This window comes from Nesoenas mayeri (genome assembly GCF_963082525.1).
Source record: "Nesoenas mayeri genome assembly, chromosome: Z".
In the NCBI taxonomy this organism is placed as follows: Eukaryota; Metazoa; Chordata; class Aves; order Columbiformes; family Columbidae; genus Nesoenas; species Nesoenas mayeri.
In genome coordinates, this window is record NC_137542.1 from 35,377,102 (window position 1) to 35,649,536 (window position 272,435).

The following is a 272,435-nucleotide window of genomic DNA, read 5'->3' on the forward strand; positions in this document are numbered from 1 at the left end:
GACTTCACAGCAGCTGTTTTTTCTTCTTCATAAGTGTAAAAATTTCTATAGTCTTGCAGCTACCCATAGCACCCAAATCACGGTTGCTGTTCCTATAGAATAAACTTGGGATATCTCCCTACTGTCCTTGCTAGCACCACCAGAGCTGGTTTCCTGCCCAGCACACTATTTTTTCATTCTAGAGCAGAGCCCCAGTATAAGGTAGCAGGCATGATTTTGGGGCAGATGGGAGGGGGGATGCAGGAACAGCTGCAGACACACCCCAGTAACCCTGCCCTACAGAAGTGGTTGGCTCTGCAGTCACCACCATCCTCCCAGAATACAACCCTGCATTTGAATTATCTACAGTCTTCTGTGTCCTGGTACACTCACCAGCTTCCACACTGTGAGCCAGTGTTTCAAGTGTTAAAGAGCCCTTGAGCTGAATTTACATTTATACTATTCTGTTGACATACAGCATTTTCTGAGTAGGATTAAATTACGTTACATATAGTATAAGCCCCTTTGCAATGCCCTGGCGTATGCACAGAGATGTAGAATCCAGTGACTTATGGTTCCTTCATACTTGGTTCTCTGTTACCAGGTTACTGGACAGATTTGCCTTTGCTGTTGGATGTAGCTTTAATTAGTTTTGATTAGCAATCCTGCCACAGATGGCACAACTTGGGTCACAGCTGCACAACTGAGTTTGGTGGTTGTGTGAACAAAGAAACATCACTCACACACAAAGATAGGGACAGTGTGTATGCAGTTTCCCACTCAGTGTGAAGGTGGTGTGGCAGAAATTTCCACCTCACCTGGTGAGTTTTGACAGCTCTTCATTTAAAAAGGATTCTTAAAAATCCAGTAATGATAGCAAATTGTGTGGATATCATCTTCCATCTTCGCTGAGCAGACCAGGCCCCAAAAAGGCAAGTTCTTGTTCAAGACTGTGTTTCCTTCACACTTTAAACCTAGGTTTAGATGAATTTAGGTGATGTACTTAACAGTATTTCCTACCTTAATAACTATCACTGACCTCCTTGTGCACGAGACAAGAAGTCTGTTTTTCCACGTGCCAGCCACAGTTCATATGGTGAAGTGCCATCAGACAGACTGTGCAAGTCTATGACAGGAGTAACCCTGACTGCAGTTAAACTGCACTCTGTTCACAGCATCTCATTGCCTTCACTTGCATGTCTTCAGTTCTGTGGAAATCTCCATTTCAGGACCCTACAATAGTGGGATATCTCTCGTAACAGGACTTGGCACTCCAGACCATGTCACAGATAAGGCTGACTCCTGAGACGGATTACCTTCTCCCTGATGCCATATGCACCTCATCACCTTCCCCCTAAGAAGACAGATTCATGTCAGCATGTCTAACCCAACTTGTCCTATCTTAAGAACAACTCAAAGTTGTCTCCTAGGGGTTTTCAAGTGTGTTATCATCAAGTTTAGCTCAACCTCTTGGCCACTATCTTCTCTGCATCTACCAAACAAACCCCAAAAAGCAACACCCATTTCCTTCTAAAGCACTGTTGACAGTCACAGCAGCAAGGCTGTCCCTGGGGAGCATGCTACCCTGGTAGGAGCCACCACACAAAGCTGCTCGTCCTGTCTTAGGTGACTCCTTCCCTTCTCGGGCAGGCTGACCTTGCCAAAACAAGAGCAAGTCTTAATGCTGCATGCCATGTGGCATCTTAGAAACAGTTTTGTGGTTATAACCACTGTCTCTTAGGACATGGAGCTAGCTCCTCTGCCCATACAGGCTATACCACTCCAATATCACCTAAAATCCTCTTTTCATCTTCTTGCCCACTCTCTCCACTGAGTTACCATTCCACCCCACCAGCAGAACCTGGTTGGATGGGCTGGCCTGCAGGAGTCTGAGGAGAGGCAAGTAGGAAGGTGTGTATCAACAAGAGGGTGGCACAGCAAGGGGGTGGAGCTTCACTTTCCTTCAGACCTGTTCCAGATTCCCCAGTTGATATTTCAAGCCTTTGCTTCCTATTTGAAGAGGGGAGCCCAGCAAGTAAGAAGCACTGCTGAGGATGGAGAGGAACCCTCCCCCAGTGACAGTCATAGAATCATAGAATTTCACAGAACCACAGAACGGTTAGGGTTGGAGGGGACCTCTGGAGAGCACCTCGTCCAACTCACCTGCTAAAGCAGGTACACCTAGAACAGACTGCACAGGCATGTGTCCAGGAAGGTTTTGAAAGTCTCCAGAGATGAAGACTCCACAACCTTCCTGGAAAGCCCATTCCAGTGTCCTATCACCCTCAAAGTAAAGAAGTTTCTCCTCATGTTTAGGTGGAACCTCCTATGCTTCACTTTGTGGCTGTTGTCCCTCTTCCTATCGTTGGGCACCACTGAAAAGAGCCTGGTCCCATCCTCTTGACACCCACCCTTCAGATATTTATAAACATAGATGAGATCCCCCCTCAGCCTTCTCTTCTCCAGGACGAACAAACCCACCTCTCTCAATCTCCTCTCCTAAGAAAGATGCTCCAGACCCCTAATCAACTTTGTAGCACACCACTCGACTCCCTTCAGTAATTCCTTGTCCTTCTTAAAATGGGGAGCCCAGAACTGGACACAGTCCTCCAGATGCAGCCTCCACAGGGCAGAGTAGAAGGGCAGAGTAGCCTCCTTCGACTTGATGGTCACACTTTTCCTAATGCACTGAAGGATATCATTGGCCTTCTTGGCCACAAGGGCACATTGTTGACTCATGGTCAATGTTGCTTTCCAGCAGGTCCACCTCTAACCTGTACTGGTGCCTGGGTTTATTCCTCCCCAGGTGCAGGACCCTACACTTGCCTTTGTTGAATTTCATAAGGTTCTCTTCTGTCCAGTCCTCCAAGCCTGTCCAGGTCTCACTGACTGGCAGCACAGCCTTCTGGTGTATCAACCCTTCCTCCCAGTTTGGTATCATCAGCAAACTTGCTGCAAGTGGACACAGTCTCTTCATCCAGCTCACTGGTGAAGAGGTTGAATAGGACTGGACCTAATACTGAACCCTGAGGAACCCCACTAACTACAGGCCTCCAACCAGACTCTGCACTATTGATCACAACCCTTTGAGCTCTGCCATCCAGCCAGTTTGTGATTCATCTCACATTGCATTCATCCAACCCTCACTTCCTGAGCTTGCCTACAAGGATGTTGTGAGAAACGGTGTCAAAAGCCTTGCTGAAGTCAAGGTAGACAACATCCACTGCTCTCCTGTTGTCTACCCAGCCAGTCATATAATCATAGAAGACTATCAGGTTTGTCAAACATGATTTGTTCTTCGTGAATCCATGCTGACCACTCCTGCTAACTTTCTTTTCCTCCACATGCTTGGAGATGATGTCCAGAATAAGTTGTCCCATCACCTTTCCAGAGATGGAGGTGAGGCTGACTGGCCTGTAGTTTCCTGGGCTATTCTTCTTGTCCTTTTTGAAGACTGGAGTGATGCTGGCTTTCTTCCAGTCCTCAGGACTGGAAGTCCTCAGAACCTCCTGTTCTCCAAGACCTTTCGAAGATGATGGAGAGTGGCTTTGCAATAACATCTGACAACTCTCTCAGCAGTCATGGATGCATTCCATCTAGGCCCAGGGATTTTGAATGTCCAGTTTGCCTAAACGATTTCTAACCTGATCCTCCTCAACCAGGAGAAAGCCCTCCTTTTGCAGACTTTCTCTCCTATCTCTAGGGTCTGGGATTCCTGAGGGCTGGTCTTAGCAGTAAAGATGGAAGGAAAGAAGTAACTCTGCCCCCCCTGTATCATCTGTCACCAGGGCACACAAGTGAAGCTGCTCCCTACCATGACATCTCCAAACAGTTCCTCTTGGTTTGCTAGCACAAGGTCCAGCAGCACACCTCTCCTTGTTGGCTCCTCCACCGTCCATGTCAAAAAAGTTGTCATCAATGACCTGTAGGAGCCTCCTGGACTGTGCATGCTTAGTTGTGTTTCCCACCCAGCAGATGTCAGGATGATTCAAGTCTCCCATGAGAACCAGGGCATGTGATTGTGAGTCTACTTCCAGCTGTCTGTAGAAAGCCTCATCAACTGGTCAGGTGGCTTGTAGTAAACACCCACAACAGTGGGTTGTTACTTGTCCCTTAATTTTTACCCATAAGTACTCAACTCATTCATCATCTCCCACTAGGCAGAGTGCAAGACATTCAAGTTGCTCTCTCACATAAAGTACATAGCCTTTCATGATCACATTCCAGCCATGTGAGCTGTCCCACCATGTCTCTGTAATAGCAATGAGATCATGGCCCTATAAACACACATAGATCTCTAATTCTTCATCTGTATTCCCCATTCTACACGCATTAGTGTATAGATGCTTCAGAGAAGTACTCAAGCATGCGGGTTTCTCGTGAGGGGTGCAGAAAGATCACCCACAGCCACGTGCACCCTTGAGGTTGTTGGCTTTCTGGTTCTCATCTTGGGAGGGAGCTAAGGAATATTTGTCACTGCTCTAGTTGGTCTGGCATATTCTCCAGCTGGACATGATGATGTGAGCATCACCACTTCGGACCCTGTCCCCCAAGCTCATCAATTTAGACCCTGCTCCACCTCGCCCCTCTATGCTTGCTATCTCTTCCCACAGCATGTCACAGGTGAGTCTGATTACATCCCCCTCTCCCATCATATCTAGTTTAAAGCACTGACAATGAACCCTGCTAGCTTGTGTGCAAAGACCCTCTTCACCCTGTGTGACAGATGAACTCCATCCGACACCAGCAAACCCAGTGCTGTGTATGCCATCCCATTATCAAAAAAGCCAAAATTGTGGTGGTGATACCAGCCGTGAAGCCATGTATTAATAGAGTGCACCCATCTGCTTCTTCTAATTTTACTGCCCTCAACTGGAAGAAGAGAGGAGAAAATAACTTGTGCTCCTGATTCTCTCACCAACTGTCCCAACACACATAAGTCTCTTTTAATTGCCCTTGGACACTGGGTCGCAACTTCATTGCCACCAGCATGAAAAACCAGTAATGGGTAGTAGTCCAAGAGCCATACCAGGCTGGGATGTTTCCTGGTGATGTCCCTAACCCAGGCCCCAGGAAGGCAGCAGACCTCCCTAAGAGGATGGCCCAGTACAAGAACATTTCCTCATCCGTACAAGGAAAAAAAGTATTCTGAGGCCTACTGATGCTAAAGAAACACCCCAAACTGCAAAGTATGCTGACCAAAACATTCAGAAAGGTTGCCAGCAAAGGGGAAAAAATACAATTATCTTCCAAAACTCGTGACCCTGGAAGACAGACGGATTGTCACTTTCACCTCCAGGCTCCAGCTGCTGCACCTCAAGCTGTCTCAGAACCTGCCCAGCCCCTGACTCAGAGGCCTGAGAACACCCCACCAACTGGAAGACCCATGCTCATGGGCCAAAAGGAGCTGGCTTCTCTGCAGGCAACACATAACATTGAAAGGAAGATTGACAAAGCTGCCAAGGTGCCCTGGAGCCTGCATCAAAGCCTGTCAAATGGATATGGCTTTTCTTAGGCTTCCACAGACCTTCTCTGTGCAGCATGTTTCAGAACTCTGAGACTACTGCTCCACTTACTTCTCCCAGTTTCAACAGTCATAAGACCACAGACCTGCATAACCAGGGAACTCAGGCCCCAGGAAAGTTGCTTTCTGTAGGAAGCCATCAGAAAGCAACATGCAGCCTCTTCCCATTTAAAGTGGCTTTTTGTGTATCTAAGACTACCAGATTGGCAAGTCAAATGCCCACAGGTTAGAGATGCCAGGCATTTTCCCTGCACTTGGGCAAAAGGATACAGCCTCTGGCTATGTCTCTTTCAATGGTGTTTTTCCCAGACACCCAGCTCACTCCAGGATGGACAGCAAATGAAAGGAAACAGGAGGAGAAGGTAACAAATTTGTGTATCTGTATGGTTTTGGGGTGGGACTGGCAATGCGTTATGAATTGGGCTTCATGGGCTTGGTGGTGCCTCAACTTCCCATAATACTTCAGGGCAAGACCCCTGTTTTCAAAAAGACTAGTTACACAGGTGTTCTTCATTCTGCCTTAATTTGCAACTTTAGCAATCATCAGGTAAGTTTTTCCATGCAGAATATATGTACATATGTTAAACAAGATTGCTTTCAAGACATTTGATTGATCAGAGGCAAAATAGGTGTCCCTATGCCCTGTCTCTTTCCAAGGTCAGCAAATTAAGAAATCAGCAAATAGCTGTAGGTTTTTAATAATTAATTCATTAACCCTGAGTTTAGGAGGCACACCTAAAGCAAGATCTGCATTTGAGGGTTCAATAACAATGGTTTAAAAACACTTAAGTGGGAACTTCAGCCAGTGGGACACAGTAGCATAGGTCCACACCACCTAGCCTTCTGTCCTTCTTGTTGCTGAAAAAAGTGCTCCTGTGAAGGGTAGTTCAGATAAGCTCTCTCCTTCCACGAATTACACAGAGAGAGTCCAGCTTTAACTTCAGTCTGTTTTTTGGACAGTCTCCACATGGCTGTGCAGTATGTCAGCTATATGAATTCACCACACCATTCAGCTCATGCATATGCTATAGTGACACAATTTTCTACAAAAGCACACAGCCACTCTCATTGTGGCTAACGCCACACTGGTGACAAAACAGAGCATCACTTGTTTTTCAAATGTGTGCTACCAGTGTCAAGATCTTTGGCTTTCTTTAATGCCTGCCACAAGCGTTGGGTTTTATTTCTCTGTAAAATACTGAATAAGGCAAAAGAGCTGGGATTTGACCTCTGAAGCCCACAATGCAGAGTTGTGCAGTCACAGCACAGGACTGAGGTTTGTCTTGCATGAAATTAACATAGCCAAAGTCCTTCTTATATTCATTTTTCTCTAAAAAGTTTCTCAGTCATTGGCTTGCTTTAATTTTCTGAGTTTAAACTCCATTGCTTCTCTAATGTGTGCTTAGCACAGAAATTTCATATGATCTGATCCCACCAGTGTTAATGCTCCCAACATGCCAGACGGTCCCAAACAAAATGAAACAAAGCAAGTATGTTGGCTAGTGTAAATGTTAAGGAGGCACTCGAAGAGCAAAAAAATGTGCAAAAAATGAACCAATCTGAGAAAAACAGGTCAGGTGATCAGAGATAAGAGGAGGAAAGAAATTTTCATAGAAACATAGAATCATTTTGGTTGAAAGAGACCCTCCAGATCATTGAGTCCAACCTTTAACCTAACTCTAGCACTAAACCATGTCACTAAAAACCTCATCTATACATCTTTTAAACACCTCCAGAGATACTGACACTTCTCTGGGTGGCCTGTTTCAATGCCTGACAACCCTTTCTGTGAAGAAATTTTTCCTGATATCCAATCTGAACCTCTCCTGGTGCAACTTCAGGTCAATTCCTCTTGTCCTATCATTTGCTACCTGGGAGAAGAGATCAACACCCTCCATGCTACAACCTCATTTCAGGTAGTTGTAGAGAGAGACAAGGTCTCCCCTCAGCCTCCTTTTCACCAGATTAAACAGCCCAAGTTCCCTCAGATGCTCCTCATAAGACTTGTTCTCCAGTCCCTTCACCAGCTTCATCGCCCTTCTCTGAATTCTTTCCAGTAGCTCAGTGTGTTTCCTGTAGTGAGGGGCCCAAAACTGAATAGAGTATTTGAGGTGCAGCCTCACTAGCTCCAAGTACAGTGGCATGATCACTTCCCTATTCCTGCTGGCCACACTATTTCTGATACACGGCAGGATGCTCTTGGCTTTTTGATCACCTGGGCACACTGATGGTTCATATTCAGCAGGCTGTCAACCAACACCTCCAGACCCTTTTCAGCCAGGCAGCTTTCCAGCCACTCTTTCCCATGCCTGTAGTGTTGCATGGTCTTATTGTGACCCAAGTGCAGGACCCAGCACTTGGCCTTGTTGAACCTCATACAGTTGGCCAGAGCCCAAAGATCCAGCCGATCCAGATCCCCCTGTATGGCCTTCCTGCCCTCAAGCAGATCAACACTGCCACCCAACTTGGTGTCATCTGCAAACTTACTCAGGGTGCACTCAATCCCCTCCTCCAAGTCATTGATAAAGAGATTAAACAGAACTGGCCCCAAAACTGAGTCCTGGGGAACACCACTCACAACTGGCCAACAACTGGATTTGACTCCGCTCACCCCTACTCTTTGTGTCCAGATATCCAGCCAGTTCTTTACCCAGCAAAGAGTACGCTTGTCCAAGCCATGACCTGCCAATTTCTACACAAGGATTCTGTGGAAAACAATGTCAAAGGTTTTGCTGAAGTCCACCTACACAACATCCACAGCCTCATCCCTCATCCACTAAGCAGGTCACCTTGTCATAGAAAGAGATCAGGTTGGTCAAGCAGGACCTGCCTTTCGTAAACCCAGGCTGACTGGGCCTGATGACCTGGTTGTCTTGTATGTGCCATGCCACAGCACACAGGATGAGCTCTTCCATGAGCTTCCCTGGCACTGAGGTCAGACCGACAGGCCTGTAATTCCCTGGACCCTCCCTCCAGTCCTTCTTGTAGATGGGTGTCACATTTGCCAGCTTCCAGTCAACTGGGACCTAACCAGTTACCCAGGAATGCTGATAAATAATGGAAAGCAGCCTGTTGAGCATCTCCACCAGCTCCCATCTGGCGCCCTAGACTTGTGCATGTCTAAGTGGTGTAGCAGGCCACTGTTTCCCCTTGGATTGTTGGAGCTTCATTTTGCACCCTGTCCCTGTCTTCTGGCTCAGGGGGCTGGGTACCTGGAGCACACCTGGTCTCACTATTAAAGACTGAGGCAAAGAAGGCATTTAGTACTTCAGCCTCATCCTCTGTCACTGTGTTTCCCCCTGCATCCACCAGAGGGCGGAGATTCTCCTTAGCCCTCCTTTTGTTGCTGATGTATTTATAGAAGCATTTTTTGCTCCCTTTTACAGCAGTAGATAGGCTCAGCCCTAGTTAGGCTTTGGCCCTTCTAATTTTCTCCCTGCATAACTTCACAGTATCCTTGTATTCCTGTTGAATAGCCTGACCCTTCTTCCAAAGGTTATAAATTCTCCTTTTATTCCTGAGTTCCAGCCAAAGCTTTCTATTCAGCCAGGCCAGTCTTCGTCCTCGACAGCTTGTCTTTTGGCACACGAGGACAGCCTGTTCCTGTGCCTCTAAGATTTCCTTCCTGAAAAGTGACCAGCCTTCAAGACCTCCTTTGTTCTTCAGGACTACCTCCCAAGGGACTCTGCCAACCAGTCTCCTAAACAGGTCAAAGTCTGCCATTCGGAAGTCCAAAGTAGCAGTTCTGCTGACCACCCTCCTTCTCCAAAAAACCAGAAAACTTGATCATTTCATGATTGCTATGCCCAAGGTGACCTTCAACCAACACAATATCCATGGTCCTTCTCTGTTCGCAAACAACAGTTCCACTGGGGCACCTTCTCTAATTGGCTCACTGGTCAGCTGTGTTATGACGTTGTCTTCCATACACTCCAGGAGCCTCCTAGACTGTTTCCTCTCTGCTGTCTTGTATTTCCAAGAAACATCTGGTAAGTTGAAGTTCCCCATGAGAACAATGGCTAGCAATCATGAGACTTCTTCCAACTGCCTGAAAAACATTTTGTCTGCCTCTTCATCCTGGTTGGGTTGTCCGTAACAGACTCCTACCAGGATATCCGCCTTGTTGGCCTCCCCATTGATTCTTACCCATAAGCACTCAAGCATGTTGTCACCTTCATTAAGCTCCAGACAAACAAAACACTCCACCTCATATAGGGCTACTGCATCTCCTCTCCTTCCTTGTCTATCCCTCCTGAAGAGGTTATAGCCATCCAATGCAGCACTTCCGTTGTGTGAGTTGTCCCACAATGTTTCTGTGATGGCAGTTATATCGTACATTTTCTGCTGCACAATGGCTTCCAGTTCTTCCTGTTTGTTGCTCATGCAGAACGCATTTATACAGATAACACTTCAACTAGTCCATTGATACCACCACCTTTTTGCAGTAAGAAGTACTAATTTTTTTGTGGCCATTCTCAGGCACTTCCATGGTCTATAATGCATCTATAACCCTTGTGTAACTTTTGAACCTAAAGTCTGTTTACATGTGGGATGATAAAAGTGATGTGGCAGGAAAGCCCCCACCACTGGCGTGCTGCAGGAAGGCAAAGACAAGGCGGAGCATGGTAGGCGAAGGACAGGACCGACTGTACAGCACTGTGCCATGGGCTTTTTGAGGGCTTGTAGGTAATGATCACGTGATGGACCAACAGCAGGGGTGGTATGGGGGCATCTGGTCACCAAGAGTTGAAGCAACTCTTAGACCATTAGACAAAGCCTCATGATGGTAGGACCAGGTACTCACAGGGAACTCTTCCCACTAGCAACAGCTTCTGGAAGGGCCCTAGCTGGGGCACAAAAAATCTTCTGGGAGTGGAACCAATTGGGCAGGATCCTCAGCAGGATGAAGGGTATGCTGCACCACAGGCAGGGTACACAGGACACACAGGTGATGGAGGGCAGTGTCAGGCACAGACTGACAATCACCTAGCAGGTCCACAGGGACGAAGCAGGTCAAGATTGACACAGAGGTGCAAAACATTGGTCATGGTCAGCACCATAGCCAGGAACAGGCATAGCACAGCACAGCCCAGACACTGTAGGAGGGACTTGCGATCTCAAAAGCAGGTATGGTGTGACAGGGAAGGCCCCAGGAGAGGCTCCTCCCAGGTCCTTCTCACAGTCAACTTAGCTGCTTCCCTGCAGCCTGATAAGAGGAAAAAAAGTCTTTTAGAAACCTGACTAGGCCTAATGTAACAAGACTAGGCATAACATAGTTAGAGGATAGGTAATTACCCTCACTGGGCAAGCTGTAGTTCCTGATCCCATCAGGAACTGTGTCATTTGCTCTCACTGTAGCAAAATACACTGATTGTAGGTATAATGTAGGTATAAATAGGTTCTGTGCAACATGGGATGCTAGGACAGCATACACAGGAGGCTGAGCAAAATGCGGCTGTACAGAAAAATACAGAAAATACCCCTTCATTGGTAAGTAGACAGAATACCAGCTGGGGAAAAGATTAATATACCTAGTAGTATGACAATATCTTCAGCAATGACATTGAGATTGGGATCAAGTGCACCCTCAGCAAGTTCATGGATGGCAACAAGCTGAGTGGTGCAGTTGACACACCTGATGGATGGGTTGCCATCCAGAGGGACCTGGACAAGTTTAAGAAGTGGGCCCATGCGAACCTCATGAGGTTCAACAAGGCCACGTGCAAGGTCCTGCTCCTAGGTCAGGACAACCCCCAGTATCAATAAAGGCAAGGGAATTGAAGGAATTGAGAGCAACCCTGCAGAGAAGGACTTGGGGGTACTGGTGGATGAAAGACTGGAGATGAGCTGGCAATGTGTGCTTGCAGCCTAGAAGGCCAAGCATATCTTGGGCTGCATCAAAAGGAGTGTAACCAGCAGGTCGAGGGAGGTGATTCCACCTCTCTACTCCGCTCTGGTGAGACCCCACCTGAAGTCCTGCATCCAGCTCCAGACCCCTCAGCACAGGAAAGACATGGACCTGTTGGAGAGGGTCCAAAGGAGGGTCACACAAATGACGAGAGGGCTGGAAAACCCCATTACAAGGACATGCTGAGAGAGTTGGGCTTGTTCAGCCTTGAGAAGAGAAGGCTTCGGGAAGACCTTATTGCAGCCCCTCAATACCTAAGAGTGGGCATATAAGAAAGATGGGGACAGACTTTTTAAAAGGGCATGTCACGACAGGACAAGGGGTAATGGTTTTAAACTATAAAAAGGGAAATTCAGGTTACACATGAGGAAGAAATTTTTTACAATGAGGATGATAAAGTACTGGCAGAGGTTACCCAGAGAGGTGGTAGATGTCCCATTCCTAGAAACATTCAAGGCCAGGCTGGACAGAGCTATGAGCAATCTGATCTAGTTGAAGATGTCCCTGGTCATGGCAGGGGGGCTGGACTAGATTACCTTTGAAGGTCCCCTCCAACCCAAACTGTTCTATGATTCCATGATTCTAAGATTTAATTGCAGCAATACAATTTAAGTAAGTCTATAACTACTCCATGTCCAGGTTTCTCCAGGAACATGCTCCTTCTTTACTTCCAAATTTTGCCGTGGCAGAATTTAAGGAGTCTCTATATTTGCACATAGTTTCTAGTAGCTCTCTCCAAATTCCTGAGAGTTGATATACCCCAACTATATTGACAGCTCACATGCTACAGCAGTCGCAGCACCAGGGCACCAAGTGTCACCATCTAGTGAACACTTCAAGATAAAAATCCCAGCTAGGCACAGAGAAGCTCTAACCAGCTCCAAACTTGCTTAGCTGTGGAGAAGCAGTGGACTCACAAACCTGCCAATAAAAGTCCCAAAGGCCTACTAGCATTGCTCCTACACTAGGGCAGCTGTAGCACCTTCAGATGCCTTGTTCAGGGCAGTCACTGAAAGTGACCACTGAGTGACAGTGACTGCCTCCAACAAACAGCTGCAATTTGAAGTAGGCAGCTGGCCTGGGACAACTTCACAGGTCTTTCTGCTGGCTCTACTGTGAGTTACCTGAGGTACCAGAGCCTCAGTCCAGAGCATAGCCCAAGCGGGAAGACAACTCCAAGGCAGATCCTGGCCCTCTTGTGACTTAAGTCTCCCACAGTCCCTTGACTGCCAACCAGGGCTGATTCAATTTGTCCGAAAGTTTTTCTCTTCCAAGAAAAATCTGCACCAGCCACAAACTAATATGCCACATTGATTTTCCTCTCATGCATTTTCTTAGTGATCATCTACTGGACCTTCCAACCCTAAGAATGTCTTTAAGTCAGGACAGATGGGCAGATTTCCATTACCACTTACTGATGTGCTCAAATTTCCCAGGTCTGTCTGCCACATTAGTATGAAATGGGTTCAGCCTTGCCTTCCCACCTAATGAGTTCAAACACACAAACAGAGGAGGCAATGCCAGATGGAAGCAACGCAACATGGCATGGTACAGTATACCACTCCTGACAAATGCCTCCAGGGGCAGAGGAGCTCTGTGTAATGTCACATCTGGAGTCAGCTATTACCATCAGGCTAATGCTGCTGACAGAGTTTCTTTAAACAGCCGCCTTTTAAAGTATAGACTTGTACAGAAAATGTATATTGTCTTCAGTGCTCTCTCTCATCTGCCAGAACTGTGTCATACTTTGAGAGTAATTCCATGCATACCCCACCCCTCTTGCCCCTGTACCTGGAGTGTCACCATAAGGAAAAATGCAGCTGCAAAGCAGAAGTAAGATATCCACAGATTCTTCCTCCTCATCCTAATCATGCTGCACTGCCAGGTCTGCTGGAGCAGTTAGAGCTAGGAATCAGGAAGGCCAGCTTGTATGAAGTCCCTAGCCTTTGCTGCAGGGCTTTCCCACTCCATCCTACTCCTCTTCAGGGTGACCACTGCTGAAAAAGGGTATAGCATCAATAAAGACCATTCCTCAAGTTCAGCAGTTAGCTTGATGTCTACCCATAGCTTTCTGCAGGTGCCAGAGCCACACAACTATCCGGCCTTGGGACTTACCACACTGAAGTCTTCTGGGATTCCTGCTCACCAGTGAAACTAGCCCAAGCATAGAGAAAGTAACCATAAAGCACACATGCAAACTCTCACCACACCTAAAAACATCTAATAAGTTTCCCTTCCCCTGTAATCTACATCTGTGCTGGTCTGCCTCTCTTGAAATAACTCTTCTGCTTCCCCAGTGTTTTTTTATTTTCAGCTGTCACAGAGCCCTACTGCTGCATACTGGATGGTACTGTGTGAAAATCCAACTCCTGACAACAGGAGTAGCACAAATTCCAGCTTTGTCTAAATAATAATAACAAAAACAAACAAACAAAAAGGATCGGAGAAAGGTAAGACTTTATCTCTCAATGCAGAGGAATGAAGTCTGAAATTGTAGGTATTCTGAAAGCCCAGAAGCAGGAACAAACACAAAAATGTTTAATAAATTGCTATTTTAAAATTAATCTCTTTCAGAGATATGTCTCCTGTCAATTAGGCTGGTTTTCTATGAAAAGGTGTATGTGACTGTATTGTCTCCATGTGCTGTGCATGCATCTGCCAGCATTCCCCGCATCCTCGTCCCACTCACAAAGTTCCAAAAACCTGACAAAGAGGGATGTGTCTCAAAACTACTGCCTGCTCTAGTACTGTCTCTGCGGTGCTGGCAGCTAGAGACACACACATAAAAAATGATCCTGTTTCTTCTTCCACTGCAACATGAGTTCACCCCTTCCCATCAACCATCAAAAAAGCTTCTTTAGTAAACACTCATACTAAACCATGCTGTGTGATTTCTGCTCTGCATGGGATAGCTGTGAAAGTTTTGTGTGGGCACAAAAGTGCACAGCTGCCAGTGGAGCACTTCTCAAATTAGGCAGGATCTTTTACAAAGCCTCTGCATTTTCTGTGCCTCTTGCATTATAGCCAAAATGGGGCACCAGGAAGGGAAGGGGCTGAATTCTGCCCTGAACTCTGGTGGTGAAAAGCACATCCTGGAAGAGAACAATATCTTTAATACCACATGCCTTATCCTATGCACTGCAAAAAGTAAGGCTTTGATGACCCATGGAATGTCCCCTTACCCCCTGGCCCAGTAAAACAGTAGTAGTCATCCCATTTGTAGGTTTTATTCTAGAGGCGGAACTGCCCACACCATGGGTCTGCTCTATCAGCTGATCCAGGGTAGAGCACTGGGTCATGGCTTCATTCTTGTGTTTGCAGTGCGGTGTAGTCCATCCTTGCAGTGGGTCACACAGGGCTCTGTTCTGTCCCAACTCCGCTGGCAAAGATGACCTTGCAGTGCATTCCTACCTTGGTCAAGCAGAGCTGAGGCCCTGAGGACTTGAGGGAGGAAGCATAAATCATCACCTCCTGCTGTCCCACGGCAGAAGCAGCATCTTCCTGCAAATCCTTCCAAATTTTGCACCAGTGATCCCTGACACATCTACTTCTAGTCCTGCCTCACTGCATTTCTCCAGGTTCAGCACCCCAGCAAGGACTGTGCCTGCCACCTCCACCCGCCAGCCCTTGTCTCCCCGAGTCTCAGCCCATTCCGCAGCCCCGATGGGGGCTACAGCTCTGGCCCTACTCTCTGCCCGTGGGTCAGACATCCTACGGCCGGGCACCTACTGCTGTACTCACCCCGAGAAAAGTCCCTGGTGCCTCACCGCCGCCGTCCCTCTCTGGTCCCTCACCTGTTTGAGGTGGGTTGCAGTGGGACTAGTTTTGTGTTTTCCTTACTTTCCGTTTGTGCACCCACTCCTGTGCGGAAATAGGTGCCGTTGGCTGTGGGGTCATCGCCGCATAACACTCCGTGGCAGGGCAGGCGGGTCTACGCCTTCTCCATCTACAGTGCTGCTGGCGCAAGGGAGGACGGGGAGAGACCGAGCTCATTTTGCAGTTGCCAAGGCCTTGAAGAGGCAACACAGGGGGCTAAGGTGCCTGAGAACACCATTGCTTCCACCCCAGGGACTGCTTTACCCACAAGTTCCTTACAGCAAGACCTCACATCCCCCAAAAATAAATCCATCCCTGTCACTGATTTCTACAGCTTTTAGCATAATTGCGCTTTTTGCAGTTGTTTTTGTTGGTTGCTTTTACAACACTGCCATTATTCTAGCCGGTGCTATCTTGACAAGGACTTAGATTGACTGCATCAAGCCAGAGGGCTTCCAGAGAAATAAATGCATCACAGAAGTTGGGAAGCCGCCAGGCATAGAGCCACTGCAGGCATCCCTCTGAGACTCTGTATTGCTGCCAGCCTTGCTGAGGTGTCCACACAGGGCCTGCATAACAACTAGGACACAGTCCTGTCTGCCAGTTCGGTGCTTACAGAGGCTGGGCCACTCTTCATGAGTTTTTTGGCATTTGTTATTTGTAGTGAAAGACATTAACTGTGATCCAGGAGGCATGCAGCAAACACCTCCAAGTATTATTTTGTAAAGCATATCCATGCTAAGGCAGATTCCTTCCTGCTTTTGCAGGTCTGACTAAGGCTTTCAGAGTGCCCCAAGGATGAGAGGACTGAAGCTAGCATGCTGCAAGAAGCATACAGTTCAGTAAATTAAAATGAGTGGTTGGAGATGGATCCAAAGCCTAGTATAGTTTATGGAAGGATTTGCTGCGATCCCACTGGGTTTCAGCCCAGTCTGTAATTTCAAAACTCAGTTATACTCCTGGCTTTCAAGCTTCCTCAGTTGCCAGACTCCTAGGTTGTTCTCGTGAGGACACAACTTGTTCGTAACATGCTTTGGCTCCCTGCAATAGGCTTGCTTTTCTCGGTTACCATCCGTCAGGTCTTTAGGAGAAGTCCACAGACTCCAACAATCCACAGATGCAGACTTAAACCATCAAAGCTAGTCCTCAAGGCAGCTGGATAGCTACCCTGTCTGCTGTCCACCCCATGCCATCATCAATATGTTCTTGGACCAGCTCCATCCAGTGGCCAGCATCACAGCAGCTCACTTTTGTTTCTTGTCCTGCTATGCCACTCTGAGGAAATAAACTCCTGTTGCAGGATCTGGCCTGACTAACCCATATGAATTAGCTGGTAAAGATGATAGCAGCATAAACAATGGCAGTCATTATGTATTAGTTCCGGAGGAAGCACAACCAAAAAACCCAAATTGCTGCTCAAACAGAAGACCTAATACACTAGATTTCTGAAAGATTTGTATCTCAAGTACTGCCTGTCCATGGAGTTGGTACCTAATGAACTCACAATGCAACCTTTCTCTCTGCAGGTCAGGAACAACAACTTTCTGCTCTGTCTTGCAAAACAGGATTTGCTGCCTTTGAGATTCCTCTCATTTATATGTGCATATTTCCTCTGATCTATTTATAATATCCTTTGTTTCTTTCTAGGCCTGTCTTGGTTCCTTATCTTTCCTTTTTTAGAATGTTCTGCATTTTATAACTTTTTTTTTTTTTTTTACTTAGGTACTGCTGGATATCCTTTCTGTCTCCAGGTACCTCTTACTCCTTTCCTTTTTGTTCTATTCATAGTCCTATAGTCCAAAGTAAACTTTCAGTAGATTGCTCTGATTTTTTCCTCCATCATGATATTACTACTGTCTTTACCACTGTAACACCAGCAGCAGCAACTGAACTATGCACTACAAACAGTCACTGTACAAACATCCCAACAGAAACAAATTAAGTCCTCAAGTGCACCACTAAAATACACAGGGGAGAAGAAAGGCAAAGAGGCAAGGAAAATGCAGAGGCAAGGAAAGCACAGAGGTCAAGCAGCTTTACAAAGGAGAGAAAGTTGCTCAGTGACAGAACAACCACCTGTGGGACCAATTCTTCTTTGTCCTGGATCTTCTGTTTCAACGTGCAGCCCTGCATTTATACTCCCTTGTTGTTGCTCTGGCACTATTCTTTCCCCACAGCCCTGTCAACTTGAGCACCCCAGAATTAAAGACGTTAACTCTTTCCACCACACACAGAATGATTTCTCACCTCCCTGAATATACAGCACAGATGAAAATGTATACATGGCCCTTACTACATGTGCTCTGCCTGTCTTTAACCCACTCCTCTCTAAAGCATCTCAGCACGTCCTAGATGATGAATCTGTAACACTGGGTCAGCTGCTTTTCCTAATGACTGTCTTCGGCTCAGCTACTTTGTCCTACTGACCAATATCACTTCAGCCTTTCCCAATATCACCCACTGATTACAAATGGCTGTTTCAAAACCTTTTCTAATTCCACCTTTTGCAGAGACCAGATTCCTCAGCCTTTCCTGTCAGAAAGTTCAGCTCTATAATGATGCTGTTTTGTGAGTTTCCATAGGGGAGCAAACATAGCTCACCAAGCCTGCAGCACCTTAGCATCTGAACATCAGTAACACCAACGATGAGCTATTTGCAGCTCTGTAACTTTCCATCTCAGTTGCTATAGCAGCATCTCCCAGAGCCTCTGTTTCCCTCTGGGTTCCCATAGTGTCAGTCCGGTGCTGTTGGTCTCATGGCCTTGCACCTGTCAAGCTGATATTAGCACTAGGGTGGGTTCTCAGGAGAAATGCACTACTGCTGGCATGAGAAATGCCTCCCTTTGCTTCTTGTTTCTCGATTTCAGTTTATAGTAAGTGCAAACCAAACTACCCTGTCTGCTGTCCACCCCATGTCATCACCAGTATGTTTTTGCACCAGCTCCATCCAGTGGCCGGCACCAGAGCTGCTCACTTTTGTGAGCTGCAGGTAGCAGCCACTCAAATAGCCAACAAGTGCTGCCCCATAAGGCATGGGCAGGGACGTGACTATTGATCAGGGCACAACGCAGACAGGCCCTGCTGGGTCTACAGGTTTTCATCAGAGCATGGTGAAACGGGATGAGTGAAGCACAGAAGTACCTAGACCTGATCCAACCTCCTGCTGCCTCCCCCAGCACGTTTCTTACGGTTAATTAATAGACTCGTGGATTAAAGCTCTTCAGGGCACAGCGCGGCTCCTGGCTGCTGCCGGTACCGGTCACAAGTCCGGGGGCGGGCAGCAGCCACCGTGGCCAGCCGCCGGCCCAGCTCCGCCGGCTGCCGCGTTCCAGCCTCGTCCCGGCGGCGATCAGCCTCCCCGCTCGGCCCCGGCCGCACAACCCCTGCCCTCCGTTCCGGGCGAGGGCGATAGTGAGCCTCGCAACCACTTTGCCCCACCGCCCCCTTAGCCTCTATGGTTCCGCCAGTCCCCGGAAGCGGCAACGGGGCGATGGCAGCAGAGAGGTCGACGGCGGAGGAGCTGCAGCCAGAGGGGCAGAGTGGTGGCGGCGGCGAGCTGGCGGGCGGCTTCAGGCAGCTGTTGGAAGAGGAGGAGGAAGAGGGGGCGGAGGACGCCGGCTACGTACTTTACAGGTACGGCCGCCGTGGCGCAGACCCAGGCCCTGAGCGGCCGGGACTGGGCTCCCCCCGCCGCGAGCGCGAGGGTGGTGGCGGAGCGGAGCGGAGCCTTACGTCAGGTGACGTCGCGGGGGGGGAGGGGGCTTGTTGTGCCTGCGCCCCCAGAAGCGGCTCCCTGGGGTGAGGGGCGGGGGATGGCGGGGCCGTGGCAGCCGCCTCTGCTGCTTGGACGGGAGGAGGAGGAAGAGAAGAAGAAGGGACTTGGCTATGTGCTCTACAGGTACCGCGCAGTGGGCAGAGGAGGAAAGACCGGGCGGGACGGCCTGGGAGATGGGGTGTTAGCGATGCTCTCGCCACCCGCCCCCGTCTCAAGGCGATAGGGTCGCCAGCTGGAGCAGGAAGCCTCGGGCTGAAAAACGGGGCTGCCCGCTTAGACTTGAAGCCGCCAGTGCGGCGTAGCGCTCGAACCTCTGTCACGGCGTTGCGGCTGTGGCAGCGTGAGGGCGGCTGAGTCATTACTTTGTACTCTCAGGTTGTCTTATAACTGATTTTGATACGGTTACACATATCAGTATTTCCTTATTTATACACTGATATTTGTTATAGGCAATAATATAGTAACAATAATAGTGACAGTTGGGAACAAGGATGTGTTGTTGGACATAGATTTGTGCATGTAGTGGTTTGAGTGGCATTTTGTGATTTGAAAAATATGTATTTACAGAGACAGGAAAGAATGGGCAGATATTGAACCTGTGCCTCAAAATGATGGGCCAAATCCTGTTGTTCAGATCATCTACAGTGAAAAATGTAAGTTTTAAATATGTTCTGCACTGAAAATGTGAGGTGGTTAAATTCATATTTGTTCTTAGTGTTGTTAAAGCATGACTTCACATTTTGGATAACGTATTTTCTATAGTAGTACTGTGAAGAAATTAATTAAATACTTATTGTGTTTTGGTGAGTGTGTATGATGCTTTCACCAAACATCTCTGAAGTTGAATCCTCACCCAAGCTGTTAATAGCTAAGGTGTTATTTTAGTATCATATGGCCTAAAGGACAGTACAACAGACAGGTTCCCATAATAAGGCATTACTAGGTCACAAGTAGAAGAGAGACATATGAAGCTGCTGCATGTGGGGAAACGATGTAAGCATCAACAAAGTTTTCTGATTGTTTTGGGTAATATTCAGATGATGCATTTTTAAGATATTTTTGTAGCTTTTTAGTATAATAGTATCATTTAGAAGTTTCAAGCAACAGTACTGTCAGAGCAATATGTAGCTATCATTTTAAAGAGGTGTATTTAAAGTACACAAAACAGGAAGTAACAGGAAGTCAAAGGATTATTGACCTTACCCCCTAGTCAGACCATTGCCTCATAGCCTTGGATAAGATGCTGTTATCTATTTAGTTCAAGATGTCTATGATTACTTCCGGGCTGTTCTGCAGCGGGATGAGAGAAGTGAAAGAGCTTTCAAGCTAACAGCAGATGCCATTGAGTTAAATGCTGCAAACTACACAGTGTGGTAAGTGACAGTCTTAGGATTATTTCTGTTGTCATTTGATTGCCAACCTATTATGTCTTCAATAATTTAGTTAGTCTAATCAGGGCATGACTAGTTGAGTTTACACAGGGAGTAGTGTAGACTTCTGGTGAGCTTCTGAAGAAAGTCTTTGTTTAGTATTTTCCATTCTTCATTTTGATTCAGTTGTTTTCATTCATTTGGCTTTCAGGATATTACTATGTCAATCAAGGTCAGGATCAGCCACAGAAAGAGCTTTGCTGTTTAAAATTAGATCACTTGCCTGATAACATGGCTGTGGCAAAATGCTGAAGACACCCTCAGTTGACTTGAAGAAGAGGCATAAAAGCAGAATAGCTGATATTTCCTGCTAAATAATTGTATACTTACTAAATTGTGCATTTTAGAAGATCTATCAAGTTAATATTCAGTTAGGTAATGAATGAACAGTCAATTTCTGATAATCAGAGTAGGGCTTTTTAACTTGTGAATGCTAACAAGTACCTCTTTTACATCTTTATTCCACTAACTTGCATAAAATCAGAAAGTTTACATTCTTTTAAATACATAAGTAATAGTTTCTGTGATGATCAGACTAGTGTGGGTTGACAGAGGTTAATTTGAAACAGGATCACTGTGATCTTAGATAGCATACTGTTGTAACTAGTTTTAGTCCAGTTCTCCTCTGTTCAGTCATTGAATGGCATTTAGCAGAACTGGTTATGTGGTTTAGTTTTTTGCACTCTTTTTAACTCAATGCCTATTAGAAGAACTGTGAACAGAGGTTCTTCTATGTTCCCCTCTGTGAATTTTAGGAAAGCCCTGTTGCAGTGTTCAAATGCTTGACTTCTATACAGGAATTTCCGGAGGGTCCTCCTGCAGTCTTTGGGAAAGGATCTCCGTGAAGAGCTTAAGTATATTACAGCTATCATTGAAGATCAGCCAAAGAACTACCAAGTCTGGTAAAATCATGTTTTCTTTTCAGTTCCTAATGTTTTTTCACGTACTTTTTGTTTTGTAAACTGTCTAGAATAAGTTGTGATCATTGATCCTAAAAGTTGTTAGGAATTGCCACCTGCATCTGCTTCAGTGGTGGCATTGTAAGAGTTAAATAGAGTTGCATCCGTATTACTTCCAGAGTCCCTCTTTAGCAGTTTATTCTAAACATATCGTGGCTTGCTAAAAAAAGTCTTGTTTTCTTTTAATTTTGATGTTTAACTTTACAAAATAAGTCTGACAGAAAGACAAACAAAAAGAAATTAGTATTTTTTCTTATATTGGCTCTTGGCATTTGCTTACCTGTTGTTGTGCTTTTCGCAAGTGAATGGGAATAAGTAAAACAGCAGCATTGTTATTGCTAGACCAGTTATGTAGTACTAGAAGATTTTATTCTGCTGAGTGTTAAAAGTGGAAGCGTAACTTGTCTAAAAGAAGGTGATTGGCCAACCTGTATGTATAGTTAGACTTTGTTATAGTATAAATATGTCTTTTATTTCTGAGAGCCAAGTGTTTTGTTATATTTAATTTGAAGTATTTAACTAGTGGGGTTTTTTTCTAATTAGTTCAGCTGATATATGCTGGTTTAATACAGACCACATGTTCACAAAAATTTTTTAGACTATTCTAAAGATAGTTTCCTCCTCTTGTCATTAGGCATCACAGACGGGTGTTAGTGGAGTGGCTGCAGGATCCATCCCAAGAGCTTGAGTTCATAGCTGACATTCTTAACCAAGATGCTAAAAATTACCATGCGTGGCAACACAGACAATGGGTTATTCAGGTATTATATGCAGAGAACTCTTGAATTACTAAATAACTTGCTCAGGTTCTAGAGGTTGGTATTGTAAATACAATCTGAATTGCATTTGGCACTTTGTTTCTTAAGGCTGAAGGGGGGGAACAATTGCATTTTAATGTGTTGGTAGAGGTTAACTATAAACCTGCCTTTTAGGAAGTGAGTTCAAAAAGATCTATTGTTGGCTGCTTACTGTAACATGTGTGAATTTAATTATGAGCTAATACTATTGTGTGCAACTGAATAGTGTACTGTGTTGCTAGTGCACCCTTCTTTGTTTTCCTTTGAGCTTTGTGTTGATTTCTTTAAAAAAGTCTCCGTATTTCATGTTCAGAGAACTTAGGAGCAAGGAGAATATACTTTAAAAATAAAAACTTTTCACTGTGATATTCTCTCTTACTTCCCTTTCCATAGGAGTTCAAATTATGGGACAATGAACTGGAATACGTAGACCGGCTTTTGAGGGAAGATGTGAGAAACAACTCTGTTTGGAACCAACGACACTTCGTAATTTTCAACACCACTGGCTATGCTGATCCAGCAGTCCTAGACAGAGAAGTCCAGTTAGTAATGCTGCTCATGCTCACATTAAGTATTCTCCATTACATGAAAGCAAAGGAATACTTTGCCAGTCCATGTGGGCTTGTCTTTTCTGTTTTTAATGCAGTTTTGGGGCTCACTTTCATGGATAGCAGATGAAGTGTTAGTGGATATATAGATGTGTTCAGGACCACTGAAGCAAGCTGTGCTTACCCTGCTCAAGCAATTCTCGTTAATCTTTCTTCCTGCTCTGCTGTTTATTGTACAAACAAACTTTTTGGCTTTTTATAGTCAACTAGCTATAGTGGAGGTCTGCAGAAGGTCTGTGACACTAGAACCACTTAAGTTTGCTGTTCATTATTATCTTACATCCTACCCCTAGAAAGCTTGGGAGGAGAAGCACTCTCAGTGTTGTATTAAACTGTTATACAGTAGCCATGATGATTTGAAGATAACCTGCATGTGGATTGTAGGAAGAGAAATTCCCTTTTATGAGGAGTTTGATGCAGCTGGAAAAATAAAGAGCTTTCAGGGGTACGTGGTCAGCAGAAAGACCTGTGTGAGTTGCTTAGTTTTGAGGAAAATTAGCTTTGTAAACTGTTCTGAAGTGTTAAGTTTGTAACTGAAGACAAACTGGGCTTCTAGACATTTGTTTTACTACAAATGGTGGTAAGGGAATCTTCCTTGTATGATTTTCATGTCTCAGACTGCTGATGGGGGTTGATGGGTATGACAAGATGTTTGTCTGAAGTGAAGAAGCAATGAAAAAAGGGTGCTGCAATTTTCTGGAGCTACTCTTCAGAAGAAAGACTGAGTCTTTGAACAGGTCCATTGGTACATTGTTCATAGAGGATCCCAGCCCCCAGCACTTTTTGTGGTAGTTCTTTGCAAACTGCTGTAAGCTGTACTTCTCTTCCAGTTTCTAACTTTCCTGCAGATTAATAAATCTGAACCATTTCCATTACTGCTCATACATGTGCCCTATTCAGGATAATGGAATCCTATCTTAAGAATCAGACTGTCTAAAGTTAAGACTTCCCAGATGTCATTATAGGATAGTAGTTGAACTGCTTGTTCTTTGCTAAACTCAGTCTTTGTCATAGTGACTGCAGAAGGTTAAAAAAGGTTTAGAGTTGTCTTTTTTTTTTTTTCTTCAGTACTGCTTATAGAATTTATCAGTATCTGCTGTCTATAAAAATTGGCAGAATGCCTGGTTATGCTGGGGAAGGGCAGAAGGTAAAGTCTGTTTTGTGAAGATGAAACATGGTTTTGTAACTGTATGGCAGGTGCTCTTGCTTTGCTTTTAGAGTAGTTGCTTACCTGCTACTTTAAAAGAACTGCAGAAGGCTGTGAGCTGAAAGCTCAAGCTCTGCCTTTCTGTGGGTTTGCCAAGTGCAGCCACATGAAAAAAGTTCTGCAAACAGGTACAGAACATACCACATGCAGTCATATTAACATAGCTCACCCTGGGCTTCAATTACTCCAGCCTTTTTCAGCCCCTTGCCATTTCTGAGCATCAAGACACAAATTATTCCTTTAGCATACTGGGAGAGTATATAATGTTGTTTCTAAGTGTTATTGCTCAAAATTTTGAGAACTATTTTGTTATCTTATAAATGTAGCAAATAGAACACTTGAAAATTTAGAACAGTTCTACCCCGTCTGCCTCTCTGAGACTTATGGTGATTATGTTGCAAGACAATTTTGAACTATGACCCAGCTGAGATGATCTGCAAAAAGACTGACACATAGACTAGATGGATGTATTTGGGAGTGTCTGAGCACATTCAGATAATTCCTAACTGCATTGTTACTGGTTGTATTCATGACCTGTTATCTTGTTCTCACAGATACACTCTTCAGATGATCATAGCAGTGCCACATAATGAGAGCGCTTGGAACTATTTAAAAGGGTAAGGCATCCTCTGTGAAGCAAAGAGTATATCTATAGAAGGTGTATTATGCCTAGCTCTCAACTGGAAAGAGCTGCTGCTGTTCATTCTAGTGTTATGTGCACAAGCAGGCATGCAAAAACCTCCACAAGGGCTTAATATATTAACCTAACTTATCTGTAACTTTCCACTAAGTTTCTGGCCCTTTAGATCCTGTATGAGGATCGCAACTACTTCTAATGCCTTTAAAAACTTGACCTGTAATGTTACTGGGTTCAAGAGTGTAGAGTAGGAAGTAACAAGCATGCTGTCTACTTTCTGTTCAGTTGAGCATAACTATACTAGCTTACTTTCTGCCTTACTTGTATTTGCACCCTCATTTCAAAACTGATCTCCGAGTAGAGGAGTCGTAACAACAATGTAATTCTTCATACCAGATTCCCCAACGTTATATTTCAAGCCTATTAACCTCTGTTCTAGGATTCTACAGGATCATGGTCTTTCTAAGTATCCAAATCTGTTAGAGCAGTTGTTGACTTTACAACCCAGCCACAGTTCACCCTATCTGATTGCCTTTCTTGTGGACATATATGAAGATATGCTTGAAAACCAGTGTGATAACAAGGAAGAAACACTAAACAAGGCATTGGAGGTAGGTTTTGAGAGCTTAGTTTTGCTTCTCAGGAGTTGCTTCTCTTCTTTTATATCCTGACAAAATGAGATTGATTTTTGTCAGTAGCACAGGTTACTTGTTAATCACAGGAACTCTATGAAGAGTTGGACATTAAAGTTAGATAATCACAAGGGTCTCATGAATTTGTCTACAAATAACAACTTGCCATTTACAAAATCACTGTAAGTTTTCTTCACCTGGTAGTAAAGGAAGGTTTCTGATACTGCCTGCACAAGAAAGGAGATGTTTGGACAATCAAGGAGTTTCCAATGCTAACTTTTAGCATGAACTTATTTTCTTGTCTGTAGGTTGGTGAATCTTGTTCACTGAGTATCTGTGTCTAAACAGAATCTCAAGCTTGTTCTAAGAAAGCTGGCCGAATTAGCTTGAAGGTCAGCAGACACTGGGGACACAAATAAGGAATGTCAGGCACCATTTCCTTCAGAGAATAAATGATTTATGGTAATGTTGTGTATCTCCCTGTGCTTCATATTCAGGTAACTCCTTGCTGTCATTTGCAGTGTAGTTTTTACAGGAACACTTCATTCATTGTGGGACAGACAGGAACTCAGTGTAATTAGAGCTGCAGTTCTTGCCTGGAGCCTCTATGTTCCGACATGGTTCTTCCTCAACATTTTTTTTTTTTCTTGTGTTCCAGGACCAGCATGTAAATAAGTGCAGTTTGTACCTCACAGATTCATGTCCCTTTATACTATTTCATTGAGTTTGACTTGTTCACCTGTTCAGGCTCCTACTTCTCAACTCTGCTTCCCTGAGTAAGGCAATGCCATCTGCATAATAAAAGGGAATTGAGTAGAACATTTGTTGACAGTGTTCATACCATATAAATTTTACACAGCATGTCCTGTGAGTAGGTTGATTTTTGCTGTGCCTCACTGTCAGGTGAAGTCAAAATAAAACAAAAATTGGAACATGTAGAAGTATCTGCATAGAACCAGCTCTAACATGTTGTGAGAGAAGGTAAGCCATAAACTATATTTTATGTCCTGTCAGTCCACTGGGAAGATTCAAGAGCAGGATGTACCTCCAGTGTTTTGAATTATGTCATTTACAGCCGGCTGGATCGCTGAAAGAGAATCAAGCTGTCAGGAAGTTAGAAGTATACTGTAGTATACTACAGGCTCAATAGGCTGGGGTGGATGATAAATGGTAGGCATGGAAAGGAATCACAGTGAAGCAGTTACAACTGAAGTAGGACTGGAGAGGTTTTTGTGACGTTTCAGATTGGTTTGCTACCAGTTGGAGTTGCCATCAGATTGGAGTCATTGGACAGCTGAAAATCTGGTGAATAAAAGAAACATTGCTTTTAGCAGGTATTTCTAATGCTGGCTGAACAATATAGTGTATGCATTTTACAAAGATAATCAAGGATCCTGTAAGCTTTTGCTTTAACACTCCAATCTCTCAATTTTCTTTCATAGTTGTGTGAAATTCTGGCTAAAGAAAAAGACACCATCCGAAAGGAATACTGGGCATATATTGGAAGGTCGCTTAAGAACAAGCACAGCTCAGGCACTTAAAGCAGACTGACAGAGAAGCAGCAGTAACGGAACACGGAAGAAAACAGTATTAAGCTCTCAAGCTGTTCTAAAGCCGTACTAAGTAGGGTCATCAACTAGTTTTAAATCCAGAGTAGTATTCCCCTGGTGAAGAGGTATTGCAATGAAAGAAGAACGTGGAATACTGTGGAGTCTCGGGTCACTGCTGCTACTGGTGATAGCTCTAGATGCAGACAAGAAATGTATTAGGGCTTAGTTATTGAAATGTACCACATAAAGGGTTTATTTCCTAATAACAAATACATAAAGCTATACCTACTATTTATAAGGCACTAAACCAATTTCTCGTGTTCTGGCTTATCCACTCGTGTTTCCTAACATGGTTACATCAGGTGGTAATGACTGCAGGTACCTTAGCTGTGGTGGATCTAAAGTAATTTACTTTTGGTTAGCGCAAGCAAGCACTGCAGTTGTTGCCTTATGTGAGAGCAACTACACAACACTGACAGCACATGCTGTTGCATGCAACTAACACCAAGTGTCACTTTTTAATAAAAACAGATAACTTAAAGCATTTGTCTGAAATTTTTTAGTGTGTTTCTTTTGGTCTTTAGATGGACATTAGCCTGTTCTTCTCATATGCTAATATAGATTTTAAAATCCTTTTTAGGAATATTGTATTCTATTGCATTGCGATGTCTTTTGCACTAGAGTGTTCTCATCCCAGAAGCTTTCAATATACTTTGCATATTCAGTGAAGCCTGGAATTGTCTGCACAGTCAGGAAAAATGATTTGAGGACCCTAGAAGATCTGCTCAGGTTTTTTTTGAACTTCTGTTCAGACAGCTGAAAATCTGATTTTTTTTTTTTTTTTTCTTCACCCTTTGTAACCAGACCAAACTGAGGTCATAGATCAGAAGATACTGTAGCTAGCTAGTTACATTATGTATCTTCACTAAATTAGAAGTGAAGAAATTGTTTTCTTTGGGACCTATTTACATTAAATGTCTTAACCTTGTTGCTTCTGTAGGCTTTTCGTATCTTTTCCATGCACACATTCAGCCAAGAAGTATTTTTCCTCCCCTTCATGAGAAATAGAAGGCACCTGCAGTACAGAACTTCAAAGGAGGTGTATACCTGTACAAGAAAGTTGCTGCATCTGCCCTGTTTTAGTAAATGGCTCTTGTAAACTGTCTTGAGTGTAGAGTGCTTGTCTGATATGAAATATTTTTCTTGGAGATGATCATAAAGGGAACAAATAAATACTAGTATTTATTCCATAATAGGAACAGTCTTTCTGATGCTAAACAGTAAACGTTGCTGCCGTGATTAAACCATAGTGGAGATTCTCTTCAATGCTTGAAATATGTTAATTCAGTGCATTCATTAAAACAACTCACAGGGAGTGGAATTAATATATGAAAGCCATGTCATTTTTTTAATGCTTTTGCCACTTTCTCAGCAGTAAACATTTGTATAGTGACACATGAACACTTAAAATGGACATAAACTTCAGACTTGGAGATTTGTTACATGCTCCTTTTTTTTCTTTTTTTATTACAGCTGAAACTTCAGCATAGAACAAAAAGTGGGGTTTTTACTCCCATGAATTGTTCCTAATTGAAACTATTGCAAACAAATGCAGTCCTTAAAATAAGCATAATTAATTAAGAGCGGACAGGATTTTGCCTGTGCATATGGTGTCACTAGGTTCCCATATCTTCCATAAACACAATTCAGAAGGCACTTGGAATAAGCCAGAGTATTCTTAATACATGCTGGCACAAATTTCTGAGAAAATAATTAATCCCGAGGTAAGATGATGAACAGTGTCCACTGGAACAGTGTATTTTGGGATATGACCTCTTAGTGACTTGTGGTCTGAGGAAAGATCTTGGATTTAGCCCTATTGGGCTATGTCAAGAATGGTGGAGTCCTCTGGCAAGGTATTTAGACTATTTTCTTATGGTGTGGTCAACTTACAGCCTTTTCATTCTTGAAAATGATGTCTAGAAGTAATCGTTAAAAATTAATTACTGACAAGGTTAGTAGGGTTTTATACTGGTTATACAAGCACAGTGACACTTGCAAAGATAATGCCGCTTCCAAGGTGTTTACCAGATATGTACTCCATCAGAAAAATGTCTCATGTAAAACAAATGTGTGACCAAACAAATTATGCAAATCCTGGGGAAAAAATGTGATAGAGACTGGAGTCCAGTTAACAAAATTAAAATAAGTCATCATGTTTTAACAGAAATATGTGGTTTCTTTTCTTTCAAATGTTTATGTTTACCTCAGTTCTGTAGTAGTCAGCCACAAAGTCAGAAATACTAAGCTGACACAGCTGGGAAAATGGCAGGCTGCCCAGTCAGGTTACAACTACAGCTACCAAGCCTTTAATTTTAAAAATCTGTCTGAGACAGAATCTCTCATTGAAGTAGGAGCTTGACAAAATGAATGAGCTATAAAGAGAAGGATCTAACAGTAGGAGGTGGCAGATGACTTTAACCTGTAGGCATTGGTATTGACAACCTATGATCAGGGGAAACATCAAACTGATTTGTCCTAAGGGTTCATCTGTACAAGAATACTTAACTGTTGCCAGTGATTGACTGTAGTGATGTGACTCTTGTGTACAATTTTATTACTGATTAGCTGTCGCTAGATGGAATACTGTATTAGTACAACTGTCCCTTGTAAATCACTGTAACTGGAACATTCAGAGGAATACAGAGAATTGTTAAAGCATGTGAAAGTATGTCCAATGCTTGCTTTCATCAGAGGCTGACATCCTTGCCTTGGTCTAGCTCTGTCTGCCTATGCTGTAACTGACTTCTACCTTATTGTCTCTGCAACTCAACTGACAAAACAGTGTGCAAGCCTATTAACCTATTCAGTACAAAACCACCTCAGCTAGCACAAAATGCTTCTATCAGTTGCTATGCTGCGGCAGACTAGGAGTGTACTGTTCAGAGAGAAGGGAGAGATGGGCTCCTACAAGAGCACAAAATGTGATAAAGCTCCTGTCACTTTTATAACAAAGGAGTGAGAGAACAACATTAAGCAATGGTGGGGAGTCATCCCTTGCAGGCTCACATGAAGGCTTTGCAAATTCTGTTGGACTTGCATATGTGCAAATTCAGAATAGGCAGGGGAGACACCGCAGCTGTGGTTTTCTTACCCTGTGCACATGACTTGAGAGATAATACCTTTATTAATGCATTGAGCTACATCTCAGATTTTTTCCCAGATATGAGTGGATGCAATAGTATGAAAAATGCTCCTCAGCATAGCTGAGTGCACTTTTCTGAAGATTGGTGCCTTCTGCTCGTTACTGACATTTGGTATAAGGTGTGTTTTTTGCACTTTCTATTCCAAGTCTCTGTGGCTTTTGGATTGGCAGCAATTTTCCCTAGTGTATCTTCTGCCTAAGGCAGATTTGTAAAACTTGGGTAAGGTGATGTTTGGCTAAGTTTTGGTGAGCCTGTTAATGTGGCAGTATGACATTTTACTTCTAGTCTGCAGCTGTCAAATGTCCTTCAATATTTAGTTTTTCTTGTAAATAACCATCTCTATTAAGTATCTCCAGTTGAAAACATTTTCTCTCCCTTTAAGGCTGTACTGTCAAGCTTTTGGTACAATATACTCTAACAGCAAAGGGTAAAAAAATGCATTTGAATGTAAAAAGTACATTATTTTTGTCCTATAACAGGTCCTTTCTAGATTTCCTGGTAGTCTGCACTGGCCTGTATTCTTCTGGTCATGAATGACATTGCCATTTTAAAGTACTCTGTGTATGTTTACATGAGTGCACTCTGTATGGGTGCCTACCCAATACAGGCAAACAGTGGATGAAATCTGGCACAGAGAAATCTCTGAAGTAGGCTATCATTTGTTTTTCTCCACAACATGTTATCTAATGCTTAAGTGTTCAAATAGGGATGATCTGTGTCAGAAGTCACAGTGTAAAAGTGACATGGTCATTTTCTCTATTCATTCCTTCTCTCCTCTTAGCATTCTTTTATCTTAACGCATCACTTGCCTTAAAAACATACACCCTTCGGACACAAGACTTTTTGAAAATTAGGAGTGTATTCCTGGGCCAGAAGTTATGTTGTTGACTCTGCTGAGAGTGGAACATATTTACAAGTTCTGGCCCTCTCTGTGCCCGCTCTGAAAATAAGACCTTACCTTCTGCTAAAGTGAGCCCTGAATTTGCAGAAAAGAGAAAAGAGGAGGAGAAGAAGAAAAGAAGGAGACAGGAGGAGAAAAGAGGAGAGGAGAAAATTATAGTATGTAAAGAGGCACAAAAGAGTCTGCATGTGAATATTCAGGACAAATATTCTGCCAAAATCAAGAGCACATGCACTTTTTTTTAGGTTTCTTTAAGTACTTGGCATGAAGAACTAATAGAAGCTTCACCAAATTTAACTAGGAACCCCACCTCAGAATGTCTAGATGTCCACATCAGCTGTCCTGTGGAAGCTCCTTGAGGCTAGGACTCTCTGCTCCATTACGTGTGTCACCCATCACTCTTCTCAAGAAGCCATGGGCTCTAAGCCGACCTACGAGCTCAGCCTTGGGCAACTAAAATGTTTGCCGTAGCACTTCGCTGCTGTGCGGGGTAGGGATGGTAATCGCTAGATGGCAGTGTGGAATTCACTCTGCCTTCGCTGATGTGCAGGCTAGCAGAGGTTTAACCAGTACAACTCCTCCATGCAACACCACTAATTTTACACTTGCTAATTAAACACAGAAGAGCAGCTACTTGGTAAGTCAATACATGGGAGCACAGAGGGCTCAAGCACAAGTATTTTAGGAGGTCATCTTCATTAAAAATTGTTGGTGTTACTTGGAGAGCAATTTTTCATTAACTGAAACGTTGTCTCTTCTGACGCCGGACACCTTGTTCCAGGTATGAACTCCGTTGAGTCTTGGTGTTCTAAAATAACCACATGATTAACCCCTCTGCTCAGACTGTGGGCTTTGTTGCCAGTCTCCAGTCAGAGTGCTATACTCATGCACCTTCACAAGCTGGGAAGTTTTGGTTACTTTAAGCCAGACTTGCTACTGTAAGTTTCTCTGATCCCTCTGTAATGAAGTACTGGCCATTGCTGGCTCTTTCTGTGAATATGGGTTGGAGGACAAGAGGACCTGCTCCTGCTGCTTGGAAGTCAGGGGAGGACTAGGGCCTAATTGAGGAAACAGAGCATATCCAAAAGTGGTTGCATCGCTCATTGGGAAGCAGGACCAAGGACCTGGGTGAAGAAGGGCAAAGACAAATCTCTCTACCTCATTCACTGGTTTGTTGAAACTGAGTCTTGTGGGTTGTAACCACAGTGCAGAGATTTTAAGTGAATGAAAAGATGCCATGTGTGACTTCAGCCAAGCCAGCTTTAGCACCAAGGGCTACTCAGGTGCTGCTGCTTTCTACATGTGTATGCATTGAGCTGCCAGGACATAGGACAAGAGGAAATGGTCTCAGGTTGCACCAGGGAAGGTTCAGATTGGGTATTAAGAAACATTTATTCACAGAAAAGTTTGTGAAGCACTGGAACCGGCTGCCCAGGGAAGTGATGGAGTCACCATCCCTATAGGTGTTTAAAAGACATATAGATGAGGCTCTTAGGGGCATGGTTTAGTTCTAGAGTTAGGTTACAGTTGGACTCAAGGAACTTAAGGGTCTCATTCAACCAAAAATGATGCTATGATTCTCTGCTACCACTACCCCCTCTGGTGGGTAAAACCATCATTCTGGTACCTCTGCCCTCATCTGCAATGGTCAGGTGACAGGTGTCATCTAACCATTTCGGATGAGGGCAGAGTTAATGCTGCCCTATCAGTACTGCTCATAAACAGTGATCTTGCCACTGTAGAAGAGGTCTTGCTGTGCTTGGGCTTCTCATTCTTTTGGCTTTGGCTTGCTTTGTATAGGTGTATTTGGTTAATTACTTCAGTGGTTTCCTGATGTGTCCTGTCTGTTGTCCAAGTCATCTCTCCAACAGCTCCAAGAACAGCTGAATAAATGCTTGTGCTGCTACAAGGAAGCTTTGGAAGGAGGAAAATAAGAGGAAAAGGGAGCTATATTTGTATTGATGTACATCCCCTGTCCTTCCCCTTCTGCAAAAGCACCAGGACAGTAAGGCAGCAGGTAGATAACCTGCTTCCCTTTTCATAGCCAAGGTTCTTATCCATATCTGTCCCTGCTCTAGGTTCCAGCCACACCATGAATGTGAGTTTTATTACTGGTTTCAATAGAGGACAGTGAGAACACACTCTACCTGTCCATCATAGCACATGGTGCTCACTGGCTCTGCCACCTGCTTCTTGCATTGACGGTTTCTCTGCTGCAAAATGAACCGAAATAACTATTTGCAGGTATCCATGGCTGAGGTGCGTGATCGGTGTGGTGGGCTCCCAAGCTACAACCCTTTGCAGCACTGTGCCAGCACTCTGCTACCAGTTGAGTGGTAGTGTCAGTCATCTTGCTATGTTGTTTTAGAGGTCTAGCTTGAAAAGACCCTGAGCTCAGATAAAGGTTACAATAAAAAGAGTGTTCAGTATTTTAAATGGGCAAATGAAAACCAGAAAAAAAAAAATGTTTGAAAATGCCAATGTTGATTATTCTTTAATTGAAAAACTAAAAACTTGTAAATCGAGAATAGAAAGCTGCTTGGCTTCTGACATTCAGAGGGAAAATATGTGATAGATTTGTTTTAGGTGAGATCTAATTTTTCATTCGAAGGGGGTATCTGGAGAAAACCCCAGAAGCTGGATGAGTTCTGCTTATCATTAGCAGTGTCCCAGGCATAGTTAAGTACCTCTTGGAGCTGAAATTTTACCTTGTGTTGCGGAGGGAGGGGAAGATGGAGGACGACTAGGTCCAGAGCAATCAAAAATCACTACTCATGCATCACTGACAGCAAATTATTTCAGGAGAGGTGCCGGCTGCTGAAGCTGACAGAGCCTCCTAGCACACCCAGCATTTCTGTGCATTTGTAGTAAGAGCAATGCCTTTCCTCCAGGTTCATCTGTATTGACTTCCGCATTTCTTTTTATAATTGCTAATACATTGGTGGCTCTGTTCTTGCCTGAGCTATGCAGGCTAAAGTTTATATGGAGAAAAGAGAAAGGGAAAGATAAGATACAATCCATTTTACTGCAGGATTGCTACTCAGTAGCCATGGCCAGGACATGACCCTCATCCCCTGGCTTTATATCCCATGCTGCCAGCTTTCAGTTGTTGCTTTATAACAGACTTTTTACAGGAGAAACCACATCTCCTCATGTTTGAAAATGCCTGCTGTACATAGATGCCCACTCACTCCAACACATGCTAGCAGTCTCTTTGTCACCACAGGAGTTTTACCTGCTTTCTGTGCCTCAGCTTCATGCCTGTATAGCAGATAGAAGCAGTGCAGGGCAATGCTTTCCCATGCTTTGCCATGCTGTACTTAGCCTGAGTAGTGCTGGAGTCAATGAGATTTTGCAGTGACTTGTAGAGGGTTCCTTCGCTCACAAGAATCCTCATGGAGAGGGATCTAGCCATGAAGGCCCTCTGCAATACCCTCAAGCCTTGGGCTAGTTGTGGAGACTGGAGTATATGACTTGATTACAGCACCTCATTACAGCATCCCACCCATCACATGGCCCCAGCAGGTGAGTTGAAAGGTCTAGGCATAAGCCAGCAGTCCGCTGACATTTTGCTGAAGTAAAGGCGCATAAATCCAACAACTAACCACTTTGGTTTGCAAAGACCAGCTTGTCTCCTGTATCAGATGGCAGCATCCACTGTAGGAGAAGGCACTAAGTAGTACTCAAAAAGGCCAAATAGGATCACTCAGTGATGTGAATTTATAGGGAACCTGCCTAAATGCAGGTATTATTTTGAAAGAGGGTGGTGATAGCAGAGAAGAGGACAGGAAAAAAAGAGAGTAATAAAAATCTAGCTCATAGCCTGATCACAACTGGGCATGGCCCCGAGAAACATAAGCATAAAATATATCTAAGCAGCAGAGGAAAGAGTGTTTACAGCAATGAGCAGATATTGTTTTATTTGCTTCCTCCTGCTCACAGAAGCAGGGCTTTGTAAGTAAACAGGATACATCCCTGATGTCTCCTCCTTGCTGGAACAGTGCATAGGATGCTGTGTTTCTCATTCATTCACAAGGAATGGAGTAAAACCAGCAACATTTGTGGTTATCAAGTAGAAGAATATCAGTTTGTTCAGTGGTAACCTCCAAAGGAACACTAATAATAATTTCAAGAAAGGATAAATGATTTTTTCTTTGTCCTCTTCTGACGGAGAGCAGGCCTGGAATTTGGAGAATTTTTAAAAGCTGCTTCGGTTTCCTAGTACACTGTGACTTTATGCCCTGTAAGAACAGTGTGCCTACTGGAACTATGCCATTACAAGGGTATGTGGTCAGGTTAGAATAATTTGGTAAGAGGACAGAATTGTTTGATGAATTTTCAGTGTTTGTTTTTGGCTCAAATTCTTCATAAAGGTTTGGCCAGAAAAGCAGGAGAGAAAGAGGTAGCTGGAACACTTTTAGCTTTATATCTTAACCGACTGTCAAGGGTTTAGATTGCAAGGTGACAATAAAACCCTGGCAGATGCATTGTTAACCTCCTCTCCTCCCACCGCTTCTCTCTTTTGCCCCTCCCTCTCCCTGCTTCCCACTCAGGACAGGCGATCGGGAGGAAAAGAAGGAGAGAAGAGAGTTGGAAAAATTAAAAATGTTTTACTAATGCTACTAATAAGAATATAGAAAATAATACAAAATATAAAAAAACAATCTTGAAAGTCCCAGCAACTGCAGAGCCAGCACCCAAAGTCCTGGACTGGACTCTGCAGCCAACTGGAGCTGGATTCAGTCTCTCACTAGGCCTCAGTTCGCAGGGACGACTAGCAAGGTCCTCTCCTAATGTCGGCCATAAGCAAAAGGGAAAAGAGGGACGAGATCCTCGTGATCTCCCACTTTTATATGAAGTATTCACGTGAATGGAATGTTATACACGGTTGGTCAGTTTATTGGTAACCTGTTTCTCGTTGCCCCTCTCGCGAGAGGTGCATCCATGCTTATCAATAGCTTCGCATTCCATTGCTGTGTTTACCAAAACATGTATCTGGTTCTCCAGGAAAATGCAGCTAATATGAAGGCTTTAGCTGATAGGCAAATTCACTAAAAGAGAAACCTGGTTTTTAACAAAACCGGGACACCGACATAAAAAAATGACTGCTGGGAAGGATGAAAACTCTCAGCAGGGAATGACAGTGTCCTGGTTTTGGCTGGGATAGAGTTAATTTTCTTCCTAGTAGCAGGTATAGTGCTGTGTTTTGGGTTTAGTAGGAGAGAAATGTTGATAACATACTGATGTTCTAGTTGTTGCTAAGGTCTTTTCAGCTTCCCATGCCCTTCCAGTGTAGAGGTGCACAAGAAGCTGTGAGGGAGCACAGCCAGGGCAACTGACCCAAACTGGCCTAAGGGTTATTCCACACCATATGACATCATGCTGGGGGAGTTGGACAGGGGGTGGCAATTTGTGCTCAGTGGCAAGCTGGGCATCAGTTGGTGGGTGGTGAGCAATTGCATCACTTGTTTTGTATATCATTTTACTATTGTTATTGTTCTTTTCCCTTTCTGCTCTACTAAAGTGTCTTTATCTTAACTCATGAGTTTGTTGTTTGGGGTTTTTTTGTGTCCCACCCCACTGGGGGGCTGAGTGAGCAGCTGCAGGGTAGTTGGCTGCCTGCCAGGTAAGACCACAACAGGGAGATCTAGGATAAACCCTGAATGCTGACTCCAAAGTGGGAGTCTGGGAAGGTGATTAACAAGACAGTTCCTGATTTTACCCAAGTTCAGATATATTTGCTGATAGAAGGAAAAGAGCAGAAATATATCAGGATTCTCTGCAGTGCCTGTATGCATATGTCTGACTCTGTACAAGCACTCATCAGCTTCACCTCTTCATGGCATCTGTCTGGCTTCCAAAAAGATTTTGGGAACATGCAAAACCTGTTGCAGATCACTTGGGGAGTAGGCAGTAGTTTCAGGGTACATGCAGGTGAATATGGGGATGCCACTGCTCAGGAAAAATGGCAGACATGACATCTACACCTGGACTATGTGTTTAAAAATTGGAACAGCTTCTGCCACTCCTTGTTGCCAGTGAATTAAGGGCACAGCAGTGTAGCATTTGTATTGCACTTCTTAGCTGAGTCCAACATTCAAAAGGAGGAATTCTAATAAAAGTTTAAACTGATGATGAGCATTTAACAGCATATTTAGTTATGCTTATTTCAGTTTAGCTCTGAGGCCAAATACAGTGTCCGTAGAAGTGGACAGAATACAGATGTCTGCTAAAAATTCAAGCTTCACTCTCTTCCAGTGGGCTGCTCGCACTCCACTGCAAAAGCTCTACAGGAGCAAAGCCATTTGATGTTCGTGATGACTCCAAGTTTGCTTGTGCTGTTTCTTAGTGGTTTGGACATTTCACGTGTGATTGCAGCACACTGTTGGTAGTCCTGAGAAAGTGGATGGACTGAGTTCACAACAGAAAAACCATTTCCTATCTAGCATCCAGACACAGGAGTCCTAGAGTCTTTGTGGTTTTTGTTCTGTTATTGTGGCAAAACAGGCGTCCTCGGTGCAGACACTGAAACAGAAAAGAAGGTCAGTATGGAAAGTTCTTCCATATCTTTCCTTATAAATTAGAAAGCAGAAAGACTGTCTTTCTCTGATTTTATAAGTGTTCTTTACAGATCACACTGATTACAGCCAGTAAGCAGCTCTATATCACACTGAATGACTACTGAGCAAGAAGATGCAAAAAAGCAGCAATTAGAAAAGGAAGTGGGAGGCCCTGGTGTGTATCAATATACAAATTTAACATTTTACCATGTATACATTTGCAGTGCCATATTTATCTTATCATAACCGGATTGATTCAAGCAGTTGATTTATGTAAATTTGATACCACTGTGGTGACAGCATATCTTACCACCAAGTGTGAAGCTGAACCATCAAACCAACAAGGAGCTAGTGTTGTATGTAGAGGGGTGCCTAACCTTAGTAATGACAAATCCAATCAAAGTGAAGCAGAGATCACTTCCTCAAATGGATGAAGCCTGGTAGCAATAGCACTGAAACAATTAAAAATACTGCTTCAGTGGGTTTTCAGTAGCCCACAAATGGTTGAAAGATTTCAAGGACATTGATGGACTAAGTGGCTCCCAGTGTAACAGTTTGACCCCTCAGGAGCTCTGCTCTAGGATGTCACCATATAGTTTAGTATATGAACTTGTCCTGCTCCACTCCAGACACTGAACCCTTTTACAGGGGCAGGGAAAGGACCTGCATGAGGCCACACAAGCATGCCTTCCCTATTTCAGAGGATTTTATTACTTCCAGGCACAAGTTTTATCATATTATGATTTCATGTTGGGAAAATTCATGAATTTTTCTGTTTCTTACTATGGCTTATACAATGGCCTAGTTAGTTATGAGATCTGGGTTTCTAATTGCTTGCCTGGCTCTGACCTTGAATAACCTTGTGTAAGTAAATTTTAATTTCTCAGCTTGTGTTTACCCATCAGGAAAACGCTAATGTTGAAATCTTTTTCCTCATAGCTTGATAGGAAGTCTCACCTATGGGTTATTCTGCTGCACAGGGGAGAAAGAATGAAAAAAACAATTATGCCAGGCTTTTCCCTTAGGGACAGGACGATCAATCCACACCATAACTTTATAAACCTCACGAAAATCTTTCTCATTCTGCCTGTGGAATAACAGCATGTTGGTCTGAGAAACAATATAGTTCAAAACAATTTTATTAATAATCAAGTTAATGCTAAGAAGTTAATATTTTCTACTGGTGGCCATGACCTTGTAAAGGGCCTTCGCATTCTGTTATGCACTTCTTTCCACACTCAGCCAGAGTTGCCACATGCTCATCTCTGGGAGCCTGGGTGTCTTACATTTGCAGTATTTGCCCTATTTGCAGAGAAGATAATCAGCAAAATTCCTGCTAAATGATATCACACAGATGCATTTTACATACTACTGCACATGCAGGCATATTCTAATGTGACTCTAAACGTACCAAGGCTTTTATCTATATTGTCTCATTGGGTATAGACACTGGCCTTAGGGCAAGAAAACAGTATGTAATAACAGGATGACAGTTTTCATTTTGGGCTTAAGCCTACAAAGACGTAGAAGAGGCTGCAGAATTCTCCTTGGCTGCCACAGGCACTAGTGGTGTTTCAGAAAAGTCACGTGCTGAGGTGCTCACCAGCATGTTGGACCACGTGCACGCAGTGGATATTCATGTGAATATCACTTAACAGAGGCCAGGAAGGTTATTAAACCATTTTGCAATCGAAGTGTGGAGAGACAAGATGATTAGCCCAGGGTCTTCCATGACCAAAGGCTGAATTATCTTGGCCTCAGTGAAATGCCTGTGTTTCAGTCTGTATTACAGGAGATGCCTGAGGAGAAGCTCCTGTGGGAGACCACTTTGCCAGAAACAGGATAAAACTGAGCACAGGCCAACACAGTATCATCTTGCTCAGAGCGAGGCAGAGTTATGTACACATGGAACCCCAGCCTTGCACAGAGACAAGATATTGCTAGCCAGCTGAGTTACCAGCTTGCAAGCTAGCTTGTGTTTGCAGGGACTGAAAGGTTGCATCAGCCAAGAGCACCTCATCATCTGTATTTCACATCTGGGTGCAACAATTGCCATTTGCATTGAAAAATGCCAATGCTAAAATAAAGTAGTAGGACACACTCAACCCACTGCCCCACTCAGTGCACTGTTGCTGCGAAATGTGGGCAAGATAAGCAGTGCTTTGCCTCTGGAACTATCTTGGGAGACACCACTTACATAGTTTAGTAGTGAGTTTTATGATAGTTGCAGATTACTCTTCAGTTTCTCGTCATCTGTAGTATGCTTCTTGCCAACTCCTTGCATGGCTACCAACTCCTCCGTTTTCAGAAGCAGTGAAGCCATTGGCTCCCATCAGTCAAAATAACACCCAGTTTCTTCTCCAGCTTATCCAATGCACAGGTATTGCTTGCTTCCAGTGAAAATGCCCACAACACACTGCATTTTTAGACAGACTGTATCCAGGTTACCCTCTCAGTAGGCACTGTGTTTATGAAACTGCATGTGGCCAAGAGAAAGATGGAAGCAAAAAGCAGGTGGCTAGAATAGAGGGGATAGAGGTGTGCACACACACATAAGAGGGAGAAGCAGGGGCTATATAATATGACTGGCATGGGAAGGAGAAGTTGCAAGGAATGAGGTTGTCACTTCCTCCTTTCAATACTTACTGTTCACTCCTGCCTTTCACTACAGCTTGATGCTTAGGTCACTCTGGCATGTGGGCCCCCAAGGGCTTCAAAGCAGACTAATAAGGACATACTTAATCAGCATGAATATAAAAGAATTGCAGGGCTGGGGCAGACATATGAGGGTTGTGATGCAAAATGGTTAAGATGGAGATAAAAAAGATGGAGGAATGCCACGAGCAAGGTAGGAGATGAAAACTTAAGAGGAAAATGAAGGCAAGTGGGAGTTAGCACAGACAGAAAAGGTGAGGGAGATGGTGCTATTCAGAATGAAATCTGGGCGAAGGTCAGGAAGTCATAGTAAGAAAGGCAGCACAGAATCAAGACGCTTGATGTAGGTACCCTGTACATCTGAAACACTGCTATGTTGCAGGTTTTTCACTCATCTCAAGACTAGCCTGCTTTCATGACAGGGTGGGAAGCAACCATGACGGGATTTGAAGTTCTCATGGTGTGGAGACACTAAGACACTCGTCTGGAGTGTGATGACACACAACACGTGGAGCCTCCTCCTTACTGAGCTGGAGCCTGACTGGAGAACACTTCTGGCAGAAGTACTCTGCGGGCCTGACAAAGGGGGAAGAGGAAAAAAATAAGAAGGAAGTCATCCCTGTGCCCGCCCTGGAGTACGCAGTGAGCCGTTCCCCAAAGCTACCAGAACGCCTAACGCTATCAGGAACTGAAAAACTGGTTAGGGGCATGGGCACAGGTCTCTGCCACTTTTTCTCCTTCCTTTTAAATAAAAAGCTAATCAGCGTCTGTCCACCAGTTCAGACGGACCCTGGCGTCTACTCTGCCGCCGCTGGGCCCCGTTACCTGCGCCGCTTCCACCTCCAGCGCACACCGCCAGACCTCCCCGCGGCGCCCCGCCGGCAGGGCCCGCCACCGCCCTCAGCTCTCGGCCCGGCAGCCTGCGCGGGAGGGCCGCCGCCCCGGCGGGATATTTCCTCTTCCTCCCGAAGCGCGGCCGGGGCGGGAGGAGGAGAAAGGGGAAGGGGCCAGGAGCTCTCCAGCGCAGCGGGCAGCCCCACCGCCGTTGTCGCTGCGGCAGCAGGCGGAGCGGGAGGCGGCGCCAGCAGCCTGTGGGGCCCAGAGTCACAGTGTCACGGCGCCCGGGAAGCCGCTGCCGCCGGATCCGCCCCCGCAGGGCAAGCGAGGGAGGAGGAGGAGGAGGAGGGAGGACGGCTCCTCGCCGCCTCTGGTATTTTTGCCCCCTTCTCGGCCCTGCCCCCGTCCCTGCGCCTCTCGCACCGGGGCCCCGTGTGTGCGGCGGCGGGCCAGGCCGCGGCGGCGCCTGAGCAGCCCGCGGGAGCCCCGAGACGGGCCTAGGCCGTCGTCTCTAGACTAGGATGTCCCGACATGAAGGTGAGCGGCGCGGGCCCCCAGGCCGCGGCGGCGGGGGCGCGTTTCGCGGCTCGGCCCGGCGTTAGGGCCTAGCGTGGCACCCTCTCGGGCGGATCATCATGGCGCCGCCGCCACCGGGAGGGGGGCCCGTGGAGCCGGCGGCGGAAGGAGGCCGCGGAGGGCGGCGGCCAGGCCTCGCTCTGCAGCGTCATGGGAGGGGAGGCGGCCGCGGCGGTTACGGCCCGTTTCTCCCCGCGGCCGGTGGCTTACCCGGCCGCCTCCCTCTCCGCCCCTCTGGGCGCAAAGCCGGGGCCTGCCGCCGCGCGCGGCCGGGAGCGGACCGGCAGCGGGCTCTTCCTTCCTTCTCCTCCCGCATCTACGCCTGAAGGACGGGAAGGCGTACGAGGCGTCCCCGGCGAGCCTGGCTGAGGTGGGCGGCGGCGCGGGGCGGCCTGCCGACGTGTCAGCTGCCGTGGCGGGTCAGGCCGGGCACAGCGTCCCCGGCGCCCCGGGTGAGCGATGCGGCTGGGATCCCGGCAGGAAGGCGGCCTGGCACCCTGGGGGAAGCGGGCTGAGAGCGAGGCCTCTCTTCGTGCTGGGTGCCGCGGGTGGGGAGAGGAGCTGGGCCCCGGCGCGGGGCCTGGGGGAAGAGGTGTGCAGGCAACCTGCGTGGCCCTGCCGAGGGGTGGCCTGTGTGCTGGTAGCCGCAGGAGTTGAGCGTTTTCTCTCTGTTTTGTGGTAGAGGAAACCAGTGCTGATCTAGTGGCGTGTTTTGAGACACTAAGAGAGGCCATCAGAGAAACGCGTTTGGCGTGTTTTCCCTGGTCTCGCTGGCTTTTCTGCCGTGGCTGATTTCAGTGGATAGTTTAGAACTGGTCAAAAGGAGAAGGATGGAGAGAGACCTGGAATATCTACAGGAAGAAGGTCGGATTGTGAAAACAAAAGAGAAGGTCGCTTGATTTTTCTGTCCTTTTTTACCATCGGGTGAGGTGCCTGGACCAGTATCGACATACTTTGTAAACCCCGGGGTTGTCACCTGAAAGTGTAACTTTCTGCCGTGTTAGGAACTTAATTCAGCACCTGTCTCCACTTTCTCTCTTATCTGATTTCTAGTTTATCTGTTTTATGTAATCTTAAAATGTTTGGACAGAATCGTTATAGGATATTTTAATATTTTTGGCTAATAGTGCTGGTTTCTAGTTGGAAGCTTGGTGCTGGACAATGGTACATATAATGGATTTTCAGTGTGCTCTCAATACTTTGCAAACTTCTTGTTTGTGCACCTGTGTGTGCTTCTGAATCTAGTAGCTTTTTTAAATTAAAATTTAGTAGGAGTACCAAATTCTTCCTTTCTCATCCCACCCTCTCCCCTTACAAAATACGTATTTTTCCTAAGAGGGTGGAAATGCAGGATTTGTTGATGATGAGAGATGCAGTTTCTAACAATAGCGAATGAAACTATTATTGATCACAAAGTTGTTGTTGGTGATGTTGTGGGACTGTGCAGTCTGTAACTCTCTGCTGTGATGCGTGCATACATGATACTCTCTTTAAAGTACAGTGGTAGGAAAGAAGATTTTCAAGCTTCAACTAGTCAGTATTATGGAAGTCATATCATGTGTTGTTCTTCAGTGTTTTTCAGTGATAAGTGCATGGACTGTTACAAAAGGTGGTGATGTGTGCTGAAAAGGCATTTCATTCCCAGAGCAGCCTTTTTATTAAGGCAGAGGAAATTTGGAAGTAGGTTTCCTTGTAAGTATATTTCTGATGGAGGCTATATATTCTGTTGTGTGTTAGGTTCTGTTTGTAGCAGGGAAAATTATGTTATCTTGCCTGTATACTTGTTGATATTGTTAGAAGGAGTGACTGTTAATGAAGCCAGGCTTAATATTCTCTTTCTGAACCAGTTTCATCAGTGTTTGTTCTTTCTAGACATGCCTAATATGGAAAAATGGAAATAATTTCCTTTCCTGATAAGTGAGTGTGAGTTTGGTAATTTTGTATTGCAGATGTGAACTCCTTAGTCTGCCACTTTATCCTTGAGATACATTTTTATTAAAAAACTGATCAGTTTCTTAACTTCTCAGTGATTCTCCTCTTTACACTTCAGCTGTTTTGTTTTATGCAAGTTCAATATGAGTTATTCTAACTCATATGAAAGACATGCTTTTCCAGCTTCATGGAAAAGTGGCCTGGAGACGTAATTTTGTTAGAAATCCTTAGAAATGAAATATTGAATAAAAGTAATTCTTATTTCAGTTCTGTCACTCATAGGTGACAGTTTTTGATCTAATGTGACTAGTTTGAGAAGGACTGTCTTGGAAGAATATGGTATAGGGGAAAAGCAAGCTTTAATCATGTTTAGTAAGTGATATCTTTTCTGCGTGTTTCCTTTAAAATGGTCCATCCTCAAAGCTGCAAGCAAGATTTATTGATTGCTCCTGACAGAGTCTGGATATTGTACCAGTTTTATGATGGGAAAGTAAATCTCTAGAAGGGTAAATGCTGGAGAAGTTAGAACTCCAAGGTCTCGGGAATTTAAATAGACCATGAAGCATCTGATTGAGATTTAAGCTTACTTTCCATTAGATTTTCTTGACTACTTTCTTTGGTGTAGTAATACCTAAAATAAAATCAGGCATGGTTTTTTTTGGCTTTTTTTTTTTTTTTTTTTTTTTTTAAAAGATATTTTGTTATCCTCCAGAAAAAGTCTGGGCATAGCCCACCTTTTCAGTGTGCTATTTCGCACATGACCTCTGGGCTCACATTTCTCCTGAAATCAGGAAAATGGATGCAACTAGAACTTGAAATATTGTTGCTCTTTCTTCAAATGTTCATTCAGCGTTAAAGAGACTGTATTGGTAATACTGTCAGGAGTATCTGTTAGTGTGTATCTGCCTCTTGCTATTGGTAGTTGCTTCTAATTTTTCAAAACCCATTTTTGTTGTGTTATGTGAAGAGACTAGTTGTTCTCTGCCTTTGGTTTTCTAGAATGCAACATGAGGTCATCCCCTAGTCTTGGATTTCATGTTGTTCCCTTTATAGGACTGTCAAGCTGTGTTTCTCTGGGTTAGCCCCTCTGTTGAGGAGTATGTGGTGGTGTAGTATTTGGCAGCCTACAAGGAGCAGCTAGGTTTGTTTTTTTTTTTTTAATACCCTGGAAAGTATATCAGAGGGTATTTTGCATGTTAAAGATTTTTTTTCTGTGGATATACATCTGGCAATGATGCTCTTTTATGGCAGTAGACACCACCTAGGAGAGCAGAAGAACAGAGAATCACAACTTCCAGGAATATAACTGTAAAGCCATTTTTTTCAAATTCTTTTGTGAAACTAGGTTGCTGGAGCATTACTGGTCATACAGGGGCTTGGCTTCAGGTTCCCTACACCCAGCAGCTCCAGAGGGCTCACAGCGCCACACTGCCCGCACCTCCTGATTCTTAGTCTTGCACAGACTGCCAACTCACTCCCAGTCTGAGTTCCACACTTTTTCTTATTTTCACTAAGGCATGTATTCTTCAAGCTTCAGAGAGCTAGCAGCAATGCAAATGGTGGGGTTTTTTTGATGGTATCCATTAGTCAGTGTTTCTTAACCAACTGGCAAAGCTCTGCAGTTACACATAGTCCCATGTGGAGTTGCAAACGAATATTGGTAACAAAGCTAGGAAGTGAGAACAGTGACTGTCAGGACCATGGAAGTTTCCAAATATTCTCACCTGGCTTCAAGCACCCTGTATTTGAGTGAGCTGAAGTCTCAGTGCTCCTCTTTTTTTGTATGTATAAATGTCTTGCGTAGAGATCCTTTACATCAAGTGCTTATTTGTAGTAGAAGGGTAAATTAGTACATCTGAAAGAAATACTCAGAACTTGGTCTTTGAAATTTAAGAAATCCTAGAGTTACACTTGAATATATAGCAACCACTTGAAAACAGCTAATGTATGGGTAGTGTAAGCTCCTATCTTCTAGCTGTTCAATGAACAGATCAGGAGTCTGAGCTGATGACATTTTCTGTATGATCACTCTACAAAACATAAGTAAAACTTCATACATTAACAAACTTCTTGAAAACATTAAAAGACAGAGTAATTTCCCTCCTTCTAATTACTCAATAGTTGTGTCGTACTTGAGCTGCAGAAGGGTACTACAAACTTCTGTCAAGACAAATAACATTCATCAGTTTGTGCCTAACTGTTAATATTTAGTGTAGTGTTAGTTATAGAATTACCACTAAATGCAGAATTAATCTATTTTTTGCATGTAAAACCATTCAGGTAACAAGACAACATATTTTTCATACAAAGTGCTCAAGATACTGTGTTGGTGAAATACTGCATTTAATAATGAAACATGCATTTGTGAGACGTGTTACAGCTTGCTGTATTCTGTTGCATTTTAATACTCTGCTTGCGTCTTCTCCAGACATGGAATTTTACTATTCCACAATACAGAATGACAGATTTTTTTCATTTGTTGCTGCTACTCAGATCTGTTTGGTAAAAAATAAATCCAGATTAAGTTGTCCATGTAACATAAAACAGTGATTTTTTTTTTTTTTTTTAATTTGCACTAATATTTGGCTCTGACGAAGCACTTTCTTACTCTGTATGTAAAAGTATTTCATACTATTGCTAGCTTTGCTCTATGGTAGCATATTAACGCGTATAATTACAAGTGTAGTGCAGTATCTGAAAATGCATTGGTGTGATAATTTAACTAGTGAGAGCTATGTTTAGAACATAAATAACTGCAAATGTGATTAGAAATACTGGAACACAGCAATCCACTTTATTGTTAAACTGTTGCTTACTTTCAGTGAGAAACTGAATCATCATTTAATAACGAAAGGAGCTTGGGCACACAAATCTTTTAACTAGCAAGTTACTGGTTTTGAGGAAGATAGGTTTTCATTTAAATGAAATTTCTGGCTCTGATGGTTTAGGAAACATACTGTGTGTGAACTATAATGCTACTGTCCCTGTGAAGTCTGTCAAGAAGGTCCGCCAAAAATATGTGGAAAGAGAGACCATTTTTCTTAGGTTTATGATAAGAAGTAATGCCATGGTTCAAATATTCTTTGGGAAACAGGAGAAAAAGATTAGGTTAAGTGATCGATGTTGAAAGGTTGATAGCCAGTATCTTAAGCAGAAAAATTGGGACAGAATTTTGATACTTTTAACATTATTGGGTGGGGTTGAAGGGAGAAGACCATGGTGAAATAACTCCAACTTCCAAATTTTTGCTTGAACTAGCGGTGACCAGAAGGGATTCAGATGAAGCTTACAGAGCCACGCAAGTTGCTTGAGCCATACTGGGCAAATACAATTTGTACATATTATATAAAAAAAAAAAGCTTTTCAAATACCTTTGCATGTCTACATTACTGATAATATTTGAGGAAGAGTAGGGGTGTCACTGTTCATAGTTGCCTTTATTGTTGTTACTTCAGTTACTGTTAAGAAATACAAAAATGGAACGGTGACTAGTACCAAAAGTGTTAGTACATTCAAGAAGCTGCTAGACACAGCAGCAGATTGGACGAACAGCACTAAGGAGTTGGGATGTGCCAGAGTTTGGTTACATGGACAGCAGTAATTCAACCTTCTTTGAGTGTCTGCATTGTGTAATTACACAGCTGCATACTACCTACTCCATACCACCCCTCTCTCCCTCCCTTAGGATGTGTTGGAGGGTTTTGTATGTTAGACCACTGATCTGTGTTCGGGAGTGTATAGCAAATGGGTAGGTAGAAAGAAAGGATGGCTGAGGTGTTGATGGCAGAGTTTTGTTCTGGAAAGTTGGATTGACCCTCCCTCCTGTCCTCTGCAGCAGAGCTGATGTGAACTGCTAGGCAAATCCCTTTGGCAAGAATTCACAGGTATCACAGTATCACAGTATCACAGTATGTTTGGGATTGGAAGGGACCTCAGAAGATCATCTAGTCCAATCCCCCTGCTGGAGCAGGAACGCCTAGGTGAGGTTGCACAGGAACATGTCCAGGTGGGTCTTGAATGTCTCCAGAGAAGGAGACTCCACAACCCCCCTGGGCAGCCTGTTCCAGTGCTCTGTGTCACCCTTACTGAGAAGAAGTTTTTTCTCAAATTTAAGTGGAACCTCTTGTGTTCCAGCTTGATCCCATTGCCCCTTGTCCTATCATTGTTTGCCACCGAGAAGAGCCTGGCTCCATCCTCATGGCACTCACTCTTTATATATTTATAAACATTAATAAGGTCACCCCTCAGTCTCCTCTTCTCCAAACTAAAGAGACCCAGCTCCCTCAGCCTTTCCTCATAAGGGAGGTGCTCCACTCCCTTAATCATCTTGGTTGCCCTACGCTGGACCCTCTCCAGCAGTTCCCTGTCCTTCTTGAACTGCGGGGCCCAGAACTGGACACAATATTCCAGATGAGGTCTCACCAGGGCAGAGTAGAGGGGAAGGAGGACCTCTCTTGATCTACTAACCACCCCCCTTCTAATACATCCCAGGATGCCATTGGCCTTCCTGGCCACAAGGGCACAGTGCTGGCTCATGGTCATCCTGTTGTCCACCAGGATCCCCAGGTCCCTTTCCCCTACACTGCTCTCTAATATGTAATTTCCCAACCGATACTGGAACCTGGGGTTGTTCCTGCCTAGATGCAGGACTCTACACTTTTCCTTGTTAAATTTCATTAGGTTATTCCCCGCCCAACTCTCCAGCCTGTCTAGGTCTCGCTGGATGGCAGCACAGCCTTCTGGCGTGTCAGCCACTCCTCCCAGCTTAGTGTCATCAGCAAACTTGCTGATAGTACACTCTATTCCCTCGTCTAAGTCGTTAATGAATATATTGAATAATACTGGCCCCAGTACTGACCCCTGAGGTACTCCACTAGATACTGGTCTCCAACTAGACTCCGCACCATTGACTACCACTCTCTGGCTTCTCTCCTTAAGCCAGTTTGTAACCCACCTCACTACTCTATTGTCTAGACCACACCTCCACAACTTAGCAACTAGGATGCTGTGGGAGACTGTGTCAAAGGCTTTACTGAAGTCAAGGTAGACCACATCCACGGCTCTGCCATCATCCATCCACCTTGTAACATTCTCATAAAAGGCTATGAGGTTGGTCAAGCATGACTTACCCTTGGTAAAGCCATGCTGACTGCCCCTAATAACCTTCTTATCCTTGATATGCCTTGAGATAGCACCAAGGATAAGTTGTTCCATTACTTTCCCAGAGACAGAGGTGAGGCTGACCGGTCTATAGTTACCCGGGTCCTCCTTCTTGCCCTTTTTGAAGATTGGAGTGACATTTGCTTTCCTCCAATCCTCGGGCACCTCTCCCGTTTCCCAAGACTTGGCAAAGACGATGGTGAGCGGTCCAGCAATGACCTCAGCCAGCTCCCTCAGCACTCGCGGATGCATCCCATCTGGACCCATGGATTTATGGATGTCCAGTCTATTTAATTGCTGCTTAACCCAGTCCTCATCAACTAAAGCAAGCTCCTCCATTGACCTGGCTTCATCTGGGGTCTCAGGGGTACAGGGCTCCCCAGGACAGCCTCTGGCAGAGTAGACAGAGACAAAGAAGGCATTCAGTAATTCTGCCTTCTCTGTATCTTCCGCCACCAGGGCACCCACCCCATTCCTCAGTGGGCCTACATTGCCTCTGGTATTAGTTTTATCCGCTATGTATTTGAAAAAGTTCTTTTTGCTGTCCTTGACCCCTCTTGCCAGCTGTAATTCTAAGGAGGCCTTGGCTATCCTAGCTGCCTTCCTACATCCTCTAACAGCAGCCTTATATTCTTCCCAAGTGGCCAGCCCCTGCTTCCATGACCTGTAAATTCTCCTCTTCTGCTTGAGCATACTCAATACATTCCTATTCAACCACGCAGGCCTCCTGGCTCCCTTCCTTGACTTCCTATGTGTGGGGATGCTCTGATCCTGAGCGTGGAAGAAGCAATCTCTGAATGCAATCCAGCTCTCTTGGGCCCCTTTTCCTTCAAGCAGTCTTGCCCATGGGATTTCCCCCAGCAATTGCTTGAAAAGGCCAAAGTTAGCCCTGCTAAAGTCCAGGGTTGCAATTCTACTTGCTATTCTGTTCCTGCCACACAAGATGCTGAACTCCACCATCTCGTGGTCACTGCAACCCAGGCAGCCCTCAACCTTTACTGCTTCGACCAGACCCTCCTTGTTAGTGAGGATGAGATCCAGCAGTGCACCTCACCTAGTCGGCTCCTCCACCATCTGCATGAGGAAGTTATCATCAATGCACTGGAGGAACCTCCTGGACTGTGGCTGGCTGGCTGAATGGTCCTTCCAGCAAACATCAGGGAAGTTAAAATCACCCACAACAACCAGGGCCTGTGACTGCGAGGCCACTCTCAGCTGCCCATAGAAGGCCTCATCAACTTCCTCAGCCTGATCTGGTAGCCTGTAACAGACGCCCACAACAGTGTCACCCCTGCCAGCCTGCCCCTTGATCCTGACCCATACACTCTCAACTCGCTCATCATCCACTCCTGGGCAGAATTTAGTACATTGTAGTTGCTCTCTCACATAGAGAGCAACTCCACCACCACGCCTGGCTGGCCTGTCTTTTCTGAAAAGGGCATAGCCATCCATGACCACATTCCAGTCATGTGAACTGTCCCACCATGTTTCTGTAATTGCCACCAGGTCATAATCTCCCAGCCGAACATAGGATTCTAACTCCTCCTGCTTATTCCCCATGCTGCGCGCATTGGTGTACAGGCATTTCAGGGAGCGAGCAGAGCACTCCCATTTCTCCCTAGGAGCATAGGAGGCCACCTGGTCCTCATCAGTTTTAGAATGCTAAGCTTTTAGCTGTTTGTTCCTCATGTTATGAAGGCTTGATTTGAGATTTTTGTGATCTGAGCATTTACAACTGCAACTGTAGTAACTGAGCAGTACACTTTGAAAAATCAAAGATTCTGAAAAATCTGTTCTTTGACATTTCAGGTTGGGCAACTGGATTTAGTGGAGTTGTGGTTCTAATCTTTACATGCCTTGGTTTCCGTCTGTTTCAAGAGAAGGAAAATACTGCTTAGAAGTGCTGTTAATTTGTTGATATTTGTGCTGCACCAGAACGCTATAGTGAAATAGTTGCAGGAAAAGACACTGATAAAATCCATAGTTAATGCAATTTTTTGTAAGTATGTCATAAATAAAGACTCAGACTGACCAATGATGATAAAACAAATATTTTTTTAGTTTGTTTACTGAACACCATATGCTTTGCTGCACTGAGGTGGTGTCTTTCTAGAAAGGAATGTAATTGTGTTAGATTGCATTTCCTATTCTGATAATGGATTGATACTATGATACATGTATTTTAATATGAGCAAGATTGTGAGTTTTGAAGAGTGTTTTGTTTGTTTTTTCTGTTGCTCTTGGAATCACTTGGGCTAAATTCTACACATCCCGTGCATTCTTTACAGGATTTGGAGTAGATGAGTGGGTTTGGTAGCAGTAGGTTCTGGAAATGGAGTCATAATGGAGAAGAGATATACAAACAACTATAGACAGTAATGCTGCTCACCCATACAGAAACATCGTTATAAGGCACTGTGAGCAGCTCAGGCACACTAGTTTCAGAGAACTCAAAAAGAGTGCTGTGAGTGATTCAGAACACATATGTGAGGGAATTACTGCATGGATGGAAATTGAAAAGGTGTTTGCTGCAACAATGCTGATATGGAGAGGGAAGCTGAAAGAAAGGCATCATCTGCGTGAAAGTGTAATCTTCCCTTTTGAACAAAGGAGGATATTTCATGAATTCAAGAGGGTAATTAAAACTGAAGTGCTTTTTCATACAGTAGGTAATGAGATTGTGGAGAATTTTTTCACTAAAGATTCTTGAGGCTACCTAGTATCCAGATTAAACAATTAAAGTTTTGGATTTCATCTTAAATTTTATACTCCAGGTTTCTTAACTTTTTCAGATTCGAATGTGGCTGTTGAGTATCTCAAATCTTATGTCTCATTTTGTTCCTGCACCTTTCCCTGAAGCATCACCTGAATATCTGTTTTGAACTTTCTTTTACTAGTTTTTGTGCATGTGGTCCTTACAGTTATCCACATTTTTATCTTTGCAAAGCATTATTACAGTTAATTTTGACACAATGAAGACCATTTTGCATTCAGTGTGGAGCACAGAGACAAGCTCATTAGTTTAGCTGTTTTAGAATATATATGTAAACCCAAGGTTTCAGTTTAGAGCTATTTTAAAAGTTTTATTTGGCTTACTGACACTGTTGATAAGTGAGGTCTGTACCAAGTGTCTTCATCTTTAGTATGAATTCTATCACTCACATAACTGCTCTTCACCCACAGGATTCAGAATTGTATTTCAAAGTTATGTGCAGGTGGTAGCTGGATTTCTGCCACTTGAAGTCATTGGTTCTAGTTCGGAATTCAGTTTCAAGTATGGATACAAGTCACTGGAGCCTCTGACATATGTGGGAAAATTTACTCTTCTTCCCCCATGTTTATTCTGAGAATGTAGTTAAAGTGTTAGGAAGAGGATGGAATTTGGTTTTGGTAATTTTAATCTTTTTCAATGTTAAACTATTTAAATGATTTTTTTTTTTTTTAGGTTGACTAAGCCTATGATTTGTCTTTGTACAAGAATTCCTCTTTTTATTGCCCATTTGTCACCCTGCAGTGAATTTCATGTGTGTTAATTCTTTCTATTGTGATCGCTTTATTTGGAGCTTTTAGAAGACTTTCTCTAAAAGTCGCCCGATTTCCAGTTGGAGAACCTGTGTGGAACTTTTTTATTAAAACTAAACAGGGAAACAGGAAACCATGATGTTTCTCCCATTTGCATGTGGGATATCAGGTAGGGATTTTATGTCTTGTTAGAAGGCACTCAGGAAAGTCTCCTGAAGACTCCATTGCGCTTAGTTTTAAAGATGCAATTGCATTCTTAGAAATTTTTGACTCACTGGAACATTTCAGTGACATACACTGTTCGCACCTATCACTTCATACAGCTTCCCTGTGGTATTTAAAATTAGTTTTTAATTTCAGTATTTGCATAGAATTTCACATTTTAATCAAAATACTATTGATTCTGTTCCATGCTTGATCTGGATCATCCCACTGCCATCAGTGACAAAATCCAGCTGAAGAAAGACACCAACTTAAAATCATTAAAAATATATCGCAAAAGTAAGATGAAGCAACAAAGCTTTTTTTTTTTTTTTTTAATCATAACTTTTTTTTTTTTTTTTTTTTTTCCCTTACCTCAGGTCAGATTTGGTCTTCCCTCATCACTTCTGCCACTTCCTGGTGCCAGATTCTTTTTGGGAGGCAATGTTTCTTGTCTTGACTGACAAGAGGTGCTGTCTCTGGTAGGATAAATGATCTTTGGTTTCCTTCTTTTTGTCTTTGATCTCTTTTACCCTCTTATTTAATTGTCATTGTTCTTCCTTCCCTTTGCTGTGCTCTCCCTCTGCTACTTTGCTCAGTAGCATGCGCTAGGGTGGGATTCTCAAAAACACCCCGGGCAGTGGTAGACCCAGATTGAACCTGGGCCTGCCTCTATAAGCCTCTTTGATTGAAAATCCAAGCTTTAGTGTTTCTTGGTAGCACAACTAGCCATTGCTTATTTCAGAAAATAGCTGTTGCTGTAAATGTTTTCAGGCAGCAGTTTCTCTGCCCTTTTAAAGACATTGATTTGTGGTTTATTTCTTAGTTTAGTTTAAGTGGCTTTAGTAACTAGTCCAGGTTATGACAGGTTCTTTCATTATTTGTTGAGGGGAGCCATTGTTTACATAACTTCAGTAACAGTTGCTTCGTAGTGTAAATTATATTTATGGTCTGACTTCTGTTAGCTTATTGATACTAAAGCAGCCAGTATTCTTGGCTGAAGATGATTATTTCTAGCCAGCTGTCTTTGACTGTATTTACCCCCAAAAACTGAAAGGATGAGGTGAAGTATTTATGTATAAACAGTGTAGAAATTAGCATGAACTAATGTGACAGATGGAATGAAGCTGTTTGAGAATATCAGTATTCATATTAGGATTTTAGTTTTAAACAAATTTCTAAATAAATTCTGTACGTCTACAGACCAACATTGCTGGTCTCCAGATGCTTGATAGTATCAGAGGAATTTTGTGGCAGCTTCTGGAAATAAACACCTGAGTGTGTGCCTAGAACAACATGAGAATTACATGGAGGCATCCTGGAGGTGGCTGCTTGGACAGCAGTGCTGTGAGCTGTTAAACAGGTGATATTCTCTGGATACTCTATCAAGTGTCCTAGCACCAGCAGAAATAGATAATACGAGTTTTTCGAGGTCAGAAATGTGTTAAGACTTGAGTGATGGTCAGTAACTTCTGTATTCCAAATAAATTATTCTGTTAAGAAACAGTGTTTGGTCTTCACGGCAATATGTTTTTTGCATAATTTAACATTGTGTGTTTGTGTATTAGCTGTACAGGCTTAGAAATCAGTGTTCATCTGGAATGGATTTGAAACTGCTGGGCATCTGAGTGTAAACCTTTGTTGGTTGGACTTAATTTTTTGATAGTTAGAAGGAAATTATCTCTGAAGAAATCTATAATTGTCGCACAAAGGCTTGTCTGTGCTCAGGATACCATCACCTGACTTTCACTTCAACAAAGCAAATGTTTCAATTATTGCAAACATATGCATATGCTTTTAATAGAGGCAGTAACAATGAGATGTGCCTAACACAAATAGTATTTAGTGTACAGGTATTATGGTATATCAGTATCAAGCTGAAGTATGGATTGTCTCTAAAAATGGAAAATATCCATAGTAAAAAGGGTCTTGTGATTCACTGCTGAAATCAGGTCTGTTGGAGCAGCTTCACCAAGAGTGATAGTGGTGAACACACAACTGGACAGACACTGTTCTACCAATGCAGTTTCCAAAGTTTTCTTCTGACTTTATCTCCCTGCTTTCCAAAAGTAAGTAAGGCCACTGACTTTGCCACCTGAATTATTATGGGGGATTGGACTAGATGATCTTTCGAGGTCCCTTCCAATCCCTAACATTCTGTGATTCTGTTGCTGTTGTTGTTTTTCATATGTCCAGAGTAGACTTTTTCCATAAACTTACCTGTGGAAAATGAGGTAAGATTGGGAAAGAGAATTCAGGATACTTTTGAAGAAAAAGACACCTAAGCTTTGCAAAAGTAACCTGTAGAGAGTGCAGAGTTTTCTACACCATGACTAAACTTTTTTCAATTTACATATGTGTAGATAGCTCAGGTGATCTTAATTCCATACCTGTCTTCTATCGTTTGTGGTGTTCTGACAAGATTAAAATGTCAGCCTAGTTTGATCACTGACTGTACAGATGGAAGTTGGTTACTTCTGCTATAAACCATGACCATTTTTTTTTATTGTTTAGACTTTTATTTGTTAATTATATTAGTTAGATACCTTACAGATTTAAGAAGATGGAGTAGAAGCTGACAGAGTGTCTTGGCTCAGGAGGAGGTCAGTTACATTTTGCAGCTTTCTTCTCCCTTGTTTATCTTCAGTTTTGCAAAACTGTAAAGGTGAATAAACCCTCCTGAATACAGAAAGATTGGATGCTTTGATCTGCAAGTATCTTCTACCAGGTTGTTTTGGTGTAGGGCCTGTGAATTGCCAGGCAGAATGTGACAGCATATAGTGTTCCTCATTCAGGAAGACTTTTGTGAGGAGCTGAGAATACAGCTTCAGACTTTGCTATAGAAGAGTGACTTTATAAGTAAAGATTCCTTAGAATGTGACCTTCACTTTAAAAATGAAGAGTCCTTAGAATAATCGACTGTTACTATTCAAATTTGGAGTGGTAGACATAGCTATGAATAACATTCTTGTGTTATTCCAAACCACTATCTGAAAGTTTATTTAGAATCAGAGAATCTGCAGGATGCAAATCTAAGTTTAACTAATGAAGTCATGTAAAAAATAATGGAGGGTTGTAATAGGTTTGGGGTTGTTTTGCAGTCTGTTATGATATTATCCAACACTTAAGTATTGGAACCAGTTACTAGGAGGTGTCATGTTCATTGTATCTCAGAGCTCAGGTAATACTTTGTTCTTGGCAATATTCAGAATTAAAGGCAAATGACCAGAAAGGTGAAGGAGTGGATTGTCGAGAATTGCATGCTAGCATAAAGTTTTCTAGGCAAGAATAAAGTACTTTGGCGTGATAACTGATTGAGATATAGCACTTCAGCCTCTAGATTTGAGGAATTCTGTGATGCGTTTTTTTCAGAGAAAGTATTTCCTGTCAGCAGCTGATTAACTCTGTTTGTAGTGACTTCATTAAAATTTGTGTTCAGGTTTTTCCAAACCTATTTTTGCGTTCTTCTAATGTCCCTATTCACAAATTAATGCTTTTGAAGTAAGCAGACACTTCCTTAACTTGTGTGATATCGCATTGTATTAAATGTCCCTAATCTGTAAGATGACACTGCCTGCACAATCTTTCATAGTGCTGAACACAGGCAGATCATTTTAAAACTTACTTCAATTAAGGTATATCAGATTTGTTTGTACAGTTGGTTTTTCTCTTATCCTTAAAATACAGTTTGGTGCATTTTGTAACTGCAGCATGGCATCTGCACCCATAGTAGGTAGTGAGACCTAATGTGTATTGGTGTGTCCTGTTCTTGTTTCTTAACTTCGAAGTGAGGTGTATTTGATCTGTTTGGTAAAGTGCAGTATTATTAGGCACCTGCTTTGTTAATGTACTTCAGCAAATAAAAACATCTCTCTTATTTTTTTGATTTATTATACAAAAGCATATTTTTTTGTTAAAACTCAATTTCCAATTTTTTAGAAATCTATGGTAAACAAGATTTCCTTTTTTCATGTAGTTGTTTTTCAATTGTTAAATTAGATTCCTGTTCTGAGTATTCCTCTGCAACTGTAAGTTTCAGGCTGTTTCCATCTGTGTGATCCTTTGGGGAAATGCAGTTTTCTAAATGGTTTTGATATCGTTTAATTCTGAATGTTTTGCTCTAGAGCAAGGCTTAATGACTGTCTCTTTTCACAGTAAGGATAAGGGGCTTCAGAAAGCTTTTGTCTGAAGCAGGGTCATAAGCACTGTGTGGCACCTGTCTGACTCTTGTGGTGTAAGTCAGAGGACTTGGGAATTTGCTTCATTAAAATTTAATGTGAGGATTTGAGAGATCTGAGTGGCAGGATAAAACAAAAATCTATTTTTTTGTCTTTATTCTGCCTTTCAGTGTTTCTACCTGTAACAAAACAGCTACACTGAAACCACACTGATTGTTTTGCCCAGGGTTGTTTCTCCTTCAAATTGAATATAGGTGCTCTAAATACTGACTTCAATGTATCTTCAGCTTCTATGCAGATAACAATAGAGATTGTTTTTTCCTTTTGAAATTGTAAGTGGTAGCTTTCAGTTCCAGGAATAAAAATGAACTCTTCTTCCATCTTACATTTTTAATATGGTTGGGATGTTATGGTAAAATAATAGTGAAGATTATGAACTTACATTTAATGTTTTCTACAGTAAATTAGTCCCTTGTTATCTTGTTTGACAGACTTGCAATTATTTTTCATACTTGTCCCAAGTGATGCTTTCCTTTTTAGTGTGTTCAATTAAAAAAATCCCAATTCTGTAGTGTTTTTCCTGAGAATCGGGTTTACCTTGATAATAGGCTTGAACAGAATTTTTTAAAATGTTTTTTCCTAAATTAAAAAAAAAAAAGTATTTTTTTAAAAGATTGAGTTAATTACAGTAAAAAGACCTAAGTACTGAAGATTCATGAACTGTGATTAATAAATCAATGATGGCTTTTAATGTTTAGTGACAGATTGGAAGCAATTTAGGAAAATGACCTGGGTAATTTTCAAAGAGGGTGGTTAGTAAATTTTTCTGAAATCTAAGTTGGATATATGTGTAAAGGTTGAATGGGACTGTCAAGGAAGTGTTCAGAAGGCGATATCCTTACAGTCTTTGGTTCTTTATGCATATGTGGTATAAGAGAAGAAAAAACTACAATGAATAAAGATAAATTCAACTCTTCCTAATGAGAGGAAGAAAGAGAAAGGTAAGCATTTCAGTATGGCTTGGAAATGGCTGGGTTGCCAGGTATGAGCAATTAGCAAAGAAGTGTGTGCCACAGTGGATTGGAAAGGGAGGGAGGAATGGAACAAAGTCAGCTGTCATGTCATAAGCCAATGTAGTTTCTGCAGGCACATTACCAGCCTGAGAAGCTGTTCTCTGTAGCAAAGAGTGGGAGTAAAAGTGGTTACTAAGGCTATGTTCATAGTAAGAAAAATGCTTGAGAAAGCCCAGGGTAGAACACTGCTATTACTTAATACATTATGGGTTTTTAACCTCCTGTTGCAATTTTTAAAAATAAGTTTGTTATCATTCTGTCCTGTGTTCAAAGAAACTCAATTCAAGTTCCTAGGCCTCTTATGGTATTAAGGAAAGATAATTTATTTTTCTGACATTTTGGTGCCATTCAAGCTGATGATTTTGGAACAGGCTGTAAATGTTAAAATGTTGTGCTCCTCTCTGTGAACTTAGTTGGGTGATAGGTAGAAATCCAGGTATGGCTGCCTGCCATTTATCAGACCACCACTGCTTTCTTTAGTGAAGAGGAGAACCACTTGTTCTTTCCCTCCTTCTTGCAGCTGCTTTCTGGATCTGTTTCCCTGACATGAAAAGTCTGTGTATTTCCAGACCGCCCATCTTTAAGTCTCAGCTATCATGTTGTAATTGCAAGTTATTCGTGTGAGTGCTGGAGCATTTGCTGCATGAAAACTTCTCTCTTTCACTTCTAGCTCTGTGGTTGCCCAGCCAGTGCTGCCTGGTTCCTGCATTGCTGCCTGTACTGAATATTAACCTCTTCTCTGTGCTGCAGGAGAGAGAAGCTTGCCATGTTTGCCTCCTTTTGGAGTGTTTAAGTATCCTAAGAGGGTCAGGAGTGAGTCTGATGGTTCAAAAGGAAGTGAAACTGAGTGTGTATTCCAGACACCAGAGCATGAGTGTACCTAAATAGGATATTTAATTTCTGCTAAGTTTTTTGCAAAGGGAGGCATTTACATGAAAAATTGTTGAATTTTGTGGCTGCCAGGTGTATCGAGTATTGATATTTTTTCTTATCTACCTAAAACAGTGACACATAGAAAAGGGAGTCAAGGCTGTTGAGTCTTCACACACTTTAACTGATGTGTTCAGTTGAACCATACTACTCGGTTCTCTCCTATGCTTGATTGAACATGTCTTGGTCTCCTTGTTTGGTTTTTTTTTTTTTTTGTTTTTTTTGTTTTTTTTTGGTCACTCTTCTTAAATTACACTCGAAACCAAAATATGCAAAGGTTTTTTTTTTTTCTGATAAGATCACCTCTTAATGCTGCATACCTCAACAGAGAAGTACTAGTTAATCTGTTTAATTTCTTTGGGTGATTTTCTCAGTGTTTCCTTGTGTTTCTTAAACCTATAAAACTCATATATGTATGATGTTCCTTCCTCCAGCCCAGTTCTCTTTCAGTTCATGTTTGCTTCAGCTCAGTATTTCTGTTGTCTCTTTAGTCCTGAAATAAACTCGGGAATCTAGTGCTGTCCTATTAAATGAGAATCTTGGGCATTGATTTTTCTAGATGCAGGATTTAGGCAATCGCTGTTACTGTTATTTTCTTGCCCAAGCACTGTGTACAGCTTCCTCAGTTTAAGTATTTTTCTGTTAATAGAATTCACATGCTGTTTGCCATTTTCCAGATTAACAGAGTTGTTAAATAAGATCATGTCTGGTGCCATTCCCCTTTGCTGCCATGTTACAAACTTCCTGTGCTCTGATAAATGTGTTGCAATTTGCTTAATTTTAATGTGTTTTATGGTACTTTAGTAGGCTTTCATGTTGTGATGGTTTTGATGGTCAAATTAAATTATATTAATCTAGTGATGAAACATGTGAGACAAGACTGTCAAATATTAAATTAGAAATCCAGATCCGCTTGGTCAAAAATTCTTTGCAATGTACACAGTTTCTGGTTCTCCTTTAAAAGTCTTAAACATGTCTGGCAAAACCTTTCACTGTGAACCACTTCTCATGACTGGTTAAGAATTCTACTGTTTTCTAAATGTTTAGATATGTTAAATGTAATTATCTATTCAGAGAAGATACTAAATATTTTTGTTGAAAATATAGAAGTCTGTGGTACTGAGTGAAAACATCTTTGTACTGTAGGAGGCCAGGACTTAAAACTGTAATCTAGCTTTCTCTATCTGAATTTAAGAAACAATTAGTGAAGAGTGATCAGGATATGAAGCCTAGAAAACGCTATTTAGATTGTCAGTAACTACTTAATACACTTTTTTGGCTATCATATCTGGAGAAAAAGTGTTTTGTGGTGTTTGCACTAACTTGTAAAAGTAATAAAACAAAAAATAGAAGTCATAGCAAATACTGTTCTAGGAAACATAATAGCTCTCCTCTACTAAATATGGATTCCATATTTATATTTTGCTGAACAAAATTCCTTAGATACAAACAGGGTAGGCTAGATAAAAAATGTGTTTTGAGAATTAGTCTCCTGCAGCTGCATTCTCATATTATCTGAAAGAATTTCCAAGGACTTCTATGAACTTCTTCCCTTTTTGTCATTCATGCTTGCTTTCTGTATTTTAGCACAGGGATATGTATTATTTTGTCTATCTTTTCAATATAGCTAAGTTTGTTCTGTTATGAACGATGTGAAACTCTTCACCTAGCTTGTCAGGAAAGCAGGGGTTTTTTTGTATCATGGGCTGTATAGTGATTCTTGTTAAAATTACACCTAGATATCTAGTCCAGAGTTTTCAGCAGCCTCAAGAGTGTTTTCTGTTGATGCCTGTGGTGTGCCAGCAGTGTATTTAGAGAGATGTAAGAATCTGCAGATATGTATGTAAAATTTTTACAGAGAAAATGATTGCTCTTTTTGTTGTGTAGAGAGAATATATGTTTAATATTGACAAGAACTGATTGAGTTTGTGTATGTGCTTGTGCAGAACTTATTTTGGCCAATTTCAGGCAGAATAAATGAGCAGTATTTAAACCTCATCTTCCAGATTTATTAGTATAGTATCTCCTTTTTCAGTGATTTCATATGTAGGAAATGAACTTTGCAATGATTTTTGGACAGTGATCAAGAAATCTATATTGATTGTTGTTGCTTGATTTGAATATTTTTTGCAAAGGTGATATTTAAAATAATAAAAAAAAAAAGTTGCACGCACAGGGGTTAGCGTTATGCCATCTAAGAAAAAAACTTTACTGTTTCAGCCAAGGTGGTAGTAAAACCACAAGTGTTTCTGGTATCTATCTTAAAAAACCTTGAAACATTCACTTGATGTTTGTGTTTGCACTGATAGTGGCAAAATTGTTCTTGGACTTGCGGTGGGTGTGTCATTTGTATCATGGGATGCCATCTACTGGGCAGTGTGTTCAGTACCTATGAGATAATAGAGCCTGCCTGTGAGAGTAGTAAATTATTTAGGAGCTATCTATGAGTTATGTGATTAAGATGTTGAAGAACTACAAATATGTTGTTAGCATTTCAGTGGTTTTTTCAAAGGAGTAAAAACAGCCCTAGTTATTATATTTAGATATTGTGGCCTTCCTATTAAAGTTGGATCTGGAGAAGAGATGTTGAGTGATTTCCTGCGCTACCCCTCCACCCCGCCCCAGCCCCCCAATGTGAATTTTTGATGGTGTTTTAGGGAAATAGAAATGATCATAATGGTTGTTTTGTTCTTTGATTGTAATTCTACATTATTAAAATAATTTGTATAATCAAATAGAAATGAATAGGCTGACTTAGAAAGGTTACGAATTCAAATTAGGAAGCAGCAAAATGAATCTAACTAGCACAGTTTTACTTCATCCCTTTCACATAGGCCTCTAGGTAATAAGCTTAATTACCTGGCCAGATGCTAGTTTGTGTCTGGAGTGCTTTTCCTCGACTGCCTTGGTGCACAGGATAGCTTGCTCTCAGTTGTATATCTGAAAAAGAGATTCGAGGCAGTCAGCAGTGTGATGTTGTGCTGTCAGAATGGGAAGGCATGATGAATGAATTGGGAAATTCCAGAAAGAAAAGGTCAGTTTCATGGGAAAGGCAGGTGACTGTAGCTGTGGGGGGCCATCTCTCTCTCTCTTTCCTGCATGATTCCTGTGTGATGTTGGGTGTGTTCTGCAAGTGCTTACTAATAGTGCTTACTAATTGCTCATTCTGATGTCATGACTAAAACTGTTCTGTGTGTAACTTCCACAGTGTGGAATGTGAAAGCAAAAATCAAAAAACTTCCGGTAGCAGGCTGACTGACACTGTGTTAGAATCAAGGCTGCAACTTGCTGGGCCAGCTATAGTGGTCAGTTCTTTATTTTTAAATCAGTTCTAGACAAGTACCAAACACTGTGTCAGTAGGCTTCATGAAACTTGGTGACAACGGGTAGACAAGATGTCTGTTTCTGCTCCAGACTCAAGAGGAAGGAGGAGTGCTGTTCAGAAAACAAAAGCGTTTTGCCTTTCTGGTCTCATGTAGGCCTGATTCCCCCCTTTTCTTTCCAATTCCAAGTCAACATTATTTCTGCCTGCAGCTTTAATCCTACTGGTTCTTTTTGGAGACATGCTAGTCTGGTTGCTGCTTCTTCACCTCTGCTATAGGAAGATATTGCATGTTCGGCCCTCTTGCACACAGAATGAGAAAGGGGATGCAGTTGTTTTAGTTTCTTCAAGGGTATGGTGTGTGAATTTTCTGTTCAGCACTTGACACTGCAGTGATGATGCAGAATACTCTGTGTTGTAGATGTCCTGGATGTTTATTTTCATATTCTGCTTTAGTAAACATGTGAGAGAAAAAATAAGCAAAACCCAGAGTTTTATGGTTTGGCTGGCTTTCTGATGAAATTTTCACAGAAACAACAGAAGTTTCTGTTCCTAGAAATTAACCTCTCAAATTAGGCAGTCATCTGCATTAAGAGATTGGGCTATTAAAGTAAGAAGCATTTGGCACTTCTTTTTTAATGTTATCAAATGGCTTGTATTTTCCTATCTTCAGTCTTGGAAACAGCTGAACCACTAAAGTACAGTGTCTTGCTTTATGGCCTGGGGTTGTCACGTGGCATGTACACTACAGATGAGATAGCTGATCACAAGCAAATTTATTTAAAAAACCCAGCCAAACCAATGCAACCCACTGAAAGAGCATCTTACAGTGAAATGCACTATACAGGTTGCAGCCTTTTATTTATTCCACAAAAGAGGCATCACATCTGTTATAACTTCACTTGAAGGCTTAGGTTGGGGTTTTTAAAAAGTAATTTTGAAAGGCAGAAACCCTTAAGTTTGTCCAGCCCCCTGAAATTCAGTCATATTCTTAGGTGTAATTCCATCACTCTTTGAGAAGGGTGAATCCCTCTAGTACTTTAGGTAAAATGGGAAGAAATGCTTAAGTAACTGACATATTTACTCTGGAGAAGAAATAATTGACAGGCTAATTTTGTATCTATGTTGAACATTAAAAAACTTCAGTGGTCATTCTGAACACTGAATTCAAAACAGTACCTGAATTGCAGGTGGGAATGTTGGTTTTTGGACATTTAGCTGCTGAAGGGAATGTTAAATGAATGTCTTCAATGTGCTGCTAAAACAAAGGAGTTTAATTCTCAGGGATAGCACAAGGATTAAATACTGCTATCAGGAGCTAAATGTTGCTGGTTTCTCTGAATATTTCAGATGCAGGCTTCGTAGATGAGTGGATGACATTTTCTCTCAAATTTCTGAAAATGAAATGATGCATCAAAAGTAATGATAAAGTTCAGCAGCTCACATTGTTTGAGGCAGGAACATATTCCAGTATCTCTATATAGCTTGTCTTTGACCAGGTGTTCTTCATAAGAAAAACAAACAAAACAGACAAAAAACCAAACCAAAACAAACCCAAACAAACAAAAAAAAAACCCACAAAAAAACAACAACCAACCAACCAACCAAAAACCTGCTGAGTTTTGTACATTTTCTCTGGTCATTTTTATCTGGACCAGGTTATTTGGCTTTTAATATTATTATTCTAATTGCCCATAGTATCTGAGGAGGCCAAGTGGTGAAAAAATCCTTTCCTGTGTTACAAATGGATGTCAACACAAGGCAGTATGGGCTTTGAAGGTTGAGGATGCTTTACTTGATTTTTATACCTTACATTTACATGTAATTGTAAAAAAATAATTCTGATGTATGTGGTATTTGAACCACACTTCTGTAGAGCATTATTCTCTCCATTATGAAATCAGACTCTGCTTCCTTGTTAAACCTGTGAGAAGTGGCTTTCAGTTTAGTTAATTCCTAGCAAAAATAATTCTATGTCATAAAAGCAAATAATATTTGACTATCAGAATCAAAGCAGGAAAGGTGTTAAGGGGTGTTTTGGGGTGCAGTGGTGGTGTTCTTTGGTGGTGTTTCTGGTTTTGGTTTGTTCATGGGTTTTTTTGGTGTTTTTGTTTGGGTGTTGTGTGGTGTTTTGCGTGGGTGTGCTTGTTGTTTGTTTGTTTGTTTAATAGAACATCACTGTTCAGCATGCTACAGATAAAATGCTTTGTGGTAATATCTTCCCTGAAGTCACTGGCCATGATTAGTTGAAGATATGGGACGACTTGTCATAAAAATAGTAAGAATTTTTTATTGAAGGGGAAAACCTTATTTTATGAATGGGACTGTTAGGTGTGTCCTGATTCATTTCACTCAAAATATGAAGCTGGAGAGACTGTGACTGTTGATATTGCAAGGGAATACTTCTGAAGAAACTTTCAGAACTTGAAGTTTGATAACTAAATGTAAACTTAACCAAAATTCCTTAGGCTTTTAGCACAATGCTTCCCTCTAGTGGAACAGTGTTACCTTAGAAAAAAAACCAACCCAACACATTCTTTGTCAGTGAGCACCAAGGTTTTAATTAAACATCATACCTGCAATGCAGTGTATGTGGTTACTTGTAGAGCAATAACAAATTAGAAAAAAATTGAGGAAGCCTCCTCTATCACCTGTAATAATGAAAATGTAATCTAATTAAAATGGATATTTCTTATTCTGATCATTCTAAATTGTTGCTTTGCAAAAGATTAATCAGGAGTTCTCATTGAATACCAACTCATTTGGGGTTAATAAGGTTTCACTTAAGGATTCTTTTAGAAGTCAGTAGCATTTAGTGCAAACTAGAAATGTATGCTAAATGTCTAAATCCTTGTCACACATAGTTCAGGCTCTTTTTTTGGTTGGTTGTTCACTTTTGTTCCCCACGTCAGAGAAGACCCCTCTAGAGCATGTTTTCTTCTCAAAATGTGTGATTAATATGAATGCATCTAGTTTAATCTGACATTCTTGAATCTGTAACATACCTGCTGTATTTGCAAATGTAAGGTAAATCCAAGCAAATTTTGGATAGGTGTCTGGTGAAAAAGTTGCTGTGCTGACTGGAATATGTTGTCTTTGTGTGTTTGGGGTTTGGAATTTCAGTTGATGTACAGATTAAAGTAGAGAAAAATGAAAAAAAACCTCAAAGCTTTGATAAGGAGATAAGTGTGTACTATAGTAGAAAGAATAGGATGAGAGGAGATTATTTCCATGCCTACTTCAGTTTCAAGATCCCAGACTGGATAGATGGATGATGTTTTGGCAACCAAGTAATAATAGGAAAAACTGTAATGGACCTGACTTTGAGACTGTTGTAAAAAAGGAAGAATAAATGACATAATTTCTGGAAAAGAGATCCTACTGGATTTGGGGGGAAGTCTGGGGTTTTAAGCTTGAGTTTAGTATCCAAACTGAGGTTTTAAATTTAATTCTCATTTTTATTTTGGTGGTTTTCATTCTCTGATACACAAAAGGATATAAAACTAACGTGTTACATCCCCAGCTGTCAGCCTGTTTCTCAAAGGGGAGGATGTGGTAGTTGTGGCAAAATATTAACCTTGAGACAAGTACAAAACATGATGTCTCTACAACTTTGTTATTCTTTTGATCTGCCTTCACCAACCATAGTGATGTGTTACGCTAATGTTAGTTTTTCTGTTCATCTCAGGTTCTAGACTTTCTCATAACTGATCGTAAGAAGCGAAAGTCATCTGTTTGCAGACCTTGTATTGCATTTCCACTGGAAATGTTAATACAAACATGCTGTGATTTATCTTCATGGCTGAATTTCTCCAAAGTTAATATTGAAAAGTATTGACATGAGGAAAATGTGTAAATGAAATCTTATTTCAACGTGCTAGTTGTCAAGTAGGGACAATATAGATGTTTGAGAGAACATGTGGTTATGAACCTGATCATCCCTTACGGTGGGAGGGACTTTGCTCCTTCAGTCCCTGTCTTGCAGTTCATCCACTCAAAAAAATGTGGGAAGAGAGCTTGCTGATGAAGACCGAGGCAAAGAAGTTGTTGGGTACCTCAGCCTTCTCCTTGTTATTACCAGTTTGCCAGTTGGTGTGGGAAGTACACTGTCTTTGACCTTCCCTTTTTGGTTGTCCTACTTGCAGAAGCCCTTCTTGTTATTCTTTGTGTCCCTTGCCAAATTCAGCTCCAGCTGTACCTTGGCCTTATCTCTGCACAACCAGGCGGTGTCCTTATACTCTTCCCAGGATCCCTGTCCCTGCTTCCACTGCCTGTGCATTTCCTTCTTGCCTTCTAGTTTGACCAGCAGATCTTGACTCAGCCATGCAGGCCTCTTGCCCTCCTTACCTGATTTCTTACACCTGGGGGTTGCAAGCTCTTGTGCTCTATGGAAGGTGTCTTTAAAGATAATACTGCTCTGTTCTGCTCCCTTGGTCCCTGAGGGCAGCTAACCAGGGGGCCCTGTTGACCTTGAAGAGCTGGAAGTTTGCTTTCCTGAAATTCAGGGTCATGACTTTACTCTTCACCTGTCCCACATCCTTCAGGACTGCAAATCCCATGATCACTGCAGCCCAGGCTGCCTCCAATCTTGACTTCACTGACATGCTCACTTGCATTGCTGATCGTTGGGTCCAGTATTGCATCCCCCTGATAGGACTGTCTGTTACCTGGTTTAGGAAGTTATCCTCAATGCACTCCAGTATTATGTGTGGTAAAGCTTCTGTTCAGATGGTACAAAGTGGAGTAGCACAACAAAAATAATAATAATAAAAAAAAATCTGTAATTAACACCAATTCTCTGTTGGTTAAGCTTAAAAAAAAAATATATATATATATATAAAATATACATATATATATATATAATATACATATATATATATATAGGGGATTGGATAATGTGACTGTTTCATTCTGGCAGTTACATTTCTCTAAAGTTGTTTGTGCTTGTACCAAGCTGTGAAGAACATGTCTTAGCTGATGCTGAAAGAGGATATTGATAAAAATCCTGCCTTAATTGTATAGACTGGTTTCTTTTGTGGAGGCCCTTAATTTGTACTGCAGTTGAAGGAAATTTATGTTACACATGACAGGATACCAGACACTTCCTGCACTTGACTAAGTAACTAAGAGAGAACTGAAACCACACAGAGAAAACTGAAAATGTTTGGAAGCTATAAAGGTTTTCTCTGACACAAGCAGTGTGACTATCTCACAATACAAAGACTGAGTTGGAGAAAGAAGTAGGGTGGAGAGAACTGGTGCAAGCTAACTTCAAAAAATACCTTTTTTTTTTTTTTCTGTTATTTAAAGTGGGAAAAGGTCATAATTTCTGCCCCACATAGAGTGTCAGGGTTCATTATGATGTTCTTTAGAATTAAAAGTATTAGTAAGTATGACAGTAAAGGATGAAAAGTTAGTGGACTCTTGTTAGTGGTTGGGTTGGTTATTATTGTTTTTTCCTCTCAATCTGCAATTATACCATTCAGCTTTTAAGTGTGTGGCCCAAGATTCCTAACTGAACAGTCAAAATACTAGCCAATACTGCCAGGTAAGGGTGCCTATAAGAAGGCGCGTCCAAAGAGATTTTGTAACTTATTATTTCAGGTGCTTGAGTTTGCCTGTATTTTACTGCAAGAATTCAGAATTCTAGTTGTGAGAGAGCAGTGTCTTTCAAAGGCATAAATGTGTTAAAATATTGAGTCTTGTGTGTCAGCTGCACATGTCAGAGATGGCTGGTTCCTTTTAGTGGTTGAGACACAATAGCAACAAATCTGCGTCATTTAAAAAAGTGTATTTATTGCTGTGTTAAAGCAATTCTATTTGTTTACAGGTGTCAGCTGTGATGCATGTTTAAAAGGAAACTTTCGAGGTCGCCGATACAAGTGTTTAATTTGCTACGATTACGATCTGTGTGCAACTTGTTATGAAAGTGGTGCAACGACGACAAGGCATACAACTGACCATCCAATGCAGTGCATACTAACAAGAGTAGATTTTGGTAAGTGATAACTTCAAGCTCTAGTAATTTGCTGCTCAGTTGTGTCTGCAAACATAATACGGATTTTCGTCTTTCTACTTATTAATCACTGCCCACATTAGCACACCGAAAATAACAGCAAGTTCTTGTCCTCCTTAAACAGGCATGTTTTCTTTGATTCTAGCATAGAACTGCTTTATGCATTTCATTTTAATTGGTGCCTATATATTTTTAATCTTTCTAGTCTGATAATAGCAGGTTATCAGACTAATAAATACACTTAAGCTTCTTGCCCCAGTATGCTTTACTTGAGAGCCACAGTGGACATGCAGAAAAATACTGGTGAGATTTTGTAAGGCAGATTATTCACTGGTGGATTATGTGAGACTGTAGATACAGCGGAGGTAGTGATGGGCTATAATGAGTGTAAAAGATTAGTGGCAAGGACTAGCAGGTAGTCTTCCTGGAACTCTTTTGAAGATGATATAATTTAAGAATTACTTTTAACTGTAAAGCCATGTCAATATTTAAAATAAAAAATACTTGTTCTTGTCCCCTATCCTGCTTGTTGTTTCTGTGGTGTCATATTTGTGACAGGTTGTAACTCACAAGATACTTGTGTGACAAGCATCTGCTCTAAGATGTTGCTGCTGCTTTACATGTATTTCATTTTATGTTAAGCCCATGGGGCTAACATTCTAACTGTTTGTTTTAAAGTGATTCCAGCTGTATTGTTCTTATACTGAATTCTTTAAAAAATTATGATTTCTTAAAAGCTGAAGCCTTATGAATTCTGAATTTACTTCTTTCGCTTTTTTATTAAAACATAAGTAAAAGCTACATCTTCACTGCTTTAGAGCTTAGATAATAGCTATATGTAGAAACATGTATTAGGTTTCTCAAAAGAACCTTTGAATGAAGATGTCTTTCATTTTCTTGTAATTCTTAGGCCTCCAATTGCCCTAAGACTGCCTCGTCATGAGTTCAAATGCAGGCCCTGGGAATCCAGGGTTTGGCAGGAGATAATTTAGTGCATTATCAATAATACTTGACAGCATTTTAGCTTCCACATGTTTCTCACTGGGCTTCTTTTTTCAGTCTTTCTAGTGAGTTAAAATATTTGTGTACAAGTATATTAATTCAGGATTCTGGTCACTGTTTGTGATGCAGAGTTCAAACATCTTAGCCCTGTAGCAGCAGTTGTTCTTGGATATTACACATGGGCTAAAAGGACAGCATTGACATAAACATAAAATACTCCTTATAGGGGAAAGAGGACTGAAACATGTTTGCTATGAAGCCTTAAGCTAATGTTAAATGTCAAAGCTTTCAATGTGAGGAAACTTCTTCTAAACACTTCTCTCTTAAAAAATTGCCCATTATCAGAACCTAGGAATGTCTACGAAATGCATGTTGTTTCTTGCAACTTGGATATTTCTTTTTTGGAAGTCTTTGATAAATGTATCTTTTGGTTTAGTTAATTTTATTTGTGTATTTTGTGTGATGAGGGAGGGGTTATTTTTTACTATTTAAGTCTGCATGAAGAATACAGATGGCCAGATAGAAGAAGGTTCGCAATGAAGTACTGAGATGGGTAATGGGATTCTGAGAGCTACGTCTGAATTGCTTGGCATTTGTGCTACTATGGCTTCTTTAAATAAAAAGAATAAGAAATCAAGCCCTAGACGTTTCATATGGCTTGATACCTGAGCGTTGTTCGCACATAACCAGTGTTAGAAAAAAAATCACTGCAGCTCAGCTCTGCAGCAAGACTCCTGGTTTGATTAACACTGTAGAACAACAACAGAAAATAATACATCACCACCAGATTATGAACCACGACAAAGGTTGATGGCAGCCAAGTGACCTGGTACGCTTATACACTAGGGAATGAATTAGGGAATGTTTATAAATAATATATGCCTTAGGGCTCAGGAAGGTCTGTGGCATCATTCTTAAAATGTTTTTATTTTATAGTTCTCTGTAGAACATAAGACTGAAAGGAGTGTGCCTTTACAGTATTGTATAGATGCTTAGAGAAACTCTGGTAACTTTTCAAGGAGCCCTGTATAGCTAAGGAGATCATGTGACTTTGAGGGGAAAAAAAAAGAAAAATTGAGCTAATGAATGTTAAGTTTCATTAGAAAATCAATATGAATGGTAGGGCTAGTCTAGAATGATCTGTTTAAGAGTTGTCAGGATAGCTGTATTAATCAATATTAAAAATTGCTAAGGAAGCATCTGTTAATGGGGTAAAAGAAAAAATCTGAAGGGCAATGTAAAACCAAATGACATTGAAGTACACGGTGTTTCAAAAAGATGGACCCAATTTCAAAACAGTAGTGATTTCACATTGGCTCCATCTTTTTGAATCAGGCTGTAATGAAGTCTTCAGTCACTTCTTAGTTAGGTAAGAAGTAAAATGAAAGCAGAATGTTTTTTTAGTATGTGACAGTACGAGTAGATTTCAGTAGAAACACAGAATGTAAGGCTGTTAGTGTAGATATGTATGCAAATTGTGCTTTACCTTGCCGTTGACAAACTTCAATATTGCTGTCTGTAATCAGGTTTGATTTATTTTGTGTCTAATTCTTAGGCAAAGGGAGATGCTAAATAATGGTTACCTTAATAATGTGTGGTGTGAGGTCTGGCTGGATTCACCAGAATTCTATTTGAGGATTTTATGATTTTTCAACCACTAGAACAAGATCTGTCTGCTAGGTGCATATCTTGCTAAGTCAGAGCATGACAGAGTGATCTGTTTAGAAGAGGAGTCTGGAGATCATCTGATACAACCTTCTGTTGGAAGGAGGGACATCAGCTGGGCTATCCCATCAAGCCAAGTCTTGAGTATTCCCATCAAGGGAGTTTTCCTCACTTTTCAGCTACCTATTCCAGTATTCAGTTCTGTAACAGTGAATGGTTTTTTTGTTTATTTATTTCCCCTTATCCAAGCCAGATTTCTCTTACGACACCTTGTGCTTGCAGCGTGTAACTGTGCTTCATTTTGAAGGGCATACCTCTACTTCCTCTACATCTGCTTTTTCTGTACAAGAAGCTGGAGACAAGGTCCACCTTGAGCCTTCTCTAGTGTAGATGAACACTTTTCCTTCAGCCATTCTTCTGTGAAGTTCTCCAAGCCTCTTACTGTCTTGATGGACACAAATGTATGCATGCACACACAACAAACACAAAAAGCTCCTAGATTTTATTTCAGTATCTGTCTTGAATTGTAGATTTCAAAACTGAACCCTGTGTTGCTGGTGTTGCATATAGCAAGTGCCAAGTAACATGGGGTAATGATGTCGCTTGATTTGATGGCCATTCTCTTGCTGATTTAGCCCAGGTCATGGTTTGCCTTGAGTGATGCAGGGGCACACTGCTGGCTTATGTTTGGCTTGCTTTCCACTGGGATCCCCCGGTCCTTTTCAGCAGAGCTGCTCCCCAGCTAGTTGACCCTGCCTTTGAGCAGCAGCTGCTGTCTTGGTGCTGCTCGGTATTGGTAGACAGGTTGCAAATCCTCTTGTCTTCATTAGCATCTGTGCTTGTTCAAGGCTTCAGCATAACCAGGTGGATAGATGATAGCAAAACAGTGGATGTGTTCTATCTTGATTTCAGTAAAGCATTTGACACAGTCCCCTCACAGCATCCTCGCAGCTAAACTGAGGAAGTGCAGACTGGTTGATCGGGTAGTAAGGTGGACTGTGAACTGGCTGAAGGAAAGAAGCCAGAGAGTTGTGGTCAATAGGGCAGAGTCTACTTGCAGGCCTGTATCTAGTGGAATCCCTCAAGGGTTGGTATTGGGACCAGTATTATTCAATATATTCATTAATGACTTGAATGAGGGAATAGAGTCAGTAAGTTTGCTGATGACACCAAGCTGGGAGGAGTGGCTGACATGCCAGAAGGCTGTGCTGCCGTCCAGCAAGACTTGGACAGGCTGGAGAGTTGGGTGGTGAAAAAAATTAATGAAATATAACAAGGGCAAGTGTAGCGTCTTGCATCTGGGTTTGAACAACCCCAGATTCCCGTATATGTTGGGGAACGACCTGTTGGAGAGCAGTGTAGGGGAAAGGGACCTGGGGGTCCTGGTGGACAGCAGGATGACCATGAGCCAGCACTGTGCCCTTGTGGCCGGGAAGACCAATGACATCCTGGGGTGTATTAGAAGGGGTGTGGTTAGTAGGTCAAGAGAGGTTCTCCTCTCCCTCTACTCTGCCCTAGTGAGACCGCATCTGGAATATTGTGTCCAGTTCTGGGCCCCTCAGTTCCAGAAGGACAGGGAACTGCTGGAGAGAGTCCAGCGCAGGGCAACAAAGATGACTAAGGGAGTGGAGCATCTCCCTTATGAGGAAAGGCTGAGGGAGCTGGGTCTCTTTAGCTTGGAGAAGAGGAGACTGAGGGGTGACCTCATGAATGTTTATAAATATGTAAGGGGTGAGTGTCATGAGGATGGAGCCAGGCTCTTCTTGGTGACAACCAATGATAAGACAAGGGGCAATGGGTACAAACTGGAACACAAGAGGTTCCACTTAAATATGAGAAGAAACTTCATCTCAGTGAGGGTGACAGAACACTGGAACAGGCTGCCCAGGGAGGTTGTGGCGTCTTCTTCTCTGGAGACATTCAAAACCCACCTGGGCACATTTCTGTGTAACCTCATCTAGATGTTCCTGCTCTGGCAGGGGGATTGGACTAGATGATCTTTCGAGGGCCCTTCCAATCCCTAACATTGTGTGTTTCTGTGATATAGTTCTTATTGTTGGGGGGCAGCAAGCCCAGGCCTGCTCCACAAGCTGGGAGCTGAAGGTGGCCACAGCACAGGCAGGGACATAGTCCTCACTGACAGGATGTGAAGGGTAGGGTTGGTAATGGGAGCAGGTCCTGCTGACAGTCTCAGACAAAGCATGTATAACAAGTCAGCTCTGGGGTCCATGGAGGAATCCTACTGAAGGCAGGAGGAGGGCAAGATGCAGCTGCAGCATAGATGCCTAGACCTTAGATATAGCCCATGAACAAAGGGTGTGTGTGGAAGTCTGCTTTGAGGCTGGTCAAGGCAGCTAAGGCCTGTGGGTCAGCTCAGGGCCATCCCCTCTGCCAGGGAAGCAAACACCCCGCTGCTGCTGGACAAATAACTGAATACCTCCCATGTAGTCATTGTCAGCCCCAGCAGGGTGTCTCTCATACAGAAGCAGTTAGCCCAGTGCTATCTGGCTGTGAGGTTGAATGCTGTGATTGGCAGCTGATGAAACAGCATGAAGAAAAACGGAGGTTGTGCTATTTCTTCCTGCTAGACATAACTGTACTGGAAAGTTGCTGAATGAAATAGTGTTCTAGCTGTAAGAAATGAGCAGCTGTTTACAGATTCAACTGAGCTGGTATTTTACTCTAGCAAACGTGGCTCTTGCACTGCCTTTGTAGTGAAAGGGGAGAGTTCCAAGTGAGGTGAGTAGACATCCCATCTGTTAAGAGTAGATCCCTCCTGTCTGTAAAGCTGGACAGCATTGGTGATTAACAGAATATTAGAATCTAGATCAGTATTACAGCTATGTCACCATGTATCTTTGTTTCATAGGATCACTCATAAGATAATTCTGGTTGGAAGGGATCTGTGGAGGTCTCTGGTCCAACCTTTTGCTCCAGGCTGTTAGGTAAGACTAGGATAATTAGGTCTTTGCCCATTTGGGTCTCTAAAATCTCCATGAATGGAAATGGCACAGGCTGTTTGGGTATTTTCTTCAGTGCCTGTCTACATAGGGGGAAAAATGTTTTTCCATACATTCTCTTGCCCTGTACTGCAGCACTTTGAAGAGCCTGGCTATATCTACTTGACCTTGTCTCTGTAGGTATGGAGGCAGCTGTTGGGTGACCCAAAGCTGTCTGCTCCAGGCTGAACTGGTGCTGGCCCTGCAGGCTCTTCTAACACAGTGAGTGCTCCAGCCTTGCCATCTTAATGGCCTTCTGCTGGACTCACTTCCATTTAGTGTTGCCCCTGTACTATGAAGCCCCAAACAAAATGCCATGATGGGATGAGGCTGGTGGGTTGTCGAGGGTTAAGATTGCGGGGTGACAATAAAACCCTGGCAGATGTATTGTTAACCCCCTCTTCCCCCCCACTCCCCCCTTTTGCCCCTCCCTCTCCCCCCTTCCACTCAGGACAGGTGATCGGGAGAGAAAAAGAAGGACAGAGAGAAGAGAGTTAAAAAAATTAAAGATGTTTTACTAATGCTACTAATAAGAATAGAGAAAATAATACAAAATATACAAAACCAATCTTGAAAGTCTCAGCAACTGCAGAGCCAGCACCCAAAGTCCTGGATTAGACTCCACAGCCAACCAGAGCTGGATTCAGTCTGTCACTAGGCCTCAGTTCGCAGGGACGACTAGCAAGGTCCTCTCCTAATGTCGGCCATAGGGAAAAAAAAGGAAAAAAAAGGGACGAGATCCTCGTGATCTCCCATTTTATATGAAGTATTCACGTGAATGGAATGTTATACACAGTTGGTCAGTTGTTCCTCGTCGTCCCTCTCACGAGATGTCCATCCATGCTTATCAATAAGTTTGCATTCCATTGCTAGGTTTTACCAAAACATGTGTCTGGTTCTCCAGGAAAATGCAGTTAATATGAGGGCTTCAGCTGACAGGCAAAATTCACTGAAAGAGAAACTTGTTTTTAACAAAACCAGGACATGGGTGCTGAGCCAAGGGGATCACCCCTGCTCCTACTGCTACTCCTCTAGGCACATGACTCTCCCCTGCTCAGCTCGCTGCCCCCAGTGCCATCACCTCAGAGCTGCTCCCTAGCCCTGCCAGCATCGCTGACCAGGTCTGCTGGCCCTGGGGCAGGGCTGGACTGAATTTCACAGAATCACAGAATGGTTGGGGTTGGAAGGGATGTCTGGAGATCATGTAGTCCAACCCACCTGCTAAAGGAGGTTGACCCAGAGCAGATCACACAGGAATGTGTCCAGGTGAGTTTTGAATGTCTCCAGAGAAGCAGACTCCACAGCCTCTCTGAGCAGCCTGTTTCAGTGCTCTGTGACCCTCAAAGAAGTTTCTCCTCATGTTTAGATGGAACCTCCTGTGCTTCAGTCTGTACCTGTTGACCCTCGTCCTATCATTGGGCACCACTGAAAGGAATCTGGTCTCATCCTCTTGACACCCACCCATGAGATACTTATAAACATGGATAAGATCCTCACTCAGCCTTCTCTTCTCCAGGATGAACAGACCCAGCTCTCTCAGGCTCTCTTCATAAGAAAGGTGCTCTAGGCCCCTAATCACCTTCCAAGCTTGCTGCTGAACTCCCTTTAATAATTCCTTGTCCTTCTTAAACTGGGGAGCCCAGAACTGAACACGGTACTCCAAGTGTGGCCTCCCCAGGGCAGAATAGGGGGGTGAGCATAACCTTCCTTGACCTGTTGGTCACACATTTCCAATGCATCCCAGGATAGCGTTGGCCTTCTTTGCCACAAGGGCGCATTGCTGACTGACAGTCAACCTGTTGTCAACCAGAACGCTCAAGGCCTTCTCTGCAGTGCTGCTTTCCAGCAGGTCAAGCCCTAGCCTGTACTGGTACCTGGGGTTATTCCTCCTGAGGTGCAGGACCATACAATTGCCCTTGTTGAATTTAATTGGGTTCTTTTCTGCCCAGTCCTCCAAGCCTGTCCAGGTCTCCCTGAATGGCAGCATAACCTTGTGGTGTGTCAGCCCTTCCTCCCAGTTTGGTATCATCAGCAAACTTGCTGAGGGTGCAACTTGTTTCTTCATCCAGGTCATTGTTAAACAGGTTGAACAGAACTGGACCTAACACTGACCCCTAGGGAACCCCACTAACTACAGGCCTGAACTACTGGCTAGAACAACCAGACTGTGCACCATTGATCACAACCCTCTGAGCTCTGCCATCCAGCCAGTTCATGATCCATCTCACCTTGCATTCATCCAGCCTGCACTTCGTGAGCTTACCTATGAGGATGTTGTGAGAGATGGTGTCAAAAGCCTTGTTGAAGTCAAGGTAGACAATGTCCACTGCTCTTCCCTCGTCTACCCAACCAGTCATGCCATCCTAGTAGGCTATCAGGTTGGTTAAACGTTATTTCCCTTTGGTGAACCTGTGCAGACTGCTCCTGCTAACTTTCTTTTCCTCCACATGCTGGGAGATGACATCCAGAATGAGCTGTTCCATCACCTTTCCAGGGGTGGAGGTGAGGCAGTGACTGTCCTGTAGTGTCCTTTTTGCCCTTTGTGAAGACTGGAATGATGTTTGCTTTCTTCCAGTCCTCAGGTACCTCATCTATTCTCCAAGACCTTTCAAAGATGATGGAGAGTGGCTTTGCAGTAACATCTGCCAACTGTGTCAGCACTCATGAGTGTATCCCATCTGGGCCCATGGATTTGTGGATGTCCAGTTTGCCTAAATGATCACTAACCAGATCCTTCTGAACCAAGGGAAAGTCTGCCTTTTGCCTGACATTCTCTCCTCTCTCTAGGGTCTGGTATTCCTCAGGGCTTCTCTCAGCAGTAAAGACAGAAGCAAAGAAGGCATTAGCTAACTCTTCTTTGTCTGTATCATCTGTCACCATGCCCTCCTCATTCAGCAGTGGACCTACATTTTCTCTAACCTTCCTCTTTTTCTTAAGATTTCCACTGACGCATTCCTTTGTGCGTATGTTCAGAGTGTAGGTAAGCATTTTTTCTTTAAGTTTATAGCAGAGTGACTAGCATGTTTTAGCATGTTTTTTGTTCAGAAAATCTGCATCAAACCAGGACAAACAGCAGTTTTAAGGCTAGTACTATTTTGTACAGTATGGCTGCTTGATCAGTGGTACAGGAATAAGTAAATGCTTTGGAAAATGTGCTGTGTTACCATCATGTTGTTTCTTCAAACATTGAAAAAAAAATGGAACAAATACACTATAACTTGTATAATACCAGCATTTTTAGCTATACGTGTATATCAAATTGAAATTACATTACTCATATGAAAAGTGAAACTAAAATTCCTGACTCCTGTCTAGCCTTGTACAGAAGTATGTACAGAAAGCAAGGACAAACTGTTAGAAAATGTAGTCCTGAATCACCTCTTTCAAAGATTGATGTTTATTGAATGAATCTTGCTGTACTTCTGTCTCATTACTTACCTCCTGCCAAGTTTAAGAGTGGGTTAGTTAGGTTAAAATGTTAAATACAAGCAATCTGTATCTATAGATAATAAAGCAAGAGTGCTCATATTTTCACATCAAATTAGGTTGTTGGCTGCCTTTTTTTTTTTTTCAGGAAAAGCTGTAATGTCTAAACACTGAGCTTGAAATCTAACTTCATAAGCTATTGTTGAGTCCCCTTTAAACAATTTTGTGATCCTTTTACTCCTTTGTATTCTTCTTCTAATTGATAAGCAGCGTAGGTAATGAATCTTCTAGAGGGTTGTGATTTAGTGTGGCTTTCTTTTGTACTCAGCAACATTGTCTTCCTAGCTACTTTGAAAAGAGGGCTTTAGAGGTGTAGATGAATTTCAAGAGCTTTGGACTCCTGCTTTTGTGTAGGAAGGTATTTGGAAAGAAATACGTGATCTGAAACATTTCTTTGTGGCCAGAAGGGATAAGTCTTTGGTCATGGGCCAGTTGTGCCATAACAGTAATACAATTGTAGGCTGGGTTACTTCTGCAGCTATGAAGGTGTGGCCTTTTCATTTTTTCCCATATGTTCATAATTTTTAGGGTTTTTTATATACTTGTAAAAACTAATTGGAGAAATATCCATTTACAGAGACATCAACACTAAAATTGGACACAAAGATGTGTGATATCACTTAATTACCAACCTCTTCTAAAAAAATATATCGTTTGAAAGGGACAGATTTTTATTGTAAGAGGTGGAGAGAGATTAAAGTTGAGAGGAAAAAAGAGAGGTAGTAAACTTCCAACGGAAAAATATTTGGATTTGCAATTACTCATTTCACTTCTGACAGGTGCATTCTTTATTTATTCCCCCCCCCCCCCCCCCCCCCCCCCCCAATATGAAGGCATATTAGTTTAGCATGGACATATGTGTTTACTGTGTATTAGCAGAAAGATGTGGAAGGTTGTGGGGAAACATGCAGGAGTATAATCTGGAGTCTGGAAAGAACTCAGATTTTTATTTTTTATTTATTAAATGACTTGTTTGATGTCCTTTAAAAGCAGGGACCAGAAACACAGGATTTGACAGTACTTGTCATACCTCTCTCCTCTCTGGCAGAACAGTGTGTACTGCTGGAATTCTTGACATCTGGACTGAGCTAACAGCATATCTAAGGAAAAGATACTTTTGCTTGCATGCTGATCTATTTACTGCTGTCTTCAGACTGGTTGTAGCCCTGTGCCGTTTGCTTAGGTGGGAAGTTGGAGTTGGTATTTCTGCCTTACTCAGAAATACTTACATTAATGAAATAGCGAGGTTTATAGGTAGAGGTTTTTAGCTCACCTGATAGTTTTGAGGGATTTCTTTTCATTTTAGATAGTTCATGCAGAAGTTAGTTTTTTATACAAATCCCTTGAAGAATAAGATGTTTTACCTCTTTTTTCACTAGCTTGTCTCTTTGAGTCATCATCTTGTTTTATCCAGATCAGTATATAAGATGCCAGGACTTACAAAATTCCCAGAGATGAGTCTGCTTAGCCTAAAGAGTCCTCAAAGGAAGTTTTGACTTGGTGCTCTTGCATGTGTGTGTATGTTTGCAGTGATGGAGAATTTCAGTTTTCCAATCAGTAAACAGGTACTTAATCATCATTATGAGGATTGTACCAAATCTTGAGGGAAATCAGAGGATCAACTAAACAAACTGTCATTATCTTTTGATGTGTTTGTGACTGGCATTTTTGCTGTTCCCACAAGCATGCAGAATTTTTTTGCAGTAGTTCTTTCTCAGTTACTAGGTTTCAGAGAACCCTACAGTATTTGCTAGTTTAGGCAGATTAAATGCAGTTAAATTTTGAATTCTTCTTAACTATTCAGTTCAAAAGTTTGGCCATCGTACTTATTTTGTTCCCATATCTTTATTATAAAGTTCCAACTCTCTATCTTTAGGACACTGGAAAAGTGAGAACTGAAGTTTTTATTTCCTCTGTGCAATGATACCATTTGCTGTATACTGTAACAACTGGCTCAATGATCTGCTTTAGAATTTTTCTTCATATAGTTGCAAGGAGGATTTTTTGTCCATGATCATTGAAGCATTTTTCACTTATCTGTTCTAGACATCCATAATTTTGAATCCTTTGCCTTTCAGGTATATTTTTCTGAAAGAAAATCTGTTCAGAGTCTGTGTGGCTGATACATTCAGAGACTGTTTTAGTGACTGCTTAGAACTTTGTCCCATGTAAACCTTATTGGTGCTTTCCTCACTTGAAACCATGACATGACTCAAATTCTTCATATTTGTGTATGCTGCACCATATTGTTAATTTGTTTTTACCCACATTCAAGTTTTTGTCTACATCAGAATGGGAGTCTGAATGTGATACTTGGATAAACCATTGAGGAGTCCTTAGTGAAATATGTACAGAAGTGGCATTAGTTTGGAGCTCCAAAATCTTAAAGTTCTGTGAGTTATATAGATTTTCTGTGTGTAGTATCTGAAACCCTGTCTATAACACCTCATAGCAGGTTAATTTTCATTTAAGTCCTTATTGCATATCATGTAAGTAAGAGGAGAATGGAAGACCAGGAAACAAGAAAATAAGTATGCTGTAATTTCAGAGAAGTTATTCAAGTAAAAAGATAGTTTTGCATGTAAGTAAATCTAATTGGCTTATCCTGTAGGATGGTGTTACTTAACGCCTGTGCATAGGGGCCGTCAGAATTCTGAACGCTACTGGTGTAATCCTGCCTCAGAGCCGGTATTTCTGGTCACCTGTCAGAGTAATTGTACTACCAGTCTACTCAAACAGAATAAACACAAGCTTACTGTGGATAATGGACAAGAACTACAGGTAGTTTTAAAAGCTTTGGCATAGGGGAAAATGCTGCTGTTCCTGTTTCTAAGCATTCAGAACATGCTCTAAAGCTGATTGATATTTAGCTTCTAAACCAAGCAAGCAGATTTAAGTGTTCATGAGAAGGTTTCTTCCTATCTGGAAGTATTGTCATCTTCAGTTGAAAATGGTACATTTAATTGTTGGCCGACCACCTCTCCCACAAATGGGGGAAGGTATAACTTCCTCTTCCTAGTTTCACTGATTCTTCCCTTGGATTTTTAGGGGATCAGTTAAGGACAGATGTTTTGAATTCATATATACCCTATATCTTGTTGTTAGTATGCCAGCTGAATGCCAGACAACCTGTCAAGGAAACCCCTATCATTCATTTATTGGGTGACTCAGATGCATTCAGAACTGAGTTCTGGTAAATGGTGTGCAAGGACCTTTGGGATTTCTCTCTAGTAAAGATTCTGGGCATATGTTTGTGTCAGTACTATGTAAAAGACTTTCAGGTCAGGGGAAGTGGGTGCTAATCTTTTGGACATGTTTTCCAACTTACATTCATGCTGACTTTCAGTCTTTATAGCTTTCCATTTGTGTCGTGTCTGATAGGCAATTCGATTCTCTAATGAAAAGTTATTTCTGTGCCTTATTGTGTAAAACATTAAATGGAACCTCAAGTGCTGCTTTGGAGAACTTAATTGGCTTGGAATGTCTTACTTTGGCTGGTTGGACATAGTGTTTTCCTTGTCTGTATGAAAATAAACCTAGATTCAGGATGGTATTCAAGCTTAGTGTGATAGTTAATAATTTGATGAACCGGTTAAAATGCTCAATGTGTCAAGTAGTGTTTCTTTGGCAAGGCTGGCTGTTTCCTTGGGCATTTCTTACCATGCTTCTTAAAGGGGGATCTTTCTCTCATCCTCCATCATTTAAATTCTCTGGAAGCAGTTTACAAATAAGGGGAACAGGGACTTACTGAACATAAATTTTATTCTGCAATGTGTTCAATCTGGCTCTGTATCTTTAATTCTGTGTATTAGCATGTTACTGTGAAGTTCATTTTCTGTTCTGGTCTTGGAGTGTTAGCCCTTAAAACCTAGTTATATGTAAAAGACTATATGTTAATATAGTGGATTATAGATATGTACCTTTTTACCTTAAGTATAATCTTTTGTAAGGCTGCAGAAACAAAAATGCTGTTCTGTTCTTCCTAGTGATGTCCTAAAGAGAGGTCAGTAGCACAGCTGTCATAAACCGTAGCAATCTGTGACTTAAGCCATCAGAGGGACATATTCCTAACACATTAAATGGATATTGCCTTGAAGCATTCTAGTATCTGTTCAGACTTGTCCAGCTTTTAATTTATAGCAGAATATTCATAGTTCTATAAACATATTTTTCAGTTACTTATCCATGAGTCCTAGACAAAATGTAACTGTATTTTAAATTATTTTCTGGAAGAAATCATACTTTTTATCTTAATATGAGTGTGGAGTTTATTCATGTTTCCTGAAGAATACATAATACCTGCAGAGGATATGAGAGAAAAGCATTGTTTTCTTGCACAGTTTGACAAACTTTCATGTTATGTTTGGGGAACTTATGCATTAGCAAGTTAAAAGTGCCTGGTTTTCATCTGCAGTGCAAAAGTACTTAAATTCAACACACCTACAATTTGCAACCAGTGTGTAACAGATAATCAGATTCCCTTTTAACTATCTTTTATATTATACATTTGAGATGTTTCTAAAACTACTTACTGCAAAGCAATGGTTCAGCTGTAGCATAAATATTGACATAAGGTGTCACTGAGGACTTGTAAATTTTAATCTAAACTTTTGAGGTACTGTTGAGAGTTCCGCTTTTGAAAATTTCACTTATGATTGAAAAATACCATAGGTGGACCCTGGACATGGGATAATAAGAGTGGCAGAAAAGCAAAGGTTTGGCAGTATCAGTAGCAGCATCGTAGAAGTCTTGGCTCCTGTTGAGTATCAGAAAACTATGGTATGTTTGCTAATGAAAATAAAATGTAGTCTGGCTGGTTTTTGTTATCCGTGAGTGAACACATATTGAATATCAGCCTACGGCCTTTATACAAGATTAAAGTAGCCATTTCAGTTAAATACCAAATTAATTTGGCAGTGATTACAGTGAAGTATATTTATAAAGAGGGGTTTATATGAACAAAATAAATGATGCTACTGTTTTGAAGTAACCTCTGTTTTAACACTCTGTGTTCCAGATTTGTACTATGGTGGAGAAGCTTTCTCTGTAGAGCAGCCACAGTCTTTTACTTGTCCTTATTGTGGAAAAATGGGTTATACGGAAACATCTCTTCAAGAACATGTTACTTCTGAGCATGCTGAAACATCAACAGAAGTGGTAAGAAGCTTCAGAACTGGCTTTCAGTTGTGGTGGCAATGTATTAAGAAGAGTCATCTGGAAAATTGGTATCTTCCTGTTCTTTTTATTTCTTGAAGCGCAAGTTCATTTAAATGCTTTGTAGGAAGACATACCCACATTTGGAGGTGACATCAAAACTATTCTATATTTAATGAGTATCGTAATATAATGTGCTTGCTTTCTTCTGTTACGGTTGCTGTTTGGTTGTCCTGATGTAAAGGTTGCCATGTTTAGGAGTCTCTTAGCCTGTAAGATGAAATTTAGAATGTTCTCATGGTTATTGGGTATAGCCGTGTCTCCCTTTTCACAACCAGTATGCAATTGTCCTGGAAGCTCACAGCTGTGCTAGTCTTTTGTAACTGTAAGAGAAAGGAAGACATGCAGACAGTTTGGTATGTTTTTCAAATAGCTTTTGTAGTGGACCTGCTGTATTTATGCAGCAGTAGTTGCCTTTCTTCTGAAACTATTGCTGTTAAAGCAGGGTTTTTTTCCCCCATCACTAACTATTGGGACACTTGATGTGGTTGAAAACACACTTATTAAACAAGTGTCAATACAAATACTTTAATCCGAGTTGTTAGATCATACTATCCTGGTTGTCTATGGGAGCAGGAGAAGCTAGTTTAGTAGAACAGCAGCCAGGGTGCTCTGGTCTAGTTAACTGTTGTTCCATAGGTTCCTAGAAAAATGTGAATGTTTGAAGTGGACTACTCATCACCAACATTAATGTTATCTATTCTAATCTTCTAGTTTTTTTAACTTTCAAGGAGTTCTGTGGAACAAAATGAATTTTTCCTATCCAAGCCTATTAAGGGTCTTGTGGAAGGTGATAGCGGAGGTGGTTTGTCCACCTTTTGGAGACTCAAAGGTGTTCTAATCTTTCTTAAAAACTTTTAAAGTGAAACAGTTTACTTCACTATCAGTTGCACTGTAGGACTTAACTTAGACAGACACTGCAATTTTTATCATCTTCTTGAGTTTAACTTTGCAACTTTCCCCGAGGTCAGCTGGTCGGAGCCGGTGCAGCCGGAGCCGCAGCAGCAGATCCTGAGGTACAGGGGCATTTTGTGAGGTACAGGTACAGGGAAAAACCTGTGAGAGCAGCATGACCCGGCCGCTCTCAAGAGAGCGGCTGATGTGGCGTGAGCGTTGCCAGACCCATGCCCCTTGCCTTGAAAAAGCCTCGGGGAGGTGCTGGGAGGTGAGACTAGTGTGTGAGTACCAGCCACGCTGTGCTGCAGCAGCAGGTGTGGTAGCTTGTGCAGCAGGGTGCAGAGGTTGTCCCTCCTTGCTTGGTAGACCATCTCACCTATTGGCAGTCTCCCAGACTGCAGCTGATCATGGTCTCCTCCAGACAGAGAGCTTGCCCCAGAAAGACTGTGACGACCCAGACGGAGGGCCCGCCCCAGTCTGTGGCTGTTCAGGTCTCTGGCTGGAGGGAGCAGCCTGCTGCTGCCAGGGGAGGGAGGCTGGCATTCCACCTGTGTGAGGTGTAAGCAGGTGGAAGATATATTCAGCATGCTGGTGAAACTTAAGGAGGAGATCAAGAGACTGAGGACTATCAGGGAGTGTGAGAAGGAGATTGGTGGAGTAACTCCTTGGTGTGCCAGCCAGAAAGGCACCAGGGAGATACCCCCAAAAAGGTGATGGACCCCCTGCCCTGTCAGGCAGAGGGGAGAGACCTAAGCCCCTGCTCTGTTGCTGTCGGGCAGAGGTAGGGGACCAAAAAGACAAGGAGGGTTGGAAGCAAGTTCCAGTTTGGCATCGCAGGTGACCCCCCTCCCTACCTGCTTTGCTTCCTCAGGTGTCCTCCACAATAGGTTTGAGGCCCTGGATCTTGAAGGAGAGGTAGGTGAGGTGGTGGAAGGCCCGCCTACAAGTAGGGAGATGCAGTTGACTCCATACCTTGTCATACCTGATAAGGAAGAAAGAAGGGTAATTGTAGTAGGCAGTTCCCTTCTGAGAGGAACAGAGGGCCAAATATGCAGAGTTGACATTCATCACAGGGAAGTGTGTAGTCTACCTGGAGCCCGGATCAGGGATATCGTCAGGGCACTGCCCAGCCTGGTGCACTTGACAGACTACTACCCACTGCTGATTTTCCAGACAGGTGGGGAGGAAGCTGTGTCTTGTAGTCTGTGGGGAATTAAGAAAGACTTCAGGGACTTGGGACCGTGAAAGAGTCTGGGGTGCAAGTGATTTTCTCTTCCCTCCTTCCATTTTCGGGTGATTACATCAAACGGAATAGAAGGATCCAGTCCATAAATGCTTGGCTACAAGACTGGTGCTACAGGCAGGGCTTTGCGTTCTTTGGTAATGACTGCTTTTATAAGACACTGTAACGTCAGCTTTGCCTGTCCTTTTATTAATCCCAACACGTAAGCTCTCCATCAGCTCTTCACATACTCCAGCATCGATCTCACTCAAAGGGCAAGACTCCCTCTTCTGAAGAATCCGCTTCCTCTCCTTTCTAAAGAGCTCATCCTTCTGATCCAACGCTTCAGTCATGGGAGCCATTCCAGCATGTCTTTGATCTGAAGAAGACTGTAGCCGTGCAACAGCATGCAGATTTCTAGCTCATCATGGTTATTCCCTATGCTGTGTGTGTTAATATACACGCACTTTGGAAAGGGACCCCAGTGCACTGAGGTCCTGGAGATGAACTCTGGGAGAGTCTGATATTTCCTTGAAGGTGATTGTTTTAATTCCGAAGTACTTTAATGGAAAATTATACTGGTGTCTGTGGGAGTAGTCATAAGTTTTGTAATTAAGTCTCTTAAGGTTACGCACTAAAAAGAATAAGTCATGTGATTTTGGTGAGTACTAAAACCTCAGTAATTACCAGTATTTCTTTACCAGTAAATGTCCAAGGGCAATGAAAAACATTATAAGGCAGGTACAGAACAGTCTGGTTGTCAGTATGATGAGTTACTGTTGGTGTTGGGTTTCAGGTCAGTCAGCTATTCCGAATAAAATGCAGCATTCAACTAGAAGTCCACTAGCATTGTAAATAGAAAAATTTTAGGAAACTTCATCAAAAGTCATTTTTGAATCTCAGAACAAAGACATAATTTTTCTACCATTACATTGCACTGCAGCAACTTTCTCACATTAAGCAAGGCAGTAACTGGGCTCCTTGTAACTTAACTGTGAAGACTAGGTTGTTGATATGTTGTGGATAAAACTGAGGAGAGCTTTTCTTGCAGTAATGAAATAGACAGCCTGAGACAGTCTGAATAATTCCTCTTTCATTCTTGAAGATTACAGTGTCTCTTGTTGAGGTGACAGAAATACTGCCATTTAAAGTGGTTATCTTGTCTGTAAACAGGGAGGCAGTAGTGATATAAGCATATTTCTGGAGATTGGCAGTTAATCTGTGAGTGTGACTGATTTAAGACTTTTCTGTCGTCTTTCAGACATCTTTCAGGATAACATGATTTTTTAGTAGAAATGATCATAGCTTCAGTAGAAACTTTGGACAATGCTTTCCTTTCATCTGTACCATTTATTCATGAATGTTCTAGTAACAATGCTGTTTTTAGTTATGTCACACTTAATCAGTGATGTTGCAGTCTTTGTTGTGATTTTGCAGAGTTTAACTGAATTTTTGTTTGTGGGTGACAGTGCTTCAGTAACTTTCCCAGACAGAGAGTTCTTGAAAGTTTGGTTCGTGTGTAGAATTAAGGTTAGAATACTTAAATGTCCTTCTCATTGTGGCTTATGACTTCTCTTAGTTACTGTTTTTCTGAGGACTGTGTCTCTTCAGGTAAATATGTGCAGTTCATATGGCCTTGGTTCTCTTAGTGAAATAGCTTTCTTGCTCTCAGAAGTGTGTTGTCCTTCTTGCGTTGGGATTTTGCTTCCTCAGAGTAGGTTAAATGAAAAAAAGATGAATTTGAAGATGTCTCCTGTTGGTATGAATTAAGCAGCTTATATTAGGTTGGTGCAAAAGTAAATGTGATTTTTGCATTGGTGAAATTCACTGTTTGATATTGGAATACATTCTTAAATGTGGTTATGTTACACTTCATTTTAGTGCGCTTTTCTCGCTATTTTTTTTTTTTGCTACTGACTTACTACTTGCTGTTTATTTTATATTTATTTTAAACTATGGAAATGATGTTAGACAAAATGCAAATTCAAGCGGTTTTCTTATTTGAGTTCAAAATGGGTTGTAAAGCAGCGGAGACAACTCGCAACATCAACAGTGCATTTGACCCAGGAACTGCTGATAAATGTACAGTGCAGTGGTGGTTCCAGAACTTTCACAAAGGAGACGAGAGCCTTGAAGATGAGGAGTGTAGTGACCAGCCAGCGGAAGTTGACAGTGACCAACTGGGAGCGATCATCAAAACTGATGCTCTTGCAAGTACATGAGGAGTTGCTGAAGAACTCTGCCATTCAGTGGTCACTTGGCATTTGAAGGAAATTGGAAAGGTGAAAAAGCTCGTTAAGTGGGTGGCTCATGAGCTGAGAAAAAAATAAAAAAGTTGTAGTTTCAAAGTGTCGTCATCTTGTGTTCTATGCAACAACAACAGACCATTTCTTGATTGGATTGTGATGTGTGACAAAAAGTGGATTTTATATGACAACTGGTGATGACCGGCTCAGTAGTTGGACTGAGAAGAATCTCCAAAGCACTTCCCAAAGCCAAACTTGTGCCAAAAAAATGTCACAGTCAACTATTTGATGGTCTGCTGCCAGTCTGATCCACTACAGCTTTCCTAATCCTGGTGAAACCATTACAGCTGAGAAGTATGCTCAGCAAATTGATGAGATGCCCTGAAAACTGCAACACCTGCAGCTGGCATTGGTCAACAGAAATTCTTCTCCACAACACCACACATTGACCGCACATTGCACAACCAATGCTTCGAAAGTTGAACTATGAAGTTTTGCCTCATCTGCCATATTCAGCTGCCCTCTTGCCTACTGACCACCAGTTCTTCAAGCATCTCGACATCTTTTTGCAGGGAAAATGCCTCCACAATCAGCAGGATGCAGAAAATACTTTCCAAGGCTTTGTCGAATCCCAGAGCATGGATTTTTACACTGCAGGAATAAACAAACTTCTTATTGGCAAAAAATGTGTTGGTTGTAATGGTTCCTATTTTGATAATAAAGTTATGTTTGAGCATAGTTAAAATGATGTAAAATTCATAGTCCAAAACTGAAATTACTTTTGCACCAACCTAATAAATAATTTATGGACTTTAGGACCATCTGTCCCATGTATGTCTATGCCTGTCTCTCTACAGGGTAGCTGTATGGTATGTTGGCATAGTTGAGTATTTGTTACATTACCCTGTAATAAGATGTCTTTACTCCGTAGTGTGTCTGCTTATGTGGTTTCTGTAATGGTAAAAAATCTGAAAAGAGGAGTTATTTGAAGAGAAATGCTGAACATTGACAATAAAGGGGAAGGCATTGTAGCAAAAAGCTTTCAAAATGCTTGATTTTCTGTTCAGAGCTGACTACTGAAATGAAAGTGGCAGTAAAGAATAGCAGCTGCTGTCAAAAGCAGCTGAGATTTCACACTAAACTTATTTCAACACCTTATCCTCACCTCCACAAGAGTAAAACAGGTGCGTGTGCTATTATATAGGTGTTCCTAATGCCCATGGTCTGTTGAGATCATAGAATCGTTTATGTTGGAAAAGAACTTGGAAGATCGAGTCCCACCATTAACCTTTCAAGTACACCTCTCAACCATGTCCCTGAGAACCTCATCTACACATCTTTTAAACACCTCCAGGGGTGACTGACTCCGCCACTTCCCTGAGCAGCTTTGTCCAGCACCTGACAACCTCTTCCCTGAAGAAGTTTTTTCCTAATATCCAATCTAAACCTCCTCTGGCACAACTTGAGGCCATTTCTTCTGTCACTTGCTGCTTGGGAGAAGAGACCAGTGCCCACCTCCTTTCAGGTAGTCGAAGACAGTGATAAGGTCTCCCCTCAGCCTCCTTTTCTCCAGGCTAAAAAGCCTCAGTTCCCTCAACCGCTTCTCATCAGACCTGTGCTCCAGGCCCCTCACCAGTTTTGTTGCCCTCCTCTGAACCCTCTCTAGCACCTCAGTGTCTTTCCTGTAGTGAGGTGCCCAAAACTGAACACAGAATTGGAGGTGTGGCCTCACCAGAGCCGAATACCGGTAGATGATCACTTCCCTAGTCCTGCTGGCCACACTATTTCTATTCTCTACTGTCAACAACTTGAGTATATGCTGCATGAAGAGCCCTGGGAATCTCAACTTTATCATGCAGCCAGAGTTTCTCCATAAAGGCAAGACTATTTGACTGTGAGGAACAGAGAGAGAAATTCATAGCAGTCGTATTTAACTGTCAGAGTGTTCTTACCTTGAGCTATTAATATTTGGGGGAATAATTGGAATGGCTAGTTTTTGTCTAAAACTTAAAAATCAGTCTGCAAAACTACTGTAAAGAAAAATGGAAGATGCTTCTCAAACTGTTTATGGGGTTATTCAAAAAAACAATTAATAAGTATGGCAGTTTTAATGGCACTGTTTGTCTCCTTAGTTAACGTGTGTTTTGGTTTAAAATAAACCAAAGACAGATGTCACTGCCTTTTCCCCAAATACTTTTGTGTAGGGATATGGAGCTGAACCCTGCCAAGCCTGTAGTTACATGTTGCCTGGATGGGTAGTCTCAGTTTGATACATAAGCAAATATATGTGGTTTCATTCTGATTCCTCTGCTGGGATGAGTGTCATGCAGGCAAACAGTAATTACGTGTAATCACACTACTGTCTATGGCAGAATTGGCATACAAAGACTAGTTTTCAAGACATTGCAAATCAAATTTGAAAATTCTAGCTCTGGTTTTCATAGCGTTCTAAAAATTATAAAGTAAAAGATTTCTAATGTCTGCACTTCAGTAGTTTCTGTGGGTTTTGAATATTTATATCCAGGTGTTTGTGCATACCTAGAATGTGATTTCAAAGCATAAGAATCAATGTCCAATGATTGATTCAATTACGTGAGTGATATTTTGTGTAAAATCTATAAAGGTGTCTTCTTTTTTTTCCCCCCTTGCTTTGTCATTTCAGATTTGTCCAATATGTGCAGCATTACCTGGAGGGGATCCGAATCATGTCACTGATGACTTTGCAGCTCATCTTACACTGGAACACAGAGCTCCTAGAGATTTAATATCCTTTCAAAGTTGAGGCGAAGAGGCTAGACTGTTTCTTCTAGTAGCTGTGATGACTGATTTTGAATTTTGTAATCATACCCCTGGTTTTCCTGGACCTTAAATTGCAAGAGATCTGTAGGTCAAAAATAAAAGGTTTCATTTGCTAGTTTAAAAAAGTATGAATACCAGATTGTTAACAGACTGTAGGTATACTTGACAGTGCATTTTGCTCTAACAGCAAAAACATTTAAAGAACTTTGACATTGAGAGGTTTTTCTGCTTACACTGTGGTTTATCCTGCCTGATCATTAGTCTTGCTGATGCTTTATATATCCAGATTCTGTAGTGTGCTGTAAGTATTTGTGACATGAAGATGGTGATCTGAGGATGGTTTCAGCTTAGCTGGTTTTGATGAGTGATTTTTAAGCTTGCTTAACACTACTGTTAACACTATGTTTTAATAACATAATTTCATAGTGTTACTGACATTTTCTAAACATAACTTGGAGAACACTTCAGTTTTCCTGGGAAATAGAATCTTGTCTTTCAGTTACTTTAGCAGCAGGTTATACAGATTTATCTATGTTTGATGACTGAAGAGCTGGAACTATTTTTTTTTCCAATCCTTGTTCTTGGAATATTTTTTATTTTATTTTTATTTTTCCCCTAGGATTAACTGATGGAATATATTTTGGTTTGGGATTTCTTTTTTAATGGCATGCAGGCTTTGTAACCTACCTACAATAAGTAATCTCTCTAAAGTATTACTCTGTGTCTCATTTAAACAACCAGACAAAACCACTACATTATTATTTGGACAGTGGCTTTTTTGTTTAAAGATTTTTAAAAAGGAAAAAAAAATATGAAGCTCTAGCAACTGGATTTCATTATGCTAACAGAATGGAGATGGCATTTAAGGGGATGGCTCTTTTTCAGTTATGATTGTGTTTGATTGCATTTATTAGTGTAACCAGGGCTTAAGGTCAGGATAGAATAGGTACACGTGTTAATTACTAAACAATAATTGGATCAGTGTAAAGAAGTTTGGATGTTTATTTGGTCTGTGAAGTAGTAACTAATAATGCAAAGAATAGTACAGAGTCAGATAAAAGTCATTATCTGTATTTCACCTTTCCCTGTGGACAGGGCGGAAGCAACAGGCAGGTCTAAACTAGGAAAAACGGAAGGCAAAATGACCTTTTTCATCCAGGATCTGGCAGCATAGGGGAGAATACCTGTCAAAGTTGGGGAGCTGTTAGAAAGCTATTCTCTGATACCGTTATCTCGCTGTTCTAAACATCTTTATGTGAAGTTAAAACTACACAGAGTCCGTGTTCTATAAAAACCTTCATGTACAAAAAGGAGATAAGAGAGAAGGCTCTTCGCTTGTAGGTTTTCTAGAGTGAAGATTTCTGTTACAGTTTTAGGTAAGCTTTTGTTGCTGGATTTCCTATTTTTTTTTCCTTAAGTTGTCCCAGAAGGCTACATGTGTTTCTTTTTATGAACCTTGTGCAGACATTTCAAGGGATGTTCTTTATTCCTACAGTCTGAGGACAACTTCAGAAGTGCAGTTTCTTACTTTAGCAGGAAAATATTTGAAAATTTATTAAATATAGCTTTTCAGCATCAATCATACAAATAGTTCTCTCATGACTATCTGTCACAAGTTAAGGTTTACAAATGTTTTTCTTACTCTAGCATAGCTGATAAGACTTGAGTGCACACTTAGCTAGTATTTTAAGAAAGATATTTGTCTGGAAATACTTCAGTAGTTGCAGTTAGGAAAGTTACTCCACAGTTCCATGTCTGCTTGAAAAAAACCTCAGATACTGGCCTTTTCTACCAGATCTAGTTATGAAAAGGTTGCCAAACTGCATGAGGGCAGTAGTCCATCTAATACAGTATCTCATCTCCACCAGCATCCAGTTTCAGGACAATCAGAGGTGCAAGGCACTCTGCTTGGCAAAATGTGTTCTGTGCCAGAGGAGATTTTCCTCTTACACCCTAGGTGTTAAGTGTTTTACACTGTAGTATAACTAATACGTTTGAAAAAGGCAACCATTCTGTAAAATCCTTTTGTAATAGCCAGAAGTTCTTTCTTGTCATGAGATGTCTAGTAATTTCTTTCAGCCTTTAGTTCTTAATCTCCATGACATCCTGAGGTTTTGCACCACTGTGTATTAACTGTGTATTATGAAAACTGCATTGGGTACCACTCTTATACAGTAATGGATACCATATGAGTGGTAAGCATACTATTATAAAGAACATGGGAGATAGGAGGTTCTAGACTAAAAGTCTGGTGACTGTAAAATAAAATATTCAAGCCTACGCTATTTCATTTTGCACTAGTGAATTATACTAGTGATTTTTAACATAAAAGGAAGCCTAATCTGGACTGTTTTGAAGGAATGAATGTTAACTTTCTGACAAAAATAATTTGTTGATCGTCTCTTACTTCATATGAGAAAACTTATGAAAGGTATGCCTTGAAATATAAGCATGGTATGGAGAAGTGATAGAAAATGAGAAAATCAAAACCATCATTGTCATATCTGGAATTAGTGGTTTTTCTTCGGTTAAAAGAGGGAACATGAAACAAAAGAGTGTGATGAAAGTGCTGAATACTCCAGAAACCTAAAATTATCTTAAGGATTGAAGTGATGAAGTTTCTTGGATAAAAGCATGAAGTATAAAAGTCAAACGGAATACAGTAATTATTATGTACTTTAATAGAGATGGCAATAACCGTTTTAATTATTTGCCATACTTAGGAATTGGGGAGGGAGAATAAAATCCCTATGTCTCTGTAGTAATCTTGGCTGAACATGCAGTTGTCAGAGTTTTCAGATTACTGAGCAGAAAACTTTGGTCTGAAAAAAACTTAAGGAATTAATCCTGATGTTTCTTAAACATCATAAAAACCTGGAAAATACAGGGAGTTTGATGTTCACAGTACTGGCTATCTTGAGCTCAGATCAGTAAGTCTGACTTGCACCATTGCTACAATGTACCTTAGCTTTGCTTCAGAAGTTGAATCATTATTTTATGAAGAACAGTATGCACCTCAGTATTTCACCTATCAAATGTCCTTGTCATTTAATACTCAAGGTCAAACAGTTCTGTTTTCTTAACTTCTTGGTTATGATGAATCCAGTGGTGTTCGGCATGTACGTAGGATGTTCCACCCAGGCCGGGGTTTAGGAGGTCCCCGTGCACGTAGATCAAACATGCACTTTACTACCAGTTCCCCTGGTGGGCTTTCTTCTTCTCAGAGTTCGTATTCTCCAAGCAATAGAGAAGCCATGGATCCTATAGCTGGTAAGAGCTGTAACCACAAATTTTACCCCAGTCTCCTCCTTACACAGAAAAAGTAAAATTAAAGATGACAGTAGTTGCCCTGCTTTCTGCTCCACAGTGCAAGTGTAATTGAGGACTGCTTGCAGGTGAGCAGAGTGCTCAGCTGGGTTGTCATAGGGCCTGTGCATGGAGTTGCTGAACCTGAAACCAGTGCCTGTAGCTTGTGATTTTCATTCTAGACAGTGTAAGGCTTATTCCCAAACCTGATCTATGCACAGGTGTTACATATGTTCACAAGTGGCTGTGTCCAGTTGCCACTACGTACTTTAGTACATCTCATTTTAATTTGCTATGTGGATAAAGGTGTTTATGGAGGAGAGTATCTGAATGAAATTTGCTGAATTTGAGTATTAATACACCTTTAAAATATGTTCAGTTTGCATTCACACTGCTGCTATTTGAATGTCAGATTTGATAATATCATGGGGGTATTTGATAATATCACATTGGTTTGTTTTTGTTTTTTTTTTTTAAGGTGTACTTGTAAATTATTACAAAATGTATTTGCAGTTTATTTTGGTAAAGTTTAGAAGAACTTTGAAGGGCAAGTGTCTCATTGTCAACACCAGAAAATAAAGATGTGTCTTCAGGATTCCCAGGAATAAATTGTTTGTGTATGTTTAGCTTTGATATGAAAATATCTTTTTTACAGGAAAGAAAAAATAGAGAATGAAGACATCTGAAAACAAACCCAACTTTCCCTAAGCAGAAATCTAAACATTTTTATGTTGTGGTCTTTGACTATAGCAGCCTAAGTGTCAGGGAAAGCTCAAGAGCTTCTTCCATAATCTACTTTTGCTTCAGATGCCAAGAAGTCATAATGCTCTAAATGAAGCTTCCTGCTATTGTGTACTGACTTCTCCAGAGGGAGATGGCCAGGCAGCCAGCTCAATGAGGCATTGCCACTGAAACAGGAGCTGTGGCTCCACTACTGTCCTTAATCATGGTCCCCTTGGCTGTCTTTCTACTGGTGCTGGTGCTCTGCTGGCCCGCTGTGACCTGATTTAACTCATTAAAGGAGCTAGGAAGAAGTATCCCATCAGGACAAGAAAGTAATGTAAGTGAGGTCACAGGAGGGTCTGAAAAGGATTAGAGTTTGTTCAACGATGGGGAATGTTTGTGAAGCCTCCAGTGCAAGAACTCATATTTTTCTTCCAAGAACGGCTAGTTCAGCTCCATTAAATGTGGAGTGGTTGCTAAGGTTTGTTTTCAGGCACACAAGACCTTCCCACTTAGCAGCATTAAATGTGAGATAAAATTGCATTCTTCTAGACCTTTTCTTTTTTTGGTGGAAGCTATGCCTTTTAATATGGAGTTCAGTTGCATACCGAGCTGGGTGTCCTTTATACCAAGGTTCCGTCTCAAGCTTGTATCCATTTCCAAAATATTGGTTTGCTATATCCTAAGCTTAAATCTATGCTTTAACTTACAGTGAGAATATAGTGAGAATAAATCTTGTCTAGAAGTTTGATGTGTCTTCCCTTTTTCTGGAATAATAAACAGGAAAGACAACCATCATTTTTCTGTTTAAAATAGGTTATGTTTATAGCATCAGTTACTTATTTTTTTTTCCTTTGTTTGTTTGTTTGTCGCTGTGGCATTTTCTAGTAATTACAGTGGTATTAAAAGTTTCGGTATTGCTAACAGTGCTGGTAAAAATGACTTGACCATCCTGAGTTCCTGATGTAGAAAACAACCATATCTTGCTCTATTCCCTCAAATAAAGACTTATTTAGAAGGACTGTACTGTGTTAATGCAGTGTAAGGAAAATTATCATGACTTGTGTAGTAACTTTGTGACTAGATCAGGGGGGCAGGAACAATATCATTTTCTACCTTCTGCCCTTATATCAAGCACAGCAAGCAGGTGATGTACACAGGATGTATAAGAGATTCTGCAGTAATGCACTGAACAGTATATTGCTGCTAATATTTATTTTTTAAAAATTCTTTGTGGATAAAACTTGGGATAAGCATTCTATCCCCTGATGTAGGGACAAGATTTTTTAATTGCTAGAATTTCTCTACTTTTGGCAGAAATAAAAATTCATAGAGCAAAAGTGCTTGGCTACTTCAGTGCTGATGTGAGTCAATACTTAAATATGTTTTCTAAATTTTTTTTTTATTAAATATTTGAAGCAATGGTACTGTACTTCTCTCTTTGCTGCAGCACAGATTCCTTCTGGGATACTGAGAAGGTGAAGCCTGTGTTTTGATGGAACACTCATTGAGAGGAAAATAAAATCACCAACCAAAGCCAAAATGAAGTAGTTTCTTAGTTGTTGCTTTGACTTGAAGTTTCAGAAAATTGCTGCAGAGGACATCGTTTGCCATGCATTCCCTTTAGATTGGCGCTCTCGTTTTTTTGAAGGCATTAAACTTTGACTTCTTATTTGGAATAAGTCTGCATAAGTGAGTCTTAATCTTCCTTACCGTTTGAGACACTGAGTGATAGGACTTTTTTCAAGAGCTTCATGAGCCCTTCATCGTTTGTTCTTTGGTTTTATTGATTGAAAAAAATAATTCACTGGAATTCAGGGCATATTCATTCCATTGTGTAATGCTCATTTAAGCTCTTTCATCACAGAAACTTTCTCTTCTCTGGCAGAGCTTTTATCTCAGCTATCTGGCGTGAGGCGCACTGCAGGAGGACAGCTCAACTCCTCTGGCCCTTCTGCTTCTCAGTTACAGCAGCTGCAGATGCAACTGCAGTTGGAACGACAGCATGCACAGGCAGCAAGACAACAACTGGAGACTGCACGCAATGCAACGAGGCGCACCAACACAATCAGTGTCAACACCACTATGTCACAATCTACAACAACAGCCAACACATCCAACACAGAAAACAGTCAGCAGACTATCCAGAATTCCCAGTTTCTTCTTGCAAGGTAACTCGTTCTGTGTGTTTACTTTTAGCATTTCTGTTTGCTGTGGTTCTGACAGAGATAAATAGAGCTCAGTTATACTTAAGTGTTTGGGATTTAGACACATACCCTAGTAAAGCAGCATCTGATCAAATATATTCCAGAATTAACAGGCTAGTTAATCACACAGAATATATTCACAGGAGATGTCAACAATGGTCACAATGTATAATATGTAAAACTTGCTTTGTCCACTTTACTAGCATGAAAGTAAAAACAGTATTTTAATATCCAAGAGTAGCAGTTTATAGGTGGCCCAAAGGGAATTATTCTGTGTTTTGGAAAGCCATCTCTAAGAGGTGGCTGCTGAAATATCCTGTGGTGGTCTATTGTTTTGCAAAAGGCAGAGGCAGTCTCACAAGTCCGGTGTACTTTTTTTGACAAACCTTGGAACATGTTTAAAGGGTTAGATTTGAATATGGATTTCTGCAAACCTTGAAAAGGAGGCAAGTTTTTTTATTTTTGACTGAATAAATTACTTATGACACCAGACAGCAGTCTTCTGTGAGATTCCTTCATCAAGTCTGTAGCCAACACACTGCGCGTTTGTTTACATTTGTAACATCTTTTCAAACCTGGTGTCTACTTCGAAGCAATGGCTAAAGATTAGTTGCGACATCTCAATTTCAAGAGGAACAAAAGGAATATTTCCTAACTAAATTGTGTTTGTTTCCCCTACTACTTTCAGAAAAACAAATGCATTTCCAGTGACACAAGCATATAGACTGGAGCCGTAATGGAGAGGGAGAGAGTCATAAGACAGTATTGTTCAATAGGAAATTAATCTTTAGTAAAAGCTGAATGTTGAATAGGGATTTAAATATTGGTTATTTTGGAGACTGGATAACGAAGCAAATAAAGGATGCCATTAATTAACAGAATAATTATCTGATTCTGAAATTATACCTAGATATCAGGGTTATTTTAAAAAGGAGTCACCTGCTATGTCATTCCAGTTCTTTTGGAAGTTTGGCTGTTGAACTGAAATAAAAATTTTTCCACATCTCCCTGACACACAACCTCATACATGCTTTTGTTTGTTTGGTATTGTGGAAGAGTGTGGGCATTTTAACAGCTCCTGTGTCAAGAAACCTGGATTTGAGTAAAGCTGATTTTTATCTTAAGTGCAAAATAATCCCATGTGACATGTTTCAATCAGAAACTCATTATTATTTGAGAAACTTTATCAAAATACCTGCAAGTATCAGAGACTGTGACTTTCAGAGTTGGAGTGAGCAATTTCCATGCCTATTAGGGCATGTGGTAAGAAAAGTGGTGGAATGAACACTGTATGGTGCTTTGGGAATCCTAGGCTTTGCACATGCAGTAATGTATTTTGTGGCATATGTTAATTTAGAAGTCGACCTAGTAGCAGAACAGCCATGTAATGAGTGTCTAGGAAATCACAACAGTCATCCCTGGAAGACTCCTGAATAGCAGGAAACCTCACAAATAGCTGTTTGTTTTCCTCTAGCTTTAAGCTCCACTTTGAATGATGACGTAGCAATAGGGGAAGAGTGATTTGTTGAGTGCCTGCCTGTTGTGCTGAGGTATCGCTGGTGGCCAGGGCTGTACGTGTCGAAGAGCAGGCAGGACTGTGCTGTAGGAATGTTTTTTGAGTGTCTTTTGGTGCCTGTCAGTAGTGTCATCTGTGAAATGGGCCTTTACCAACTGCCTGTCTTCTCTTCCCTTGCTGCTGTGCAGGTTGAATGATCCAAAGATGTCAGAAGCAGAGCGTCAGTCAATGGAAAGCGAACGGGCAGACTGCAGCCTGTTTGTTCAGGAGCTTCTACTGTCCACTTTGATGCGGGAAGAAAGTTCCTCCTCAGATGAGGATGAGCGGGGGGAGATTGCAGATTTTGGTGCTATGGGCTGTGTAGATATTATGCCTCTAGATGTTGCTTTAGAAAACCTAAATTTAAAAGAGAGTAATAAAGGAAACGAGCCTCCTCCACCTCCTCTTTGATGACATCCCACTTTGCAGACAATGTCCTCTGTGCTGTATTTGCCAATGAAAGTGGACAACAGCTATCTTGGGTTTGTTTTGGTGATTGTAATTTCAGGTCTGTCACTCTTGTTACATTGTGTACATTCAAAGGAAAGAGAGAAAAGATATATATGATAATCATTTCCACTTAACTAATTTTTACTTCTAGCAGGTAAATGTAGGTTGCAGTGCAGAGCAGAAAGCTCTGTGTCCTGTACCTTGACAAAAGGCTCTCCTAATACTCCACATTCAAACTGAAGAGGAAAAAAATGAAAAATCTCTAATGAAGCTGCTGTGTGTATTTATGAATATTAATGAATAAAAACTGCTTGGATGGTTTACCTTAACTACTGCATGACGTTTTTTGCAGCGTGCATGAGTTTTAGTGACCTTGTCATTTAAAAACTTAAATACAAGGAGTAAAACTATAAACCCCAAAACCTCCCATTATTCAAAGGTTACGTGACAAAAAGGTTAGTACTGACTTAGCAGTTTGTTGCCACAAAGTAGGTTTTGAATAATATGTGACAGAATGACATCCTTATGTACTGTTTCCACACAGGATGGAAACTCTGCAGTGAGATAGATTGTAGTGACCAGGGTGTGGCATTTTGCTGCATGTGACCACTGTGGTGCTCTGTTAGCTATCACCTCCATGTGGAATAGAACTTCATTTTGTGCATCTGTAGGAGACACAACAGTAAGGCCACTGCCGGAAGCTACTGCAAGGGGTTTTTGTGTGCCCTAAAATCAAATGATGTTCACTTTTGTTTAAAGTTTCTCCTTTTTGTGGTTGTTAAATTTTTTTCATTGTTAAATATGTTTTATTCAGGTGTAGACAATTCATATATTCACTGTGTTTAAAAAAAAAATAAGTTAACCTGAATCATGTTGTCTTAGTTTAAAGAGCCTTTCACAGCCTCAATCATATTTTTGAGTTATTTATGTATTTGCTTCATAGTTTGCAGAGACCTATCAGTATCAGGAGAGCATGAGGATTTGGATTCCCGGATTGTCAGTAAATTTCAATTGAATTCTTAATGCAACTTTAACACCTATTATTTATGGTTTCTTTTGGTTATTTTTGCTGGTATAAAAAAGTTGAAAAAGCCTGTTAGTTGAATCATGCCACCTACATGCCTACACTGTAAACCCTAGTGGTTTGGGAAAGAGTATAGTGTTCTTGTGCATAGAAGTTCATAATCTCCCGGAGACAAGGACAGAAGGATTATGTTTGGTTTGGGTTTTCTTTCATTTTTTTCATGGGTTTTTTGAATGTAAAGTTGGTTATAAAACAGAAGTGGCCACAGCTTCTGATGAAAATTTAACCTAGGCTTTTTAATCATAATGGTGTCTTTCCAGATCTCTCTCACCTCAGCCCTCTCTTTTTCTCTGTATCCTTCCATCTCTGCAGCATTGGTAGTGTTCTAGCGTAAATTTACAGACTTGAACACCAGATGGTGTTCTCAGCGGAACTGTGATGTGTGTGCTAATCCAAAATAACAGCAGTAAAAGAAGCAACCCTGTAGACTGAAGTTTAAGCTCCATTCTCTTTTTTTTTTTTTTAATCCTCAAATCCTGATTGCTTCCACATAGAGCAGTACTAGCTTTGTTCTCTTTTAGTCTCTGCAACAGAAAATGTTTCAAGGAAAACTTCACATGAGGCTTCTGGTTATCCTGAGAGTTACCCCTAGTAGGGACTTTTTTATTGATTGTTGAGGATTTAAAAAAATTTTTCAAGCTGTAGTCTTTTCAAACAAACACATCTTCTGCACATTACAATAAGACACACAGTTCAATAAAGCATTTTCAAGACTGTTGTTCAGTTGATTTTTCTTTGGTTTTGATGTATTATCCAGATAGTTTTGTTGCAGAAATTTCTGCAGCTGTCTTTAATTCCAGCTGTATACAAAATCAGTTAATGTAGAAATCCTGGGTGGTTTACATAAACACGTTTTAAAATCACATGAACACACAGGGAGGTGAGGTCAGGTTTCCATAGAACTAGATGCATTTAAAACAGGCTCCTCTCAGTGTGTGGTTACTTAGAATTGGTGTACAGCTTGTCTCCATGGGACACATGCATTGTGTGATGTCCAGACTCTCCTCTGCTTGGTTCAAGGATGATGAAAACTACTGTTTTCTGTGTTTATTTAGAAACTGAATTAATGCTGATCTGTATTTAATGGTATTCTTGGGCATCATATTAACTCTTACAAACCTTCAGTTGGGGGCATTTTAAGTTTAGAAGCATTGTGAAATGGCTGCTAGGAAGGTGTTTATTCTAGTAGTCTGCCAATTCTTATTTGCAGAGGTGTGTTTTTCCTTCACAGAGTAAACTTTGTCAGGATAGCATTTTTGGGGGGGTATTTCCAAAACATTTGTGTTTATTTTCAAGGTGCTCTGGGCTACGATGAACAGAGCCTTCACAAACTTTGTAGGAGAATCCTGTAAGGAGTAATTGCTTTTTTCCTGTGAGGAGACACACACACACAAAAAAAAACCAACAGACCCCATCCCAACACGTAAGGTCAGACTGTTGCACAAGGTGGTGTGATAAATGATGAAAATGCATTTTAAGTTCCATCCACCTCAAGTTTTGCTTGTGGTGGTTATGACTGCGTTTATCAATTCCCTGGGCTGCGTGGGTGGGGGTGGGTTTGGATGTGGTTTGGTTCGTGGTCATTTTTTTTCAGCTACCCTCAAGGTCTGTAAGACCTTCCTTCTTGATGTACCGTTGTCCCAGGTAGCTTGTGGACATTGTAGCTTGGCTCAGAAACCAAGCATCTAAATGTGTGCACATTTTGCAGTTTTGAGACACCTGACTGTTGAGAAGGTACAACAGCAATTATTTCTCAACAGCCAGATGCCCCAGGAGGTAGAGATGCGCTGCTGCCTCCTGGGATTCTCAGAAGAACTGAAAGAGGGAAGCAGTGGATACATTTGGTATGTCAAGATTTTGCCAGTTATATCACTTCATCTTTCCTTTTCCCTGAGATACGTCACCTTAACTTCTGGGTCTGCCTGCTTTGCCAAATAAATGGGACACCTTGCTGTTTTGAGGCTACTTTGTTCTTTTAGCCCCCCTGAGGAAAAGGAACTAAGTATTTGTGCCCAGCACTGCTGGAAACTCCCGTGTGCCGAAGTGGTGACCTTGCACCTTGTTTGAGAGAGCCTCCCTGCCAGTGAATTGTGGGCTTCTGTGTGCAGAGTGGCTGCTAATGTGCTGGGTGCTGCCTTATGCACAAAAGCCTTGAGACTGGGCTCTCCAGAGAGATATTTATGTGCACAGCATACTGCTCAAAGTTACTTGTGGGCAAAAGGTAAGGAAGAGGGGAACTATAAATGGGAACTGACAGCTTCTAGCTTATGCTTCTACCAAGTCCTTTTAACACAGCAGTTGTCCTTGCCTCCTGCAAGAACATGTAATACAACACGAGGATAACCATGCTTAGGATACAGTAGTACAAGTGGGACCCCTGCAGCTGTGGAGTGTCTGGGAGAGGTGCCTCTCAAAGACAACCTGCTGGGTGAGCAACTGTGGAGCAGTAGGGTATTACAGAAGGGGGTAAATGGTGTAGGGAGGTGACCATGGCCCCATGGGAGCTGATGTGAAAGAGCCTGAGGAACAAGGAAGGGAGAGGGAAGGCAGGAACAAGGGATGCTGATACAGGTCGCAGTGCTCTAGGGGGCTGAGGGGCAAGAAAACAAGCACAGCAAAAGGAAGGGGTGGGGTGAACAACAGGACAGCAGATGGGGTGATGGTCAGAGGCAGGAGACACTGAAGTAATGACCAAGGTGGAGACTGGGCTGGGACTGGGGACAGATGCCCAGAGTGAATTACTGCCAGGTGAGGTGAGGCTTTATAGCTTCCTGCCTCCAGCACTTCTGAGGCTCTCCTGCCCTCACCAGCCAGCAAACACCTCACCCCACCCCACCCAGGGCTCTGCCCATACTGCCACAGCAATGCTGCAGCCCCTGGCAGTGCCCACTGTGCACGCAGACTGGCCTGGGCCGCCACCACTGAATGCCAGCAGGGGATCCTCCCGTTTTTGCTCGCCTATTCCTTCTACAGTGCAGTCCCTGAAAGGCTGTGGCAGGATCCACACATTATTCTCAACCCCAGCACTGTGCATGACACTCGTGGGCTCAGTATCTCTTGCTGGCTGCTGCTTTCAGAACTAGCAATGCTTATCTGTGTCTGACTCCAAGCCTGCCTCCCGCCACTGATGGCAAAGCTGCTTCTCAATACAGAAAGGACAATTTTTTTCATCCACATTAGCAGTGCTTTTTCCTCCCACCTTTACCTACATCTGTAGCTAAACTTCTTTCAGCAAGATAAAATGGGTTACCCTAACCCTAAACCCCAGCCCTAACCCTAAACCCTAACGGTGACTAACCCTAACCCTAACCAGGCAAACCATGTCAGGCAATTTCTTGCTGTGATGTGACAGCCAGCGCAGATGCTTTCAAGCAGAAGTCAGAAGTGGATTCTTGTGTATGTGTGCTGCTGGCTACCTGCCATTCACCCTCCTTTGCAGGAAATCCATTCCAAAGATGCCATTTTTATATCTAAAAGGGCTGTCACAGTTTAACCCAAGCTATCAATATAACCACCCTAGCTGCTTGCTCACTCCGCCCCCTCCCCACATACTCAGTACAATTCCTCATAAACGCTGACACCAAAGCAGCCCATGTAGCCAAGCTTTGTAAAAAGTCCCCACAAACTGGCTTCAAAAGCCCCCACCAGCTACTGTCATCTTATACAGCAGAACAGCACTGCAGGATCAAACCAGTAACTTTAACATGAACTGTGTATTGGCCTCAGTTTATAAACAAGTACCAAATAAAGGAAAACCAAGCATTTTCATTTTATATAAGCGTTTATTTACAACTTGTTTAACAACTGTACACTCTTCTGTCATCTTGGAAGCATTAGTGTATTTGACTGGGAAAAATATTAAACCTTTTGATTCCAGTGATCATTACTACTTTTTTGTCTATATACAAGATATGTATATTAACACTGCTACCAAGACAATCTGGTAGTTACACAATTTGTAGATGACCTGAAAGGGGACATTAATGTTTTGACACTCTAGTAATAATTCTTTTACTGAAAATGTATCACTGGCAACTTCACAAACAGTTAATTTGATATATGGTCAACACTTAATTCAAGACTGTCAAACAAGCTGCTATTAAGAAAGGAGAATAGTTTTCTATGCAGCACAAATAAAGTTAGTATATCAGAGACATGCTGGAGATCCCCTCTGAGTTGTGAGCTCACGATCACTTGCCAGCTCACTTGCTGAAAGCTACTGGCTCCACCTGACATTTTTCTTGTTGCATTAGTGAACTCACATGATTATTGTTAAGCTAAACGCACTTACATACAAATGTCTTCAGACTCAAGAGCAACTGATACTTACTCTAATTTGCACAGACCATTTTGAGAAATGAGGTACTGCTCGGCATTCCTTGGGACATCTGTGCAGGCAAGTGCATAAAAAAAATCCCCTCCTGCTCTGCACAGAGCCTGATTTCAGGGATCCTGCACCCAGCTCAGCTTGGGGCAGGGTGTGGTCCTAGCCAAAGCAGCACTCGCAAATGAAAAAAAAAAACACATGCCTTTAACACCCAACAACGTTTTTCTAAGACTCTTTACCCTGACACGTTACAAGGGATCAACAGCTAGCACCTGGAAAGACACAAATCCTTTGTCCCACTGCCAGACTCAATCTGATGAAAGTGCTTCTGCCTCTGCTGCAAGACTGACTTGTCACCATCGAATCCCAGATCCTTCCTGCAAGTTGTGTCAGACTTCACTGTCCCTGTCAGCCAGAGCACCTGGCAGACACAGCCTCGCCAGTCTGGTATGAGATCCAGAACATGCCACACACTTCTCATGAGGATCTTAATGCTTAACCTCCCCTCACCTGCCCTTGTCTTTGCCAGGTGGCACAAACCCTGCTGCGGAAACAGGCAGGGACACAATCTGTCTTATCTGTAAGTAATTCTGTGCAATGCCACTGACACAGGGGGTATCGGGATCCCTGAGGACTGAACACACACAGGTGCAGGAGATGAAGTGCTGCTCAGAGACCCACCTGCCAAGCCAGGGATGAGGTGCACACTGTGTCATGAGACCAGAGAGACTGCAGGGGCCAGTGGACAAAACATCTGTTCAGCATGGGGGTGCTTACATGGAAAACAGGGCAGGTGAATAACCAAAACCGTTCTTGGAATAAGCAGAGTACACAAGTGTTTATATTTTTGCAGGATTTAGATCCAAGTGAGCAAGAACGGGGTTTCTCTAGAACTGGACTTAATCCAAAACATTTACAGTACTCATCATGCAGACTCTTCAGATTTTCTGGCAAGCTCTATGGCTCAAAAGCCCCCTTCCCCATTTGTTATATGCTAACTCCTACACAATAAACCTCTTAACTTACAACACTACAGCACTCCCTTGTCTTCTGAATCTTACCAGTACTGGATGTCCAAGACAAAACATAGCTACAGTAGTATAAATGTGCAGATATTTAAGAATATTAAATAAGCAGCTTTTAAAATTAATATAGGCAGTACAAAGCATTTTGAGTTACACTGTCTACATATGGCAAATATTATAGCTAAACTTCATAACACAGAGAAACAGCCATACTAGTGCAATTGGAAATTAATTAGCTAAGACTGTGATAAGGAGGGAAAAAAAAAATAGTACAGGTAAAAGATAAATGACCCAAGTTATAAACTGGCAAGGACAGTCTGCATAATACTAAAAGTGTAGATAGCTTTCATACTTATCTCCACTCACATTCTTTCCTCAGATTTTTTCAACAATTGTCCACAGATTGAAAAGAAAGTTTCTGAAAGAAACTGACAACACAGCTAAAATGTAAAGAGAAAAATACAACAGCCACAAATTACTGTGTATATACATAGTAAAGAAGTAGGCAGTGTCTGTGAACAAAATACCACCCTGTAGTTTGCGTGGCTCGGAGATTATCAGATGAACCTTGCCTGTTTTTTTAAGGAAGGATGAGATGACCAAGCAGCAATTCATTAGTCATTTCTCCTGGTAAAACACCTCCTTCGCTTTACTTTAATTATTTAAAGATTCAAAACAGATCCTTTAAGGGTGCAGGTGCTTTGAAATTTTAGCAGTGCCAAAAGGCTTTTTTAGGACTCCTTAAGACTAGGTATTTATAGTTCAGTATATGAAAATGTTGCAGGAAGTCTCTGTGTTAATACTGTTAATCAGATTTAAATAAAGTGGACAAGTGGAAGTAAAATGGAGAGCTGACAGTGCTATGTCAGTTTGCAGAACGCCGCCTGTTGAGTTCTGAATATCGTATTTCCTCTCTTCTAGCCTCATAGGAGACTCTTTGTGAAGAGAAAGAGTAAATGGAAGTGGGAAATGGGAAAGCCACTCCCCAGGATGGCAAGCTTCTCTGCAAGTAGATCTCCCTTTGAAATCAGATGGCCATGAGTCTTAAGTGTAGAACGGGTTAAGTTTTGGTTATGCAGTCTGGACAGAAAAGCAAGTCATGCACTGAACGGTCCCTGTTACAATAATGCTGCAGATCATGCAACCACATCACTGCAAATAAAAGAATAAAGAAGAAAGTTAAAAAGCAGATAACATATTGCTGTTAAAAAAAAAATACAAAAAGAAAATCAAACCAGAGAACAGAAAAGGTATTTTTCAGAGCAGTTTAGTAAGGCCATCTCTACCTATTTGTGCAAATTCATGGGAGAAACATCTTTGTCACTGCAACTCTTCAAATTAACAGGAAGATTACACCAATAATTCAAAAGAGTGACAAAAAAAAGTATTGAACAATATCTAAATTTAGACATAATTCAGACAAATTTAAACACTTTTGAGTAAAGTCCTTCAGGGCGCTATTCTCAACTAACACAGCTATGGAAACTAAGTTTGCACAACGATGGAAAAGTCTCAGGCATTCCTGCTCTCTGTGACTACAACAGTTAAAAAACAAAAGCAATAGAAAGTGAAAGGTGCCTGTCCTGTACTGTCTGTGGTTTGACTCTCAGCACTACTGAAGACTTTAAGCATTTGTTTCATGAAAGCTCATCCTGTATGTTAGGCTACAACAGCATCACTGCCAAAATACACTGGCAAGTTCTATTAAATGCATGCAAATACAAGTTTGAATCTCAAGAAAATTATACATATTCTTAAAATAAGCTGAGTAGGCACCACTGAGCAGCTCAAAGAGCACATCACAATGCTGTGGAAATGAACCTACGTTTGGAAGAGAACTGGAGAGGCTGGCATAATTTTCAAACGTTGCTGATGCACCCTCTTTCTTGGCCAGTGTTACTGGGTAGGTAGAACGCTTTATTAACACAGATACGGTGCTTTCAGCTTCCCCAGGTAACAGAAGCATCCCTGCACAGCGCAGCACTAATGTCTCATTCCCATCTTCCCAGTTGCACTCAGTGTGCCATCACAAAAAGCAAAAAAGCTTCACCAGACTGAAATCAAAGAATGCAAACTCTTTCTCTCCCCACTTCCTTCTCCCTAGTATTGCACTGGTCAAAAATGATTCAACAAGTAGTCCCTGCAACAGTAAAATCCAGGTTAAAATAGATAAGGAAGAATATTTATAACTAAACTCAAGGACTTGTTGCAAAAAATCTTTCTGCTACAAGTCTTGCAGTTTGTGTATCCCCATTTTCTTCCTTCTCATTTACAACTTCAGAATACTAACTATAGCTGAAAAACAAACAAACATAGAGGCATAAATCAAATGGAATAAAAATTTTAAAAATTAACACATTCAAAACAGACCTCAAGTGTATTCTGAGTAATCATTGTCTATTAAGATTGCATGGCTTGGGTGTGTAAAGTTACAGAGTTCAGGATTAATAATATGAATATTACTGTCGATACTATATAAGCATTTAGAAGTTCAAGCTACATATGTGTGTATCCATTCTATTGTGAATAAATGAATATAGTCTACTCCTTTAATCTCACCTGGCTATTACTTAGCTTATACTTCAATTAGTAGCACTTCAAGTGTCCTGTTGCACATAAAGAGAAATGACATTGTAGGTTTTGCTTTGTCAAGAGTACTTTGTCAATAGTACTTTAGAGAGGTATTGTCAACTCAGGACAGTATCTTCTATTTCAAGGATGTAACAAATTCATCTGACAGTGCCCTTTCCTGATTAGAAATTCCAATCTTGTTCTAAAAAAATTGTCAATTTCTTTCTCTTGGAGAACTCAAAATTAATCAATATATCCTAAAGCTACCTGTTGAGGCAACACTTCAGAAGACAGAGATGCAAGATGTTAGGGTAAATTCACTCAGCATAACTTGTCATTGCTTCTGCAGCATCTTCAGAAGGAGTTTGTGCAGCAGATGACATGTCTATAAAGGAGTGACTTTCTCTTACTTCCCTCCCTTGCCAGTCAAAAGTATTCCAGCTCTCAGTGAAGGCTCATTGCTAGCCTGGGGGATTATTTCTTAGCAAGGCATTTCCCTTCAACATTCAGTGCCCCATCTCATTAGCTCTACTTCATTATAAGTGGTTATCTGTCCTTTAAAATCTTAACTTCTCACTCTCCTCTTCTGTTTCTTCAACCCACAGGAGTGACTGGGACAACTCCAGCACACGTAAGCCACAAAAAGGACGGCAGCCTTTTTCACTAATCCAGCCAGCTCTGGAGGTACTTACTAACACAAGAACTTTTAATTCAGAGCACTGCTCACACAAATAAAATCTGATTAAAAACAAACCCAAAACCAAATGCAGGCACATGTCGTCTCAGAGCAAACACTTTTTTCCTGTTCAGTCTATGTTTGGTCCTAAGATGGACCAGGCTTTCTGCAGCCAATGTCTGACTACAAGCAGGACTTTGTAAGACAAGCACCAAAGCTATCAGAGCAACGCAGCCTTTCAAGTCTAACACCAGCTGCCAGGCTTCTGCTTTGAAGTAACTGCCTCCAGACTTCTTTTCCTGCAGACTTCCTAACTTCCTTCTTTACTTACTAGCTTCTACTGCTAAAGTTTGCTTTTCTTTCTGCCTCTGTTCTTTCTGTCTTTCTCCATGGTATTTCCTACAGATTTTTTAAAGGAGCATTTCAACATAGCATCTTCCAGAGCTTATTAACACTACTTTGCATTTCTATAACTCTTACAACGAGAGAATACAAAGCAGACTAGAAATTCTAATAACAGTGGCCCTACAACATCATGCTTATATCGATTAAATGATTTTACTAACACTGCTAGATAAAAGCTTTAAATTATCTCACAAAACTACTGATATCTTCAGGAAATAGGTTTACTCTCCTGCTTACTAATCTTTGCTGACTGAAAACTATAATCTCTGCTTTACAAAATTTTAAATTACAAAATAAATGTTATATTCAAATCCAAATCAAAAGTCTGATGGTCTCACTCTAGTTTATAACTCCATAAATATTACAAGATTTGAGATTTTATCTTAAAATTCTGCTCATTTTCATGATCATGCTAACAGCACAAGCATGCTAACAATTGGCCTTTACGTCAACTCTTCTGTTGAAGTCAGGGATAATCATTAGACACTCAAGTTCCATTTTCAGAATAAGCTGTCCTACACCTTTGGAAATACTTGCTTTTGCAGTATTTCAGATTTGTGCCATGATACAGTAGTTAACATGTCTTTAAAGTGCTGACAAATTACCACTTTAGTAACAAAGTAACCTGTTGCTCTTTTTGATATGTGATACTCTGACTTCATGTAAAGGACTTCTCTAAGGCAAAGCAATGAACAAAGTCACCACTAGAAAGGAAAGGCTTCCCAGCTGTCCTGGATTTCCCTCTACTAGCAATGCTTTTCATGTTGTATGGATCAATATCTCAGACTGACCTAAAGTGGCACGACAGCAGCAAGGAATTTTTATCTGACAAACGGAATTTGCTTTCAGTCTGGAACCAACACACAGTGCAAAGGAGACTGAAGAATATTCAGTTTTCCAAATGACTTTATACACACTGGAAACAGGAGCAGAGGAAATTCCTGATTTACCACCAAAGCCAACTAACACAGAGATCTACTTTCAGGACAGTCCTGCATTACCTTGGCAAGACCTAAAAGTGAAGGTTAGAACCCGGGCCACAGTAAAGTCAACAGCAAAACCACCCCCTAGCAACTAACAGATGAGGACTTCAATTAGATGAGTTATCATGAGCTCCTACTGATCCACTAACTACAATCTGACACCAGAACAATTTGCTTACAAAGCTGCCCTGGCTGTACTGCCAGGTGTTACTTCAGTGTATGATTTGTCAAGTTTTCTAGAGTTCCTCAACAGACATTAATTCATTACCTAATTCAATGAGCTGATATATTTTTTAAAATGAACTTTGTGTCCCAATATTTCAATTAATCAAAAAAAGTCAAGTCAAGGAAAAACAAAGCTAAGTCCTTAACATCTCCAAATAGTGCAATGAAGCTGGCAGCAGAGTCAAAATCTCCAGGGATTCACTGTCTGAGGTTGCTGTGGCTGATAATGACAGCTTCTGCCTTATTCACATAGGTAAAGCCTCTAATACTTAATCAACTGCAACTCAGAATTAATCTGAGAAAAAAACAGAGCTCCAAAATCTTGGGTACTGTTTCACTGTTTTTAAATTAACACCAAGAAGTAAAATGCTGAAAGACATACTGCTTTTCAGATTTTTGTACTGAACCATTGCTCCTCCACGTTCAAAATGAAGAAATCACTCCTTATTTTTACTTGAGCCCACAGAGTTACTGACTTCCTTTTCTGACTTACAGGGGGAAGAAAGAGCACAGGAACAAGGCAATGCAATCAGTCATGTGGGGACATGTTGATGCCTTGAAAGTGACAAACCGGAGGTATGGCTAGGATACCTGGAATCTGGTATCTGCCACAAGCCAATAACAAGATTCGGCTTGTGGTGATGTTCTGAGCACAAGTGAGGTTCATTACTTGCTCCTACATCAACCTACGAGATAATGTGGGGTTTCACTTCTTTCTCCTGATGCAAGGCACAAAGTAAAAACACAGTCTCCTGCCAATACAGAAGGGAGCTGGACTGCTCAGATTTCAGAGGGAACATGTGTCTGGGCTCTTCACAATTTCTAAGATTCAAAACCTCATTCACTGAGTTTCTTGCTTACCTGATCTTCACATTTAAATTGTTAAAATGATTCACCTCTACATTTTAACAGAATGTGTCATACCACCAGTATCAGCTAATACATTTGTTCTAAAGAACGGCTTCTGGAAAGCTTTCTTTACAACAGCTTGATTTTCTGGATCACATTTCAGTCATAATTCAGTTATTGAACTACTCTGTCGGCGACACATCTGAAGTATGATTAAGTAGCTTAGAGGAAACCAAAACACTTGAAATTATTTCCTCACAGAGTACCCTCTTTTAGCTATTTATTTGCACAATACTCGTGTGGAAAATGCTGTCAAAATTTGCTAAACTTGGTTTGGAGATACTGAAGTTCATCAATACAATATTAATGCAAAACACAGAGTCCACATTCTACCTAAAATACGTGCAAAACCCATAAGAAGTCAGTATTGCCTAACTGACTTCGAGTGCAAAAATACCTCCCTCATCAATCCTTGAAGGCAAGAATAAAAACCTCTATAAAATGAGAAAAATTCAGGTACTCTTGCTTCATAGGAAAGAGAAAAAATAGCCACATTCAGGACAATCTTCTTCCAAATCACTGACTAGAAGTAAATCATCAAGTGGTGGAATTAAAATATTTTCCAATTACCAAATCTACAGAAAATGCCAACCCATCAAGACAATTAACCCCACTAAAATCATCCAGGAAGCTTCTAAGTGGACAGTCTCATACACTAGAGACCTGAGTAAAAGCAAAAGCTGCTTCCACATGTCAAAATACCTAGGACTTCAAAATACCAAATTCTCTTATTTTCTTGACAGCTTGCAAATACCACTTACTATTTAAGATCATCATAAAGCAGTAATAAGAATATTCACTGTTAATTCTTTCACACACAAAGAATATAAAATTGCCACTGCTCCTTATATGAATAGAAAGCCATAGAAAACTTGTAGAAGCATTAGTGCTACGTCAAGTGACAGCTCAACAGGAAAACCATTTGTTATTCCAAAGAGATAATGAAAAGCATCTTGTAGCCATTATATATTTACTTCATTTTACAATACACAAAGCTGCGTGCTCTAGCAGTTTATTTTTCTTTGCACTGTGGGTGGAACACAGAACCTTTAAATTAGATTACTTAATTTTTCACACCACTTGGAAAATGCATGTTATGATCCAGGTGGTTACATGTTGCTATCAAGAAAACACAAAACTTGAATATTCTTTTCTGGTATGTTTGATCAGATACGATAACTTAATTCTCCACAGAAGTATATGAATGGGACTGCACACACATAGTTTAAGATCAGAAAGTAAGCTTCAGCTCTGAACAGTGAAAATACCCATCCATTTAACTGTTATCACTTCTTAGAATTAATTAAAATATCTCAGAAATATTATTCTTGGCAGATCCTTTGCACGGTGCTCAGGAATATACTCTCATGAACTCTTCACCTGTTTTATCACTGCTCTGGAGAACCTTTTCTCTTTACCCTCAACCCGTGGGTTTTTGTTTTTGTAGTGTATCAGGGCAGGAGATAGCATTGGTTTAGTAATTACCACTACAATTTTGATGTAAATAGTTTTTGTTGCCCCAGAAAAAGTGTTCCTAAAAGCTTCTTAGCAGTATCTAATGTATGGAAAATTCCAATTTACAGAGGTTTTTTTGCTTATATTATTTTCTTACTGAATATAAGACAAACAGACAGCATTCATTGGTAGCTCATCTATACATGTGCTTATTCCCTGAAGTCACACTCTGAGCCCCTTCTTTTTCTTAATATCACACTGATTCCAAAGCTATATAACACGCAAGGAAAATAACGAAGCTGAACCCTTTCATTAAGAAGCTGTTATTTTGAGAGAGAGGGTTTAATGTGTTCACCACCTGCATTCATCCACACCCAAAGATTAAGAATTGATGTATATAATGCATTTAATAGACTTCAGTATCTGTTTTCATATTACTGGGGGTAAAAGAAATCAAAAGGATAAATTTTTTCAGACACATACTGAATATGTTTCTTAGCCTAGATTAAAACAGATGATGCACTTGGGGAAAAAACCAGTACCTAGCAGTGTCATTCACCTGTTCCTTACACTTTAATCTAGGTGTGCTTGTTTTAATTATCCCTTGCTCATTCCACCCAAGTTGTGAATTAACATAGACCTTCAACTGATTAATGAATGCTAGTATGTCTTTTCTCTAAAGGGATTTATGAAAAAAGTCTTATCTTGGGAAGGCATTAAAACAAAGTAAAAGAATAAATTTATAAACCAGACTGCATGAGCATTACGGTCCAAACAGTCACTAAAGTAAATATGTTTAAAACTGAATCACCACAATATGTATGTATACAAAACTTTCAACCCATATTCAGGTCCTCTACGTCCATCAGTTCTTTGACAAAAATGATAGGGAGAGCATAGAATTAGTCAAGGAAAAAGCAGAACTTTGTAGGAACAGAACCTAAATTAACAACAGGAGCCACCAATCACACCACTGATCAAAATGAAGGCGCTACAATGAGTGATGCACAATTAACCAGCTATACCCTAGAAAGGCAGTACAACAAATCGCAGACAGTTTCCAAGAAAGTCAGCAACTAACTCACCTGAAGGCACTGGTACCATTAGTAAGGCAATTGATACAATTATACCCTGAATGAATATATTAAAACAAAGCAAGTCTTTTAGTAGGGGATGACAACTGAAATACATGAACATCAACATATTAAACAGGGCCTTGCTCCATTATATACTGCTCATCCATAATTATAAAATTTTCAAACAAATGTCCTTTTTAAATGGATGATGCAGTCACATATTAGAGCATTCTAATTTTTTCTCAATACTTTTATAATACATATTAAGCATACTCTTGATCAAGAAGAGTGGAGCAAACTATCTGAAAAAATTTAGCTCTGCCAGCAAAAGAGGTAACATCAGTACATAAAGAAAAACATTTAAAAAATTATCCCGTTTCCCTAGTAAATGTCAAGAACAAGAGCAAACTTTGCATGAAGGAGATTTAAAAAAAAAATAAATCTTTTTGCCATTGGTAAGTTTTTTAGTAGCAAATACATTTCACAATAATGTTAATTTTTGCATTTCTGTAATGAGTTTTCAGCATTTTTTTAAGCAACAGGTTAGCACATTAAATAAAAAGCCTAATTCCCTTTGAAGAAATATAGTATTTTAAAGTGTAACTACTCTTACAGGCACAAACATACCAGCTGTGACAGGAAATTGACACTGTTACACAGACCATATGAGGTTTTTCACGAGAGACCAGGCTTCATACAAATAGAGTCTGTTATTACACAGCAGCCCTCAAGATGTTTTCAAAACTTTGGCACATTCAAAAAATGCAGAGGGGGAGAGATGGATTTGAAAAAATATAAGGAAAGGGCATTACAGAACAATGAGAAACCATAATAAAACCCTTTCTTGAACTGCAAAATAATAGCGGTAACAAGGGAGAAAGAGAAAGGATGCTGGTTGATTTTCCTTGAATGTTGTTAGTTGCAGTAGAAGTGGCCTGGATCACAGGGCAGTTTTCTCTCTAAGAGCAAGGATTCTCTACCTTGCTGTTGCTGGCTGGACATGACCAGGGTAAGATCTCCTTGTGCTCGTGGCTTGCCTTTGTCTAGCCAGAAAGGACTGTCCTGAGCCTGTACTAGCCAGTCTATCTTCTGCTGCCTTTTTATGAAGAGTCATCCCCTATGGACAAAGAAAAACTTCTCAGTGAATACCAATACATAACACTGAAAAACTTTACTAATTTACATTTTGTTTATTATCTTCTTCACCAACACCGACTAAGCTTTTTTTTCCCCCCCCCCCTTCTTTCCCCCCTTCCCCCCAGTCATTGTCCAGGTTTGGAATAACTGCTGAGACGCAGGTCACCCAGTGTCTCAGATCTGAGCATACGCTTCTCCACACAAACACATTGTAACTGGACAAGTCTTTTCATAAGGTGCTTCCCCTCCTCACCCTGGCATACATCAGCATATTGAGCTAGAAGAGTACTTTTCTTCTGAAAATAAAGTATTGTCATCCTCTGTGAAAATGATGGAGCTGTGGCAAGTTGTGTTGCTGTGTATAAAAGCAGAGGCTAATTAGAGAAAGACACAGACAAAGCTATCAATGCTCATCTTAGTGTTCATGACAGGCTATTGAACCACAGCTCTTAGCTCAGGCTTATCTTCTGCTTGTCAGTAGGAATTACGTCACAAAATTGGTCAAGGACACAGTCACTTGAAAATGCCTTCAACATTTAAAGGATTCAAATACTCTGCTTAAGTATCATTTTTAGCTTACTGTTCATGGACATAACAAGAACACAGAACAGCAAAAAGGAAACTCTTCCAGGTGACGACAGACAGGAAGAATTAGAACTCTACAATGAAGCAGAGTGAAACATGAATGTTACACAGGTCAATGATTCCTTCCGTCTGAAGGGCAGTTTCAATGCAGCTACCCTCTGCCAAAGAGAAGCCTTGACCACATTTGATGAAGGTGAAAAATGTAGCAGTATACAGGCCCAACAAAAGCTGTATGGCTGCACAGATCACTTCCTTATGGTTTCAATATTTTAAGTGAGGGTCTTGCCCCTGTGCTCACTCTTTGCATGGGGCTAAACTTGTACCCAAGTTAAAGGGGTCATTTCTCAGAGCACGTACAGCAGAGAGTAAGCTGTATTACTTTTCTTGTGCCCCTTCATTAAAAACTAGAAGATCGGAGAGTGGAACATCAAAGATGAAAGTAAATTTGAACACTGCAAGTCAGTGTGACTGAAGGACTGGAATTCCAAAACAGTAGTCTGAGGTATCCTTCTCTCTAGAAAGCGCCATTTCTGGTTTTAAAACTTGAAAATAACAAACATGTTATTTTTTGTGTGTTGGAAAATGTTTTTCAAACAAAATAAAAACCTGTAAATGAATGGTGTTATGAAAAACCCAGAAACAACTTTTTACCTTTTTTTTTTTTTAATAAGAAGTTTGGGAGATTCTTACCATATTGTACCAGGCACTAACAATAAATTTCTCCTCCATTTCTCTTTGACTTTTTGTTTTTTCATATTCTTTCTATAAAGCAAACAAAAAGGTATACATTTAAAACCAAAGTATAGTAAAAATATCAGTCTATACCTAAAAATCAATGAGGGAATAAGCATCTACCAGGAAACATGAGGATTACTACCTCCAATGAATGAAACATTCTGTCCCGCTCCTGCAACTGATTTTTCAGAGCCTGAATCTCAGGAGCTGCACCTTGGTTCTGCTTAGGATCTAATGTGCGAATGACCTGTAAGAGAAAAGCAGTTTAATTAAATCCTGCAAAAGCAATCTAATTGAAGGGAAGGACATCAAGGAATTACAACCTTTCAATTCAGGATAAGAAATAAAAAACTGACTTAAAAAATCTCAGTGGTAAGAAATGACACACCAAAATGAAACAGAGGGATGTGCAGTTTTAAGAATCTGACTCCTGTAAAACAGTCTTGAAAACAAGCATGACAGAGGTTCTGCCTCAGCACATCAGCCATGATATATCTAACCTGTTTTACAGGACTGTGAAACAGAACTACTGATAGGAAAAAGTGACACCTAAGAGGTTCAGTATCCTAGACTCACATAAGCAGTTCGTAACTCCTAACTGCCTTACCTTGGGGTCACAGTAGTAGAAACTTCTTCTCAAACTGGTCATGAGGTACAGTAAGAGAGGAAATGGGTTAAGAAAGTCAAGTAAAACGTTGAGGTACAGTAAGAGAGGAAATGGGTTAAGAAAGTCAAGTAAAACGTTGAGGTACAGTAAGAGAGGAAATGGGACTGTGATTGAGACCACAATATTGCCATTTCAAAGCTGGTAGTATCCTCAAAATCATACTTAAATATTAGCCACCTTCTCAACTGAAACATTTATTAAACAGTAACGGCAAAGACAATGCTGAGCATCATCAAATAAATCAAACAAATGTAACAGGTCTCACATGTGGTTCAGCTAAAAAGATCACTTTACTCAGAAAAAGCAAGAATAAAAAAAGTCTGTATTAAAACTGTTTCTAAGCCACTTAGCTAAACCAGAACATAAATAGAAATCAGAGGCAAAAGATTAACAGAGAAAGCAAAATCGAATTTAAATTGTTAAAGATGGCTCTGGCACCCGTGTAATTACCTCTGCCTGTGAATTCTGAAGTCTCAAAAAGAATACGCAATTTATGTAAGTAGCTAGGACCTGACAAAATCTGAAGTAGCTGACTGAGCATCACAAGAAGCCTAAACCATCCAGAAACACACATAAAAAAAACCCCCAGCCATCTGTGAAGGGAAGAACCTTAAACTTCCTTTTCCCTCTCTGCCGAACTGATAAAAGGAGAGTTTGTTGGTCCAACCTGTGCTTGTAGTTGGTTTTACTAAGCTATATTTTTTGTGTATGACGAGGTAGAACTCTTCATGACAACTGTGCCAGAGGTCCCCAAAAGTCCCAGCACAAATGCCAATTAAAGAGTACTTTTGCTCATAGAGCTTCCTTCCCTTGAGCTGGTTTAGATGGGTGGTTCAGTTCTAAAACAAAGGACAGCTATTTCAGTTATTTCTATACCACCAGTCCTAGTACAGACGCAGCTTTAGCTGTTGTATACATTTGTTACTCACAGGCAGAACTCCAGAAGAATTTCTGCACACAGCATTAGAAAGGGTTTAACACCCTCTCCTTGTCATCAACCAACATCTGGCATGCTTAACAAGGTTTGTGTGGAGACTATCAAAAATCTGTAGCAGTGAGTATACATTTGTACAGAGGCATCAGAGGGGCTCATGAATAAGTAACAACAGGGGACAGTCATGAACACAAAATCAGGGTAAAATCCTCTGCAGAATTAATCACTATTAGGTACCGTAACAGTAAGATACAAAGATCCCACTGTACCTTCCTTCTATTTTACTTGCTAGTGTGTTTACAGAAACCTCTTATTTTTATTTTTGCAGGATGGACATGTGGTGCAGTCCGTCAGAGACGGGCGATTAACATGGAATCATAAACTTACACTTTTGGCTTTTTCCAAGTACTTTTTGTATCGTTCCTCCATTTGCTTCATTTCCTCCTCTTTCTTCCGTAAAGCTTCTTGTAATTCTTCAATTTTGAGTGCTTTGTGTCAGGAGATGCATATATTGGAAAATAACATAAATATATGATGCTTATTTTAATGTTTTTCAACGGACTTTTAAGGTACAGCTAGAATTTATTTTAGTTAAGAAAAACTAACATAAAGAACCTGTATGTTGCAGATACAATAGTTTTAATTTCTGAATAGCTCAGAAACACATTAAAAATATTTACTCCTATATAGTCCCATGAGATTGCGGTTTTGTAAACAAATGTTGCGTTTTTCAAAAATCATGAAAGAATAAAGAGAAATGGAATCATAAATCAATCCCATTACTCAATGTGAGTTTACTAATGAATTACAGATTCTATAATATCTTGGTATTGAAATTCAAATAAATACAAGTTTTTTCTATTTTATATAAGAGAATAATTCTTAATAGGTACAACTCTTGATTAAATCTGATGAACTGTAACACTGGATACAATTTATCTGACTTGAGACATGAATATACTCAATTTTCTCCCCACATTTCCTTAAGCAGAAATGCAAACCAGTAGGACACTTTCACTGTACAGCATTTTCCTGTGCTGATATAGGACTATATCAAGACGCTATTGCTTATATATCATCTTAGGGAAAAAAAAAAAAAAATTGCTTCTTCCCAGATCAAATAGCGTATATCATTGCTGTCTGTTTCTCAGACAATGTGAGATAATGGGCAACCCTCAGTTCATCTCTTTTGCAGTCTCATTTTGAAATGTTCTTCCATGTTTTTCCTAAGATTTTCTCTCTAAGCATTTGGAAAACACTAAGCTGGTAAGAGGACCAAGTAAGATTTTTCACTGATCAGTAAGAGGACCAAAGCAGATGTCCTCCAGGATTGCAAGAATCCATTTTTCAAAATGTGCCACAGTTCTTGTATAACACTCAAGCGTTTGGGCCATATCCACGATAGTTAAAAGAATCTAAAAAATAATTAATACACATTTTCTGAGCATGAAAAGAAAGGAAGAAAGTACATCTATTTTTATTTTACCAAGATTCAGACACAGATTTTTAAAAGTAACTTGTAATTTCAGTAAACTAACTACAGACGTCTCAATATGTCCTAAAATTTGGCAGCTAGAGTAAAAACTTTGCTATTACACTAACATGGAAGATTATCAAGTATGACAGGATTATTTCTTTATTAACTACTCATTAAGTCCCTGAACCTCATTTCCAAGTGTTCTAACACTTCCTAAGATGTGGAATTTGTAACATATTCTGCACTTTTAGCTAAACACAAATGAAAATTCTTTTTAGGTACAGAATGTATGTAGTGAATAGTGAATGGATATTTCTATCTTCCTGTATATCATGATTAATAAAAGAGCTTCGGAACAAACCAGAGAAGCTGCCAGTGGTTGCAATGTTTTGCCACCTCCTATTATAAGTAGCCTTGAAAAAAAAAATATACCTTCTTCAATACTTCTCAGGAAAAATGTAGCATTAATGTGCTAAAAAACAACTGGATGCTGGGCTCTGGATACCATCTGAGCAATGTGATATATATCCCTACATTCTCTTTGACCAGTGTCTGAAAATTTTCTCCAACTACAACACAGTTCTGAAAATACAGAGAAGGAATATATATTGAGAGTAAAAAATACCCAGTGATGTCAGCAGGGATCTTCTATATCAGGGTCTTAAGACTGATGGTCAATGACAGATATGTCAGTGACTTGGTATTTCTTGGTATGGCCACTGTAATTTACTATGGTGGTCTCTAAAATGTGATCCCCTTAATTTCAAATGTTAGAAGCATCTTTTTGGTCACCATAGCTTTCAGAGGAATTAACACCATGCATATATCATTGCCATTTAAAATGTACATTTTGTTTATTTTGCACATCCTATAGGTATTATAATTAAAGTATTCCACAGTAAATACTTCACAAAGAAAAAGAAATGGATTGCACATGTAACTCACAACTGTTATTGCATCTTGGTTCCAAATCCTCAATAATAGCTCTTTTCTTCTGTAGCTCATTGTTAGCTTCATGGAGTTTCTCACTGTTACAAACCATAAAAGAACATATTGTTTTCCAAATATTGTTACTGTTCTTAAATGAACATTAAGTGATACAAAGAAAATCTTCAGATAGTGGTATATTTCTGAGACCACGACCAATTTTTGCTCTGGAGCATGAGGACAAATGACAATGTCACTGTGGAAATATTTGTTAAACAAGCTGAAAAACATTATGGTGTATGGAGAACTGTAATAACAAAGTTTCATTCTCAGTAATTATAAATTTCATTTAGAACTTACAGTTAATTGTACAATGCATGCCTAAAATGAATACACATCATTGAGACTGCATTTAGAAAAATGGCTAAACTTAAAGGCAACACAAACTACTTTTTTATTTGCAAGCCAGTCAAAAAGCAAACAGATCTTTGCATTTTAGGGAACAGTTGCTGAAATAGCAGAACAAAATGATAACACTTCCTAAAATGTTATATTTAATGCCATAATGTATACTAAAGAGTAAACAAATTGATTTTGTTTACATTAGCATGCTTTCCTCAGAACAAAATTACTCAGTAAAGATTTACACAGTGTTCAGCGAAGTTTTCTAACCACCACAAAACAATGGTTCCGTCATTACTTACTGCTTTCACAAAGGTTTCTATGAGATGGAAAAAGTATCTGAATAGCAGATTCCCAAACATTCCTGTGTTATTGAATTTCTTTTAGTTGTATATTTTCCAGATGCATGATTAGTGACTGTTTGTCCTTACCACATGGAAAACATGTTATTTGAAATAGTAAACAAAACAGGTAAACAAAATACTTACAGATGTTCTTCAAGTTTCTTTTTCAGAAGAACTGACTGAAATAGAAAGTGAAATGTTTTATTTGAACATAATCAGGAGTTTTAACATAATTTCAAAATTATTTTAAAACATATAATTTTGACATTCTAGTCAAAATTCAACTTTTTACTTCACTCAGTTTTAGATCATAACTATAAAGCCATCCTCTGTGGTAGCAATCCTTCTCTCCACAGCTGTGTGACTTTCCTGAAATTAGAGCACTTTATAACTTCACAAATATTTTCCTAGGAATTAGATCAATAAAAGCAAGATCGATAAACACCAAAACTGTATGGCACTTGTTTTAATTTCTTCAGTAATGAAGACTTAATAAATTAACCTGAAATTGTAAAGTGCAGCAAAATTTAATAGAAGAGCCGTCTTACTGATATTGCCATGCCATTTGCATGAAGACATGTAGCAAATTAGTTGAAGTAAATTCCTGTCCCCATAGAAACCAGAGAGAGTACAGTGTTTCTGACTGGAGTACAGCAGAAATTTTACCCTTTTTCTGTTTCTCATATTTGATTCAGACACTTAAAAATTATCATACAACTTACAGTGTTCCACTTTGATTAAATCATATTTAGGTAAGCTCTTTGAATAAAAGCTTCAAAGTAAACTTTATTTTATCTTTAAACTCACTTCATACACAATGAGTATCTTTCAAATAAAATAAACCAAATAAATGTCTCTAAACTGAAAGTAGCGTTAAGTAAATAGAAAGCCATACTCACAATAGCCTTGAGCAGAAGCCCATGCCAAGAAACAGAGATGACATTAGTATAAAGCAAAACAGCAGCCAACAGAAGAAACTATTTAGAAAGTCATGAACAGAAAAAGTTAAAGCTATGCATTTTTTCACACATGTGCATTTTTCTCCTCTGTTCTCATCAGTTTAATCCTGTAACACTTTCTCAAATACATGACTATAAACAGAAATATAAAAATAGTGACAAAGCACATTGATAAATCATTTTATTTAAACCAGGATTTCAAAAGAGAGCAACTGCTGTTTTGGAAAGTAATTTAAAAATAAAAACCATACAAGTAAAAAACCAGGAGAAAATATGCAGTCTATTGGGCTACAACCAAAATTAAGAGATGCATGTGTATTTGTGGAGTGTTTCTGAATTGTGTTACTGCCACACTGATTGAACATATGACAAATATAGAATATTTAAATCAGAAACTGCCTTTCTGGTTTGCATTTATCCAGTACCAATCACATTGGAGGTCTAGCATGGGGTTCTGGTCCAGAATGCTTTTTTTTTTCTTTTCCAGTCCTCTAAACAGCTACAGCAACACAAGCTTTTCTGTAAAAATGAATGTTTGCATGGATCTTTCTTGGAAAGTAATTTAAAAATAAAAACCATACAAGTAAAAAACCAGGAGAAAATATGCAGTCTATTGGGCTACAACCAAAATTAAGAGATGCATGTGTATTTGTGGAGTGTTTCTGAATTGTGTTACTGCCACACTGATTGAACATATGACAAATATAGAATATTTAAATCAGAAACTGCCTTTCTGGTTTGCATTTATCCAGTACCAATCACATTGGAGGTCTAGCATGGGGTTCTGGTCCAGAATGCTTTTTTTTTTCTTTTCCAGTCCTCTAAACAGCTACAGCAACACAAGCTTTTCTGTAAAAATGAATGTTTGCATGGATCTTTCTTGGTCAAAAAGCATTTGAACTGGCACCATCACTTCTGTCTGATCATTTAGGGGACTACTGGTTGGTTTGGACAAGAAAGGGAAAAGTTGTCGGCAGTGCCCGTTTTCCTCAGTTAAGAAAATACAAATTGAATTTGGCTTTTCTTTTGCAACCCTTGTATTACACTTGGGCTTAGCTTAGAACAGAACTACTTGTCAACATTACACTGGTATATTTTTATATATGTTTTTTGCATGGGACCAGCACTGTTGTGGGAGTAACTCCTCTCCCATCTAGCCAGAACATATGTTCTCACAAGCAAGAAACTAACAATTATAAACAGCACGCACAATTAAAATTAGCAGGACTGAGTTTACCCAGAGTAATTTACCCAAGACATGAGATTAGGAAAGGGAATAAAAGGTAAAGGTGCTATTTTAGCCACCCAAAGATCCTATATATACATGTAGCAAGGCAGATAAAATCAAACAAATTACTCCCAAAATGGGCAACCATTACTTTTTTTTTTTTGTCTCAGTCAGCTTCAAAGCCACACATCCAAATCCTCTGCTTCTAACAAGTGATTATTATAACTGTTGTTCTCTCACAAGGTCAGTCTCTTAGGGAAAAAATGGCAATTAAAAAACCCCACAAACCTTTATCTAATTTTGAGCTAGTTTTAATGTCACTCAAATGTTTTATCTGTTCATAACACAAGACATTTCTATAACAAAACTGTAAAAATCAGCAAATGCACAGTTGCTATTTTGATTTTTCCTCACAGTGCTAACAAGTTCCTGTTACACCAAAGAAAAACACTTATTATGGTGTGGTTTTACGAAAGATGTATCCTCCCCAATATTTAATTGCTTTCTTTCTTTTACATAAAAAGCCCTACAAAAATCTAGTCTCTTTGCTGGAATTTTCTTTCACGCTTTAACAAGCCAAATGATCAGGTCTGTCCCCTTTTTGAGGGCATAGTTTGTTTTTGTTCTGCATATTAAGGCAACAGGCGGATGGCTAGGCTTGAGGTTAAACTAATTTAGCAGGGTGGGGGAAACTATGGTACATGACTAGAGAAAATTGCTTGATGAGACTGGTAACACTGTGGGAAGATGATGAAAGCTATGAACAGCACTTTGAGGGATGGTCAGATTTCACAGATGCTAAAAGTTATCATAGAATAGTTTGGGTTGGAAGAGACCTCTGAATGTCATCTAGTCCAACCCCCCCGTGCAATGAGCAGGGACATCTTCACCTTGATGAGGTTGCTCAAAGCCCCATCCAACCTGACCTAGAATGTTTCTAAAGATGGTGCATCTACCACATCACTGGGCAACCTGTTGAAGTGTTTCACCAAATGAGCAAAGTGGCTGAACTTCACAGGCAACTGTTTGGTAAACAGGTAACAGAGAGGGGGATACACACTTTTTAGGGAGCTGCCAATTTAAGAGGACTTAGTAATTGTATCAACAACAGCATATAAGGACAATATTGCATATGTAACAGTATGAGAGACACCATGGTATGGATTTAGCAAGACTAGGTCCAGTGGAGCAGAAGTAACTAAAGGCAGGTTGTTTATATAGGAGGAGATTATGGCAGAGAAAGGGAGAAGTATAGCAAAAAAGAGTGATAATAAGGCATGCAAATGATGTAGTCAAAGCTGTTCAGTGTAGCTGTTGAGCCACCCTACATATGACCACTGCAGTCTGGAGGACAAAAAAATCAAACCTGCTACTGTGACCACACTCGGCATGTCTAAGTTGATTCTGTAGTCTGGAAGACTGGGCTAAGCAGGCCTTTCCCTGGCCAGCGAGGCAACTGCCAGGATAGACTAATTGTGCATCCCAACAGGATGTGTCACTGCCTGATGCAGGCCTAATGGCACCAATATCTTCCCAACATCCACCTTCCACTGCACTTCAATACAAAATCAAAACTTCTTCCACAAGTGGATCTTGCAAGCAGCATCTATCATTACAATGCTACTTGCCTGGGTTAGGATAGTGCTTTTACTACTTTTGTATAAGCCTAAAAATTACTTCAATTTTGGAAAAAAACAAAACAAAACAACAAAACTAAAACTAAATAAATACATAAATACGTAACAAAACAAACCCCAAGCCCTCATCATACATTTCTAGACTGAATGCAAACAGGATCTTCAGTTTTCTAGGTTGAGCATATTTATAGTATAAATACACAAAAAACATGGATTTCAGTGCAGTGTTGCAGAAAAGCAGTGAAAAACAGAGGAAACATGGTGAAAACGATGCACCAATTAACTCTATGTCATGTCTCTCCCTATCCTTTTTCTCATTCTTCTGAAGAATCACTGTTTATGTAAGGATATCTTAAAGATAACTCAGGTGATCCAAGCACAACTTCCATCTACTTAAGTAGCTGGCTTTAACTTCAAGGTTTGCTCTGCTTTGTGTGGAACAGTGGATGAGGTGTCCTCATCTTTAGAGGTTTTTGCAGCCTCAAGACTTCTCTGAGTCTACACTCTCTTTTGCTTCCTGAAGAGTACATGAAATCCTATATACCAAACTCAGCAAAACAGGCCACAAGATTAGTGCCTGTAGATCACCACTGGCAGAGTCAGACAAACACAGAAGCCAGGAATGCAGCATCTGCATCATGAACTTGCAGGCTCTGTGTTGCGAAGGCCTGACTGGTACACATACCAGGCTGTACCATGGTGTTGTGATGGTGGTGTTTTGCTGTGAACAGAATCATCTCAGATGATACCTACACAGGCTGCAACCAGTCCTTTAACTGAGCTGCAACTATATCCAAAATTACTGTCCAAACCAGAGCCTCAAAAAGAGACACAATTAAAACTAGAGTAAATAAAGCTGAATTCAATTAGACAGGGATCATTTACAATACTCAATATCTGAGAATAAATTTGCCATATTCTTGTTCACCCTGAAAAATCTGGTTTTGGCCAATAACCAAGACAATGAAGAATATCTCACAATCACACCCTAGTATGAACCTACTTTAATATGCATTTTAAGTTACTTAGGAAAATGATCTTATTTAAACATGAATAGGTGTCCTACTTTATCATACAGTTTGCTCTAAAAATTAAAAGGATAAGCTAAATTAAACACGTTCTTAAATGAAAATACGCAGCTAGTAAAAACAATTGCTTTTTTATCTATAATTAGTTAAAACCACAAAAATAGAAAGCAACACATTACAACTTGTTGCCAATTAGCAACACAATACACTGAGATTGTGAGCATACACTGTGCACATAGTCCTAAAAAAAAAAATCACTGTTTTCAAGAAAGTTCTAGAGCTTCTTGTTGTGGCAAACAGAATTTTTGAGTGGAAGACTGAAAGTTCTTTTCAACACTAACCCTGCCAAAATATGTATTTTTACATTAAAAATAAAGTTAACTCTGTATGCAGAAACAGAAAATTCTGCATTACATTGAGGATCTAATTATTTGACCTTTTTTTTTTTTTTTTTTTTTTAGTTTTGGCCTGCCTGGCTTCTTGCATTACAAGATACATTTACATCCACAATTACAGAGCTTCCACTGTCAAGACAGGGCTTAACTTTAGTTAACAAAACTAAACAAGAAGTCATTTCAGATACTTTATTAAGACACAGAGAATTAACAATTCCTTAATTTTCTGGTAAACTCTCTGTTTTAATTGAATAATTTTAATGCTAATTTTACTATTGGAACAGACACAATGAATCCAATAAAGTATATTTGACACCTTCTCCACATAGGGTGCTTTTATATTCTAGACAAACATCTTAGTGTGTCTTACATCCTATTTAGAGGAGCACAATTTAGTGATAAGACCATATGAGCAAATATGGAAATCTATCAGAAATCTCCATTTGCATCCTTCTTTTACATATTGTTTTATAAAAAGTTGAAAGTTTTGAAAATGGTAACTACTTGAATGTAAGCTTGATGTACATTTCTACTTACATCTTCAGCTTTTGAATCTTGATCCTGCAAAGATTTTTGTAGTTCTTCAACCTGGGACTGCACTTCTAGAAGTCTCTGATTTACCAATCTAGGAAAGAGATTTTTTTTCAAGAAAAAAACAAACAACTGGAAGAGAAACCTTAAGATTTTTTAGTGTTCAGTGTTTTCAGGTGACCTACACAAGAGATGCAATACTGTATTCTATTTGCAGAAAATGTACAACAGTAGTTAGAGCGCACAGCAGTTCCAGAGATTAAAGCCTGTAGTCATCCAGAATATTCTGATACTCTTTAAAGACAACATAACTGCATGTGTTAAGAAATTATTTCTATATACACAAAACAACGGTCTCTAACAGTCAGCTTTGCTGTGTGAGAGCTACTAGCTCACTACTTTTACAGAGTCACAGAATCCTATAAACTTGTAGGTTGGAAGGGATCTCCAGAGGTTGTCTAAATCCAACCTTCTCCTTAAAGCAGGTGCAATTACAGCAGATTGCTGGGAACCATGTCCAGTCAAGGTTTGGACACTCTTACTGGTGGTGGTCTGAGAAGCTCTTTGGGCCTCTCTTTGACAGCTCAGAAATGTCTTCTGGGAATGTTTCTTTCCTTGTATTTAGTCAGAATTTCTCCATACTGCATATTGTGTCTGCTAACTCTTGTCCTTCCACTGTCAGTATCTGAGAAGAGTCCAGCTCTGCCTTCCTGACACCTTCCCATCAGGTAGATGTAGCTCACAGTATTATCTCCTCTATGCCACCTTTTCTTTGATCTGAACAAATGCAGTTCTCAGTCTTACCGCACATATCACATGGTCCAGTGTCCCTTACCTTAGCAGTATTATGCTGCACTCCTGTACATCCATGTCTTTCTTATACTGGTGAATCCAAAACTTTACGCTATGTGATTTCATAAGTACTGATAAGAGGTGAAGGATCATTTTCCCAGACTGCCTGCCTGCACCGTACTGAGAACAGTTCAGGTCACAGCCAGCTGCAAGGTCCCGAGCTGACACATCCCCCCTTTGCTGCTCACTGGGACCCCAGAGCTTTTGCATCAGAGCTTCTCCTGAGCCCAGACCGCATTGCCAGGCTCCTCCCGGACAGGGACAAGGTGCCCATCAGTTCATTTATCTGGACTGCTGAGCCTCTCTGAATAACAGCTCTCCTTTTCAGCATATCAATCACTTCTCCCAGTGTGGTACCATCCTCAAACTTGCTGAGAGTGTAGTTGCTCCCGTCAGTCATTAAGAAAGCTGATGAACAGCATTGGTCCTGTTATTGATGCCTGAGGAACTGGTTGCCAGTTGGATTTTATACCACCAATGACAACACTTTAGGCCCAAATTTCCACTCACTTTAATGTCCACTTATTCAGTCTATATCTAACCATTCTGAACATAAGGTTACTGTGGAATACTATGCCAGGACTTAGCTAAAGCTAAGGTAAACACTGTCCAACATTTCACCCTTCTTCACATAGGCAGTCATCTCATTGTAGAAGACAAATGCATCAGTTAGGTAAGATTTGTCCTGAATAAATCCATGTTGGCCTTCCCAATTACTTTCTTGTCCCTCATGTGGCTGCAAACATATTCTCGATGGACTTGCTTTGCAAAATTCCCAGAAAATGAGCTGTGGCTGACCACTCTCTGTAGTCTTGCCCTTCTTTAAGGTGAGTGCAGTATATACCTTTTCCCAGGCTTCCAGAGCCTTACCCAATCAAAGGGAAAGATCACAGAAGATCAGACAGAGAGGAGATTCAAAGCTTTGATAGAGGGCAGCCTCACAACAATATCAGCTAGCTACCTCAGCATGCTTAGATGCATGATGTCTGGTCTCACGGACATCTGTATGCTGACTGGCTTAATCTAGCAGGGTCAGCTAAATCAGGTTTCCCAGGAATATAGCTTGTTGGGTTTTAAGTACATCTAAGAATGGAGACAACCTCTCTTGGCAATCTATTCCAGTGTTCAGCAACCCTCTCAGTAAAAAAAAAATAATAAAAAAATAAAATATAGAAATGTTCTTACATTTAGATGAAATTTAATGTGTTTAAATTTCTGCCCATTGCTTCTTGCCCAGTTACTGGGGATGCTGAGAAATGTCTAGCTCCAGTCTAGCGCTGCAGGCTTGGGGAAGAGTGGTTGGAAAGCTGCCTGGCAGAAAACGATCTGGGGATGTTGACTGACAGCCAGCAGAATATGAGCCAGCAGTGTGCCCAGCTGCCCAAAAAGGCCAACAGCATCCTGGCTTGTATCAGAAATAGTGTGGCCAGCAGGACTAGAGAAGTGATCATACCACTGTACTCAGCAGTGGTGCAGCCCCACCTTGAATACCGTGTTGAGTTTTGGGCCCTTCATCATAAGAAAGCCATTGAGGTGCTGGAGAGAGTGCAGAGGAACCCAATGAAGCTGGAGAGAGGCCTGGGGCACAAGGCAGTTGAAGGAACTGGGGCTGTTTAGTGTGGAGAAAAAAAAAGCTGAAGGGAGATCTTACCAGTCTCTACAAGTGCCTGAAAGGAGGTTGTAGCATGAAGGTTGTTGGTCTCTTCTCCCAAGTAGCAAGTGATAGGACAAGACGAAATGGCATCAAATTGTGCCAGGGGAAGTTTAGATTGGATATTAGGAAAAAATTCTCCATGGAAAGGGCTGTCAGGCATTGGAATAGGCTTCCTAGGGAGATGGTAGAGTCACCATCCCTGGAGGTGTTTAAAAGGTGTTTAGACAAGGTTCTTATGGACATGGTTTAGTGCTAGAGTTAGGTTATGATTGGACAAGATGACCCTGAGGGCCTCTTCCAACGGAAATGATTCTGTGATCTCCTTTAGATTCTCCCATCAGATACATATAAACATTGATAAGACCCACTCTGAGCCTTCTTTTCCATGCTACATAGTTTCTATCCCTCAGACTCAAGTTATATCAAAGATGCTGCAGGCCTGTAATCACATCCTTATAGTCTTTTACTGCACTGACTCCGTTAATTCCATGTCATTCTTGTACTGAGGAGGCCAGTATTGGACACAGTACAATCAAAAGTATATGGCATTGTTAGAGAAGTCAAAGGAGAGGACAAAAATTCTTACCTGTTTTCTGTCTCCAATTCATTTTTCCGTAAGTTAGCATCATCAAGAAGGCTCTGCAACAATGCGATCTTTTCATTGTCAGAACCTTCTTGGTTCAACTTTAACATCTTGTTCTCATGCTGAAGGCGAATGAGTTTCTCCCTAAACACAGAAAATACCGTGTTGTAGAAAATGGTATGCCTATCTCTATAAAGAAGAAAACAATTCACCACAGGAGGTGTAAATGTAATGTAAAGATATCTTTACCTATTGAGGGAGACGGCTGAAAAAACAATTATGCCTTCAAACCCCCATATACAAACGTGATTAAAGGAGTTGTAATTGTAGAAAGCACGTGTGGCAGAATGCAAACCCCCCTCTCTCCCCGCCCCCCTCCTCCAGTATGGAAGGAGTAGGCACATCTCCCTCTCCCTCTGCTACTTGAGGCTCACAGCTTCTTTTGTTTGGCCACAGAGCACCCTGGCCAGGGCCATTAGAAGAAGGGAGTGCCAAGGCGCCACTGAGCCTCTGGGCACCTGCAGCCAGTGTGGGGGATGTTTGGAGGCTTCAGGGGCACGCACAGCCAGTGTGGGGGTGCAGAGAAGCTTCTAGAATGCCTACAGTCAGATCTGATCAGAAGCCATAAAAACGGGATTCTCGTCGAGACTCCGCCCATTCGCGGGTCTCTCGGAGCACGAGCAAGATGCTGCCGCCGAGAGCCCCCCTCCCCGGGATGGAGACTCCGCTTGCCTTGCCGCCACGGGTGTGAGTAAAACTTCTCGCAGAATTGTGAGTATATTTATACTTTCCGTGCACATTTGCATGTGTATAAATTATTTCCTCGCACAATCGTGAGGGTATTTTCCTTCCGTGCACATATGCATGTGTAACTTTCCATGCAGATTTGCACGCATAATTTTCCATGCTCAATATGAGCACGTGTATAAATTATTTCCTCGCACAATCGCGAGTGTATTTTCCTCCCGTGCTTCCACGTCAGCACATGTAATATTCCGTGCACATTTGCACGTGTACTTTAAATTATTCCCTCGCACAATCGCGAGTGTATTTTCCTCCCATGCTTCCACATAAGCACATGTAATATTCCGTGCACATTTGCACGTGTAAGTACATTAATCCTCGCAGGATTGCGAGTGTATTATAAACTTACCCTTGCACAATCGCGAGTGTACACTTTCCATACTCACTACGGAAGTATGTGTATCTCTTTGTATGTGAGAGTACGTGTATCTCTCTTAAAATAATCCCACACCGTGTTTAGGCAAGTGTGCACTTCTCCGGGACTCAGGGCCGGCTCCGGCATTGTTTTGAGTGAAGCCACGTGCATGCACACTGTGGACCGCCTGTTGTATTAGTTGCTGCCCCTTAACAATTTTCCTCAACTGATATCCGAACCTTTATTTAAGTCACTTTGGAGTGCTAAAACCCTGTTTCTCACCGTTTCAATAAAGGTTGTTTTGCACCCTGTTGTCCCTTAAATTAACCTACGGGGTGCCTCCGTGACAGCATAACACAAAGGAAACTGCCTGAGTGCCCCTATTAGATCTCAGAACACAGCTGGACAGATTTATAGGTAGAATGTGGAGACTGCAAAGTTTGGTGCCAAGTGAGATTGTAATCTCAGCTGTCACTGAACTAATGCATGAACTTGGGCACTTCTACCGTGTTGGTCTGTTTCCATAGAGTTATAGAATCATTTAGGTTGGAAAATACCCTTAAGATCATTGAGTCCAACCATTAACGTGATACTTCCAAGTCCACCAAGGACAGTGAATCAACCACTTCCCTGGGTAACCTGTTTCAATGCCCGACAACCCTTTCAGTGAATAAATTTTTCCTAATATCCAATCTGAGCTTCCCCTGGCACAACCTGAGGACATTTCCTCTTGTCCTATCACTCTTAGGAAAAGAAACTGACACCCACTTCAGTAGAACTTCCTTTCAGGCAGTTGTAGACAGTGATAAGATCTCCCTTCAGCCTCCTTTTCTCCACGCTAAACAGTCCCAGTTCCATCAGCCGCTCCTCATCAGACTTGTGCTCTAGACCCTTTGCCAGCTTCATTGCTCTTCTTTGGATATGCTCCGGCACCTCAATGTATTTCTTCTAGGGACGGGCCCAAAATGGAACACAGTATTCAAGGTGGGGCCTCACCAGTGCCAACTACAGGGGGACTCATCACTTTTCTAGTCCTGCTGATCACACTATTTCTGATACAAGCCAGGATGCTGTTGGCCTTTTTGGCCACTTGGGCACACTGCTGGCTCATATTCTGCTGGCTGTCAGTCAATACCCCCAGATCCTTTTCAGCTGGGCAGTTTTCCAGCCACTCTTCTCCAAGCCTGTAGTGTGCCCAAGTGCAGGACCTGGCACTTGACCTTGCTAAACCTCACACAATCAGACACAGCCCAGCAATCCAGCCTGTCTAGATCCCTCTGTAGAAACCTTCCTAACCTTGAGCAGATCAACACTTCCACTCCCACCTAACTTGGTGCCATCTGCAAACTTACTGAGAGTGCACTCAATCCCCTCCTCCAGATCACTGATGTTACACAGAACTGGCCCCAATACTGAGCCATGGGGAACACCACTTGTGACCAGCCAACAACTGGATCTGATTCCATTCACCACAACTCTTTGGTCCTGGCCATCCAGCCAGTTCTTTACCCAGCAAAGAGTACACCCGTCCAAGCCACAGGCAGCCAGTTTCTCCATGAGAATGCTGTGGGAAACAGTTTTAAAGGTTTTCCTGAAGTCTAGGTACACAACACCCACAGCCTTCCTTCATCCATCTTGTCATAGAAGGAGATAAGGTTGGTCAAGCAGCACCTGCCTTTCCTACACCCATGCTGACTGGGCCTGATCTCCTGGTTGTCCAGTACATGCTGCATGATGGCACTTAGGATGATCTGCTTCATAACCGTTCTCAAACCTGAGATCAGCCTGACAGATCTGTATTTCTGGCCTTTCTTGTAGATGTGTGTCACATTTGCTAACCTCCAGTCAACTGAGACCTGCCCAGTTAGCCAGGACCGCTGATAAACAATGGAAAGTGGTTTCGCAAACACTTCTACCAGCTCCCTCAGAACTCTTGGGTTCCCATCCAGTCCCACAGACTTGCGTATGTCTAATTGAGGCAGCAGGTCACTAACCATTTCCCCTTGGATTATTGAGGCTTCATTCTGCTCCCTGTCCCTGTCTTCTGGCTCAGGGGGCTGGGTATCTGGAGCACAACTGGTCTCACTATTAAAGACTGAGGCAAAGAAGGCATTAAGTATCTCAGCCTTTCCCTTATCATAGAATCATAGAACATTCTGAGTTGGAAAGGACCCACAGGGATCATCAAGTCCAGCCCCTGTTACTGCATAGGACAACCCCACAGTTCACATCATGTGTCTGAGGGCATTGTCTAGTCTCTTCTTGAATCACCTTCCTGCCACTCCCTCGGGTTCTGTCATTGGTCACCAAAGAAGACATCAGCATCTGCCCCTCCTCCTCCCCTTGCAAAGAAGCTGTAGCCACAATGAGGTCTCCCCTGTGTCTCCTCCAGGCTGAACAAAACAAGTGACTTTATCCACTCCTCATACAGCTTCCTCTCCAAACCCTTCACCAACTTTGTAGTCCTCTTCTGGACACTCTCCAGCAGCTTCATATCTTTTTTTATTCTGTGGTGCCCAGAACTGCACACAGTGCTCCAGGTGAGGCCACACAAGTGCAGAGCAGAGCAAGACAATCACCTCCCTTGCCTGGCTGGCAATGCTGTGCTTGATGCACCCCAGGACACGGGTGGCCTCTTGGCTGCCAGGGTACACTGTTGGCTCATGTTCAATGTGCTGTCTACCAGAGCCCCCAGATGTCTCTCATCCTATGTTTCCCTCCACACCCAATAAAGGATGGAGAGTCTCATTAGCCCTCCTTTTGTTGTTAATGTGTTTATAAAAACACTTTTATTGTCTTCTACTACAATAGGAAAATTAATTTTTCTTGGACTTTGGCCACTCTAATTTTTTCCCTGCATAACCTCTTGAGTAGCCTACCCCTTCTTCCCAAGGTCATAGAGTCTCCTTTTTTTCCTGAGTTCCAGTCAAGGCTCTCTGGTTCAGCCAGGCCAGTCTTCATCCCCACTAGCTTGTCTTTTGTCACAGAGGGATGACTTACTCCCATGCCATAAGATTTCCTTCTTGAAGAATGTTCAGCCTTCCTGGACTCCTTTGCTCCTCAGGACTGCCTCCCAAGGGACTGCCAAACAGCCTCCTAAACAGGTCCAAGTCTGCCCCTCTGGAAGTCCAAGGTAGCAGTTCTGCTGACCCCCTGTCCTTACTTCTCCAACAATCTAAATCACTAGCATTTCATGATCACTATGTCCGAGACTGTCTCCAACCATAACATCGCCCACAAGTCCTTCTCTGTTTGCAAACTACAGGTCTAGTGCTTTCCCTGATTGGCTCACACAGCAGTTGTGTCAGGAAGTTGTCTTCCACAGATTCCAGGAAACATCAAGACTCCTCTCCAGTCTTGTATTTTCAGCAGACATTTGGTAAGTTGAAGTACTCCATGAGAACACAGGCTAACGATCGTGAGATTTCTCCCAACTGAATACAGAATATTTCTTCTGCCTCTTCATCCTGGTTGGATGGTCTATAACAGACTCCCACCAAGAGATGGGCCTTGTTGGTCTTCCGCCTGACTTTTACCCAGAAGCACTCAGCCCTTTCATCACCATCATCAAGCTCTAGATAGGCAAAACACTCCTTAACATACAGAGCTACACCACCACCTCTCCTTCCTTGCTTGTCCATTCTGAAGAGGTTATAGCCATCCATCACAGCACCTCAGTTGTGTGAGTTATTCCACCATGTTTCTGTGATTGCAACCATATAATAGTTTTCAGTCTGCACAATAGCTTCCAACTCGTCTTGCTTGTTGACCAATGCTATGTGCATTGGTTTACATGTGCTTCAGTTGGGCTACTGATCCTGCCAGCTTTTTGGGGGAGAATCCATAATTCCTATGTGCTGTTATCAGGTGTTTCTGTGGTCTCCACCACATCAACAACCTTTACATTTTTGCTGTCACGTGCATCTCCATCTCCACTGAGATGGCTAAGATGCTGCATCCATTAGTACAGGAACATTTCAAATGTGCTCACTGTGGAGCAGACTGAAGGACCTTGCTACCACACTGTCCCTCAAACGCTAGTGTGCTGCCCCCCAGGCTTATCTCTAATGAGCCTCCTTTTATCCCTTTCCCTCTTCACATCTAGTTTAGATCTCTTTCAATGAGTCCTGCCAACTCCTCACATCACTTAAACTTGTTGATTTCCTCTGGTGCAACTGACAGTCCACATACAGAATCTACCTCACAAAACTCTTGCACTTGGTCTGCAGGTCTTCTCTATGAGATGGAAAATGGTGCTTGAGCACAGACCAATGCTTTGTCATCATGGAAGGAATAAGAGAGGAGTAAGTACTCCTGTGGGTTGGCTACCTTATATAGTCTTCCCCCTTCATCGGCAGAAGCAGCAGCCCAGACCTCCAGATCAGGAATTTTCAGTCCTACAGCAGCCACTGCTACTGTTGGCATGTATCAAGTAGGTGAGGAGGCCGAGTTTAGCACCTTCAAATAGTCTACATAAACATATCCTTGCACAAAATCCAGAATTGATCTTCTGGAGACAAGATGAAGAATCAGTGAAGCCACATCCTATGGTTGGGTATTTATAGCATTTAGGGTACTGCCTTCTGTCATGAAATCATGTCAAAGGTTTATACAGTAGCTGCATACTTCACTAATACTGCCTCAAAAGTTTATCCTTGTCCTGTTGTTTCTGAACAAAACTAGAAAGAATTGCTCTTGTACGCTGCAGCAGCACAGCTGGAAGAAAAACAATCTTTTATATTATTAGCTTTCTAGAAATATAATGTTTTACCACCAAACAGTATGTTTTGACCCCATATTGAGCTTTCCAAGTGTTAAAATATTGTATGACTATTGGTAGAGATAAAAGATCTCCTGAAGAGCTAACATATTTCTCAGATGTGACTGTCTTAAAAGCTTTTAGCAGACTGGCAAGGCTGATCACAGCCTGAAACATCTTAAGCTACAGTGACTTTCAGTTCTGACACTGCTGTTCTTCCTTTTAATACATTTTAAACATTCGCCATGATACAGAGCGGATTTTACTGAAATTGTGAAAGGAAGAATAGAGTACAATTTCTTCCTTGTACAACAACATGTTCTTGTTACAAACATTTTTGTCTGTTAATGCACCTACAAGCTGCAGTTATATCAACTCTCTGCACAAAGAGACACAATGTGAGGGTAACAGGGTTTTTGTGTTCTCCTTGATTTTTGGAACACAATACCAACTCAAATAGGGGTCAGCTGAATTTTGTCTTAAGCATTACAGCTCCCATTGTGCAGAGATCTAAAAGGAAATAAAAATGCCCAAACATTATTTGTAGAAGCTTTCCCACACTGAAAACTAACCATTCACCTATGGGTACATTGTAAGGGTTAGTAAAAGAAAGCACACATTAGCTTACTTTATTTCAGGAGTAACGATTTCTGCTGCTAAACTGTCTGAAGGCTCTTGTCTTCCCAGAGGCATCAATCCTGAGTTAGCAAAAGTAAAAAAGATGAAAAACACACCAGTAACTTTCTTTAAAAGACTACAGGTAACATTGTTCTTGAAGTTTCAGTTCTAGAGTTATGCTAGACAGTAGAAAATGACACAAAATCAGGCTACAGCAAGACAGAGAGACAAGCACAATTTCACTTGGTGAATAAAGTCATTATTTCTGTCTTCATCCATTTTGATGAAGGAGTTTTCTGGTGTATTTTCTGCTCATTAGCTTACCTAAGAACTATAAATCTGTGCAACTTTACACATAGAGGTAAATTGCAACACATGAAACATCATATATGCATCAGAACACTTAGTATCTCCACAAAGAAAATTATGTAACTACACAGAAATCAGAAAAACATTCTAAAAATATCACCCTGGGGAGGAGACTAGAATTTCTGATTGACTGAAATAATGTATGAGTTTTCAAATGTTTACAAAGTTAGGAATAGGTGAAGCAGTTTTTCACTCGTGATCTTAGAGGACCTTAAATTTATTCTGTGCTAAACAAAAGCACATTCAATACTCTCCAGAGAAATCCTGTAAACTTTAGAGAATATGTATTTAATCTCCGTATTTGTCCTTTACCTGTAGTGGTGAGTTGACCCTCCTGAGCTTGTACACATCTAAGCTCTTCAATAGTTTCTTTTAAAGAATCTCTTTCTGTTCTTAATCTCTAAATAATTGGAAAGAGAATGAATATCAGTCTTGGCACTACAAATCCATCTTTAACTGTACAAAAGTCACCAAAAGGCACAGCCTCCAAAACTTTAAAAATAATTTAATGCAACTCTAGATATTATTTTCAAATTAAAGCATCTTGGTCTATTTCATAACAAAATAAAAGTAAATATTATATATTCCACACGAGCAGGGTTTTTTTGAGGAGGGTTGTGGCTGTGTATTGCACATTGGAGTAAAAATATCAGGGTATAACCTTACAAAATCAAGATATGAGTGACATAAAGTTCTAGTACCAGGTAATAAACAGCATCCACTGGGGCCACTCAGCCATCCCCCTTTTCCCCTCGTTAGAGCTGATTCCAAAGGAAAGGGAAGTGAATTAAGAGTAGCCAGGAGTGAAATAAAAAGAAGGCAATTACAGTCAACGTAACAGACAAAATGCATTAACTTCACTTTGTTTGTCTTACAACAGTGAAAGAGTGAGCAGCATTTCCATATCCCGTTCCTCCTTTGTATCAACTGGCCTTGCCATTCACCAGAATCTTAGCTACGGAAGAAAGCTAGTTGCTTGAGGCTCAGTCCAAAGAGAAGTGAATAACAGGACTGGACCACCTTGGGATCTAGACAGATGAGCTCTTCAGTAGTGTGTGGGAATAGCAGAACAATGGCAAGGAGGTGGATTGTAGATATGCTCAAGCAACTGCCGCTGGGATGTAAAAAAACCACATACACCACACTAATTGTGTTACTGACTTTGTGTGTTTGACAAGTAGAACACAGGCCTGTGAGATACTCTAAGGCATCTTATCACTATGCTTGAGATTCCTGCTTTGTTGTGAGAAAGAGCAGAGCACAGCGGAAGACTGTGCCTGCTTGAAGCCTTGAAATAAAGACAAACACAGCAGTCCCAGTGATCTTCTACCAGGGACAAACTCTGCAGCGCCAGCATCTCCACTTGTGTCACCACTGCCTGGGAGCTTAGGTGCTGTTTTGGAGATCCCCTGGTGGTGAGGTAACTAATATAAATTTGCTCTTCGCAATTGCATTCGTGGTCTCTGGTTGCATTTCATCCTATTAAAGTCTGATTCAGATACATTTTATATTTCAGCATAAATGGATGCCAGACTTGGAGTCACTTTGGCAAAGAACATTTTGGTGAGGTGTGACAGAGGCTTCTGCTGTATTTCTGAATCCAGCAAGGTGAAGTCTAGTGCAACTGTCAAAATAGTCCGAATAAAGTGTACATTCTATTAGCACTGAAAGTCATTTCACAACCCCCACATGTGTAGAAGCTGTTTTTATCATAAATACTAGAGAAGAAGAGCCACACAGAGGAGAACTCAAACTCAGCTGCTGAAAGCATAGATTCTGCAGTCTGCTACTGTCAGTCAGAAAACATCAAGTTGAATAATCTAATGCCATAATGTTTTCATGAATAAGAAAAGTTCTAGGGCTTCATTTGTACACTGCAGACAAAGTCAAGTCATCAAATTATCTTAATACTTATCATACAATACATCACAGAGGTAAAATTCCAAGCTACATAGCTGAAGATATCAAAGCTACCATACTTTGGCAGAACATAAAGACAAGACAAAATAAATTTCAGCAACTGTTTCTAAAACATAACTGAGAAGATACCACTACATAGCTTGTGACCTGTGGTGAACAACATCACTGATACTTATCTAACAACAGGGAACAGAAAGAGTAGGTAACACAGGTAATGAATCACTAATTCAAATGCTGAGAGTCTTCAGCTGTATCCTACTTCTCACAGGTGCACACCCATTCAAAAGAATGTACTGAAAACCATCACCTGCCCCCAAAAATGCTATTTGTCAGGGGATAAAACAGAAAACTATATGACAATGGCCTGTAATTCAGATCCTTTGTGCAAGATGAAATGATCCATCAAGCAATGGGTAAGCCACAGACACAGCCTTACCATTGTCAGACATAATAAAACTGGAAAAAACAAACTTCAAATAAAGAACAGGAAAGAAAGCTAAAGCACAGTATAAACACAGTTACTATGGGCATTCCAACCTGAACTGAAGGGCAGATGGATTTGGTATCAAGGACAAGCGTACACAGTAGTTTGAAAATTTAATAAAATATGAAAATCAAAGACCTATGAACAGAAAATAACTGAAAACTTTCAATTCAAATGCTATTCAAGCACAGTGGGTGGAAATTTTGGAAATAACTGGACGAGAAATATGACTATTAAGAGAATAGCCTACAGAAATTCTGACTGATGGATAGATGGACTTATACTTAAAACAAGCCTAAGAAATCGTTATCTCAGAAGTCCTGGCCTTGGTTTGAAGCAGTTTGAGGCACCTTGTGTATACACTCCTAAGATATAAGCCAAAATAAACTGGTAAGAAATAACAGTGTGCAAGAGAAGTCTAAAGGATCAAGTCCTAGCAAGAGAAGACAGAGCAATTAATCGCAGAATCACTAGCAGCAAATGACAGAGAGGAAGGGAATAGATGGGTATCCACTCTGTGTGTTCCACATTGACTGTACATGATAGATAACAAGGAGCTGTCATAAATTGCGAGATCGCCGCAAAGGACATGTCCCTCTATGTGACTCCTAAGCCTCTTGCTGTAATAGTCATGACTCTACAAAAAGAGTTATGCTGCTGGTACCTCAAAAAAATGCTTTAGAAAAAATTCAAGAGGAGCAGAAATGGAGCAGAAATCATACTTCAAATAGTTTTTTAGAATACACTACAATTACCCTGGGTGTTTTTAACCTTCTCATGGTAAATGGTCAAGAAATAACTTCACGTCCCGAAGATGAAGGCTTTTTTCTCTTAAAAATGGGTCACATATGTTTTTGTACTTTATTCCATGCTGTACAGTTCTTAGGTTTAAAAAGGATCTTGTACACAAACGTTAGAAAATTCTACCTGAAAACAGACTTCCTCATTTTAAAAGCTTGCTGGAAATTGCTAACTATAGTTACTATATCTATGTGTTAGAAAGGATACAAAGTTGCTATTGCTACTACCAAAAAAAGTAACACCTTGGCACTTACATCTTTTTCTTTTTGGAGGCTGTCTACTTTTTCTTTCAGTCGTTTGCATTCATAATCTAATTTATCAGCCTTCTTGGATTCTTCAGATAACCTGTTTTGTAGTTCAACTGCCTGTGAGAACAAGAATCAGTAATTTGTCTGCAAATATTAACATTAAAACAAAATACAAAAGACAAAGCAGCCTGTCACCATGCACCATGAGTAATGTTGCTAACAAGTGAAATTGTTACCTATAGGACATAGTAAGAACTACTTTCATCAGTTCTGTGTTTCAACAAAATCAACAGTATTTAAATATTAATTATTAGCACAAGCAAAAGAAGCAAAACCTTCAATTATTTTCAGTACATCTAAACATAAGAATTTAAGCCCAAGCATGGGGTAGAGAAAAAAAATGTATTGTTCTATGGATAAAAAAAGCTTAGAAAAAGCAGAAAATCCTCCTCCATTCTGAGAAGCCTAGCAATGAAGATTCAGCTAAAGACGTACATCTGCTTTTGAAGCAATTAATAAGGCGGCTTTTTCATTACTTTTAGATTACAGAGAAAGTGATAAAGTTGTGAAGCAAGGAAGTAGCCATACCTACATGAAGGCTGCCTAGTGTGTCTAATTAACTTTTATTTTCAATGTGTATAGCTCTAGCAAAATAAGTACCAGGCCTAAAAATCTGCATGGTCTTAAATCTTAGAGAAGGACTTTACTGTTGTTGTTCTTAAGTTAAAAGCTGCAAAAAAAGGCACAGTCCTGACATTTCTGAGCTTATCAGATTAAAAACAATCTATCAAAATATCAGATACGAAAATATTCCATTTCTCAGATGTGACAGCTGCTACCAGAATAACTGCAGGTATAAAGAAAAACAAAACAAAGCAGGAATTCACCTGTGATTGTGCCCCTTCTTGCAAAATACATATATTTTCACTTCAAATGGAAACAAATGCATTAATGTTTGTAATCACTCATGCTATGGTAATGCTATGTAGAAAAACACAGCAGGAAATAAATTGTCTTGAATCACGACTTGAGAGTGTACAGGAAGAAACATAGCAACACGGTGATGCAGAAGATTAAAAAAAAAAATTAACTGCCATCACATTTACTGAGCATTGTCTGATGCATGGAATGAGTAAAGCAGGAATCCTGCAGCAAAGAAAGGAAGACATACTGCTAGAAATATACCAGAAGGCACCTGCACAAAGGGGCTAAATTAAAATTACAAAAAATAATCCTGCAATCTTCACATTTCAATTCCTCATATTACAATCAAAAATATCTAGGAAAATGCTTGTGCTTGCTTTCAGGAAAGTGAACAAAAGCTCTTAATACATAAATGTTATCACCTCTCACAGCACAATACACCACCACTAACTTAATCTCACAGAAACTGCTGGGTGGGTTGAAGATGTGATTTCCCTGCAGATCACTGCTGGAGTTTGAAGAAGCACTTTCACCCACATAGCAGAAAGCTTCTAATCCAAAGAAATAGCTCCTCTGATAGCATGATCATGAGTGGAGTTGGATCCTTCAAACACCAGACAAGACACATTCCACTACAGGGGCACACTAGTGCTCAGCAGTGACATAACATCAGAATCTTTACACCTGGCTTAATTCTTATAGTATAATTTGGGATTCCCAAAAATTAATTTTGTGACAGCTCATGATTCACAGGCAGGTCTCAAAATGAGCCCAGCCTTACAGACATTGAAGGCATGAGACACCTGAGGTTTATTTCAGTCTCAGCCAGCAAAACAGTTTTGTACAAATCAACAGCTCCTCAGACATGAAATCCTACGCATAAAACACAGGGAATGATGAAGGAGGAGTACTTTTGCAGCACAAATGATGGGACTGCCCCTTCCAAAATCTTTATTGTTGGTGAAATAAGAATGATCAGATACAGATGTCAAGGTTACACAACTATATCATACACTCATCTGACCAAAAGAGTGAAAAATTTGTTGCCAATAAACATGATATTACTCATGCGTGAAAGGTGATTGCTTTCCATGTTTACTTTTCCCTTTGATTCTTATTTCACTATTTTTCTTGTCAAAGTTTGTTTTTTTTCTGGTGGCTCTATTTTGATGGTATTTACAATTAGCCCATGGAGGCTGAAGCTAATTGTCTTAATAGCTTAGATGGCCAGGTGCAGGGAAAAAGCTATAAAGTATTAGGGACAAACATTGCCCCTAGGTTTGCAATGCTGTCAGTGGTTGTTTCTGATTCTTCTGTAAGCTGACATACAGGGACCCCTCTGCCATGACCACTAGAGCAGGTAGGCATACAGAGCAGGCACTACTACTTTAATGAACCAGGCTCTGTCTGCCCCTGTAACAAGAGTCCCAGAATGATGCCATGTCGATGTAGTGTAGAAGCACAGAGAAGATTAAGCACACCTCCCACCTTTACATAAACAATATCACATGACACTTTGATAACCAGAAACATTAAGCAGATGCCTTTCACTCCACAGAGTGTGCTGGTGTCACATTTTATACTTTGCAGGAAGCATATAAACAGGGATAATAAGCATCCTTCACTCTTCATAACTGGACAAATTCAGATGTATCAGACAAACTAGAATCTGAAAAAAAAAAGAGGTTACTTAGTCACAAGAAAAACTTACCTCAGCTGTGGTGTGTTCCTCACTGCTGGAAATTTGTATGTGAAAAGTGCATACTTTCTCTGAAAGAAGAGGCTCTAACTCAAGCCCCACTACTGAATATGAATTACGAGTAATTTATTTGAGAAAAAAAAAACAAAACCCTTAACATTTGTTCATTTTTTTTTAATGTAAAAGATATGTCTATTGGCAAACTAATGTAAATTTGGAATAGTAAGGATTGCAAGAAAGGAAGACAAAGGTAGCACCCACAAAACATGGAAGCCTTCTACATACAAGGAGCTGTTTGCTCATAATTTCTTTTTTACTTTGAGGTATTAGCCCTGTTATGAAGATAAAGTATTGAAAAATACAGGTAATTGTTGCACTGATGATGTCTGTTCTCACCTGTCTCTTGTATGTTTCCAGCTGACTGCGTGCTGTGTTGGCCTTCCTTAGTTCTTCTTCCAGGCTCACGGTGTTTTGCATGTACATTGTATTCTTCTCTTCTAAGAGTTTCACTTGCCGTCGCAAATCACCCAGGTCTTCCAATTTCTTTTTGTATGACTCCACCTGGCTTTCTAACTTGGCTACTTTATCAGAAGAATGCCTGGAGGGACAGATTCATATCAGATTTGTGCTCTGAAAACTAACAAAATCAAATGTCTTGCAGCTTCCTCAGTATTTTGCCTTAATACAGAAGACATTCTGAGACATCATGGTGAGAAAAAGAATATAATACATCATATCAGTCATATCCTCCTATTATGAATGTTTTCATTTTGAAATTGTCTGTTTTTTTCCCATTACTATTTGTCAACACAAAGAGCTGCTGATGGAGGTACTTTTAGACACTATCACTCTTCCTAACACAGCCTTCTCATCTGCTTCCAATCTTAAAATAGCAGTTAAAACACCTTCACTCTCACCCATTTCCTTTCAATTCTAAATTGATGCTCGGTCCTGCATTTTACAAGGATAAAGAATAAAATTTTCTGCCCTCCAATTTGTTTTAATGGTAGCCAGTAACACAGTCATAAAGGTCCATCTCCTGGGCAGCATTTATAATACTTTGTGACAGATCACTACCATAATAGCTTTGGACCCTGACTCCTCCTTAAAAAAAAACCCCTAAAAAACCCAAAACAAAACAAAAATGGAGAAAGAAATGCCAGGCTTTGTTCATAAAGTTTCAGAGTTTGCTCAGTCTACCTCATGCACTGCCAGGAGAGCACCAGCCCTCACCCCCAACCACCCACACTCCTGGTGCTATTACTGTCCCCCGTTTCATTTTAGAACCTAAGAAATCTGGAAAATTCCCCATTGAATTAATGGTCACTTTGTGGGACAGTGGGGCAAGCCAAATCTCCTTAATGCACAACGAAATGCAGAGCCTCTCCCTGCAGTAAAGAATTACTCTTTGAACCCATGCTGCGCATACAGATAGTTTATGGAATTGTGCAGCTTGATGGGCTCATTCCTTCTATTACTGACAAAGGAGGTAAAGACAGATAGCTTTGGTAAAAAGCTGCTGGTGAATTAGAAAAGGCAGTATTAAAATAAGTCCCACTAGACTTGCGAGAAAGAGTGATACAGGTGAATAATGGATAGCTGTTCTGAATAACCCATGGCAACAAGATGCACCACTGAAGGATTATTTTCCATAGTAAAAAGGACTGCTTCCACCCTATAAACCCCTAGCATCATCAAATCATGACAACTTTGTGGGCTAAAATCCAGTCACAAAGAGAGCTGTAACAGATGTTGTTCATATTAACATTATTAATACGATGAATCAAAAGAACCACCCAAAGTCCAAATAACACAAATAAAGGAAAGGGTCTAGTTCCCTGATAAGAACAGATGCCCAAGTCATGACAAGGGTGAGTAGAGAATACTCAAAGAGACCAGTGAGTGACTTGCTATAAGATGGTGTATGATTGCTAAGTTATTGATTAGGTACATAATAAATAACTAATTTACTTAAGCAGAATTGTGTCTATGTACTCAACTGAAGGATCCAAATGAACCCTGACATTGAGAAAGTGTTTATATTTAATTTAAAGAAAAACTAATGAAGACTAAGTACTTGAACTATGTGGATTAAAATTTAATAGACTTTTTATAAAATGGTTAATGGAACAGAGTTTACCTGAGTACATCTATCTCATCCTTTAAAGACTGAGCCTCCTCTGCCAATGTAGTAAGCTCTTCCGTTTGTTGTCTCAATTCAGCAATTTCCTTCTCTAGTTCTTCACAGCGTATTCGATAGTCATCTTTGGCAGCTTCTAATCTGTAGAAATGAAGTAAAACAGAAAATAATTGCTCATCTTGAGCCACAGTCAGTTCTCCTCATCACCCTCCTTTCTAAACATGAAACTGCCTTCTGGCACACTGAAGAACAGCAGCCCAACGTGCTTCCTTGAAAATGTAGCAGCAGATCAATTTTTTTGAGGCTCTTAATTTGGTAACAGTTTTTCTGTTTGGAAGGTCACACAGTAATGTATGTTCTCTGAGAGACAAACTATGAATTTTTTTCTGTCACTGTATTTTTTTCACAATGTAAGCTAAAGCAGAAACTTCCACCTCTGCTCATCTTGGGGCATACAGAGTTTGAACACGACATCTTTATCCTAAGATTTTGTTTCATCTGTTTAACTCCTACACAACTTAATACTGACTTGATTGTCAGATGCTCTAAATGCTGTATAGCTCTCATCAAGGTGGTTATACTTATTTATTAACTTAATTATAAAGAACCCATGCCTGCCCAGTATCTCTGAAGAACCAAGGCATGCCTTTAGCTGCCTATTAGATTGGTGCAAAAGTTTTAGACCTTGATCTTTAAATCATTAGAACTATGCTCAAACACATCTTTATTAACCAAAATAGGAACCATTACGATCAACACATTTTTAGCCAGTGAGAAGTTTGCTTATTCCTGCAGTGTAAAAATCCATGCTTCGGGATTTGACAAAGCCTTGGAAAGTATTTTCTGCATCCTGCTGGTTGTGGCGGCATTTTCCCTGCAAAAAGCTGTCAAGATGCTTGAAGAACTGGTGGTCAGTTGGCGAGAGGTCAGATTAATATGGGGGATGAGGCAAAACTTCATAGTTCAACTTTTGAAGCATTGGTTGTGCAATGTGCGGTGCTGTGGAGAAGAATTGGGCCCATTCTGTTGACTAATGCCGGCTGAAGGCATTGCAGTTTTCGGTGCATCTCACTGATTTGCTGACTGTACTTCTCAGATAGAATGGTTTCGCCAGGATTCAGAAAGCTGTAGTGGATCAGACCGACAGCAGACATCAAACAGTGACCATGACATCTTTTTTTGGTGCAAATTTGGCTTTGGGAAGTACTTTGGAGGTTCTTCTAAGTCCAACCACTGAGCTGGTGATTGTCGGTTGTCATATGAAATCTACTTTTTGACGCACGTCACAATCCAATCAAGAAATGGTTTGTTGTTGTTGTATAGAGCACAAGAAGACAACACTTCAAAACAATGATTATTTTTATTTTCTGTCAGCTTATGAGGCACCCACTTATTGAGCTTTTTCACCATTTCATTTACTTCAAATGCCAAAAGACCATAGAACTGTTGACATTGAGTTCTTCAGCAGCTCCTTGTGTAAATGTAAGAGGGTCAGCTTCAATGACTGCTCTCAATTGGTTGCTGTCAACTTCCAATGGCTGGACACTGCACTCCTCATCTTCAAGGCTCTCATCTCCTTTGTGAAACTTTTGGAATCATCACTGCACTGTACGTTCGTTAGCAGTTCCTAGGCCAAATGCGTTGTTGATGTTGTGAGTTGTCTCCACTGCTTTACACCCCAATTTGAACTCAAAAAAGAAAATCGCTTGAATTTGCTTTTTGTCTAACATAATTTCAATAGCTTAAAATAAATATAAACAGCAAGTAGTTTTAACATAAATATAAGTTAAATATAAACAGCAAGTAGAGTTAGTAGCAAAAAAAACCTCAAAGAGAGAAAAGCACACTAAAATTACGCATAACATAATCACATTTATTGAAGAATGTATTCCTATATCAAACAGCAAATGTCAACAATGCAAAAATTACAATTACTTTTGCACCAACCTAATACTTAGCACGTAAAGAACTCAGGCCAGAGTTTCTGAAGTGAAGTATGTATATAGAGCACACACAGGCGAAGTCGCATTACAAAGGGAATAACTTTGTTACAAAGAGAAACTTTTTCAAAGCCTTTCGAAAAAACGGAAAAGGATGCAACCTAGAACATGAAGTCCTATTGTGATTTTGACCTGAAACTAAAAAACAATCCAGAAAAGGAAGTACGGGCATGGAAAAATCAATACAACAAAAACACAACACCAAACCCAAAATATAAAAAAACAAAACCAAAAAAACCCCACAAAAACAACAGAACACCACAAAACCACACCAGTATTCTATCCATTAATTAAAAGAGTCCAAAAAGAATCTACAAGAATGGAGACAAGAGACAGTCAGAAGGTCACATAAACCATATACATCAAAGATTTGGATCCTGATTACCCAAATCTGTCAAAGGACATAGAGGCAAGAGTGCTAGAAAAACTGTTGTATCACACTGGGCATCAGTTAAGCTGTACATACATTCTGTTGGGTCAGGTAGAGCTGGGTAAGAAGCAAAAAAAATTTGCCATTAGAAACCACATGCTATAAAGACAAGTGAAGGAGATAATGGAGGTTGGGAGATGAGTCTCACAGGTGAAAAGGGTTTAGAAAGACATTCAGAGTCTGAAACTAGAGTAACAGGCTGTGAGATACTGCATATAGGGAGAAAACCTGTTCAAACAGCAACTGATAATAGACTCAGAAATCATTCCAGAGCATGGAGATGAATAAAAATAGATAAAAGGGGACACAAGTGAGACATTGCTATGTTTTTTCTTTACATGGCAGCTGTAGAAAACCAGGCACCAGCTGCTATGAAAGGGAAACACTGAACATTTTTCAGCGAAACTGAAGAGGGAGGGCATGTCTGAACAAACAGGAAAGAGACTCAGCAAGAGAAAAATCGCAAAACAGGCAAAAAAGGGAAAGTTACATGGCAGCTGACACACAAATCAGAAAAGGGCAACCAGAAGAAGACAGAAAAGAGAAGACAAACTGGCAAGTAAAGAAATACCATAGTTTCAATAACAAGGAATAGGGAAAGTAGAGCAACAAGAACAAAAATATGATGGTGAAGTGGACCAGCTTTCATCAGCAGAATAGGCTTACACAGCCTGAAAGCAGCAGTTAGAAGGATGACAAAGGATACTCAGAGTCATAGAATAGTTTGAGTTGGAATGGACCTTCAAAGGTCCGCCAGTTCAAGCCCTCTGCCATGAGGAAGTACATCTTCAACTAGACCAGGTGGCTCAGAGCCTGGCCAGAGTCCTGGCTTTGCATGTCTCCAGAGATTATTCATCTACCACTTCTCTGGGCAATCTGTTCTAGTGTTTTATCACCCTCATTGTAAAAAATTTCTTCTTCATGTCCAGCCTAAAACTCCCCTCTTTTAGTTTAAAATCATTGCCCCTTGTCCTACCACAATAGGCCCTGCTGAATTGCCTGTCCCCATCTTTCTTATATGCCCGCTCTTAAGTATTGAGAGGCTGCAATAAGGTTTCCCCCGGAGCTTTCTCTTCCCAAGGCTGAACAAGCCCAACCCTCTCAGCCTGTCCTCTTTGGTGGGGGTATTCCATCCCTCTGATCATTCTTGTGGCCCTCCTTTGAACCCACTCCAACAGGTCCATGTCTTTCCTGTACTGAGGGCTCCAGAGCTTAACACAGGACTCCAGGAAAGATCTCACCAGAGCAGAGCAGTAGAATCACCTCCCTTGACCTGCTGGCCACATTCCTTTTGATGCAGCCCTAGATATGCTTGATCTTCTGGGCTGCAAGTGCTCATTGCCAGCTCATGTCCAGTCTTTCATTCATCAGTACATCACCAATCCTCTGCAGGGCTGCTCTCAATCCCTTCAGTTCCCCAGCTTGCATTGATACCAAGGTTGCCCCAAACCAGGTGCAGGACCTTGCAGTGGGCCTTGTTGAATCTCATGAGGTTCGCATAGGCCTGCCCCTCAAGCTTGTCCAGGTTCATGTGGATGGCATCCCACTCTCAGGTGTGTCAACCACATCACACAGCTTGGAGTAATTCACAAACTTGCTGAGGGTGCACTTGATCCCCACATCTATGCCATTGATGAAGATATTAAACAGTACTGGTCCCAATATGGACCCCTGAGGGACATCACTTTTCACCAGTGTCCATCCAGATATTAAAGCCATTGACTACTACACTCTGGATGCAACATTCCAGCCAATTCTTCATCCACCGACCAGTCCACTCATCAAATCCATACTACTCCAATTTAGAGAGAAGGATGTTCTGGGGGACCGTGTCAAAGGTTTTGCAGAAGTCCAGACAGATGATAGCCATAGTCCTTCCTTTGTCCACTGATGTTGTTACTCCATCATAGAAGGCCACTAGGTTGGTCAGGCAGGTCTTGTGCTTGGTGAACCCAGTATTTAAAGAGGAACTGTGTCTCCATGGGTTGAGGAAATAAAAACGAAGAGCTGAGCTCACTTGTGAATAAACTCCATCTTTCAGATATGAAACAATTTGTTTTCAAACTCAGAGAAGGACACACTGTAGTACTGCCCATGCAAACTTTCAGCTAGGAATTCCTACACCTTAAAAATACAATCAGACTAATTTACATAGGGGAAAACATGCTATTTTAATTCTCACTGATTTTGAATAAGAAGTGAAATGATTGCATACCAACAATTCAAAATACCTTAAACGGAGACTGGCATGTATAAAGCATTTCCACTTTAAGAAATTATGCATTTTTTATGTTGGAGCTTGTAAAGAGGTAAATCACAACACATACATTGCTGTAAAAAATGTAATACCATGGTTATAGCACTCTTCATACTAATTCATAATTGCCAACAGAACCAGAAGCACATATCATGTCTTTTGCCAGCTACCAACAATCTAACCAAGTGTAGCTTTTCTACCTGAATGTTTCTTCTTGGAGTTGTTCTAGCTGTGTCTGCAGCTGCAAGTGCCTACGACCCACAGGGCTGTTAGGATCTTCAATAGAATCAGATTGATTTAAACGTTCCATCAAAATCTGATTCTCAGCGAGCAAGCTGCTCTTCTCCTCCTGGAGGGCTGCAACCTATTATAATAAAAGCATAAACTGGAATAACTGAGATATCCAGCTACAGAGAACATTTTTTTCATGTGCATAATAAAGTATCAACACAACCCACAAATAGAAACACACAGGCTTCAATAATCACATTTCACAAAAATATACTATATCCTTAATAGGTATTCAATTGCTATGTCACATAACAAACATACTGCAACATTAGAAGCAGGTTTACCACACAAAAACCATGACTAGTTTTAACTGTATTTTGTACAAGCATCTAAAAAAAAAGTCTTAGTTATCACAGAACATAACTTGGTTATAATAAACTCTGCCTACTTTCCTGAAAAACAAATAAAACCAGCCCTCCACAGTAAAGCTTTTAAAATCAATCAACATAGAATATCCAAGTTTGGATACCCAAGGGTGTGCCCTTTGCAGATTTTTTTTTTTTTAAACCAGTGTCCAATTGCAAGCAGATCTGACACAGGAACTTAGTCCCAAAGATAACTCAAGTTTCCTGTAATGTTGTGAAAACAGGCAACAATGCAAAGAACCCAAAGTGCTGCAACTCAAACAACAGCTGGAGCATGAGTTCACACATTAAATAGCATAGAATTAACATGCAGGAGGAGGAGGAGCTGAAGAGATGGAATGTAAACATCTCAACAAAGGGAAATGCTTCTATAATAGCTTGAACCATCAAATACGCCAAAATCAACTGTCACACAAATCAGCTGCATTACTTCTAACGGTTAGTGAACTGTTAGCAAAAGCCTGCACTATACACAAAGGCAGCGCTGCAATGCTAATGCCTTTCAGGGCTCCCACTTTACACTCCTCACATCTTCTGGATGAGGTATGCTTGACCTACAGCAAGGGTTAGTCTAAATCCATACAGGTGACACAGTACAGTAACTTCTATTTGGGATTTAAGTGAAACTGTTGCAGCAGCATAAATTCTATTAGTTCTCTAATGCAAGAGTTGAATCACACAGCTCAACCACTTCTTACCCAAATAAAAAAACGTTTGTTAGTGTAAACCATTTTAATACTGGCAACATCGCATCAATATAAGAAAACAATGAAATTCTCTCTGCTACACAAGTAAAATGATTACTGTGCAATTTTCCATCTCCCTTTTAAAAATTATGTTTCCACAGTATACTTCTTGTTTTAAGCTGCCTAAAAATTAACACATCTCTTGCCCACTTCAAAATGAATATGTACAATACAGCAAACCTACCTGCATATCTAACTCATGACACCTCTGGGCAATTTCTTCTTTTGTTGCTAGTGCTTCGTTCAATTCTTCTGTAGTTTTCTTCAGCTACCATGAAAAACAAACATTTATAGTTTCATCACACTCTGTGAAGTGTCTAAAAATATTCTGAACTACCTGACTGTAAAATTACTTTTATATTTAGGAAATAAATTCCTTTTTCAGAAAATAGAGGAAATTCTGCTCTTATAAAGAAATGAAGAAGCAGATATGATTACTATTTATTTTGTGTGACAGTAAAAAGAAAACATACCTAAAAGTAATATTTGGTCTTACAAAAATGTTTTAGAATTACCACATCTGTTCTATGAAACGAGTCACAAAATCCTGAAGATCTTGGATCTGAAGAACTCATCAACTCTGTACACTGAAAAAATTGTCAATACCACTTTTCTTTAGAGATGCAAAGAGTGCATAATTTCAGTCTTCAATCTACTTTCTAAATATAGGAAGGACTGGAAGGTGGAAAAGAGGGGATGGACAATTAGGGTAAAATTTGCCTAGTCACCAGAAGTCACTCTTACTGCATAACAGGAATACAACTAACATGGTAAGGGAGAAGACTACCCTTCTGAAAAAGGGCACTGAACCTTGTAAGCCATGAGCAATATTCAGACACTTCCCTTCAAATGCTTTATGTTCAAAGATATGTACCTTTAATTTTGTATATGAATGCGGTTAAGAGAATGTAAAAAACACAGCTAAAAATAATTGGCCTGATAAGGCAGATGCATGCATATTATGTACATAGAGATGTAGATATGTATTACTATATATAATGAATATGATGGGCTTTGTCAAATGACATTATCATATATTATTCTTTCAAGTTTACTTCTCAAGTGTCTGTTGACATACCAAAATTAATTCCATCTGCCAGAATTTACACACTTCTACAGAGAAAGCATGCTGGAGGAACACAAGGAACAACCCTGTACTTCACTTCTCAATTAGAAAAAAATAGAGGAAGTTAGACAGCATTAGCCTGAGGTCAAGCTAGTAAAATACAAATGGTTTTGTGTATTCTTTAAATATATCAGACAAGGAAGGATTCACTTTGAAAGCTTTCAACAGTTGCCAGAACTTCTTTAAGGATTTTTGAGCTTCACCTATGGGGTTTTTTTTAAACTGACTTTGGAAGTAGTAAATGGCAAGAAAACATTTTATTAAAATACTACACATTTTCAATCCTTTCTCTCAACAAAGAAATCCTTTTTCTCAAAGATTTACACCAGTCTGAAGTTTTGCTAAACCATGTCATCTAGCTGAAGTTGTTTTCCAAACTGAGTTTTTCTCCCTCACCACAGAAAATGGTAACGCAATTTATAAAGCCAAAGGGCTTGAAATACTGAAATATATTTTTCCACTCCTTATTTGAATTTCCCCTTTCAAAACCCTTTCATGACCAAACAAAAAAAGACAGACTTTTAATAAAGCAAAATGACTAGCCATTGAAGTGCTACGATCAAAGGAAAAGAAACATCTAGTCTTAGATACCTGTCGATCAAGGTCAACGTACGCATCATTTCCAACAGAGACTGGAGACTCTTTACTCATCAACTGGAATTAGATTACACTGGATTAGAAAATGCAAGGATTTACTTTTATATTACAAGCTAAGGTTCAATGAAATAACAAGCTGATTTCAACTTCTGGGAGCTTAATCTGACTTCATTTCGACATTTTTTACTTCATTTTTATATAAGACATATCCAGAAACAATTACAGAAAGATTTATTCAGAATTTATTATATTTAAAGCACTATAAAAGAAATCTTAGATAATTTCTTTTTTTCCTGAAAACACACATTCTGTATCTAGGATGAAACATACAGTATATTCTGCTAAGCATTCTACTGAAGTGCCATTGGAATTACGCCACTGTCAACATACCATGCAACACTTAACTCTTCTCTGACAGTGGTTTTCATTTTTTGATGACCGGGAAGTTCACAGAAATTTACTTATTTATTTAGCTAAAGTTGAGGACATATCTATCTCAGCTAACTTTGCAAAAAAAAAGGTGATAAAAATTCCTGCTCTGGAGTTGTTTGTAGTTTGCAAATTTAAAAATAAAGTCTTGAAATTCGTATTAGAATTCCTTGTATACTAACCTATTTTATTGCACGAATGGCTGGTAGTGGTTTTAGTCTAGAAAACATCACTTTTAACCATAACTTTTAAAACAAACGAACAAGAACATATACACACACAAAACCACGAAAACAAAACCAAAAAACACATCCCAAACCAAACCCTCCAAACTGAGTGATGTAAACTAAGTTTTCTTTCAGCAGTCTACTGATCAGCTACACAAGTAGTTAAAAGTTAAATAAAATGTAACTGAAAGTTACACAAAATACAAAACACAAAATGAAACAGTCTTCCACATAACAAATACGTTGTAAGTACTCAAAGAGCAGCATTACAGCACCACACTGATCTTTTCTGTCATCCTGTCCAAACAAAATATTTTATGAGTTCTCCAATAACATGATTCATAGAAGTTACAATCAAAAAGGCCCAATCCTACCAAAATCTGGACAAAATTTCTTTCCTAAGGCCTCCTGTCTGGCCTAGTTACTTCCTCTAGAGACAGGGTTTCCTGTATTCCTTCCAGAAACCAGTGCTTTTGCATCACTTTTCATTGACAAAGTTCCTCTGACACACAGCACAGAGCTTTCATTTCTTCTCCATCCTTTCTGTTTATACCAATGTGTACAAGAGAAAATCTCTGTTTGACATTTGCATCATTCAAGTATTTATACATATACATATTTCTCCGGTTCTCCTTAATTGGGATCTAGCCATGTACTACACGCTTAATTTCATCTATCTGTCCTCAGCAGTCCTTCTCAGACTGATGATGTCGGTTGCTAACTGCTGAATACCTTCCATTTTGTCTACATCTTTACAATGACAAACTACGAGAAAATGAAGCATTCTACAAAGCCCAGATTCTCTGTAACAATAATCAGAAAGAGCCTATCCTCAGAGCTGTCCTCTGAAAAATGAAGTCACAATTTTTCATTACCATATATACACTGGCATTACAAACTTGTATTTAATTTAGGTCCATGCATTCTGATTATTGTTTTGCTATCCAAACCAAGAATTTCCAATTCCTCTCTGATAAATGATGTTTATAAACATTTCAATTAAACTACAAGGAAAGACATTTGGTCTTTAAAAAAAAAATCCGCAAATTATTAAATTTAAAACATGTTATATTATACATAGCAATGTATTAATTGCAAGTAATAATGAATTATAATAACATAATGAGAAATAGGAGTGTATAATACAGAAAATACATCATTTATAATTATATATAATATTTTTGCAATATTTTTGATCACTATATCATTCTCGCTCTTCCTCTATCTTCTGCACAGGTTGCATTTAGAAATGCACATTTGCAGATCAGAAATTAAGAATCTAGGTGGTGGTAACACACCAGACCAATTTGAGTGAACTGAAAAAATAGAAGTAAACCACTAAATGCTCCTGCTTTCATTTAAAAGTCAGTTGTTTCATGCAAAAAGAAAAAAACAGAGAAAACAGGGCAGAGGTTTGTTCTATGGTGTTTTGTGAAATATTCTAATGAATGAGATGATTAACGAAAACCAAAGTATCAAAACTATTTATATGTATTTTGCTGAAAGATGGATTACATAATACATCAGTAAAGCCCAGAGTGGCCTTTTTACATACCTAGGAGAAAGAGTGCCTGCAAGTCAAATGCTTTGAAATGTTTGGATCAGGTGACATACCAACTTTTCAAATACGCACACACACATACTTTTCTAGGCACTTTATTTTGGTGTTTCCTATGTATTGTTTAGTCCAAGTCACTTGGATTCCAAGACCTGCTTAGAGTCCAAGAAATAGAAAAACTTTATATCCACTGAAATTTCACCCTGTAAAGACACAGAGTGCAGGTACAGCTCTGAAAAGACCTTCTGGACCTAAATTCTCATTAGAATCACAGAATATTTCAAGTTGGAAGGGACCCATAAGGATCATTGTGTCCAACTCCCTGCTCCTCACAGGACTACCTAAAACTAAACCATGTCACAGATTCACAGAATGGCTGGGGTTGGAAGGGACCTCTGGAGATCATCTAGTCCAACCCACCTGCTAAAGCAGGTACACCAAGCAGGTATGACCAAGATCATCGAGATGCTCCTTGAACTCTGACAGGCTTGGTGCTGTGACCATGTCCCTGTGGAGCCTGTTCCAGTGACCAACTACCCTCCTAGTTAAGAACCTTTTCCTAATGTCCAATCTGAATTTCCCTCTGAGTGAGCTTCATTCCATTTCCTCATGTCCTACCACCAGAAAGAGAAGAACAGCACCTCCTACTCCGCTGGACCCCTTAAGGAAGTTATAGACTGCAATGAGGTCACCCCTGAGCCTTCTTTTCTCCAAGCTGAATAAACCAAGTGACCTCAGCTGGTCCTCTTAAGTCTTGCCATCAAGACCATTCACCATGTTGGTTGTTCTTCTCTGGACACACTCTAATAGTTCAATGTCCTTCTTACATTGAGGCACCTAGAACTGCACACAGTACTTGAGATGGGGTCATACCACTGCAGAGTAGAGTGGAACAATCACCTCCATCAACCAGCCAGTTATGCTGTGCTTCATGCACTCCAGCCCTTTTGGCTGCTAGGGCACACTGATGACTCATATTGACATCAACCTAAAACCATAAATTTCTTTCTGCAAGGCTGCTCTCTAGTCTCTCATCTCCCAATTTGTACATACAACCAGGATTACCCCATCCCTGGTAGAGCATCCAGCTCGTGCATTGTTAAAATTCACACAGTTGCTGACTGCCCAGGTCTTTATTCCATCCAGATCTCCCTGTAAGGCCACTCTACCCTCAAGGGAGTTCACAGGTCCTCCTGGTCTAGTATCATCAGCAGACTTCCTTAATGTACGCTTGATTCCTGTGTCTAGATCATTTATAAAAACATTAAAGAGCACTGGCCATAAAACTGAGCCCTGGGGAACCCCTCTGGTGACTGGCCACCAGCCTGATGTAATGCCTTTTACTGTTACTCTTTAAGCCACACCTGCCAATATATTCTTGACTTGTCTAGCTGTATACTGGACATTTTGTCCAGAAGGATACTGTGAGAGACAGTATCAAAAGCTTTGCTAAAGTTCACCCCTAAAAACACATCTACTGGCTTCCCTTGGTCAACCGGATGGGTGACTTCATCATCAAAGGAAATTAAGTTAGTTAAGCAGGACTTTCACCTAATGAACCCGTGCTGGCTATGACCAAAGACTGTGTTGTCTTTAACCTTCTCCATAAGTTTGCCAGGCACTGAATTAAGACTGACAGGCCTGTAAGTACCAGGGTCTTCCTTCCCTTCTAGAAAATTGGGACAACCTTTTCCAGCTTTGAGTGCACTGGGACCTCTCCTCTCCCAAGGTAATTGGAAAGTTTTTGAGAAACTTTCTGACGGTTTTTTAAGCAGCTGAGATCCTCCTCAATTGGTTCTGAAAGCCTTGGACTTCTAGGCAGCTTGGAAGGTAGCACTATAATCACTCAGAACTGTACCAGTACCTGGAATTGTAAGTTCTTTGATTCATTGAGTTTCAAAAATCTGTTCCAGAACAACAGATCCTCATCCTGTGATTTCTCCCCACTTTTACTCCTCATCTCTGAAAGAGGGCACAAACACTAAACAAGTTCAATGCCTACTCAAAAAATGTGAAAAATTTTGGGCTGCTTCAGATCTGGCAATTTTATCAAATGAAGGAAATTAAAAAAAAAAATCAAGCAGGAGATTTTCAACAGAAAGAAGAAGGATAAGAGAAGGTTTTCTATTATAAGATATTGCAGAATAAAGTGATGCTGAAAGTTGGGTTTAATAAAAGAGGTTATTAGCAAAAAACATCAAAACATTGTATTACAGTTAAAAAAGACTGCTACAGTAAAATATCCCAAAACTAGTGCGTAGCAGCACTGACTGGAAAATGACTTATCGTAAGAATTCTTTCAATGCTTGTTTCAAAGTCCTCTCTGCAGTGTTATAAATGGTAGTCCACACACAGACAACAGGATGTCCGTCTGCATGGGTACAGCATCGGCCTAAGTGATAACAGGGGACAGGGTCCCTGTAGACTCACGAACATCTCTTCCTCTATTCAAACATTACAAAAAAGTAAAATTGCTCTACAGCTTAAACTGGTATTTAGTTTCTCTTGTTCAGGTTCAGAGAAACAGGATTATCACTGATTTCCTGCTTTCCTTTGTGGCCTGCCATGCAGTAAACCTCCACCTACAAAGATGGATATGGACTTCACCTATGGGCACTTTGGGCTCCTAAGAAGTCACATGGGGGCTTCATGGCTATAGCAGTCACTAACACTGTGGTTTTACAATTTTCACTGTGGCTTTAATTTACTACTGAACAGCACTTTTACAAAATACAGTGCGCTATACTTGCTAACTTGTAAAAACACACTAGCATAAACACTAATTAGCCTATTCATTAGCCTATTCATAACCCTACAGCTGACAAAAGAGTACTCTGCTCTTAATTTCTCGTGTTCACTTGTTCAGTAAAAAAACAAAACAAAACAACAACAAAAAACAAACAAACAAACAAAATAAAAAACAACACAGTTCATGGAATTCTGCAATTTCAAGGCACAAATTTTGCAGAAATTCTATAGTATTTGGTTACTCATATCAAAGTAATCTACTGCACTTTGGGAGCCACAGGGTGGGAAAGGTAAAGGAAAACGAACCCAGTATCTAAAATATCCAGAAGTTTCAACCTTCTAGATTTAAAGAAAAGTGGGACATTCAATTAGAGTTCCTGACATAAAGCAAGCCTTACTGATTCATTTTTCTAAGGAAAAATAATATATTTTTCAATGTAAAATGAAAAAAAATCTATGTCCTTTATTTACTTCCAGGTAAGTTTCAAAGTGAGAAAAAGCACACTTTTGTAAAATACTTAAAGGCTGAACTTATACACACTGTGGGCATCCCAGCATACCTCCTGAATGGCTGTCATGACAACATGTTGAACCGACTCTTCCATCATCATTATGGTCTGGATGTATTCTGAAAATAAGAGCATTCTGAAATGTTACTGTTGAAACTCAAGTCATGTAGAACATGAGGTCTGAAGCTGCATCTTTCCTGCAAATGACTAGGTGTCACAGATGACAATCAAATGTATAATGACCAGTCAAGTCCCACCCCGACAAACTCAAAAAGACTTTATCAGAAGTCTGTTCAGACATGAATCAAGGCTCATTGTCATCAATTTTTTTCCTTCTTGCATCTCACACTTTTGAAATAACTACTTGTACTCCTTTTCTCACTTTGTTCCCAAATTATTCTGGCTATATAAGTACGTGGTTCATGCATAGCTTGTTCTCCACATGTTTCCTGCCTTCCTACAACACCCTCACTTTAAGGCAATTTCATATCTGTTCTTGGTCCCTGTTCTTATTCCTATGCTATATCAAAAATAAGTGTCCTCCACTTTTTCATTCCTCACCTATGTGTAGATGTGAGCAACTCCTTAACTAAGTCAAGGAGTTATGACTTGCTCAGTATCATACCATTTCCAATCATGTATGATCACCTTTACACGTGACCTGTATTCTTGTAATGATCTGCCCGAGAGGAAGATGTTGGGCATTGGTCACCTCAACGTCACTAATTATGTCATGCTGAGTCTCACTCAAAGTACATAAGACTAGACTGTTCTAATATTTCAAACATGTACATTTGTAATGTTCAGACTGAAAGAGTAAGAGATGTATAGGAATAAGATATACTTCCCACTTGAGGATGCCAAATAGTCACCAAATAAAGGAAGATAATTTTACATAAAACAGTGAAGACAGGAGGTGTAATAAACCACAGTTACTTATATAGCCATGGAAGAAAATTACTTCTATTTTAATTAATAGGATAGTCAGACTGTCTCCTGATTCAGGGAAGAAGAAAAGTAATGTCAGAAGAAGAAATTTAAGTGATTTAGACACCTGAGAAAACTGGAAAGGGGAATCTAGCTATAAAAGCTAAGATGCACCATGCAAGCAGAAGGCAAAAGATCTGAAACCCTGGCTGCCATTTTGTCAGAAATAAAACCAAAATGAGTTAAATCAGGAGGAAACAGATATTTGATGCAACTTTAACGTGAATGTAGTAAACAGTTTTATTTATCCACATGTGTATTTTACAAATATGTTCCTACGTTTCCTGTTTTAAGTGTTAAGAATAAATGTTTGTAGTTGCTTTGTTTCCTTAACCTGGCTTGAATTAAGTGTAATTTAAAGGTAATTGGTAGCAATAAAACACCTTGCACCCAAGGCAAGTTTAGAGCAAGAAATCTGGGATACTTCAACAAGCATTTCCATTGTTCATCACATCCTCTATGGCATCTGCAGGAGAAACGAATGGGTGCCTATTTTACCTGTGCAGGTCAGATAGACAGTTGTTGCCATGGGAGTCAAGAGAGGCCGAAGTCTCTTTCAGTGCCTTGAAGTGAGATTCAACTGCCTAACATGCCCCAAGTGACATTCTGGATGCCCTTAAGGTATCGTGCTCAGTCTTCAGCTGCTGCCCAGAAAGGCATGATTGCCAACATTGCTTTTTCCTATTTCAAACCTTATAAAAAAGTATCAGAAACTACAGTACCCAAATCACACCACAACACATCTTCCGAGCAACCTCCAGTCATACTGATGGCTCTCTGCCATGTAGCAAGATGCTGACTGGAATGCATTTCTAAAACCAAGATTCATACACAGTAGTGAAATAATCACTTTTTTTTTTTTTTTTTAATTCATAACTATCTCAATGTCCCTCATAAATGGCTACAGGGTAGGCCCAAGATTTTGCCAGAGGAGAGTACCTTCTCAGCTCAGCAAACAAAACCTGAAAATATGTATGTTGGAGGCAAAATCAGTTCCACAGTCTGAGACTCCAAAACTAGTGAAGCTTATAAAAAAAGTACAGTTAATATCTGCAGGACAAAATAATGTCATCACTGAAAAAATATATATTTGTCTCTGATAGCAACCTGAGAAATAAAACTTTTCCCCTAAGAAATTGCACAACATGCTGGATTTTCATTCACTGCCTGGGAAAAAACATGCTTTAAAAATTTAATACCTTGCTTCTGTTCACAGTTCACAGCGCATCCCAAAATAAGCTGAAGCATTCTCCCAAGCTCTGCAGCATCAGCATGCTCTCCAATCAGGTTAACATCCGGAAGGGTGAAGTCATTAATCTGCTGCCCTAGAATCTGCATAAAGACCCAGTATATATATGTCTGTATTACTACATATATACATACACACATATTTCAAAACACAAAGACGATTCAGAATCAACAAGAGCAATTCACTCCTACTTTCACAAAGTTTTCAGTTCACCTTTAAAACGAAGTAAATTGCCTAACATCCAAATAATAAACCATACTGCTTGACACAACTAATATTTGGGAGAAGACAAACCCGATTGTCTCAACTAACAGAAACTATTAGTTCCAAAGTTAGTAAGACTTCTTTTCTCCAGATAAGAAAGGCAACAAAGGCAAGCTTCCACAGTGATCAGCAGCACACAGATTTTTTTAAGCATTTCATTAAAAAAAGTAATGCCTAAAACCACCTCATATGACATAATTATTGCCCATAAGTCTCACATTTCTTACCACTAGAAAGGCAGAAATTGAAATATTTCACATATACAATGTATGTGTCTAGCACTGACATATGACAAATATAAGAAAGTGAAAAAACTCAATCACTTGGTCTCATAATTTCAGAAAATGTAAGGATATTCAGCAAGTCTCACAGCTAAGAAAGCTAGTTCCATGGAAAAGAATTTGAGGTAGTAGTACAATATATAATTAAACATCCCACATGCAGAAATTTAAAAAAAAACCCACTACCATATGACTTACAATTAATGTAATCTGATTTATAATTACGAAGGATTTACATTAATGATTGTCAGTAGAAAGAATTAAACAATTCTGCTAAATTGTTCATAAAAAGCTTTCAAGGGACTGAAAATATGAATATGAAATGCAGAATCAAACACATCTCTGACACAGTAATTGCAGATAAAAAGAAACTGTCACTTCTTATGCAGTGTGCAATAAAGAAATGAGGACTACGGAGAGAATCAGTCATTTGTTTCCTGGATGCCCTTTTTCCTGTTAATACTCAAGAAAAACAGAAAATGAGGTAAAGGTATTTATTAAAAAAAACCCAAAACATTTATCAGGTATATACAAAGAATACATGGAAATCAAGTCATTTAAAAGTTTTCCAGGGTTGGGCTTTGTGGAGTTGCTGTGGTTGAGTTTGTTCTTGTTTGGAGTGGTGGTTTTTGTATTGTGGCATTATTTTTAAAAACAGCTTTCTCAAGGAACAAGCACCAACACTACTGAAAGTCTCTGTATATTCTAAAGGACTCAGATTCACTCTTGTTGGCAGAGACTTCCTTTAGGTCATTCTAGTGAGAAAATAAGAAATCTGTGAATGCATCAAGCAAATCAGAAATATTACCATTGTATATAGATGGTAATAACAGAGTAAAACACAATATAATTTTAATTATGCAAATCTGACGTATTCATATATTCATCTGTAGTTCCTGATTTTCTCTCAAATGCAATGCTGGATTTCAGTTAATAATACTACAACTGCTTCATAGTTACGGATAATATAATTGCTGTTGAAGAAAGTTGATGGGAACACACATATCAACAGGCACTATAAAGAAGCCAAGGATGAGAAGGAGTAAATAGAGGATTTTGAAATAAATAGGAGAGACAATTTTAACTTTAAAAAAATATGAAAATGAAGGATAGACTCTGCAACAAATATCTTGAGATGAAGAAGGACATTTCCCTCCTTTTAAAAAATAAATACAAAAGCCCTTAAAAAAAAACCCTAAAACTGAAAAAAAAAAAAGTTTCAGTTCCAGAGTGGCATAGTTCTGCAGCAAGATTACTGGTAACTTTGGCTTCTTGTTCTTTATACTATGATTGGCAAAGACAGCAATGTAGGATAGCTTTTGAAAGACTAACCTCCTGAATGCAATATAAATTTTTGATTTTTTGAAGATGAATAAAATTAGCACACACACTTTTCAAAGGCTTTTAGCTGCATCAGGAAAAATTCATTTACATTCACATCTATATTTTTGTAGAAGGTGACTGCCAGGAGAGGGAATCAGGTTGAGGAAAACATAACCAGGATTCATAGTGGAATCCAGATCATCTCCATTATCACCACAAGCATTGCTTCAGCACATAAAAAAAGACAAACTAGAATCTAGTCGAACGTATAAATGTGCATTACTTTTGCAGAACTTAATGAGCTGGAAACAGATAAAAACTTGCTTAATAGTAAAGTTTTCAATTTACTATTTTTATTACCATGCATATCAACTAGCCAAAAAGACGCTGGCATCACTTTGTCATAGTCCTATTAATTTTCTATATAAAAAACTTGTTTGTTCATTTCTAGAATTGCCACTTACGACCAGCTTGCCTAACCATCAATTTTCAAAAGTTATTTCAACATGGACACCTGACCATTTGCTGAATATAAGCTTTTAAGTCTAACTTTTCCTTTCTGTAAAATCTGATGATTTTTAAAGATTTAAGTTTATTAACAAATATCTTCCTCTCTAAAGTATTTATGAGAAACTAATACTGTAAGACAAGCAATGTCCAGAATGTACATATAATGGATTTTGTACTGCAGTCTGTGCAAATCAGTTTGCCTCAAAACATCACTGATACCAAAAGCATATTTTAGTTGAGAATTCACCACTGAAAAAAAGATAATGTACTCTGTCTCCTTTGGAGTGTTTCAGTTCCGAGTTTGCTCAATAGCCTAAGAAAGAATGCCAAAGGCAGACTCCAATACACCGGGATTAAAACGTTCCACTGAAAATTTTAATGTGGTAAAGGAAAGAGGCAGACTTTAGCTGGAGCAAAGGAAATAAAATAAGGAATCAAATACAGGTACTGTTAAAGCCCAGCATCAGAACACAGTCAACAAAGACATCTACTGTTTCTATGACTGAATTTGCACACACATAGGACTCCTCTGGAAGCCTTGAGTATTCAATAAAGCAGATGAGAAGTTTTATAGAAGGCTAACACTGGAGACTAGGCCATGAAACACTGTATGCCAAACATGTAGCAAGAAAAAGTCAGAACTTAATCAGCAGAATATAATTTACACTAAGCAGGTTAACTAAAGTATATAACAAAAAAAAATAATGTAGATGTAGATTACTTAAAATGGTTCTTACCTCATGGTTATAATCCAATATCCCTTTTAAAATTTTCTTCAGGTTGCTTACCTATTTGACAAGCAGGAAATAGAGTAAATGCAGAGAATATATTGCAGATAAATGATCAGAAAGCAGGTAATCACAGAAACCACAAAAATCACCCAATTACATCTATTTGTACAATCAGATTTTCTGTTTGAGCAGTTTAATTTAGAATCATAAAAATTATGCAGTAGTCCTTTATATAGTTCTAGACCTGATAACAAATCTTTATTAGTTGACAGAACCCATTCAAATTTCAAAAAACTATTACATTGTCTTGGAGAGGCCTTAAATCAGATCCCAAAGCATGAATCTTTTTTGGAGTAGTTGTTTATTATACGATTACTTTTGTACACAAAAGCTGAAACATTTTTCCTTTCTTTTCTTTAAATATCCTGGAGATCTACTTTCTGCAGTGATAAACCTTTCAAACCAAATACAGCTACTGGCTCAATATCCTCCTTTATTCCCCACCTATGTAAGCTTAATTTATTAACTTTCTCATTAATTACTCATCTCAGTTATTTAACTTTTCTTCATTCTCTCCCCCTTCTTCCCCCTCAGTTCTTTACAACTGAACGTCTTACAGAATCAAGGCAAAACTGCAAAATTCACATTGCTCTGTGATGCCTTCAGTGCCATACAATGATAACTTTTGGTCACTTGCATAACAATGGCACAAGTTAAGTGTCTCCTTATGTAAAGAATCTATGCCACATTTCTCTTCTACTCAGCTCCCATTCCAGCAAAACCATTTATATCAAGTCTCTGAGATAGAGAGCACATTTAAAAATTATAGAAATACTCGATGGATTGCATACGTGATAACTTGGAAAAAAAAAAAAATCTTTGCTGAAAGTAACTCTTACAGATTCACACCAATTATGTCTAAGCATTTAAGCAAATAATTTGGATAACAGTAGCAGTGCAGTATCTCATGTGACAGGGGAGCAGCTGAGAGAACTGTGGCTGTTTAGCTTGGAGAAAAGGAGGCTGAAGGGAGAACTTGTTCTCTACAACTACCTGAAAGGAGGTTGTAGCATGGAGGGTGTTGGCCTCTTCTCCCAAGTTACAAGACGAGAGGAAACAGCCTCAAGTTGCTCCAAGGGAGGTTTAGGTTGGATATTAGGAAAAATTTCTTCACAGAAAGGGTTATCAAGCACTGGAACAGGCTGCACAGGGACGAGTTGGAGTCGTCACCCTGGAGGTCTTTAAAAGACACGTGAATGGGTCCTTTAGGGACATGGTTTAGCGGCGGACCTGGCAGCGCCAGGTTAACAGTTGGACCTAATGATCTTAAAGGTCTTTTTCAACCTAAATGATTCTTTGGCTCTATGAACTCTATAAACAGGTTTTGCAAAGACTGAACTTGACTAAATAAGGATTCACAAAGTAATGTTCCTGACAACAGTAGTCACACAAGAAAACTGTGGAATTATAATGAAGGGAGAGTGAAAACTCTCAAATCCCAAATGTCTTTTAAAAAGCCCAAAATAACTTCTTTATTCTTGATTACATTCTAAGAATATCCAGCTAGGAGATTCTATCCATTGACAGAAGTAACTTATCTTCGAAAAGATCTAAGGAAACATTACAGAAAATACTTAGAAAACCGGGGACAAACTCAACACTTCAACACAGTCAACAGACAAAATGAGGCGATGAAAGCAAAATCCAGTCTCTTTTTTAAGAGAAATTCAGGAAAGGAACAGGCTAAACACAGACAAAAAGATCTACTCATGAAATCCAAACGGATAATGACTTGATTACTTTATTCCTACTAATCCAGTCCCTTTTGGAAAAAAGTGGCAAGAGCTGACCACTTACTAAAATATAAGAACTTTCTGTCTTCATAATCACTGAACTTCAAGTCATAAAAGAAACAAAAATCCACTTCAAAAGTGACACATAAAATATTCTGGCAACCTACAACTGGAGAGGCTATGCGATAGCAAGTATATAAAACATTTACTGCCCATCCCATTACAGCATAATAACTAGTTTACTTTCAGGTTTATACCTTCTATTCCCAAACACATACTACTTTTGTCATATTAGACATAACACGTTTCTGTAAGAACTACAACTATCTTCTAGATGTCTTTCCAAAAGAAATCACCATCACCTTTCAAAGGCTATGCACAATCACAACCAAAGTCTGCAACAGATTTAAGATTTTTAAGAAATGTAAATAAGTTGATTTTTATACCAAATCACCACAAATATACTGCACTGATTAAAGTATGATTTTAAAACTTGATTCATTAAAACCTTGTAATTCGTAATTTACCTGAGTCTGCTGCGAAAGTGTCACAGAAACATAAAGGTCATGTTGCAGAATTTAAGTCCAGCTTACTGATGAGAGCATTGTGAGGAACCTTGAACTTAAACACAATCCCAAAAAATGAGAAACAAAATGGAAAGCACCTGCCTATAAAATACTTCTTCTTCCCTTGCCTTGTAAGCATTGTTTGCATTAAAATCCCTTGAACACAAAGAGTCATTTTTCTCCACATAACTTCCACAGAGCTTAGAGTTGAGATGCCGGAACAAAATAAATGTTCATCGAAATCTGTCATCAAAACTAACATACACAACAGCACCCTCAGAAAAAGAAAACAGCAAACTTAAAAAGAAAAAAAACAGACTTGTCCTTGTGGTCCTATTTTATTCCACTGCCCATCAGTAGTACTAGGACAACTTGCTTTAAAGAGTTAACTGTATCGTCTTTGTATATGGCACATAATCAGACAATTATAAGGCTAAAGCAGCTTCTTTATAGACTAGCTTAAACCTAACGATTATCTTCAGTATTACTCCAAGGGCTCTCAATATTTTTTTTAAATTGTCTGCAGTGAATACACTTAGATGGTTCTACTGCCACTGGCACTGGGGTGGTGGCAGGGAGGGGTAGTAGCAGGGAGGCACAGGGATGGGGGGAAGGAGGGGACATAGAGTGTGCATGCATTGCTCCTACCACATACATTAGGTTTCTGCTTTAAACCGCATTTTGCAGGAGCATGTCTCTTCACTGATTACAAATGGAGCCTAGAGACTATACCATTAGCTCAGGAGGCTACCCTTATCCAATCTGCTTTCTGCAAAAAGAAATCCCAAAAGGAACAGATATAGACACTTCCTTGAGTTAAATGACAAATAAAATGTGGCCCTGAATACAAAGAACATTCCTACATTAAACTTATGTTTGGAGACATTGTTGACTTAGGAATTAAGGGTATAATGAAACAGAATTAAATATATCAGTTCCTAATTATCATTTTGACAGAAATGAATGCTGGCTTACAGTACACCTATAATCTCTCCTTGCTTGCAGATAAACAGTCACATGACAGGCTTCCATCCTTATCAGGAAAAAAAAAAACCAAAAAACAAAAAATAACCTACTCTAAATGTCTGTTCATAAGTAAGTGGTCCCTTCCCTTGCAAAGAACAAGGAAGTAGCAGAAAAGTGACACTGTACACTGAAAACAGGCTTCCATTACTCCACCAGCCAACCCAGCTTGTACTGCAGAGGAATTCCAAGAAGACAGAACTGTACTAGCGCAGGGAGTAAAAACTGAACCTCAAAAATCAGGTTAGTTTACTTAGATTACAACACTAAGTAGTCTGTACTCTAATTTCACTGAGTATTTCATTTTGCAGCACTGTATCAAGCGTAAGGCATTGAAACTGTATTAGCTTCAGAAAGGCTAGTAGCTCCTATTATTTGAATATGCTATTCAGTAATGGAACAAACACAGCTTGCTACTGTGAGAAACGCAGTTGTGATTTGTGCTGAGAAAATGTTTAAGGTTTACAGATATAACCAAATGAGGCACAGGCTCTGAACCTGAAAAAAGAAAAGGTGGTTAAGTTCTATGTAAAAAGTTGTGAAACTTGTTTATGAAGTTATATTGATAGAGGGAACTAACATTTTAAGGGTTAACCGACTACATAATAAGTGCCTACTAACGAACTAACAGTTTAAGCCACATGATGAACACCTAGTTTAGAGCCCTATGTAACCAAATGTGTTAAGAAAAAACAGAACCTCATCAAATGCCAAGATAAGAAGTTTTACAGCACCAGTTATAAATCTTGAGGAGACAAGATAACCAAGATTTACAGCAAAAGGGGGTGCCAGTCTGGTTTTGGTCAACTTGGCAGTTTGGGTTCCAGCCAATTCATCATAATGAGCCAAAAAGGTAAAAAGTTCACTGTGACAAAGCTGAAGGAGCCTTCATCCAAACACCCCCAAAGACCCCTTCTCAAGACCACCAGGTGACACTGCACAGGCACAACAGGGAAGGGTCAAGGAGGAGACTATGGAAATTATTATCTGAGACTCATTTTAATAAGAAGTGAGGAAAGGTTATGAATATGTATAGGCGTTCCTGAGGTTATTATGAATATGTAATACCTTACTGTTTTTAAGCACACTTCTTATTGTTAGAAGGTGTGTGTGTTGGGCAGAGCCAAGCCTCCGCGCAGCCAGCGCTGTTTTGCTTATGCTTTAATGAACATGTGTTTAAAGAATACACTTAAGGAATTGGATTAAACGCTGTTTATCCATGGAAAAAGCGTGAGTTATTTATTTCGCTACTAAAAACATCAATAAAATTGTACTTTTAACTGACGCTGTAGCCTGAATGCCAAAGGAAAAAGTCCAGAAGAAAAAGTCAGAAATCAAGCTGAACAACATCTTTCCTTACTTTCCCAAGCTAGTTATAACCACTCTGAATGAAAGGTGGGGGGCGGGGAAAGGGTGTCAGTTTTATCCCATCCCTCAGACAGTCAACAGCTTATTCTGTAATTGCCAAAACTGATACATGTGTATCAAATAGTTAACTCTTTAAATTTCTGTTCTGTTACTGGTATTCCTGTATGAACTGACATTGAACTATTTTTGTCTCTTGATTAGCGGGTATAATTCCTGCAAAATTTTGGCAACAAAATTATTTTCTCTACTGTTTTCTATTTTCAATAAAGGACATTTTATCTTCAAAATGTCATCTTCTTCAGCATGAAATACTAGTGTGCACACAGTTTCAACTCTGACTATATTAAAGTGTTCAGTTGTACATCAGGAAAGAAATAATGTCTTCATTTTTTTTTTTTCTACCACCACATAAAATTGCAGCTAAGGCAGCAGTAAGAAGCAGCTTTTTTTGTTGCCCAAGGGAACACATAAACTTTTATGTACACTGATGTATGCTATGCCCCAGAAATTTTAAACCCCAAAGAGTAACACATTTCTCTGCTGAAGACAGTAGACAAATATCTGCTCAGCAGATATTTACACAGAATGCTTGCTGAATGCTTCGCACTTTGCAAGTAGCCTGAGTTCTAACATCTCCCTTTTTCTATCCTGTGCATTGCTGCATCTCTCAAGTTGGACAACTTGCCCTGTAATCAGGCATATAACGACAATCCTGTGAATTTATATATTTGTTTTAAACTGGTACATCAACAGGAGAAGTATTTTAATAAGGAGGCATTCTTGCAGTTATCGGAAAGTGAATTGCAGAATGAAAAAAAAAAAAAGAAAGATAAGCCATATATTCTTGTTTATTTTCCATACAGGACAGCATCCAATCCAAAGTTAACAACTGCATGATTTTCTGAGTATCTCTTTGAACAGTGGTTAGGAGGGCTCTATCAGGCCTACACTAACCTCTATCCTAACCACTGTTCCAAAGTAGAACAACCTGCACATTACACTTGTGTGTTTGGTTTGTTTGTTTTAAATAATTTCCCCTATTACACTGACTCCTTTATGTGGTTCATAATACCAAGAGCTTGTAGAAGTGGCAACTATTACCCCATATGATATGACAAAGAGCAATCACATTTAGCAACAAGAATATAATTCAGCTCATTATCATGAGTTGTAAGATGGTGATATAACCCAATTACCATTTCTCATAGTGCTTTTTAAAATATGAAGGGAAATCTATATTAATGAGACATGCAGAGGTATGTTGCCTACATTTCAAATCTAGAGAGAAATAAATAGAAGTGCACAGATTGGAAGGTTTCCTACAAGCCAGACTATAAATGACAGATTGACTGATAAGACTGTTGAACAACTAGATTGCTAATAGTGTTTACTTGCATGTGAAGAACAGTTGGCATAGTATAGGATTACTTTCCTGGTTACAAAATAAATAATTAAAATACCACATTTTGCCTTTTAGTATTCTTCATGAAAGTGGAAGTGGTATATAAAAAAATGTATACAAAAAACTGAAGCAAACATCTCTTACAAAAAAAAATAAACAGTCTTTAGCTTTTATTTACATGGATCTATGAAAAACAAGAAAGAATGGCATCAGCAAGAACCTGAAATTTGAGCTTATGTTTTTCCAACCTCAATCACATAAGGAAGTTACTAGTTTGCTCAACCTTTTTTTTTTTTTTTTTTCATTCACACCTGCTAAGCCTCAGGATCTGCCCCAAGCTCCATATGAGAGTTACAGAAGCTGCTACTGCACTTTCTATCAACCAAAATGCTATTATAGCAAACAGTTCTCAATTTGTTGTTCTCCAAATTTAACAGTCTTTAACATTCCTTAGAAAAAAGCCACAGAAATATTTTAAAGAAAAATAACACCTTGCATACAGCTGTTCCTTGCAATTCAATATGCTTATTTGAAAAGTTCATTTAAATTAACTGTTCTACAAGTAGCAGAACTAAGAAAGCTTGTTTAACGATCATATAATTTATTTACCAGCCAGTCAATACATCCTAATCAATGTACCCACATTTTTGCTCGCAGTCCTGGTAGACAAAACCTTCTAAAGGAGCCCAGTCTTGCACACAGCTGGCCAGGCAGCAGAGACCATGCTGACAGGTGTACTGGCCAAGCCTAAACACATAGACTCCCCCTGCACTAGAGCATTTCACAGTTGCAGCCCTTCCCAAAATGCTAGAAAGGGTTTTGGTGGCCAGAACAAAACAGTTTTATAGGAAACATGAACTAGCAAGACAAACTGTCACCATTTTGTTTCCCCAAGTACTCAGGCTGAAAATGGCAATTTAGAAAGGTACATAGATCATTCTCTGAAGAAAACTGGTCAGAAACTACACTAACATCATATCTGTATTTGAAACTATGTTCTTCAGGTTTTATAAGCCAAAATGCTTTTCAGCTGTAGCACTGTAAATTCTGTTGCCTTAAGGTTTGCAGAGAAAGTACTAGAATATTTGGTAATACAAATAACCCAGCAAATAGACTGTGGGTGAAAAACACAAATTCCCTTCTTAAGACTCAGTAGTTGCACAAAGCTGCCAAAGAAAACAACACTTGCCATTTTTGTTTAAATAAATTGCTTATTATTCTGCTATTTTTTATGCAGCTGCTTCTCAGAGGTCTGTTTTTTAAAGCTCCTTTCACGCATTACATTTAAAAAAACTTTCACTCAGCATTTGAAAAACAAAGAAAGGTAATGGATGCATAAAACTTATTATGATGTTTTCCTTTGAAATTACTGAAGTGTATTTACAAACTCAAAATTACTTTTCTTCCTTAAACTGTACAGGACAATAGCAACATTAAAAAGTAACTGTAATTAAAATCATCTAAAATTCAAAATGCTGTACTATAAAGCAAGGTCTTAATCTAGAAATATACTAATATCTGGACACAATATTGTATTATGAACTGAAATACAGACTTCCAGACAAGTCAAATACCTTTAGCCTCCAATTATCTCCTACTTCTGTTTTGATCCTGTTCAGCCAATTTTCATCAAAGTAAGCTGGATCTCTGAAAAACAAAAAATTCAGAGCATTCATTAAAAACAGGTTGCAGAAACTGTGAGGATACCTCAGTGATTAAGCTCCTATCTCAGACTGAGGTTGTTTAAATTTCTACCTCTGCATCCTACAACACTGCCTGTATAAGAGTAGTTCAGAATCCTGTTACTACTCACTCCTCTAATGCCCTAAATCCTATTGACAGCACAGCTTCAATTGTGTACCATGATTAGCTAATACTTTTGGAGAAGCTGTTGTACTTGGAATGCATTTTGTCACTTTTTCCTTCTGTAAATTCTTCTTCCTCTAATTTATAAGCTGGTGCTGGAGCAATATTTGCTTACATTACTAGCAAATATTATGAAATTATTGCTTTTCCACATGTAATGGATTCCTACTGCTATACATTGCTTAGAACTATTCCACTTCTAAATGGGAAGCTTGAGACTGAACAATACGTATGTTGGTTTAATGCAGTGAGAAGAGTTAAAATATATCTTGTCCCAAGTTCCAAGATCATTTAAAAGACTAACATTTTCTACTGTTCACTTAAGTCAAATTTTCTGCATATCATAGAGAATTTTGAAAATACTGTGATCAGAAATAAGGAGAGACCACAAATAAGTGGTTTTAAAAGAGTAACTCAACATAACGCTTGTATTTTATCCAACACATAAAATTAATGCAGTCAGGGAGAAAAAAACAAACAAACAAACAAACATTTTTCATAAGCCTAAGTCTCTTAAGAGTCAGTGTGGTAGAGTTGGTTAGAATTTCACACACAGTATTCTAATTTCTGGACTTAAACTGCTGCATTTTCCACTGAGTACCATTAGATTTACTGCTATATCCTCTACAGATAGAAGGGTTCAGGACTAAGCTCTTTTTTAAGGGCAAGATGCCATGAGAACTTTTGGTAAAACCTTAAGAAAACTGTGAATGTATCTGGAGATTCAAATGACATCTATATCATATATACTGTAAACCAGCAATTATATTAGTACTTAAGTTAGGGCCCAGGCTTTGTAGCTACACTTTGTACCTGATGCACAGTATCTCCTGTTTTCCATCTTCCCCACATCTTGCTCATGATGCATCAAGGTCTGCAAGCAGCCCATGAGAGAATACACGGCAATGCGGAGAGATCACAAACAACACTGCTTCTCTGCTGATACATTCCAATTGCTATTTTTACACATTCTGTTACAGACTCTGATGAAGATTACGTATTTCCTTTCTTCTGACATGGCATCGACAAACATACAGCTTTAATTACTATTTAAGCTGATGACTCCAAATTACTCCTATTCAAAACCAGTGCAGTTCTAGCACAGACGACAATCTTAAACTATGAAACAGAAAAAGCAATGTCTTATCCATAGCTTCTCATTTTGAAATAAATACTTTCAAATAGCTTTGAAATGGCCTCTCTGCCCTCAAAAGACAGGTAAAAAGAATGAAATAGACTCCAATACATACAAGATCCACTAGAGATGAAGATGGCTTACACTCGGTTTTTACATGAAACAAACGGCTCTCTCTGCAAAAAAACAATCTTAATTTGTGTAACTTCCACTCAATCACAACAAAATCACCTAGAAAGTAATGAAAAGAATGAGAGTTCAAACCTCAAGTAGCCCTACTTGAATCCGTTTGAGGCGTGGAGTTCAAAATGCAACCGAGTATCCTACAGATGGGTCTTCTGGGAATTGCCAACAACCAAGTGAGCCTTGTTTAAAACAGACTCACAACTACAAAGTGTTTATGCAGCTGAGTGAGAAAGTAGGTACACCTCACTACCTGTGTTTCACCAGCAAAAAAGACCAATTGGACTATCCTAAGGATTGTATCTTACCATTTTAAGGTTTGCGCTTGGTCACTACCATCTTCAGCTGCTTCAAGGCCACAGTGCCATGAATATACCAACTACTGACTTACCATTTTCATTGTAAATAATGACTCCAAGAAGCAGCATAGGTGAGCATAACCAACTACGCACAAGCAAAATTATATTCAGACTGACAGGATGCCTAATACTGCATACCTGATTTTCAACAATAAGGCATTAGCTGAGGAAGAGTAAGAAGATTTCAGGGCCAGCTCCAACCCATTCCACTCTGGAAGCATGCACTTCAATAGCAACTAAGCAGTTTTTCTCACCTACTACTGTAAGAAAAGTAACACATGAACCACCAACTGGCTTTCACTGTCTTCATCGAATTCTTGGGCTACGTACACCTTTATATCATCAGACATATATAAGGAAGGGCCCTGAGAATTAATTTCATTTCTGTCCTTGAAAATCCAATTAAAGTTCAGAATTAATACCTAAAGCAATGCTTTCTCTCTATTTCAAATTAGTGGAAATAAAATCTGAAATTAAAATGTTTCCATCAGAATTTCTATAAATACTTTTTAAAAGGGGCTTCCAGACATTAGGTCAGCCACAACCCTTGCTGCAAACAAGTCTCCTTCAGCTGAATCTTTGAGAATCATGATTCGATCACACTCAGAATTCTTTAATTCCCTCAGTTAATGTCATTAAGAAAGATGCTGATGTCTCTTACAGCCTTTGAAAAAGCAACACCTAAGCAAATATGAAAATGTGTGGTTGAGAACTGAGTAGATTACAAAACCTACCAGCTCATTTTGAAGAAGTACTGCACTAAGCAAGGGCAGCAGAAAACTGACCAGAGTATCATAACCATCAGATGACTTGTTTGAACCAAGTTTGAACCAAGCATTTTGAATTCAGTAGACTCTTGAGCCAAAATCCAAGCTTGCACTGGATAACTTTCCAGGTTTATAACAGTGTACCAGTTGATGGCTGCCTAGAATCTGAATAGTACTGCATATAACTGGGACTTTTCTTCAGAGCACAAGGTATCTGCACTGTTGTTAATGCTGTATTGCTTCATGTGATGCTGTTTTCAGTAGTGCTCCTTTATACCATCTCCACCTTATTTTGTATGCAAATTTTCCTTTATTTAAGTGATCGTCTCTCCACATCATAGATGCCAAGAGACAGAAATATTCTTCTGAAGAAAATCAACCCACAGAGCATGTAGTATAACTCATGATCATTACTCATTTTAACAGTGGTGTATAGTAAGCTGCTTTAAGAAATTACTGTTTACAAAAATTTCCTTCCCCCAGCAATATACAAAAGCATGGCTTTTGTGTTCTGCATGTGTCAAAACATACACAGCATGCTGCAATGTATAATATTACAAATGAATAAGTCATTAAGAAAGGCACAATGCGCAGATGACAAATGAAAATACATGCCATCTCTCACATTTACCAAGGCCAGTATAAGAAAGAAAAAAATTAAAACAAGAGGGTCACCTGGTACTAAACAGTCTCTGGAGTGGGATGAAAGGAAAATTTAAAATTGTAGTATAAAACAGGGAATTATGCTGTTCTAGAGATATGAATAGAAAGTGAAAACATGAGTAACATAGTAAAGGCAATTAAAAAAACATAAAGAAAAAGCGGATGCAATTCAGAGGCTGTGACACTTCTGTTTGCTCTAAACAACATAAGCTACATGATTTTAGGCAGTCAACTCATAGACAGTTCAAACATTTTCTTTTGCTTTCAATCTTTACTCTGAAGTACAGCATTCTCTAAAATAATTATCAATACTGATTGTGTACAGGCATCTTATCTTAATGTATTTCATACTAATTCTAGTCAGAGGAACCAGTAACCTTACACAACTGAAAACAAATGTACAGTACAGAATAATACAAAAAAACAGTAAGTTAAAGCACAGGCTGAAGTTCTTCCTCCAAGGTAAAATAGTTAGCACTGGAGAAATCCATTCAAATGGTACCTGAAATTCAAAGATAAATGTTGTATGATAAAAAGAAAGTGTCCTTCAGGGAATTACCAACACCTGTTTATTAACAACTGAATCCACAAGAAAAATGCTCATGCTTGGGTACATGGTGCCCATTTCTGACATTTTATATCACACACGCTACATCAGTGAGAAGCTTCTGATGGTGTAAGTAATTTCCTCTGTATCCTTTATTTCTCACAGCCTCTCTAAGCAGTTTTATTACAGAAAATTCTGCTACATGAGTTGTTACTTTGGGTGAATGTCCCCTATTTACAAATGGGCTGCTACACTGAGTGCAAAAAATATTGAGAACAACACACAAACAACTGAGAATAATGGAAGGAGCCGCTGCCCTTTTCTAAACACTTGACAGAAGGCACAGCTGTTTTTTATCAGCTAATGAATAAGCAATATTCTTCCTTTTTTTCTTTTACTGACAATAAATCCTACAATTCTGTATTGTGCAAGACTTCTGTATATCTAAAACAATTCTCTGAACTAGGTTTCGCTTTGAAACTGTTCCTCATAATTAACTACTGTCTTAATTTCATCTTGTTCCTACTGTCTGCCATCCTCACAAGTACCAATGGAATCTTTCTATGAAGGTGCAGGTTAGAAAAATAGAAAGAATAGTGAGTTCAGACTTTAAATATTAAAATTTTTCAAGAAGAAATGCTATCCTTACTCTCCTATGAAAATATACCCAGATCACTGGATCACCCCACTATCTTCCAATTTTCATCAATGCTCTACCTCACTTAGAGTTCTTCACTGATTGCATTTTCTTCATTCAGAGTGAACTTTTTTTTTTTTTAATTCTCACTGGATATATCAATTTGCTTTTTCAACAATTTTTCAAACATGAATTAATTTACTACAGTAAAAGTCCCAATGCACCCAAAAGTTGTCAGATTTCTCCCTTCCCATCTTTATGTAATTAACCTATTAATGCTATTAGCCTCAAAGTACACACATTGAAGAACCCTAAACAGAAGGCATCTATACTGACATCCAAATTTCAAGGAATGTGCATTACAGAAACAGTAGTCTGCTCTTCTCAATGGAAGAGTAACAGTGTTTAAGCTTAGTGTCTCTAGCAGAGACAATAAATTTGTCCTTTGAAGACAAACTTGTTGAGTAATTTTCCTGTTAAAGCCAATACTGCTCAAATTTTCACTGCAAATGACATCTGTTCGCAGTGATCTGGTTCCTTCAGGTTGTGCTTGCTCTTTGCTATTGAATGTCACCGTGTGACTTTTCCAAAAAACTACAAGCACCCAGTTGTCTGGCTCTTACACATTTCTATGTCTGCAAAAATCTTCTTCTACATGATTATCTTTTTTGGGACAGAAACGGAGACAACGCTGTTAATATAAAAAGAAGGACAGACTGGAAAAGCGTGCTCTAGACTTGTTTCATATCATTGAACATTCCGTGATTCCTGACTAAGTATTCTTCCTGTGCTGTTTGAAGGAGCAGAAGGAAGATTCCACTGCTAGTGTCAAATCTGGTTTTGTTTTCAAGAACACTTAAAATGGCTTTGCCAACATGCTCCTGATCAGTTTTCTAGTCAACTATAAAAACACTGATCCCTGTATTTGACCTATGTTCCCAGTCTCTCATGTCCAGGGAAACAGCTATTCTGCAACCTGTGGTATTTGCCTCAAAAACACACTAAAACTGGAGCCACCTTCTGTTGTTACAAAAGAAAAAATAAAAGAAGCAATAATATTTTCCCTCAAAACTTGTCAAACTTGTTTATCATTCCTGTTTTGCAATCCAAGATGTGCCTGCTGCTATACTTCAAAGCTTATATCAACAGGAATGCAGTCAAGATTTAGCAATATTGTTGCTAAATCTCTGCATAAGAATCAATGTATTAATTGCACAAGAATGGAAAACGATAAATCTGAAGCACAAATATCAGAAAGACAGACAACTACTAACTATTACCTAGGGCATAGAGAAAGAACTTTAAATTGCTTAACTGATCTTTACATATAAACCAGGTAAACTAAAGAATGCATTCAGTGTCAGCATGGCAATTGCTACAGGAAATCTTTTAAAATCATACTATAGAAATGCAATATTTCTATTGTACATCTCCTTTCAAAACATCGGTTCATCAATTGTAAACAATATCTCAGAACAGTTTTCCTTTAATAACACCAAGACAGGGAGAAAGGCAGTATTCAAAGTCATAGTAGTACCAGTCTAAAACAGTAAGGTTATTAAGGGGCCTTTGACACAGAAGCTTCATTTTGGTTTGTATCAAGGTATATTATGGTTTAGATCCAAATTCTGATGAGTCTTTGAACTAGCCAATCAATAATATATACAGTTATCAACTGCTGGCCCGTCATTATGTTAAGTGGAAACTGTACCTTCCAGAAGAACTATGGAAATATAAGACAGAAAATTACCCACATTAAATGTGTCACTATGACATTTTTTCTATATGTATGTCACTATTACATTTTTTCTAAATGCTCTGAAAACAGATTCACAGGTGATTATTCTGAAATCCTGACTTGCTATAAAGTTTACTGAACACACTATCTATATGGTCACCACCTTTTTATACTCCAGCAGGTAAAAAAGGATGATATCTTTCTAATCCTTAAAAAAAAAAAAATGGAATGACATCCCATTTACATTGTTTAGCTTCAGACTTGTAAACTTCATGTTCAGATCTCACAAACTTAAAAGTGGGCTGACTCAAATGCTGGGTTGGAAAATACATGTGTACTGAGCATGGGGCCATGGTGTCATCTTTTATGTAGTAGCAAAATACATTAAAACAGTAGAAAGACTGCTTCAACTATTCTGAAGCCAGAGGACCACTGACATTACTTGAAAGTAATTTTGTTTGACCCAAAAATGTATAAAGACTGAATAATTCTCATAAATGATGCCTCATCTTCCTCACAGAAGAAACTACTTGCAGAAAGGAATTGTAGAATTTACATCTTCTTTGAAGTTTCAGGTAGGAAAGACTGTTTTCTACGTTAAGCTACAATTCTACTCTCTACATCTTAACTTTCCGCATGCTAAAAGGTGTTCCCTTGAAATATTTGATAACATTGAGATATCCTCTTTCACCCTGTGAACTGGCAGCTCTTTCTTTCACTGGAAGGAAGGCTCCTGCTCCACCCAAGGATTTGCAACTGCAGAACAGATTCAGTGAACCTTGTAGCAGTTAAGAGGCCAGGAACTCTGTCAAACATATTATTTGAATCCAGTAAGCCTGAGCCATGCAGCAGCACAAGAAGTGGCAAGACTTAGCAAAGGATGGAGGACCCCCATCTTCTAATTGACTCATCATCTAAGAAGGGTTTCTGCTTGATAGGGGTTTGAATTCACGACATTGTTCAAAGACTGCCAGAGCTTGTCCAGCCCTCAAACTATTACTCCTTCTGCCCTTACACACAGGCACCAGCTATACAGATATGGAGATCTGGAAAGTACTAAGTGGCTCTGGAAGCTATGATCAAGGCCCAAGGGGTGTTCTCCCCAGTTGCACTAGTTAGGGGGAAGAACCTGAGGACCAGACAGATCCTGCAAATCAACAACCCGCTATGAAGTGGTGTTGGCAGCAAGGTTTTGGTTTCTAAGACCACAGAACCCTCTTTGAGGATCAAGGACCGCTTGGAAGAGATGGGATCTACCTGACTATGGTACGCAGAAGCATCTTTACCAACAAGCTAGTCAGTCTGGTAAGAGCAGTTTTAAACAAGGAACAACAGAGGAGAGAAAATATAACCAAACATCAAGTGTCAAAGTAGTGGAGTCTGTTGGCAAGCTAAGGGTGTGGGATGATGTGAAGAAGAGATACCTCACAGCCAACACAGCAGGACTGAAGTGGGGTCACCCCAAGCATATGCACATAAATAAGGAAAGGCCTACAGAAAAACACTACAGGTAAAGCTCTCAGACCCATTCTTGTAAATAAGCATGACTGGATGCACATGTGAAGTGTGTGTGCACTAATACATGCAGAATGGACAACAAACAGGAGGTAACAGAGGTCTGCGTGTAGTTATAAGGCCACAGTCTCACTAGGATCATGTAGATGTGGTCGGGTGGCTCATATGACAAGGTTGCTGCTATGAATGAATATAGGCTTTTTAGGAAGAACAAGCGGGGAAGGCAGTGGTGGGAAGATGCCCTTTATGTGAGAGTGCAGTGGAATTGCAATAGCTCTGCCTTGGAATGGATGATGAACCAGCTGAGAGATTATGGATCAGGATGACCAGGCAGAACAACGTAGGTGACTCTGTTACAGACGCCCACTACGGACTAACTGATCAGGATAACATCATCATAGACAAACTGATGAAGCATGGCCTTGGTAAGTGACACGCGTTGAAAAATGGATGAACTGCCAGGCTCAAAGAGTTATGAGCAGCAGTGGAGGCCAATATACTAGCACCATATCCAAGGGGTCAATACTATTAAACATCTTTAACAGCAACCTAGATGATGGAAGAGAATCTAAGTTCTCAGATAATACAAAACTGGGAGGGGTGTTTAACACACCTTATAGATGTGCTGTCATTTGGAAGTACCTGGAAAGGCTGAAGAAAAGGGCTGATGAGAACCTTATACATTTCAGCAAAGGTAAGTGCAAACTTCATGCACTGGTATATGCTGACAGCCAACTAGTTGGAAACCAGTTTTGCACAGACAAAGCTTGGTAGAAACCAAGCTGAACACATTCCAGCAATATGTCCTTGTAGCAAAGAACATCCTGGGCTGCACTGGGAAGACCACTGGTGACACCACATCTGAAGTGCTATGTCCTGGCCTACCCAGTATGACAGAGACCTGAAACATACAAGGAAGCTCAGCAAAGGGCATTAAATATGATTAACAGAGTGCAGTATCTGTCACATGAGGTGAGACTAAGCAAGCTGTGTCTATTCAGCCTCAAGAAGAGAAGGCTCTGTGGGACCTTATCAATCCCATGTATAAATACCTGATGGCTTCTTTTTCGTCTTACCCTGATATAATCTTCTCAGTGGTGTTCAGTGAACAGAAAAGAGACAGTGGGCACAAACTGAAAGACAAGTACTTCCATTTGAACAAAAATTTAAAATGGCCCTGTGGGTTGTTTGTGGTTTTTATTTTTGACGGGGGGGTGGTTTTGGTTTTATTTCTTTTCTTTTTTTTTTTTTCTTAAACTGTGAGGGCAATTGAATATTGGAAAAGGTAGTCCAAAGAGGCTGCACAGTCTCCACACTTCTATATACTCAATATCTGAGTGGACACAATCCTGGTGCAACCTGCTCCAGCAAACTGTGCATTTGAGAAGGTGAGTTGGATTAAACACTCCAGAGGTGCCTTCCAATGTCTACTACTCTACAATTCTTTGATACAAACCAGAAAAACTCTAACAGAAAGCTGTTCATATCCATATTGTACCTGTCCAGTCTACATTTTCAACAAATTACATAAAAAACATTTCATTCTCCATTTACACTCAAGACAGTATCCTCTTCACATTAAAAGGAATAATGCATACTTTTTTCAAAAAAAACCCAAAAAAACAAAAAAAAAAAAAAAACAAAAAAACCAAACAACAACACCACCACCACCACAACACCACCACCACAACACCACCACCACAACACCACCACCACAACACCACCACCACAACACCACCACCACAATAACAACAACAAAACAGGTCTGTAGGAACTGGCACATTCAATTTGCATGGCTGACTGGTAAATTGCTGCTGAAGTTTCTGATGAGTGAAAGTAAGTCGTGTTTCTGTTAAAACAGGTAATTCTGCATATAGCTACATTTCAGATGCATATCTGTAGTCCCCAGAAACATCCTAGATTACACTGAGATGTTGAACTAATGCATTTTACCCTATTTGTTCTTGAAGTTCAAAAGAACAAAAACATTATCTAGCGTAACCGCTATTATTCCTTCACTTACTTTCAAGAAAGTAGTATCTTTGCAAACAACTAAATTGACAGTTCCATTCAGTTTATCACAGAAGTGTTATTGCATGAAACTAATTCTAGCATTACTGATAAACTTGACCACAGGTTCAAGCAATGATCAAGGGCCAATACCTTACCTTGTACTGGTTCCAACTTTTTAAAAACATCTGAAACTGTAAGCTTAGTTTTAATCCAACTTACTTTCCAGTATGCTCATACTTTAATAAATAGCTAAACCAAAACCATTTTTCCATTTAAAATAGTTATCCAAAAACTATAGAGAAAAAAGCATAGTAGTCATGTTCTAGATTAAAGTACTGTCCAAGCATAGGAAAAACCACATCCTTACAGAATATCAGACAAGTTTGAACTAAAATACATGCAAATACAGGAAAATGTAAAGATAATAAAACTGTGTGTATTTAATTCATTAAATAAACAATTTCTTACATTTTTTGAAGAACCTGGGCCATCACAACCCCATTTGTTAAATCTTCCACGGTCTGGCATGGTGCCTCAACATTAAACGTCTGTATCTGTGGGAGAAAACAAAGATTACCTTCTTTTACTTTCAATATAAAGGGATTTTCAAAAGTAAAAAAAAAAAATGGTGTCAAATAGCAAATCGAACACAGTAAACTCCACAAGGTTAGTGTACACGTGCAGCAATTAAGAAACTTTAGGTTTAATAGCAATCAAGGAAATGAACTATTTACAGGGATTAGCATCTTTGTCTTCAAAAATTTGTAAAAACATTACTACAAATAACAACAGTACATTCTCCAAAAGCCAAATTTTCTACAGCATTTTCTAATTTGGAAATTCACTGGGCCTTCTGTTCTCCCATTCAAGTACTTCTGGAGCATATATTCAAGTGCACTCTCACAACGGATGTATGTAAGAAACTCAGCTTTTGGAAGTAACGCTGAGCACACAAAACTCTCGTAGGGTCCCCACAAGCAGATGATATCCATACTCCAAACTTAACTATTCCATAGTATCATGTGGAAGAGGAGAGCACAATGTTGCTAGGCCCTAATGGGTCTATGCACTACTAGTGTTCTGAATACTCAGGGTGTTCTATGAACAGAGTGCCTCAAACTGGTCTCACAATAAGAAAGACCAAGATAATTGTGCCAAATTCACAATCTGACTCCTGCTCTTCGAAACAACCGTTTAAGTATTTCAAAAATAAGACAGAAACAGGTCTTTCTCTTCACCTCCCACCTTGAGGTTAACAAGCAAACAGAAAGGTTGTTTCCTTTATACTGTTTTAGGTTCACAGTTCTCAGCAGTAAAATCTGTTTCTTCTCCAAACATCATCTCGCAAGCCCCCTCAAAGAATGAAGGGGCAGAACTGAGAGCTGAAATTGAGCACATACTGAATCACATCTAAATGTGGGATGGTCTTTCTGGTGTTTTTTTGGTTGGTTTGGTTTGTTTGTGGTGGTTTTGGTTTTGTTTTTAAGTTGTTGGTCGTGTTCACTTGTCTAGGGTCTTCTGTTTTCTTTCAGAGAACTAGCAATTGTCATAAATGTGCCAGCACTATACAGCAGCTCTTCAGAAAGGATTCAATTGAAACAAGGCAGAACCAGCTACCAGACCCCAAAGAACAAAAATCTAACACTGAGTCAAAATGCACACATGAAAAATGATGTCTGCACCTCCAAATTCTGCTTTCAGCCTTCCTTCCTATTGTTGACTCACAAGGAGGGGGAAGTGGAATACAAACAAACAATATCTTATATTTTATTATCATATTCATATATTATGAGTATTACATCACTTTTTGTACAACACAATCTTTAAAATAAGTTCTTCTGCCTCTTCTTTACATCTCAGTAGCAAGTAAAAAAAAAAAACTCTAAAACCTAAAAATGGTGCTAGACACCCTAGCTCCTTCAAATATAATGAATGATAACACTCAGAATATCACTCTCTTAGACAACAAACCCTAAAACAATGGGGCAGCAAATTCTCCACTATCTTAGTGAGAGGTCATCAGAACAAAAAGTTGCTCGACCTTCCGGTCTGTTACAGCAGGTACAAGAGCCGTGATCTGCCAGATATCTCAACTCACACTCCATGACTACTGGCAAGCTCAGTGTTTTTTTCCCACAGTATGAACAGCAACATATTCAAACAGAACTATCTTCTTGAGCTGCTGTCATCACCAACACGATCAACCACACCTGAAATATGAAGTTTTCTTCAAGAGGTAAGAGATGCTGACGTGATGAAATCATCAGAAGAAAATGAAACCCTACCACTTTGTGGGCAATGATCAAGGTTTGAAAGAACAAAGAATTTAAACAGGCTTAGCAAGTCTCCTACAATCTTTGCATCTACAAGAAACCAGAAGAGTACTTAAAACCATAGATGCACAAGGATTAAGAAGAGCATAGTCTAAAAAGAAGGTAATCCAACAGTAGGAAAAAACACAGCTTTCTTAGTAAATTCCAGGAGATTTGATCCTCTTTGAAAAGGGTGCTTACAAAGCATTTACAAGGAGCCTTCTTGGGCAATCAAAATCTCTGCTTCAGTTCTTGTTTACATGGTCTCTATATTTCAAACTAACACAGGCAAATCTTTGTCGCTGGGGAGAGGCCATCACACAAAAGACAGAGATACACTGTACTGAGAAGTTTTTTCAATCAAAAAGAAGAAAGATCAAAGGATTGATACCACACAAATGGCTGGAGTGCTTTTAAATGGGGGGTGCTGAAACAGGTACCTTGTACATTGTTTACAAAATTCTTTCTCATAATAAAAGTTTTAACATGTCCATCAGAAAAACTGGTTTTGGCCATGAGGGTTGGAAGAGAAAGAAATCCAGCAAGATGCAGCTTTGTGGAGGCAGCACATGGCAAAATGGGATATTTATCACAATGAAGGAAAGAAAGTTCATGGTGTCTTCACAGCAATCTGCTACTTATAACCAGACAGCAGTGACTCTTTGAGGAATCCTCCTGTTTACATACCAATGCTAAGCAATCTTTTCAGTATCATATCTTAGGTCTATGTTAAAAAAGAAAATTTCTCAAATTACACAGCAAAAACCAGTAGCCTTTACACTGATTTCAGATACAGACATATTGAAGTGTAACTGCCACACACACATTTGACAGCTCTCCATGTTTTAAGAAATGACTTGGCAATGTATCTGAGCTAAATACACTCCTGACACTATCCACAAAGAAAAAAAAAAGTGTGTGTTCATATGTGGACTAGTCATAAGTTTTAAATAGAAAAGGTATTGTGAATCTGTATTAGATATGCTGAAACAATTTTAATATTGCAAGTTTACCTCACACTCACAGACACATTTTTCTAAACTGCTTTAGCTGCAGTGCACTTTGGATAACTATACCACAACTTATAGAATAGTCTCAGAGGAGGATTCTGGAAGATTTTTGATAGAGTAATAGTTCTGCAATCACAGTAAACTACAAACACTTCTAAAGTATGCATATAAACTTAGAGATATCAATAAGCTTCAGTCCTTCATTCAGTTTCACTGGAGTTGCCACTACCCTGGCTGCCTCAAAATAACATCATGGTCACCTGGTGAAGTGGTAGGAAGCAAAAGTTGTCACAGCTGTTTAAAATCCTGAACAAAAATTATTCAGGAATCTATTTCATGATGCTGACAAAGACTAAAGAAAAAAATAATAATTAATAATTACACCTCAAGCTAGACTGTAACACCAAAAATGAGGGTGGTGGGGAAATATTAAAGAATAAAACAAAACATATTAACAGGTAAGCAGTTTGCTCCAGCTTAAAGATACCAGAACAGGAATCACAGGCATGCAAGGTAAAAGCCTTGAGGAATATTCTCATTCATTAAAATTGTGAGCTGGTAGAGGGAGAAGCAGTTTCACCTCGCCTACATCCACCTGGAAAAACATTCTGTTTAGGCTGAACAGGTTATTGGACTCGTGGAAAGTTTTGTCTACTCTGCCTGAAACATAGAGAAACCAGTTCAAGCACTTCTATATGCATGTGAAACAAGCAATGTGGGAGGTTAAACCAGTTGCTAAGAACAGTCAGCTCCTCTGGCATAATGGAAGAGACTGGCTGTCCCAGCTATGCATAAACTGCAATTAAGACAGCTCTATTCTCCCATCTAAATGAACGATTTCCCAAGAATCATTATGGGACTTGACACAAAGCCAGGCAAAAAAAGCATCTTGTTTATACAGCCAGTTTCACTGAGGACTAAAAAACATCCACTGCCTCTTTTGCAAATTTCATCCTGGAATAAACTGAAACCACCTTTCTTCTTTTTTTTTTTTTTTTTTTTTTTTTTTTTTTTAAAAAATAACTGGCTGTTTCAAAGCCACATTCACATAAAAATATTGAAATTGTAAAAATAACCCATAACTCCACATATTCATCTAAGAAACCTGTTGATTAGTTCTAATGCTGTTTAAGAAGGACTTACTAATATTTCTGCTAACCTAAAAAGATGCAGCTATTTTCTTGAATAGCTCAATATCCAAGGAGGTGCAAGAGTAAGAAACGTAAGGGGACCTTCACAGACCATTACTACAGACAGGACAAGACTCCACCAGACAGGTACAGTTTCAAGACCAAAGATTATAAATACTAAATATTGCTCATACATGACCATATGACTGAGTAATAATTCCTACAGATTGTGAATGCCACAAGATTTTTCTGTTGCTGTGATTTCTCTCTCTAAGCTTGCCATTTTTATGTCTTTTTTTCTAGGAAGGCTTTTTGTGCTAAGGTAATTTTTTTCAAAAGTTTAGCTTTTCTAAGAAAGTTTCAAGGGTAAAGTTTGTCACTCAACAGATCAACTGCCTCAACTACCAACCTCAAATGTAGCAATAAAAAACCAAGCAACCAGACAAACAAAATCACTAGTTCTTTCCACTCTTTCTTTTAATGCAAGAAAATCAGCAGAGATATTTACTAATGCTGAACAGACTTCATAGAGATATACTTGTCCTCTTCATCTCCACAAACAAGAACTGGTGACTCTTTTATTTTCTATCAAGACTAATCTAACTTCCACTGCATTTGAACATGTGCAGAAGTTGATAAAAGAATCCTTTTGAACATATATAAACAACTGGTTTGTACTATATTTGGCTGTACAAAGAATTATTTTGGGGAACAGGGAAGTAGCCACTGCCTTCTGACTTGGCATTCTGTGATTTCTCCCACTAGTTAGCACACACCTTAACCTTTTAGCATTTTAAAAACAACTCCATTGAAATATTAACACCTCAGAATCATATTTGAACAGCACTTAAACAACTGAGTACTGGAATATTTTTCATTCTGAAATCTTTTCAGACATGACACAGACTTCTGCACAGATGCTATACATCAATGAAATATTCTCAAGTCAGTGACAATTTAGTCCAGCCTGTGACTGGATAAGGGGTAAAATCAACAGTTCAAATCACTCTTAACAGGCCATTGCCATACAGGATAAAATGCATTATCTTTCTTTCTTCAGCAGGTTACATGTTTCAAGTACAGTAGTCTCACAAGCAAAGGAAAGAGCTACTCTGTTGGTTACTTGGAAATCTGCGGAGCTAAAAACATGTTGGGATCGTGACCACTTGCTAGACAAGCTTTCAAGTTTATCCTTCTCCAGTGTCATACAGCCTTACTGACAGAGAGCACAAGAGGTGGATATGTAAACCAGTTAAGATGAAAACATATGGCAACTAGCAGCATGTATCAATACATCTTCCTCCATCACCTCTAACAGTCAGTGGATTTCCCTTGTTCATCTGCTTTTGATTTTCACAGAGAAGCCTAACCTGTCATTCCTCAGTAACTTACTCATCACCATCACAGCTTTAGCCAGCTCTGGCCTTGCACAGACTAAATGTCTGAAATAGAAAATCTCTGTTTCTCTTCAATCTTCACTTGCACCCCAGAGTTTCATACAGTGGGTATTTCTTTGGCAATTTTGCTTACAGAGAGGAATAATAATAATAATAATAATAATAATAATAATAATAATAATATTCTCAAAACCACATCCAGCAGTTACAAATAGCTTATCAATAAACTAGCTACTACAGAAATACAAGTTTCATGGCTATGTTTCAGTCACTGCTGAAATCATAGATTAGCTGCAAACCCAAGTTCAAGGTCCGCTACATTTTGGCAGCTCTCTGAATGACATCACAACTTCAAGATGTTTAGAGATCATGCTTCAAGCACTGAAACGGGGAAAGGTAATTCTTAGGTTGATACTGTATTATCTTCGACTTCACTGGTGAATTTCGTGTCTAGAAGCTAGAGAACCACTTAAAAATACAGAGAAAGGAACAGAGCAGAAGAAAGTTTCTGATCAGAGAGCCTGCCGAGCGCGGCCGACAGGTCACAAAAACACGGCACTGACACACCGGAACCGCGCCAGGAAGGGCGTGGGTCGCGGCGCAAGGATCTGGGCTTGCAGGCACCACGCTGCCCAACCCGCCCGCGGACACGACGCAAGGCGGGCAGCGCACCTGGGCGCAGTTCCTCCGGCCCTCCCCGCCGCGCCGGTTCCATTGTTTCCTCGGCGCGGAGGCAGAGCTAAGGCGGCGGAGGCCACCCGTCGCGGGCAGCCCCCCGACAGCCTGCCCCGCTGCGGCTAGACGAGGCGGGGCAGGTCCGGAAGACCTCTGTCGAGCCCCGCCAAGCAGAAGGCAGCCCGAGCGCCAGGGCGCGGCCCGGGCGGGCGCTGGGGAGGCGGAGCGAGGTCCCGTCCCCCCCCCTCCCCCCCTGGAGCAGGGCCGCGGCGCGGGGGGGGGCGCACGGAGCCATGTCCCTTGCCAGGCGGCCCAGCTCCTGGCGGAGGCCTGGCGGCCAGGGCACTCACCCAGGTGAGGAGGCTCTCCCCGAGCTCGACCCGCTCCAGGCTCTCCACGTTGAACATGGCGGGCGCGGCCGAAGGGGCTAACGGCCGCGGCCGGGTCGGTATCACCGGCGCCCCGGGCCGTGGCGTCGACACGTCAGAGCGACCTGACAGGAACCTCCCGCGCGCGCCTGCGCCGTGGCGTCGGCCAAGCGGGGGTGGACGAGACGCGGCGACGTTAGCGGGGGGCGGGACCACGGCCGGTGGCGAGCGTTGCGCGCGCCGGGAGGAGGGGTACCGAGGAGCTGCGCACCGCACCGCACCGCCCCGCGCCGCGCCGCTGAGGGGAAGGGGCGGGGGCTTCGTCCGGCCCAGCCCAGCCCAGCCCAGCCCAACCCAACCCAACCCAACCCAACCAAGCCCAGCCTAGCGGGGGAGCTTCTCCCTCTCGGCCTGTTGTAACTAGCGGAGGGCGCGAGCGGCATCGTGGGCGTCCGTTCCATCGTTTGTGTCTCTACCGGTCTGACCTGGTGTGGTCTGATCCGGCGTGGCGGTCTTGAGACCTGTTGCCAGAGGTGGCAGCGAGCGGGGGCTGACGTTGTGGCGAGGTGAGGCGTGATCCACTACAGGCCGCGGAGGCCCTAGTGCACCGCTGGGCGCCCTAGGGGCCTGTCCCACTTCACCTGGCTGCGTGTGCCCTCGGCTGTCGCCGCGCAGGCTGGTGGCGGATGGGAGCTGAACGGGAGGGTCTCTGGAGGGGCCGGGAGGGACCCGCAGCGACCTGCAGCAGCACCCCAAGTCCCGGCTGGCGCTGGCTTCGGGAGTGTGGGCTTGTGAGGACGCTGGCACACACAGGCATTCTCTTGCTAGTGTATTACATGGCTTGGCTTGTGGAAGGAGAAGCCTCTATACGAGGTTTTCATCTTTTTTGAGTAGAAAATGACATTAACTTAATCTAAGCAAAATTCAGCTGTAGTAAAAAATAATTAAGGTAAAATAAAAGTTACTTACTTAGCATTAGCTGCAGGTAATTCAGTTACTTTTTAATCTCAAAGATGAGTGTGTTTGATGGCCAGAGTGGTTCTGTGTCCTTACTCCCCTAGCCAGAGTAGCTCTCCATCAGACTACAAAAGCAATGCCTGAAGAGTTTAAGAAACTTCTTGTAAATAGCCAGTTGAATTTTTGCCCCTGCAAAGTTTGCAGTGAGAATGTCAGACATCATGATAAGCTGTACGGTTTCCTATCAGTTAGCAACTGGCCTCACTTGCAACAACATGGAATAACAAGGGCAGTACACTAGTAACAACTGAGAATTGGATAAACAACCAAGAAAGGAAGGGTTGCAGATCTAGTAACTATCACTTTGTTCCTGTTTTCTCACAGTTCTTCAATTAAGTAAGTTAGTAGCATGTGCAAACTCGTGAGTGTTCTTTTATGTTAACCTGTTTTGAATAAAACTGTATTGTAAAAGCTATGAAAACTCTCAAGTTTCCCAGTAAAGTACCTTCTCACTGATCTCATTGTATAGCCCACTGTTTTCGTTTTTAAGCTATTAATTCAATCTATTTTTGTTTAAAGGTAGATTTCCTGTCTAGGAATAAGTTTGTAAGTCTTAAAAAATCTATGTATGCTGTGGAACTATAAATTTCCATTCCAGCTTTTAATGTGTACTTTAAGTTATGTGCTTGGTACTTTTGGCAAAAAATGCTTTCACAGGTGAATTTCAGCATTTAACATTTGCTTTTATGTCTTCCTTTATGTAACTATCCCACTCTGCTTTGCCTGTTATGACCTGTAGCTTATGTTTTGTATTTCATTGGTGCAAACAAATACAGTAATGCTTTTTGTCTTGCTGTCTATTTTAAATGTGAAATTGTGTACAGAAACATTGCTTTCTACAATAAATTCTTGGGCAATTTTATCTTTAAAGCCTTTTCATTCTTAGCTGAAGTATTACAATATCTGAGTAAACATTATTGACATTATTTACTGATCAGTCAGATATCCGAACTGAAAGCATTGGCAGGCTCTTTCTCACGCTCCGAACTGCATATGAATTCAGTTCTACCCTTTGGGGTTTTTTAGGATTCTATACCTTTCAGTATGTTTTAGCCTCATAAGACAGTGGAAAACATAATGGGCATAGTTTTACATAGGTCATGCATCATCCAGAAAGAGATCCAAATAGTAATGCTATATAGACTCTTGAAGTTGTCTTTTTGCTTCAAGCCGTCAATATAGTTTCAGGCTCATGAGTAAAATAATTGGAGGCTTTTTTTGTTTTCCCAGTAGTGTCTTAACTTGGGATTACTTTCCCTTACAGAATTGCATCTGGAGTTTGCATCTGTGGTACTTTTAATTTGCAAAGCATGATTCCACCAGCACAAGTAAAATACCTACTATTTTTTTTTTCCTCTTTAGGAAAAAATGTGCCTCAGAGACTACTGATCTTGCAGAGACCTGCTTTGCCAGACAAGTGCCTCAGTTGGTCAGTTCTTAAGGTATATTGAACAAAATTATTTGCCTACTGAAATTGCCCTCTCCCTTATTTTTCCAAGACAATTTGGGCTTTTTCCTTTCTCTTTTGCAAAGACTGTGTGTGCATATAAATGTAGTCCGCATACTCCTGGAAGTAAAGATGGTTTATGGTGAAGAGAGAACCGAATATGATGCTGCTGAGTTTGGCTATAATTTGCTCTACCAGCTGAGCTTATTTGTGACTCCAAAGTTGCTGCTAACTCATGATAATGCTGCGTTAACAGACTGTGTGAAATCCTAGTAAGATATTCCCAAATTAGTATTGTAACCTTCTCACTGAATGTATATGGTTAATTTGTATAATTTTTATGTTTATATATATATATAATTTTATTTTCTCTTCGTAATGTGCCTTTTAGGTGGTCTGCACTTGATTTTTAAAATGTATGGAGATACTTAATACTAGAAATTATTGTGGATGCTTGATTCAAATAAGGCTATGCCCATGAAAATTGAAAGCAAATTAATCCTGTTTCCTCAAAACCATTTTTCTGAGTATACCATCTTTCATTTGCCTTATTTCTGTTTTATAATGTTATGTATGTCTACACCACTATTTCAAAGTCCAACTTTAGTACATGAAAGTACCTAAGTAGAATGTATCATCTCAGGATTTAGGCTAGTAAACTCATGCCAGAGTCTTCAGTGGTATTTATACGTTGACTGCTCATCATGCATGCTTAATGCCTGCTGTTATTAATGCTTTCTGAATGCAGTCTAGTCATACCTTTGAAGTCTTCATGAAGGAGAGTAAAAATAACTGTAGGATCCAGTTTGCCAGGTCAAATCTGTTCATGAAGTCCCATTCTTGACTACAGACAGTGGCCATGACCGGCTGCTACCCTGAAGTAGAATGTAATTGGACAACTTAAAAGAGAAGTCTCAAGTATTGCCTCACAGCTAAGAATTTGTCCTTATTTTGGGAATTTATGTCTGGTTTCTCTTAAATGAAAGAGAAGCACTAAATTTATGCTTTAGATATTTCAGTATAAGCTAACATGCATGCAGAGGGTGGGTTCCAGGGTAAACATGCTCCATTTAACTATGCTGAAGTTCTTAAAAGTTGATTTATGTTATCCAAAATCTGTCAATCCTAATAGAAACCTGTTTATACAAATGAAACCTTGTTGTTCTTTTTACTATGGAAGAAAATCTCAAGGAGTTAGTCTTTTTAGTCTTAGGAAAAAAAAGTTACTCAGTATTTTACTAGCTGGAAAGAGTTAGATAACCTGGAAAATGCACCATCTCTACAAAGTAAGCAGCATTTTTAAGGAGCGGAGTAATGCTTCTGCTAATAGAAGAGAATAGGCAAGATGTTATACAGGTTCTGACTTGCACCCTGGCCCACCACCACCATCTTAATTTTATAAATTTTTCAGGCATTGAGGGAAATAATTAAAAAAACCCAATCCTATTGTTCTCAACCAGTGCACTCCTGGCCAACCCCTGAAAAGATTCATTGTTATCCAACTTGTCTTTCAGATGTTGAGAAAATTGTACCATGCTCTTCAAACTAAATAAAATGTTGCTCTTGGTTGCTAATTTGTATCTCACAGCAGTATTACTTGTGCATAATCTAATTGTTTACTTCTCAGATGTAAGCAAGAGCCCCTTACTACTTTTTCACTATGCTTGTGTATTCCTTTGGGACCTAAAAAATCTATTTTTGAGAGTATATTAGCATACGGTACTTCCCCAATAAACTTTAAAAAGTTTGAATCCTTCAGGAAACTATGGGGATATTATAACTTTGGATAGCTGGCAACAAGTGTTCAACATATTGTGGAAAATGTATAATGTTTTTAATTTATTTACGAATCATGGCATGGGGTATTGTTCTAGCTGTGCTATATGTCAAACATTGAAAGTCTTCGTAATACTTTTCAAATCTGAAAAATTAACAAATAACACATTCACACTACTATATGTCCTCATGCCCTCACATATCAATGTAATCTGTATGAGTTCCCATGAATAAAATAAATTGCAATTGCAGTATTGCTCATTATGGTTCTCCTTTTTTTTTCATAAAACTGCATGCATTGTTCCTACTTAACCACAGAGGGGAAAATGTAATTTTTAAGGCCTGCAATTCTTATTTGAAATGTAAGTAAATTAATCTTGCTTTCTGTCAGTGATCACTTGCAGAAAAATTGAGAATAAACAAGGTGATTTTGTGTTCAGAGCATTAGTCTGTGATGGTTTTTACAAAAAAATCCAGTGATTTTACAAATTATAAATTCCATTCCCTTACATTTCCAAGCATTTTGTGTTCAGCTCAGTCTGAGGTTGTTTACATTCTGTAGCCATCATAACCCTAATGCAGATAAACTTGATCCCAGGCTAAGTACTGTTCTGCAAAGTCCATCTGTAACTTAGTCCAAATGGAACAGAGCAATAACTCCTTGTCTTTTTTTCTCCTCACTGGACAATTTAATTGTTTATCTTCAAGCAAGTGCCAGTAGTTTGAAAATAAGATCGAAGTGAAACTGCAGATTAGTTTGGGGCTCTTCTGTTGTTGCATTTAATGCAGGAAAAAGGCCCCAATTTTTTGTCAGATTTTTAAGCTTTGCAACTGATACTTCTAACATTCTGAAATTGATTGTGTAAATTCCAGTTTTTATGTGAGTATTGTTAGTTGTGGTTTTGTTTTCATCCCCTAATTGAGACACAGGATGGGGTTATGCTATCATTGGAGATAGCTATCCTTGTTAAATGGCTAAAAAATGGAAAAATCCCAAGTATAATGAAATATCAATTATCAAAATTTAATCTATTTTCAATTACTACCTTTTTTTCCTGACATGGTTCTATTAATTTGGTACTTTTCTCAGAGAGCTAGTGTAGACAGGAAGTAATTTATTGCATAAAATAATAGAGGTACAGCATTAAAAAATTTCAAACTTTATTTGTAATTATAATAGGGAAAAAAATGGCATAAATCTGCAGAGAAGAAAGAATTCAGTGCTGAGAAACCTATGGTATAGAATGTTGATCCGGAAAGAATTATGTGAGGAAAAGGTTGATGAAATACTGTTATTTTTGCATAACCAAATGTAATGGATCAACATAAAAATGTTGAATTTAGTACAAACCACATCAAGTTGCTATTAAATTATTTCATATTATTACTGGTTATTATTTTAGGAAAGATTAGTTGTCTGTGATAAAGCCTGCTTCTAGAAGTCTTCTCTGACATACCTTGAGTCCTTGACAATGCTGGTTGTCTCTGAAGACTGAAGGGTTTTCATAACCTCATAAAGATTTAAGTTTCCTGTAGCCTACTTATTAATTGTACAAACTGAAAGAGCACCACTGCTAAATACATGCATTGTGTGGCAAGATTCCTGAGCAGCTCTTTGAGGTCCATTAGCTAGTCTGTTACACATTCACACCACTGCAGGTGTGTTCATTGGCTGTTATGGTTGCACCTGAAGGAACATGAGCTGCAAGTCTGCAATTCTAGATATTTTATTTGAAAATGTTCAAAACAGACTTGAGATCAGAAAATTCCTTCTTCCTTCAGTCAGAAACTTTTCAAATAGTGTATTTTAGCAATGTTCTTATAGCCATTGCTTTTTTTACATGCTAACCCAAAGATGAGTAGTAGGAGGAGATTGTTACTTTCTTTATTGAGGCTTAAATGACTATTCTGAGAAGTGCTGTATGGATCTTTTGAAGTGAAACCCTTCTATTTGTAGTTCCTAGTCTGTGCATTTCATGTCAGCTCTCAGAAAAAGTGCTAGAAGTAATGAGGGTGATATGCTTAGCACTTATTGTCTGTCTAGAAGCAGCAAGTAAGTTAAAACATGAACATGAGCCTTAAGCATCGGTAGACCATCTTCCCTATAATTTAGTAATAGAAGCAGCTGGGATCGACACTGAGGAAGAGATTCTTCTCCCCTCTTTCTACATCTTGGCAATATTGATATGTAAGTGAAGAAAACGTGTTTGAGATAATGACATTTTATGTAGTAGAAAGACTATACAGGAATTTCTCTTGGACACTATGTTTGTGTGAAAATGGTTAATGAGAAAGTCATATGTGGTAAGTGAAGGAGTAGATACAAGTAACTGGTATTATGTGCAGGAAGGAAGAGAGGATGAGGATCTCTGTATTGGTTTTTCATATTCTGCTGCTAACCTTGGCACCACAGTTTAGTATTTCAGGAAGAGTACATGAGTGGAAATTCAGGCAAGCAAATGTAGCAGGTGCTGTTTATGACAAATAAGGATTAAAAGTGTTGTTGTAAGGAACAGGCAGAGAGGAAGAGAGCTCTACAGTGGGTATCTTGAAGGCTCTTCAGGGAAACTAAGTTAACTTTGTGTGATACTGACAATTAGTGTGTTCGTTTCAAGAGTGCACCAAGGAAGCAGTGACATAGGAAGCCTTTCAGGTGGCAGGTGAGAAACATTTGCCTCTCAAAGGTGGAATTAAAGCATCTGTATGTTTCTATCAGTGTGTATTTCAGGAAAAAAAAAGCATGTAAAACGTGGTGAATGTAGCTATTATTACCATGTTGATCTGTTCTACCAGCTGATGCAGGACAATGCAGGAATCACCTCATAGCAGTTCTTTGCTGTTTACTTCTGGTTTTGTACTGACTGGTCAACCCAGAAATGACAGTGTGGCACAGTAAAAATAAAATTAGTGGACTAATGATGGTACATAAGGAGAGAAAACATAGGAGTTGAAGATAAAAGCATACTGATCAAGACACAGTTGTGGAAAATGAGTGTCTTAGAATGATGTGTTGTAAGAGAGAGAGGCTTTGTCAGGATTAGATTTGCAAAGAAATAAACTATACAGGTTGAGAATGTTGAGCTGGAGTGACATCACAGCACACCTATCTGTCCAGATCCTCAGCACCAAGGAATAGAAGACTTGAACAACACCTTAGCCTCATGGCTTTAACTATAGCAATATCATGTAGCTAGCTATACAGAGAAATGCTGTGACTCCTTGTGTAGGCTTTTGTTTCTACCTAAGACCTTTCCACGAAGATCTAGTCTTTTATCCATTAGCATATATGAAACCTGTGTCAATATCAACATACTCTGAACTTGGCTCTTGGTGAGTCACTGGTGTTCCGCCTTTGGGAAAAGTTACTCTTTCTAAATATTAATTCACATTTCAGTAGCTAGACTATGGCATGGTTGCTTGTGGAAAACTGTAATTAGCAAAAATTATGACTATAGTTACAGAAATAATAGTCTCAATTCAGGTTGGATGCTTAGGATAAACTAATTTATTGTTTCACTTCACATATGTTTCATTATTTCATTTTGTTTTTCATGGTGGAAGCCCAAAAATTCAACAACAAAGGAATCTACCCTTCATTCTCCATGAGCTTTCTCTGCTCTCATGGCACTTAATTATACCACTTTTCCTTTTTTTACGATAATGTTAGAATATACCAACTTCTCTTGCATTACTGGTACAGAGGGGGGCTCCCACAAATGTGGGGGAGCTTGGTAAAAGTTCAACAACTTGTACGAGAAAAGATCTGCCAGGGTGAGAGTAGCTGTCTTATGGAAGAGGTGACACTATTATGTTATGTTGAAATCTTGGCAGGGCAGTTATTACAGATATGCACTAAAATCCAGATGAGATGTATCCCATTTCAGTTTTTCAATTAATTCAGGGCCAGGCAGTGTCTTGTGATATTTGCTAGACAGTAAGGTTCAAATTAAAAAGTTACACATGAGCTGTGAAGTAGAAAGAAACGCTGCTGAGAGCTTGCAAGCTTAAGGCACACACACTGGACTAGGAAGTAAAGTAAATGATCGCAGTCTTACCTCAAACTGATGCTGAGATTTTATGTCAGCTCTGTATGAAAAATACTTTATATGTGGACACATCCTCAACTTGACGTTTTTGGTCATTTGTCAGAGTTAGCTTCACTCTCCTGGTTTCATAATATTTGCAATTGTAGTTCATTTCACTTCTTGATAGCAACAGGAGTGATTTAGCAGTGTGTTGGAAACTGGTTTATTTTGCTTTTCTCCATCTGTAGGTTAATGCTGTAGGGTAATAAATGTTAACATCGGCCAGCAATTCTGGTTGTTGCATGTGTGCAATGAGTGTAAAACAAACAAATCTAAGCCTGATAGTATTCTTTTTCTTTCAAGTTTTTCCCATTTTCAGCTGAGTGATGGTAATGCATGGAAAAGATAAAATACAAAGCACATTGGGTCATTCCTGTGTATCCATATGGGCATTTAACACTCTAAAAAGAGCTAAACTCAACTCTAAATGTCGTTGTTTCTTCATTTAAATGGTGAAAATCAGGTTTCTAAAATCTATGTTTTCTCAGCCCAGCAGCAATGATGTGTTGTGTAATAATTAAAATTCTTGGTAATGCAGAGTCATTTAACTTTTAATGAATGAACTGTCCTTAGAATTTGTCTAATTCAGCGATGACCTATTCCTAGGCAAGTTATCTGGTAAAGATTCACAAATAAATTATCCAACTGATGTCTTTTAAAAAACTCTTTAGATTGCAACGCTCATGCTGCTGTGCAACACAGATGTTTTACAGCCCTCTCCAGCAAGCTGGGTGTTTCTTAAAAATGCATCTGTTCCCTCTTATTTACCATTTTTTTTGCCCAAGCAATGACTGGTGTGTTGCTTCAGGAATTTGTGTGTATGAATAAATGTGTATACCTATTACTTGTAACTATGTTTAAAATGTATGTATGCGTGTGTATGTTTTAACATACATATATGTATGTATGTGTATATATTTCTTTTTACATTTTAGAGCTATGATGGCCAGTCACCAAGCAGAAGTTCAGAGTCTGAAGCTAGATAATGATTCAGTTATAGAAGGAATAAGTGACCAGGTACTGGTGACAGTTGTGCTCAGTTTCACTTTCATTGCTGCTCTGGTATATACCATTTTAAGGTGAGAATATGTTGACAGGAATTAATCTACATATCTGCATCTTTAAAATTCTAACTTCCTCAACAGTTTTTTGCATTGGTATAGAGAACAACTGTGCTTTTGTGACATTAAGGAATTTATTGTTTTATCACTTACTCTGTTTAACTAGTTGCTTGGCAGAATTTCATAATTTAATTCACAGTTAAAATGAAATTATGCATTTCTCAAAAGTGAAGTTTAACTCTTCCTTATCTTCAGACAATCAAGCTGAATGATGTTCATCCTTTCCTTAACACTGAAAATGGCTGAATTCACAATCTAGATGGCTGGTGTGTCATATTTGGTGACAAAGTACAAATTTGTCAATAATGACTGCACAATTAAGGTTGGATATAATCTTCAAACGTGTGTTCTAGTTTCAGTCTCCTTCCACTCCTTTAAAAAAAAGAACAAACAAACAAACAAACAAAAAACCGCACAACCCACAAACCTCAATAAATCGACTGCTTTGTTTAGAAATTAGTATGCTGGAAAATAATGGGCTTTCTTGTGCTGCTTTCCATAAAGCAAAATGTTAAGTTCAGAAGTCAGTACTAATGTTTAAGTAATTAAAGCTTATTTTTCATTTCAGAGTTTTTCGTTGCAACCTAACTAATACCTTGGCCTTTGTGTTTTGGGAGAATAAGTCTGAGCTTCAGATTGGTGCTTTTTTTTTCTTTTACAGAAGTCCGTAGACTGCTGAACACAGACTGAGTTTGACCACTAAGATAACTCAGTTTTAGTGATGCATTGGCATTATGGAATTTACTGAGGAACCGAGGAGGATCTGTCTGTATGGAAAGTATTAGCAGGGTAGGATGTATTTGAGAGCAAGCTACAAAAGAATCCAGAAGTGGGAAAGCTTGGCTGGGCTGCAAGGAAGTGCTGCTGTTCAGGACCAGGAGACAGCAAAGGAATCTAAGAGAAGTGTAGGCACTTCACCTTGCTTTTCTTTCCAAGTCAGTTTCGGATATTCTGATGGCTTCAGGAGTGCCTCTTTTCCATCTGCTCTCTCATGCTTTCTCTACCCCTTATACTGACATTTTTAGCATTTGTGACTTGGATTTTAAGTGTTTAATTTAAAAGTAAACATTTTATTTTTGAACTTTATAAAAGAAAGTAAGGTAGCAACATGAGAGAAAAATGAGTGGAACAAGGATCAGCAGTGTACAAGAGTAGTGGGAGTTCACTCAGGATTGGAGTTCAGGGCAATAATACATTGATTTTGAAGGGTTACTTGGGGAGAAAGAAAAGGGCTAGTTACTAATGACTTCTGCAGTGTCATGAGCTAAGTAAAAAGTTTCAGTGGATCCTGTTACAGGCCCTGATGGTTTATTTTCTGGAGGGGCAAACAAACTCAGACACAGAGCTTCCATACTTTGGAAGTCTTGAAGCTTGTTTACCTCTGCATTTCATGACTGACTACTGAATATCTAATCAGCATCCTCTTAGCTCTCTGCTGTGTCTTCTGGTACCTTCTGAAATTGTCTGTATTCAGCAGCATTTTTCCTCTACTTCCTTTGTAGTGTCTCCATCAAAATATGCATAGTACAGTAGAAAATTTGTACAGTACAAAAATTGTAGTAATTTTTATTTATTTAGCACTGAGGGGAGAACAGAGAAGAAAAGGAGTATTTTCTTCTCTAGTTATCTTAGGCAATACAGTGATCTGTGGGTTCCTTATACTATGTCCTTTACCTCAGCCTATTTGTCACCCATACTCTGTGCAACATCTGAAGTACTCAACTTGGGTAGGAACAGGTCCTGGGTAAAAATACATGAAAGAAAGCTGAGAGTAATGAATAAGGTTGCAGGAACGGAATAAAAAGGGAAAGTAGGCAGCATGGAGTATCTTTTGCAGTAGATTTCAGGGGGCAGAAGTGGAATATGGAAAGAACTGTTAAGGGATATGGTTGTTTTACCTGTTTCCAGTAGGAAGAACTCAATGAAACATCACATCAGGACATGAGCTGACTCTTTACTTTTGATGGAGAAACTTATTAGCAGTAATTAACATATGTACCAAGTTGCAGATGTCTAGTTCAGTTACTATAAGATACTTCTGCAAAGCCTGTGTGTATTTGAGCTATAAATTTTAATAAAATACATCCAGATTTTTTTCATAATCTTTTAAACTTGTGAGTAGGTTGTCACATTACAAACAAGACTGTGAAAATTTAATTTATCCAACAAATCAAAGAGAGCCTGACCCTCCAGCATTTTGTATTAGAGATTCCCTACTTGTCCCAGACTACTTACCTGACTCATATTTAAGAATCTGCAGGTTCAGATCTTTTTCTCTCATTTTCCTATCCCATCATATGGTTTGATTATAGGATCAAGTCAGTATTTCAGCAGAAGTGGGACTTTAAACCTTGGAAATTAACAATGGCTATCATTGCACAGTGATGAACCAGTTTCCATGAGTACTGCCACTCACTTTCTCTGTGTGAGGCTGCATACTGAATGAGAAGGCAGCCTTCCTTGATCTGGTAATGATAGTTTGATGGGGCTCTTTGTCATACATAGTACAATCTTTCCACGTCATGGAATTTTTTTCCCTCAACTTACGGAGTACTAACACTCAGAAATGGGGAAATTAAAACATTCTGCATCTAACTTTATTTATTTATGGCTTTTGTTTGATAATATCTTTAATTGCATAGGACCATATTGTTCTTCATTTTTTTCCTTTATTTTCTCACATTAATTTACATGACAGAAGTTATGAATTGCATATGTCTTGAGCTGCGCTTGTTGCATCCTGGACATTGTGCACTATTCTACTACCTCAGCATCTTATGCACAAGTGACAGATGTTATACATACTGTACCTCTACAAATGGTCTAATGTATTCAACATAGCATGGGATACCAGAGTAAAGTCATAAATGAAGTATTTGCACAAGGATGATATGCAAATATTGCCCAGGTAACTTTACCATATCTACCTTTTAAATTTGAGGACTTAAGGTTCTTCTTTGCATAGTATAGCTTTTCACTGGATAATACTTTATTAGCAAATTTGCAATTAGGTGTTTGTGAAGAAATCAGTATAAACTTGCTTATAATCCTTCCACGTGTTTTTTATTTGAATTGAATTTCAATATATTTAAAAGTTCTGGCAAAGTGAAGGTGCAAAGTATACTTGTTTGTAGCATCTAAACAGGAAAATTGTATGCGTAACATGTACGACAGACAACATCCACAAAATCTGACCCATAGAGACCCAGGGTGGGCAAGAAGGTTTTTAATGTAAGAAGGTTTTATGATGTAAGCTTTCCATCACATAACTTTAATAGGTGTCACCCACATTAGTGTTAAATAGATTTACTTTTTACAGATAACCATGTAATTTTTAGTGTGAAAAGTAAGGGGTTTGTCTGTTTCTCTTTGAAGAATGAGTGAAGGTGACAAAATATTAAAGATAGCAGTAATGCAGTACTATGATTGCCCACATGAAGGAAAATGTTGCAGAAGCTCCTAGAGCCATTGAGGAAATTATGTAAATAGAACTGCAACCAGAAAATGTCCTAAAAATTCAGTGAGTCCAGCTGTCAGCGCTGACAGAGGATCAGCTTGCCTAGATCCGTGGAAGCAGTGCAACCTGCTTTTTGATTTAATTTTTGGTCAAAGATAGATCGCAGTACCTTGAAGTAACCTTTTCTGATTTTATACACTTAGCAGATAGAAATGCTTTTCCACCAACCTTAGAAAACTGTGCGAAATATTTGCTTGTATTTATAGAATGAAAGCCTTACCCCATTCTCTTTTGTCTCCATGAGTTCTGTATGAACTGACATTTCTTCATGCTCTCTAATGTTTAAAAAATGTGGGCAGTAGTTCATATTATCTTCTGAACTTCCTCCAACTTCTCTGTGTGTTTTTATGCATTTAGCCCAGAATGAAAAACAGAATGCAGCTGAAACCTTGACAGTGCTGAGCAGAATATATCACCAGTGAAATCCATGTGAATAAATAAAGCTTAAAAATTAACAGTTTTGATTATGATATAATATTTATGGTAACTCGACACCTTTTAATTTTGTCAGCATCATTTTTCATTCCAATTCAGTTCCCACTGTGCTTTTGAATTTCAAACTTGTAATGTATCCAGCCTCTATTCTTCAATGAGTCCCTTCCCCATGATTCCCCTTGGCATCTCTAACATGTAATTTTCTTCCTCATAAAGTTTTCCTTTTTTAAAAGTGATTTTAAAATAATTATTTATTTTTATATCCAGTCTGCTAATAGTGACATAAATTCAACATTTGAAATCTAGGGAGTTTCCCTACTCCTTCTTATGTAAATGTTATGTCTTAATGTTTAACGTAGCAGATAAAGTTGAAATAATTAGAGTTTTTCAACTCTATAATTTAGGTGTTGAGCGAAAAAAAAAAAAAACAAATAGACCAACAACACAAAAACTAGCAGTGGAGACTTAAAACTATTTCTACAAGATGAATATAAAAGCTTTCAAGCAACTTGATTTTTTCCAGGTTAATGGCTTAATTTTGTTTCAGATTAAAATCTAGTTCTAGCATGATTTAATGATTGATTATGGAGCCTCTCTGAAAAATCTTGCTGCTGTACAGCTTTAAATGTCCAGAGTAACTTTAGGATCTAGAATAAAAGTCCTGTTTCTTTAATTATTTTTGTACTTTCTTTAAAATCCTTTATAGCAGGAAAGAATGATTTTTTGCTCTTTGTTCAAATTTATTTTTTTGCAATCAGTTGTTTTTCTGTGTTGAGCCATCGTGTTCAGTTTTTCTTATTGCTTATATTTCCTTTCACAGAAATGAACATCAGAACATACACCCAGAAAATCAAGAGCTAGTGCGAGCTCTTCGTCAGCAGCTTCAAACTGAACAGGTGCTGTGCCAAGTGTTGGCATCATTCAACTACCTGTTTTGGGGTGGTGTAGATTCCTCTGAGGTTCTGGAAGAAGCTGGTCTTCAAAGTTATGGAAGCCTACTTACTGTACAGAGGCATCCTTGAAATTTATCAAATAATGAGATAACATAAGCTTTTTTATGGATAAATTCAGTAATTTAAATTAAATATTAATAGCTAGTCAGTTCTTTTTTTAAAGAAGCTTTTTTACCACAAGGTGGAGTATGTTAGATTATGTTGTATGCTTCCTGCAATGTTCCTGGGAAGTTAGTGGTAAAGGAAAACAGACCCAGTGTACAGCCTGTTGCCACAGGACAGGGGTTAGATGTTTAGACTGATAAACTCTGTGTAGCAGAACAACGGCACAGCAAGGAGAGCTAGGCAATAAAGATTGAACAACCTGATCTAGTGACAGATGTCGCTTGCCTATGGCAGAAGAGTCAAACTACATCATCTTTAAAGGTCCTTCCAACCCAAATCATTCTGTGGTTCTATGATTGCATCCAGTTCTGACATGTAGGGCAGAAGATGGGAGACTCTAGGCTAGGTTACTGGAAATTGCTGAGTCCCAGCCCTTAAGTGAAAAGCTATATTTTTGGAGAGTATCGAGGAAAATCTTTCATTGTAATACTTCTTGAAATAATTACAGATTTTTTAACTGCAGTGCATATTTATGTGGAAGACAAATACAGCAAAATGGGGAGAAAAAACATTTCATGGCAGTGACATACACAAGCTGATGTTTATGCTTGGGCTTGGGAACACTAAATACTGCAACTGGTAAGCAATGCAGCTCTGGCTCTACACAGAGCTACTTAAAATAATGAAGTAACAGCGTAGATCTGAGCTGTTAGTCATACTTAAGCGTGTCTAACCTAACTTAATGTGAAGGACCAAGGAGGTTCATTCTTTGCAGTCTTTGACTGGATTGAAGCACATACTTATGTAACAGACGGAGGGAAAATAATGGGCTTGTCACAAGGAGGACTTGTTTAGTGAATCAGTTCTTGCATTTAAGTATCTTTGATTTTTGAATTCAAATATATTTCTCTTTCATTTCTCATAGCTTAGCATCTGACTCTTTGACTTAAAGTAAATGAACACTGGATTGATTATTATTTTTTAAACTCAGTAGACTTATCTAATAATAGTATCTCTAATACTTCACATGTCTCATCTGTTCCAGCAGGATGCTTCTGCTGGTGATAGACATCGCTTCTATACAGATATGTCTTGTCCAGTCTGTTTGCAACAGGCTACATTCCCTATAGAAACAAACTGTGGACATCTTTTCTGTGGTAAGCAAGGAAAATCCCAAGTCTCAAAGATAAAACCAGAATAGAAATAGAAATTTTTGGCACTAGTATGGTCTCCCTTACGCAACACTCTGTTTGGTTGTAACTGCTTATCTTCTAGTCTGTATCAGAATTTATATAAACTGTTGAGAAAATACGTTTGTGAATAAACAGTAACTTTGAGAGTGTGACATATTTTTTCTGTGTTATCAGGATTGAAACTACAGTTAATTCAAAAATGTTGAGGAAAGAGAGCATAATTTATTTCCAGCTAGTAAAAAAAACTGAAGAGGCTGAAAAAAACACTTGGAAATTTACCATTTAAGAAAACTGGTTTAGAAAGAGTAAAAAAAAAAAATATTCTTGGTATTATCTTTATCTCAGAATGGTGTGGATTTTTTTTGTTTTCTTGGATGTCCTGGAGAATTAAGACTAAGTTCACAATGCTTGAAGTGTTTTTTTGTTTTAAGGCTCAGCTATTCAAATTTGCATATAAATATCCTGTGTAGCATTTCACTTCCTCTCCTTCAGGTTTCCAGTAGTATTATTTCACTGCATTCATCTAGTTTTACTGAGTGTATAATGTATGCTATATATTAGTCATTCAAATGAAAAAGTTTATAAATTTGGAAAGGAATTAAAGTATACAGATTTTTATATATTGCTTCACCTGTTGAAACTCTGATAATAAAGCAAGGTTTTTAGTATAAATTTTACTTCTCAATATTTTTGTGACTTCTAAACTTTAAACTGGTAAAATTTTTAATTATTTGCTTCTTCAGTTAATGATTAAGACATTTTCTGTCTTTTCCAGAAATACTACTTTAATTATTCGGTTAATAGCATTGAATTTGAACACATTGGTTCTTGGTATCTTCAGTGAATTCTGTATACAAAATTACACCAGAAAATATAGATTTAACATAGCTGCTTGTACCCTTCTGTTGTTTTCCTTGGCGTGTAACATATTATTTCAGTCTGTAACTTACCTTCATCAGGTTCCTGCATTATTGCCTACTGGAGGTATGGCTCATGGCTTGGTGCCATCCGTTGTCCAATCTGCAGACAAACGGTAATATTTCAAGTAATCATGGACGTGATAGTTTGGCTATCTAGTATATCTTACTGAAAAAGCACATACATGTAAACTGCAATGGTGAGACTGACAGAAAAGAAAGTCTGAGAAGCTGAAAGAATATGGATATGTGAGGCATAGATGGCAGACATTAAGTTTCTTTGAAGTTTTTGCTTTGCCAAATGGCTCTAAAAAATACAGATTGCTCCTGCAACTGAAATTTAAGTGAACAGCACTGGTAACTTAGCCATTTTCCTGTAAAATGTAAATGTATATAAAACCAGAAAATCCTAAGATCCTAATAATTGTTCTTCTATGCTTGCTGTTCAGGATGTTATATATTATAACTTCTTTAACAGAACTTGCATCCAAAGGTCTTGGCTGTTGTGGAAGGCTGCCAGTAGGCAGTATACTACTGGTTTCTGAGACATACCCTCTCCCTTCCTTCTCTCCCTGCCAGAAAAACTATGTCAATTTCTTTTTTTGTCTCTATTTTTAGTTTGTATGCATGAGCTTTGTAGAGCAAGTATTAACTTACTTCCTACGCAACTTACTTACATTGTCAGTTTGAAATATGTCCCTGCAACTCATTAACACTTAAGATCTCTGAGTCTTATAGTGTATGTTTGAACAAAAGAACATTTTCATTTTAACAATGCACAAACTACAGAGCTGGTAACTTCTGATGAATAATATAACATACTTCATGCTCTGGCCCATACATTGTATCCTGCTTTGATTGCGTGTATCAGACAGGACAAAAGACTAAGAACACAGAGGAAGGAAAGACAAGTTGTTATGACTAGGGGAAGAACGAGTAGCTTTAGAGAGCAGCCAGTGAGGAGAGAGACTCAAAAAATAAAGATGAGGAAGATGCTTGCATTATTATGCATTTATTCTCACCCTGTAAAGTGAGAAAAGTGAGGTCTGATTTACAAATGGGGGATGGAAGTATGTGTGCATAAATGAGTTGTACAGAAGGTTTGTGGCAGGGCTAGGAGTTGAATATAGATTATCTTCTCATGCTGTCATTTGCTAGATGTGACTACTGCACAGATATAAGATATATATTTAGTGGTATAGAGGGAGCTTTTGAAGATTGTAATAATTTAAAGTGTTATGCATTTTCTATTTCCTATGATAATCTGTCTCTTATTCCTGGACATAGCTTCCAAATACAAGTGTTAAGTTTTCAGAGACTCCTCTACAGAAAAATAACATAAAATATATGTGAATGTGACCTTACGTATTTCTCTGTGTTAGCGTCAGGAGAATGGAGCCAGGCTCTTCTCGGTGACAACCAATGGCAGGACAAGGGGCAATGGGTACAAACTGGAACACAGGAGGTTCCGCTTAAATATTAGAAGAAACTTCTTCACAGTGAGGGTGACAGAACACTGGAACAGGCTGCCCAGGGAGGTTGTGAATTCTCCTTCTGTGGAGACATTCAAAACCCACCAGGACACCTTCCTGTGTAACCTCATCTGGGTGTTCCTTCTTCAGCGGAGGAATTGGTCTAGATGATTTTTGAGTGTCCTTCCAGTCCCTAACATTTTGTGATTCTGTGTTAACCCAATAACATTGCAGAATTCTCTGTGCTTACAAAAGTGCTCAAGATTAATATATTTTTCTGTTAATTTATTTTTCTGTTTTGTTCTCCTTGGTCATGGTATGAATGTCCATATGAAAGTGAGTTTTGTTGCTTGTTTGCTGAAATGCAAGGCCATTCTAAAGAAGGAAAAGGAATGCGTGTTTAGAAAAATTTCCTGTAAACTTCTCTTGGAGGGTTATTATGCTTGTTTTTAACAATCTTTTTAAAATTAATATTGTGTAAATAATTGTAAGCCATGAATTTATTAAAACTTAGCAGCAGAATCCATGTTAGCAGTTTTCATTTTATTTCACTGCTAAATTTTTAAGTAAAAGTTTGCTCTACGTACTTAACTGAAGTTAACTGTTAAACTTTTCATTTATAGTTCATAATGCCTGCATTTAAAAGACAGTTGCACATGTAACAGTGTCTCCCTGCTGTGCCTAGGTAACATTGTTTTTACCGCTCTTTGGAGAAGATCAGCAGGATGCAACGCAAGTATTACAAGATGTCAATGATTACAATCGGAGATTCTCAGGACAGCCCAGATCTGTAAGTTTTGGACAAATTTGGATGAAAGTCACTGATTTTAGGGGAGGCTGGGTTTGTTTGTTTGTTGTGTTGGGTTTTTTTTTTGTTTTTCGCTGGGGTATGGATTTTCTCTTTATGATGCTTAGGGACTTTACCACTTTTCGTTAGGAAATTCACGTTTATATAGTTAAGGCACACCCATGACCTTGAAAATATTTATTCGTAATTTGTGGAAACATATGGAAATCTGCATTTTTGTTGTGAGTGAGAGCTGCTAAGACTTGAGCTCCCTATTCCTATGTTAAGGTCTTTTAAAATTATGAATAATTAATTTGAAAGGATTAATAATTAGTCAGTAAAAATACTTAATTAAATACATGACCTGCAAGGAAGAATAGTCACTGGATTAATCTCTTTACACTGATAAGATGAATCTGAAGTTTTATTCTGTGCCATTTTTCCTCAGATTTCAAGCTATATGCTGTCATCTTTTTTTTTTCTCCTAGATTATATTGCAATCTTTATTCTGTTCTCTGAGTGAAGAAGACAGGATTGGTTTTATATAAATAGCTAAGAGAACTTTAGAAAGTCAGACTCGTGAGCCTGTCTTCTGTGTGCATGTTCTGATTTGCAAGGTGAAATGCATGAACGTGCATACTAGTAACTTCCCTACTTCCTCTGTTCATTGGATTTGGATTTAATAACAAAACATTAGCAAGAAAAATTTACAGTCCAGATAGACAAAATGGTGTGAAATGGTGGTATTGTGGGGGGTTTTTTTTGTGTTGTTTTGTTTTTCTTGTTCGGATATGCTTTTGATCCAGAATGAATTGAAACTGCCTTTCAGGCTCCAGTGGACCTCTCTGTGGGCTCTGTGTCTACTCCCTGATGACCTGTCTGAGGTCATGCCAGAATTCTGCATTTAAAGCCCTAATAGGACAAGATAAATTGTCCTAGATTTATGCATGGCATATTGCCTTAACCACATACAAAATTCCTTTCTAGAGAACTTTTTCAACCTTGACAATAACTCATTTTAACATCATGGCTCTGTGTACAGTAGAAATGGAACCAGTATATACAAAAAAAAAAAAAAAAGGCAAAGTTCACCCTCTCTACACATCACAAGAAAAACATAAGTATTTTCTACTGAGCTGTCCCTCAGTAAGATGACGGAATCATAGCAGAAAGATAGAAGGGAACTAGGGATAGGTTCATTTAAAGGTTCTTTAGTTTAGTTGAAGCTTGATTCATTGTTTGGAAAGTTGTGTGAATCAGTGGTTTTATGCCAGGGGAGGGGGTGCTGTGCTTCTGAAGAACTGCATCCTGTTCTACTTTACCTATTTTTTTTTCTTGCAGTCCCTAGTTGTCTTCTATTCTGATCCATATTTCAGTCCATTTAACCTGTTTGCTGTTTCTCACTGTCTCAGTCATTTGTTTTACTGTAGTGATCATTGCTTTTCCTTCTTGATATTAACAGATGCCAGTGTATTTTGTTGTGAGTTAAATGTATGTTTTGTGGTATAGAATCACAAAGTTTAGCTGTTTATTGAAAACATATATACTCTAAATCCGACATTTTATCCAGGAAAACTAAGTCCAGGAAGTCTTGTCTTACTTTTTTTTGTTTTAATTCTTATAAACTGATAGATTCCAAAGCTGTAATGTAGTAATAGAAACTTCAGACTAAAAGAAAGACCCATTCAGCTTCGGCCTGTTGGTAAATCAAAATTTTAACTTTTGTTTTCTTTCTTTGTAGATTATGGAGAGAATTATGGATCTGCCCACTTTATTGCGTCATGCTTTCAGGGAGATGTTTTCTGTTGGGGGCCTCTTCTGGATGTTTCGCATCAGAATATTCCTCTGCTTGCTTGGAGCCTTGCTCTACCTGGCATCACCTCTGGATTTTCTTCCTGAAGCACTCTTTGGAATACTGGGTTTCTTAGATGATTTCTTTGTCATTTTTCTTTTGCTGATATATATCTCTATCATGTACCGAGAAGTAGTGACACAGCGACTGAATAGATGAAATAGACAAAAATGGTCCAAATGCGGAGGTGGCTGTGGAATGTTTAAAAAGAGAACTCTAACATAAGTATGATATAGCAAGGCACCTGTGTACAGTTTCAGTAGTTACAATTTCATAGCTGGTCATCTTATATAAATATCAAGGGTGAGTATGTGGCGATGTTTAACTGGAATCTTTAATTTGTGTATTACATGTGCTTCATATAGATGAGGTTAGTTTTATAGCATAATAAACTAACTTCATCTGCTTCCACCTGATAAACAATGGTATGTCATCAAAACAGAAAACACTTTTTTGTGCATGGTTTGTGAAAAAGGAGTTTTAGTAAAGGACTTGTAATAAAAAATGCTTTCGGGTAATCTAGACATGTATAATGAAATTATACATGAAATTCAGAAATTATAAATGAAATTATAAATGAAATTCAGAAATTTTTCACAATACAGTTATCACAGCTAAATTGTTTAATGTCTCTGTTGTGCGATAGAGTTTTTTAAAATAAAAGTAACATTGTGTGCCTCTGTGGAAGAAACCCAAGGACTGTGTTATACTTATCATTCTGCAGTTTGCTGTTGTCCACATGTTTTTCAAAAACAAGGAGAACACCTCAGTATTGCTTGAACTGCACCCGGTACGGTTGCATGCAATCCGTACAATTTTTTTTTTGTATTTGAGAATATACACACAGTATCTGATCTAGATAGAGAAACCAGTATTATGTACTACCAGGCTGGTTAGTGCTCTATTTTTAAACAGGAGCATGTTTTTTCTCTTCATGCTTGTTTATTTGGTAGGTACGTATCTTGGAAGCAGGGTTTTTATGCTGCTTTGGGTCAATGCAATGTGTCTGAAATGAGAGTTTGCATTCCTTTGGTTGCATTAAAACATTTAGCTAATGGAGAGAACCCTTGAAGTTTAGACAGTGTTTGAAGAAGAGAAGTCAGTATTGGATGTTTGCACTGCAGAACTTTACCTGAATGTACATACTGCAATATAGGTGTTAAACAACTTAGATATTGGGACATTTGATTTTCCATTGGGGTTTTATTATTGTTTGGTTTGTTGATTTGGATGTGGGTTCTGATTACCTTGAAAGAAATTTGTTATAGGGGACCACAAAAAATGCTGGAAATGTTTTCAAATATACCAGGGTATTAATTAACCTTCAAGTTGATTTTTTTTTTTAGTGTTGAGTTCAAAATGTGCTATCATTGCTACAGAAGTAATTTGAAAATATTTTCATTTTAATAAATTAATCCCACTAGAAAGGTCAAGGATATGATAGATCTACGTACTTTTTAGCCAGAGGAATTATGATTGCCATTTCATTTTAACTTCCTGAGTACTTGAACAACAGTGATTAGACAGGTGATTCTTTGCGTGTTTACATATATGGGATGAGGCTTACAATGAAAGGGACCTTTTCACAACTTCTCTGTTTTGCCCGTGTAGGTGTCTTTTCTAAGCATGTGCAGGGAGATGATAAAGCTGGCACCTGACATGTCAGTGGTTGTAGTAGGAGATTGTCCTTCAGTGTTTTAAATTACATTCATTTAAAAGTAAATTCACTGATTCTTCATTAGAAAATTTGCTTTTGAAAATCCAAAGATATTTTACAAATGAACTGGAAAGCTAAATTTTTCCTTGTTTGTTATTGATGGACAAGAGGAGAAACAAGAAGTGAAACAAGGAGGGGAAGGAGGAGAGCAAGACAGAAAATTAGATTTTTGGAAAAAAATTCTGTTGGTTCTTGAGCATCTTAGTTGAGCTTTTTCCTTTGTGCTGGCATCACTAATGTATGGTAATGGTTTAGTGGCTACCTCAGTTAAAAGTTAAGGTATTATTAAGTGTGGGATATTCCTTAATTGTTGGTTCAATTTACAAAGAAAGACAGTAGTTTAGGATGTTAATTAAGACAGGATTTTGCAGTTTTGCTGTAAGCATTGTTTTGGTTTTGTTTGGATATTTTCTTTTTTTTCCCAAGAGATCCAGTAGAGAGCAAACTCCAAAAAAAGTATTTTTCTTTTCTCCTGGAGTTTAGCTTGTGGATCTGCTTAGAGAAGAGTGTGAATTGCTGTTGTAGAACAACTGGAGTCTGTTCATAGAATCCGTTGATCTAGTACCTCCTCCATATGTTTATTCTATGAATGTGCTTATACTTTTTCCCATGACTCTTTATATCTAGAGAGGATCTAGATGTACATTAAGCTTCTTATCACAGATTTATTTTCATTGAGCTCCCCAATGCCACATGCTACTGTGAAGTTCATGCCAAAATATCAATCTAAGGGATCTGTTCCTAAAGAACAGACCTTCTTGTGTACCTGAAATCATGCACAAGCCACATCTGAGTAGCTGTATAAGGTTTGCTTGTGTTCTGTTTCTTCCTCCACTACATTTCTGCTAGCCAGAAAGGGTTCTCTCAGAGGCTTCTGCTTATTTTTGAATATTCAGTAACATTGTAAACTTAAATTCAACACATTGAATGCTTGACAGAATTAGGACCATCCTTCCTGTTCACCGGTATGTATGCTTGCTTGTGGAGGAATTTTTTTGGTCCTGCAAACCACTGATTTATGACTTGCTCAGACCTTTTTTTAAGCACCTGTAATGTGAAGATATATCTGTCCTGCGGCATTTGCCTGCTGCTCCTTTACGCACATCTGAACTAGCTGTGAGTTAGCTGTCTTGGGTACTTAGCTCACACTTAACTTAAATGTTAAAGCTCCGAAGAAGCTGGAGATTAATGCATGAGCATGTAGGATTCCTGAACTGTGTGCTACCAAGTTGTTCTGGCAGCAATATTAAAGGTAAATGCAAGAGCTGAGTAACAGCTTCAGGATGTGAAAGAACTATATGATGCGGTGTGAAAAGTGACTGCAAACTTTTCTGCGGTTTTGTCTCCTGGAATGGGGCAGCTGTGTCCCTAAGTGGGGAAAAGAAGGAAAGGGCAAGCTTTAGCAGCAAATAAGAGATGCAGAGAAAAAAACATAGTTCTAAAAACGTTCTTATGGCTTCCCCGAAAACTGTGAAATATTTGATTGTTCCAGCAATATTAACAAAGAGAAAAACTAAAGTTATACTTAATAGCTCTTACACAATTATTTGTAGCATCTTGAGGCCTAATGATCATCATTATGACAAGTGCTTTACAGAGCCATCTGTTTGTGTTGTGTTCCACACCACTGATGTCTATGAGAAAGAGGCAGAACGGTGTGATTTGGGGATACAGTTTTGCCATAGGTTTCATAGAACTGTAGCAATGACCTGTGTGTTACACTAGATTTTTAAGACAAAAGGATTTAGACCTACTTATTGTTACTTTTAATTATAATAAAATGCTATTAAAGGAAGAGATTCTCTTGATTTATTTCATTGACTTTCTGGGAGGAAAATTCTCCATTCCCTGGGCTAAAGCTGGTGGTAACTCTTTTGTAGTCTTCATTGATTCCAGTACAGATGATTAATTGCATCTTCAAGTATCAGTCCTCCATGAAAACAAATGCACAAAGCAGGTAGGTGAGAATCCTGTAAGTGAAGTAAATGGAAGGAAACAGGAAATAGTCTCTGTAGGTTTACAGGAAAGACACAAATGTTGGGTTGGGGCAGGGAAGAACTGGATGTGACTGGCCTGTGCTGCAATCCTGTGCTTTTCCTAATCCATGTTGTGGAAGACCTCTGGGCATCAGGAAAACATGATCCATTCTGCTAAGGAATGTCCAACAAGTCTTAGCTGAGAAGTCCAGTGCCAAGTTGGGCCAAGTCTTCTGGACTCAGGTGAACTTTGCAGCCTGCTTTGGTACATGGTTCCAGTGTTTATGGAAAAACATGCAAATACATATTTAGTAAGAAGTTATTAAATCAGGTTGAAATTTTGATGGGTACACACATGTCCTTCCATCTGATTCCTCTGTGCTTGCTGTGGTAAGCTCAGCTAAATACTCCAGAGTTCCTCAGCCAAGGCTACCAGAGTAGGTGACTGTTTTAGAATGTCTGTTGTGTAGTTGGAGTAGGTAGGTTTTCTGCTTCCAACTGCCGAGCAAACAGGCAACTGCCCGTCGATCATCAATACTGGAAGCCATATGGACGTTGTTTCAAGAAGACAGAGCAGTAATCTCATTACCCCAGTTTCTTTGAGATGTAGTGTCCTAGTGGGTTGCCTTCTTCCCTGTTATGGGCACTAGGGTTTTGACCTGGGGAAGAAGCTGCTAAATTTCATTCCATTTATGATTCCCTCAGCTCAGGGACCTGTAGCTGTTTAGGGCAGAGATAGGGCTGCAGCTGCTGTTCCTTTGTGGACCACACATCATTATACTCTCTTGTAAGTAGAAGTGCTTTCTGTAAACCAGATCTTCTGTTCATTCAGGGAGTGAGAAGCCAATCCAAGCTACAAAATAAATAATACCACAAAATGAGGCAAGCAGGAGGTTAGAGTTGAGTTTCCTATACTGCAGCTTAGATTAAGTCTTTTTGTATGCCCCTGCTCTGTACCACATTGCCTTATGTAATATGTTTGTCACTTCAATAGCCATGGAAGATACATTTCATCCGTCCCTAGGTAATCTCAGATCTTGCCACAGGTATTTCTACTGTACTTTTCTGTCAAGTGTTAGGGCTGCTTTGTCGAGTGGATTAAATTAAAGGGTGTGGCAGGGTTGGGTAGAACAAAAAGGGCTCTCTTAAAGAAAACTTCTCATTGTGTTTTCTACTCTTATTGATACTGTATGACCCTGTATGAGGACATCTAAATATCTTGTCTCTCTTTGTTTATGCTAATACTAGATAAAAGGCACAAGAACATTGAAAACTCTAGAAAAATATATCTGTGAGATATTGGAGAGACTGATATTATGCCTATAGGGTGGGCTGAGGAAGTCTTGAGTCTTCAAATATTTTAAAAGGGGATGCTTTTCTCTGCATTAGGTATGATTGGAGGAGGTAGCAATGATCTTGAATTGCAACAAATGAGACTTAGATTAGAAGAAACTTGCTCAAGTGAGTTGGCAGAGGATATTGTCCGGGGCTTCTGAAGGCAAGCTAATATCTGTGGGGACTGGTTTCTGCACTGCTAGTCGTGCCTGGAGAATGGGCAGATGAATTAAAAGGTATCTGCTTTCAAGGCAGCGGGTCTGGGCCTTAACAGACATGGGACCAGAGAAGTCCTGATCTGACACAGTCTATCCTTGCTGCTGGTGTTTCTGACAGATGTAACCTGTATGCATCAGCTGGCAGACCTGACCAGCTTACCTTTCCCCAGGAGTTTTGCTAAATACTAGTGCTCAAAATCCCTGATGTAAAGATATGGCTCCACCTTATTTCAGGATACCTTAATGATGATTTACAATAATATTCCATTTTATTACAAAAACTGTTTATCCCACATTTTCCAAGAAGAGGATTATTTCTCATGGTTAACAGATGCTTAATTGGTGGGAGGGAAGGAGAGGGGAAAGGAACATAATTGATGATATTGAGTCAATTGCTTGTTGCTAACAGGTAGCTGATGGGGAACCATGGCTGTATCAGGTGTTACTAATAGCTTGGCTAGAACATGTTTCATGGAAAGCTGTTCAGCTTCACGATAGCATATGTTGTGCTTCACAGTCAAGAATAATTTTCTCCCCCCTCCCCCTTTCTGCCTTCACTCTAGAAACTTATTTCTTCTTTAACCAAGATGAGGAGGCAGCAGAACCTGAAAACAATATGCCATACTTTATGCAGGGCTGTGTGAACAGTCCTGTGTAAACCACCTTTTTCAGGGAGAGGCCTCCCATCATCCCATGTGACATGTCCTTACTCTCTGAAGTAGAAGGTCACGCTTTTGTCTTTCTTGACATTTTCGACATCTAGGCACCAGCAGTTGGTGTTGCCTGATGATGTTGCCTTTGTGCCTGGGCTCTGAGTAGAGTCACAATACTCAATTTAACAGAGATTGTTTCAAAATAACTATTATAATCAGTGAGCTGTTTTATGACAGTCTTTGATTTATGTTTTCATCTCATCTAGGGTCTTCAGCATCCAATGGAACAACCTGACAGTGCTCTAGTCTCATTTCTCTTTTTCTTGCAGGTTTTTGTTCACCCCCTTCCCACTTTCTCATTGTGGTGTGTAAGGACCACAGTAAAGATTACAAAGCAAATTTTGATTAATCTCTTGGTTGTATGCCACAACAGTTTACACCTTGCCCCTAAACATCCCTTCCAGCCAACGCCTCAACTCATGCATCAAGAAGGAGGGAAGGTAGTTAAATAGTTAGAAGGTGGTTAAAAAGGTGGTTAGGAAGGTGGTTAAATAGTTAGATTCCTCATGTAAGAGCATGAAGAAGACAGTTTGGTACAGCCCTGTGGCCCTGTGGTCCTGCCTCCTCCCCACACAAGGAACTGGGCACCCTGGGTCTGCTGCCTTTCCCCAAGAAGCATGAAGTACCTGAAGCCCACCAACCTTTTGTCTTGTGCCTAAAATTTCCCTCAGCAGTGTCTTTTGTTTTGATAACTGCAAGTATACAACAAAGACCAGAAGAAGCATGGCATCAAAGCAGACCTCCAGTTAGGCATGGCTGTATTTGCACCTGGGAGGCTAGAGAAGAGCCCATGTACTAAAGAGCTATTTCATAGTTTCAGTCATGTCTGGTTTTCTCTGTCCCTGAGGTTGCCATGTACAAGTATTTTTCTGGATGAAAAACAAGGCATTGCTTTGAAAATAATCTCTATGGTGTTACCCTTTATTTATATACAGGTATTCCGAGTCCCTGAAGTTCTTGTTCTCAGCTTCCACAAGCAAGGATTTTGTCAATACGAAAACATGAACAGAGAACTCAGTAATCATATTGCAACTGCAAGAGCCCTTGCGAGGAAACAAACAAACAAACAAAAACATATAAGACACATTATTAAAAACACAAGGACTGGCAACATGGTGTCAGCAAAGCTGCTTCTCTTGAAATCCCGTGAACTTCCCATTCTGGGCTGCTAGGCAAAGCCTTTCCTGCATTCAGATCTTGGCTGTTGATTCACTTCACGTTGCTCAGAAGAAATGAGTGATTGATAGCAGTAATTGTAGATGTTAGATTGGCAGCAGTAGTAGCCATGCTAGCCAGCCCCAGCAGACTTTTCCTGCCCTAACTCTTGCTCCACAGTGGGATGCTGCCCCCACTGTGTGCCTCACTGACTGGTGGGGACACTGCAGATGCCACAAGAGATCCGGGACAGAGGGAATGGTGGACACACCTCCTTGCAACCCAGGAGATCACATCAGAACTGGTTCATTTGCAAGGAATGGAAGAAGGAATTAGGTGTATCCTCACCCTTCTAAGGAAGGACAGGTACAGAGGGAACCAGGGGACCATCCACCTGCTGGCAGATGTCTAAAAGAACAGCCTCCAGTAACCTATACTGCCTTGTGAAGTGCAGTGAGATCAGATCCTAACAGGGGTGCAGGTTGATCCCATGAGAAGTATGAGACGGACAAAAAGGCAAAGACAGGGTGCAGCTGCAGCCCATGCATGAGTCCCAGCATTGGCAAGCTGGTGGAGAGGAGCCACAGCAAGACAAGATTTGCCCCGCTGCAACCTCAGTGACACAGAGCAGCTTCTTATGTCAGAGAGGCAAGCCCATCCCTAGGGCCAGGGCTGAGCTGAAGGTGGCAGCTGACCCAGCATCCCTGTGAGCTGATGGGATTGTTAGGAAGGTAGGTCTTCTCATGCTGTGCTCTTTGATGTGGCTGCAGGGCTCTTCAGCTTTTTTGAGGGCCACCTGGCTTTTCCAGGTCTATGGTGTTGCCTTTCTTCGAATTGCTGCAGACAGAGGGACCTGAGGCCAGTGGGAATGAGTTAGTTGCACGGCTCCTCACAAAGGAGCACAGCATCAGCTTGCTTCTGTCCTTCTTGATTTGGCCCAGGGGAACAAGTCCCCAGTAGTGTTGTTCCTGGTAAAGAAGGTTGCTGATAACCAGTGGCTGCACAGCCCTAGCTCTTCCTGCCATTATGTGAAGTTTCATGAATAGACTCAGGACAGGTCAGGTCCTCGGGGTAGTGCACCCAATCTTTGTGTCTTGCCTGACTCTTTGTAGGCATTTGCCATGGTTTCTTTAGCAATCCGTTCTTTCTGTGCATTTTCCTTAATTATTTATGCTTTCTTGGAGGGGCAGTATCCTATAATCTCTCCTGCCTTTGCTTTTACCATACACTTGAGATTTGCTCCTACATATAAACATTATCGGGGTTCTGCCTTAGAGCCAGCTGCTTGTCCTTATAGCATGTGAAAAATCACAACAGATAGACCCTAAATGGTTAAACTTTATTAGGTACCAAAATGTAGTGAAAATAAAATAATCCGAATGGGAAAGGGGAATCAACTTGGGGATTAGTCATTACTGAGTAGGATTTACAGAGGAGTAAAACCAGTGTAAAAATGTAAACTAGTTTTGCATCCACCCACCATACCATGTTTGCTTGCTACGAAACACCAAGCAAGAACAAGTAGGCACATCATCTGATTTACTGCAGCAAAGGTCCACAGGTCAAAATAATCTAGCAAAAGAATGACATGTCAGACAGCAGATGCACATGCCTGAGCTGGGAAAGACCTGCTTACAAATGCAGTGCCCACTGGTCCATTGGCCACCGTGGGGTCCTGCAGCCCAGAGATCTGCCTGCAGGTCTTGGTATTGCCTGTGTGCCCGTTCTCCAAGAGACGTTTCACAGGGACTCTTGCAATCAAAAATGTTTTCCTCCCAAAGCTCTTCATTTCCTCTTCATTTCCAGATTGGTCAGGAGGCTTCCATCAAGCGGTACAGCTGTGTATTAACAGCTGTTTACCACTGAACATGAAGACGGTGTCTAACTAAATGTGGATTTTCAAAGTGAAAGGATAATTGGTAGAAAACTAAGGACAAAAATTCTGAAATCTTTTGGGAGAGGGGCAGTTTGAAATACAAGGATCCCCTTGCACTCCTTCCTGCTGGCAAAAGGCGTATCAGATCCTTGCTTGCAGACAGTACTGCAGCATTGATGAGGTTGTCAGCAGATGCGCTACCCCATGGAGAGCTCCTTTTCCTCCAATACGGCCCTTTGCAGTAAGGATGCAGATCAACCCTGCTGTGTCCCAACAACCTTCTCATGTCTTTGTCTAACAGCCCTCTTCCACCAAGCCCCAGCCACCTCCCAACAGATGGCAGCAGCCTTGCACCTTGCCAGTGCACAAGGCTCAGCACTGTGCACAAGAATAATGCTTGCATCTGGCAGTTTTGGGGACCTTTTTTATACCTAATCACCCAAAGACCTTTTGTTTTCCGGGCAAATGTAGTCTCATAAACAGATTTCAGTCTATTCTGTACCTCTTCCCATGGCCTTAATGAACACCTCTTCTTTTCTTCTGACAGCATCAGTACTGCTAAGTCAAACCAAGCTGGCAGCTTGCTTACAGCCCATTTTGGGAGACCCATGAGTATGGGAAAGTCCTGGTTTACATTAACCCTCCTTCTCACCCAGACTCATATTTCCTGAGAAAAAAATTATATCAGGAACCCAGTGCCTACAGCCTTGTATGCCAAAAGAGGAACAAGAAGAAAACAACTGCTCAACTCCTGTTTTGCTAAGTTTTATATTTCTGAAATATGCTCATGCTTTTCTAGGTCTTGAGTCCAATCAGCTTTTGAAGGTAGTATTTGTCAGCACTAATGCTTCTTTTCTTCCCTTCCCCTCCTACTATAAGTCCATTTCCTCTCCCTTTTGTCTTCATGGCTTCAGAGACAGCTTTTCCTCTCCCCATTGCATGACTGGGAGAGTTTCTGCTTGCTTATTCCTCTCCTCTCTGTCTGCATCTTTGGTGAGACATCTCTTCACAGAAGGCAACAGAAGGGTGAGGAAGGTCCTTCTGCTAAAGACCTCAGCATTGGTGTTGTAAAAGTAAAAACCATAGGCTCCAGAATATGTGTGAAGTTTTAGATACATTTCCCCCCTAATTTAAAAGAAATAATTATGCCAAGCCATCTGTTGCTAATGTAAAAAAAGATGTAAATAGATGATACATAGTTTATGGAGTGTCACATGAGTGCTCCATCTGCTGTGGGGAAAATCACCATTCCCCAGCAACAACACTGGGTGCTGATGTGCAATCCAAGGGTTTGGAGCAGCCTTAGGCTTTCCAAAGGCATAACCAGCTCCAAAGGCTGCCCAAAAAGGAAAACAACTCAAACAGGGTGGATGGAGTAGGATATCTGCATATCAATTCTTCCTCTCTGTTTTTCTGACAAGTAACAATAACGGCTATGTTGGAGACAGTGTTAAGTTATGCCTTTATGTGCTTGTTTCAGACACTTTGCAAACTCAGGGATCCTGCTCCCTTATTTACATTTTCAAGGTTCACCTGACAGATAGGAATCTAGTGAGCTGTATCTCTACTTAATGACAGCAGAAGTCTGCCACATGTCAAAGTAACTGGGCAATAAAGTGGCAGATAAAACTCAGCTTTGATGAACATGCAGTAATGTATATGGGCACAACAGCCATCCTTGCCTTGGCTGCAGACTGATGGACTCCATGTCAGCTGTTGTCATTCAGGAAGAGACACAGGAAGTGCTGCGAATGGTTCAGTGTGCTCAGTAGTGGTCAGAAGTGGAAATAAAAGGTTGAGAATCATGAGGAAGAGAATAAAGGTAATTAACTAATTTAATTAATTAATTCTCTCGTGTGTCTGCACCTTGAGCCTTCTACCTAATTCTGGTCTCCCTATCTTAAAATGGGTGCAATGACAGGACAGGACAAACTCCAAGGACCTGCAAGTATGGAGTAGTTCTGTGCCAGGACATGACAAAGGTACTAGGACTCTTAAACTGCAAAATAGAAACGGTATGGTAGAGGTCTAAGAAACAAGGATTCCAACAGGAAAAGTGAACAAGGAAAACACTATTCACTGCTTCTCATGCCACCAGGTTTAGGTGGCACCCCATGGACCTGGCAGCACAGTTATCTTCTGCTACTGGAGCTGGCGATGTCAGGAGCTTGTGCAGTTCCAAAAGCTTTTAAACAAACCTGTGGCATGAGTACCACTAGAACTATTAAATGTGGAGGCTCCAGGACCTCTCCCTCCTTAAGTTCCCAAATGCTCATGGGCAGTAGGTGGAGGAAGATCTTTTATCTAGCCTTACGCTTTTCTGAAGTGCATGCTGCTGTCAGCCAGGGAGCTGGCTCAAACAGCCCCACAAACTCACCAACCTTGGACCAGCAGTTTCCCAGAACCCAGTATCATGTTTTCAGCTTGCAAGAGATTTGGGACAAGAGAGAGTGCAAAGCAACACAAATAAAAATCCTTTGCCTTACCCTGTAGGAAGCACAGCTTGGTTGAGAAAATGGTCTCCTTCCCCAGAATACCAACAGTCCTTCCTCCCCTGGGTGCTCCCTGCAGCACGCAGGCTGGATGCCTGCAAAAGGTAGGTTTTTCCCTCAGGGCAGGGTCCATGTGGCCCTGGACTGCATGCAGCCCATAGGTGGGAAGAATGGCAACAGCAGGGAGCAAGGCAGGTCATGGTGGCTGGACCTCACATGAGCTTCCACATCCCTTGGTGTCCTCCTACCCCCAGCAGTTACTACAGGGAGGAAACATTATCCAGTCCCAGAACAGAGGATGAACTCATGCTGGGGACATGCGTGAGCATTCCTCTTGCTTTTCTGGTGTTGTAGCACATCATTCAGACCCTCTTCATTTCCAGATGGGTCAGGAGGCTTCTATCAAGCGGTACAGCTGTGTATTAACAGCTGTTTACCACTGAACATGAAGACGGTGTCTAACTAAATGTGGATTTTCAAAGTGAAAGGATAATTGGTAGAAAACTGAGGACAAAAATTCTGAAATCTTTTGGGAGAGGGGCAGTTTGAAATACAAGGATCCCCTTGCACTCCCTGCCTGGCCCAGAGCTCCACTGGTTTTCAGCACTGGGGGAGCCATGGACATTGTCACATTAAGACACTGGCTTCTGGGGCCAAGACAGCTGTTACCACCTGTAGGAAGTCTCACCTGTGCTACCCAATCTGTTTGAGGAAGTAGGATATACATAGATTTTGTAATCAGCTAAAACAGGTACAAGAAAAGAAGAATGTCACCCCTAACCCCAAACCAAACATTGCTGATTAAGCAGACAGCCTGAGTTCTTCTGTTACTTAGAAAAAGCCACCACAAAATACTATTTTGTGCATGTTTTAATCTGATCCCTTGAACATAAAGGAGGTATAATTCTGCCTAGCCTAGTGCTTTTTTGGGGGAGAAGGGACAAGCAGGGTGGTGATGTCTGATCTGCCCTTGCACTTTACTAGGTAGCAGAAATGTTCCCAGCCATGTGGATAATGCCACAGAGCCAGAGGGTGGCAAAAGCAGTTTATTTGACCATGCAGTGTGCAAACAATAGGTTTGGAGGCTCAAGATGTGGGCAGGAGTTGCTCCCCAACATGCCCAGCTGGAGGTCAGTGATAGGCAGCTCCTGCTGCAGAAGTGGAGGAAGACAGATGGCACAGAAAAGTCTTTTCCCTTCCTGTCCCTGCCCAGAAAGCTGCTTTTCAGAGGTACATGCCAGCAGAATCAGGTAAGTCACCTCTGAGATTATGCTCACACTTGTGCTCAGAGGGCATTTAGGCACGTGCAGACTGGCTGTGACTGGACCACTCCTCTTCTTTGCATTTTACAGCTGCCCAGAGGCCTGTCTGGCATTTATGTCCTCTGCATGGCTGAGCAAACAGGCAGTGTGTCATCTCCAACAGACTTCTCCACCCTTTGCTGGCTGCCTTTCAATTGTCTGCCAAAGTGTGTTGCAAGCAAATATTTGCTCTGTGGTCTCAGATGCTACCTCACTCCTGTTTGCCCAGGCTCTCACTTCAGTGCCTTGAACATGGTGCTTACTCCACCCTGGGGTGTTCAAATAGATGCCAAGTCACAAGGGCACAGGTTTTGTGTCCGTTGCTCTCTAGCATGTCTTCCTTCCCTGGTGCTGGCAAATGTGGAGGAAGAAGAGAGAACCCAGGCACAGAGATATCCAGGCTGTCAGACCTACCTGGAGACTTTGCAATGAGTGCGTCCTTGCTTGGGATCGTGACAGCCATAACCAGCACAGCAGTAAGCACCAGGAGGCGAAGGGCAAGGACAGGAACCAGGCCTGCATTCTGTAGACCTTTGTGCAAAGGCTAAGACCCTGTGTCTCAGTTTGCTGGGACTCTAGTCTGCTGCAGGCCCAGAGAAGTGGAGGTTTGAGGTTGCACATTTTTTACCCGCTTGCGTGCAGAGCTGTCACTTGGGAGGGCTGCATTCAACTATATGTGTAGTTTTATTCTGTTGGGCTGTGCTCCCATGAGGAGATGCAAGCTGGGTAAAATTAGTAGTTGCAGACCGTGAGGAGTGCTGCGCCTGAAATAGCCTGGAAAGCCACTTGGGTCTCCTCATCTCAGCAAAATGCTGCTGGTAGGGGTCCTCAAAACTCCTACAGCTTCTCAGGCAGGGACAGAACTGTCATCTTTACCTACAGACTCCACCTCATTGTTTCCAGCACTTGGGAACAGGAGCCAATCAGTGTGGTCCTTCCCTTCCTCCACAATGGGATACTGTGGGGAGGCAGAGGAGAGAAGTATCCTGCATATGTGGCCAACCTGTGAGCGTGGGTAGGCTCAGAAGCCTTGTGTATGGCCTGTCTGAATAAGGCAGGTGGAGGTCCATACTTCCCAGGTCTCCCTCAGTGGGATGTTCAGTTCGACTGGTTACCCTGTGCTCCTCTCAGAAGAGCCCTGGCATAGCATGCAAGGAGCAAGAGGAAAATAAAGTTCACTGTGATTTTTTCTCTCCTTTTTTATTTCCTTCTCACGAGCTCACAGCCTCAAAAGCTCAGAAGTGCAGCCAGACCCTTCCTGTTATATGACAGGGGGGCAAAGACCCCCAAAGTCCTCCTTATGTGCCCTGATAGCAAAGATAGCCCTGACGCACCCAGGGAAGTTTAGACAGGACTAACACCATTGCTGATGCAGACTGCAAGGATTGTTTGAGTGAAGCAGCAGCTTTGCAGAAGATCCCACATGGTGTTAATCTGTCAGGTACCAAGGGAGAATAGCCCACTGAAAGGTCAGGTTCCAGCTGTTTCAACAGTTCTCAGCCAGATGGACAGGTTCTGCTGCAGGATACCTGCACTCGGGTAGCGGTGTGGCTGCTACAGCGGCATGAAGCAGTAAGAAGCAGTACGGAGGGGTAAATATGATGCACCAGTTGAGCCATCAGCACCACAGTACCTAGCTGTAACAGCAACAGATCTGTCTGAGAAGGAGGGACTCACCTTCCTGCAGCTTCTTGCAGAGCTGGTGCATGTAGCAAGGAATCAAAGTGTGTAGTTTTAATAAAGCAACACCAGCATGCAGTTTGAGATGTAACACATTCTTTCCTTCAAGCAATTTCTCTTTCTAGCTCAGCACATTCTGTCACATAAAGGCAATGGAGGACACCAGAAAGTGTTTTATATGTTGAAAGTAGAAAGGAAAGGGAGCAAGGGCAGTACATGGCTGTGCATTGATCCCAGCTGCATGGCACAAGGTGGACACTCCCCTGGACCACACTTTGTAATTCTGTCATTTCCAGAAAACGACAATGAGTCATGTTTGCCCTGTGTCTCATTCAAAGAAACTGAAAGAATTAGCTGGTAAGGCATTGGGAAAGGCTTGTTATGAGTCATGCTGCCAGAGCCATAGCTATACAGGCATGGGAAAGCCCATATGGCTGTTCCCAAGCAGTGGCCCATGGGCAAGAGTGTCCCTTAAAATCTCCAGAAATGGTGATCAGAAGGACTCCAGAACCTTCAAAAAGGCAGGGCTGATCCAAGGGGGATGTTGAGGGTTAAAGATGTTCAATGATTTAATGAAATAGCATAATTTGCACAACGGGGTTTTGGCTCAGGTCTGCCTTATCCACAGTACATGCTCTCAAGCGACCTGGAAACAGATTTCAGAATAGTTGGTAAGAAAGCATTCTGTCCACCACTCACTAAAAGTAGCCACACTGTAAAAGAGAGAAATACAAGAGGATGGAGAGTTGTTAATCTCCTGAGATCAACCCAGCTGGCCAGCAGCTGGAGTTAAAGCTCCATCTTTCACCAAAAGACTACAGTGAAAAGCAAAAGAGACTTGAATACTTTCCCTCCACTGAACTCTTTCTTAATCTCCAAATGCAAATGCTGAAGAGCCTTACCCTGTGGTAAGATAGCAGAGGTAATCTGGCACTGTTGTTGTGCTTTCTTAATTACCTTGAAGTTGCCAATTTTCTGAAGTGTGCTTTGGGGAATACTTACAAGTCCCCCCCATGCTGGTGTTTTACCCCAAAGTATTTACATTAGTCTCAGTTTTGTGTAATTTTCTCTCTGAGATTTTCCTTCATTTTCTCCCCCACCTAAGCATGCTAAACATGGACTCCAAATTGAAGTGAGATTCAAGAGCTCCTTGAAGACGAGGGGAAAATCTGCAAAGGCCACCCGTTTTTTAGGGCCATGTTCTTGCTGTGGTTTTATCTTGGTCCTGCCCAGCATGGGACAGCAAGGCTATGCTGACTCTGCAGGCTCAAGGCACAGACATGTTAGGCAGTGCCTCTCCTCTACAGCTGCAGTAGTTGGTCAGTTCACTAGTTCATTGAACAGAGATGTTCCCCTTTTGTACACTGACTGATGAAACACTGGAGGGGACCACTCCTGCTGGTATGCATTCTATCTGGCCCCTCTTTGGGACGGTTCATTCAGTGATCTGCAGACCAGAGGAGTATCCCTGCATACCTGGGCAGGGAAGGCAAGTAGCAAGGGAGGGGAGCTGGGGAGCAAAGGAGGCTGCCATCTGCAGCCAGAAGGAGCAGGTGGAGATGAATCATTAGAGAAAAGTGGTGAGCTGGAGGCACTGAAGCAGAGCTCAGGCACAGAGAAAGTATATGAAAGGGTTGGACAGGAAGGCAGAGTTTCTTTTTGCAACTGTGTTTAAGCATAAGGACTTGCAGAGCATCAGGAGGTCCTGCTACTTGCTGAGGAAAAGAGTAATGTAACGGCTATTCCACTAACGAGCTCAGGCCACAGGCAGCTGGAAATCTCCTTCAGTACTAAGATTTGGTTAAGGCCCCTCATTGAGGCTGCTAAGCAGATGCAATGGTTGCAGCTAACAATTCATTTCGTATTTGTTTCATTTGGGCCCACAGCTCAGAGCCATGGACAACTGAGTTGTTTCCTGTCCTGCCTGCCAACCACCAAGAGCAGCAAGCTCCCTATGGAAGCTGTAGAGAGACTGTTCTACCAGTCTCAAAGGAAAAAACTTATTTGGTTAAAGTAAAGCAAAACAAAATCAACTTGGGGGAAGAAAAAAAAAAAAAAAGGACATTTAATCCTAGGCTTATTAATCTTAGGTAGTGTGGTTTTAGAGCTGCTGTGTTCCAGGTTATGTGACTCTGTCGCTACAGGTGCACAGAAGCTGCCAGCTCTGAGCAGAGCAGGAGTCTATCTAACACAACAGGGTGACTCCATGTGTGTCCATAGATTAGTAAAGCTGCAAGGAGGTGATCAGAAATTATGTGATGTAGCTGTCCTTCCTACTTGTCTCCGCCTCAGCCTCCTGGTCTGGGTTATTTATTCCTGAAGAATGATCTTTGAGATACCCACCAAATTTTAATTATTAAGATGCATTACCAATAGCAGGCAAATCGTTTGCCATGAGATGTATTCCGGGAGCTGTGACTGGCCTTTGCAACTTGGACTGTCAGGAATCAGGCCTCCAGCTGTGCCTGACTTACAGACCACAGCAGCCAGTAGGAAGCAACCTCCATCTATCCAACCACCTCTCTGAACTGATACACTCAATTATAGTCACCAGCTCCCCACCTCCCCTGTGGCAGGATCTCTCTGGGACTGACTTTTGAGATCTGCAGCAAGAATAACAAAAGGCACGAATTTTGGATTCATCAGGATGGTCAGATGATGAGACATCTGCCCAAATGTACTGAAATACTGTCATTTACACTTCCTGGCCTCATTTACAGTTGGTGGGGGGAAACCCAATGCAATTTGTGTGTCATATCTTGCACATCGCTACATCACGTCAGAGAAAGCAAAAACTTAAAAAAAATTAATGCAGCCAGATGCAGGTGAAACAGAAAGTAACCAGCCCACATCAGGATAAATGACAGAGGTTCCCAGCTTTTTTATGTCACCTGCTACTTGATTTCTGGCAACTGATGCCATTTCCAGATCTACCTGAAGGGCATATGTCAGAACTTGAGTTGCCCAAACTGAAGGAAAAGAAATATTAGGCTGCAAGAGCATCATTAAGCCTTTGCCTCAGTCTTGAAGACAGATAGTCCCAAGAATAAGTTCTAATCTGTTGAATTACTCCATTAGAACACTAATTTTCAAAGCTGTGCAAGAACCCAGAGACAGAGCGTGAGTGGAACGGGATCTCAGAGTCAAAAAAAAGAACACTATCCTGCAAGCAAGGCAAATCACCCAGCTTTTACACCACATCCTGTGAACAATAGGGTACAGTCTACACTATCTGCTTCCTAAGTGCTTCTGAAGACACCACTCTGAGGCACTCAAGGCCAGAAGAACTGAAAGCTTAAAGAGAAGAAGTAAACACTCCATCTGAAGCTCTATCAAAGTGTTAAAGGCTCTCACCATCTTGTTTTTCTGCTTCTCTTCTGTATTTCATTTGAAAAGCATGAAGATTATTGCAAGAGTGCTACAGACTCCTCCAGGAAGAAATCTGTATTGGAAAGGAGTGGAAATCTGCAAGGAGTGGTCTGGCTAGCATGTGTGGAACATAGCCTACAACCATGTACAATATGGAGATTAAAAAGCATTAAGTAACTCCCAGAGCACTGAAAAAGGCATGGTTTGCATTTAGAACCACAGTGTACTCACAGTTTCCTTTCCCCTGCTCCTCTAACTTTTGCATGCTTTTGAAGTCTTAGTATTCGTATCTTAAATCAGAAGAAACCAGTCCCTCCACCATTTCTTCAGTATCAGAGAATGAGCCAGTGTGTGCTTGGAGTGTGAGCTGGTGTGTTCAACACCAGTGGCATTGCTGCACTTCTCTACTCTTGCTTCAGCTTGGTGGCCTCAAAGCATTCTTGTTAGGTCTTGACACTCAGTCCTTCCTGTCATCAATGGGTTTGGAAGGATGTGTCCAGAAAGCATGGCTGCCTTCCCAGAGCTGAGGAGCTTTCAACCGGCATTTGAGAAGTGTTTTTAGTATGTGGGGATGTTTGCTGAGTAACTCTCCTTGGGGAATATGTCAAGACATAGCAATGGGCATAAGAACTATCACAGGAAAGAAAGAAAGTTGCCTTATTCAAGAGATTTGTTCCAGATGTGACTTCAGAACAGTTTAAATGGCAAAAGCTTTTACCATTGCTGCTTCTGCTGAAACAGAAAAGTCAAGACATGGACAACTGGAGTTCTGTCCAACAGTGCTGATTACTTTTCTTAGCTTTTCTTAGTAACAGCCTGAAATCTGGTGTCACCAGAGCTGGACTGTCTCTTCTTCTCTTTTTTTTTTTTTTTTTTTTCCTTTTTAAGTGTAGTTTTTAAGTTGCATCTGCACTAGCATATAGGGAAGTTATCCTGAAGAACAGCATTTTTACAGGAAGAAATTCTTCTTTCCTTGCACTTCAAAATGTTGATATGACCAAAAGAGGCAGCACATGAAGCATGATTAAAAAATACATTTTAAAAAGCCCAGATCAACAAATTCTTCTTCGATTTTCCAGCAAAATGACAACTATGCCTTAAGCTGGCTTTTCAATATCTTGCTGAAATAATGAAGAACACAGCCAAAAATATGAATATAAAGCAACTTTAATTTTCCTCTAGATATTCATATTAAAGAAATAATACTCATGTCCAAGTACTGTACATACAATATCTTCCTTATAAACTCTTTAGTTTAAAACACATACAAAATTGCACATTGCAGTTTGCAAAAAATCATAAATACCTTTTTGCATGTAAATAATTCCAGCACAAGGATCAATGTTATACATTCCAAAATGTCAAAGTGTCTGTTCAGAAACAAACAGAAACAAACAAACAAATCCACTGTGATCTCCAGGTCCTAATGTTACAAATCAATCATTAACAGATATCTAACTGATGTTCTACACACAGGGATACAAAAATGAGCACAAGGCAAGTCGCCTTTTAGTCATAAGTACTTAAGACAGAGGCTTGGAATACAACTCTGCTGCCATTTAAACCAGTGGTATCCATCCCACAGTATTTAATGGTAGCAGCATTGAGTTAATTTTTCCAAGATTGCAAATCACAGTATGCCTTACTTTTAATTCTTAAACAAGTTGGCTACCACTGAACAGTACAAATTGGAAAATTATTGTAAACACAGTTATCACTGTTGTATATTCAGTAAGTTACAGTATTCTCTTAAACACATCACTAAATTAAGAAAATGTTTTTCATTTAATCAAGTGCAAGATGCCAACTAATATTGTCCACTTGGTCTCAAAAATAAGTATTTTTGATATAATAGTACATAGTTTGTAAAAGTAACAAAAAATTACAATGGACATAATCCTCAGTTGTATATTATTAAGCCCTGTAGCTTCATTTTACATTAAAAAAAAATCACCGCATCAGAAAAAAAGCTGCCAGATAAACCTCTCCTGATCAAATCCAGCAAATGAGTAGCTACTGAATTTTGTTTCACTATTATTGCCTCCTTGACAGTACACCTGTTTGAATAGTTCCCCAAAATAATCAGATTTTTTTTTTTTTTAAGTGGAAGTATTTCTGTATCCATATGAAGTAATTTATTTCTGGTTGGGTTTTGTCTGTTTGTTTGAAACTATTTAAATATTTTCATTTTAAAAAATTCTTCCTTGTGCAGAGATTTTGAAAGGGTTTCTCAGAGGCTCCCTCTGTGCCAGCTAATTTAATAAGGCAGAATAAGAAGGTACACGTAAACCCAGCTTACAAGAACCCAGGAAAGGATGTAGGCAGACAACCACCCACCCATTAGTTGCATATAAGAACAATGCTAAATCTCCACTGTTCTGTCTCCACCTTTTGTTTTGAACAGCTATCCTGGATGAGAAAGTTTCAGTGCCATGCCCAAAGGCCAGGAAGAGTTGTAGGAAGTGGCAGTTGGTTCACGCATCTCCTTTTGGACAAAAAGAGAGGTTGGGGATGCTGGTGGCTACCCAGCAGGGAGAGGTGGCTTCTCTTTTTCAGAATATCCCTTTGGTCCATTGACCAGCATGTGGCATGACTGCAATGTCAATGAGGACCACAGGACTTGCATGATCCTAGCAGCAGCCCCAGCACATGCTACTGCAAGGCTTATGGTATTGCAGGGCATCAAGCATTTTCTATACCACAGAATTTCAGCAAGAACACCACCAGAAACCACCAAGCGCTTTCAAAGCTGGGTCCCATTGCCCAAGAGCTCTCTCCTTTTTAGCTGATGGGAGTTAGCTGCTTTGTTCAACTGATTAAAAGACATATTGCTCAAAGAATAATGGATTTCATCTTTCCCAGTTTGCACCTATCTGGAGCTGCTCTTTTCTTAGAGGGATATTTTGATTAACAGAACATTAGCCATCATGAATACCACACAGCCAGGGCAGGGGTATGGTCCTCTAAACCTCAGAAAAGCTTTCAGTCTAGGCAGAAACTGCAGAAAAAACAAGCAAGCCTTAAATTAGCTGCTCCAGGAAAGAGAAACTACTGCCCTGGAAGAGTGTCCTACAAATCCACAAACTGAAAAAAAAAACACAAGAAGCTGCAGAGCTACTTCAACAACAAGACTTATTCAGCAATACAGACCCAGTCACCTGTCCTGGTAAGACCCTGGCTAGGGAGCCTAAGAGTTGCTTTCAGGCATCATAAAGTAGAGGTAATCCAACAGATAAACTTGAGTTTTAAGGCTCAGGAGGCTCAGGGCCTTTCACAACAGAGCAGCACTGATACTGCCCTCTTTTAAGATGTCTCCCTTCTTTCCTTTTGACCTTAAGAAGCCAGTAGACCCACTCCTAATTAAGAAGAGTGAGAGTGGTAAGAATCAGTGCCCATACTTTGGCGGGTAAGAGGCCTACGCAGACTTGCTCATCATTTTCTGTTTGAAAGCCAGGAATTGCACAATACTATATTGCAACTTTTATTCCCTTCCCTTTGTTCCCTACAAAGTAGCTAAGTGTAACCAAGGCAAAATCACTGGTGCAAGAACTGCACTAAGAGTCTCTTTAATGAACAAATAGCACTTTGCAACAAAGCAAAACAATTCGTTTTGCTTGTGTTAGGTCTTTTGTTTCTGGCTTGGTGGGGGTTTTTAGGGGTAGAAAGGAGGAAAAATAAACAAAGCCTGAGTATCTAAACTGTTACATATAAAGGAATGCTCAAGGGGCTCACAAAAACTTGTTTTGCTACATGTTGAGCAACATCACATGGGAAGGCCTTGAAATTAGAGCAAATGCTTCAAGACAGGGCGTAGCTGCCTTATGGAGCTTGTCCTTCATAGGCCGCATTTTATTAGAGAGCAAACCTTTGCATCATCAGTCAGCATTCAGACCTGGGCTGTACTTGATGACATTTCAGTATGCTGGTTGCCATGGCTATAAATAAAAAAGAATAAGTGTGAAATTAACAGTCATCAGGCCAAACAGGGAGGGGCACAGTTTCTGAAGAAGTTTAGAAGACACTAAAGCAGTAATAACAAAACAAAATACTCTAAAAAGCATTACAAACAGCAATCTTAATTCTCTGACACTTAAAAATACAATAAATATTACCATTAAATTATATATCAGAGAAAAAAAATTATTTCTTCTTTGGATTCCCTGTTTTGTTTTGTTTTGTTTGTTTGTTTGGGATTTTTTACTGTTGCTGATTCTTCCAACTGTCATTTCTATTGCCATGGGGGAAAGAATGGAAAAGTAGACTTTATTATATGTTTTTGGCCTGCTAGGAAAGTGGTATCATGCCACAAAGGTATCACAGACATACCAGCTTGTGCTGTGATTTCAGTTACAGTGTGCCCAGGAAGACTTTCAAACATCATCACAATTTACAATACCATTTTAGTAACTGGCACAAAATGGTTTGGGCTGCTAATGACACTTGGGATGCATTTTAGAAATTCCTGTTCTGAAGGTGTCATCTTGCAGACTGCAAATTGAACAGGTGTCCTAGCTACTTACAGCCACAGCTTATGTGACATATTATCTATAACAAGATTATTTAACTCTCCAGTACTAAGTATTTTCCCCACTATTTCTGTTACCCTTCCATCAAGGATATTAAAAGACAGAATGGTAAAAGTAGGAAAAAGAAGAATTTGACCTCTGGCTCTATTAATTAAAGGACGACAAGATTTATACCAGTATCTTCTACTGGTATCTTTACCTAGCAGTTACTAGGTAAAAAGAGGGAGAGTATCCCCAATACACTCTCTGGAACAGCCCATTAACTTTATTCCATGCCACCACATTGCTTGTGTCCTGCACTACAAAAAAATCTGGAGATTTATGAAACACAGGTGTGAGAAAGGTTCTCAGGCTCAACATGTTATCCTTCAAAAGGCTCAGCGTGAAACACAAGACTATCTTTATACGCCTTTTTTAAAGACTGTTCATTCTTAAAGGTCAATTTTCCATGTTGGGCAGGAGGGTCATGCATCCCTCAGGGTGTGGGAAGCTTTCTGCAAAGGATAAGAAAATGGTATCAAACAGTTCTACAGAGTTCAAACTACTTGTTATAATTTTTTGATTCTTCAGTCCATGGTCTCAGAAAAAGGACATGGTGAGAAGCCTGACATTTAACCACTTCAGCCTTCTCCATCTATGACAGAAGTAATACCACCACTGATTGTAACTGAACAGTTGCAAGAGAATCTTCAAAGTACTTAGCAGAAAGGTTTTCAAATTTATTTAAATAAATTTTAAGAGAAGAGTAAAACAGAACCTTAAGTAGAAAATAAAACAAAAATGCAAAATCAAAACAAAAACAAAGACTGCAACCAAAGATTTTTTTTTTTTTCTGGGAAGTGATGGAGGGTCTTTTACTGATCTCCAGTGACACAGCTCTCTGACTGTGTGGAGCTTATTTAGGCAGCTTACAATTCCACCCTGAACTAGCTCTTAACCAATAAGTAACAGAAGTAAATATTTTCAGCAGTGTGCTAGATATCATAATCTAGCAGTGTATTAATGCACAGTGAACTGGTCATATCTATTATCTCCATGTGTTAGCAAGGCTTCCTAGTCATCCAGAACTCCAAAGCATTCCTACAGAAATCATAATTTCTCCAGAAAAGCCATTCAGCCAGCACCTATACTCCTTAAACTATTGCAGACTGTGTTTTTACGAGCACTAGAAATTCAGAGCAAAGCTCAATTTACAGCTAGCCATGCTATGGATACAGATGTTTTCATAACAGACAAAAAAGGAAATGGCAGGCAGGTAATTATTTAGGGTGACTCCCTTGCAAATATTATTTGTTATAACCCCTCCTTCACTTTGCAGCAAATTACTACATATGATCTGGAGCACATCAGATTACATTATGGCTAAACATGACTTTTAAATTAATTATCTTTTTGTGTTAACATAGCATTGCAAGATTTCACAGTCTTCCAGTTTGACTGGAAATCTAAGAAATGAACTTGCAATCACACACAGAATTGCAGCTTAGTTTTCTTTTGGGAGAACTCAACCACAACAAAAAGTATGAATTGCATACTGCTGCAGCTAAGAAAATCACAGTTCCGCTCCATTTGGTCCTTCTCTATGTACAATACTGTCTGTGCACAACACCTTGACATGTTTGCAGGTATCTACGTTTTGTTCATAAAGGTTGGATTTGCTGGCTTTTCCTGTATCAGCAGTTGGCACCAAGCCGAGAGAATACCAAAGCAGAACTCCAGCACAAGAACTCATGTCCTGTGCAGGCACAAGGCCAAGATTCAGTGCTTTCACATCAGTGACATGCTTTTGTCAAGACTACTCAACAGAAAGCTGCATTTCAAAACACAGTGCTGGTGTGAAGATACAGATCCAAGATTGGTTTCCTTCTTCTCCCCGCCACTGTTTCCTCAGCAGGACCCTGCAAAGACAGCTAGTGTGTGGCATTCTGGTTGACCTACATGCAGTGGACTGTTTCAACATCCAAGCAGGGATCTGGTTTGTGACTATACTGACGCAGAAAGTAAACCTTCTGGTATGCAATAGCTTAGGAAAACTGCTTCCAGATCAAAGCAAGCAGCAAGAATCAATACCTGTAGCAAGTCAACAGGATGGTGACTTGGAAAGCTGCCCTCATTATAAATTAGGTGTGTACGTTTATAAACTATTTTAGCAACACATGGACAACAGCAGGTTCTCCATTGTGCACTCACTGCTGCAGTGTTTCTCAGAAACCTACATTTAGTTTGTCACAAAGAACTACTTTGTGTAGAAGTTGCTTCTGTCTGTCCCGCCTCTGAGTTACTACCAGCCATTATGAAGAAAGAAGTTTCACAGCACAAACAGTTGCAAGGATAAAAAGAGAGATCTTTGAAACAAAGGACAGGAAAAACTGAGAATGAGTAAGACCTCTTGTCTCCCATAGTGTATCATAACGGCCTAAGATTCCACAAATTTAGATTTAATTCATCAACGCCTTCACAGTAAAGTTTGCATGTGCAGTAAGATTAATAAGTTCATAAGAAGCTTTAGATTCTGCAGTTTGTCACAGGAACATCACACAGCACTGGGTACCATAGATGCTGATGCAGCCCCACAGCAAGCAACTGTGGCACTAAAAAGATCAGTCAACATTTGCAGGATTATCACACACTGAGAAAGCTTTCTGTTCAAGGCTTTTTCTGCTGATACAGGTCTTGCCAAATACTAAAAAAGATGAATCCCTGACAGGCTGCACTGTCCATCTCTGCTGGAAAATGCATGGTCACGGCATACAACACTGATTAAGTGACCAAAGAGTGTCAAAACAGCCTAGAAACTCTTCGACACCCATTCTCAGTTAAAGTAAAACAGTAAACAAAATACTTGGAACATGGAAGTGGTTTTGTACAAATTAAATATGTACACAGATATGTCATACTCCAATTTGTCTACTTGCTAAGCATAGAAACTTAGAGAATCAAGTAAGGAAAAAGCAAAATTATACAGCAGCAGATACAGCTGCACATAGGAATAAAGGAAAACGTAACTCACTGCTTTTTCTTTTTTTAACTTACACTCCAGAGCAGAAGGACACATAAAATGCATTGAAGAGTGACTTATGTTACAAGTAGATTTTTTTCTTGCATATTAATTTCAGATATAGAGAAATTTTCTCTAAGAAGCTACTAGACTGAAATAGCCAATGGCAGACAATTCACTATTTTCAGCACAACTAGTAGTTCAGACATAGCTTTTATCTGTACTTCAGACACCACCAAACAACACTATACAACAATTCTGAAAGTAACATCAAGCTGTATAGTTGCCAAATAAAATTTCCACTTTAACAGCTGCAAACTGCAGAATGCCTCAGGAATTAACTTTGGGAGATCATGCTTTTGTCAAAGGTGAGACACAGTCAATCAGATATTTAAACAAACAAACAAAAAAAAGGGTGCCTCAGGACTCTTCCTTCAGTAGTGACATAAACATGAACCAAGATGACAGAGAATTGTAGCAGGGCCACTCTGAACACCACATAATATTCAAGTGATTTATGACATGCAGCGAAGAGTCCAAATCATTAGAGGTTTTTACCTCTTGCAAGACTATTACAGGCTCCTGAGAAAAACATCACCACCACCCACAGAATCACCCCTCTCTGTAATCAGGACTTATTGCCCCCAAACACCTGCACTTCTCAATATATGCAAAGTACTTGTGTTTTACAAATTGCTCTCTAAGCCTGCCAAATGATCTCATCCTGGAGTTCCAGTGAAAGTTGTAAGAACCACTCACCAAGCACTAAGAGCTATCTGTACACCTTGTGATACTGAGAGACCTTACTACCCATTTTATTTTGGGGAGGAAACCAATCAGCTTTTCTAGTAATGACATAATTTGAATCAAGCACTCTCCCTGCACTCACAGCAAGCAGGGGCAGACCTGATGGCAGCCCCACCCTCTGCCAAAGGAAGGACTCAACAAGACTTCCCTCACCACAAAGACTCCTCCTTCCACTTCACAAGACAGAAAAGGCCTCATAACAATTCAAAGAAATTAGAGCCATTTATAAATCAAACTATTTTGCTGTAGCACCTAAATAAGAAGGCACTTCACATCTAGATCAAGACATCAGTTCACACTGCTGACGGAGCTGCAAAATGTGCACAGGAACAAGCTTCCATCAACCAAAACAAAGGAAGGGACTACATAATCTCCAGAGCAGAGATTACAGCTATGGCAAAGAAACAAAGAGGGCTGTTTGTCATAGATTTGGATCTGAATGCAAAACCAGTTCAGAAAGGCATGAGGGTGACCTGCAAATCAAGTTACACAGTGAGAATCTTTGTAAGGACTAGTGAATAGTGTGCACAAGTAAAACAAACATGGTACAGATTTGAAGGAGAAAGAAAAAAAGCTAAAAAGCACTGAGTTTCCACTGAACATAAACTATTTTGTTATGGTTTTTTGGTTGTTTTTGTGCGGGGAGGGGGGTCGTGTTGGTTTGGTTGGTTTTGGTTGGTTTGTTTTTATAGCAACATACAGCCAATTTGCCTGCAGTTACTGAAAAGGAGCTATGTATGTAAATGTATGTATATATGTAAATAATATAAACAGTCTGGAAAATTTTTACCCAGTATCTATCTTTTAGCATCTCACAGTGACCAAAGTTTTAGGCAGAAAATCAAAGCCTAAAAGAAATAGACATGAAAATTCCTGCAAGGAACTGAACAAAAAAAGGCAGGACAAAATAAGGAGGCCACATTTAAAGATTTAGGAACACAGCAGGGATAAAAGTCAGAGTGGTGATATATACTAGAAGACATAAACAATCAAGCCTGATGGGAAAGCACTCTGAGTCTTGTGATACTGGTTCAAACTAGGTGCTTAGGCTATCCACTCATATCTCTGTTACAGCTGCAGCAACCTCTGTGGCACAGTCAATAGTGAAGAAAAAACAAACCAAGAAAACCACCACCTCACACTATTCTCAGATTTTGGTCACATCAGTGTTAGATCCTCTGTCTTCAACTAAATACCAGATAAAAGAACAAACACATTTATGAAGGTAACCTCTCATTCTACAGAAAACACATTTGGACAACTCTACTAGCAGAATAGTAGCTTCTGGCAGACAGCTGGAGCCACTAGCCTCACTAGTAACCTGTCATCAGAGTAACAGAGCTGGCCTGTCAGCACTTGTACCACCTAACAGGTATCAGCTAGAACATTAACCAGGCTATCAAAGAAGTTACCACATGAGATCTTTGAGAAGCTGGATGCAGGACTGCTCTTGCAGAAAGCTCAAATGAGAACGAGGTAATGTGTGGTGGTTTCCAGTTTTAAAACTACTATGCTAAAAAGGGTGAGCTCATTATAACCCTGCCCAGTTGTAGCCTATTATAGCCCTGCCCTTGGCTGGGAAGGGGAATCGTAGTGATTTCATGTGTCTTATGGATCCCCCACTTCTCTTTGGACACTGCTGATTTATTCTGACAAGAAATGGCAAGATAAGTAAAGAACAAGTACTGCACAGCTATATTTATCACTGTCCTGCTTCCTACCACGAGACCTTTACTTAACCCTATGCTCATTTGCAAATACAAGAACTGAAACAGCAGTGCCCACATGTAATTTTTATGAGTTATTCCAGGACTCCTTAAAAAAAACCCACCTTGCTACATATACAGTAAAGCTAAGCATCTCACATCCATGTATGTACCAAGCAGCATTACCTCTCTCACTAGGGAAAGTGTGTTAAGTGTCAGGGGAAAAAAACCCAACTTTTAATTTCTCCAATCTTGTAGTATCTTCACAGATAGGTGATACCTGCCACATAGTAAAAACCAGTTATTTTTCACCCAGTTATTACGTAACAGCCAGTGCTACAGATTGTATGCTGTCTGGTTCAGAATGCCTGTAAGTATTTAAACGTGTCTTAAGATCAAAATATTTTTTTATGTGTTCATTAGCATTTCTAACAGCAGAAGGTACTGTTACAGGCAATCATTTCAACTACTGGAAAAGGTTCTGGTGACATGATTAAACAGTTATACAATAATTAATATGGCTTCTACCTAATTTGCATATGCATTAAGAAAAGAAATATCCTCAGAGCATCTCAGCTACAATAATACAATTACTATGCATTGTCGTGTCATTTCACATATGTGTCAGGAATGACTATGCACTATAAGAAAAAACTCACACACCTGATTGCTGTAGCTCAGCTTTCTGAACAGATAGTACTCACACATCCCCAATAAAAGCAAAAAAAACATGTGAGTCTATCCCATTGTTCTTGAATTTCAAAGCATCAAGTGTAGCCTTCAGAAGAAGTAAGAGATGCCTAACAGCTCCTGAGTGGGTTTAACAGATCTGAGCAATGGCTTGTACAAATAAGGATGTCTATGCCCCCTTGGCTCCTCACACAATCCCCCATTTTTACCAGCTGGCACAGACACATATCCCCATGTAAGTTTTGCCTCTGAGTTCAAGTAGAGTTTTTAGTGCAGTTTCAAAGAGGGGAGCAGGCCCTGCTCTGCAGCTAGATCTGCTCAGGAGAAGCCCTGCCCTCCCCCAGAAGCAGGCCCGACCTGCGGCCCTCACGCTGAGGGGCTTCTGGTGGGGTGACCATCACACTCTGACAGAACCTTTCCACAGCACCATGCCACAGGGCTCGGCAGCGCTCTGTTAGCGGCTATGCTCAAAACATACATGTGAAGCAAAAGCAAGGTAGGCAGCAGTACTGAGCAAGGGATCTAAAGCTTTTGAAAACTTATTGAGGATTATGTCTAATCAGAGGATTGCCACTCTCTTCTACTAGTAAAATCTTGACAAAGTCATAAATCAAATCAATTCCTCCCAACTATTAATAGAAAAACATTTCACATTCTAGCACTGACTTTGTCTCTAGAGCATTACAGAGAGTTTCTTTAGAACAAAGTAGAACAAGAAGCAAGATATATAGATTTCTACTGAAAAATAAATCTATTTCTCCTTATTATTTCTGCAATTTATTCAAGCATAATACAATGGAATTACCACCTTTATAGCTAGCCCACCCCAAACCTGAGCCCTTTTCTGTATCACACAGAATTGTTACTATAGTTATATAGAGCAAACACTACTGGAATGTACACAGTGAAGGAAAAAAAAAAAAAAGTAAAACTTTACTTGCCAAAGTAACCGTTTCACTTCTAACCTGTTATCTAGAAAAATAAGGTCTAAGCAACATCCAAAATGTCCAAGTTTCAATAAATAACTATCAATGCCTCAAGTTTGCACTGGCACAAGAAATATGGAGCGTACAGTTTAGAAAAGTATTTTCAAATGGCTGAGTCAGGAACGCATTTCATCCTGCTTAAGATTTACAATAAAAATCACTTCCCTCCAGGGTTCAATTTTAAAACTTTAGTCATCTAAGTGCAAGAGCACCCACATAGTTGTCTTAACTCTCAACGGCAAATTAAAGCTCTAGAGAAAGACAGCATTTTTTAAAAAATTCTTTATCAATACCATGAAAATATACACAGCCATATTATGTTTTAAATATATATATACACGCACATCTCTTCAAAAGGGTATGATTCTGGCTTTTTTTTTTTTTTTTTAAGTTTCAAAAGCTTATCCATTGCTATACAGTTCAGTAAGGTGTATTATGAAACAGAGTTTTTATATCCCCCATGAAAATAAAGTTGAATCTTTCTGTAAACAGGAACTTCCTTAATTTCCGAAATCTCTGCAGACCTCAAGTACTTCACTGAAAAAAAATTAAAACAACCACCTGCCCCAGAACCTCCCACGGAGACCCTCGCTGCCGAGTACAACATCCACAGACCCCGGGAAACGCTTAACACCACCCGGGTCCTGCAACCGTCTTCTCCGGACGCAAATAAATACTTAATTTAATTAACAATAATAACACAAGAACGACGGCGGGCGAGCACCTCGGCCCCACGGAGCCTCCGCACCGCCCCGGCGGCGGGCGGGGACGGCGCAGGCTGGCGACGGGGCGTCCCTCCTCAGCAGGCGCTGGTCTCCGGTGCTGCGACCGCCTCGGGGGGAGCCTCCCGCGGCTGAGCGGCGGGAGGGGGAGGATGGCCGGCGGCGTTGATGTGGCAGCCGGAGGAGAGGTGGCTGCGGACGCGGCCCTGCAGCTGCGTGACCTGGGCGCGGAGGAGGTTGGCGGTGGCGGCCAGCTCTGCGTTCTGCCCCTTGAGCGCCTTCACCTTCTCCTCCAGCCGGGCGATGCGCTCCAGCTTCCGCCGGCGGCACTTGGAGGCTGCGATGCGGTTCCGCAGCCGCTTGCGCTCCGCCTTCAGCCGTTCCTGGCTCTCCGCGTCCAGCGGCGACAGTGACGGTGGCGTCGGCGCGCTGCTTCCGCCCTCCCCGGCCGCCGTCGGTGGCACCTCGGGCACCGTCTGCGGCTCCTCCAGGGACCGCGCTGGGGGCAGCCGGCCGCTCCCCAGACCTGCCGCCCCGAAGGCCAGGCCCGGCGGCGGGGCGGAGGCGGCCGGGTACGCGCTGCCCGAAGGGCTCAGTGGCCCCGTGGGGTTGAAGCCGCTCAAGTTGGTGTAGACGGCCGGGGGGTCGGCAGCGGCGGGGGCTCCCGGCGGCCCTGGGCGGCCGGCGCAGCAGGGTCCCGGCGTGGAGAGCGGCGGCGCCGCCAGGAGCTGGTTTTGCTTGTGCAGGTCGGCCAGGGCCTTAACGAAGCCGTCGGCGAATCCCTCCTGCTCCTGCGTCACGGGTTGCCGGTAGAGAAACGGCCCCGCCGCCGCTGCTCCGCCGCTCCCCGCCCCGGGCGCAGCCGGCCCCGGGCTGCCAGACCCCAGCCCCGCGCCCCCCTGGATCAGCAGCTGCTCCAGGTCGGCGGCCGGAGGGAGTTTCAGCAGCGGCAGCTCCGCAGCGGAGCCCAGCGCAACCTCCGGGCCGCCGCGGGCCGCCGCCGCCTCGCCGCCGCCCGCTGGCTCCGCGGAACCGCCGGGCGGCGGCGGCGGGGCGGCGGCCGGCGGCGGTAGCAAGCGCAGAGCCGCCGCGCGGGCGCCAGCGGGGGGCCGAAGGGCGAAAGGTCCTGGGAGCGGCGCGGGGGCGGTGGCCGCCAGGTCTCGCTTCTTCCCGGCGCCCAGAAGCAGCTTCTGCCCCGCCGCCGCCGCATCGGCTCCGGGTGCGCCGGCGGTACCGAAAGCCGGCAGCGGCACGAAGTCGGGCAGCAGCTCCAGTCCTTCCTCGGGGTAAAACGGCGCCTCCATCTTCACGGCAGATCGCCCGCTACGCCCGCCGCTCATGCTGCCGCCCTCGCCGGCCGCCGGCGGCGGCTCCGGTGCGGCGCCGCGCTGGGCGCCTGCTCCGCTGGGCCAGCCGCCCTCGGCTGCCAGCGGAAACTGAGCCGCCTCCCGGCGCCGCCGGCCCCACGCTCCGCCCCGGGCCCGTCGACTGCCCGCCCCGCCGCCGTCCGTCCCCCTCCCGCTGTGCTTGCGCGAAAGGGTTTGACGCCGCAGCCACTGTGTTGCGCCGGTGGGGTGCCCGTGGGGTCTCCACGCTGCCTCCCCCCGAAAACTCTCCCCGCGGCTGCGGTGCGGGACAGGAGGCGCTTCCGGCGGCTCTACCGGGGACGAGGGGTTTCCTGTGAGCGTCACGCGAGGATGTTTCAGCCACGGCACTCACGCGTGGCGGCTGCTGCGGGCAGGTGCTCGTGGACTGGGTTATGATGGCTGGGCACAGGATAGTGCAGGTGTCGATGGTCAACGCTTCCTGAGAACATGGGTTGGAAAGTCTGCTGGGGAAATGCTCAGCCACAAGAAAACAAGCTGAATTGTCAAAGCAAAAGCCATTCGCAAGAAAGAGATGGATCTGACATAGTTCTTCTGAAAAAAAAATGGTTTAGAGAAAGGGTCTGAAACAGCTTAGATGTCTTTTCAATGTTCTTGAAACGTGAAAGTACTGTTTTCTGGTTTGGGGGTGGTATTTACTTGTTATCTTCAGACAATTTCCCCTGTCTCTATTCAAGTCTCTGAAATTCTTGGAGATTCTGAGGAAATTGCTTTACACCGAGTCTTTTAAAAATCTGTTCTGCTGAGGATACTAATGTGATACTCACAGAGCTGCTAAAAGCTGCTTTTTAAGTTGACTTGCTGACTGAGAGCCTCAGTGCCTCATCTACACATTCACCAGTTCACCCACCCACAGTGGGATCCACCAGCATCCCTTCAGTTAGGCATCACTCTTCTGCAATCTGCTTGTGCTTTCTCCCTAGACTTTTCCTCCCTGCACATCAAAAGTGCCTCTTCTCCCAGGGCGTAGCAACGCTGCTGAGCTGTGCTGTAGCCTCACTGCGTGTGTCAGCATGCTGTGACTCCACTGTACGCAGGTTTGATCCAAGACTGGGAATGGGGAAGGAGGTAAAGATGCTGGTGTCAAGTCAGGAAGGGCTTTGCCCCAGACATGCCACTTCAGATCCACAGGAAAAAAAAGAGTCTAAGTATACCAACTAAGGCCTTGATGATGCTGAATCGCCTGCCTTGGGGCCCCCAACTATATACCTTGTCCATGGGACAGGAGTTCCATTTCAGCTCAGGTCTGGGCCTTCAATCCCTGCCTAGCTATGTTGCAGGTGTTCTCTCCAGTCCCATCTCCTGGGTGAGCCTTGGACCTGCATTTCACGTCCTGTTCCTGGTACCATCTCCTGCTGCTCCTGCCTGGACTACCTGAGTGGATCTCATACCTGGTTCATCACCTCGCCCTGTCTGGTTGTGTCAGTGGGTCAACAATTAGTGCCTGTTCTGCCCACCCTGCTCAGGCACTGCAGGACACTGCCCAGGCTGGTGAGGGTCAACACTTTGGCTTCAGCCCCTCCCAGTTCCTGTGGGGCAGCCCCACTTTGCCACTCCCTGAGGTGGTGGCAGAATCGCTGCCCAGAAAACTGGCAGCAGCAGGATTCCAGCATGAAGAAAGCCATCTGGCCAAATCCAGGAAGAGAAGCATTTGCATGGACAGGGGAGAAGTAAGCAAGTGTGTCTTGGTGAGAAAGATGGTGCTAGAAAGAGCTTATTCCTTGTTTCTTGACTGCTGTAGCAGCAGAAGGACAGAGCTAGCAGTACTCAGCTAACATCAAGTACTGAAAACAGCTAATGTGAGTGGCTTTGTGGAAGTACTGCTGCAGCTGCATGCTGTTCAGAGTTTTCCTGTTGTATTCCTGGACAAGCAAATGGCAGCAAATGGCACCTTCTCTGCTGCCAGGCAAGAGGGCTGTTAGGCAGAGAAGCCATGGTCTCCAAGCTTAAGTTAGTACAGCTTCTCTTCTTTCTTTCATGAAGCAAGTGCAGAGAGGGCAAGTAATCTGAGAACAAAATGAGGTCCTGGGTGGGGACAGAGAAAAATCTGGGGACGTTCTCTTGTCTCTGAGGTCATTGCAAGAGAAATTCTAGCTATGATGTCATATATGACAGAGGTGACACTAGAGGTAGGTCCCTTTGTCAGTCCCCTGACAAGACCTCTTGATCAGTTATATAGGATGGTTTTTACTTGCTGATCTAATGCAGCGTTGGAAAGTGAGCCTACAGCTCATCAAGCCTACAACTTATTTATTGAGGTTGCTCTCTAATATTTGCTGATGTATGTGCAAGCCAAGTTTCGGTCAGTGAAACAGAGTTGTTTTACATGTCCCTAATGCAACTGTATGTCATGACAAGATGTGCTTTTTCCTGTTTGCTTTTTCTCCCCTTCCCAAGCCTCCCTTTTTCTGCTGAAGAGCCTGGAAACACTTCGGGGCTTCAGAGAGGCAACTTCCGCGCGTGCCACAACCGTGCTCTCCACTCCCGCCTGCCGGGTGCGGTGAGCATCCCCGCCAGGGCCCCGGGCACGGTCGGGCAGAAGAGCTCGCGGACTAGTCCCTCTCCCTGCTGCCACGGCGGCGGCCCGGGCACTACTCCCACCACCACCTGCAGGCCTTGGCCCGGAGTGGGCCCTGGCTCCTTCCGTCGCCGCCTGCGGGACTCCGCAGACCAGGCCGTCCGTCCGTCGCCTCAGCCCCGCGGGGGCTCCTCGGCGGACATGGCGGGAGCCGCCGCAGGACGCGGAAAGGCGATGTCGGGCCGGCACAGCCCCCGCTGCCCAGATGCAACAGAGGGCGGGCGGGGCACGGCCGCTGGGAAGGGGGCGGAGCGGGCGGAACATATCTCGCGCTCGCAGACGGCAGGCCGATTGGAGGGCTCCCATGGGGAGGCTCCGCCCCCCGCGCGCAGGCCCGCCAATGGGCGAGCGCGGTGCACGCAGCTACCGCGAGACTTGCGCTGAAGCTGGCGCCGCCATCTTGGAGTTGGGAGAGGCCGCGTCCCGTTCCTCTCCCTCTCGGAGGGCCACGGGTGGGGGGGGAAGGGAAGGAGGCGATGGGCGCCCGGCCCTAAATTAACGGCGTCCGCTAGCTTGTCTCCCCGACGCTGGGCCGCGGCGGGGAGTCAGGATGGTGCAGTCCTGTTCCGCCTACCGCTGCCGGAACCGATACGACAAAGAGAAGCCCATCTCCTTCCACAAGTAAGCGGGGGCGGCGGGGCGGGGCCGCGCCGTGGAAGAGGCGGGGCCAGGGCGCTGGCGCTCGGCGCGCACAGGGATGGGGGGAGGTGTGGAGGGACACGCGCGTGGCGCGGAAGTGTGGGTGTGTCACCGTCCGCGGCTGCCGAGGGATCAGCCCCGGCGGACCTCGAGCGCGTCGCCTTCCGTGTCCCCGGGGGTCTCTCTAGGGAAAGCCGAGGGCCTGTACGCTTTTTGCTGCCTTTTTCAGGGAGTGGGGGACCCCTCCCGGGTGTCCGAAAGGCCGAGTCCCCGCGCCCAGTCTGTGTTGGCAGGAAGAGTTTGGCTCGGATGAGCCCGTCGGAGGAAAAAACAAGCGGTCGTGCAGTCAGTCACAGCAGTGCTTACCTGTAACCCGACATCACGTTAAAAAGCTTTCCAGAAAAGCTGAAAGTACTTCTTATTTACAGGTTTCCTCTTACAAGACCTGATCTTTGCAAGAAATGGGAAGCTGCTGTTAAAAGAAAAAACTTCAAGCCAACTAAGTATAGCAGCATTTGTTCGGAACACTTTACTCCTGATTGCTTTAAGAGGGAATGCAACAACAAGCTTCTGAAAGAAAATGCTGTACCCACAATATTTTGTTATACTGAGCCCAGTGAAAAGGTAAACCCGAAGCACTTGTAGTTTATGATACTGGAATGCGCGTCAGTTGCTCATATTAGCCTGTCAGGGCTTAAAGTAGCAGAGCAGCGTGGAGGAGATGCAAGTTGTGGAGGATACCTGCTGGGCTTGTGCAGCTGGAGACATGTGGAGGGTTGTGGTGCTTGAAACATATACAACAACTGTTCTCATTTGCTTTGACAAGAGCAGAAATGTAGGCTGTTTGAAGCTTTGGAGCACACAGAGCATTGTATGGCAGCGCAGTGGCTCTGGTCTGCTCTTGTGTGCATGCACAGAAACCTGAACAGCATGACTTGAGTTTAGAGCCCTTTGCTGAATTAAATGGAACAGCAGCAAAGTATGAAAGTATGGGCCTGTTGTTAAGTTGTTGAACTGTATTTGTGGCTTATTTGGAGTCTTACAGAGCCTTCAATAATACTTGAAAATTGCACTGTACTCTCCCATGCTGACTGGTGACTATCGCTAATGTTGTAGAGATGATGGACCTTAATTCTGAAACTTAACTGTCCTCTCTAAACGTCTCTGTTCCTCTGGCTTTGCAGGGTGAAAGAGATGCAAACAGAGGGGCAGAAAAGTAGCTGCACCTGCTACCTATCTGTGGTGAAACTACCTCTCTTTTGCCTTAACAGTTACCCTGTAAGTTGCCAGACTGGTCCTTAATTTCTGCCTCTGAACTTCTGATGGTAGTTTCTTGTGACATATATTGTTCCCTTCACTGTGCTGCTAAAGCAGCTTACTGTGAGATGCAAGTCAGTTACAAGCTCATTCTTCTTAATGTAATAACTGCAATAGAAGAATGGAAAAGATTGATTCTTAGCTCTTATAAAGGATATAAAATGTTACATCTTGCCACTTTGCTCTACAGGAAGTGGCAAAGGAGAGAATGGATATGATAAGGCTGTGGGGTGAAAGACTGTAATGGGATGAAGCACACAGAGGAAAACTGAGACTTTGGCTTGTTTATTTTATATATACAATATTGGATTTGATGCAGAGACAAAAAGGAAATGTATTTGAAAAATGAAAAGTGGTTAATGATAGACAATATAAGTAGAAGGTATATAAGGAAAGACAGATAATTTCCAGGTAAATATGGCTGTGCTAAGTTTTTTGTTTGATTATGCTTCCCTGCTCTCTGTACAACACACCTTTTTTTTTGTCGTGTGTAAAATGGTTGCAAAACTTTTTTAGTCTTAAAAGTTGAGTGAGTGTGTAGGGTTATCTGCAAAAGTGTGATTGGTGCAGCAGGATTAGTGATGAGCCACATTCTCTATTTCATTATCATGCCTAGATCTGCAAAAACACAAAAGAGTGCCTTTTAATTGTGGAGAAGGATTTAACGCTATTCCTGTTTGTCTCACTGCACTTTTAAATGAACTGCCACATGTCTTCAAGAATTAGCGTAATAACAAGGAATAGTAGATTATTTTGGAATTGATTCCACACTGATTTTTATATACAGCTTTTTCTCTTTTGGATTATATAATTTGAAATACTTTGTTTTTCCCATGTCTTAGGAGAACCATTTATTGGCTGTAATAAGTAGTTCGAATTCACTTAAAATGTATCAGTGATACCAGAGATGTCATGTGCTCGATAAGCTGCAAATAGAAATTTCTGTGTGAATTTAGCTGTCCAGCAATGTTCCTTTTTTTTGCTTGTGCTTCTGACAAGCGTGAATTTCTCTTTGCTCATTACATCTTTGGCTTGTAGTTTTTCTAGCAGTAAAGTTTGAAAGTGGCAGCTGATAGCATCAAACTCCTTAGAATATTTATGTGTGAATTAGAAAGGCACACCGTTAGAAGCAATTTCTTATAATTGAGAAATAAGAGTGGTAGTTGGCTGGTTGTATACTTTGAAGTATTCAGTAATATTTGAGTGCATTATGAACCTTCCCTTCAACAGTAGTCACAAAACTGCCTTCTCAGTTGCTATCTGCCAAGTGTTGTAGTTTCTACAAGAGGAGTATCTAGACTCTCCAGTATCAAGTATTAGCTTGTTTGCATGTGAAGTCAAGGAAGTTAATGACAGATCTGATGAGCTTGATATTTAGATGATGAGGATTGTCAGCTGCTTTTATAGTCAACATTGTCCCTCTCCTCATGATTTTATGTGTAGTAATAATACAGGGTATTTAAAAAACACAGACCCAATTTCAAACCAGTATGCACATATCATTGGGTTCATCTTTTTGAAACATGCTGTACTGGCAAAAGGTGAGTAGTTAGAAAATTGATTCAGTGCCTCTTTCACTGAGAATGTCATAGGCATTCTTTTTGACAGGCAATGTGCATGTTCTTTTGTTTAAACGGTGCTTTTAAAATCATCATGTGGACAGAAGCATTTCTGAATTATACTGCATTTGTTTGGGGCGCAAATAATCTGATTTGCTGCCCTGGCCCATACTCAAGTGGTGATGGATCTGTGATGTCCTGAACTGTACAAGTGAACCTATTGAGAGCAGTACGATAAAGGCTGCAGTTTTGTGTGGAGTTGAGCCAGTTGATACTCTGCGGCTGCCAGAAGGGAGAGTCATGCTTGTTCCTTCTCCATCGCATCTGCCAGCCATGCAGTCCTGTTTCCCACTCCTTCCACACAGCAGCACAGGTGTAGGTCATACCTTGTCTTGCATTGCTTTGACTTTTAATAAAGGGCAGAAGATTTCTGCATTGATGGAGGGAGAATGAAGAGCGTTCTGTCATCTTAGCATCTTACTATGTTTGAGCAAAGAGTACTCAGAGCTGGGAGTACTGCTTTGCTGTAGAAGAGCTGTTTATTTTGGCTTGTCATGTCTCTTGAAACCAAACCCTTATGTTGCAGCTCCAAACCAGTGACACAGTTTCTTGCAGTTGTTGAGAGGTGGGCCTGCTGTGTCTGCTTCTCTGCTCTGCCAGTTTGTCCGAAACCCTCAGCAGGTGACCCTTATTCTACCTTAGCAGAAGATTATCCTCTTCTGCTGTGTTTTTGATTAAGTTAGCTGATATGTTTTTAAGTATATAAAGGTAAGATGCAGCAGAAAGAGGGATGGACAAGGGGGAATGGGTTGGCAGTGATGAGTTGTTAGTCAGCTGAAGTCTGTTTTATGGAACTGCAGCCCATGGTCTTGCTTCTTAGGTAATCATAGATATGTATTGGACTTAAGTCTTCAAGTGAGAGTAATTTCTACATTCTTCAGGTTTTTTTATTTATTTGAGACATCAAAGCCCTGAAAATGAAGGTACTTAAAAATATCTCCAGTTGAGAAGTCAGACAAAACAGGCCCAGAATTGTCAATTTTGAAAAAGTAGGATTTGAGATTTATATTATCAATTTCAATGGTGGTTGTTTATGTTATTCTGGGGCTGTAGTAAGGGGATTGTGTTGTAAATGATGTTAAAAATTACTTTTTTCTTGTTTCTAGTCTGAAGAATTTGCAGAACAGCCAGAAGATCCACTACCACCTCCTCCTCCACCGCCGCCACCACCACCACCACCAGCTCCAGTACTACCACCATCTCCATCAACTCCTTCTTTTCATTTGTCTCAAATAGATACCAGATTTGTAGATCCAAGTATTGGATTATTGATGCCTCCTCTCCAGACCCCTAGCAATCTTGCTGTATTTTGTGATCACAACTATACTGTAGAGGATACAGTTCATCAGCGAAAAAGAATTCAACAGCTGGAAGAACAAGTTGAAAAACTACGGAAGAAGCTCAAGACAGCGCAACAGCGATGCCGACGTCAGGAACGACAAATTGAAAAACTGAGGGAGATAGTTCAGTTTCAGAAAGAAAAAGACATATTGGCAGGAAAAGGCTATGTGATTCTGCCCAATGACTATTTTGAAGTTGTAGAAGTACCTGCCTAGAAGTTATGAACATCCATTTTCACTTTGCTAGGCCAAGAAATTTAGTTTAAAAACCTAAATGCTCTCTAGTTCTGTGTGTAAGACTCTCCTGAATTTTAAACGAGTAAATTTGCACTCATACAAATGAGATCACATATTTTCTTCATTGTAATTTCAGTTCGATACACTTCTACTATATTGAAAATGCAAGCATCTCAGAATATGCATTTAGTTTACAAAATCCTAATTGCTTTACAGAAGGAAAGAATGCAAGGTTGAATACATTTTAAATATGTTTGTTTGGAGTTTTTGTTTGTTTTTTGTTTTGTTTTGTTTTCAGGTTTTGTTTTTGTTGTTGTTTCACAAAGACTGTCTTATGCTTACAGGAGATGGGGAACTGAATCTGGCTGAGAGTGAAGTTGAGGTTGTTGTAGACTTAGTGTGAAGCTTTGTCAAGGCATTTAATATTGCCTTTGGTGATCCCTAGGAAGTAGTTTCACTGATTTCAGAAGGAGCAGAATTAGGCCAGCTGAGTACAGCTGAAGTGCTGCAGAAAGAGAGAAAGATAAGATAAATGTTTCAGCCTGTGAAAACTTCCAACCATAGTTTGCTGTGCCTTCAAAGCACTGAAGAAAGTCCAATTCCTGTATCCCTTTGGTGAGGGATGTAAACAAGCCTCTTATTTTGGAATAACCTGTTACCACATGTGTGTTGTGAGCCAGAGGAAGAGAATTCATCAGCATAGCTGGTGAGAGCTTTTGTTTTGAGGGCAATTGAAAATTCTCCTGAAGTGCTAGTGCTGCACTGAACATGTATGTTATTGGTCTGTTGGTAGAATCAAGAAAGCAGTGTACTGTTTAGGGTGGCTGCTTTTTAAAAGTACCCTGATAATAAACAGTCTCCAATATATTGGAATGTGATGTTCTCGTAAACACTGTAATGGGTAGAATGTTGTCCTTATCTTTGAAATTGTTGGTCTTAGCACACATCTCAGACATGTGTAGGTTCAGGACATTAATAAGTTTTTTACTTTTCCAGAGTGTCAGGCATTTGCAATATACTGTGATTTTTATTTTTTTTTATTATTATTATTATTTCTTTTTTTTTTTTTTTTCCTTTCCCTGCTCCCTAAAAAGCATCCACCAAATGGCAGTTACAGAATTAAAGTTTGGGAATTGTTTGGTGCTAGACTGGTTTTTAATATCTCAAGTGCTACTGCCTCTCCTTCAGCCTTATTAAGATGCTCTTTAAAAATTAATTTAGAATGGCAAAATAGTGCAGCATTTTGCACTTACCGTCAAATAATTCAAAATCAGATGAAATAGCATCATGCAAATCCTTCTGTAGCCTTCACAACTGAAATTTCTGGATATATTAGACATGAGGAAAATTACTTTTCTCAGTACATGTCAAACTTGTGTGTAGTGTGGATTCTAGCTCTGATACTAATCCAGCCCTGTTGGTGATGGCTTTAAAAGCTTCTCTTAATATCCTGTTAGCATGACATTTTGAAGCGTTTCGAACCTGTCTTGGTACTTCTGACCTCACTCATGCCATGAATCTACTTTCTCTACCATTTCATATACTTAAGGTGAACAAAAATGTTGATGCATCCTTTTGTGTACATTTATTATACCTGGCTAAAAATAAAAAGCAAATGGTGTGTTAGATTTTTAACTGTTCTCTCTCTTTTCACAGGACTTTGCCAAAACTAGTTTGACATTTTGTATCTTTTTCTAAAGTAGTTATCTGGTTTAGATGCTGGATTTTTCTGGCAGTGTTCCTGAGTCTTGTTGCTGTTACACTTTGTACTTAAAATAAATTTGCAGAAGCTCAAATTCAAAAAGTGACAAGGAAAAGACATTTAAACAACAGTTCCTATGCTGCTGGCATGTGTGGCCAGATAGCATATTGTTTCTGTTTTCTCTGCAAAACACCCTCTCTTCTTACTCTCCAGGTATTTAAAGTGTGCCTTCAGAGACATGATGGGTTGCTGCAATAGCATGCCCCTGTGGCTGCAGTGCTCCTGCATCCCCATCTTTGCCCCGCTATTTGGCTGTGTACTCCCATTACCACCCTTCTTATCTGCAGCAGTTCTGGTGCTGGTTGCATCATTTTTTGAAGCAATTCAGCTCACTAACGCAGCAGGTTTGGGTCATAGCAGAGAGGCAGAGGAAGAACAACAGTATCAGGTATGATATGAAAAACAGGCAGGGCCAGGAGCTGGGTTTGGGGACTGCTAAGTCATAGAATCATAACATGTCCTGAGTTGGAAGGGACCCACAAGGATCATTGAGTCCAACTCCTGTCCCTGCATAGGACAGCCTCATAGTGCACCATGTGTCCAAGGGTATTGTGTAGTCTCTTCTTGAATATTGACAGACTCAGGGCTGTGACTACCTCCCTGGGGATTCCTCTCCTCTGGCTGCAATGAGATGTTGCATTACATCAACTGCTTCTGAAAATATAAAGGTAACTCTATACTCTTAAGGTTCAGCACTGTTTCCTTCCACCCTGGCCAACGATTCCCATCTCCCCCAGTCTTATACTCTGGCTGCTATGCTTGTCAGGCCCTTCCTGTGGGTATATTAGCTTCATAAACATCAGAAAAGCATCCCAGCGAAAGTGAGTCAGTCAGGTATCTTTAGGGCATGCTGAAAGATGGCTGGTGTGTAGAGTTCTTGTGTGTTTAAGCTTCTCATGTTGGTGAAGTTGGTTTAATGACTGACTCAAGTAACTGTTCTTTCCATTGACAGGGGGGATTATTGCTTGTCTTGAGGGTTTCTGTAATACCAGGTGGAAAAGGTGACTGCTGACCAATTGCTGATGCTTTCTTTCCTATCATTAAACTTTTTTTTCTAAGAGATGCATTCCATTCTGGCAATGGGCTTGAATTTCTCCTGCAGCAACTCTCTTTATTTTTTTTTCTTTAAAAAACCCCTCGCTAACTCCTGATGGAGTTCTGTTAGGACTAGGTGTGGTCTCTTGTAGGCCGATGAAGCCTGTCAATGCTGCAGAGCTCTGAAGTGGGGAAAAAAGGCTGGCATGAAACAACTGGCTGTCTTTCAGCAGTTGACTTTTCCTGCACTGTGCCCAGCCCTACACTATACTGCAATCTCTGGTCGAAAACAATACAGAAAGAGAAGATAAAGGCTGTCTTGCTACTGGCCTGGCTAGAAAAGAAGTTCTAGATTTTTCATGTAAAATTAATAAGCCAAATAAGTTCCTCAAGCATTTGTTAAAATTCCTTCTTTTTGTAAAGTGGGATGTGTTACATTCACACAAGCAGGTGTAAAAAAGAGCTGCATCACTTAATGTTTGTAGTGGCTACAACTGGTACATGGACATAGCAGCGATTTCATAAGCATCTCTGAAAAAAGTGGTTGGGAGTTAAGAATGCAGAAGTGGCAATGTAGGATGGCATATGTTTGTCTAATTGTGCATCAAGTAGCAGACATTTGTTTAAATGCAAGTAACTGCCCGTCACTGACCCTGTTTTATAAAGCAAACAATTAAGAAAAATTACAAAGTAGCAAAACTGGCAAAAATGTTCTGTCCTTAAAATCAGAAGAGAGAGATTTGTTTTGAAATGGGCTGATGCTTCAACAGGCAGAAAATAGAGCCAATTCTAAAATGAGAAGTATTGGCTTACTTCCCCCTGTTGCCCCAGTTTCCCTTTCACTCTGGTATCTGACCTGTGTGTAGTGTTTAGTTTTTTTGTCCTTACACTTCTGCAAAGTTTTAGATTTCCTATCTTGCTCAGATTTCATTTTCCTTCAGCTCGATGTAGGGTTTAGGGTACAGGTGACCTGTGTGAATTTTGAAGGAGTTCTCTCAGAGCTGAAGAAAGTGCAAAGCAAATCCCAGGTTGAAAGTAGGAAAGCAAAGAAGTTGCTTGGGTAAAACTAAAGCCACAACAGTTTCTAAGTCCATTTCAAAAGACTTCTCCTACTACATGCTTCTCTGAAATGAGGCAGTTACTCCTAGTTGCCCTGACATCTGTTTTAGGTTTTAGTCTATAGGCTTATCTGGTTTTTGTTGGCTTACACTTTCATCAGGTGGCTTTGGCAGGGTGGAAAGGGATGTTTTGAGCTGTTGTCTCATTTTAATAACTGGAACGCAACCTGCCAAAGCACATCGATGCTTACAGTCTGTCATGACTACAAATTCAGGTCTGTAACTCTAGCTGTCTTAAGCATAGCAGGTTATTTGCCATACTTTACCCATGATAATGTTTTATTAATCAATGAGAGAGCAAAATAGGACACGATTCAAAAATATGATGATGACAGTAATTGCTATTACAGATTTTTCTTTCTGCATGTTCAATACTTTCAATGGAAATGTTATCTTCTTACAGAGACCTCTTGATGGAACTGCAGCATTTTATTGCTCAAATTGGGTAGAAGGCCTTACGATCTTAGGCACATTGAAGGAGTTTAAAAGTGTGCAGAAAAAAATGTGTTGAAAAGTTGTTGTTTAATCCACTATGAATAGCTTGAAACAGTTTCCAAAGGAAAGTCATCCTAAATACTCTTAAGTCAAAGAAAACATATAAATCAGTTACTCAGAAGGAAATTTTCAAGAACTTCTCTTGAGAGAAATTTACCTCTAAAGCTCCATGACCTTTATAGAAAGTGATTATCTTCTCATCCTTCTCGAAGTTTTGATTGTGCCTTCTCAATGCAAGGATCAGCCTTTGCAGAGCCTGTCTTCAACTATAGTAAGATAGTGTCATTTGTTACTGCAAACAAATGACCTTCTGTTTGGATGTTGCGTCAGAGAACTCGGAAGACAGACAGATGAAGGACGACTCAATATGCCTTCTGTAGCATTCTCACTACACGAATCCCAGATATGACTGAATATACCCTCATACTCCCAACATTGTGCCTAAAAGTGTGCATAAATATACACACTGACTCCACAGTGTGAATGCTATTGAATTACGGTCTTTACACAGAGAAGTAAAAAAATAAAGTCACACACACAGGGACCAGGGCAGAGGAGGGCCTTATTTACCTTGAATGCAGTACAAGTATTTCCAGCACCCACAAAACAGAACCTGACCAAGGCAAACTACACAGCTTGTGTGCTAGAAGCATAAAACTAAGGAAAATTGATCTTAGTCAGACACTTCTCAAAAGTCCTGAAAGTTACATCAGTCCCAAGCACTATGTAAAGTGTTTAAGTTGCCAGTGACACTGTATCTCTCCTGCTCCCTTTTTGCAGCTGCTCAGCCTGAACTGTGACCTGTAGGGATCAGAGAATAGAAGAGTGCTATTGTGCAGCATTTATTGTAAGTTCTGTTTCTCAAGAGCTTGGACTCCTGAGGTAAAGCCTTTCTTCTCCACTGCTGGGCAGTGTTGCAGGCTCCCCTTCATCACCGGATGACATTCAGACATGCATACCATGCTGCCTGAACAAATGGGGTCTCACATGCTGGGGAGAGTGGGGAAGATGGGGAAGCATGGCACCAATTAAATGTCTCCACAGTCCTGCTATTGCTAGTTCATTTAGCACTAAGTATCAAGCCTTTTATTCCCTGTCATGCAAAATGATCTAGTGATCCTTTTGTATCTGCTTCCTCCCATTGTACAGGGAAAATAGACTGTAAGGCCTGGAACCTCTCAAAAAGTGATTGTCTTCTGCATCTTATTTGGTTCTAGTGGTCTATTAAAAGGTCTTTTAGTTAGAGAGGAGCATGAAAAATACCATGAGGTGAGTCAGGAGTTTTTTGTTTACTTCGTGCTGAGTTGTTTTTTTGTGTGTGTGTGTGTTCTTTTTGTTTGTTTGTTTTAAACTCAGGGAGGGCTTTTGTAAATCAGGCAGTCTTGTACTTTCCTTTCAGTTTTCACTGGATGTGACTATTAAAGGTTCAGGGTCTGTGGCTATATTAGTTATCTATAGATGAACCAACTCTTCAGTATTTGAGTTTGTGAAAGATGTGATTTTCTATTGGGAGATCTTCAGTTGAGTGACCTGATACCATCTGACCATCCAGAAAAAGGAGGTTTTGCCTTCAGTAATGGTTTCTTCTTTCATCTTGGGCTCATTTACCAGCCCCCAGACAGAGTTCAGTACTCCCTAACCAGTTAGTTTCTCACTGATGTACCTAGGACTTTGATTTAGCAGGCTGATACAGCAATTTACTGAGATTGCAACACAAGCACAGTATAACAATTGCCATATTCAGGGGAATCACAATACAAACATTTCATACAAATTACCATTACTGGTCTCTAAATGCTTACTATCCTGACACCGTGTCCCCCCAGTTGCGGGGAAGGAATATGTGGGTTAAACCCAGCTCAAGCCCATTTTTCTTTTCCAAATTGATTTTATGAGTTGTTCATTTTTTTATACTTTATGCTGGGCTGAGTCACATACAGACTCTCCTCTTACACTGGTCTGGCTAGCTCAGGAAAAGATTACTCTTGACTAATTATTTCAGGGAAAGCTGTTTGTGCAATCTGATGACTGAACAATAGAGCTGTATACCTAAAACAAAGGTTACCATCCAGTCTCCCTTGTGTTGAGATAATTTTAGCTTTCTTTATGACAATATGTTGCTATTTCTTATATTTTCCCCTGAACTCATCATTCTTGCTCATCTCTTCTGGGCCTTCTTCCAATGCATGGGTCAGTCACATCCCCACACTGTCTCTTTTCCAGAGTGTCCTCAGGCATGTCTTTTGCAGGAACATTTGCAGTGAACATTTTTTGGCCTCAGGTGCTTTACAGTCTGGATCCATGGCTCAAAAAGGATAGAATTTTCAGGACTGGTACTTTTTATGTTCAGAGGAAGGGATCTTGATCTGGGCTTAAGAAATCCTAAGACTTTCACCTGCACTTTGAGATTTAGGATAACCACAGGTTTAGGATAACCACAGGAACAATCTTTTTATTACCTTTCTTTTCTTTGACTGACAAGGGACTGAAATTGCTTAGTTCGTTTGTATGTCCACCATGGCGAGGAACTGGGGAGGTTCTGCACTACAGGTACTACAGCATGGAAATTTCATGGCCGTGCATAATAGGAAAGATGTCTATCCTCCTAGGTAAATGTCCATGTGGCTATTTCAGCTTGAGGAACTTTAGTTATTTTGAAGTAAACTATTAAAAATACACACACACAAACCATAGTTGTAGTATCAGTGGAGTTATCTTTCTTCAATACTGCTATCAGCTGACAAAATTGGATTTCCTGATGCTAACTTTTCATATAACTAAAAACATATATATGTATATACAATACCTTTTACACTCAAATGTTCAAGCAAGCTTATGATGACATAATCAATCTAATAGTATCACTCTGCTGATAAACATTCTTCCATCAATATTGACATTTATCCCTTGGCCTGTCTACTAAGGTTGTTATGATTTACATTTTTTGCTCCATGATATACCAGCTTAATAGCTGTCAGGTAATTGGCATGTTGTCATGGTTTAACCCCAAATGGCAACTAATCACCATATAGCCACTCACTCACTCCCATCCCTTCCCTCCCCAGCCCCCATGGGATGGGGGAGAGAATTGGAAGAGTAAAAGTGAGAAAACTCATGGTTTGAGATAAAGACAGTTTAATAAATAAAGCAAAAGCCACACACACAAACAAAGCAAAGTAAGGAATTCATTCACTGCTTCCCACTACTTCCCCAGGCAGGTGTTCAGCCATTTCCAGGAATGCAGGGTTCCATCACGTTTAACAGTTACTTGGGAAGAAAATGCCATCAGTATGAACATTCCCCCGCTTTTCTTCTTCTTCACTCAGTATTATATACTGTGTATGATGTCTTATGGTATAAAATATCCCTTTGGTCAGTCAGTGTTAGCTGTTCCAGCTGTGTTCCCTCCCAACTTTTTGTGTAATCCCCAGCCTACTCACTAGTGGAGTGGTGTGAGAAGAAGAAAAGGCCTTGACTCTGTGTAAGCACTGCTCAGCAATAACTAAAAGTGTGTTATTAACACTTTCCAGCACAAATCCAAAACATAGCCCTATACTAGCTACTATGAAAAAATAATCTCTATCCCAGCTGAAACCAGCTGTTAGGGAACAGACAGCCTTAGTTTGTTATGTGGTAGACTGCTTCTTCTAGAACTTGTTTAGAAACTGGTTATAGAATTCACTTAGCATGAGTAAATTTGCTTAGCATAACTTCTGCAAGCTGTGAACTTTTGACCTTTCTGCTTCAGTAAGTAAAAAAGGTCAGAGAGTCTTCAAGCTAGAAGATAAGGGGAACTGCATACTTGGAGATAAGGAACTGAGTGGCATCTAACAGAAGAATGTTTTGGCTGTTACCTAGAAATTATTTTCTCCAGCTGCAGGTGCCAAATAGCAGTTTAACTTTAATTGACAGCCCACGTGATGAAATTAAGAGATCCGATGAAGAACAGCAGGACTTCAGACTCCGATTTTGCAATTGGCCTCGAGTGATGTGCCTGATAGACTGGAAACCTACACTATCCTACACCAAATAAAAACCAAGCATCCTTCAACACCTTTTATTTCTTCAGTCATAGAAGCTTGCACATGCAGTAGATGACATTGGCTTTGCTTATTTTTTCACAATACAATCACCACAAAGTCTGGTGAGCATGCTGTCTACTGAAGCCATCATCTCTGTGACGAGATATGACTGTAGAAGTAAGATTTTTCTCTCCACTAGAAATGTATACTAATCCTGAATGTTGTCTCATTTTCTCTGACTTTTTCTGTGTGCCTTGCTTGCTCCTCTACAGCATCGCTCTTCTCTTTTACCAGAGATTGATTTGATCTTTTCTATTAATACTTTCAAAATATAAATGCTTGTACTTCTTACCGCATTTGCCTTTTCTGATCTTTTATTCACAGGAATGAGACATTGACCTGCTCAGTTACAGAGCTTGTCAGCAATTGAGCACTGAGGTATTTGGAATGTAGGGCAGTTACCTTTTATTATGGACTGGTAACTTTTTACTGTTTCGTACTACTAAGTGTGCCAAAGAGATAAACATTAAAAACCCTGTTCGAAATTGAAGATTGCTTGGGGTTAAGGGATGTGTTTGGCCCCAGGAAAGAGGAGGCTTGCTTATTAGTTCATTGGGTTTTACTGTCTGTGCTTTCAAGCTGAGTTTTTACTTTCATTCTACTTGTCTCTTTACTCCTATGTGTAAGACAATATATAGGAGATATAAAAGTGAGCTCAGCAGTTCTCAGGGGAACCGAGAGCTTTCTGAGCAATGCCCTCACCACTGGCATGACTTTTTTTCCCCACAAAAACCAGCAGATTGTGCTGAAATGGTGAAAGCCTATCTCTGAACATATTTAGCAAGGTCTTGCTGAGTCCCATGAGGGTGGGATTTCTTGTTTGTATTACTGAAAATGGTATTTTTTTATTGTTTGAAAGTCCACTATGGGTTTTTCTCATGGAGCTGCGTCATTGTCTCAGACAAGACTAAGCAGCATCATTCTTTGGCAACAAAGTCATGAAGTCATATATGGTGTCAGCTGCAAAGTGTTTGCTCATGTCACAATGGGAGATGGGCTCCATGGCAGTGTGACCATCTGCTGTGCTGCTATGAGATCATGGTAAGGTAAAATCCAGCTGCAATGATAAATGGTTATTTACCTGAGTGAATAAGGTGTCTGATTGCATTCCTAGCCAAATTGTCATCTTCAGTACCTGTAGAGGATTTAAACTCTGAAGTGCTCCTGCAACCTCTTTTTTAACTTTTGAGTTTTCTGATTATCTGACCCATCTGGAAGTTAACGCATCATATTCTCTGGGCTTGCTGAGAGCCTCAAAGCATTGTAAACCTTACGAAACCAGTCTGTTGGCTGTCTGAAATGGCATTTGCAGCAGGCTCATTGCATTGGAAGTGAATGTGAGGAGTTGCCCTAGTGAGGACAGTGATAACATGATGAACACTTACAGCAGCCCAGTTTGTTTCATTATGGCCTGAGGCAGTTAAAGGGTCTTTTGGGTCTTTGCGAAGTTAAGTGGGGGTGGTGTTTGTTCTGCAACCTCTACAACAGGCATGGCAAGCTGTCTCCTGGCACTATGCCTCATCATCCAGCAACATGCCAGGGTCTGGCCCTGCACTTATTAGTCTTTGGAGAGCTGGACCTCTTTCCACCCCCAGTCTCCCTGCACCACAGGAGTAATTTCCAGAGCATTTTGGCTGTGGTCCCACATGTGCCTCCTCCTGTGAAAAACTCTTGGACTGTGCTCCTAGTTCAGGGAGTTATTCCAGCCCAGGCTTTGTTTGCTATTAGATGAAGCTACCTAAATTGCCAGTCATGAGTGGTGTTCCCCAGGGCTCAGTATAGGGGCCAATTCTGTTTAGTATCTTTATCAGCAATCTGGGTGAGGGGATCGAGTGCACCCTCCGTCAGTTAGCAGGCAACATCAAGCTGCATGGGAGTGTTGATCTGCTGGAGGGCAGGAAGGCACTACATATGGATCTGGACTGGCTGGGTCAATGGGCTGATGCAAATTGTATGAGGTTTAACAAGGCCAAGTGCCAGGTCCTGCACTTGGGTCACAACAACCCCAGGCAGCGCTACAGGCTCAGCGAAGAGCAGCTGGAAAGCTGCCAGGCAGAAAGGCACCCAGAGGTGTTGATCGACAGCTGGCTGAACATGAGCCAGCAGTGTGCCCAGGTGGCCAAGAATGTCAAGAGCATCCTAGCTTTTATCAGAAATAGTGTGGCCAGCAGGACTGGGGAAGTGATGGTCCTCCTGTAGTTGGCACTGGTGAGGCTACATCTTGAATCCTGTGTTCAGTTTTGGGCCCCTCTCTATAAGAAAGATATTGAGGTGCTGGAGAGAGTTCAGAGAAGGGCAACAAGGCTGGTGAAGGGTCTAGAGAACAAGTCTTATGAGGAGTGGCTGAGGGAACGGGGTCTCTTTAGCTTGGAGAAAAGGAGGCTAAGGGGAGACCTTATTGATCCTTGCAACTAACTATCTGAAAGGAGGTTGTAACATGGAGAGTATTGGTCTCTTTGCCCAAGTAGCAAGTGAAAGGATGAAAAGAAATGGCCTCAGGTTGTGCCAGGCGAGGTTTAGATTGGATATTAGGAAAAAGTTGTTCACAGAAAGGATTGTGAAGCACTAGAACAGGCTGCCCAGGGAAGTGGTGGAGTCAACATCCCTGGAGGTGTTTAAAAGATGTATAGATGAGCTTCTTAGGGGCATGGTCTAGTGCCAGAGTTAGGTTAATGGTTTGACTCAGTGATCTTATGGGTCTTTCCCAGCCAAAACAATTCTATGATTCTATGAAATACCTTTAATTAGGTTTATTCTTCTGATGAGGCAAAGGCAGGCCATTAAAACAGTTACGGGAAATATCCTGGCATGGTGGAAAAGGCAAAACTAGTTTTCAAGTGGTTTTATAAGTAACACCAATTGTGCCTTCTAATGAAGTAAAGCTGTAGACATTTGGGTTTTGTATTCAGCTTGTCTGGCTTGTCAGAAGCGAGATAAATACAGGTATCAAAGATGTCATCCAGTAGAGACAGCTTTTGTCTGTCAAACCCTCTCAGTTTGCTGTTTTAAAACTTTAAACTATTTTATGAGCTTGCACACTTTTAGGATATATCCATTGGTTACGTATGCCACCAGATAATTACAGGACATTCTACTAGTGAAACTTACCTTCACATCCCTTCTGTTATGATTGCATGTTACCTAAAAGTCAATTTTTGCAAATTACATAAAAATCATGCTCTGACTTCACTTTTAAACATCTGATACACTGTGCTTTCTTTACATTCATTTTTAACATCTAGTGCTTCTCTAGTCCCAGGCTAACTGGCACTACTACTGTTCTGTTGTAAATATAGGCTATCATCCATTCAAGCCCAAGGCCTTTATTTCTTCTATAGTTAATACGCTTAGACACAAAAGATGAAAAACAAACAAAGAAACAAAAAATCACTTAATATTCGTAGTTTCATTTGTGCCACTCAGAATTCTAGCTGCATTTTCTTTATACATATTTGTGAGCACAACTGTGAAAAACTTTAGTTTAACAAGAAAATACTTGGGGGTAGATAACAGTGAATTTTAAGCACATAGGTAGACATTAAATGGGACTATATCTCCTTTTGAACTGCTAATAGTGGCTTCATGTAAGTTATTATGGACAGGAAATTCCACAAGTTATTGTATGTGAAAGCTGGTTTCTGGGTCTACATTTATGTGTACTATCCATTCATGAGTGAGTGAAAATTGAAACCCAAAATATGCCACAGACATTCAGAATGATGGTCCTACATATTCTCTCTCTGTGGTTCCTACCTGGGAACATTTCTGTCTAATCTTAAGAAAGCTCTAGAAGGAATAAATATTATTCTTTACAGATTATTTGACATTAAACCAAATCATACAGACTCAGCATAACAAGCAGGCATCTGCGTCTAGAAGGCTCACATCCTAGATTAAACCATCAGGAGGTAGTCTTCAGAAAAGCAGTGGACTGACTCGTGCCCTGCTGTGATATGACTAGAGAAGGAGAGAAGCAACTTGGAGGAAGGTATTAAATGAAGAACCTCTTGCAGACTCCCCTACCACTCTTTTCCCACGGAGGAGTTTGCTTTATGGTCCTGGTTAAGATGAACACTGTGAAGAGGTGAGGTCTGGTCTGCTGACTGGCTGCTCTCAGAGCAGTTTCTGCTTTTTAACTAGGGATGATCGAAAGTAAAATACACTCACTTCACAGAAGCTGCCCCATTCAACTGAATGTCCTGACTGCTGTGGTAAAATTCTCACTTTGAAAAATTCTTGTCTGTAATGTAGCTGGGGGAGGAGGCGGGGGCTTTGCTCTCAGTGTGCCACAACCTCCAGAATATGAGTCCGGGCTGGGTCCAGCCCAAGGCCCAGACCTCCTTCTTCAAGGGCAAGAGTTGCAGTCATCTGATATCATGCAAAAGATGAGTGCATCTCAAACACCAAGGGTCTTGCTCACACAATGACTAAACAGCCTCAATCATGGATGACTGAAGATGCTTGTCATTGCCAGTGGCTCTTAAGTAAACCCAGCCACCATTTAGAGAGGGAGCATTTTTAAGTGGAACAGGCTTTGTTTCCCTTTGCAGAACTTCAGCATCTTCTCATTTGGTGGACACCTATAAAGTCAGGCATGTAAAATCTCAGCAAAGCACTGCTCAAATGAGATGGCCGTATCACACTCACATTGTCTGTCAGCCAAACAGGGACCCTTTTTACATTTCTGGCTCTGGTTTTGAGAGAGAGGTTATGTAAGGGTGACAAGGCATGTTATTGATGCATGGTTGACATAGGAGCTTCTGAAGACCCCTTAAGGTGAAGGGAAATGGTCAAAAGAAGTCTGAATCAACCTGAGAGTGGCCACCTCAGCACCCGAGACAGGATTTAACACTTTTTTCCCCCCTCTTGTCTTCTTCCAACTTGTTTCTGAAAGTTAAAGATGAAGGCACAGACATCTGTCCTGTAGCTGAGTGGCCCATGTTGAGGAGCTGTGTTTCTCATTCCCTGAGTTTTGTCAGGCTGAACGTGGCTGAAACAGTTGGTATTGCTGCTCTTGCATTTTCTGTAAAATTCATAGCTTTCAAAAAAAATGGTAGAACTCATGACATACAAAAATTTGAGTGTGAGGGTTGTATTCAAGAAGCACAATCTGATAAGGTTATTGTGTACTTGTAGATTTGAGCATATAATATATAACACTTTTCCACAGAAATGCAACTCCTAATACATGTGCTGAAAATACACATGATGCAGAACTTGTTAACTGTGGAAATAACTGTCTTTCTGTAATCCAAGCAGGGAGCAAGAGGCATAGAAGAGCAGAGGAAAATGCACAACAGCAATTACACTTAATTTTATTGAAATATTACGAAAAAAGCCACAAGCACCAGAACAACTTCCAGTAGTGTAAGGAAGAAAGAGACAAAAGAATATGGAACTCTGAGCATTCCCAGCAAATGTGTTATGTTTTCATCTTCTGGACAATAGGGAATTATTATCTGTGTCAAGGTGCATCTGTAAAGCTAAAAAGAAAACTCCTTCTGAATCACGTGTGGACGATGTGAACCCACAAAGCAACCATCTCTGCTAACTCAGGAAAATATTTTGAAGAGGAAATGCCCTCAAACGCCTGCAGGAACAGAACTCGTAGACCTCATCCAACTTCTGACAAAGCATTTGGTTTTGCTGTGGTATCTTCAATGGAGTCCCCCAACCTCCCACATCAGATACAGCAGCTCCAAAAAGAAAGTCTGTCAGCTACCACCATTCAGGCAGTGTGGCGGGGCTATCGCATTCGAAGAGTAGTGGATGAAATGAACAAAGCTGCTGCCAGGATTCAGGCAACTTATCGAAGCTATAGGGTGCGGCAGGAATTGCCCTTAGGGTTTTATGATTGTCTTAGGTATAAAAAGGCTGTGCTAAATCAGAAGGAGAAATCAGAACAAAGGGCAATGGCTCTCCCTCTTGTCATGGAGCGCTGTGTGTATTGGGATAAGGGCTCTCAGACAGCAAATGTTCCCACTGAAAATGAGAAGCTGAGAGGTCATTGCAGAGATAGGCATGAACCAGGCGCTTCTGTCATTCCCAGAGCAGCTGTCTTCAAAACAGAGTTTTCTCTCATACCCTGCAAAATCTTGACCCTTACTAATAATTTGCTTATCCCTGAAGTCTTCCAAGCCTTGACATCTGAACAGCAAGTCTATGATGCTGCAGATAAAATTCGGGCTCCAGGGAGTGTTTACCAAAGCAGAGATGGGCTTAATAAAATGAAGAGGCAAGCTGAGAAAATAGCAGAGCTGAGCCAGATCTTTGTTTACAGGTATCAACTCAAACTAAGCAGTTGTGAAAATTATCATATTTCAGAGCTAGCTAGTGCCACCAAGATGCAGGAATTGACCACAGACCTCCAAGATACAGTGCCACAACCTGAGCAAGACCTCACTGTGAAGCTGGAACTGAAAAAGGAAAACAAAGAGTCTAATGCAGAGGGCAATGTAACATCGATTAGAAATATTAATGTGCATACAGTGGTCAGGAGCCTGTGCACCTCAAAAAGGTCCATATCCCTGCTTGTCTGCAGTCCTAATGGAGCAGTGGAAGGCTTTTACAGGGATATGGGCAGTGGCCAGTTGCATGGACTCTATACTGTGAGAAAGCACAGGAACTCAAAGCTGTCTCAAGTCTGCATTCACATAAATGTGGTGGAAATGGGAAAGACAACAGACAGAAATTCATCATGGTAGGAAAGCACCAAGGAAACCAAGGACTGGAATGACCCTCGTTCTGCAAAAATTTGTCCCTGTACTTGCAGAGCCTGATCATCACTGAAACAACTGTCTGAGTGCAGCTTGAATGTGAGTTCAGTTCTGGCAGCTTTTGTCAAGGGTTCCTGTCAGACCTCTCCCACCTTGGTGTGCTAAGTGGCTGCTTGTTGTCTAGCTGACACAAAGACCGCTCTTTTCTTACCCGCGATGTGAAAGAGGTTAAACCTCTCAAGGAAAGATGTAATTGCTGCCACGAACAGGTCCATGCACAAGTGCAAAACTCTTACATGTTATCTAGCCTCAACGAACATCATGCAGAGTTCCAGCTACAAATGTACCATTCAAAGCATGAATTTTCAAAACTACAAACGTTATACTGGGCTCCCAAATAAAGCTCACACAGCCCGTAATCTACATTCATTGTAGCCCAAACGAGTCCGATGGACCAATAACATGCACAGACCTTCACACAGCAGGTACCTGGGCATTCCCGCGATGCTGCCTGCACTGCCCGGGTGCTGCCAGGAAGCGGTGCTGAAACAGCACGGGAGAGCGGGGAGGAACAGCCACAGCAAGGACTGAAAGGGAAAAGGCAAGGGGAAGGTGAAAGGACATTCTGTTGGAAAAAAAAAGAAGGAGGAGGAAAGTGGTGGCTCTGCTGGGACGTCGCGGGAGAGATGAAGGACAGAGGGATGTGGTGCAGCTGCCCATGGGGAAAGGGCGCATGGAGGAGGAGGAAGGGATGAAGGGCAAACAAAAGGGAGGGAGAGGCTGAGACATGCTTACTGGGGACTGAGCAAGCCAAGAGGAGTGACAGCAGGAAGGTGCCTGGCAGGTACAGGGAGGTGGAGGAGGGAAGAGAGGCTTCAGGGTTGCGGGCACGTAGAAGTGCCTGGTGCTGCAGAAGTTGCTGGTGAGCTGTGCTAAAAACATCCCTTGCCCAGAGAAGAAGCATGTTTTAGGAAGCTGCTTTTGTGGGGAGTTGTCTGCTGACAGCAAGGACTGAGAGCAGAGAGGATCAAAGGGGAAGCATCAGGGCAAGGATGAGGCTCCAAGAGTGCTGCCTTTCTACGGTGATGAGAATGATTCATACAGAGACACACAGGCACAGAGTTCTTACTAGTAATGAGAGCAGAGCCAGGAAGAGCTGGGCCAGGCTGAGCTCACTTCTATTAACAGTTCTCAGTTTCTAGGTTTACAGATATGTGCCTGGACGTTTTTTCAAAAAATGTTATCCCAAACACACCACACTGATGTTGTGACTGTTTTCAGTCACGTTCCCATGCATATCTTGTGGGTGGCATTCCGACCCACTTGTTCACACGCCCAGGCCCAAAATTCACACATTATACATATGGGGGTGGTTTTCCGACCCGAGATATCATTCTCACTGGCCTGGGCTATCACTCCTTACACTCATGAAAAACATACTTCTGTATAACCTGTCCATAACCCATGCCTCTCTTTTCTCCTTCCTGCAGCTAACAACCCTGACAGTGCTGCAAACCCCTCTCCATCTCTTGGTTCTTGATACCAGGCCTCTCAATTCTGGTTCACGGCATTTCCTACCCATGTCCTTCCACCCCACCACCCTTGTACCCTCAGTCCAAGTTCCTCAGGGTCACCAGCTGGCACTGCCACCTCTCCCTGGAAAATGCATTTTCCATGCTTGGCTGTGTGATGCCTTTGGGTACATGGTTTGCCACTCTCCATCATAACCTCAAATTTTCAGTTGCTCTTAATATTAACCATGTGTGCTCAAACCAATGGATTTGTGCCTCTAGGTGGATTTCTCCCTCCTCTTTTCTTTTTTTTTCCCCAGGGAGTTTGAACTGCCCAGAGACTGAAACCCAGTTCCAGTGTTGCTTGTTCTCAGGCAGTTTTCTGTGCTTTGCAGCCTGGAATTGCAGCCTCACATCAGTTACAAATGCCATGAAACCTGTGGAAAAGAAAAGGCAGGCTCTCAACAGAGAAGATTCAAGTTTTACCCAGGAATTCATTTGCTACATCAGGGTGCATGTTTCCCGTGTTTCATTGGCTGGTTGGTAAAATGGACTACTCGTGTACCTCCCTTCCCAAAATGGTGAAGAGCATGTCTGAATAAAGACTTGTAAACAGAAAGCGTCATCAGCAAGCAAACAGAATTTATTTCTCCAATACATTCCTCTGTTTGCCAGATAATGCTGGAACTCAGAGGCCAGGCAAGCTAGATGTCATAGTTTAGCCCCAGCTGACCTGAGCCAGCAAATAAAACCACCTGCTGCACACTTACCCCTCCTCCTACCCGAGGTGGGATGGGGAGGAAAATCAGGAAAGAAAAGGCAAAACTTGTGGGTTGGAATATTAACAGTTCAAGGAAAAATACCCAAATAAACAATAACAATAATAATGAAAGAAGATATAAAGTGATGGATACACAGAACAACTTTACCACGTGGCAATCCTGATGCTGCAGCTCACCTCCACCGAAGCAGCAAGTGGAGCACAAGTTTCTCTCCAGTCTGTGATACTATGTTGTCTAACCGAGCACTGCCTGCATGCAATCTCAGGCAGTAATTATGATCAGAGGTGTCAATGGGTAAAGGCTGGGGCTTGCAGTCATGAGGCTGTGGTTCAGCAAAGATGATGGATGATGCGTGAGGGTGCTGAGCCCTGTACAGGACCAGAAACAGGCTGGAAGGCACAGGGTAGTCTGCGTAGCACATTTTATGCACATTGTTGCATAAAAATTTGCATCTTGTGTTTAGTTCATACTCACCTTTATGGCATGTTGTGCCACTATCTGTCTGTACCACTCCAGCCAAACGTCTGCTATTCTCTTGATGCCAGCATCAAAACCAGACTTGTAACTCCACAAGTCATGTGCTGATGCCTGGTCTGGATCTAATGGGTTAACCGAGCAGTCTAGTAGTGGTAGCAGCTGATAAGAAGACACTTCATTCAAGACCATCTCTTTGTTAGAGCTCTTGGTTTTGAGTTGCTTTCTGCAGCTGGGATGAGGAAAGGTGCACGGAAAACCACCTGTTCCTCCAGCCCTGCCAGGTGAGCCCTGGCAGGGCCAAGGAGCTGATAAGGGCCCTTGCAAATCTTCTGTGTGTAGTACAGTAGCAGAAAAGGCAAACCCATGGAGCTGCTGCCAGTGGCCTGAGAGCTGCAAATGAGGCAGGCTGCAAGTCCACAGCAGCACAAATAAGGTGGTAGGACACTACAAGAATGTTATTTCTAGCAGCAACCTGACTTTGAACATCTTTTTCATTACAGGAAGCTGAATAATCTGACAAGGTTACAACTGTCAGTTATAAATCTTCTTTGAGGACTTTTGATAAGGCAAATCTGAATCACGTATCTTATGACTGTGCCAAAATCTAGGCCACTGCAAGAATCGGGCCCAGCTGTTTCTGAAAGAAAAGGCTTCCTATAAAAGTCAGCAAGCAATTACGTTCCTCTAGGATACAAGTGTGTTATCAGTGGATGAAGACAAACTCTGAGGATATGCAAATAGCCATGAATGGTTTTGTTTGCAACAAATGTGTGGGATTACTGGGCCAGTACAGAGGTATAAAGACTATCCAGAAAGAATAAATTAAGGCAGAAGAGTTTTGGGTCTTGGTGCAAACTAAAAGACTTTTGCACTATTCTTGATTGAACTTGAAAATTTTTGGGAAAACATCCTCTTTGGATAGAGATGGCAAAGTGACTTTCATTTGGGAAGAAATTTAAGAAGATCCTGAGATCTCATGGTAGAGGATTGTCAGTGGGACAAGAAAAAATGAGCCGATGTCCCTTTTGATTTCAGCAAGAAAACAAGCCCAGTCAGCATGGGTTTATGAAAGGCAGGTCCTGCTTGACCCACCTGATCTCCTTCTATGACAGTCTGACCCTTTTAGTGGATGGGGGAAAGGCTGTGAATGCTGTGTACCTCGACCTCAGCAAAGCCTTTGGCGCTCTTTCCCACAGCATTCTCCTGGAGAAACTAGCAGCTTATGACTTGTGTGGCATACTCTTCCCTGAGTAAAGAACTGGCTGGATGGCTGGGCCCAAAGTGTTGCGGCAAATGGAGCCAAACCCATTGGGCCAGGAGTGGTGTTCCCCAGGGCTCAGTATTTGGGCCAATTCTGTTTAATATCTTTATCAATGATCTGGATGAGGGGATCGAGTGCACCCTCCATCAGTTTGCAGATGACACCAAGTTAAGTGGGAGTGTTGATCTGCTGGAGGGCAGGAAGGCACTACATATGGATCTGGACTGGCTGGGTCAATGGGCTGATGCAAATTGTATGAGGTTTAACAAGGCCAAGTGCCAGGTCCTGCACTTGGGTCACAACAACCCCAGGCAGCGCTACAGGCTCAGCGAAGAGCAGCTGGAAAGCTGCCAGGCAGAAAGGCACCCAGAGGTGTTGATCGACAGCTGGCTGAACATGAGCCAGCAGTGTGCCCAGGTGGCCAAGAATGTCAAGAGCATCCTAGCTTTTATCAGAAATAGTGTGGCCAGCAGGACTGGGGAAGTACTCGGTACTGGTGAGGCTGCACCTTGAACCCTGTGTTCAGTTTTGGGCCCCTCTCTATAAGAAAGATATTGAGGTGCTGGAGAGAGTTCAGAGAAGGGCAACAAGGCTGGTGAAGGGTCTAGAGAACAAGTCTTATGAGGAGTGGCTGAGGGAACGGGGTCTCTTTAGCTTGGAGAAAAGGAGGCTAAGGGGAGACCTTATTGATCCTTGCAACTAACTATCTGAAAGGAGGTTGTAACATGGAGAGTATTGGTCTCTTTGCCCAAGTAGCAAGTGAAAGGATGAAAAGAAATGGCCTCAGGTTGTGCCAGGCGAGGTTTAGATTGGATATTAGGAAAAAGTTGTTCACAGAAAGGATTGTGAAGCACTAGAACAGGCTGCCCAGGGAAGTGGTGGAGTCAACATCCCTGGAGGTGTTTAAAAGATGTATAGATGAGGTTCTTGGGGACATGGTCTAGTGCCAGAGTTAGGTTAATGGTTTGACTCAGTGATCTTGTGGGTCTCTTCCAGCCAAAATAGTTCTATGACTCCATTTCTGGCAGCTTCTGAAAGGAGCCCTGTCCAAGTTGTCACTGTGGGGGAGTGACATCTACAGAGGAACTGGCTAAATAATCAAAGGCCCCGTTGCTCTCATTGCTAAACATAAAGCTCTGGGGCAACATGTTCTGTTAAGCTATGCCAGTAGTTAGTACTGTGCAAGCTTTTCTGTGCTATTTTCTGTGATGTTTTGAGTATGAGTGATAAGATATAATTTTAGAAATCAGCCCTTTTTACCTGCTTACATCTTACCGTTTCATTCCTCCCCAAATCTACCGTATAGTGCTAAAACATCAAGTGTAGTGTGAAAACTGATTGAACTTACTTAGGTCTGTAGGAAGGCTGCCTCCTTTATTAAAGCAGCCAATACAGCTGGAGCAAACAGATAACCTTTCAGGCATTTGATCCATCTTTGGGTCTGATCTGCAGCCTGTTTTTTTTCCCCCAGCTGTAAGTGACAGCATAATAAAAGACATTTCTCCTCCTTGAAAACCTTGCCTTACTTCTAATCCTAGGCTGCAGTGACTACAGCCACCTGAATACTGCCACAAACAAATCAGAGTTTAGGACCCAGAGCCCTATTTCAGGCTTATGGGATGTGACAGCTGACTGAAAATCAATGGAGCATGATTTATGGAGCATCATAATGAGGCAGGATAAGGCTGAAAAGCTGCTGTCTTGCCTTGAAGAATCAACTGCCTGCCTTGATTTTTAACTAGATTGTTTTCAGCCCCCTCCTAGGATAAGAATGATTTGCTTATGAAAGCAAAAGATCAGATTTAAAGGAGAAGCTGCAGTGGTGCCCATGCTTTGCCTAGTGCTTTTTGCACTGTGTCTGAGTCACTCAGGTAAGTGTGATTTCTTCTTCTTCCAAGCTGAGCTGCAGATTTTCAAGAGTTTATTTCTGCTGGCCAGTTCACTGCTGCTTGCTTGGATGAGGTGGATGCTGGCTTCCCTTTGTCCTCTTAACACTGCATGACTAGCAAAAGAGAGCTGGATCAGCTGCTGCCTTTGTATTGCAACCACAGATAGTTTGGCAATAAGGTTTTAATAACTGGGGTAGGGGGTGGTCACTGGATAGAAATTGACTAAAAATCTAAGCTTTAGTCTCACTGCTAAAGGGAGTTACAGGAGAATCACCAGCACCAAGAGGAAAATTGAAATGCCTCGGGTGAGGTAATGAAAGGCTAAGTGTCATGTATGTATTTCTTGGCATGTTTTGCACGTCTGTTTAGCAGACTCCCTGTTACAGCAGTTCTGTGCTTGTGGAGAACTGGTCCTGGCGCAGACCATAGAGAGAAAAGGGAACCTGGGAGAGAGGGGAGACATCAAACAGTGCTCAGTGAATTGCATCCATGGTAACCTCTCAGAGGGCTGCTCAGCTTTTGCTTTCTCTGAGGACCATCTGGTAAATTCAGGGATACACCTGTTTCTATGGCTACTCTGTTTTTTTCAAAGGCAGTGGTACTTTGTTCAGTGTTTTCTCCATACCTTTGTCTAACTTAATCTTCAGATGGGGCTTGATCAATGGAGCTGTTAGGCTACTTTTTCCACTTGATGTATCTTCCTTCTCATTAAAAACTTCTGCTTTTAAACTGTTCTCCTGCAAGTACTGAAGCTGTCTTATAAGGGCATAGATCTTGTTCTTTTTGGCTTTCTTCTTTTGGGGACTTCTCAAGCCTTTTCCACTCTTTTCTGTGGCTTCCATAACAACTGGGAATCAACACATTTAGCCCCAAATCCAGTTTTACCAAGTCTCTGCTATACTGTCTTAGAACATTAGGGCCCTTGGACTTCATGTGAGGTACAGACTGTGAAATGGCACTGTTTTCCTATGAGGCAGTTCGTACACAGCTACAGATGCTGTGCCCATGATGCAGGTGGTTGTGTGGTTGCGTATGTGTGTCCAGGGATTTATACTCAAATAAATCCAGAGCAATGCATTTCAGCATTAAGACAAAGCTGTTTTGATCCTGCATGGTTTTGGGTTGTGGATTTTTTCTATTCAATGGCTTTCCCATTAAATTTCCTGTGTTTAACATGTTTCCCACGTTAGGTGCATGCCCAAACATGCACCCCTGTGAACCTCCTAAGGGAAAGCAAAAGGGCTAGGAGCTGGCATCTCTGCAGAGATTCCTATACATTAGGGGATTGGATCACTGAGGTTGTGGTCGTGAGTGGGGAGAAATATGTTATTGCTCTTCCTTTGTTTGTGGATGCAGTGCCTATCTGGTGTGTTTGGGCAGGCAATCTCGTTTCCTAGGACAGACTCTGTCCCTTGTTTGCTGTGCTGAAGGTAAGGTTAGCCTTGGCATGACAATGAACCCTGGAGCAAGCAGAAAGGGTATCTGTGATTTCCCAGACTGCTATAGTAGACCTCAAAGGCTTTTCACAAAGCAGCAAGAAACAGGATGGCCAAAGAGGCTCCTAGAAACTGTATGGACAGCTGCATGAGCCCATTGCTGGCTGTGGTGCAAAGCAGGTAGAAAGGAGTATGAAAGCTCCCTCTAATCAGGTGGCCTCCACCTCCTCATGCCTCAGACCATCAGGTGGCCTCCACCTCACCACAACTGTGTCTCCAACAAGAGAGGAGAAGCACAGCCTGTGCTAGAACATCTGACAGTAAAGTGATTGTTGTTGCTCTGTCAGTGACAATCATTAGGCTTCAGAGTTTACAGCTTCTCAAAGAGGAATGGGCATTTGCTGTGGCTGAAAGTGGGGGATGATAGTTGCTGGAATATAATGGAAGATTGGTGAAGAGGATTGTAAACATGCTTAAGTGAGGAGAAAAACACATATATCATACTAATTGTCATTTAGTCTTGTGTGCTTGACAAGTAGAATGTCTATGTTTAGATAACACAGGCTGGTGATAGACTCAGGGGCACCCTATGCTTGACATTCCTGTCCTGCTCTGGTATAGATCAAATGACAGTGAAAAGATACACCTGTGTGAACCTCCAATATACAGGTGAACATAGCAGGTTTGGTAACTCTCCAGCAAAGACTGAGCTCTGTGGTGCCTGTGTTCCCACTGGTGTGCCTCTGCCCAGGTGCTGCTCCAGGGATCTCCTGGTTCACAAGGTAACAAAAATAAACTTTTTGCATTTCATCTGTGGTTTTGTGGTTGTTCCTGCATCTTGCCTTTGCTGGCTCACACAACAGTGCTGCTTGCACCTTGTGCTACGCTGAGATAATCCAGACCAGATAAGGGAATGACTGTCCAGTGGGAAACTCTGGTGTAGGAGCAGGTCTTTGCTTCGGGCAATCCTTCAGCTGTGCCTCCTCCTGTGAGATCTCTCCCTGCCCATGGCCTCACACAGACCCTGTTGAGGGAGGCCTGTCACCCTGAAGAGATGGGCAGCAGCTGCCAGGGGTGGAGGACATAGACAGAGATGGTGGTCTGCAGACCTCTCCTGCACCAAATGGCTGGCAATCCAGGCGCAGGTGTCTTGCTCACACTGAGCTGGCAGAGCAGGGGTGGCAAGGGGACAAGGTGGGCCCCAGGCAGCGCCCTGTGATGTAGTCTTTGACTGCAATATTGTCTGTGACCCCCACGGCACAAGGCCCATCAACACGAGCTCCTTTTTCCTCCATGGTGCCTTTAAAAACTGGTGAAATCTTTCTCATTCTTGGGTGCTGTGTGTGTGCACAAGCAAGAGGTGGAGGTTGTGTCAGGACCTCGGCATCATGGAGAGTGGGTCTGGCATTTGGGAAACAATGGAGAGTCTGAACCGCCCTTTCCCCGTCACGGTAGCAGGGGGAAGAGGGACCATGGTAGCAGGGACCAGAGGAGTCCCAAGTCTTGCAAGTTCACATCATGATGGCTCCATGCATGATTGCATGCAAACCTGGCCCTGACTGCATCATCCAGCTCCTCCTGCTGCCAGGCTCCTTTCACTTTTTGCTCCGCTGATGCTGTTGCCCACTCAATGCAAGTCTGGGAAGCAAGACAATTCAGCTTTCTCAAAGATCCCCTGCTATCCCCAGAAGAAGGATTAATTTCTAAGTGCTGCATGAGGCTCCCTCAGAGCTGGCTCACAAGCCTTGGTAGCTTCCAGCAAGAAAATACCACCACCCCGATCCTTGTGCAGGGCAGCTTTAATCTCAGGCCATAAAAACTCACCAAGTGCAAGTGAAATCCCTAGGCTCTGAAACGCCCACAGGATATTGCTACCATTGCTTCTAGCTGCAAGATAGCCAGCAAGCCAGGTATTTCTGCACAGCAACCAGACCTCTCCTGCAGCCCCAGCTCTCTCTACTATGCCACAGGTATCTGAAAAAACAGAAGTCTTTCTTGGGGTGGCATTTATGAGGCTGGATATTTACTGTTCAAGAGGGAAAGAGAGCTGATGCTCTGAGTCTGCAGGTCTTCTAAGGAAAAGACAAAAAGGCCACAGAAACCAGAAATTTAGTACAAAGTAATCACTGCTCTGGCCTGATGATTTTTTTCTCAAGTGAGTTGGGCTTGGGCTGTCCTGTTTTCCCCTCCTCTTGCCATGTCGCTAATGAGAGCCGAAGCATCTGAATTCCTACAAATTTTACTGATAAGAGCTGCCCAGAGGCAAATTTGTCTCACATAATCACTCTGCCTCACTTCTTCAGGCTATGCCACTTTCCATGTCTGTTTTCTGGCATGTCCCCACTGTCTGTTGCTCTCTTCCAGATGTGGCTGCCTTCAGTTCAATTGCTGAAAGTGAGGACATGCTCCTCAAGCACTTATTTCAAGGCTATCAGAAATGGGTCCGCCCCGTGCAAAACTCCAATGACACCATCAAAGTCCATTTTGGATTAAAGATATCACAGCTTGTGGATGTGGTAAGTGTTGTGATTGGCTTGGTAAAACATCCCTTCTTTTATAGACAGTCATGCACCCACCTGGCAGGCCTGGTGATGCTGCTAGCTTTTGTCTCCTGACACATGAAATGCAAAGCAGTGGTCAGACAACAAAGCACTGAGTGTGGTGTGGTGTGACCTCCTGCCTCATGCCCATCATGGGCCATATGACTCATTTATTTTGCAGCAAACCTGAAGGTCCTTTCCCCCTTGCTGTTCTCAGGGAATAAAGCCTCATTGCATCAGGTGTTAATCAAACAGTCCATACTGGACAGTCCCTGGTGCCTACATTTGTAATTTAATGACAAGACAGCTACAGGACAGGGATGAGGAAGGGCAGAGATAGTTGTAAATCATTCACATTAAGCAAGCCTGTATCCAGGCCAAAGGCAGCTCGTATTTTGACCCAGCTGGCCACTCAGATAAGATACTAGGAGCAAACCAGATATGCCATATTTTTGCGCACATGAAAAGTCCCTTTTCCCTTTCCCCTCTGTCACTGCAATGCACAGTGGAATTTGCACAGAACCCAGAGGTACCCATGCAACAGCATGCTCTTGCAACCCCCAGCCTCTGGCAGCATCCCCTT

The 272,435-nt window shown here is 40.9% G+C and overlaps 6 protein-coding genes across 17 annotated transcripts; 4 read left to right on the forward strand and 2 right to left on the reverse strand.

The window, feature by feature from the left end:
* The first annotated feature begins 18,703 nt into the window (after window positions 1-18,703).
* Window positions 18,704-27,507, forward strand: FNTA (farnesyltransferase, CAAX box, subunit alpha). The gene is made up of 9 exons (XM_080362217.1): window positions 18,704-18,860; window positions 19,570-19,655; window positions 20,261-20,375; window positions 21,230-21,334; window positions 22,026-22,152; window positions 22,582-22,730; window positions 24,558-24,620; window positions 25,080-25,251; window positions 26,715-27,507. Exons 1-9 carry the CDS (start codon window positions 18,718-18,720, stop codon window positions 26,811-26,813), a joined length of 1,059 nt encoding a protein of 352 aa, XP_080218343.1. The 5' UTR covers window positions 18,704-18,717; the 3' UTR covers window positions 26,814-27,507.
* A 13,535-nt stretch (window positions 27,508-41,042) lies between these two features.
* On the forward strand, window positions 41,043-98,072 carry LOC308051652 (E3 ubiquitin-protein ligase KCMF1). Of its 3 annotated transcripts, XM_080362215.1 has the most exons (8): window positions 41,043-41,518; window positions 52,753-52,854; window positions 67,706-67,873; window positions 82,061-82,200; window positions 89,285-89,386; window positions 92,517-92,691; window positions 95,339-95,621; window positions 97,362-98,072. In XM_080362215.1, exons 3-8 carry the CDS (start codon window positions 67,843-67,845, stop codon window positions 97,621-97,623), a joined length of 993 nt encoding a protein of 330 aa, XP_080218341.1. In that variant the 5' UTR covers window positions 41,043-41,518; window positions 52,753-52,854; window positions 67,706-67,842; the 3' UTR covers window positions 97,624-98,072. The 3 variants fall into 3 exon arrangements, with proteins under 3 accessions (XP_080218341.1, XP_080218340.1, XP_080218342.1); XM_080362214.1 differs by lacking the exon at window positions 52,753-52,854 and having other exon boundaries at window positions 97,362-98,071; XM_080362216.1 differs by lacking the exons at window positions 41,043-41,518; window positions 52,753-52,854 and adding an exon at window positions 41,796-41,927.
* Window positions 98,073-102,601: 4,529 nt separating this feature from the next.
* Window positions 102,602-186,796, reverse strand: HOOK3 (hook microtubule tethering protein 3). Of its 3 annotated transcripts, XM_080362718.1 has the most exons (23): window positions 186,672-186,790; window positions 180,266-180,351; window positions 169,949-170,021; window positions 162,229-162,279; window positions 159,064-159,196; window positions 156,929-156,996; window positions 151,401-151,463; window positions 149,868-149,951; window positions 148,482-148,645; window positions 143,595-143,735; window positions 141,851-142,052; window positions 138,838-138,948; window positions 135,691-135,778; window positions 135,020-135,089; window positions 128,477-128,617; window positions 125,391-125,478; window positions 119,751-119,785; window positions 118,879-118,961; window positions 116,844-116,944; window positions 114,998-115,102; window positions 114,811-114,882; window positions 113,379-113,515; window positions 102,602-105,250 (listed from the first exon to the last, which is right to left on the reverse strand). In XM_080362718.1, exons 1-23 carry the CDS (start codon window positions 186,726-186,728, stop codon window positions 105,235-105,237), a joined length of 2,169 nt encoding a protein of 722 aa, XP_080218844.1. In that variant the 5' UTR covers window positions 186,729-186,790; the 3' UTR covers window positions 102,602-105,234. The 3 variants fall into 3 exon arrangements, with proteins under 3 accessions (XP_080218844.1, XP_080218846.1, XP_080218845.1); XM_080362720.1 differs by lacking the exon at window positions 169,949-170,021 and having other exon boundaries at window positions 186,672-186,796; XM_080362719.1 differs by lacking the exon at window positions 102,602-105,250 and having other exon boundaries at window positions 111,153-113,515.
* RNF170 (ring finger protein 170) lies at window positions 186,594-208,327 on the forward strand. 8 transcript variants are annotated; one of them, XM_080362722.1, is made up of 9 exons: window positions 187,119-187,255; window positions 189,069-189,148; window positions 191,248-191,291; window positions 195,950-196,093; window positions 200,908-200,983; window positions 202,194-202,302; window positions 203,298-203,371; window positions 205,413-205,517; window positions 207,256-208,327. In XM_080362722.1, exons 4-9 carry the CDS (start codon window positions 195,954-195,956, stop codon window positions 207,523-207,525), a joined length of 774 nt encoding a protein of 257 aa, XP_080218848.1. In that variant the 5' UTR covers window positions 187,119-187,255; window positions 189,069-189,148; window positions 191,248-191,291; window positions 195,950-195,953; the 3' UTR covers window positions 207,526-208,327. The 8 variants fall into 8 exon arrangements, with proteins under 8 accessions (XP_080218849.1, XP_080218848.1, XP_080218852.1 ...); XM_080362726.1 differs by lacking the exon at window positions 191,248-191,291 and adding an exon at window positions 201,669-201,784 and having other exon boundaries at window positions 195,950-196,031; XM_080362723.1 differs by lacking the exons at window positions 187,119-187,255; window positions 191,248-191,291 and adding an exon at window positions 186,594-186,675.
* Window positions 208,328-236,756: 28,429 nt separating this feature from the next.
* LOC308052056 (transcription factor Jun-like) lies at window positions 236,757-239,048 on the reverse strand. Its single transcript, XM_080362812.1, has one exon. It carries the CDS (start codon window positions 238,971-238,973, stop codon window positions 237,711-237,713), a length of 1,263 nt encoding a protein of 420 aa, XP_080218938.1. The 5' UTR covers window positions 238,974-239,048; the 3' UTR covers window positions 236,757-237,710.
* Window positions 239,049-242,003: 2,955 nt separating this feature from the next.
* Window positions 242,004-248,383, forward strand: THAP1 (THAP domain containing 1). The gene is made up of 3 exons (XM_080362097.1): window positions 242,004-242,217; window positions 242,664-242,859; window positions 246,278-248,383. Exons 1-3 carry the CDS (start codon window positions 242,147-242,149, stop codon window positions 246,725-246,727), a joined length of 717 nt encoding a protein of 238 aa, XP_080218223.1. The 5' UTR covers window positions 242,004-242,146; the 3' UTR covers window positions 246,728-248,383.
* Window positions 248,384-272,435: the final 24,052 nt, after the last annotated feature.

Bases quoted from the DNA above. Each gene is read 5' to 3' on its own strand.
- LOC308052056 (XM_080362812.1), bottom strand. From the start codon at position 238,973: ATGAGCGGCGGGCGTAGCGGGCGATCTGCCGTGAAGATGGAGGCGCCG.
- LOC308051652 (XM_080362214.1), top strand. The intron at 92,692-95,338 runs GTAAGAGCTGTA...CTTCTCTGGCAG, and splicing joins AGCCATGGATCCTATAGCTG to AGCTTTTATCTCAGCTATCT. The intron at 95,622-97,361 runs GTAACTCGTTCT...GCTGCTGTGCAG, and splicing joins TCCCAGTTTCTTCTTGCAAG to GTTGAATGATCCAAAGATGT.
- FNTA (XM_080362217.1), top strand. From the start codon at position 18,718: ATGGCAGCAGAGAGGTCGACGGCGGAGGAGCTGCAGCCAGAGGGGCAG. The intron at 22,731-24,557 runs GTTAGTAATGCT...TTGTTCTCACAG, and splicing joins GTCCTAGACAGAGAAGTCCA to ATACACTCTTCAGATGATCA. The intron at 25,252-26,714 runs GTAGGTTTTGAG...TTTCTTTCATAG, and splicing joins CACTAAACAAGGCATTGGAG to TTGTGTGAAATTCTGGCTAA.
- RNF170 (XM_080362723.1), top strand. From the start codon at position 195,954: ATGATGGCCAGTCACCAAGCAGAAGTTCAGAGTCTGAAGCTAGATAAT. The intron at 202,303-203,297 runs GTAAGCAAGGAA...TACCTTCATCAG, and splicing joins CTGTGGACATCTTTTCTGTG to GTTCCTGCATTATTGCCTAC. The intron at 203,372-205,412 runs GTAATATTTCAA...TGCTGTGCCTAG, and splicing joins GTCCAATCTGCAGACAAACG to GTAACATTGTTTTTACCGCT.
- HOOK3 (XM_080362718.1), bottom strand. From the start codon at position 186,728: ATGTTCAACGTGGAGAGCCTGGAGCGGGTCGAGCTCGGGGAGAGCCTC. The intron at 138,949-141,850 runs GTGAGAACAGAC...TTGTTCTCACAG, and splicing joins TGGAAACATACAAGAGACAG to GCAGTTGAACTACAAAACAG. The intron at 125,479-128,476 runs GTAAGAATTTTT...TCTCTTTCCTAG, and splicing joins GAATTGGAGACAGAAAACAG to ATTGGTAAATCAGAGACTTC.
- THAP1 (XM_080362097.1), top strand. From the start codon at position 242,147: ATGGTGCAGTCCTGTTCCGCCTACCGCTGCCGGAACCGATACGACAAA. The intron at 242,218-242,663 runs GTAAGCGGGGGC...TCTTATTTACAG, and splicing joins AAGCCCATCTCCTTCCACAA to GTTTCCTCTTACAAGACCTG. The intron at 242,860-246,277 runs GTAAACCCGAAG...TCTTGTTTCTAG, and splicing joins ATACTGAGCCCAGTGAAAAG to TCTGAAGAATTTGCAGAACA.